The 288,358-nt window shown below is 43.3% G+C and overlaps 3 protein-coding genes and 1 long non-coding RNA gene across 13 annotated transcripts; 1 reads left to right on the top strand and 3 right to left on the bottom strand.

Annotated features, from left to right (window-relative positions):
- Positions 1 to 42,665: 42,665 nt before the first annotated feature.
- LOC120914438 lies at positions 42,666 to 48,704 on the bottom strand. The gene is made up of 4 exons (XM_040325132.1): positions 48,530 to 48,704; positions 45,093 to 45,626; positions 43,947 to 44,028; positions 42,666 to 42,787 (listed from the first exon to the last, which is right to left on the bottom strand). Exons 1-3 carry the CDS (start codon positions 48,576 to 48,578, stop codon positions 43,970 to 43,972), a joined length of 642 nt encoding a protein of 213 aa, XP_040181066.1. The 5' UTR covers positions 48,579 to 48,704; the 3' UTR covers positions 42,666 to 42,787; positions 43,947 to 43,969.
- Positions 48,705 to 81,140: 32,436 nt separating this feature from the next.
- On the bottom strand, positions 81,141 to 81,493 carry LOC120913516. The gene is made up of 2 exons (XR_005743533.1): positions 81,311 to 81,493; positions 81,141 to 81,195 (listed from the first exon to the last, which is right to left on the bottom strand). It is a non-coding gene; the product is annotated as an uncharacterized LOC120913516 (long non-coding RNA).
- A 9,240-nt stretch (positions 81,494 to 90,733) lies between these two features.
- Positions 90,734 to 180,539, top strand: ANG (angiogenin). 10 transcript variants are annotated; one of them, XR_005743526.1, is made up of 5 exons: positions 90,742 to 91,059; positions 91,175 to 91,230; positions 98,442 to 98,489; positions 109,055 to 109,123; positions 113,089 to 113,102. XR_005743526.1 is itself a non-coding variant. In XM_040323490.1 (3 exons), coding segments are annotated over exons 1-3 (474 nt in total). In that variant the 5' UTR covers positions 91,053 to 91,088; the 3' UTR covers positions 113,505 to 113,771. The 10 variants fall into 10 exon arrangements, 2 of the variants coding, with proteins under 2 accessions (XP_040179424.1, XP_040179425.1); XR_005743525.1 differs by lacking the exons at positions 109,055 to 109,123; positions 113,089 to 113,102 and adding exons at positions 172,428 to 172,481; positions 180,338 to 180,539 and having other exon boundaries at positions 90,745 to 91,059; XR_005743527.1 differs by lacking the exons at positions 90,742 to 91,059; positions 109,055 to 109,123; positions 113,089 to 113,102 and adding exons at positions 91,060 to 91,090; positions 172,428 to 172,481; positions 180,338 to 180,539.
- Positions 180,540 to 194,741: 14,202 nt separating this feature from the next.
- On the bottom strand, positions 194,742 to 267,297 carry VWA7 (von Willebrand factor A domain containing 7). The gene is made up of 17 exons (XM_040323489.1): positions 267,160 to 267,297; positions 244,663 to 244,910; positions 236,002 to 236,283; positions 232,447 to 232,543; positions 228,070 to 228,189; positions 225,973 to 226,168; positions 221,837 to 222,006; positions 219,243 to 219,355; positions 211,969 to 212,085; positions 208,661 to 208,852; positions 206,274 to 206,406; positions 204,674 to 204,802; positions 204,372 to 204,464; positions 202,406 to 202,662; positions 199,250 to 199,389; positions 196,764 to 196,932; positions 194,742 to 195,591 (listed from the first exon to the last, which is right to left on the bottom strand). Exons 2-17 carry the CDS (start codon positions 244,888 to 244,890, stop codon positions 195,127 to 195,129), a joined length of 2,901 nt encoding a protein of 966 aa, XP_040179423.1. The 5' UTR covers positions 244,891 to 244,910; positions 267,160 to 267,297; the 3' UTR covers positions 194,742 to 195,126.
- Positions 267,298 to 288,358: the final 21,061 nt, after the last annotated feature.

Genomic DNA, 288,358 nt, shown 5'->3' with positions numbered 1-288,358 from the left:
TCCTCCTTTGTCAGTAAAGACTCATTCTACCAGGGCCATGGGCGCCTCCTGGGCAGCACACCATCAGATCTCTATGGCTCAAGTTTGCAAGGCGGCAACCTGGTCTTCAGTCCACACGTTTAAAGAATTTTACCAGGTGGACGTTAGAAGGAATGCTGATACAGCCTTTGAGCAGGCGGTGCTGCAGGCTGCGATTTAAGACCCTCAGAATCGGGGGCACCCTTAAGTTAAAATTTAAATTTAAATTTAATTTTTCTCGACTAAGTTGGATTTATTATTATTATTTGAGTATATCTCTAAATTAAATCCTGTTGTCTTGGGAAGATGTCTCCCTCCCCTCATTAAAGCATTGCTTTGGGACATCCCACATAGTAATGAATATGCCGCTCTGTGTCCCGTGATGTACGATAAAGAAAAAGGGATTTTTAAATACAGCTTACCTGTAAAATCCTTTTCTTGGAGTACATCACGGGACACAGAGCTCCCACCCCTCTTATGGGGACCATTTTGGGAGGCATACTGCTTGCTACAAAACTGAGGTACTCCTCCTATGGGAGGGGGTTATATAGGGAGGGGACTTCCTGTTTAAGATTGCCAGTGTCCACCACCTGAAGGTACTCCATATAACCCACATAGTAATGAATATGCCGCTCTGTGTCCCGTGATGTACTCCAAGAAAAGGATTTTACAGGTAAGCTGTATTTAAAAATCCCTTTTTTTCTTTGATGAACAGGAAATCTTACCTGCAGACAAGTTGTCATTCTGTTGTAATTGTGGATACCGAGAATTGTGAAGCTATAATCATTTTTTGGATCCCTAATTGCTTGTTTAGGGCATTGTATCTATTTTTCTAGATATTCTCTCATTTAAGGTTTTTCACTCATTAACACATTTTCACCTAATTTATGTGGTAGCGCACTATTTTTGTTTTACATGTGTAATGAAACACACATACACATGCCCACAGATTCAGAAGATTCACACAGGTGGTCAATAATCATACAAAATACTAGACATGTGCATTCGTTTTCATCCGAATGCATTTTCATCCAAATTTCTGAGATTTTCGCATTCGCTTTAACAAACGATAATGAACGTGCAGAATCCGAAATCTAAAAGATCCGACATAAAAAATGCTTTATTTTCGTTGCGACAACAGTTCAATATAGATAGGAGATTCGACATGACAGTGACAATAGCAATCGAATCTGCGGTCAAATGTGCCTAACCTAACTCTATTAGTCCAAGATTATTCGACATAGAGAGAAAAGATTCGACATAGAGAGAAAAGATTCGACATTATAGAGACACAAAGATTCGACAAAGCAGCTAAAAACATACGATCGCCACAAGCGGGCATTTATGGTCAAATGCTCCGCCCAAAGGCTATAGAAGAATTCTAATGTTGGTTGACTAGTAATAATAATTAATAAATATAATTATTACTAGTCATACAACATTAGAACTCTACTATAGCTTGTGGGCGGAGCTTTCAACCGGAAATGTACGATTGCGGCGTCGTAAAGTTTAGCTGCTTCGTCAAATCTTCTTAGAACATTCGACAGACACCATAAGCCTTCAATTGACAGATTCGACCTTAATTCGGATTTTCAGATAGCATTTTTTTTACGAAACAAAATAGATAAAAACGAATTTCGGGAGTAACTAAATTAATGTATTTTTCGGACAAAACCGAAATTCCGAAACAAAATATTTCAGTGTTCACATGTCTACAAAATACATTGCACTGTGCATGGAGCAATGTATTCTGTATGATTATTGACCACCTGTGTGTATCTTCTGTGGACCCCAATCGAAAACCCCAGGCATTGCTTGGCCTCTCACTGAACTAGAGTCTATATCATAAAGGGGAACTGTTAGGCCCTGTACACACGATCAGTCCAAACTGATGAAAACGGACTGAAGTTCAGTTTCATCGGTCCAAACCGACCGTGTGTAGGCCCCATCGGTCAGTTGTCCTTCGGTCCAAAAACAGAGAACTTGCTTTAAAATTGAACCGATGGACGCCTGAGCGATAGGTCAAAACCGATGGTTAGTACGCAAAAGCATTGGTTCCAAACCCGCGCATGCTCAGAATCAAGTCGACGCATGCTTGGAAGCATTGAACTTCATTTTTCTTTGCACGTCGTTGTGTTATACGTTACCGCATTGGACTCGATCGGTTTTTGAACTGATGGTGTGTAGGCACATCAGACCATCAGTCAGCTTCATCGGTTAACCGATAAAACGGACCTTCAGTCCATTTTAATCAGTTTGGACTGGTGTTTTTTCCATATACTGTATACTAAAACATTTTTTTCTAAATTCTCCACTGAGTTATGTGTATGGGCTGAGCGCCCTTTTGGACCCAGTTTGATAGGCCTCTCAAAAGGCCTATATAAACTTAGGCATAACCCCCCCTGCATGTGTCAGAGGGTGGGTATAGGTTGCGACTTACCAAATTGGTGGTGGAGAGGTTCAGCTGATCATTAGTCCATTGTGCCGTGTATATGACTTTTCCTGAGTTTTCTCCCAAGGTATCATTTGTCAACCAGACTTGTGGGGGCCAAATGGCTCGCCTAGGTTGGGGTTCTTGTGATTCAGGAGGTTTGGTCTATGGCCCCATACACACGAAAGAATTTATCCGCGAATACGGTCCAGCGGACCGTTTCCGCGGATAAATCCTCTCGTGGATTTCAGCGGATTTTCATGCGATGGTGTGTACACACCATCGCATTGAAATCCGTGCCGAAATCCTCTTGCGATGACGTGTCGCGCCGTCGCCGCGATTATGACGCGGCGACGTGCGCGACGCTGTCATATAAGGAATTCCACGCATGCGTCAAATCATTACGACGCATGCGGGGGATCCCTTCGGACGGATGGATTCGGTGAGTCTATACAGACCAGCGGATCCATCCGTTGGGATGGACTCCAGCAGATGGATATTTTCTGCATGTCAGCAAATATCCGATCTGCTGGAATCCATCCCAGGGGAGATATATCCGCGGAAAAAGATCCGCTGGCATGTACACACCATAGGATCTATCCGCTGAAACCCATTTGCTGGGATTTATCTGCGGATGGATTCTATGGTGTGTACGGGGCCTAACATTATGAGGTTCTGTGGGGCCTCTGACTGCTGTCTAAAGGCCGGTACACACGGCTTTTGACAGCCGATTACGAATTTTCGTCAGAAAAAAACTGGATGTGCAGGCTCCAAAATTTTTGTCTGATGTGACCACAACATTCGATTTTCTTTTCATTAGTACAGTTTTCTGCCGTAAAAAAATCTGAAGAGCAAGACTAGGCATGCTCAGAAATGAAAGAACATATACAAAACAATTCAACAGAATACGTCACTTCTGACGTTGAATTCTGTCGTCAGAAATTTTTTTGATGTTGAGTACCCTCTTCACTTTCGATTTGAGACTAGCATCCAAAAAAAAACTGACGAAAATTCATCCAATAATCTAATCGTTTGTATTTAGAGGTATGAACTCTGGCATCTCAGGGTTGAGAGCTATCAGATCTGTTTCTTGGGTTAGAGCAGGAGTAGTGATTTCTTCAAAAGAAACTACTGTGCTCTTTATCTAAGTAAATTTGTTCTAAATGATTTTCAGCTTTTACATTTTTTTTTTTACATTTATTTTGGTGGGTAGTATTACACCAAATAATAATAAAAAAAGTATGCCATATAAAGACTTACCTTAAATTTTTTTTATAATCACTTTTTTCCTTTATTATAACAAATCTAATTTTCCAATCAAAGTAAAAAAATATCAATAAACAGAGACAGGCAAAAACAATGCATACAATTTCTCCCTATAAAATCCTTTTGACACATAACCCTTGTTCCCCTTTCCCCTTGGATTGCTCTGGATCTGTGCTCCTGTTTTACCCTTTTCATTCTATTTTTTTTTTTTTTTTAAAGGAGCTTAAAGCGGAGGTTCACCGCTAAATTGCTATTTTTACCCTTAGATGGATGCTCATTTAGTCTAGGGGAATGGGCTAGTTGTTTTAAAATCGAAGCTGTACTTACCTTTTTAGAGAGCAATCTTCTCCGCCACTTCCGGGTATGGGCTGCGGGACTGGGCGTTCCTTCTTGATTGACAGTCTTCCGACAGGCTTCCGACGGTCGCATCCATCGCGTCACGATTTAGCCGAACGTCGGTGCACAGGCGCAGTATAGAGCCGCACCGACGTTCGGCTTCTTTCGGCTACTCGTGACGCGATGGATGCGACCGTCGGAAGCCTTTCGGAAGCCTGTCAATCAAGAAGGAACGCCCAGTCCCGAAGACCCATACCCGGAAGTGGCGGAGAAGATCGCCCTCTACAACGGTAAGTACTGCTCGGATTTTAAAACAACTAGCCCATTCCCCTAGACTAAATGAGCATCCATCTAAGGGTATCTAAGGGTAAAAAAACATTTATGGGAGAACCCCCTCTTTAATAATGCCCTATATTAAACATATTCCGCGCCTATCCTCCGCAGATCCCTCTAAAAGAGAGAGGAAGAGAGAGAGAGAGAGAGAAAAAAAAAAGGAATTTCTCTTCTCTCTCCCTCTTCCTCCCCCCCCCCCAGGGCAAGTAACCCTCTTGCCCCTCACATATGCTTGCTCTTCCCTCCAGAGCACCCTTGGGTGGCGGGAAACACTCACATATGCACAGTATCCCCCAATGTCCAAAAAGAAGAAGAGGGAAACATCAACTAAACAGGACACCAAACCCCCCCCCCCCCCCCAAAAAAACCTGGCTTGGCTCTTCTCCCCTCGCCCCACCCCCAGGGTCAGTCCGTCACTATCTCGGAGGAATAGTATAACCATCCTGCCCATATATCCTTAAATTTGTCCTGTTGATCTCTCACTGTATGTACCCATCTCTCCGCCTTCATAATCCTCTCTACCTCCCCCTTCCAATCCTTTATCGTGGGGCATCTCAATTGTTTCCAGAATCTAGGAATTAGTGCCTTAGCTGCATTTAGCAAGTGTGGAGTGACACTTCTTTTATACAATTTAATAGATGATGGCATCCCATGAAAAAGGAAATGTAGTGTGGGAGGGCTCTATAGCTCTAAGTGTTAACTTTTTTATCCAGGGTGTTATCTCATCCCAAAATGTCTTAATCTTGGGGCATTGTCACCATAAATGTAAAAAAGACCCCTTCTGGTTGCATCCCCTCCAGCAGTTAGTATCTGCGGACGGGTACATCTGCCCCAGGCGGGTCGGAGTACGGTACCATCTAGTGAGACATTTATAGGACATCTCTTGTATATAAGAACTAATTGAGGAATGGTGTGTTGTCTCCATCAATCTATCCACTTGTTCTGTCGTAAAATTATGGCCCAATTCCTTTTCGCACTCACGAATGTAGTAGGGAGTTGTATGACCGTTAGCACTCAACACCAACTTATACATTCGAGATAACATATGGCCCGGCTCTGATAAATTAACACACTACTCCTCAAAGGTGTTCAATGGATTTGCGGGTCTCATCTGATGTTTCCATTTATTAAACCAATCCCTCAACTGACCGTATTTCCATTCCGCCATTACTACCTCCCCCATATTCTTTACTAAATCCCCCAATGGAAGAAGTTTCCCTTGTGGTGCCACTCCTGCACAGTTCCCTTTCCCCTCCCTACCCCAGCACCCTAAACTACCTCTTTCCTCCCCCGGAGGAAACCAGGGACTTACCTTAAATTTATTTTTTTTCTACACAATATAAAAGGCTAAATATATTTTTAAATCTATAACATTTTATTATATTTGGAGGAAAAAAGAACATATAAGAAAAAAACATATGACTTCAATTAGGCAATGAACAATTTTCCAACATAATTTCCTATTTTAGAAGAAAATAAAATGTGTATACTATACAAAAACTCTTCAGACCCACAAAGCTTTTGTACGATTATAAACAGTTATTTTGATATTTGATTGCATTGCTCTGTGTGGCAGCTGAAATCTTTGTTGCATTTGGTACTTGTTAATGATGGATATTCTAGTGAGCTGTAAAGAGACATAAGAGAAAATTAAATTGGCGGAATATATGATATATAAAAAACACATAAAATGAGAACTATTTAAATATATATGCTGTTGTACCCAAATGAAATTGTAATCATTTTTATCCCCACAAATAGAGTTTTCTTTTGGTGGTATTTGATCACCTCTGCGGTTTTTATTTTTTATTAAAAAAATTTAAAAAGACCAAATTAAAAAAAAATATATATAAACCTGTTTATATTTTTTTTATAAAATGTTGCAAACAGGTAATATTTGTCCTTCATTGATGTACGCTGATGAGGCTGCACTGATTGGCACTGATGGGCTGCAATGATGGGCACCGATGGGCTGCACTGATGGGCTGCATTGATGGGCACTGATAGGTGGGCACTGATAGGTGGCACTGAAGGGCATTGATAGATGGCACTGATAGGTGACAGTGATGGGCACTGATGGGTGGCAATGATGGGCACTGATCGGCACTGGTAGGTGACACTGTTGGGCAGCACTGCTAGGTGGCACTGATGAGGCACTGATTGGCACCACTGGTGGGCATTGATAGGTGGCACTCCTGGGCATTGATAGGTGGCACTTTTTTGCACTGGTGGATTTTTTGCACTGGGGATCGACCCCTTACTTGGATCTGTGATCACCCGAGTCTCAGTGACTCGTGATCACAGCATGCCTGGCTGTGATCACGCTGTCTATTGACAGCCTCCCAGCAAAGCAGGTCCGCGCTGTAGCCGTCATTCGGCTATAGCGCGGACGCCAAGTGGTTAATGTAGCATTAGGGTTTAGATCTACTTGACAGTTTCTTATTTCTCTCTCTCTTTGGGAAAATAACTGTGAGATAAATTCCGGGTCTGAAAACATGCTGTCGTCATTATGAGGGACTCCCACTCTCCCTGTTGGAATTTATTTATTGTATATTTTTTGGAAAATTTAACAAGAAGGGCTCAAAGAGAACACATAAAACTCCCAGGTGGATAACAAATACATTTTACAATTATGGCAGGGAGATTTTGTAGTTGACCCAGCCCACCAGGCAACAAAAACTTGATAACTGGAATAACTTGAGGCTGCTTGGGAAAAGTTTGGTGGTAAAAGTTGTTGCCAAGCCTTGCAGCACTACTACTAATCCCTATAGAGCTGTGGCAAGAATGAGAAGAATGAGCACTTGGTGATTCTACACACCAGCATTCATCAATGTTCACTTTTGTGTTGACCAACCTTTTAAATGAGTCAGTACATAATAAAATATAGTGTGCTGGTAAGAATGATTTGCATTCTTCTGCTGGAACTTACATTAACGGGCCACTGGGCAATCAGCCGGGGAGAAATGATGAAAGCAGCACCAGTGCAATTATTCCCAAGAGTACTCTGTGATCTGTGGAAAAAGGCAGAATTAACCAATACATAATCAAGTAATAAGGGTTGGAGAGCTGTTCAGAATGTGTACAGGGTAATCGAAACAGAAGATATAGGAAAGGATGGAGGACAGCAGGACTGTGATAGGAAAGGCTTTGAGACAAGATTGGATGCTAAATTATGCTGGAGAAGGAGAGGAGGCAATGAGATTGCATCATGGAATAAAAAATAGATGTTTGGAATACTGCAGTAAGAAGAACAGGCAATGTCAATGTAGATAAGCTGCTAATAGGTTACTGTTAAGCCCGGTAGAATTCCCCCCAAGACCTTTATCCGAGCATGCAACATGGCAGGCCGCAGGGAAAGCGGAGGGGGGGGACGAGAGAGCGCCCCCCTCCTGAACCGTACCAGACCACATGCCCTTAACATGGGGAGGATGTCCCTATGTTGATTTGGGACACGAGATTCATCCCCACAACCCTTGCCCAGTGGTTGTGGGGGTCTGCAGGCGGGGGGCTTATCGGAATCTGGAAGCCCCCTTTAACAAAGGGGACCCCCTTATTCTCCCCCTATGTGAATTGGTAACGGGGTACCCCTACCATTTCACAAAAAAAGTGTAAAAAATTTTAACCACACAGACACAGTTGGGACAAGTCCTTTATTAAAAAGAAAAAAAAAAATAGAGAAAAAATTCAAACGATGTAATCCAGTCTCAAGCGATAGGGGAAAAAAAAGCCGACTCGATCCTCTCTCCATGGGGGGTACCCATGGAGTGACTCTCTCCCTCTGTGACAGTTCTTTTATAGCTGAGGGCGGGGCCACCCGTCACTTGCGCGGGTGACCCCACCCCCTCTGGCACAACAGGGAAATGCCGGGGTTACCCAATGACATGTACGGGTGACCCTGCCCCCTCTGGCGCGTCACGGGAAACCCGCGTTGCGTCAGAGGGGGCGGGGTCACCCGTACACGTCACTGGGTAACCCAGCATTTCCCCTTGTGTCAGAGCTATAAAAGAACTGGGTACCTCCCATGGAGAGAGGATCGAGTCTGCTTTTTTTACGTATCACTCGAGACTGGATTACATCGTTGGAATTTTTTTTCTTTCTTTTTTTTCTTTTTAATAAAGGACTTGTCCCAACTGTGTCTGTGTGGTTTTTAACATTTTTGACACTTTTTTGTGAAATGGTAGGGGTACCCCATTACCAATTCACATGGGAAGGCCGGAATCTGGGGGTCCCCTTTGTTAAAGGGGGCTTCCAGATTCCGATAAGCCCCCCGCCCGCAGACCCCCACAACCACCGGGCAAGGGTTGTGGGGGTGAGGCCCTTGTCCCCATCAACATGGAGACATCCTCCCCATGTTGAGGGCATGTGGCCTGGTGCGGTTCAGGAGGGGGGGCTCTCTCGTCCCCCCCTCTTTTCCTGTGGCCTGCCAGGTTGCATGTTTAGATTAAAAATAGATTAAAAATAAAGGGGCCCTCATATACGGCCCTCCAACTATGTGAATGAGTAGGATGTACATAGTACACCTACTCATTCACAAAAATAATAGTAATAATAAAAAAGAAGACACCACACTTTTTGACAAGTCCTTTAAATAAAGAAAAATAAAGAAAAAACTAAGAAAAGTCCTACAATGTAAATCTAATTCCAATCATGTCGTCCAGCGATGCAGATACTTCTCAGTCATGATGAACTATGCCTGCCAACTCACTGAAAGAACAACCCACAACTGGCTTGACCCCAAATGACAGTTTCCTGACCTGTCATCTGTAATGTAAACACAGGGACAGGGTATACCAGGTGATGCCAAATATTGCCATGGCCATATCCACGCAATGTCATTGCCCAAATATAGCCATGTGGCCAAATGATTAAACGAGCAAAGTTCGATCCAAAGCCGTGTTTAAACTGAGTGGGTGTTCATTCTACCCTCCCTTCCCTCCTTTCTCCATTCACTTACCCCCCCCCCATCTCCCCCCCCCATTTTTTTTAATGTTTCTTTCCTTCTCCTCTTTTTCTTTCTCTCCTTCGGCAATTGGTTCGCTGATTCACCCTGCCTCTCTATGATATGTCCCCAGGCCTTTGGGCCCCCACGGTAAGGTCATCCAGTTGACATTTTGTAGATTTAAAATTGTTCCGTTGTACAAGATATTTTTATGTCTATATGATACGTTCTTTTGTTTCGATCCCCCTGCGTGGGTGACCAGTTGTAATGCAATTTTTACATGTATCAATAAACATTTATTGTACTAGAACTGAGTGAGTGTTGTCATCCCAGGACAAGAAGTGTGTTACTGGCAGGATCACCAGGTAAAAATAAAGGTAAAAAGCCTAAAAAAGAAAACAAATGCAGCCACCACATCTAAGAACTGGTGAACTGCAATACCCTGTATAGTGAAGATTTTCTCTGATATAAGAAACAACAAAAGAGTGTTAATTGTGCCTAAGCAGTACTGAAATACAGTCAGGCCCATAAATATTAAGACATCGACACAATTCTAATCTTTTTTGCTCTATACACCACCACAATGGATTTGAAATGAAACAAACAAGATGTGCTTTAACTGCAGACTGTCAGCTTTAATTTGAGGGTATTTACATCCAAATCAGATGAACGGTGTAGGAATTACAACACTTTGTACATGTGCCTCCCACTTTTTAAGTGTAACGCCTGGTTTCTTCCAAGTACCGGTCCTTTGTTAAATTTAGCGGGGGATCAGAAAGTTAATTGGCTCTAATCCAGTTAATCTGTTCAAATTGGGTCTCTGTCTCAGCTTGGCTGTGCTGTGGGCTTATTCTGTTGTTCCTGGGGTGCTGTTCCCACCCCAGGACGATAGATGGCAGCAGCGGAGTCGAGGTTTGGGTGCTTTTCCCCAGCAGCCTATCAGGAGGGTTTCTCCTCGCTGTGCATGCTGGGGGAGGGTATTTATGAGACAGACGCCATTGTCCTGGGTTCTTCTTCGAGTGCGGCACCCACCTTTAGGGTGACTGCATCACGGCGCCCCAGCGAAATGGCCTTCCAGGCCTGGGTGCACGTGCCACGCAGTGTTCCTGGTTCCGGGACCATGTTGGTCCGGAACATTTAAAGATGTAGCGGGGCCCCAGTAATCGACTGGGTCCCCAATCCTGAGAAGATCCCAAGCATGTTCCCAGTGAGAGTAAGCTGTTTCGGTGGGGAGTGCATCTGAGGAGAGCCAAAGAGGCTGGCAATCCAATAGGGTCTCGACAATCCACCGGGGATCAAGGGAACCGATTACTGAAAGGCTGGACGTTGGTCACCTGTCAGTCGGTAACCTGCAAACTACCTGAAGGAGATCCAGGCCAAAGTCTATTAAGGAGGATTACCTCCGCTACCTCAATCCTAAGGAGGGTCAGTGGCAGAGACTTTTCCTCTAAGTTCCGAGTGATACCCTGGCTGCCAGGTCAGTGAGAGAGGCCTGTCCAGGTACGCTATACCCACCCCGGCTGGAGTGGCGAAGAAGACTAAGTGTTGTTGGAAGCAGGACTGTTTCCCTATTGCTACGCCTGAATCTGCTATTTCTCCTTTTACTTCAACTCTTCTATCACTACAGGTTTATTTGTTTTTACCCGGCTGGGTAATAAAAAGCACAGAAAAAGACACCTGTCGTGGACATTCCGTTACTATTACATTCACCATACACCCTTAGACGGCGGAGGAGCCATGAGGTAACATGCCACCCAAAACAAACCAGCAGCTCCTTCGGGGGTAGTGCTACATAAGGGACCAAAAGTAATGGGACAGATTAACAATCATAAATCAAACTTTCACTTTTTAATACTTGGTTGCAAATCCTTTGCAGTCAATAACAGCCTGAACAGCCTGGAACGCATAGACATCACCAGACGCTGGGTTTCATCCCTGGTGATGCTCTGCCAGGCCTCTACTGCAATTCCTGCTTGTTCTTGGGGCATTTTCCCTTCAGTTTTGTCTTCAGCAAGTGAAATGGATGCTCAATCGGATTCAGGTCAGGTGATTGACTTGGATATTGTATAACATTCCACTTCTTTCCCTTAAACTTTTTGGTTGCTTTCGCAGTATGCTTCGGGGTCATTGTCCATCTGCACTGTGAAGCGCCGTCCAATGAGTTCTGAAGCATTTGGCTGAATATGAGCCGATAATAATATTGCCCCGAAACACTTCAGAATTCATCCTGCTGCTTTTGTTAGCAGTCACATCATCAATAAATACAAGAGAACCAGTTCCATTGACAGCCATACATGCCCACGCCATGACACTACCACCACCATGCTTCACTGATGAGGTGGTATGCTTTGGATCATGAGCAGTTCCTTTCCTTCTCCATACTCTTCTCTTCCTATCACTCTGTTCGTAGGATGTTGTTCCAGAACTGTGAAGGCTAAACTCTTATCTGGCCTTCCTGTTTTTGAGGCTCACCAATAGTTTACATCTTGTGGTGAACCCTCTGTATTCACTCTGGTGAAGTCTTCTCTTGATTGTTGACTTTGACACACATTGTCACGTACCTGATGGTAGAGGAGCCTGATGTGCAGGGAACAGCTACTTCTGCTCCTCTGACTTCGGAGGCCCTGATAGAGTGAACAGGGAACCCGAGAGTGCAGAGTCGCACAAGCGCCTGGCGGGAACGCTGGTGCTGGGGCTGAGCTGGGATCCTGTGCACTCCAGAAAGATGTCAGTGGTGCTGAAGAAGACTGGACAGCAGATGACTGGAGCTAGGTGCAGGAAGCCGGGATCAGCAACTGAGGGAGGTGTATCGTAGTACAGGCACTAGCAGGTTCAGACAGGCAGGCGGATCAGGTACAGGGTCAGAGCAGGAGTGGAGTCGTGGTCCAAGCCGGGTTGGCAATTGGCGGGCAGCAGACAGATCAGAGGGACAGGCAGAGATGTGGTCAGACAAGCTGAGGTCAGGGCAGGCAAAGATCAGGGATAATCAGGAGTAAGCCGGGTCTCAGGAACTGGCAGGTAAACGGATAACGGGTATCAGGTAGTCTCAGAACACGCTGTAGACCGAACAGCAAGAGGCCCCAGTGTCAGCTCCATTAAATATTCAAGTTTGGTGCCAAAATGGCATCAGCATTTGCCCGCGCACCGCTGCCGCTCGTACATGCGCCTGTGCGCGTCAAAGTGCTGCGATTGCACGCACTTGTGCGCACCGATGCGCCGCTACCGTGATTGCGCACGCCCGTGCACGCCGCTGTGCCACTACCGCCATCTAGTGGGCAGGCTTGCCCATGACACACATACACCTACCTCCTGGAGAGTGTTCTTGATCTGGCCAACTGTTGTGAAGGGTGTTTTCTTTACCATGGAAAGAATTCTTCAGTCATCCCCCACAGTTGTTTTCCGTGGTCTTTCGGGTCCTTTGGTGTTATTGAGCTCATCGGTGCGTTCTTTCTTTAACCACTTCCATACCAGGCACTTGCGCACCTTCCTGCCCAAGCCAATTTTCAGCTTTCAGCGCTGTCGCACTTTGAATGACAATTGCGCGGTCATGCTACACTGTACCCAAACTATTTTTTTATAATTTTGTTCCCACAAATAGAGCTTTCTTTTGGTGGTATTTGATCACCTCTGCGATTTTTTTTTTTGCACAACAACTAAAAAAAGACTGAGTTTTTTTTCTGTAATTTTTTTTGTAAATAAGTACGTTTTCTTTTTCAATTACGGGCACTGATATGGAGGCACTGATGGGCACCGATGAGGTGGCATTGATGGGCACCGATGAGGTAGCACTGGTGGGCACCGATGAGGTAGCACTGGTGGGCACCGATGAGGCGGCACTGATGGGCACTGATAGGCGGCGCTGGTATGCAGCACTGATGGGCACTCATAGGCGCCACTAATGGGCACTGATGGGCACTCATAGGCGGCACTGATGGGCACTCATGGGCGGCACTTATGGGTGGCACTGATGGGTACTTATGGGTGGCTGGGCACTGATAGGTGGGCACTGGGCATAGATGGGCACTGATAGGTGGCACTGATGGACACTGGAGGTGGCACTGATGGACACTGAGGGGTGGCACTGATGGCATTGCTGGGCATCACTTCAGTCAGTACCCATGTTGCAGTCAGTGCCCATTTGTGGGCACTGATTGGCATTTATTGTGCTCTTTTTTTTGCCTATTATTGCTTTTATGGGGCCATGGTGGCTTCCCTGGTGGTCCAGTTTGGGCATCCGAGGGGGGGCTGCGCTGATAAACAATCAGCGCAAACCCCCTCTGTCAGGAGACCTGCCGATCGGCTCTCCTCTACTCGCGTCTGTCAGACGCGAGTGAGAAAGAGCCGATCAACGGCTCTTCCTGTTTACATCGTGATCAGCCGTGATTGGACACGGCTGATCACGTGGTAAAGAGCCTCCCCTGACACCCCGCATCACCGGCTGTTATTCTGCAGGACGTCAATAGACGTCCAGTCAGGATTTCACAACCACTTCCCGGACGTCAATATACTATTGACCGGGCGGGAAGTGGTTAAGGGTGTTCCAAACAGTTGATTTGGCCACACCTAATGTTTTTGCTATCTCTCTGATGAGTTTGGATTGTTTTTCCAGCCTAGTGATGGCTTGCTTCACTCATAGTGACAGCTCTTTGGATCTCATATTGAGAGTTGACAGCAACAGATTGCAAATGCAAATAGCACACTTGAAATGAACTCTGGACCTTTTATCTGCTCCTTGTAAATGGGATAATGAGGAAATAACACCTGGCCATGGAACAGCTGAGCAGCCAATTGTCCCATTACTTTGGGTCCCTAAAAAAGTGTGAGGCACATATACAAACTGTTGTAATTCCTACACCGTTCACCTGATTTGGATGTAAATAGCCTCAAATTAAAGCTGAAAGTCTGCAGTTAAAACACATCTTGTTTGTTTAATTTCAAATACATTGTGGTGGTTTATAGAGCCAAAAAGATTAGAATTGTGTCGATGTCCCAATTTTTATGGACCTGACTGTATGTACTTTTTGTCTGGAATTCCTCCAGAAAAGCCCAGAGCAGGGGAACGCAGTGGACTCGGTGGAGGGCTGGCATGACTGACGTCACAGGGGACAGCAAAACAATGATTGGCTGTCAGTACCCGGGGGGGCGGAGAGAGGAGTTTACTTAAGGGTTGGCTCCCGCCCTCCCGGCAACACAGCGCGGAGGAAAGTTCCCAGGATGTCGGAGGTGGAGCTCATGCTGGCCCAACTACAGGCGGAGGCGTCGGCGCACGGCCCGGAGTGGCTTCGGGACCAGCTGCGGCCTATATTCGGTAGGTCGGCAGCTATTGAGGACGCGGGGGGAGGGACACAGGGCGCGCCCGGCGTTCTCGCCCGCCGGAACGCTTTTCCCCGGACACATCCCCCAGGGCTCAGAGAAAACAGGGGAGTCCCCATACGCGGGCCCCTCCGGGCCCCCCCGCCAAGCGCGCAGCATTGCCCACGAGGGGGGGGAACGGGAGGAATCCCAATCGAGGCCGGGGCGCGGCAGCCGGCCGTTCTGCCAGCCCCGGAGCAGCACCTGGGCCCGCGCGGCGTATGGAGCAGGATTCGGCGGGCCCCGCCCCCCGCTCCACCGTGGGGGGTGCGGCGCCTCAGCAGGGGAGACCCAGAGGCCCGGCTGCTGGGCCTGCTATTTCCTCGGCCTACAGCCTTGCCGCGGCGCGGACGGAGGGGGAGGGGACTACCGGCGACCTAGTTGCGGGCAGCAGGGCTGGGGAGACCCCCCCAGGCCCACGAAAAGCGGCGCAGAAATCGGCGAACGGGTCTGGCGCGCGGAGGAGTGACCAGGCGGACGCCAGGCCCACGGCAGCCAGGGATCCTTCTCCTGGTGTGCAATCGGTGGAGGAAGAGGACCCATCCACGCTACGGTCGGAAGGGGAGCTGACGAATTCTGAGGACGACCAACCATCCAGGACGGTGGCAGCGGCGGTGGAGACGGGACGATCGGCTGGTGGGTCATCACCTAGGCAGCCCGGTAAGTCCATTTTGTCATTACATTCTACTGTGGGGAGGGGTATGTTGTCTACTGGGGGCAGCGGGGGGGGGGGTCAGCTCGGTGGGGGCGGATGTACGGGCAGGGGGATCTCAGACTGTGACACCGGGCGGGGGGGGGTCCCTGAGGGGAGTGGTTTTGCAGGCTTTTTGGCAGGAATAAAAGAGTTGGTGGGCAGATTTGAGGGCTCAGATGGGGCGACTGCGGGCCCGGTTGCGGCTTGGGTCCCCCCTGCGGTTCCTGTGGGGGGAGGGGTGGTCGCTACGCCTAACACTCTGCCAGCGGTGGTGACGGCTGGGCCGGTGGTGGCATCCGCCCCCACGGTGAGCGGGGGTTCGGGAGCAGCTGCGACTCCGGCGGCAAGAACAGGGGAAAAAAAGGCGGTTGCAAGTGAGGCGGCGCGACAGGAAATAATTCGTCTCGCGGACGCGGCAAAGTGTGAGGTGTACCTCTGCTATGAGGCGTCGTTAGGGACACATTTGAAGGCAGAGGTCCGTGAGAAGATATGGAAGGGTGAGTACGTGGAGATTTTCGCTTTACTCCCGTTAGAGAAGTTCAACCTGGACAGGGGGAAGCCGGACGAATCCAAGAAGGAGGAGGAGGAACGGCGCAGGTATCGCTTGATTCCACGGACATTTACCAACTGGCTGCAGACGTTCAGCATCTTAGCGTGTGTGGTAGGGGAGAAAAAGCCAGAGTGCTGCTCAGGGCTCTTCATATATCAGAATGCGATAGGGGAGGCACACAGGATCTACGGAGGATCCGCTTGGCTGCGATACGATGAACAATTCCGACAGCGGATGGCGGTGCGGCAGGACCTGCGCTGGAATCAAAAGGACATGAATCTCTGGCTGTGTTTGATGACGGCGGCGAGGGTTCCGGGTCAGTCCTTTCAAGGGGGGGCCGGGGGTCCATCTTCCCTTGGACAACCGGCCGGTCGGGCAAAAGGGGTGTGTTGGCAGTTTAGCTCCGGCACTTGCAAATTCGGAGGCACCTGCCGATACAAACACGAGTGCTCTGGTTGCGGAGGCTCCCACCCGTTGTCCAAATGCTTCAAACAGGGTAAGGGACGTTCCGGAGATTTTGCGAACAAGAGGGACGACGCCGGTGATGGTGGAAAGGATGCGGCCGTTTCTCGGTAGGTATCCGGACAGGGGGGCGGCCCGGGCACTGGAAAGGGGGTTCTCGGAGGGTTTTCAAATACCGTGCACGCTGGGGGTGGTACCCCCGGTCCCGCGCAACTTGCGGTCTGCGCTCCTACATCCAGAAGTGGTTTCGGAGAAGCTGCGGAAGGAGGTAGCTCTGGGGCGCATGGGAGGTCCTTTTTCGGTGGCACCCTGGGGGGATCTGGTGGTTTCTCCACTGGGGGTGGTGCCCAAAAAGGAACACAACAAGTTTAGGCTGATACACCACCTCTCCTTCCCAAAGGGGGGGTCGGTTAATGACGCTATAGACCAGGAGGCGTGTACGGTGAGCTACACTTCATTCGATGCGGCTGTCCATTGGGTGCGGCATTATGGGCGGGGGTCCTTGATGGCAAAATCGGACATTGAAGCGGCGTTCCGCTTATTGCCAGTACACCCGGACAGCTTTCGGCTGTTGGGGTGTCATTGGGAGGGGCAGTTTTATGTGGACAGGTGCTTGCCCATGGGGTGTTCCATTTCTTGCGCACTGTTCGAGATGTTCAGCTCATTCTTGGAATGGGTGGTTAGGGACGTGTCCGGGGTGAGTTCCATCATCCACTATCTGGATGACTTCCTGTGCGTTGGACCGGCGGCGTCACGGATCGCGGCGATTCTGCTGGCAACGCTGGAACACATGGCGGAGCGCTTCGGGGTCCCCCTGTCACCCGAAAAGACGGAGGGCCCAAGCACGGAGATGACTTTCCTGGGTATAACGTTGGATTCCATGGCGATGGAATGCCGCCTGCCGGAGGACAAACTTGAGGCGATGAAAGCGGAAATCAGGGGCATGCTGGGGGTTAGAAAAGTGAAGCTGAGAGCGCTACAGTCGTTGCTCGGTAAGCTTAATTTCGCGTGCCGTATTTTGCCCATGGGGCGGGTGTTTAGCCGACGGCTGTCGGCGGCGACCGCGGGCGTGAGTTCCCCTAACCACTTTGTCACGCTAGGCGGGGTTCTTAGGGAGGATTTGAGGGTGTGGCACTCCTTTTTGGAGTCATTCAACGGCCGGGCGCTGTGGATGTCGGGCCCGGTCAGTAACTTTGATTTGGAGCTGTACACGGACGCTGCGGGCGCCACAGGCTTTGGGGCATTTTTCCAAGGCAGGTGGTGTGCGGGTCCTTGGCCGCAAGACTGGGTGGACGCGGGTTTCACTAAGAATTTGGTGCTATTGGAATTGTTCCCAGTGGTACTGGCGGTTGAGTTGTGGGGCTCGGAGTTCAGGGATCGGAAGGTCGGGTTCCATGGGGATAACCTGGGAGTGGTTCAGGTCATAAACAGGGTATCGGCTTTGTCACCGCCGGTGGTTCGGGTGTTGCAGCATCTGGTTCTACGGTGCCTACAGTTGAATATTTTTGTCCATGCAGTTCATCTGCCCGGGGTTGAGAATGTCATTGCTGACGCGCTGTCTCGATTTCAGTGGGACAGGTTCCGAGAGTTGGCCCCGGAGGCGGAACGACACGGAGAGCCTTGTCCGGATTGGCTGTGGAGGGTTGCGCTGGCGTGATATCAAAATGGCTCAGGAGGTCGGTGAGTGAGGCCACTTGGGGGGCGTACAGCAAGGTGTGGTTGGAATGGGAGGCTTTGGCGAGAATGGTGGCTGTGGACCCGTTCGGGTCGGAGACACGATGGCTGGTGTTGTACTTCGTGGCTAGGAACATGGAGGACGGCACGTCGGTGGCCACGCTGAACAAGAAGATGGCAGGTCTTACGTTCCTTTTTAAATTGCGGGGTTGTCAGGACTTTACGAAGGACTTCTGGGTGCGGCAGGCGCTGAGAGGTTATAGAAAGGCAGGAACGACCAGGGACTCCAGGCGCCCGGTGTCGTTTGCACTACTGGAAGGACTGCTGGGAAAATTGCCGGCCATTTGTTCTTCAGAATATGAGTTTTTGCTGTTCAGGGCGGCTTTCACGTTAGCTTTCTTCGGGGCCTTCAGGATCAGTGAGCTGGTCAGCCCGTCTACTAAATGTCACGGGGGCTTCGGCTCTCAGGATGTGGTTTGGGAGCAGGACAGGGTATCGATTTGGCTGCGGAAGTCGAAGACGGACCAGGGGGGACGGGGCAAGTCCATACATGTATTTCCGATTACGGGGTCTCCTTTATGTCCGGTTCAGGCGGTACGGGCCTTCGGGGCCGAACGTCCTGAGGCGACGGGGTCGTTTCTGGTACATGGGGATGGGTTGCCATTGTCAAAATATCAGTTCGGGGCTGTTTTTAGGAAGTGTTTGTTGGCCATGGGGTTGGATGGCAAGGGTTTTTCTTCCCACTCCTTTAGGATAGGGGCGGCCTCAGAGGCGGCCCATTGGGGATTGGGTACGGAAGCCATACAGCGTATAGGCAGATGGGAATCGAGGAGGTTTCAAAGTTATGTCCATCCCCACCTATTGGATGTATAGGATGGTCACGTCAAGTGGGGGTGGGGAGGGAGTCTGGGGTGTGTGTGTTATTGTTTTGAGTGTTGCTGGGTTATGCGGTGGCTTACCCGGTGCAATTGTCTCTTTTCTTTCAGGTGGGACCCCGGCTGAATGGGACATTCTTATGTCTTCTGGGGGGCAAAACGGGCTGAGCTTAGACATAGCGGTCGGCAGTTGGGTTTCCCGAGGGAGGAGGCAAGTGTGCACTGGTTAGGGATTCCGGGAATGCTCTGGGGCAGGGTGGTCCCGGAAGTGCATCGTTTTGCGCGGCTGGACAGGCCCCCCGACGTCTTACTCTTGCACGTGGGGGGCAACGACCTAGGGGTCAGGGCAATGATGGACATCACTCGGGATATCAAGTTTGATATCTTGAGACTTCGGATGGCCTTTCCGGATATGATCGTCGTGTGGTCCGACATTGTGGCTCGTACTGCATGGCGCATGGCTAGGTCTGTAGCGGGAATCAACAGGGCCCGGAGAAAAATCAATAGGGACGTGGCCAAGTTTGTAGTGAGGTGGTACGCCACATGGAATTAGAGGAAGAGACCTGGAGGTATCTGCGAGGAGACGGGGTCCACCTTAGCCCAGTTGGGATTGACATGTGGGTTTTGGGCTTACAGGATGGGATTCAGAGGGCCATCAGGGTGTGGAGGGGCACCCAAGGGTAAGGTTTTACCTTTGGGTGCTGGTGGCGTTGGTTGGTCCCTGCGGGTAAGGAATAGACTTTGAAAGTGGAATTAATGACCTGTCGTTGACAGGCGATGATGAGGGTGATGCCAGTTAACGGAGGTTAGCTGGAGGAATGGAGTATGGAGCACTATGGTCGTGAGACGCCTTTGAGCCTGTTCGGCTTGAGGCCTGCAGAGGAATCCAAAGACCGGAGTGCAACAAAAGGGCATATATATATATGTTTATATATATATATAGTTTACGGAAGGATAGAGGCTTTGCCTGCGGGGACCAACTTCAGGTAGTTCAAGTTAGCAGATGTTCTTGCTTAGTTTGTGTTAAAATCTATTATGTTTAATAAATCAGGCTGCTACAGCCTATTTTTTCCCCAACAATCAATGGTGTGGTCTCAATTTAATGGGCAGAGGTTGGGGGGATACTAAGGTTTTGGGAAGGTGGTAAGTTAAGTGGAGTATGGACATCTGTTGTACTAAAGTCAAGAAAAGCCCAGAGCAGGGGAACGCAGTGGACTCGGTGGAGGGCTGGCATGACTGACGTCACAGGGGACAGCAAAACAATGATTGGCTGTCAGTACCCGGGGGGGCGGAGAGAGGAGTTTACTTAAGGGTTGGCTCCCGCCCTCCCGGCAACACAGCGCGGAGGAAAGTTCCCGCCCACCCACCCCTTATGGTATTGGTAGAGCATCATGGTGTGTGTCGTAGTATGTGTGGTTTGTGTTGTTGTGTTTTCTGTTTTTTCATATACAGGGTCAGAAATGGGATTGTCGTGGCAGCGTTGGTTGGTCCCTGCGGGTAAGGAATAGACTTTGAAAGTGGAATTAATGACCTGTCGTTGACAGGCGATGATGAGGGTGATGCCAGTTAACGGAGGTTAGCTGGAGGAATGGAGTATGGAGCACTACGGTCGTGAGACGCCTTTGAGCCTGTTCGGCTTGAGGCCTGCAGAGGAATCCAAAGACCGGAGTGCAACAAAAGGGCATATATATATATATATTTATATATATATATATAGTTTACGGAAGGATAGAGGCTTTGCCTGCGGGGACCAACTTCAGGTAGTTCAAGTTAGCAGATGTTCTTGCTTAGTTTGTGTTAAAATCTATTATGTTTAATAAATCAGGCTGCTACGGCCTATTTTTTCCCCAACAATCAATGGTGTGGTCTCAATTTAATGGGCCGAGGTTGGGGGGATACTAAGGTTTTGGGAAGGTGGTAAGTTAAGTGGAGTAAGGACATCTGTTGTACTAAAGTCATGAAAATTACAGGGCGCTTCCTGGTATGTGAGTCTCATGCTACATATCTACTGTGTGAGATTAACACTTTTGCTGTGAGAGCTGTTTTTGTGCTTTTTGTTAAAAAAAATAGCCCTGAAGATTACTCAAACTCCTCGTTATATATTTTTTAAACACATGCTATAATTTTTACTTACATAATGCAGGTTGTCCATTCCCAGATCCACTAGTCACGGGAACAGTAACAGTGGTGTCAAACACAAAGTTTACCTTTTCACTGTCTGTATTTAATATTTGGGACGTCTGTGAGCCAGTAAAATAGTAATCTAGATATAGTAAAGCCTCGTCTCCTGCTGCATTCATGTTCTGTGTGGCAAAATGAACTCCATTGCTAGTAATATAAATTGACAGTTGAACTCCACCAGTGACAGCCTTAGAATAGCTGTTGTAGTTTGTGCTTGACAACACTGTGACCAGAAGCTTTGGTGGAGGACAAGGGCTGATGGAAAGTGCCGTGCACTTGGTTGCTTTGTTCTGGGCTTTGATGGTAACCCGTTGTGGCTGTGTAGGGGACAGCTTCTGTGACACAATCTGTGTGGTCTGAAGCTGGGTCGGGTCTACAGAGACCTGGGTTTTTACATTGATTTGGAGCATAAACGTGGTTGTTGCGGCATGAGCTGTGGAGAAAATTTAATGACGTTAACACGTTTCTTAAAGTATAACATCACTTTTGACAGTAAATATTCAGCAATGGTTACAATATATACACAATCATTTCTAGCAATAAGATTTGTGTCCCTCTTCGAGTCTTCTGCTACTCTTGACATATTTTCTTTCTACTTCCTGATAAAAATGTTGGGTTGTTTGTATATAATGGGCCAGATTCACAAAGAGATACGACGGCGGATCTCCTGATCCGCCGTCGTATCTCTGAGATCCGACGGTCGGATCTATGCGACTGATTCATAAGAATCAGTTCCGCATAGATCTCCCTAAGATCCGACTGGTGTAAGTGACTTACACCGTCGGATCTTAGGCTGCAATCTCCCGCCGGCCGCTAGGTGTCGCCTCGCTCTTTTACGCGTCGGATATTCAAATGAGGAGAACCGCCGATTCAGAAACGATGCCCGCCCGTCTCTTTTTTTTTACGTCGTTTGCGTTCGGCTTTTTCCGGCGGATAGTTACCCCTGCTATATGAGGGGTAGCTAATGTTAAGTATGGCCGTCGTTCCCGCGCCGAGTTTTAAATTTTTACGCCGTTTGCGTAAGTCGGTCTGGAATACGGATGGCCGCAATTGACATTGCCGCCGAAAACAATGACGTCCTAGCAACGTCATTTGGAGCATGCGCACTGGGTAATTTCGCCGGCGGCGCATGCGCAGTTAAATCGGCGCGGGAACGCGCCTGATTTAAATTGTACACTCCCCCTAGCCGCGGAATTTGAATTCCGCCGGGGGAGTTACGATCAGACGGTGCAATTTTCGAGGTAAGTGCTTTGTGAATACTGCACTGGCCTCGCTAAATTGCACCGGCGGATCGTAAAGATCCGCTAATCTATGTGAATCTAGCCCATTGTATCAAAGGAGGCATCCCAGAATTCCTATTAATCTGCATACTTCCTAGGCTTGCTTGTGATTGGCTGTCAGGGTATGGCCAGTGCCGAATCTACATCTCAGGAGCCTATAGGCAGAGAATTCTGAACTGCCCCCCCCCCCCAATCAACACACTCACCCCTAAGCATAGATTCCTTCTGCAAGTTAAATTCTCCCCAAACAAAAAAGCAAAAGTTCCTCATCCTCACAGTCCAAATACCCCTCCCTGCACATATCTTTACCCCCCCCCCCCCCCCCAGAACCACCTTCAAGCTCAAATCCCCTCCAATTCCCCACAAACCCCCCCCCCCTTCTAGCACACGTCAGCTTTCCTTTCAAATCCCCCCTCTTAGCATATATTCTCCCCCAGAAACCCCCCCTCTTAGCACAAATCCTCCCTCACAAATCCCCACTCCTAGCTTAAATCCTCCCCCCAAATCCCCACTCCTAGAGTAAACCCTCCCCCCAAATCCCCACTCCTAGTGCAAGTCCTCCCCACAAAATTTCCATCCTAATGTAAGTTCTCCCCCCCAAATCCCTGCTCCTAGTACAATTCCTCTTCCCCCAAATCCCCCCTCCTAGCACAAATGCCCTAAAATCCATCCTTTTAGCAGAACCCCCTCCAAACTATCCTTCCTAGCACAAATCCTCTCCCACAAACAACCACTTCTTGCACAATTCCTCTCCCACTAACCCCAACTACTAGCACAAATCCTTTCCCCCAGAAACCACCCCCAAGGAACGAGTGGAGCAATTTGTTTTTTTGTTTTGGTAGGACCACGCAGAGTTCCAACCCTTCGCCCTTTATATAAGCAGATGTTTTAATGTTTTGTAATTTAGCGGCTATATTTATTGAAGTGGGGGCTACATTGCTCTTGGGGCTAGCAAAATAGTCTTGGGTATGTTACCCTAACTATGTATGCACTGTGGTGGTCAGGGGAGGTCTGCTTTTTAATAGAGAGGGGCAGGAGGGTGGTGTTTTTTTTTCAAAAAAAAAAATATATAATAAAAAAAAAAATTATAATAATAATATTTTTTTTTTAGTGCCTAGTGTAAACAAACGTGTAAAAGCATTTAATTCATTAATAACCATGCACCAATAAATATATAATCGCCCCCCATAAATATAATAAAAAAAAAATTGTGACGGGAGAGGCTACAAGATACTGACGGAGGCGTTCACGGGAAGAGCCTGTTGCAACATCACTCTTACCTCTGCTCGATTGACCCAGACCGCAAGGTATATGGGTCCACGCCACACGGTAAGAGTATCCAACTTATCTATATAGGATTGTCTCCTTGTTTATCTCCCAGTCCACCGTCAAGCTCTACACCCCACCTCCCAATCAGCTGGAAGATTTCTTATTAGCAGCCTCATTGTCGCATTGACATTTCGTCTGTCGCTGTGTGCAGGTTTTCACTAGACTTTTCTTTCATAAGATCAGCCTATGTTCAGTTCTTTTCACATTTCATTGGTGTTTGGACCAACATTGGTCACTTATGCTGAGGTGTTCGTATATACAGTAATTCACCTTCTGTTAATGCTCACTTATTTTTTGTTTTTTGCCAATGTTCCTATTGTGACATTTTCCCTATTGTGTTTATATTGATGTATTTCACCTTTATACACCCTGTTCACCAGGGTTTTCTCACTCCTCTAGCGCAGCACATTTTTTACTTTTACCTTTTTCACATATTTTTCTGTATGTTTTGGTGCTATCAGCTGCCCCACTCTCACTTAGCAGCGCTGTATTTCTCCCTTTATTTACACTGTATGAATAGTACAGGGATCCTCAAACTACGGCCCTCCAGCTGTTGCGGAACTACACATCCCATGAGGCATTGTAACACTCTGACATTCACCGACATGACTAGGCATGATGGGAATTGTACTTCCTGAACAACTGGAGGGCCGTAGTTTGAAGACCCATGGAATACAGGTTTGCAGCTGAAGCTACACAAATCGAAACCAGGAAAAGAAAGTTCTTGTGCCCCAGGGTTAGGCTTTAGAACATGTCTGAACTGAGGACCTGAACTGTTAAACTGATGACATGGAGGAAGCTGAAAACAAATGTAGCCAGGTTTGTAGCCAGGAATACAGGTTTGCAGCTGAAGCTACTCATCGAAACCAGGAAAATAAAGTTCTTGTGCCCCAGGGTTAGGCTTTATTGTTAATAAATAGGACATGCCTGAACTGAGGACCTGAACTGTTAAACTGATGCCATGGAGGAAGCTGAAAACAAATGTAGCCAGTAGTTGTTTGCCAAGGTATGTTTGGAGTCTTCACTTACTATATCCTTGTGTCAACATCCCATAAGCTTTATTAAATATATATGTAGCGCCTGTGTACTTTCAGTCCAGGTGCTATTCTAAATTTAGAGTGGGATGAGAGAGTTAGTTAACTCTCATCCAAGTGATTTAATTCAAATTGGGCCTCTATTCTAGCTGGGCTGTGCTGTCGGTCCATTCTGTGTTCCTGAGGTGCGGAGGTCCGGAGGTCCCCATATATATATTTAATTGTATTATTAAAGGGCTCAGAGGTCCCAAGGGCCCCATGTGTGGCAAACCCCCTTTTTCTTTATAAATGTTTATTTTTTTATTTTTGTTTATATATATATATATATATATATATATATATATATATATATATATATATATATATATATATATATTTTTTTTATTTTTATTAATGGGCCCTGAGGTCCCCAGGGCCCTGGATGGCAACCCCCCTTTTTTCATAAATGTTTATTTTTTATATATTTATATATATATATATATATATATATATATATATATATATATATATATATATATATATTAAAGGGCCCAGAGGTTTCTTTTTTTATTTTTATTAAAGGGCCCAGAGGTCCCGGATGGCAACCCCCCTTTTTTGTAATTTCTTTTTATATATATATATATATATATATATATTATATATATATATATATATATATATATTATATATATATATTTATATTTTTTATATATATTCATTTATATATATATTTATATATATTATTAAAGGGCCCAGAGGTCCCCTGGGCCCCAGATGGCAACCCCCTTTTTTAAAAAAAATATATATATTTTGTATTTTTATTAAAAGGCCCAGAGGTCCCCAGGGCCCCGGATGGCTACCCCCCCCCCTTTTTTTATATATTTTTTTCTTTTTTTTTGTGTAAAGGGCCCCCCCCCGCGCTTCTCAATTCGCGGCAGCCCCCCCCCCCCCCTTCTCAATTTCAGGCGGCAGCTCCCCCCCCACCCGGTTTCTCTGCTCCAGGGGGCCCATGCCTGAAGCTGTGTAAGGGGCCCCATACTTCCTGATGGCGGCCCTGCATCTATCTACCCCTAGACGCTCATAGAGGTAACACGCCATCCCAATCTATAACCAGCGGCTCCTCCGGGGGTAGCGCTACATATACATTTCTGCAAGCTTATGTAATGCCATGAAATATATCAGTAGTACACTATTATTGTAGCCATATATGCATATATGCATATATATATATATATACACGCAGGGCTTTTTTTCAGCGGGAACGCGGTGGAACACAGTTCCGGGACCTCCAGCACTGACTGTATTAAATGTGAAGGGGTGCTGGGGTGTGTTGCAGGGTCTATTGATGCTGGCTGCTAGGCAGGGCCGGACTTACCATTGGGCTTGACTGGGCTCCAGCCCATGGGCCCTGCCCAATAGGGGGCCCCGGGCTCAATTGCAGCTACTCCCTGTTCGCGGCAATCGTGGCAACCCCCTCCCGCAATTTTGCGGCAATCCCCTCCCGCAATTTTGCGGCAACTCCCTCTCGCATTTTCGCAGCAACCCCCTCCTGCAATTTCGTGGCAATACCCCTTTCATGGCAATTTCGCCCCCCCCCCCCCCCCCCCTGATGCTCCAGGGGGCCCCTTCACTGCAGCAAAATTACTGAAGGCTGCCCTGGGAAGAGGTAAGAAGTCCGTCCAGCGGCTGCCCCCTCCCAACGGATCCCCCCGCTCTACAACTTTGATATCGGTCGGCGGATCCAGCACACCCAACCACCCCCCCTCAACAACAACTATTATTAAGCCCAGGGGCCCCCACCACCCTAAGTCCTGCCCTGCTGCTGGGAGATCTATTCTAGCTGGAGGAGGTCTATTTTTTCAGGGGGTCTGTTGTTGCTGGAGAGATCTACTGTTGAGAGAGGGGTCTATTGTTGCTGACTGACAGGGAGTCTATTGATGCTGGCTGTGGGGAGATCTGTTGTTACTGCCAGGAGTCTATTGTTGCTAGGGGGTAATTTTGCGGCAGGTGATCCATTGTTGTTAGGGGGGATCTGCTGTTGCTGGCGGGGGCCCTTTTTTTACTGGCTGCAGGGGATCTATTTTACAGCTTTCTTTTTTTTTGTTATCATTACCAAATTCCATACAAATTATTTAGCACCACAAAATGATACTTGGTTTTGTATTCTCTAAAAGGGCAGTACTGGAAGGTGGGTAGGGGGTGGAGCTATCGAATGGTGCACAGAGGTGGGTATCGGCGGATTAAAAAGGGTGACTCGGAAAATGGGAGTTCCTGCACCTATTCTCTGATAAAAAAAGCCCTATGCATATATATATATATATATATATATATATACATAGTATATGCAATGCTGTATCCTGGCCTAGGCCAAAAAGGCCCAGGCCTAGGGCAGCACTGTGCAGGGGGGCAGCACGGGAAGAGTCCCCACTGGCTTGCGCTATACTGTTAGCGTAATGCAAGCTGCTTCTAATTTTGACTGTCCTATCATTCTGGACCACAAACCTTCTTCGCTGTGCTATATGTTTTCTGCTGTAACATTGACATGGTTATATCATCTTAGTCCTCTCCATAAAATTATCAGCAATTTGTGCTTAAAGTAAAACTATAGGCAACACTTTTTTTGGGGGATAGAGTAAGAGAGGATTATAGCCCCTGTCAGTTTATTTTTTACCATCCCTGTCCCATTGCAGAGATTTCCCTTCACTTCCTTCCCCATAGCCAAACAGGAAGTGAGAGGAAATCTATGCAAATTAAGGGAAACCAATGCCCCCCCCCCCCCACAGGCCCTAAGAACTAGTGTCCCTAATTTCAGGGCAGGTCTTAAACAGAAAGGGGTGTGGCCTTGACAGGAAGGGGTGGGTCATATTTCAATTAGGGGGTGCACAAGTTTAGTCAGGCCTAGGGCAGCACAAAACCTAAATACACTACTGAGTATATGTACATATATACAAAAGTAAATAAACTTCATATTGATTAAAGGGTTGGCTGAGAGCGACAGGTAATATAAATCATAATATATATATATATATATATATATATATATATATATATATATATATATATATATATATATATATATATATAATTATAATAAAACTTTTGTGTATGTTTTATAAAATTTGTCATAGTAATTATAGTAAGTGAAGGGTTATGTGAGGGGCGTAGGTAATAGAGAATTAGGGGTGAACAGAACAAACAAAAAATAAATAAAAAATCCAGGAGGAAAAGCAGAACTTCCCTTTTTAGGTGAAGCTTCTCTAAGGAATCTATTGCTGACAGCATTATTATTCTTTAGGGGGAATATCTCTTGAAACAGGAAAGCACAAATTCTACTGTAATACAGTACAAAATAATAAGTACATAGTAATAAGAAATCACAGAGAAAATTACCACAAAGTGTAAAATATAAAAATTACAATAAAGTAAGAAGTAGACATTCTAAGGGAAGAATACAAATCTAAAAACATAAAGAAAGGTTTATTAATGCAGTGGCGTTGCTAGTGTATGGCACCCACGACTAGTGCTCTGCATCTCCAACAGGGTGTCCCGACTCCATGATCCTGCTGCAGCTGGCACAGAGCCAAGGGAAGAGTGCCGCCCCCCTCCTGCACCCGTCAGTCTCCAATAGATAGATTCATGCATTGTGGAGGACAGCGCTGACCCAAGACAGGTAAGTGCCGGCCGGGGGGGCACACTGGCAGTATTTGATTAGGGCAAACTGGAGGCAATTGATGGGGCACAATTGATGGTTACAGTAGCTGTGTTTGATGGCACAGTGGTGGCAATTCATGGGTACAGTGGCTGCGTTTGATGGCACAGTGGCTGCATTTGATGGCACAGTGGCTGCATTTGATGGGCACAGTGGCTGCATTTGATGGGCACAGTGGCTGCTTTTGATGGGCACAGTGGAGGCAATTGATGGGCATAGTAGATGTGTTTGATGGGCACAGTGAGGCTGCCATTGATTTTTTTTTTTCAGTTTGTTTGCGTCCCCCCAAAAAATTTAAGCACCAGCTCCCACTGGGGGACAGGATTTGTGCCAAGAGAGGGAGTTTGGAGGAAATGATTTGTGCTGGGGAGGTGGAATTTGGGGGCAGGAATGGATTTGAGCTAGGAGGGTGAAATTTGTGCTAAAAGGGGGAATTTAAGGGTAAGATTTGAGAGAGTGAGGATTAAGTCCTGGGTGAATTTTGGAGAGACAAAGATTTGTTCTGACAGGTGGAATCTGGGGAAGGAGGGAATTTGTGATAGGAGAGGGAGAATGTGTATTATTCGTGCTGCTGGGTGGTGAGATATGGATGGAAGAGTATTAAAATGCCTTCCAGGGGTAAGGCATTTGGTGGTGAAGGATTTGTGCTGGGGAGGGGGGACATTTGGGGGAGGAGAGGATTTGTGCTGGGAAAGGGGGATGAGAGAGGATTAACTGGGGGGATAGACTGAGGGGGGGGGGGGATTTGTGCTGAAAGATGGATTTTGGGGGTGGGGGGATTTGTGCTAGAAGAATACTCATGACCCCTGCACTCTGCAAATTACACTCACCTGACCCAAGCATTGTGTGCATTTTGTACTCCCGACCCCTACACTCTGTGTTGCGTACTGCTGACGGTGTGTTGCACTCTGTGTTGCGTACTGCTGACAACAGGATTGTAATGCAGCCAGCTCAGCAGGGATGGTCCAAATTGCAATCCGTACAAAGAAGTCAGTTGTTTGATCGACCTCTGTTGATATTTTGGGGGGCAGCAAACTAACGCCAGTCCCCCCCTCGGATGGACCATCGCCACAAGCAAACACCCCCCCCCCCCCCCCCGCTGGAGAGGAACGACGGGCAGCAAGCACCGGAACCCCCCCCCCCCCCCACTGGGTGGTGGGCAGATACTAACCTTATGAGGCAGAGGGAATGAAGAGCTGGCCCATTCTCCTCTCTGTTGTCCTCCGGGCTGAACAGGAAGTGTCCTGAGACACGATTGGGAGTCCTAAGACCCCAAGCCCATCATTTTATGAAGCCTATTGGAGCCTCTGACTCTAATCACATGCTTCTAAAAAAAAACAAAAAAAAACATTGGAATCCATGTGTCCGGGGGTCTGCATGAATACTTTCCGGATGCACTGCATCTCTTGTATTTAACCCCTGAAGGGGGTTAAATGGCACTAAAATACAACTAAAACTAAAATGACATTTTAGTCAAAAGACTAATGCCGCGTACACACGACCGTTTTTCATGATGAGAAAAATGCCATTTTTTTATTTGGTCATTAAAAATGATCGTGTGTGGGCTCCAGAGCATTTTTCTCGACGTCAAAAATGGGCATTAAAAATTTAAAACATGCTCTATTTTTTCTTGTCGTTTTTCACGTCATCTATTTTCATGTCGTGAAAAAAGGTCGTGTGTAGGCTTTAACGACGGGGGAAAAAACGTGCATGCTCAGAAGCAGGTTCATTATGAGAAGGGAAATTTGAATAATCAGCCCAAAGGGTGTCGCCAATCAAATGAAACTTCCCCTTTATAGTGCTGTCGTACGTGTTGTACGTCACCACGCTTTGCTCGAGCATTTTTTTTTTACGATCGTGTGTATGCAAGGCAGGCTTGACAAGAATCACGTCGAGAAAAACTTTGTTTTTTCCATGACATTAAAAACAGTCGTGTGTACGTGGCATAAGACTAAAACTGAATTGAAATTTGACTTCAAAATTAACACTAGTCTGAAGTTTATAGTGTTCATACCTCAATACCATAAATAATAACGTATGAGATTTTTCACTCCAGCAGCATATGAGTTTGGAAATTGTAGAGAAATGTTATTTAATACATTACAATTACACTCATTCGATTTTAGAAAACTTAATGAGTTTTAGTCAACTAAAATGTACTGGAGATTAAGTCGACTAAATACAATTAAAACTAAAACGATTGCAGAAGACTAAAATGGGACTAAAACTAAAATGCCATTTTAGTCCTAAAACTAAAACTAAATCGAAATTTGGTGCCATAATTAACAATGTTATCACCAGGTGAAGCAGTGGATTGAAGAACTTACATTTATGTTCAAAAGAACTTGCTTTGAACATGTTTTTCTTTGTGTGACAATATTAGAACATTTAATTTCCAGCATGGTGGAGTGGATTATAGTGAATGGATATTACAGGGATTATAGTGAAGGACCATTATATTTCCAGCAGGATAGAGTGTATCATGGTGATTGAACTTGTCACACATTTAAGGTACTCCTTTAAAAGTGTGTAATTGTTAGCATGGAGTTCTTTGCAGCTAGGAAAGATCACCAAATTGACGTTCGCTGGTCTCCCTACCCTCCACCCAGTGACAACAGCCATGTAGGTCCAGGACCGCAAGGGTGACAGCCGAGTCCAGGAAACTTGGAAGGGGGAGGGGTTATGCAGGGGGGAGGTGCACTATTCTGGGGGTCAGAGAAAGAAGCTGTACATCTGTTCTACCACTTTAATCAGAAAGCCAACAGTCGGCTTGTGAAATAAACACAAATTCCCAGCTAGTATAGCAGCCAGGAGTGTGTGTAAAACCCCCCGGCTGCCACCGACTTAAGCCTCGTACACACGTTTTGCTCATCCAGTTCCTTGTGAAGCCGCCGAGGAACTTGGCGAGCCAAATTTTCCCATTCCCGTCGAGGAAAAAGAAGACATGCTTTCTTTTTGGCCCGACGAGTTCCTCAACAGTTTCCTCGTCGAAAAGTGTACACATGACCGGTTTCCTCTGCAAAAAAAAAAAAACAGTGTGTATGGCAGTAAAAGGGTTAAAAGGGTTAATGCAACAGTTTTATGTGAGAGTGGAATATTCCTGTCCCTATAAGGAAAGGAGGCAATACACATGATGTGGAAAACTCAGGCTCAGATGTGGGCTCAGAGGTACTAAAGATTGCTAAAGCAAGATATAATTTCAATCAGAAAGATGTGTTAATATTGTAACAGTAAACAAGTGAATTACAGAAGTAACATTGCTGATGAATTGTATTCGGTGTCTGCAACTTTTTCACAATGTGTCATTTTTACAAGCATTAGACATCTGTGCCAGTAAACAATATTCTGCACTCATTATACTGCTAATGGTACCTTAAACCCATTAAATTATTACTCTATTAACTGATACACACACAAAACATAACCACCTCAGCTCCTGAAGATCTACCCCCCTTCAAGACCAGGTTTTTTTTTGCGATACGGCACTGCGTTACTTTAACCTGCCTAGCGGTATTCCCGAGTCTGGCTCGGGGTGATAATTTTGTGCTGCGATCGGTAACCCCCGAGCCAGACTCGGGCTCGCCTTGCAGTGTCCACAGGCACAAGTTACTTACCTCGTCCCTGGATCCTGCGATGCCTCCCCGCTGTGTGAGCGATCGGGTGCTCGCTCGATTCACACAGTGCCTCTGTGTGCCGCCGATCTCCGTTCCCTGCGACGTTACGACGCACGGGGGCGGAGAACGGCGCCAAATTCTAAGGCCTCGTACACACGGTCGGACATGTCCGTGGAAACTGGTCCGACTGACCAGTTTCAGCGGACATGTTCGGTCGTGTATGCGAGACCTAAAAAGTAAGCAAACACATTACATACAGTATACTGTAATCTTATAGATTACAGTACTGTATGTAAAAAATACACACCCCCTTTGTCCCTAGTGGTCTGCCCAGTGTCCTACATGCACTTTTATATAATAAAAACTGTTTTTTCTGCCTGCAAACTGTAGATTGTCCATAGCGACCAAAAGTGTCCCTTTATGTCAAAAGTGATTTTAGAGCAGCTAGAAAACAGCGATAATAAATTATAATCACTTGCAGAATTGAGCGATAGCAATTTGTGGGGAAATTCGTCATAAAAAAATAAAAGTAATGACAGTGACAATTCTGCAACTGAGCAAATTTCAGTGATTTTGAGTTGATTGCATTATTGAATAATTTTTATTATAATTGCATTATTATTTGTTATAATTATTTATAGAGAAGACAGTCACCGCTCCAATTAGGTATGTGGATGAATCCGTATCCTCTCAGAGAAACCCAGGTGCCGGCAATGCACGAAGCAATTGTAGAAAGAAATGTTTGGACAGCCGCACTCTGGAAAAACCTTCTCGGTTGCCTTTTATTGATAAAAATTATCAAACACCACACATCACAGCAAAGACAGGGGCATACAGCTGACGTTTCGCACTACAATCAGTGCTTACTCATAGCTATGTAGTGCGAAACGTCAGCTGTATGCCCCTGTCTTTGCTGTGATGTGTGGTGTTTGATAATTTTTATCAATAAAAGGCAACCGAGAAGGTTTTTCCAGAGTGCGGCTGTCCAAACATTTCTTTCTACAATATAATTATTTATAGTTATTTATTATATTATAATTTATGATTTTGTTTTTCAAACTTTATCATACCCGGGATGTCTACTAGACTCTTGTTTGGACAGATTTAAGTGAGTTATTCCTTAGAATTACAGGCCTACAATTTAAAACGCCAAATTTCCTTGCAAAATAATTGTACCGCTTTCAGCACCTAAAATCTGAAATAATCATACCGCCAGGGAGGTTAACTGACAAATGCGTAGTTGCGACAAAAAAATAATAAATACGGTATATAATTTTCTTTTCTTTTTTTAAAGGAGCTTTCTTTTGATATTATTTGGTCACCTCTGTGTTTTTTGATTTATTTTTTGTGCTATAAACAAAATAATAAAAAAAAAAAATACTTTCTGCTATAAAACATAGCAAATGAAAAAGTTAAAAAAATTGAATTTCTTAATCAATTTAGGCTAAATATGTATTTTGCTACATATTTTTGGTAAAAAACAAACAAAAAACAATAAGCTTATATTGTTTGCGCAAAAGTTATAGGAGTTGATTTACTAAAGTGAAAGAAGACTGTGCGCTTTGCAAAGTGCAGTTACACTCTGCAAATGCAGTTGCTCCAGAGATTAGTACCGTGTTTGCCGGCGTATAAGACGACCCCTTAATTTTCCAGCTAAAATGTTGGTTTTGGGATATACTCACTGTATAAGACGACCCCCTTCCTACTAATCATGCCTCGCCTCACCTCACTGTGTCATTACATGCCAGACTGTGCCCAATTACATGCATCACTGTGCCCAATTACATGCCTCACTGTGCCCAATTACATGCCTCACTGTGCACCACTACATGCCTCACTGTCAGGGCCGGATTAACAATGGGGCTGATGGAGCTGCAGCTCCAGGCCCCTTTCTCAAGATAGGCCCATTTGCCCAAAGAAAAAAAAAATTTTTTTTTTTTTTTTTTTTTTTAAGATTTTTTTTTTCTAAGATCGAATTTGGGGGGTTGTAGCTCGATGACCAGAGGTCACACAAACCCCACATTTGGGGGTAGGCATGGGAAGAGCTACCCCACAACTGGTTAAAATATGGGAAGGCTATCATTTATGGTTCCGGAGATACGGGCCTGCTTGCACAGCCTGTCAGAAGCTACATTCAGAGCGGCCAATATAAATACAAGCTGACACACTACAGCAGACTGATAGGATCACAGTGCTTATAATAATTATTTGTATATTACTCATGGTAATTAACCCCTTGCCACCCAGGCCAATTGTGACACTTCTCTACTATATGTAAAAATCATCATTTGTTTTTTGCTAGAAAATTACTCTATGGTGGTCTTTGCACTTTTTATGTTGCACGGTATAGAGCTGCACGATTCTGGCTAAAATGAGAATTGCAATTTTTTTGCTTAGAAGATAGATCACGATTCTCTCACGATTGTTGCGGTGTAACATCATCTTTCACATTAAAACAAAAAAACAAAAAAAAAAAAATGGGCTAACTTCACTGTTTTGTTTTTATGGTTTTTATTATTCATTGAAGTGGGAAAATGCAGTGTGACATAACATATTGCAGCAATAGCCATTGTATTCCCTAGAGTCTCTGCTAAAATATATATAATGTTTGGCAGTTCCAAGTAATTTTCTAGCAAATAATATTGCTTTTTAACTTAAGAAACAAGTGTTGGACTTTAAGTGGTTAAATTTAGTTACAATGTTAGTTAGTTACAATGTTTCATTTTGTTTACAAACTTCGCAGACTGCCCAGATTTGTTCTTTACACATAGAAGTGTATCCCTTTGATCTAAGAAGGAAGTGTCAGTTACAATGTTTCCTGTTAAAACTTGTCAGACTGCCCAGATATTTTCTTTTGACAGCTGAAAGTCTCTCCACTTGTTATATGAAAGAATCAGCAAACTCTGCATTGAAGATCGTCAGGGGGGTTGAATGGAGATCACGATTTTTTTAACGATTAATTGTGCAGCTCTAGCACGGTATTTGCGCAGCAATTTTTCAAACATGTTTTTTTGGAAAAAAATGTTTCATTCATTAAAAAAACAGTTAGTTAGTTAAGTTAGCACAATTTTTTTTGGTATCCTAAGCGATGCTTTACATTTTTTTAGGTTACATGTTTAGAGTTACAGAGGAGGTCTAGTACTAGAATTATTGTTCTCGCTCTAACGATCGTGGCGTATGTAACCTGTGTGTATCTGGCTCTGATACTACCAGTGCCTACCCAGCCACTGACTAGTATCTCTCCCCAGCCTGTCCCCACACACCCTCTCACCTGCTGACCTGTGGATGGGGGAATCACTCCTGCAGTGTTATTGTGTTCTGCCAGTGAGTACAATGATCAGTGTTGCTAACTTTAGCTGGCAGCACTGATTGTTTTAAGAAAAAAAAAACAGGCTGGTTGTACTCAAGTTGATTAATAGATTGACTTGTGTAAAACCAGCTAGCCCATACATAGATTGACTATGGCTGGTCTCTGCATAATTGGCGTAATTTCAATCCATGTATGACCCGCTTAACCACTACGCAGTCCCTAAATATCCTTACACTCCTGTACATAGTGCTCACTGTCATACTCTCCACACTCCTCTCCTGTACATAGTGCCCACTGTCATACTCTCCACACTTCTCTCCTATACATAGTACCCACTGTCATACCCTACACACTCCTCTCTTGTACATAGTGCCCACTGTCATACCCTCCACACTCCTCTCCTATACATAGCGCCCACTGTCATACCCTTCACACTCCTCTCCTGTACATAGTGCCTGCTGTCATACACTTCTCTCCTGTACTTAGTGCCCACTGTCGCACCCTCCACACTCCTCTCCTGTACATACTGCTCACTGTCATACCCTCCACACTCCTCTCCTATACATAGTGTTCACTGTCATACCCTCCACACTCCTCTCCTATACATAGAGCCCACTATCATACCGTCTACATTCCTCTCCTGTACATACTGCCCACTGTCATACCCTCCACACTCCTCTCCTGTACATACTGCCCCATCATACCCTCCACACTTCTCTCTGGTACGTACTACCCTCTGTCATACCCCCACACTCTTCCTGTACATACTGCCCATTGTCATACCCTTCACACTCCTCTCCTGTACATAGTGCTTTTTTCCGTACCCTTTGTACTCCTCTCCTGTACATAGTGCCCACTGTTAGACCCTCCACATTCCTCTCCCTCACCTGCACATACTTCCCACTTATATACCGTCCATACTCCTCCCCTATGTCGCTTACCCACAAAAACAGTTCTTTAAAATTATACTGAATATCCTCAATGTTACCAGCTCTAGAATGGACACACTTTTGTTAGTTCAACTAAAGGAAATATCAGTTCTCATATTTGTTCTGCCCCATTATTAGTACTCATTTAATTTTGTGATTACTACTATGATGTATAGAGGAACATCGGGATCTCAGCTACTCTAAATATAGCACTTATATAAAAAAGTGGCCCTGAAAATATTTTTTAAATGTTGGCAACTGTGCACTTAGGCACTGCCCAAGGGCCACCGTCCACCGGGTCAGTAGGGGGCCCCATGAGAGGCTCCTGGGATCCTGTGATAATAAAGCGGTAGTAAACTTTCCTGACATTACTACTTTTTAGAGGCCCTGGGGTAGGTTATGCCACAACGTACAAGTATGCACAGCATATTAGCACATTAGTGTACACTTAAATTTTCAGACTGAGCCTTCCAGTGCTGTGATGAATCAGGCGGGGCCTGGACACTTCCATCTTCACCCGGTCTTCCTTCTGGGTTCTGTGCCTTTGGTCACTTGCCTTGGCCGGGCTGCGTTCATGTCATTCCCACGCATTTATTTATTATTTATTACACCCCATTCACACCTCCGCGACAAAACGCCCGACGCCGGCCGCTCGTGCCGCTGGAGGGGAGAATTCCCATTGCTGTCTATGAGATGGTTCACATCTCATAGACGCCGTACACCTGCGGCATGAAAAAAAGTCCCGGACCCTTTTTTTCAGGCGGCATTGGCGTTCGGCCATACAAAGCAATAGGAAGGATTTGTAAAAAAAAAGTTACACTATTCGCGGCAAAATACGCCGCGTACGCGGCGTTACTTGTCGCGGAGGTGTGAATGCAGCCTAAAAGGCCCCACCAAAATCCTCAGCACCAGGCCCATGATGTTCTTAATCTGGCCCTGCTCACTGTGCCCAATTACATGCTTAACTGTGCCCCACTACATGCCCCACTGTGCGCCACAACATGCCTCACTGTGCCCAATAACATGCCTCAGCGTGTTACTGCTTACCTTATCCGTGACATGCTGTTCCGTGATAGGCCGAACACTCCGCTTCCCAGGAGACACTGTGTTTAGTGTTCCGCCTATCACGGATGCCCTCTCGTCCTCGGTCTCAGATGCATTAAGGTGAAAAAACAGGAGGGTTTACAACCCCTTTAAATATATGGAGGGAGAAGGAAAAATATACAGATGGTAGACTACTACTTTGGCAACCATCCTACTCTGCCTATCTAAAAGAGCCAGGTGCCATCTCTTTTCTCTCTGCACACAACATGCAGCAAATTCACATTAGACATTAGTGATTAGACTCTCAGGCCGCGTACACACGGTCGGTCAAAACCAATGAAAACGGACTGAAGGACCTTTTCATCGGACCAAACCGACCGTGTGTGGGCCCCATTGGTCAGTTATCCTTTGGTCAAAAAATGTAGAACTTGTTTTAAAATTGAACCGATGGACGCCTAACCGATAGGTCAAAACCGATCATTAGTATGCAAAAGCATCGGTTAAAAATCCACGCATGCTCAGAATCAAGTCGAGGCATGCTTGGAAGCATTGAACTTCATTTTTTTCAGCGCGTCGTTGTGTTTTACGTCACCGCGTTCTGACCCGATCCGTTATTTAACCTATGGTGTGTAGGCACATCAGACCATCAGTCAGCTTCATCGGTTAACCAATGAGAACGGTCCGAAGGACCGTTCTCATCGGATGGACTGATCGTGTGTACAGGGCTTCAGTGGTCTGGATGTTTCTCCGGACTGTACGGCCCTTTTTTTTTTTTTTTTTGCAATCATTGTGAAACCCAAAACCCACAATAACAATGTGATATCGTTTCACAAGCTGGTCTCATGATTTGTTGCAGTACTAATTCCAGACCCTGTTCATTGTGTCATTATTGTGTCATCATCCGAAGTATTAAAAGTTCAATCAGAAGTTCACCTCCCTTATTATTATTAATAATAGCATTTGACACAACCTGTATATCCCACTATATAAAGAGCACTTCCCAATGTCCGAGCTGTTCAGTTAGGGCTTGTTTAGACTTTTGCTTGAGTGGGGATGGTAAAAACGCAGTTGAGATGCATTGTTACTACCCCCCCTAAATGCATGCCTCAAGCTGCAAAGGCTGCACATAGGGGTGTTCTTATATTGCGGCTGCAGCTAAAATGATCTCCCTGTTGCGTTTGGCAGCCAGGAGCACCACTAAATGCGACCCGTTTTGAAATGGCGCAGTGGTGTGGTATTTTCCAGGTTAAAATGGACAATAAGGAGGCAACCACCTTTATCACGTTCTCACCTCCTGTTAAATGCCTTTGAAAAGCTATTTGAATATAGATTGCTTTTCAGAGGCAGAGTCATCTTGTGGAATTAGCTTAGTACACACTAAATACAGCAAGTACACCCTAAAGGGCCGGTTCACACCAAGGCTGTCTTAATGAGAGGGCACACCTGGGCACTGCCCAGGGGCCCCAGCTGCATGGGGGGCCCTGCACTTTCCCCAAAGCAGCTGGTCCTTGAGCCCACGCTGCCCCGATATTGGGGGCCCCATGATGACACTGAGAGTGATAGATACACAGGGGAGGCAGTCTGCCTCCTACCTGCTTGATGTCTGTTTACCTGCACTGTCATCAGTGTAGGGGCCCCAGAGCATTTATTTGCCCAGGGGCCCATGATGCTATTTAGACAGCCCTGGTTCACACCACAATTTCTGTGTTCCGGATGCATTTCTGCTTGGATGTTCTTTATGCATTCCGGTGCATTTCTGATACGTTGCGGTTTGTTTTTAATGCGTTTTGCCACGTTCCTGATGAGTCTCGTAAAGAAAAATGCAGCATGTTCTATAATTGGCTGCACTGGAACACACTGCACTGGTTTGAATTTCAGCCATTGGAATACATGGAAAACATTGTGCATATCTTTTTGATGCAGATTAAAGATGCACTGGACTGTATTTGCTGTGAACCTGCCCTAAGTGTAAGTCTGTGTACAGATGATACAGTAGGAGGCATTTTACATGCATGATCTATAACATTTCAAAATGTAAACCTGCATATCCTTTGAATAAGTGCTGTTTGAATATGAAACATGTAGACAGTAGAATATCACATCAACGAGATTAGGTTTTAAGATTATAAAAAAAAAAAAAATTATAAAAAAAAAAAAAAACTGGCTTTTTAATGTTTGGTTTTGTTGGAACCTTTAAAGCAGTATTAAACCCAAAAGCAAACATTTATTCTACTTCTAGCTTACCAATTCTTAGATGTGATACATTTGTTTCCTTTTTAAGGCTTTCTTGTTTCTATTTTTATCTGGTGATCCAGCCAGAAAGTCTGTTGTTTTTCAGCAGAAAAGCTCTTTTGCCGTTACCGGCATGAAACAGACCATTTAACACTGACAGGGGTGCTTACTATGATTAGCTTTTATTTGTTTATGTATAGACATGTGCACTGCTGAAAATTTGTTAGTTTTCGTTTTAATTTCATTTGTTTTTTTTTTTTGCTTTTTTCGGAAATTCTAAAATTTTTAATTTGGAAATTTGGAATTTCGGAAATTTGGAATTTCGAATTTCCGGATTCTTGAATTTCAAATTTTCTAACTTTAAATTTTCGAATTTTTGATTTTTCGAATTTCAGAATTTCCGATTTTTGAATTTTGAAAGTTTGAATTTTTGAATTTCCTAACTTCTAATTTCCTAATTTCAAATTACTTTGCATTTTCGAATTTCCGGATTTTTGAATTTCAAATTTTCTAACTTTCAAAGTTTGAATTTTCAAAGTTTGAATTTTCAAAGTTTGAATTTTCAAAGTTTGAATTTTCAAAGTTTGAATTTTCGAATTTCCTAACTTCGAATTTCCTAATTTCCAATTTCCTAATTTCCAATTTCCTAATTTCCAATTACTTTGCATTTTCGAATTTCCGGATTTCTGGATTTTGGAATTTCGGAATTTTCTAACTTCGAATTATCGAATTTCCGAATTTCTGCATTTTGGAATGTCCGAATTTCCAAATTTCAGAATTTGGAAGTTTGGAATTTCGGAAATTTGGAATTTCGAATTTCCGGATTTTTGAATTTAAAATTTTCTAACTTTTAATTTTCAAAGTTTGAATTTTCGAATTTCCTAACTTCGAATTTCCTAATTTCCAATTTCCTAATTTCAAATTACTTTGCATTTTCGAATTTCCGGATTTTTTAATTTAAAATTTTCTAACTTTGAATTTTCGATTTTCAAAGTTTGAATTTTCAATGTTTGAATTTTCAAAGTTTGAATTTTCAAAGTTTGAATTTTCAAAGTTTGAATTTTCAAATTTCCTAACTTCGAATTTCCTAACTTCGAATTTCCTAACTTCGAATTTCATAACTTCGAATTTCCTAATTTCCAATTTCCTAATTTCCAATTACTTTGCATTTTCGAATTTCCGGATTTCTGGATTTTGGAATTTCGGAATTTTCTAACTTCGAATTATCGAATTTCCGAATTTCTGCATTTTGGAATGTCCGAATTTCCAAATTTCAGAATTTGGAAGTTTGGAATTTCGGAAATTTGGAATTTCGAATTTCCGGATTTTTGAATTTCAAATTTTCTAACTTTAAATTTTCGAATTTTCGAATTTCCTAACTTCGAATTTCCAAATTTGCAATTTCCTAATTTCAAATTACTTTGCATTTTCGAATTTCCGGATTTTTGAATTTAACATTTTCTAACTTTGAATTTTCGAATTTCAAAGTTTGAATTTTCAAAGTTTGAATTTTCAAAGTTTGAATTTTCAAAGTTTGAATTTTCAAAGTTTGAATTTTCAAAGTTTGAATTTTCAAAGTTTGAATTTTCAAAGTTTGAATTTTCAAAGTTTGAATTTTCAAAGTTTGAATTTCCTAACTTCGAATTTCCTAATTTCCAATTTCCAATTTAATAATTTCCAAATTTCCAATTACTTTGCATTTTTGAATTTCCGGATTTCTGGATTTTGGAATTTTCTAACTTCGAATTATCGAATTTCTGAATTTCTGCATTTTGGAATGTCCGAATTTCCAAATTTCAGAATTTCTGCATTTTGAAATGTCCGAATTTCCGAAATTCGTAAATTCACAATTTCGGAAAATATGAAAATTCAGAAATTTCTGAATTAACAAATTGGTCAAAATTTGTCAAAAAACGAATGCAGAACTAAACGAATTGCACATTATGTAAAACCTTTATCCCAAAAGGAAAAACTGTTGCTGTAACTGATTATAAAGCATTAGCTGAAGTTCAGTTTCAATGTGTTAGTGTTTTTAAATCTGCTAGTACGTCTAACACTCCCCCCCAGACTGCTGCTATCTACTGTGCCTCCTGTGCTCATTTCTCCAGGGGCGTGTCTGTAGGAGGTGTTACTGGCCAGATCACCAGGTAAAAACAGGTAAAAGACTAAAAAATAAAACAAATGCAGCCATCACATCTAATGATTAGTAAGCTACGATATATTACAATTTTGGTTTTGGGTTTAATATCGCTTTAAAGTCCATTACGTATTTCTTACTATTACCTTGTTATTACAGAATGCTCATGTTTGGAGTCCAGCCTGTGTGACAACCATGGCTGCCTCCAATAGAAGAATGAGTGTAGACACGAAGGGATGGGAAGTGCATTGCTGGCAGGTTCACCATGTAAAAACAGAGGAAGAGGATAAGAAAGTAAAATCAGAACACGCCATTTCCTATGTTTATCCTTTTTGAACTGAATAATCGCATTTTGTATGCCTGTTTTTGTTTTCCATCGCCTAAACTACGGATGTAAAACCATTTCTTATACACTGGTATATGTTAATAGGCCATATTGTAGATGTGGATTCAAGCCAAAGCGGTGTGCAATACTGCGTTTGGCCTGATGTGGGGGGCGCCGAGCAGAGCTGAACGGCGACAATCGCGCCGTTCAGAAAATCTCGGAAATACTTAGATCCCGAGTCTTTCTAAGGTTTTCTGAGTTCAGCCGAGTTGTACTTTCCGGGTGTTTCCGAACCTCTCCGGCGCCCCTACTTCTGGCCACATGCGGTATTGCATGCCATTGAAGTCAATGCGGAATGGAATTTTGTTTCCATTGACTTCAATGGGGAAGCTTTGACATACTAGTACTTTGGATTACAAGCTTTCTCCTGGAATGGATTATGCTCGTAATCCTAGGTTCCACTGTATTTGTTGTTTGTGTATAATAAAATGACACTGTTAAAAAAAAAAAAAAAAAACAGAGGAAGAAAGACAGAATAATAAAAACGAATGCAGCCACCACATCTAAAAACTGACAAGCTGCAATATATTCCATTTTTGTTTTTGGATTTAGATACATCAGAATGTCAGTCATAATGCACAGAAGTGTTTAATTTTTCAATCATGCAAAAGAAATAAGGTATAAAAATAATGGTTGCAATATAGAGATATGTTAATCAGAATGTATCTTTTGATTGTAGTGAATGTGATGAAGTCTGCAAATAGAAATAACAGGAATCTGGTTAGTAGGAGTACAAACCAAAGAGTGAAGATTTATATATTTAAAATAAGAAAGGCAGCTGGAGTTGGGCTTTAAAGCACATGTAAAGGTAAATATAAATAAAAAAATATTAAACCAATTTAAAACCTAACTCCAGACACTTTTACATTTATTTTGGGAAAAGTAGGAATGCATTAGGCTCGGTTCTCACTGATGCGAAATAGGATCCGACTTGTGAGACCCCAAGTCGGATGACATGTGAAATTCAATGTTTCCCTAGGAGAGGTGTCTTAACCACATAACGACCAGCGCACGCAGATACACGTCTGCACAATGGCACGGGCAGACAAATGTTCATATTTGTACGTCCCTTTAAATTTGCCGCCCGCCGCGTGACTCGTGAGTGCGCTCGCAGGTACCGGGAACTCGATGTTCCCGGGCAGCCCGCTATTGCGGTCCGCAAAGGCAAAACAGGGGGATGCCTTTGTAAACAGTGATCAGTGACGTGTCACTGGTAGCTCCTACCCAGTGCCGATCCTGACCTCCTTGGGGCCCTAAGCAAAATGACATGTCACATTAAAGTTGAGAAGCGGGGTGGGGGCGCTGCCGACAGTGATGGCATGTCACATTAAAGATTAAAGTTGAGAAGCGGGGGGAGGGGGTGTTCTGCTGTCGGAAATTACATTTTACATTAAAGTGAGAAGCGGGGGGGTGCTGGCTACTTACCTCTTCTCCCATGCAGCCAGCAAATTAAGAAGCAGGGTGAGGGGCCAAAAATGACTTCTCACCAGGCGGGGGCCTCTCGTAATTTGTGGGGCCCTCCGCAGCTTTGTGGGGCCCTAAGCGACTTGCATAGTGAGCCTATAGGGCGGATCGGCCCTGCTCCAACCCCTAATTTAGAATCACTCCCTAGGACGCACTTAACCCCTTCAGCGCCACCTAGTGGTTAACCCCTTCGCTGCCAGTGTCATTTGGTCCCAAAAATGTGTCAAAATTGTCCGATGTGTCCGCCATAAAGTCGCAGTCATGGTAAAAATCGCAGATCGCCGCCATTACTAGTAAAAAAAATGTATAATAAAAATCCCATAAAACTATCCCCTATTTTGTAGACGCTATGTGTACATTCCTTAACACAGACAACTAACATAACTTACAATAAGAAAGACTATTGTCAGCTTCAGTTGAGCAGTGATGTGATCAGAAGCAGTGGAATGATTCCCCATATTGCTCCAGCACCTGGGAAGAAAAGGCTGAAACAAGTCTTAAGCGACAACTGTTATGTTAGTGACCTCTCCCTCTGACCTTCAGATCTGAACTTTCTATCAAGCAAAGATTCAAGTTTCAAGTATAAAATTAAGCTCTTTGAGTTCAGGGACTAAGCTGAATGTGCAATATATTTAAATATATTGTAATATCCAGAGTGTGGCTGTAAGTAAGGTTTGGGTCCTGTTTAATTTATTCTACTGTATATGTAAGTGATATAACTAAAGGTTTAGTGGGCAAGGTATGTCTTTTTGCCGATGACCAGTGGCGGTGCGTCCATAGTGGGCGCAGAAGCGCCGCCCCCTCTCTCCTGCACTGTCACTCAACAAAATATATATTCATGCATTGCATGAATCTATGTATTGTCACATTTCTAAAATTCCAAAAGTCAGAATTTCGAAATTTCGGAAGTTTGTAATTTCGGAATTTCGGACTTTAAAAAATTTGTAAATCAGAAAATCGGAAATTTTAAAAATTCAAATTTTCGGAATTAACAAATTTAAAAAACAAATTCGGAACTAAACTAATTGCATACAAAGCTATTCGCAACTCTGCCCCAAGCTACATCACCAATCTTGTCTTCAAATATCACCCAAGCCGTCCTTTCTGCTCCTCTCAAGACCTCCTACTCTCAAGCTCCCTCGTGTCCTCCACCCATGCTTGTCTTCAGGATTTCTCCAGAGCCTCTCCCATCCTCTGGAATTCGCTACCTCAACCTGTCCCCTGCTCTTGCTACCTTCAGGCGATCCCTAAAAACTCATCTCTTCGGGGAAGCCTATCACGTCTCCAACTAATCTTTTACCACTTCCATTAGCTCATTCCCCACAGTTACAACCTTTTGTACCACCTGCCCCACCCTATTAGATTGTAAGCTCTTCTGAGCAGGGCCCTCCTAATCCTCTTGTATTTTATTGTATTATAACTTTATTGTCTCCTTTTTATATTGTAAACTGTTGGCGCTATATAAATCCTGTATAATAATAATAATAATATATGGAAAATGAAAAAAAAAATGATACATTTTATCTTCTACTTACGCAGTGCGGGTTCTCCACTCAGCACCATGCGATTCTGTGCCTCAGAAGGTCTTTTCTGAACAGTGGCAGTCTGAAGAATAACAGAAGTGACTGTAGCATTGCCACTTTTTTTTAGACCTTTTATATTGGTTGATTTGCTCTCATAATTATAATCGAGATATAGTTTGGCGGTATCTTTTTCTGCCACAAATGCCACAGTACTGAAAGATAAACCTATTCCAACATTTATTGTCAACCAAAGTCCTCCAATGACGTGGATGTTGTACATGTGTGTTATCCCATAATTTGTGGTCCCCTTTATAAAAATGGTCAGATGTGGATCAGGGCAGGAGGTGGTTGCCCTTTCTGAGCCAGTCTCGGTAGGAGTATGGCATAGAGATGCGTTCTTCTTAGCTGTAATGGCAACTAGAAGTGGATATTTCTGGGTCATCTGCACTGGTGAGGATACAATCTCAGTGGTTCCAAGCTGATAGGTAGGTACCGTGACATTGGTGTACAGAGTATGGATGATCAGAGAGTCCTTTCTGGTCTGAGCTGCAAAGAGAAAATGCAAAAGGCTTCCTAAATTTCTAAAATTGACAGCTGTGAAGATAGTCCGCAAAATTATAATATTTGTCCTTATGTTGGTCACACTCAGATTTTGACTTAGTTCTGATCTGTCAAGACAACAACTGTATTGTTTGAAGGTGTTTCTGACTTAAAAGAGGAAGTAAACCCTTAACCTTTTTAAAAAAAAAAGCCCTGCAAGACAAAGTCATAATGAGCTAGTATGCATAGCATGATTGACTTAACTGAGATCGAAGTCCCGAAGTTCTCCTCGGTCCCCTCAGCCGCCGCTGCCATGTCTCCTACAGTCTTCTTCCTTGTATCGCCGCTTCGGCGCTGTGACTGGCGGGAGAGGCGATGATGTCACTGCTGCGCATGCGCACGGGACCGTCAGATCCCTGCGCATGCGCCAGATTACAGCATAAACCCCCATTGCCCCATTCACAAACACGACACGCTCAGTGCGCCTGTGCCGGTGTCTAAGGCACGCATGCTCCGTAGACATCGGTACAGTCCTTACAGCAAATATCTCCTTAACCGTTTAGGTTAAGGAGATATTTCTTGCACCTACAGGTAAGCCTTAATCTAGGCTTACCTGTAGGTGTAAGTTGTAAAGAGGGGTTTACAACCACTTTAAGTGTATCTAAAGCCAAGAACGTATTTATAAAATATTGCAACTTACCAGTCCTTAGATGTGGTGGCTGAATTTGTTTTCTTTTTCCATGCTTTTTTTTTCTTCACCTAATGATCCTGCCAGTAACACACTTTCTGTCCTAGGGTAGCAATGTTTAACAATGCCCTGTATCGCCCCAGGGCATGAACAACAGGACACACCACTCCCGTCATTTCCATAACCTAGGGGGAGCTGTAATGTAGTCCACAGAAATAGCTGGGAAAATGCTAACTGATAACTGGGCAAAGATCATTTAAAAATGATCAGATCCAGCAGCAGACTATTATTATTTATTTTTTGCACTTATTAACCACTTCCATACCAGGCACTTACGCACCTTCCTGCCCAAGCCAAGCCGGAGGCTCTTTACCGAGATCGGAAATGCAGAGTGTCAGACTGAGGGTGTCAGACTGATACCCCGCATCACCGATCGCCACGCTGCGCGCCCCCATGAGACGTCCAGTCAGGATTTCACAACCACTTCCCGGACGTCAATTGCCTATTGACCGGGTGGGAAGTGGTTAACCACCTCAATACCGCACGCCGTCATATGATGTCCTGGTATTGAGGTAGGGATATCTGAATGATGCTTGCATCTACAGGCATCATTCAAATAGCCTTCATTTCAGCCGGCGATTCTGCGCACCATAAGAACAATCATAGCGGCAGTTCCGCTGCTTGATAGTTCTTATAGGCGGCGGGAGGGGACGTCCCCCCCCCTCTCGTCGCCATCCCGCCACCTAGAGAACGAATTGGCCGGCGCCGACTCACGGCGATAGATATTTCCATCTCTTTGTTTACTTCCGGGGTACCCGGAAGTAAACAAAGCCGCAATTGCGGCTGAAAGCATGAGATCTGTGAATTTTTTTTTACAATCTCATGTTTTCAGGAGGAGAGATGTGGGGTCTTATTGACCCCGCATCTCGCCATAAAGAGGACCTGTCATAGTGATTCCTATTACAAGGGATGTTTATATTCCTTGTAATAGGAATAAAAGTGATAAAAAAATGTAAAAAAAGGTGTAAAAAAAAAAATATATATATGAAAAAAAAAATTTTAACGCCCCTGTCCCCGGTAGCTCACGCTCAGAAGCGAACACACACGTAAGTGCCACCCACATATGTACACGCTGTTCAAACCACACATGTGAGGTATCGCAGCGTGCATTAGAGCGTGTGCAACAATTCTAGAACTAGACCTCCTCTGTATCTCTAAACTGGTAACCTGTAAAAAAAAATTAAAGCGTCGCCTATGGAGATTTTTAAGTACCGAAGTTTGGCGCCATTTCATGAGTGTGTGCAATTTTCAAGCGTGACAAGTTAGGTATCTATTTACTTGGCGTAACATCATCTTTCACATTATGCAAAAAAATTGGGCTAACTTTACTGTTTTGTTATTTTTTAATTAATGAAACAATTTCCCCCCCCCAAAAAAAGGCGTTTGAAAAATGATTGCGCAAATACTGTGCAAGATAAAAAGTTGCAATGACCGCCACTTTATTCCATAGAGTGTCTGCTAAAATATATATATATATATATATATATATATATATATATATATATATATATATAAAATGTATGGGGGTTCTGAGTAATTTTCTAGCAAACAAAATTATGATTTTTACATGAAGGAGAGAAGTGCCAGGATGTAAAAATGCCCTAACTTTATTCCCCTAGGACAGGGGTAGGCAGCCTGGGGCCCTCCAGCTGTTGTGGAACTATATTTCCCATGAGGCATTGTAAGACTGGCAGTTACAATTACTCCCAGAGGCATGATGGGACTTGTAGTTCTGCAACAGCTGGTGGGCCCCAGGTTGCCTACCCCTGCCCTAGGCTGACTACCTAGACCAGCCTTTCTCAACCTTTTTACCCCATGGGAACCCTTAAAATAATTTTTAGGTCTCGGGGAACCCCTGATAAAAGCCATTCATTGGGAGTCAGTGGGAACAATGCCCCTTACTTCAGTGAGAATGACCTTTTTTACAGTGGTGGTAAGAATGGCCCTCTTACAGAGAGCTATAAAGATCCTTAGTGTCATACCACTGGCTCCTCCAAGTGGCATTGGCTCAGCAGTATGTAGGCACCATCAAACAGGAGGTAAATCAGCCACAGCTCAAGGAACCCCAACCACCTCTGGAGGAACCCTAGGGTTCCATGGAAACCCTGGTTGAGAATGGCTGACCTAGAGTATGTACCTATTTTAAATAGCAAAGTCATACCCATTATGCACAAGTTCAGCAGAGTGAAGATTTTCAGTCCTTGATCCATCTTTGTGCCTTTAGTGGAGGCTGCCCCCTTCAGAATTGCTTTATGGCCCAGAGAGTGCCATTTAAATAGTTGTATCAAGAGGAACTTCTGCCAGAAAAACAGATTTACTAAGCTAACCAATGTATATCGCCAACGTATATTGAATGATTTCATTGTGTCCTCTTCAAAGACCAGCTACGTCCAATAAAAACACAGGAAAAGTTGTGAGTAATCTACTTATCAATGACCTACTGTGTTATGTTTTTTTATCAAAAATGGATTAAGGTCTGCTGACACAAAGCAAACAGAACACAACACCTGAGAAACCTATAAATATACATTGCATTGTAGAAGGCTAGAAGCAAGGATTTCTGGCAATGGACTTGGTTGTATAATTGAAGGTTTCCTCTCTTATCAGATTCAGATTCAGATTCAGCTGATTGTAAGAATGTAGACGATTGATATTTTCATATGTGTATTTATTAACACAATAACTAAGGCTGTCACCTTTATGGGACAAAATACCAGATTTATGATCTCTTTCCAAATATTATCAGATCAGCAACAAGCGGTGCCATTGTTACTGTGCCATTTTGCTGGCATGTGTCTTATAGCATTTGCTACCATCACTCCTAATATCCCCCTGACCCAGGAGGCTGCTTTCCTAAAGTGGCCAGATTACTGTAATGAATTGCATGGATGCCCTCCTATATAAAAAACCTCAACATGCATGAGCATGCTGCAATTTACCTGTTGTGTAATTCAGAGAAGGGTGGAAGAGGATAGTGTTATAAGGTAGAGGCGGTCTGCAAATTGGTAACATTGAAAAGAAAAGTATGGGTTTGTTTGTCTTTGAAGATTCATACTTATCTAGTCACCCACTGGCTCTAAGACTGAGAACCGAGCGATCAAACACTGCCGATCGCTCGGTTCTCAGTGCTCCCTGAGCAGAGAGCTGTGACTGTCAGTCAGCAGCTCTCTGCTCTGCCCCCTGTGAAGGGGGGCTGTTGAGGGGACGGGAGCTGCCGGTGTCCTTTCGATAAATGCCCCCTGTCGAATAAAGCATTGCCCGGTACTGCGCATGCGCAGTGCTTGCGCAGTACGGATCCGCCGAAAGCCTCCGAACATCCAAATTGACGATCAGCTGTAGATGGCACCTGGGCACTATAGCCGACATACTGCCACATGCTCCCGATGCTCGTGCAAGTCTGCAAGGGGCATACAGCGCATGCTCCGTCGGGAAACTTTCCAGACGTGCATTGCGGCAAATGACGTCGCAAGGACGTCATTTGCTTCAAAGTGAACGTGAATGGCGTCCAGCGCCATTCACGAAGCACTTACGCAAACGACATAACATTTGAACGTCGCGACGCGGGAGCGGCGGTATACTTTAGCACAGGCTGCCCTTGCTATTAGAAAGGGCAGCCTTGCGCTAAAGTAGCCGTACGGAAACTCCGTACCTGGCTTGCGCGGGGCCCGCGCAAGATTGTGAATCAGTGGTAGTATGCAATTTGCATACTACACGCTGATACACAATGGGAGCGCCCCCTAGCGGCCCCCGCAAGAATGCAGCCTAAAATCTGCGAGGCATAAGAGCCTTATGCCGCGCAGATTTTAGGCTGCAGCCGGTGTAACGAGGTTCCTGAATCAGGAGCACTCGTTACACCGGAGCAAGTAAGCAATTGCGCCGTGTAACTCATGGTTACACGGGCGCAATTGCTTCTTAAATCTGGGCCTTTAAAGGCAACTTGTGGGCTTCATATGTGTTGCTACTTGTTTAGTTTTGTTTTTTCTAGTTCTCTTATTATGTGTGGCAGTTTGCCTCTATGTCATGCTGTGCTTGTAAAGAAAAAAATCTTTAAATAAAACTTGATAAAAAACTGAAAAACAAAACAAGATACAACTAAATATCCAGTTAAAGGGTACAATAACAAAACACATCTTTTGTTGCACGATGACAGGGGCTCAGAGAAAGTGAGTTGAATGATGCTGGTCATAAGACTCAGGACATCTAGCGGTATAAAGAAGTACTCTGGGGGTAATCCCTGGATTGAAGATTGAATTAATATATGAGGCCTCGTACACACGACAGAGGAACTCGACGTGCCAAACACATCGAGTTCCTCGTCGAGTTCAGGGATGAAGCCGCCGAGGAGCTCGGCGGGCCGCCTTCTCCCATAGAACAACGAGAAAATAGAGAACATGTTCTCTATTTTCTCGACGAGTTCCTCGGCGGCTCCATCGGGCCAAAAGTGTACAGACGACAGAGTTTCTCGGCAGAATCCGGCTCTGACCGAGTTTCTCGCTGAATTCTGCCGAGAAACTCTGTCGTGTGTACGAGGCCTGAGAGTAATTTCCTGGAAGGACAAACAAAGGTGCTTCTTTTCCCATTTACTTAAGATAAGGTAGCATGATGTGCAAACACACTACTGAAAGGAAGATACAGAATTTACATAATAAATTGGCATCTACATAAAACAAACATAGACAAATTATATTATTTGTAGCAGTATAATATGAGGCACAGCCTGGTGCTTGATATGTGTGTAGAGAACCAGAAATCTATACAAAGAGCTTAATTCAGCAGAACAAAGCACTGGCCCAGATTCAAGAAGCTATTGCGCCCGCGCAACCATAGGTTGCGCGGCGCAATAGCTGTTTTGCTCCCGCGTAGCGAATGCCCCTGATTCAGGAACATCGCTACGCGGACTGCAGCCTAGGATATGACAGGCATAAGCCTCCTTATGCCTTCATATCTTAGGCTGCATTCTTGCGTTGGCCGCTGGGGGGCGCGGCCATTGTGATCAGCGTATAGTATGCAAATAGCATACTATCACCAATTCACAAAAGTTGCGCGGGCCCTGCGCACGCAAGGTACGGAGTTTCCGTACGGCGACTTTAGCATAAGGCTGCTCCTACTCATAGTAGGCGCAGCCAATGCTAAAGTATAGCCACCCTTCCCGCTCGTGAAATTTGAATTTCACGTCGTTTACGTAAGTGATTCGTGAATGGCGCTGGACGCCATTCACGTTCACTTAGAAGCAAATGACGTCCTTGCGACGTCATTTGCCGCAATGCACGTCGGGAAAGTTTCCCGACGGAGCATGCGCTGTTCGCTCGGCTCGGGAGCGCGCCTAATTTAAATGATTCCCGCCCCCGGCGGGATCATTTACATTAGGCGCCCTTACGCAGGGCAAATTAGCATAGCGCCCGCGCAATTTACGGAGCTACTTTTCCGTGAATCGCGGGCAAATCGTAATATTTGCGTGGGCGCAGAGCAAAAATCGTTGCCCTTTGCCCACGCAAATATTGCGTGGCTCTACCTGAATCTGGGCCATTCACTTCATAATGATAACATTGATATCCTTGGCAGAGTGCAGCTGCTCAGGACAGCAGCATTTTTTCCCCTGCTGCTCAGTGTTGTGCAATCAAAACCTGAGAAAATAATTCCAAAAATAATATGGTTCTTTGCATAAAAAATGGCTTCCTGGCTTTGCATTATCCAACTTTGCATCTACTGAACCTGGCCCTGTACCTAGAATTTCCTTGCCTTTCAAGTTATGCTGCCACAACTGTCTGTACCACCCGATGCTTTTATGCTCAGAATGTGTGCCTCCTTCTACACATATAGCTGGATTCAGGTAGGGCGGCGTAATTTTGACCCGACGTAGCGTATCGTATTTACGCAACGCCGCCGTAAGTCAGAGAGGCAAGTGCTGTATTCACAAAGCACTTGCCTCCTAAGTTACGGCGGCGTAGCGTAAATGGGCTGGCGTAAGCGCGCCTAATGCAAATGAGGAACAGGGGGGCGTGTTTTATGTAAATGATTAGTGACCTAAAAATAGTCAATTTGTACAGAGAGCGTTAAAGCGGAGGCCCACCCTAATTTTTTTTTTTTTAAAAGCCAGCAGCTGCAAATACTGAAGCTGCTGACTTTTAAAAAATGGACACTTACCTGTCCTGTCGGCAGACGAGGCCGAGCAATCACTCGTCTCTCGGATGCTACCACCGCCATCCTCGGTGAGGGAATCAGGGCTTCACTGCCCGGTTCCCTACTGCACATGTGCGTGCCGTCACCGGTCCCTGTTCTCTCCTGGGACAAATGTGACTCACGCAGATAATACAGTGATCTATGCCCAAAAGTGGGTGCAAATTCCTGTTATCTGCACCCCCTCCCCCCTGAAAGGTGCCAAATGTGACACCGGAGGGGGGGAGGGTTCCGAAAAGCGGAAGTTCCCTCTTTGTGTGGAACTCCGCTTTAATTTCCGCTTTAAATAAAGTATATCTAAATGATGGACAGGCAGCAGGAGGGCTGTCAGCATAATCAGACTACAAAGGACCAGTGCATTGGATACAAGTTCTAATTGTAGTAGCAATAATAAAAATAACCATAATGATATTTTCTATTCTGACAAATTAATAATGCACACAATTACTCTCTAACACTCATACAAGCTTTTTTTTTTTTTTAATTGTAGAACTACAAACCTCTCTGATATTTATGAAAGCATTAGGCATACAGGTCCGTTTGTAACATAAGTTCTTACTGTGGGATCTGTGACTTATTAAAGCGGAGGTCTGCCCACTCCACAAAAAATTAGAAGTCAGCAGCTACAAATACTTGCAGCTGCTGATATATAATATATGGACACTTACCTGTCCAGGGAGCCTGCGTTGTTGGCACCGCAGCTGATATTTGCCATTGCTGCTGAGGGAACCTGGCAGTGAAGGCTTTCAGCTTCACAGCCAGTTCCTTACTGCGCATGCGCGAAGCGTGCTGCGCTATTTAATTGGCCCAGCGGTGGAGGAAGGAGGAGGGGGCCAAACTTCCGAGAGATGGCACCACGGCTCCTGTCTCCAAGAAGTGGGGAAGGGGAACTATCAAAAACAGGTCCCCGTTCCATACTCCCCCCTAAAAGGTGTGAAATGTGGCACCGGAGGGGGGAGGAGACCACTTTTGGGTGGAACTCCGCTTTAATCCTGGAGTCTGACTTCAGCCCTACTATATTGCAAATGTTGCTGCTTTTTTTTCTGGAGCTTCCTCCCTCAACAGGTCCCATAGCAGCCTTGTGGACAAAAGCAAAATATTCTGATCTTGATAATTGCCCAAACATATTTCAGTGCTTTCTATGTCAGAGAAAAGTCAAAAGACCTTATCTGAGTATTACCTTTGTATCAGGGACTCAAAGTATTAAGGTAAGGGGGTCAGTCCAGCAGATAAGAAACTAGAAATTTCATTTTCCAGGTTTATTTTATGGTCAGTTATACTATGCTCCAAATCTATCCTTAAAGGGGTTGTAAAGGTAAAAAAAAAATTCCCTAAATAGCTTTCTTTACCTTAGTGCAGTCCAGGGGCGGACTGACCATTGAGTCACTCGGGCACTGCCCGAGGGCCCCATGCCACTAGGGGGCCCCATCAGGGTTGCCAGGCTCAGTAAAACCAGGGACAGTATGTAAAAATCTGTGTTTTTTTTAGATCTGTCCCTGATATGTCCGAAACTGACATGCTTTTTAATGTGAAGATCCCAAGATTTTAGCTGCCCTGCCTCTGCACTGCCTCCTGGCGTGGTGGCCATCTGTAAGCCAGAGGGGCCCCATAATCTTCTATTGCCCGGGGGCCCCATGAGTTGTCAGTCCGCCCCTGGTGCAGTCCTCCTTCACTTACCTCATCCTTCCATTTTGCTTTTAAATGCCCTTATTTCTTCAGAGAAATCCTCACTTCCTGTTCTTCTGTCTGTAACTCCACACAGTAATGCAAGGCTTTCTCCCTGGTGTGGAGAAAGCCTCTTGAGGGGGCGAGCAGGAGTGTCAGGACGCTATCTACTTTGCAGATAGAGAAAGGAGCTGTGTGTTAGTGGGTGTACTGACACTCCTGCTCGCCCCCTCAAGAGGCTTTCTCCACACCAGAGAGAAAGTGTCGCATTACTGTGTGTAGTTCCAGACAGAAGAACAGGAAGTGAGGATTTCTCAGAAGAAATAAGGACATTTAAAAGCAAAATGGAAGGATGAGGTAAGTGAAGGAGGGCTGCACTAAGGTAAAGGAAGCTATTCAGGGATTTTTTTTTTTACCTTTACAACCCCTTTAAGTTTCCTTAAATTACTAACACTTTAATATTAACCAGGTTATGCAGTTGTAAAATCACTGTTTTATTATTCAGTCACAGAACCCATGCAGTTCATACAGTAGGTGAAATTTAAAGATTTAATTGGTAAATGTGTTTACTTGATGTGCAGTCTCAGAGAGGTATCCTTCCTCTGTAGTAGCGCGCCATCTGGTGGTTTAAATAAAAAAAATGCAGCATTATAAAGTGCCTTATTATACATGATTGGCATCACCAAACCATAAGTATACAGGCTTTCTGGGAGTCAAGTGCCTGTCCAGGCATGTGGGAGATCTTTCATGATCTTTCCCAAGCCTGGACTGGCTCTGTGATGTCAGCCGTCAGTGGGCTTCAGCCCGCTGTCTGCTGAAAACGGGTCACAGGAGTGCAAAACCTCCTCTAGATCCTGTTATTAGGCTTGGGGTCCAGTTTACACATTCTTGCTTATTAGGTGGTGAAAAAACGACTTTGCTACCTGGGAAATATACCCAGAATGCCACCCCCCCCCTCCTGCCTGATGTATCTGAATATAGGACAGCTATTCAGGTACCTAAGCTATTCAACATGTGCATTATTAAAATGTCAGCTCTAGTATTATACGGAAATTTGTGTAACAAAACTTGAATTATTGCTTCGATAAGGCTTTAAGAAGATGTTTAAAGTGGTTGTACACCCTGTACAACCACTTTTACCTACATATAAGCCAACATTATGGCTTACCTGTAGGTGCTGGAAATATCTCCTAAACCTCCACGGTTTAGAAGAAATTTACAATAGAGACGTGCGCCGATGTCTACAGTGCATGCGCCGTAAACAACAGCGCAGGCGCAATTTAGAAACGGCGATCGTGATGTTTCTAAAGGAGGTCATGCCGTGACTGACGGCTCCTGCGCACAAACGTGGGAGTGACTCTGGCCAGTCACGGAGCTGGAGTTTGCGGCCCCTGGCAGGAAGAGGGGTGAAGATGGACGCTCACTGCCAGTGGGGACAGCGGTGACATCGCAGGCTTCAGTTTCGGGTAAGTGACACATAATGGGCTACTATGCTATGCATAGTAGCCCTTTATGCTTTACCTTTGCAGGGAAATAAAGAGGAAGTAAAACCCATCAGGATTTCCTCTTTAAATACTTTACAATGAATGCATAGGCCCGGATTCACAAAGCACTTGCGCCAACGTATCTCGAGATACGCCGCGTAAGTGCAAATATGCGCCGTCCGTATCTATGCGCGGACTCAGAAACTAAGATACGCCTGAAAATAGGCTTCATCCCGACCGACGTAACTTGCCTACGCCGACGTAGAGTGGGCGCATATTTACGCTGGACGTATTTGGCGCTCCCATTAATTTTCTATTCACATATGCAAATGAGGGAGATACGCCGATTCACGAACGTACGTCCGTCCGACGCAGTGAGCGTAAAGTCATACGTCCGGCGTAAAGTTATGCCCCATAAAGGAGGTGTAACTCAGCAGCAGACATGCAAAGGGCTGCACCAGGGAACACAAGCCGACGTATTTTATGTAGGACGTGAATATGACTAGGTGTAGGTTACGTTCACGCCGTAGGCAGTGATCCGACATGATTGTGAGCATGCGCACTGAGATGCGCCCACGGTTTGGCGCATGCGCAGTTGGTGATTCGTATCTGTCTGGCGCTCGGCCCATCATTTGCATGGGGTCACGCCTCATTAGCATGGCTCACGCCGACTTACGCCTTGGGAACCCAGCGCAGTTTTGGGAGGAAGTGCTTTGTGAATTCCATGCTTGCCTCTCTGCGCTGCGTCGGTGTAGCGTAAAGGAGATACGCTACGGCGGCATAAATGTACGCCAGTGTCTGTGAATCCGGACCATTGTGTTTTTGCACTGCTGAACTATTTGTTTGTGCAGCTTAACATCACCTTAACATACAGGTAGGATCAGATACACTTGGCTTGCTAGCAAACACTTTAATTTCTAAGACATACAATATGCCTTGCCAGAATACTCTGCTATAAGGGCAGTGACATTGTGTTCTGCTCTGCATAAAATGATATTAAATTCAAACTCTTCTTAACTGTGACAGTCCCACTCACACTTTTCTGCTTCCGCAGACTTTAATTTACACGCATGGGATTCTTCAAGATCCAAACTTCTCGTTCATACAAGAGTTTTCCACTGCAATTAATGACCGTACACACGTAAATGCATGCTTATGCATGTAAATTTATTCTAGTGGCTAAAATAAATTCATATTCTAGCCATTAGAATGAGTTGAACATTTTTAAATGTTTTTTCATATGCATCTAAACACAATACGCTTGTATACAGTGCATCCGGAAAGTATTCACAGCGCTTCACTTTTTCCACATTTTGTTATGTTACAGCCTTATTTCAAAATGGATTCAATTCACTATTTTCCTCAAAATCCTACAAACAATACCCTAAAATGACAATTTGAAAGAAGTTTGTTTGAAATCTTTGCAGATTTATTAAAAATAAAAAACAAAAAAATCACATGCACATAAGTATTCACAGCCTTTGCTCAATACTTTGTTGAAGCACCTTTGCCACCAATTGCAGCCTCAAGTCTTTTTGAGTATGATACTACAAGCTTGGCACACCTATTTTTCGTCAGTTTCTCCCATTCTTCTTTGCAGGACTTCTCAAGCTTCATCAGTTTGGATGGGGAGTGTCGGTGCACATACATTTTTAGATCTCTCCAGAGATGTTCTATGGGGTTCAAGTCTGGGCTCTGGCTGGGCCACTCAAGGACATTCACAGAGTTGTCCCATAGCCACTCCCTTGTTACCTTGGCTGTGTGCTTAGGGTCATTGTCCAGAACGCCCTGGAACAGGTTTTCATCAAGGATTTCTCTGTACATTGCTGCATTCATCTTTCCTTCGATCCTGACTAGTCTCCCATTTCCTGCCACTAAAAAAATCCCCACAGCTTGATGCTGCCACCATCATGCTTCACAGTAGAGATGGTATTGGCCAGGCGATGAGTGGTGCCTGGTTTCCTCCAGACACCATGCTTGCTGTTCAGGACAAAGAGTTCAATCTTTGTTTCATCAGACCAGAGAATGTTTCTCATGGTCTGAGAGTCCTTCAGGTGCCTTTTGGCAAACTACAGGTGGGCTGTCATGTGCCTTTTACAGAGAAGTGGCTTCGGTTTGGCCACTCTACCATGCAGGCCTGATTGGTGGAGTGCTGCAGAGATGGTTCTTCTTCTGGAAGATTCTCCTCTCTCCACAGAGAAACGCTGGAGCTCTGTTAGAGTGACCATCGGGGTCTAGGTCATCTCCCTGACTAAGACCTTTCTTCCCTGAACATTCTGTTTGGCCAGGCTGCCCGCTCTAGGAAGAGTCCTGGTGGTTCCAAACTTCCCCCATTTACAGATGACGGAGGCCACTGTGGTCATTGGGACCTTCAATGCTGCTGAAATTTCCTCAGATTGGAGGTCTATAGACAATTCCTTGGACTTCATGGCTTGGTTTGTGCTCTGACAAGCACTGTTAACTGTGGGACCTTATATAGACAGATGTGTGCCTCAACCAATCAACTGAATTTACCACAGGTGGAGTCCAATCAAGTTGTAGAAACATCTCAAGGATGATAAGTGGAAACAGGATGCATCTGAACTCAATTTTGAGTGTCATAGCAAGGGCTGTGAATACTTATGTACATGGGATTTTTTTAATTTTTAATTTTTAATAAATTTGCAAAGATTTCAAACAAACTTCTTTCACAATATCATTATGGGGTATTGTTTGTAGAATTTTGAGGAAAATAAGAATTTAATCCATTTTGGAATAAGGCTATAACATAACAAAATGTGGAAAAAGTAAAGCGCTTTGAATACTTTCCGGATGCACTGTACATGCATAAAAACACAGCATTAGAGAATTTTTTTCTGCCAACTTTTGACATCAGGTTGAAGCATTTTTTTCATACGCCCATGTACATGAGTCCTTAATGGGAACACCTCACATATAATCACATCTAACAATCAGTATGTACAATAGCTTTAAGCTATAATTGCTTGTTTTGTTGATTTTACAATAAGGCCTTTTGTCCACAAGAAGTCATTATTTATACCTAAAATATGTTATATATTAGTTTTCTGTGAAGCAAATCAGTAAGACCCGGTTCACACTGGGGCGCCTGACGTGTCGCGTCCCATTCAATGCAATAGAACCGTTCTAATAGGAGCATCCCATTCAATGCAATGGAACCGTTCTAATAGGGGGCGGCTTGGGGCGACCTGCATTGACTTCTATACAGAAGTCGTTTTGCAAATCGCCTCTGAAGTCGTCCTCAGGACGACTTGCAGAGTCACCCCCGAAGTCGTGTCACTGCTGTGTGAACCGACTCTAAGGGTCTTATAGGTGAGGAGCCCTTATTCTATTAGTGTTCTATTTCGTCAAATGTTTTACAATAAAAATGATTCTGGATTTATACTCCCACACCTGGTGGTTTAGACTTGGACAGGGTTCAGTGGGTAAACATACAAAGCCTGTGGTGGAAAATACTTGAGGCACAGAGTGGCACTGCTGGGCTGTCCAGCAACACTATCAGAGTTTGCAAACACAGAAGAAAGGAGTAAATACAAAGATGCTTATAATTGTTTTAATAATGTGGCAAAATCATATGACCTTGTCTGCAGCATGGTGTATACATGGTTACCATTGTTGCCTTGTGGTCTGGGGCCCACTAGGGAAATATGCACATAGTGTACATGCTCTCCTCCTGTCTGTGAGGGTATTTCATGAAAAACCTACAGGGGAGTTTGATGATAATGAGATCTGGCAATCCCCAAACTAGTTTGAGCAGATTATTCTGTCATGGCAAAGTGCATGTCTTACAAATTAAAGTGTATGCTAGCAAGCCAAGTGTATTTGATCCTACCATAATGAACAACATGCCATTCTCATTTTCCACTGAATTGTTTGCATTAAACTAGAACTATAGGAACAACTTTTATTTTGGATAGAATTGGGGTGGAAGGGGTTATAACCCCTATCAGATTTTTTTTGCCATCTGTGTTCCATTGGAGAGATTTTACTTTACTTCCTGTCCCATAGCTAAGCAGGAAGTAGGAGGAAATCCCTGTAAATTAAGGGGAATCCTATGAGGAAGAGTACCCAGAGAAATACAGTGAATTCCTTTTAATGGGGGGCACAGACAGCAATAAAAATGGACAGGTGCTCTAAGGCCCCATACACACGAGAGGATTTATCCGCAGATTATCCGCGGACCGTTTCCACGGATAAATCCTCTCAAAGATTTCCGCAGATTTCGATGCGATGGAGGGTACACACCATCGCATTGAAATCCGCGCGGAATACTCACTGCCGATGACGTGTCGCGCCGTCGCCGCGATTATGACGCGGCGACGGGGCGCGACGCTGTCATATAAGGAATTCCACGCATGCGTCAAATCATTACGACGCGTGCGGGGAATCCTTTGGACGAATGGATCCGGTAAGGTCTGTACAGACGAGCGGATCCATCCGTTGGAATGGGATTCCAGTCAGATGGATTTGTTGTGCATCACAGCAAATATCCGATCTGCTGGGAATCCATCCCAGAGGGAATTCTCCGCGGAAACAGATCCGCTGGCTTGTACACACCATAGGATCTATCCGCAGAAACCCATTTGCTGGGATTTATCTGCGGATGGATTCTATCGTGTGTACGGGGCCTCATCCTATCTATCTATCTATCTATCTATCTATCTATCTATCTATCTATTCAAAACGGAAAAAAAAAAAAGGTTTTGCATTTAGTAATACTTTAAGGTATAAGAAGATACAAGTAGACACCAAACATGTCTAATTTACAAGGTCCAGAAGGCTAATATGACACATAAACCTCCCAAGAGCAATATGCATAAGATCTATGTTATATTTAGTGACTAACAATCATAATTTCATTCTGCTTAAAAATATGTTGTTGTTGGATTGTAGATGGAAATATAGAGATATCATAATAGTTGGCAATAAGGTATGTTTGCCAAGCTAATAAAATACTCCAACTCATCTACACCACACCCCTCTGACCCTTTGATTGGTGACATGATCAGGATGTATCAGCCTGCCTTTCCACCTCAGTCAATAGAAGAAGCTTGTATTCATTGATCGAAGATTTGTGGCCTTTGAATGGGACAGGAAGTCTCTGTACTGCTACCAGAACACAATGCTGCATACTATGTGTAGCTGAGGCTACATACAAATTATATAGTGCTTCCAGCTGCTGTGTCTATTAGTGAAGGTAATAGTTTGTTTGGACCTGCTTGGTCCAAACAAACTATTTAAACTTCACTGAATCCTATAGATCAGCTTTAAACTTCCCCAGTGATTACTTTCATTCTGCTGGTGCTTAGACTGTTTTGCCACAAGCTGAGAAATGTATGTGCAGTGCTAACTAACTAATGCAGAGGAAGGAAGGAAGACATGTTTGAAGTTTAGCCTTGGTGACAACCATTACTACCTTCGTAGATGTACCCAGATGCCAGCTACAGCAAAATGAATATAAGCGACATCTTTAGAATGAACCACAGATTATTTAGATCCCTCCCAATTCTATTCTGCACATTCACTCTGCGGCTCAGCCTGTGTTAGTGGCAAACACACATGCATCTGTGTAGCTTTAGGGCAGTATAACCACACTGCAATCTCAAAGCTGTTCTCGACGGACATAGATGTAACAGTTCTCTTCATCATCACTCATCCCAGCTATCAGTGTTCCTGCAGCCAACTGCACGATCACTGCTTTCTCCAGCTAAGTAGGTGTAAGACTCGCCCAGCTCACCCTGCAGTGCCCACCTGTTTACTCTGTTGAATAAAGACACTGCTAGCAGGACACAATATCCATGTATACTGTGCATCCAAGCCAGTTGAGGAAACCCCACCTGTCACTTCTTTGACCTGCTTGCAGATCTGACTCTGTCATCCTCAATCTTCAACCTTAAAGGGCCCCTTCTTGCTAGCAGAAGATCTTAACTACAACTTCAGGACTTGTTTTATTTTTATTAAGTGGGCACCCTGCTTCGATCAAATATATATATATATATATATATATATATATATATATATATATAATGTCACTCGCCTCGCTCCTTTAGCTTTGTGCCAGTGGCTCCAGGAAGTTGGCTGTTTTTATAGGCCCTATTCCCCCACAACCAGGTGCTTGCAACCTTTTAGTCACTATAGACATCAACAGGGTAATTGCAGTTTACTGGTGTTACTCAATTACTGCTGTTTGGTTTCCTTTACTCTTTCTCTTTTTAATGTGTATATTGATGTAAACCAATTGTAACCCCCTGAATACCAATTTGTGCCACGTTGCCTTACTTAGTATAATTGGGGTCATTGAAATCTGTGTCTATTGCCCTTTACTCTGAGCTGTGTATTATTGGTGATACATTTATTGAACTCTTTGATTGTCTAAACTATGTCTGAACCTAGAGTGCAAAAGAGACAGGAGTGTCAGGAATGGTTGATTTTACCTGTCCTTGAGATCTGTTCCCTGACCTGCTCCCTGCTCTCATTACGGTCTGTTTCCTCATACTTGGCTTTTGTTCCCCTTTGCTTTTGTCCCTGCCTGGGTTATTTATGTTTGGTTCCTGTGCTTATGAATAGAGGTGATCAAATACCACCAAAAGAAGGCTCTATTTGTGGAAAAAAAAGGACGTCAATTTTGTTTGGAAGCCACGTCGCATGGCCGCACAATTGTCAGTTAAAATTACGCAGTGCCGAATCGCAAAAAGTGGCCTGGTCTTTGGCAGCGAATTGCCCGGGGCTTAAGTGGTTAAGCATGAAACACGCGTTGAATCATTGCTCTAACATTCATCTTAAAGCTCAATTTAGGATTGAAATTTCAAAACTACATTTGCAATGGTTAAATGCTTGTTTTTGTCTGGGGTACTATTAAACATCAAACTCCTAAAAAATGTATATATTTATTCATGAACACAAAAAAACATAAAACAATCTATAAACAGCGTTCATAAGTCCTATGGCGGTTAATATAAAGAACTTATTTTCCAAAAAGCAAATTCCTGCCGTGTAAATCCCACAAAGAGTGACTTTTTCAATATGCTCCCAAACAAAAAACTTGTGAAGTTACAGTAAGTGAAGATCCCCACTAACTGAATGAAGTCGACCCTCAACGTCATACAATAAGTCAAATAGGCTTAAGCGATCTCCGTGACTAGGAATTCCACCAACCAGCTCCAATCGTTCCCTCCTTCCTGCATTCCGTACCTCAAAGGATGAATCTCGTGGCAGTCAGAAAAAACAGAAAATGGGCTCAACACAGCATAAAAAAGTTTTGACTCTTTATTAAAAGCCTTCATGCAGGTTCAGCTTACAACAAATAGACCTTACAACCACCTTTCCTAATTTCCATGACATAAGTGTAGCAGGCATGTTGTAATGCAGTTTCTCCTTTTGGCCACAAGATGGAGACAGAGAGATGCTGACTGGTCCTTCCAGAAAACTGAGAGAGAGAACACTGGGAAAAAGGGGAGTTTTAGGAAGTGCTTGAGGGGATGGAAGAGAAGAAAGTACTGAGGTAAAAGAAGAGAGAGCGCTGACCAGGAGACAGAGGAGAGGATATTAGATGTATTCCTTATATGAGGACTGTCCTCTGGTGTGAAAATAGTTAATTATTCATGATGTTGCATTATTTGGTTGCTTTGCAACCTACCTAAACACATCGTCATTTGTACGTCATCAATTACATAGCGATGACACATACACCCACTTTTTGAGGCAAGATAAAAAAGGTGTTACACAAAGCAGTAGGGGGCTCTCTCTCACTGCTAGACATCTGACTAACTCTCAGGGAGACTGAAGCTGAAAGAGAGATCTTCAAACGCAAAGATGTAGGGGTTTTGAAAGAAGTCCATTTTGGGACTTTGCTTCTCAGACAGAACCTGGTAAAGTATAAATCTTTTAGTTTTACCTGTTTGGTATTGAATTGTTTTTGCATACACATAACTAAAACCATTTTTATATCGCATGGCCGCACAATTGTCAGTTAAAATTACGCAGTGCCGAATCGCAAAAAGTGGCCTGGTCTTTGGCCAGTGAAATGGTCCGGGGCTTAAGTGGTTAAGCATGAACACGCGTAGAATCATTGCTGTAACATTCATCTTAAAGCTCAATTTAGGATTGAAATTTCAAAACTACATTTGCAATGGTTAAATGCTTGTTTTTGTCTGGGGTACTATTAAACATCAAACTCCTAAAAAAATTATATATTTATTCATAAACACAAAAAAACATAAAACAATCTATAAACATGTGAAAAACAGCGTCATAAGTCCTATGGCGGTTAATATAAATTCCGACAGCAAATGTCCGATGGAGCATACACACGGTCAGATTTTCCGACAACAAGCTTGCATCGAACATTTGTTGTCGGAAATTCCGACCGCGTGTACGCGGCATAAGACTACAACTAGATCGAAATCTGCTGCCTAAATTAACACTGGGGCCAAGAGGTGGCATTTTAGCAGAAAGCAGCAGCAGCAGAAAAATAATATCATATGGGCCTGTATAAGATGGATGGACCGTTTGACCCATCCATCTCCTGGGGTGTTTTTATGGACATTTTATGTATAGCTGATTTTTACAAACTGTCTGTAAATATACTGACGGTTGGCAACACTGCCTGGAGCCTGCAGATTTACAGCATCTGTGCCACTGCCCCACCTCTTTCCTGCTCTGTGAAAAGAAATTGATGACTGAGGGCATTGGAACCAGTGACAAGCTCAGGTACATTCTGTAGCTCTGCTTCCCTGCTCAAGATATTGATTTCCGAGGCAATATTTTCAAACATACTGCATATCAGTAAGCTCAATTCACAGTTTAGAGAATAGTTTACTTTTTTTGGCAAAAAAAATGAATTCCCCGCTCTTCTTCCGTTTCTTTCTGGAGGGCTTTCAGATGGATTAGAGTGATTCTGATTGGTCAAAGCAGTCACATGTTGGAACTGACCAATGAGAATCACTATGATTCGTTCAAGAAGTTCTACAAAAAAAAGGGAAGAACACCTGAGACTTTAGATCCCTGGAGCTCTTCACCGGCTGCATGGGCACTGACGGCTCATCACTCACAGAACTAAGTACAGCAGGGACCAAAGGGGTGGGGAGGGTGTACAGTGTTAGTTCACCTTTTTATTGGTGAACTTACACTTTAATTTCTAACATGCCGTGCAAAACAATAATTACATCTTGGTGGTCTACCCCCTTGCCATTTTTCGTGTTTTGTTGCCTCACAACCTGGAATTAACATAGATTGTTTGAAGATTTGCATAGTTTAATTTATAGAACATGCCCACAACATTGAAGATGTTTTTTTTTTTTTTTTTTTATTGTGAAGCAAACAACAAATAGAAAAAAATAACAGAAAAAGTCAATGTGCTTAACTATTCACCCCCTAGTCAATACTTTGTAGAGCCAACTTTTGCATCTATCACAGCTCCAAGTCGCTTTGGATAAGTCTCATCTTACGACTGGGATTTTTGCCCATTCATCCTTGCAAAACTGCTCCAGCTCCTTCAAGTTGGATGGTTTGCACTTGTGAACAGCAATCTTTAAGTCTGACCACAGATTTTCTATTAGATTGAGGTCTGGGCTTTGACTAGGCCATTCCCTACATGTTTCCCCTTAAACCACTCAAGTGTTGCTTTAGCAGTGTGTTTGGGGTCATTGTCCTGCTGGAAGGTGAACCTCCATCCTAGCCTCAAATCACACACAGAGTGGTACAGGTTTTGCTCAAGAATATACCTGTATTTAGTACCATCCATCTTTCCCTCAACTCTGACCAGTTTCCCAGTCCTGACTGCTGAAAAGTGGATGGTGTTCTTTGGGTGATGTGATGTGTTGGGTTTGCACCAGACATAGCGTTTTCTTTGGTGGCCAAAAAGTAAAATTTTAGTCTCATCAGACCAGAGCCCCTTCCTCCACACATTTTCGGAGTCTCCCACATGCCTTTTTGCAAAGTCAAAATGTGCCATTTTGGTTTTTTTTGCTAAAAGTAATGGCTTTCTTCTGGCCACTCTGCCATAAAGCCCAACTCTATGAAGCGTACGCCTAATTGTCGTCTTGTGTACAGATACTCAACTCTGCAGCTCCTCCAGGGTTACCTTAGGTCTCTGTGCTGCCTCTCTGAGTAATGCCCTCCTTGCCCGGTCCGTGAGTTTTGGTGTGCTGTCGTCTCTTGGCAGGTTTGCTGTTGTGCCATGTTCTTTCCATTTGGTTATGATAGATTTGATGGTGCTCCTAGGGATCATCAAATATTTGGATATTTTTTTATAACCTAACCCTGACTTGTACTTCTCAACAACATTGTCCTTTACTTGTTTGGAGAGTTCCTTGGTCTTCATGGCAGTGTTTGGTTAGTGCATCTTGCTTAGGTGTTGCAGCCTCTGAGGCCTTTCAAAAAGGTGTGCATATGTAATGACAGATCATGTGACACTTAGATTGCACACAGATGGACATCATTTTACTAATTACAGTCCCTGAGTTACGAACACCTGAGTTACGAATGACTCCTACTTGCGAACGGCCTCAAATGCTGGCCACTTGTGTTCAACGCTGGTCCTGGATACCTCCAAGCACCTCCGGACACATCCCACACTGCAGTACTACATGTACCGCATGGCCAGAAGAGCCCCAGATAACATAACAAGCACCCCAAACATCCCACATCCATGCACAGGCAGACGTTACACTTACGAATTCAGTGTTCCGACCGGAAGTTACACTTACAAATGTAGTGTTGTGACTTATGAACAACTTTGACTTACGAACAAACCTGGCTACAGTCCTTATTGTGTTCGTAATTCGGGGACTGCCTGTATGTGACTTCTGAAGATGATTGATTGCACCAGAGCTTTTTTGGGCTTCATAACAAAGGGGGTGAATACATACACCCAAAATTATCATTTTTTTACCTTAATAAAATAGTTGTATATATATATTTTTCTAATTTTACTTCACCAACTTAGACTATTGTGTTCTGATCCATCACATATAATTCAGATTAAAAAAACTTTGAACTGAAGGCTGTAATGTAACAAAATAGGCAAAAAGCCAAGGAAGATGAATACTTTTGCAAGGCACTGTATTTATATTCGCTCTTGTATGATTTTTTTTAACAAATTTAAACATTTGTAGCTATGCCAATAGCGTGAGTTCTCATTGACTCTGTGCTATCATGCTGTTTCTTGCTTAACAACTGTTGTGATAATATACTGCAGTGGTCCCCAAACGTTTTGGCAATTTTTACAGGGACCTGGGGAGGAACACAGAGTCAGTCCTCAGCCCCCCCCCCCCTTAACATCACAACCCCCTTTTACATCACAGCTCCCCCTTTAAAGCAGTTCCACAGTGATCTCAGTTCCTCTTCACATCAAGCCCCCCTTTGCATTACAGTGTATCTTTACAGTGCAGTCCCCTTTACATTACAGTGTAAAGGTATTGCAATAGCCTGGCAACCCACTTCAGATGGCCTGTGCAGTGAATGTGAGTGAAATGATAAAGGCAGCATTAAGATAGGGGGGGGGGTGCTGGTTGAGTTCCTGCACCTATTCTCTGAGAAAAGATGCCCTGAATAAAACTACAGTGTGTATATATAAATATATATATACACACACAGTGGAACCTCGGATTATGAGCATAATCCGTTCCAGGAGAATGCTCGTAATCCAAAGTAGTCGCATATCAAAGCAAGTTTCCCCATTGAAGTCAATGGAAACGAAAATAATTTGTTCCGCACTGACTTCAATGGCATGCAATACTGCATGTGGCCAGAGGTGGGGGGCGCCGGAGAGCCTCGGGAACACACGGAAAGGCCTGAGGACAGCTCGGCTCACCTCTGCAAACCTCGGAAATTCTCGGGAACAGCGTATTTCTGAGTCTTTCCGAGCATTTATCAACGGCGCCATTCGGCTCTGCTTGGCTCCCGCCGCCCCACCTCAGGCCAAATGCGGTACTGCACACCACGGTGGCTTAAATCCTGCTTGTTTTGCAAGACAACACTTGCAAACCGAGTCAGGATTTTTAAGAATACAGTGCTCGTATTGCGAAACGCTTGTTAACCATGTTGCTCGCAATCCAAGGTTCCACTGTGTATATATATATATATATATATATATATATATACACACACAGTATATATACAACTTGACAGCAACGGTTATCTTTCGCAATGTTAGGTAATCCCTTCAAGCGATATAAGAGAAGTGTGTGGTTTCTTATGAAATACATTGCCTCTTTGCATAAATGACACATAGAAAAATGGGGAAATGGTGGTGGGACAACTAGAGCTGTACAGTTACTGCTTAGAGGGTTCAGCCGGAGTTAGGCAGCTCCCAGCAGACTCTTATCTACAGATACCAGCCATATTCCTGCTTCATTAAAGGACAACTCCAGTCAAACAGGCGCTGTGTCACCTGCCAAAAGATTTGTAAAATAATGCACATTTGCAAACATTTACCATAACAGGCATGCAAGCTCAGTTCACAGTCTTTAGCTGAAAAGTTTATTTTACTTTTTTAGGAAAAAAATTCCCACTCTTCTTTCTGGAGGGCTTTTGGTTGGATCAGAGCAATTCTGATTGGTCAAAGCAGTCACATGTTGACACTGACCAATCAGAATCACTCTGATCTGTTCAAGAAGCCCTGAATATAACTACTGTGTGTGTAGATATATATACACACACACAGAAAAAAGGGGGAAGAACAGCTGGGAACAGCGTGGGCACTTTAACAACAAGGGCAGAAGATTTAATAGATGGAAAGATGAAAAATATGATTGAAGTTCTGCTTTAACTGAGTTGCTTGAGCCTAGGATCGGTAGAAACCTTATGAATGTGAGTATACACCAGGGGCAGCCTGTCCATTAAGGCCCCCCTGTCCATCGCCGCCCCCCCATGCATGCGTCCAACCCCTCTCAGGACACCAGCGCATTGATTCCAATGCTGTTTCTCTGAAGCACCAATTAGAGCTAGAGGCTCAAATAGGCTTCAATATAGGGTGGGCTCGGGTCGCAGTGAGTGCGCTCCAATCCCACCCAGGTCTGTTACAACAGAATATTCGCTGTTGTAGCACTGATCCTCCTCCCGGCCAATCAGGTTTTTACAACGGTCACCAGATTGACTGAAAGGACAGGCGATCCTATTGGATGCCTAGGAGGAGGGGAGCAGCTGGAAGCCCCCATGGAGGAGAGGACACAGAGCATGCTGCCTGCCACCTGCCTCCGCCACAAATGGGGTAAGTACCAGATCGGCCAGAAAACAGCAGGGGGTGTGTGCTGCTCGATGCGGGGGTTGATGGGTGGTTGTTTGCCGCCCCCCAAATAAAACACCAGCCACCACTGGTATACTAACTAAATTTTTTGGTATACATTCCATATACATACAACTAAACACTACTCTCTCTTGCTGCTTTTATACCTCTTTTTATTTTTTCCTCTACTCACCTGGAGCACCATTGGGGCAAGTTAGGCCTTGTACACACGATCGGTTAACCAGAGGACAATGGTCTGAAGGACCGTTTTCATCGGTCCGAACCGATTGTGTGTAGGCCCCATAGGTTATTTAACCTTAGGTTAAAAAAATGGCAAATTGCGTTAAAATGTAACCGATGGATTGCTAACCGATAGGTCAAAACCGATCGTTAGTACGCACAACCATCGGTTAAAAATCCACGCATGCTCAGAATCAAGTCGACGCATGCTTGGAAGCATTGAACTTCGTTTTTTTCAGCACGTCATTGTGTTTTACGTCACGCGTTCTGACACGATCGGTTTTTTTTAACTGATGGTGTGTACGCACGACGGACCATCAGCCAGCTTCATTGGTTAACCAATGAAAACGGTCCTTCAGACCGTTGTCCTCTGGTTAACCTATCGTGTGTACGAGGCCTTAGAGGCAGGGTAGATTAGCAGGGAGTGTATTGTTTTTAGTGAATAAGCTGACACTTAAACTCTCAGACAGACTGAATAATATAAACTTTTTATTGTCAAAGAAATGTAGCAGAATACATTTGGGCATACATTTATGAAGAAAGATTATTAATTTGATATGTTTTATAACAGCATGTTAGAGAAACAGTTTTTATTTTTCAGTCATTTTTATATACTAAAAAATGTAAAAACACAGTGGTGATTAAAGCGGGGGTTCACCCTAGCATGCCATCAAGCATACTAGCGCCAGCTACAGTATGCCTTTATTTTATTTTTTGGCGCCGTACTCACAGTTTAATCCCGTAGTGAAGTTTCAGATTCCCCGCAGGGAATGGGCGTTCCTATGCAGAGGGAAGATGATTGACGGCCGGCTATGGCGCGTCACGCTTCCCGAAAATAGCCGAAATAGGACTTGGCTCTTCACGGCGCCTGCGCAGTCAGCTCCTAGTCTGTGCGCAAGCGCCGTATAGCGCCGTGAAGAGCCGAGACCTACTCCGGCTATTTTCGGGAAGCGTGACGCGCCATAGCAGGCCGTCAATCATCTTCCCTCTGCATAGGAACGCCTACTCCCCGCGGGGAGTCTAAAACTTCACTACGGGATTAAACTGTGAGTACGGCGCCAAAAAAATAAATAAAGGCATACTGTAGCTCACGCTAGTATGCTGGATTTAATGGTAGAAACGTGTTATTTAGGGTGAACCACCGCTTTAAATAGCACTAAGAGAAAGCTAAATATATATATATATATATATATATATATATATATATATATATATATAAAATAAATTGTGTCTACAGTGTTGTGTGATCGAGTAATTGTCAGTTAACCTATCACAGAACTGAATACTGAAAAAAAGCAAGAGTGTAACATGCTGGTATTGAGGTGGTTAACATTTTCCCACTTTTACAAAATGTACAGGAACCCTTGCCTCACATGTTACACATATCACATTATTTAACTCTTCGGAGTTATACGGACAAGGGGGAGTTATATCGGATCTACGAATGCAATTGATGAGCTTGAATTTTGTGCTACTTGATACATTGCTATGGCCTGGCACCCCGCTACAGATGGCCTGCACGGTGGCTGCGGGTGAAACGATAAAAGTGTTCAGTTTCTTGCAGTGACCTCGTATGATGAATATACTGTTGTTCATGACGTGACCACAGTCGACGCTCGGTGTGTTTACAATGTGCTTCTCCTGAAATTTTTTCCAGGTCTGACATGAGGACAGATGGGAGAGACCCAGGACGATCCCAAATACCAAGAGAAGGGATTTTCCACACATTCTGGCCAATGTTCCTGAAAGGAGAAATACAATAAAAGTGTATCACTGTTTATAAGATATCAAAAACACAATGAAGATAGACGAGGACATATAGGGCCAGATTCTCGTAAACTGGCGTATCTTTCCGGCGACGTAACGTATCTGATTTACGTTACGCCGCCGCAACTTACACGGGCAAGTGCTGTATTCTCCGTATAGTTGCGGCGGCGCAGCGTAAATCGGCCGGCGTAAGCCCACCTAATTCAAATGTGGAAGCGGGGGGCGTGTTTTATGTTAAACTACTGTGACCCGACGTGATTGACGTTTTTCACGTCCGTCGAAATCTCCCAGTGTGCATTGCTCCTAATACGCCGCAAGGACGTATTGGTTTTGACGTGGTCGTAAATTACGTCCAGCCCCATTCACGGACGAGTTACGCAAACGACGTAACTTTTTCAAATTTCGACGCGGGAACGACGGCCATACTTAACATTGGCCGCGCCTCATATAGCAGGGGCAACTATACGCCGGGAAAAGCCTAACGTAAACTTCGTAACTTTACTGCGTCGGCCGTGCGTACATTCGGGAATTCGCGTATCTAGCTAATTTGCATACTCAACGCGGAATTTAGACGGAAGCGCCACCTAGCGGTCAAAAAAAAAATGCAGTTTAGATCCGACGGCGTAAGAGACTTACGCCTGTCGGATCTAATGGATATCTATGCGTAACTGATTCTAAGAGTCAGTCGCATAGATACGACGGCTCAACGCAGAGATACGACAGCGTATCTGGAGATACGCCGTCATATCTCGGTTGAGAATCTGGGCCATATTGTTTTTTTTAGGGGGTGGATGGGGGGTGTATTTATGGTAGGTCAGTTCATTTCATTAATGCCGCGTACACACGGTCGGAATTTCCCACAAGAAAAGTGAGCCTTTGGTCGGAAATTCTGACCGTGTGTAGGCCCCAGCTGACTTTTTCTGTCGGAACTTCCGACAACAAAAATTTGAGAGCTGGTTCTCATATTTTTAGACAGGAAAAGTTCTTGTCAGAAATTCCGATCGTCTGTATGCAATTCAGACGCACAAAAAAACACACATGCTCTGAATCAATTTGACGCATGTACGTCACCGCGTTATTGACAATCGGAATTTTGTGTGACCGTGTGTATGGAACACAAGTTTGAGCCAACATTCCATCAGAAAAAAAATCCACGGTTTTCTTGTCGGAATTTCTGATCTTGTGTACGCAGCATAAGACTGTTTGGGGCAGATCCACGTACATTGGCACATATATGCGTCGGGCGTAGCGTATCTCTGATACACTACGCTGCCGTAACTTTTTTTTATAATCCTCAAAGAATGCGCGCCGTAAGTTACAGCGGCGTAGTGTATCTTTGGGGGCGTACTAAGACGTACGCCAGTCGGATCTAGCACAGCTTCAGGCGTATCTTGTTTTGTGGATACAAAACAAAGATACGCCGGAGCAAACTAGAAGTTACGCGGCGTATCAATAGATATGCCAGCGTAACTTCTTTGTGGATCTGCCCCTTTGTATTTTCTTTAGTGGACCATTATTTGTTTACTGTGGATTTTCTTTGTGGTTTTTTTTTTTCTGTAAAAAAAATAAAATAGGGGCACCCTTTTAAACCCCATGGTACCCTTAAAAAAACACCACAAGCCACTTTAAAGGGTCACTAAAGGAAATTTTTTTTTTTGCTGAAATGACTGTTTACAGGGCATAGAGACATAATAGTTAACTGATTCCTTTTAAAAATGATTAAAAATAGATAAAAAAACAATCATATAATGTGCCTGCAGTGTAGTTTCGTTTTTGCTGTTGTTTGCTGGTTCTCTGATGTACAGAGAGCCACTAGAGGGCAGTCAGCCAATAGAGAGCAGTGATACTTTGTCTAAAACTCCTCAGCACCAATCCAGTTTCGTTTTACTCACACCTCCTTGATTAGTGACCACCGTGAGAAATCTCCCAGTACTGTGGTTATCAGGAAACAGGCAACCAGGAAGTGTCCAGAACAGAGAGGATTTACAGCAACATGAAAGCAAAAACGAACAATGAGGACATGAAACCAGGACTGCAGCAAGGTAAAGGAAGCTATTTAGCTAAAAAAAAAAATTCCTTTAGTGACCCTTTAACTTCTCCTTCAGCATTGACTCCAACACATTTGGCCAGAATAGTGATAATTTTTCAAGTCTCCAAATTTTCACCAAAATTCCAGTGTAATCTAAATTCATAATTCCGTGCATCCCTAAATTATATTACAAATAGATATTTATGGATTAACAGTTAGAGGCCACATAGACTAGTCATTAGAATGATTCTGCCCAACACATATACTGCAGCAGGGTGGCCTGGCTGTACGAAATCACGTACCTGTACGTAAATTTGTTCATGAGGTCTGGGGCGCACGCGAGTGCTGCCGGCGTCCCACTCCAGCTGTGATTGGATACAGAGGGAGCCAATCAGCGGGTCCGGCTGACGTGATGTTCGCAGAGAACCCACCGATTGTTCGTAGAGAGGCAGAATGGTAGTTTACCTATGTAAACAAGGCAGATCGCCGTTCTGTGAGAGGGAATGAGAGAGATCTTGTGTTTCTGCTAAGCAGAAACATGGATCTCTTTCTTTCCCCAGTCAAAGCACCTCCCCCCCACAGTTAGAAAACACCCGCTACGGACACACTGATGTTAACCCCTTCCCTGTCATTGTCATTAGTACAATGACAGTGTATATTTTTTAGCACTGATCACTGTATTGGTGTCACTGATCCCCAAAAAGTGTCAAAAGTGTCAGTTAGGTATCCAATCTGTCCGCCGCAATGTTGCAGTCCCGCTAAAAATCACTGATCGCCACCATTACTAGTAACAATAAATAAATAAATACAAATTTCATAAAAATATCCCATAATTTGTAGACGCTAGGGCCCAGATTCTTAAAGGACTTACGACGGCGCAGCGCCATGTACGCCGTCGTAAGTCCTAATCCGACCCGTCGTATCTATGCGTCTGATTCTTAGAATCAGTTACGCATAGATATCCATTAGATCCGACAGGCGTAAGTCTCTTACGCCGTCGGATCTAAACTGCATTTTTTTTTCACCGCTAGGTGGCGCTTCCGTCGAATTCCGCGTCGAGTATGCAAATTAGCTAGATACGCCAATTCCCGAACGTACGTGCGGCCGAAGCAGTAAAGTTACGACGTTTACGTTAGGCTTTTCCCAGTGTATAGTTGCCCCTGCTATATGAGGCGCAGCCAATGTTAAGTATGGCCGTCGTTCCCGCGTCGAAATTTGAAAAAGTTACGTCGTTTGCGTAAGTCGTCCGTGAATGGGGCTGGACGTCATTTACGTTCACGTCGAAACCAATGAATGTCCTTGCAGCGTACTTTGGAGCAATGCACACTGGGAAATTCCATGGACGGCGCATGCGCCGTTCCGCAAAAACGTCAATCACGTCGGGTCACAGTAGTTTAACATAAAACACGCCCCCCCTTCCATATTTGAATTAGGTGGGCTTACGCCGGCCGATTTACGCTACGCCGCCACAACTTACGGAGCAAGTACTTTGAGAATACAGCACTTGCCCGTGTAAGTTGCGGCGGCGTAACGTAAATCAGATACGTTACGCCCGCACAATTTTACGCGGCTGTACGTGAATCTGCCCCTATAACTTTTGCACAAATCAATATACGCTTATTGGGATTTTTTTTTACCAAAAACATGTAGCAGAATACATATTGACCTAAATTGATGAAGAAATTCGATTTGTTAAAAAAAATTTATTAGATATGTTTTATAGCAGAAAGTAAAAAATATTTTCAAAATTGTCGGTCTTTTTTTGTTTAGAGTGCAAAAAATAAAAACCACAGAGGTGATCAAATACCACTAAAAGAAAGGTCTATTTGTGGGGGGAAAAAGGACATTCATTTTATTTGGGTACAGCGGCGCACGACCACACAATTGTCAGTTAAAGTAACGCAGTGCTGTATCGCAAAAAATGGGTTGGTCAGGAAGGGGGTAAAGCCTTTCGGGGCCGAAGTGGTTAATGTAAATCTTGCATAATGTTTTCTCTAAATTCATGCTGAGGTTGTAGAAAAAATGAGCAGTGGAAAACAATTTTGTCACTTTTTTTTAAATATCCGACTCAGCAGAAAGCTGCAGAACTGAGAGCTATGGACACTGCAAAAAAAAATTGCTGCTAAAACAAGTATATTAGTACAACAACTTTACTGCCACTTGATATAATGTCCAACTCCAGCCCAAACTGTTTTTTTTTTTACTATGGTAGATCATATCTCTCCCATGAGATAAAATCAATTTTAATAGATTCCAGAAGGCACTAGAACAATGCTAGAAATGCAAAACATGAAGTGTAAAAGTTCCTTAAAAAGTCTGTGCAAAAGTCCCACACATAATATAACTGCAAATAGCTGTGTTCCAATCGTGCAGCAAAGATGATGTGATTATCCCACTCCACAAACACAATTTTTTACAGCGCGATGTTATTAAAGGTTAATTACTGTATATGGTAGAACATAAGCAGAACAAGCAATTAATCATTTAACCACTTAAGACCCGGACCATTATGCAGGTTAAGGACCTGGCCCCTTTTTGCGATTCGGCACTGCTTCGCTTTAACTGACAATTGCGCGGACGTGCGATGTGGCTCCCAACCAAAATTGGCGTAATTTTTTCCCCACAAATAGAGATTTCTTTTGGTGGTATTTGATCACCTCTGCGGTTTTTAGTTTTTGCACTATAAACTAAAAGAGAGCGACAATTTTGAAAAAAATGCAATATTTTTTACTTTTTGCTATAATAAATATCCCCCAAAAAATATATAAAAAAAGTTTTTTTTCCTCAGTTTAAGCCGATACGTATTCTTCTACCTATTTTTGGTAAAAAAAATCGCAATAAGCGTTTATCGATTGGTTTGCGCAAAATTTATAGTGTTTACAAAATAGGGGATAGTTTTATTGCATTTTTATTAATAATTTTTTTTTTACTACTAATGGTGACGATCAGCGATTTTTTTGGGACCATTGTCATTTTCACAGCAAAAAGTGCTATAAAAATGCATCGTTTACTGTGACAATTGCAGTTTAGGAGCGAAACACTAGGGGACGCTGTAGGGGTTAAGTGTGACCTCATATGTGTTTCTAACTGTAGGGGGTGGGGCTAGACGTGTGACGTCATTGATCGTCTTTCCCTACATCAGGGAACAGATGATCAGTGGCACTGGCACAACAAAGAACAGGGAAGGTGTGTTTACACACACCTTTCCCCCGTTCTTCAGCTCCGGTGACCGATCGCGGTACACCGGCAGCGATCGGGTCCGCGGGTCCCGTGGGCACAGTCATGGAGCTTCGGACCGGGTCGCGAGCGCGCCGGCAGCGGCGCGCTCGCGACCCCACGGCTGGGCTTAAAGAGACACGTACAGGAACGTGATTGTGCCCAGCCGTGCCATTCTGCCAACTTATATCGGCGTGAAGGGGTTCTTAAGTGGTTAAGGTCCATGTACATCAATACGGGCTGTTGTCTAGAACGTTTAGGGCTCCTGTGCAAGAAACCATGAAGGGATCCCCTGACCGTCTCTTCACTCCGAGCCCTTTGGCCCTCCTCACTAATCCGGGGGAGGGGGCCTTTATTCCCATTGCAGGGCCCTTTATTACGGTCCTGCAGCGGAACTCTTTCACATGTTCCACAGCGGGCCCCTTCCTCCTGCTGACTTGAGTAGGATTGCCACCCTTTTCGTCAAGCCAAACACAAACACTTTAGTAGTGCATGTCAAATATTTGTTTTGTTTTGTACTATACATATATTTTGTGATTGAATAACATTTATAATTATGGATTTAAACTCAAGAGTCCCCCCACATCAGAGTCCACAAAGTTCCCCCTTACAATTGAATCCACAGAGTCTCCCGCCACCTCTGATCGATCAGTTCCCCTCTCCGATCTCGGCAGAGAGCCGGGACTGTCAGCCTCTGGCTCTCTGCTCTGCCCATGTAGCACTCACTGGAGCGTTGAGCTGTGGATGGGGAGGGAGGGGCTGGCTCAGGTTCTCAGTGGATCGCTGAGAGGCTGAGCCAAGTGCCGGTCCAGGCTTCTGGGTGGATCCCGACCATATGGTCAGGTTCTTTTCAGAGCCTGGACCAGCTCTGTTTAGCCTACTGTTGGGTGAAAATGGGTCACAGGAGCACAGAACAAACTGCACTTCTGTGATCCATATGTGGACAGGTCAGGGTGATAGGGTGGTCATCATTTCCTCAATGTTTCCCTCCACATTGAGCGCAAAGCAAAGGGTCACATAAGAGGCCTACCATAAGGTGGGTTCTTCTGGGCTACTCTAGGCACCTTGTACAGGGTCACTTGACTACACATTGGGAACCTTTGCTTTGTGCCATTTCTATCAATGCCCTCGGACAAAGCTGAGCCTGCCGTGGGGGAATTCTAAGCCTTAAGGTGGGCCTCTACTCTTAGAGATGAACGTACATCTTAAACTGTTGCACCCCCCCCCCCCCCCCAACAGCTACAACAACTCTGTGTACCACTGTCTACTGTCCCTCTTATATAACCCAGGACCAGTGGGCCGGACCCAGATAAGAACCCCCCAGAAACCAAAGAACTGGAAAAGACGTTAACTCCTACCCTCCTGGCCGGGACAGTGCCTAACTGGGTATTCTGTCCTGCTTACACATAGGCAAAGTAAAGCCAAAAAAGATTTGGCTGTACTTCTCTCTTAAATCATATTAGAGGTCATGGTACTATCAGACCTATGGATTTACAATGTATCAATTAACACTTGTCAGATAATGCCCTTATTCGTTTGGCTGTACTTTTCTTGTGGATCACAGGAGTGCAGTTTGTTCTGTGCTCCTGTGACCCATTTTCAGCAGACAGTGGGCCTGCTGTCGGCTGACTTTACAGAGGCGGTCCAGAAAAGCACTCTGGAAAGATGCCCACATGCCTGGACCGGCACGCTGCTCAGACTCTCACCAGCTTCCACCCCCTCCAAAGCCTAGTGTTCCAGTGAGCGCTGGAGGAGCAGAGCAGACAGTGGAGACTGACAGTCACCAGCTCTCTGCTCACGGAGCTCTAAAAAAAACGAGCGATCAGCGGTGTTTGATTCTCGTTTTTTTTTTTTTTTTTCACTTCATTTTTTTATTAACGTTTTTCAAACATTACAAGTCAGCATATTGCAATTCTTTTTCTGCAGATTAAGCATGTTATTTCTTTACAATAACTTTCTCTATTTTCAAATAATCTCCAGATTACCATTATATCAAACAGACGAGGGAGATAATAAAAAAAAGGAAGAAAAAAAAAAAAAATACAACTCCCAAACCCCCACCCCTCCTCCCTCCAGACCATCACTATCAGTCATCCAATATAATATACGAGGGCCTATCTATACAGCTTGTGTTTGCCCACCTATTACAACATACCGTATTTTTCGGACTATAAGACGCACTTTTCCCCCCCAGAAATATGGGGGGAAATGTCTCTGCGTCTTATAGTCCGAATATACTGTATGACAGGCACTGCCCCACGCCGCCGCTGGCTCCACCCCCTGCCACCGCTCGCATCTCCTCCCGCCGGAACCTCTGGAAGAGAGGCAGGAGAGCGGGGGACAGACTTTCCAAACCCCCCTGTTCGCCGAGCGATCTTCCGGCTGGTTCCTTAGAAAGAAAACAGACCATTCGACCGCTCGGGCTGCTCTGTTTTCTGCTAGGTGGAAGAGCAACGTAAGGTAAGGCTGCATTTGTGGCATCTCTCACTCTGCGTTTACTATGGTCACTCTGCATTTATCTATGGTCACGCTGCATTTACTATGGTCACTCTGCGTTTACTATGGTCACTCTGCATTTATCTATGGTCACTCTGCATTTACTATGGTCACTCTGCATTTACTATGGTCACTCTGCATTTATCTATGGTCACTCTGCATTTATCTATGGTCACTCTGCATTTATCTATGGTCACTCTGCATTTATCTATGGTTACTCTGCATTTATCTATGGTTACTCTGCATTTACTATGGTCACTCTGCATTTACTATGGTCACTCTGCATTTATCTATGGTCACTCTGCATTTATCTATGGTTACTCTGCATTTACTATGGTCACGCTGCATTTACTATGGGCAATGGTCACTCTGCATTTCTTTGACAATGCTCAGACTGCATTCCATGGGCACTGGAAAATATTTTAGTACACCATTTGGTTCAGAATATTTTTTTTTGTGTTTTCCTCCTCTAAAACCTACAGTAGGTGCGTCTTATGGTCAGGTGCGTCTTATGCAGCGAAAAATATGGTAGGTTATTTCTATGATGTTCTAGGGGAGGCCAAGGAGAAAAAAGCCAGTCCTGGGGCTGTTACCCAGGATCCCCATAACTTAGCTAGTGTTTCTATTCTACCCCTGATCTTATACGCCTGTTGTTCCATTAATATTGTCGCATTTACCTAAGAAAGACATTCCTCAAATACTGGGAGACATCCATTTTCTGGCAATTAGCTTACGAGCAATAAATAATAATCTGTCAAATGATATTAACTTCTTCCATGGATATAGCTCCTAATTAACATAGCCCAATAGGCATGTCTTTGGTTCCACTTCTATATGAGTGTCATATGCTCCATTGATTGTGGACACCAACTCTCGCCAATATCTGACCAGCTTGGGGCATTTCCACAACATATGGAGCAGGTCAGCCGGAGACTGCTCGGTTCTTATGCCGTGTACACACGGCCGTTTTTCATGACGGGACAAATGCAATTTTTTTAATTGGCCATTAAAAACTATCGTGTGTAGGCTCCAGAGCATTTTTCTCAACGTGAAAAATGGCCATTAAAAATGTAGAACATGCTCTATTTTTTCTCGTCGTTTTTCAGGTCGTCGTTTTTCACGTCATGACACGTCGTGTGTACGCTTTAACGATGGGAAAAAAAACACGCATGCTTAGAAGCAAGTTATGAGATGGGAGCACTCGTTCGGGTAAAACTAGCGTTTGTAATGGAGATAGTACATTCGTCACGCTGTAACAGACTGAAAAGCACGAAGACTGAAAAGCGCGAATCGTCTCTCACCAAACTTTTACTAACACGCGGTAACACGAAATCAGCAAATGCAGCCCAAAGGGTGGCGCCATCCAAATGGAACTTCCCCTTTATAGTGCCGTCATAAGTGTTGTACGTCACCGCGCTTTGCTCGAGCATTTTTTTTTCACGATCGTGTGTATGCAAGGCAGGCTTGACAATAATCACGTAGAGAAAAACATTAAAAACAGTTGTGTGTACGTGGCATAAGCCTTAGAGCCGACGGGGGACAGATGCAGCTTTGGATCAATACTGCACCCACCTAGGTAAGTATGATTCTAAAATTTTAAAAAATCCCATTCTTCTCTTTTAATTGTATTTGTTGAATATGGAAAGTATCAATTCATGAAATTGACTTGGTATTAAAGTGGTTCCAAAGTCAGATGTTTTTTTATCTTAATGCATTGTATACACTAGGATAAAACACCTCCTGTGTGCAGTAACCCCCCAATACTTATCTAAGTCTCATCTCGATCCAATGATGTTGCACGAGAGTCTCGGTTGGCTGTTTGCTGTGGGGGCACACTCATAGGCGTGCGCACAGGGTGTGCCAGGTGTGCCCAGACACACCCTAATCACCTTGTGCAGCACAGATTTTCCCTACTGCCCTTTCCTCCCACAGCGCTTCCGGCTTCCCTCCTTTCACGCTGGATGTTGCTGCAGAGATGTTTTAGGATGACTGGAGGAAGGGGCCGGTAAATATGTAATTTACCGGCCCCTTCTCTTTCTGAATGAGCATTGTGAGTTATTGGCAATACGTGTTTGAGCTTTGGGGTGCACACCCTAATGAAATAGGCTATGCACATCTATGGGCACACTGCAGGAGGAAGGGGTCAGGAGCGCTGGCGAAGGACCCGAGAAGAGGAGGATCCAGGCTGCTCTGTGCAAAACCACTACAAAGGGGAGGTGGGAATAACATGTTTGTCATTTTTAATCTCCTTTACAACTGCACGCAGACTGGGAAAGAACTGGGAGCTAGTTAGGTGATATTCATGTTTATAAAGAACATCCAACAAGTGCCCTCAACCACCTGTCAATGCTCTTCTACTGTCCAGTGAGCAATAGCTCCGATATATGTAGATGTTTGCCTGGAGTTCAGATTTTAAATATGAGAAAGAATCATTAAAAATTACGAAGTTACTCACCACCCTGTATTTTGTCTTGTATCCTGTTAGGTAGTAGGAGAGGCACAATGAAGACCTATAAAATGATAGTAAGCAATGAGTGACCGACACCAACTGGAATTATAACATGAAACACAAAGACATGGCAATATCACAATACATTATAGTGTGTCCCTCTCCAGCCCCCATACCTGATATGTAGACGGACTTTACTATGCCGAGGAATCTTCACAGACTGGCTTTTGTTTCACTTTGCCTGAGTTTCAGGTCAACAAGGAAGTATAAAATGCCGACCATAAACCAACTGCTCTGTGTGCACACTGCCTGTATATCTGATCTTTTCTGTTAAAGGAGAAGTCCAGCCTGAGCTTTTTAGGCTGGGTGTCACGTACCTCAGAGGGTGAGCCCGACGTGCAGGAAGTGGCAGCCGTTACTCCTCTGATTCCGGGACCCCTGATAGAGTAGACAGGAGGAACGGAAATGCAGAGTCGCACAAGCGCCTGGAGAGACGCTGATGCAGGGGCTGTTGGTTGCTTCTGCAGGATCTGATGGAGTCTCTGGAAGGCAGGTGCAGCCTGGCAAGTAGCAGACCGGTGGGAAGAGGTCTGGAAGATCAAGCAGCAACAAGTCCCAGAAGACAGTGCAAGTCCCAGAAGCCGGAGAGAAGCTGGACCAGCCGATCAGGCGCAGGAAGGTCAGGATGGTAGAGGGGTCGTCAAGCCGGGTCAGTAACAGGCGGGCGGCAGAGTACCAGGGATGAGGCAGAGGGATGGTCGGAGCAAGCCAAAAGGTCAGGGCAGGCGGAAGACAGGATCAACAGGAACAAGCCGGGTATCAGGATCAGGATTCAAGCAGGGGTAACAGGTACTGGCAGGTTCAGGAGACACTTCAGACCGGACAGCAAGGGGCCAGACTCCCAGGACGCCTTAAGTACCTTGTTTTGGCGCCGAATTGCCGTTTGCACGTGCCCGTGCGCCGTTGCCGCCGGTGCGCGTGCCCGTGCGCGCCGTTGCCGCCGGTGCGCGTGCCCGTGCGCGCCGTTGCCGCGATTGCGCGTGCCCCGCGCGCGCCGATGCGCCGCTAGCGCCATCTGGTGGCTGAGGTATTTCATGACATTGCCCCCCTCCAATGGGCAGCCTCCGGATGCCCAATCGAGACATCTCCAGTGGATGCGAGTCCTTAAATGATTGGATTAGTCTCTCAGCATGTATGTTGTCCTCTGGTTCCCATGAATTCTCCTCGGGCCCATACCCCTTCCATTTAACGAGGAACTGAATTTGGTTGCGTCTCCTCCTGCAATCAAGGATGGATTCTACCTCAAATTCTTCTTCCCCATTGACTAATACCGGTTCTGGGGGACCAGTATCTCGTTCAGGAAAGGGATTGGGAACATCCGGCTTGAGCAAAGCAACATGGAAGACTGGATGAATTCGAAAGGTTTCTGGTAGATCAAGTTCGTAGGCTACCTCATTTATCTTTCTTTTAACAGGGAAGGGGCCCACAAATTTAGGGCCTAGCTTCTTCGTGGGACATGCAAGTCTTAGATTCAGAGTGGATAAATAAACTTTGGTTCCAGGTTCCAGATTGAGTTCTCCTCTTCTTCCCCTGTCAAAGATCTCTTTATTGCGTTCCTGTGTCTTAGTCATTGTCTCCTGCAGGATCCTGTTATTTGTGTTGAAAAAGTTTAGAGTATCCTGGACAGCGGGTACCGTACTCTCCGGAATAGAATTAGACAGGAACAAAGGATGAAACCCGTAGTTGGCATAAAAGGGTGACTGTTTGGTGGCGGAGTGAATAGAATTATTGTAAGCGAATTCCGCTAAGGGCAGCAGGGACACCCAATCTTCTTGAGAGAACGAGGAGAAGCAGCGGAGATACTGCTCAAGAGTTTGATTTGTTCTCTCCGTCTGCCCATTTGACTGTGGGTGGTATGCTGATGAAAAGGAGAGACCGATTTTGAGACTACTGCAGAGTGCCCTCCAGAACCTAGACGTGAACTGCACCCCCCGATCGGACACGATGTCCGCTGGGACGCCGTGGAGCCTAACAATTTCCCTGATGAAAACTTTGGCTGTTTCCGGGGCAGAGGGTGTGCCTTTCAAAGGGACAAAGTGTGCCATCTTTGAGAGCCTGTCCACGACCACAAAGATAGTGGTGAAGCCTTCTGATGGGGGAAGTTCCACAATGAAATCCATGGAGATCATTCTCCATGGTCTCTCTGGCACTGATAACGGTTTAAGGAGTCCCCAGGCTCTAAGCTTGCTTCCCTTGTTGCGAATGCACGTGGTGCAAGACTCCACATAGTCCTTGCAGTCCTTCAGAAGTTGAGGCCACCAAAAGGTGCGTTGCAAAAGTTCCGAGGTTTTTTGTATCCCAAAGTGACCGGCCAACTCATGATCGTGACAAGAGCTCAGAACATCCATTCGTAGACTCTCGGGCACGAAGATCTTGTCCTGATGCCATAGCAAACCGTCCCTGGACTGCAGCTCCGAACCAGATAAAGGGGAAATTCCAGCAGAGGCTTGCCTGATTTGCGGTAATAAGTCCCTTTGTAACAATAGAAAGTTCCCAGATGACAAGATGGTGTCAGGGGGACTGAGAGACCCTGAATCTCCGTACATGCGGGAAAGAGCATCCGGCTTGGTGTTTTTTGACCCTGGCCTGTATGTGATATGAAAAGAGAATCTCGTAAAAAAAAGTGCCCATCTGGCCTGGCGTGGTTTAAGTCTCTTGGCCACCTTCAGGTACTCGAGATTCTTGTGGTCAGTGTAAATTAAAATTGGGTGCGCTGCGCCCTCCAGGAGGTAACGCCACTCCTCCAGAGCGGCCTTTATTGCCAACAACTCTCGGTCCCCGACGTCATAATTTCTTTCTGCTTCAGACAACTTACGGGAGAAGTAAGCAACGGGGTGTAACAGAGCTTTGGGGCCCTGTCTCTGCGAAAGAACTGCCCCAACCGCGGTTTCAGACGCATCCACCTCAAGAATGTATGGCAAACTCGCGTCGGGGTGTCTGAGAATGGATGCCGAAGTGAACAAGTTCTTCAGGGTTTCAAAGGCTGTTTGGGCTTCTGTAGTCCAGCGGAAACGAGCAGTCTGTTTGGTCAAATCCGTTATAGGAGCAATGATGCTGGAGAAAGCTCTGATGAATTTCCTATAAAAATTCGAGAAGCCGACAAATCGCTGAACGCCCTTTCGGTCCGTAGGTGCTGGCCAGTCAAGAATCGCTGAGACCTTCTGGGGGTCCATCTCAACGCCTTTTATGGAAATTATAAGCCCCAGGAACTGTATACTTGAGCGTTCGAACTCGCATTTATCGGGTTTGGCATACAGTCCGTGGGTTCGGAGACGCTCAAGTACATTCCTGACGTGTAGCCGGTGTTTTTCCAGAGAAGGGGAGAAGATCAGGATATCGTCCAGATAAATGATGACAAAGAGGTCCAGGTAGTCTCTAAAAATGTCATTCACGAAGTGTTGGAACGTTGCTGGGGCGTTACAGAGCCCGAAGGGCATGACTAAATATTCGAAGTGCCCGAAACGGGTACGAAAAGCGGTTTTCCACTCATCCCCTTCACGTATGCGGACTAAGTTGTAGGCCCCACGGAGGTCTAGTTTGGTAAAGACAACCGCGGACCCAAGACGTTGAAACAGTTCAGGCACCAAGGGGAGAGGGTACCGGTTCTTAATTGTTATCTTATTAAGTTCCCGATAGTCCACACAAGGGCGAAGGGAATGGTCTTTTTTTTCCACAAAAAAGATGCCTGCTCCCGCGGGTGATGTGGATGGGCGGATGAACCCCTTCCTCAGACTTTCATCGATGTATGTTTTTAAAGTCTCTAGTTCAAGTCCTGTTAAGGGAAAGATCCTTCCGAAGGGAACTTCAGCACCTGGAAGGAGTTCAATGGGGCAATCGTAGGCCCTGTGTGGTGGAAGGGTCTCAGCCCCCTTCTTGCTGAAAACATCCAGGTAGTCGTGGTAAGCTTCTGGAACAGATTGACGGGTCTCGATGTCGAAGTCCATACAAAGTAAAGGCAGAGGAGGAGGTGACACTTGTAAGCAGTGCTGTCGGCAGAACAGAGAACCGAAACTGACCTTGCCCGTGGTCCAGTCAATCTGCGGGTTGTGAATTTGAAGCCATGGTACCCCCAGTATGACAGGAAACAGGGGAGAGTGAATCACATCTAGGCATAGCAATTCATGGTGATTTTCAGCAATGGTGGTGGGTAGAGGCTGGGTTTCTCGGGTGACTGGTCCGGATTTTAGCACCGAGCCATCCGCTAGGTAAACAGAGAGTCCGGTAGTCCTGGGACGAAGAGGGATCCGATGCTTGATGGCGAAAGACTGGTCCAAAAAGCAGCTGCAGGCCCCTGAGTCAATTATAGCGCTGACTTGGATGGACTCTCCTGGAAGCTGGAGGAGAATAGGAATAGCCAGATGAGCGGAGTTACTTGGCAGAACAGGTAGGTGAACGGAAGACATGGACAGACACTTACGAAGTTTGGCAGGACAGGTCCTCACGTAGTGCCCGGCCTCTCCGCAATACAGGCATAAGTTGTTGACCCTGCGGCGTTGTCGTTCTTCGGGCGTCAGGGAAGGACGGAGGAGACCCAACTGCATGGGCTCTGAGGTGTCAGGAACAGATGAGGCTGAAGGAACCGGAGGAACTATACTGGAAACGGGAGGCACCCGTGGCAGCATCCAGACCGGACGAGATGGGGTAGTGGTCCTTTCCGTTCGGCGCTCCCTCAGGCGCCGATCGATCTGGATGGTCAGGTTAATTAATGCCTCCAGGGTCCCTGGAACCCCTACCCGGGCCAGTTCGTCCTTCAGTGGCTCAGAAAGACCAAGGCGGAATTGGTAGCAGAGGGCCGAGTCATTCCAGGTTGTGTCTGAGCTCCATCTGCGAAACTCGGACACATAGTCCTCTGCTGGTCTGCGACCCTGTTGCAGGGCGTGCAAAGCGGCCTCCGCGGAGGCGGCCTGGTGAGGGTCCTCATACAGCAGAGACATGGCTTGGAAAAAGGTAGTAACATTGTCAAGTGATGGATCTTTGTTTTCCAGGAGGCGATGGGCCCAAGCTTGCGGTTCGCCAGACAGCAGTGAGATGGCGAAACCCACTTTAGTGGCTTCTAACGAAAAGGTCCGTGGCTGCAGAGCAAAGTACAGTTCGCAAGCATTGCGGAAGGCCCGGTATCTACTACGTTCACCCGCGAACCTCTCGGGCATAGGGACTTTGGGTTCGGGCGGCAGCATGATCACGGATGGGGAAGCAGATGCCCCAGAAGCCGCTGCAGAGGTGGTGGGAGTAGATAGAGCCTGGACACGATTCTCCAAACGCGTGTAGCCTTCTTGTAAGGTTCGGACGGCCTGGGTCAGTCCCTCAAGATGGCGGCAAAGTTCCTGCATAGGATCCACTCCCTGCGCGGGCTCGGACATGGCTGTCCGGTACTGTCACGTACCTCAGAGGGTGAGCCCGACGTGCAGGAAGTGGCAGCCGTTACTCCTCTGATTCCGGGACCCCTGATAGAGTAGACAGGAGGAACGGAAATGCAGAGTCGCACAAGCGCCTGGAGAGACGCTGATGCAGGGGCTGTTGGTTGCTTCTGCAGGATCTGATGGAGTCTCTGGAAGGCAGGTGCAGCCTGGCAAGTAGCAGACCGGTGGGAAGAGGTCTGGAAGATCAAGCAGCAACAAGTCCCAGAAGACAGTGCAAGTCCCAGAAGCCGGAGAGAAGCTGGACCAGCCGATCAGGCGCAGGAAGGTCAGGATGGTAGAGGGGTCGTCAAGCCGGGTCAGTAACAGGCGGGCGGCAGAGTACCAGGGATGAGGCAGAGGGATGGTCGGAGCAAGCCAAAAGGTCAGGGCAGGCGGAAGACAGGATCAACAGGAACAAGCCGGGTATCAGGATCAGGATTCAAGCAGGGGTAACAGGTACTGGCAGGTTCAGGAGACACTTCAGACCGGACAGCAAGGGGCCAGACTCCCAGGACGCCTTAAGTACCTTGTTTTGGCGCCGAATTGCCGTTTGCACGTGCCCGTGCGCCGTTGCCGCCGGTGCGCGTGCCCGTGCGCGCCGTTGCCGCCGGTGCGCGTGCCCGTGCGCGCCGTTGCCGCGATTGCGCGTGCCCCGCGCGCGCCGATGCGCCGCTAGCGCCATCTGGTGGCTGAGGTATTTCATGACACTGGGTTTCTCCTCTGGGTCACGGGAATGCAATTCGTTTTGCACTCCTGTGACCCGTTTTCAGTGGAGAGCGGTCTAAAGTCCGCTCTCTGCTGACGTCACTGCCATCAGTCGGGGCAGTGCGTCATCGCGACTTTCAAGTCGGGATCCACCTGCTGCCCTGATTGCAAGCTGCTGAGACAGCCTCTCACCGCCCCTCCACTGCTCAGCGCTCCAATGAGCACGGACAAGTAGAGCAGAAGTGATGCTGACTCACAGTCAGCATCGCTCTGCTTGGGGAGGAGTGAGAACCGAACCATCAGCCGTGTTCGGTTCTCAGTGCAGAGACAGATCAGCCTGATGCTACATCCACAGAGGTAAGTATGAATGTAAAAAAACTATAGGAGGAGCTGCTGGATCCAATAGTAGTGGTGTTGGCCGCATCCCTGGTGTATAGGAAAAAGAGAGATACCCCCCAGACATAGCTGTCTTTACCGCAGGGCAAACGGGGCCCAGGGCCCTGTCACTGTTAGGGGCCCAAAGCAGAGCCGCCCGTTATGCCCGCGTGCTGCCCGAAAATCGTTGCTGAAAATCATCAGCGGTGTGCAGCCAGTGCCAGTGCTGCTTTCTTTTTAGATCGAGTAGCGGCCCTGGCCATGGGTGGGTGGGGCCTTCAATTCCACTGACGCTGTGGCCCACCCCTTGCTATGCGTGCAGTGTTTAGTGACCAGTGTACCTCGGAGGAGCAGGGGAGGAGTGAGACCGCGGAATGGAGAGGAGTGCTGCCTGGTTCCTGCTTTGTCAAGTGAAACTAGGCAGCGGCTAGCAGTGTGTGTGGACTGTGGAGAATTGTTTTAGATCAGAAGCTGGAGCTGAGCTTGCCAGGACAAGGTAAGGTCTTCTTTCTCCTTCCCTTATCCCCATGCCATGCCATGTGTAAAACACTGACCAGACCTGCAGTCCAGGCTGAGTGAGGCCTCAGAGGACACAGCATAATTTACAGCACATGGCATTACTGTCTATATTTAACTGCTTGATGAGCTTATTTTGGGCCTAGCTGGTTCACATGTATGTGTTTTGGCGCAGGCACAGCAGCCCATTCATTTGAATGGTACCGCCATGCCTGCATTTCCTGCAAAAAAAAGCGCATTCATCATGTAATAGGCTGCGCACATGGCACACCTATGCCCATCAAGCAATGAAATACAACACTGTCTGTCCATTCTGCTGTGACTTATCTGCAGTTCCCGCACTGTCAAACTTGCTGCATTTTTATACGTTTAGGTCACGCTTTTAAAAACACAGTGCGTTTGTGTGTGCAAGAACTGCAGGTACTGTAAGTAGCATGGTGCAAAAGCAGAATGGATTTCAAGGCAACTATATTTGAATGCACCTTTTTTTCTGCAGGAAACAAAGGCATGGCAGCCCATTCAAATCAATGGGCTGCTGTGCCTGCACAAATGAGGGCTGCCAAAACCAGCCAGGCCCAAAATAAGCTGGAGGGGGGCCCAAAAAAAATGTTTGCCCAGGGCCCAAACCATATTAAAGACGGCCCTGCCCCCAGATGGGACTTTAAAGGCCAAACCACAGTATAAGTATAACAAATATATGTTTTATTCGGACAAAGTGAACCTGTTGACATTGGCTCAGAACGCACATAGAGCACCTAAGTACATAAAAAGCATATTCCATAGCCATATGGAATCACCAAAAAATAAAGCGTGTGCCGAGTGGCAAAAAGAAAAAACATAATACAATACACAACAAAGAACTGTAACATCAAATACACTCTCCAAATGGTAGATAATGCCCGACGCGTTTCTGGTTCTTATCAAACCATCATCAGGGGCTTCAGGAGTGGGTGTTATGCGAGATTTGGCATTCTGTGTGGAAATAAAAGACAATATAGAAAGAATGACAGGAAACACAATGAGACATTGTATACATGAAAAAGGCACTCAGAATACAAAATAGTACATGCTCACGAATGCTGTGACACCTGGTGAGTGGACAACATACGACTGATAAGGTAGGTGTAGGTCTCCCCAAAGTTGTTCATGTGCATAGATTAAATGCACGAGAAGGTAAATCGTGGTAGCTTCACATGGAACACTCCTGGTGATGAACAAGGGTAGAAGGAAATATGAGAAAACTAGACTTTAAAAAAAAAAAAAAACAGACTGTGGGTGGGAAAGAAAGTGAAGAGGGTGGGACCTATGCTCTAGATACAGGACAATGAGGAGGGCAGAGATGGCCCAGCGGGGTAGTAGTGGAAAGGTTCGTTTTTTATTAGATCAATTGATTGCTGTAAGCAAGAGTATTTAAATATCACTTACCTCGTTTTTCCTTTTGACCTTCAAAATACAGTAATCCAGGTTTGAAAATGCCATTTCCTGTCACTCCTCTTCTTGCTTTCCACCAGCATCTGAGCCGTTTTGCATGGTGGAAAGCAGAATGTGCTCACCCCCTCCCTATGACTACAGCCCTGCGTGAAAATGCTCTCTTATCCCTCACAGGCATGGAGGCTAAGCCTAATGGGAACTGTAGTTCCCATTAGGCCGTGATGTAGCAAGAATGAATGCGCACCGCAAACCAGGAAGTCAGTGAGAATAATGATTCAGGAGTGACGGAGGTGAATAAAACAGCTCGATTTCAACAGGTATCAAACTAGTTATAATGCAAAACATTACTTTTTACTTTATCAGCTACTGTCAGACTTTAATTTAAGAGGAAAATATTTTTGTCTTTACAACCCCTTTAAGCCTGGTACACACTATCATCTTCCATCTTCACCCGGTCTTCCTTCTGGGTTCTGTGCCTTCGGTCACTTGCCTTGGCTGGGCTGCGTTGATGTCATTCCCACGCATGTTAATGTTCTTCCTCTCTCTCACCCACATATTTGGCCTGAATCTTGCTTGTTTTGCGAGACAACACTCGCAAACTGAGTTAGGCCCCTTTCACATGTGCGGACCGTATATCCGCATTTTCATCCATCCGTTGCGGATGAAAACGGGACATACATTGGTCCCTATGTGATTGCGGGTGTCAGCGGATGAACATCCGCTGACACCCGTAATCACCCGCCTCCGCAAAGCTCCGCTTTTGCGAACGGAAGAAAATCCTATTTTTCTTCCGTCTGGCGGATCGGATCGGGTGAACATGGACATACGGTCCGTGTTCATCCGATCCCCCCATAGGGGAGAGCGGAGGAAAGACAGGGCGGTCCCTGCACAGTGTGCAGGGACCGCCCTGTCAGCCGACGACTCAGCAGGGATTTTACGGAGGATCCCCGCTGAGCTTTACGGACACACGGAGGCGGATCATTATTGATCCGCCCCGTGTGAAAGGGCCCTTAGGTTTTTTTAAAATGCAGTGCTCGTATTGCGAAATGCTCGTTAACCGCGTTACTCGCAATCCAAGGTTCCACTGTAGTTATAACAGGCTTCTTAAGCGAGAACGCTAAAGTTTTAAAGCACGGCAGGCGTCAGTGAAGGACACAATTATGAACCATCAAGGATACAGGTAGGAACACAGAACTTCCGAGTAGGAAAGTCTGTGGATGGAGGTATCGCCATGCTCTGCGGGAACAGCCCCACTGCATGGGGGAAAAAATGTCCGGAATTCAGCTTTAACAGAAAAGATCAGAGATAAGGGCTGTGTGCACACGGAGCAGTTGGTTTATTTTATACTTCCTTGTTGACTCGAAACTCAGGCAAAGTGAAACAAAAGCCAGTCTGTGAAGATTCCGCGGCATAGTAAAGTCTACATATCTACATATCAGGTACTGGGGCTGGAGAGGGACGCACTATAATGTATTGTGATATTGCCATGTCTTTGTGTTTCATGTTATAATTCCAGTTGGTGTCGGTCACTCATTGCTTACTATCATTTTATAGGTCTTCATTGTGCCTCTCCTACTACCTAACAGGATACAAGACACAATACAAGGGTGGTGAGTAACTTCATCATTTTTATGTTTTCTTTCTTATCATATGTTAAATGATCTACATTTTTTTTTTATTCCTTTTTTTATTAGTTTTACAATTGTACAATCAGATTGTGTAAGGTATGATTCAATTTATACACATACCAATTTTGTGATGATTATTATTTTTATTTTTTTTACGCACGCATAGTCTCATTTTTTGTTCAGTCATCTCATTAGTATTGACCGTTTGGTTTTGATTATGAACCTGATCAGGGGATATTATATCGATATCAGATTGATATGAAAATCTTCTTTCTAGCCCTATTAAATAGAAAGTACTAGGGCAACAGGATTTTTATTGGTAACATCAACTATTTAACATGAATAAAAACATATAAGCTTTATTACATATACCAATAATGACAGACAACTTATTGTTAAAACTCATTAACCACTTGCCTACCAGGCACATACACCCCCATCCTGCCCAAGCCACTTTTCAGCATTCAGCATTCACACTTTGAATGACGATTGCGCGGTCATGTAACACTGTACCCACATTTTTTTTTATCATTTTCTTCACACAAATAGAGCTTTCTTTTGGTGGTATTTAATCACTGCTGGGCTTTTTATTTAAAAAAGTTTTTTACTTCGTTTCTGTCAGTAAATTTTGTAACTAAGTAATTTTTCACCTTCACTGATGCTTGCTGATGAGGCGGCACTGATAGGCTGAGCTGGTGGGCATTGATGAGGTGGCACTTATGGGCACTGATGAGGCGGCACTTATAGGCAATGATTAGGTGGCACTGATGAAGAGGCACTAAAATGCCGCTTTTAAGGGCAGATAGGTGGCACTGATAGGCGGCACTGATGGACACTGTTAGGCGGCACTGGTGGGCACTAATAGGCGTCACTTATTGGTGGCACTGGTGGGCACCGATAGGCGGCATGGATAGGCGGTATTGATGGGCATTGATGGGTGGCACTGATGGGCATTGATTGACAGCAGTGCTGGGCATTGATGGGCAGCACTGATAGGCGTCACTAATAGCTAGCACTGACTGGCGTTGCTAATGGGCACTGATTGGTGGCACTGGTGGGCACTGATTGCTGGCACTGGTGGGCACTAATTGGTGACACTTAATTGATAAACTGTAATCAGTGCCCTGATTACATTCCTACATGTCCCCCTGATCGGCTCTCCTCGTCACACACTCTGTCAGTGTGAGGCGAGGAGAGCCGATTACCGGCATCTCTGTGTTTACATGTGACCGGCTGTGATTGGACACAGCCGATCACATGGTAAAAGAGCCACTGACGTGTCTCTTTACAGAGATCGGGGGCACGCCGTGTCCTAACAACACGGCGCGGCCGCGATCGCCACGCCCCCCCCCCGCTGGCACGCGAGATCAGCCGTTCTGGAACGCCATCATAAGACGTCGTCCCAGAATGAGAGCCACACCGCTCCGCGGTCATTTGATGGTGGGTGGGGGCGGCAAGCAGATAAAAAATTTCCCTCTGAAGTCTATACTATATGGCTATACTAAAGCTCCAACAAGATATATATATTCATCAGTGAGTGGTCAAAGCAAGATGGAATAAAGTGAATATATAGTATTAACCAAATCTCAACATATTTCGTGGATACCCGCTTCTTCAGGAGTTCAGTGAGGGAATGGAATGCTGTAACAAAGAACATAATAGTAATAATAACCAATAATTGTACAAAATTAATTGTGTAATTTATGTGTATTTGGTGAAGATGGTGACCAGTCAATACTGACCCAAGATGTCAAATGAATTAGGTTAGACACAGGACATATGGAGGCACTTAATCAGTACCCCGGGGCAAACATGGGAGTAGGTACATAAGCCACATATTATCTGTATAGATCAAATAGTATTGAAAAGGCAGAGTAAAAACACCAGCCGCACACTTGCCATGTTAGCAAAGATTTCAAAAAATGTCACCTCATAAGGATACTCCAGTGTTGTATCAATTAAAAAACAGACAATATATGTCCATAAAGTAGTAATATCTGAAGAGGAACACAAATAATATGTATAGACCACATACCAAATTAAGATATAGACATATAGCCAGATTCAGGCACATCGGTGCATCTTTGTGTCGGCGTAGCGCATCTCATATGCGCTACGCCAACGTAACATTGAGAGGCAAGCTGAGTATTCACAAAGCACTCACTCCCATATTTGCGCCGGCGTAACGTAAATTGGCCGGCGTAAGCCCGCCTAATTCAAAGTAGGGAGGTAGTGGGCGTGAAAAATGCTCTGCAGGCCACACACGATTGTTTTTAATGACATTAAAAAAAAAAAACGTCATTTTTTAGAACCCGAAAAACGGTCGTGTGTACGCGGCATTACTCCCAATAAAACTTTTTAAAATGTTGATAAAAACTAAGCTTTTCTTTCTGTTAATTTATTTTGTAAATAAGTACCTTTTCTTCTTCAATTACGGGCACTGATATGGCTGCACTGATGGGCACTGATAAGGCGGCACTGACGGGCACTGATAAGGCGGCACTGACGGGCACTGATAAGGCGGCACTGATAAGGCGGCACTGTTGGGCATCGATAAGGTGGCACTGATGGGCACTGATAGGCGGCACTAATGGGAACTGATGATGGGCATTCATAGGCGGCACTGATTAGCACTCATAGCTGGCACTGATGGGCACTCATAGCTGGCACTGATGGGTACTTATGGGTGGCACTGATAGGTGGCATGGACAGGCACTGATAGGTGGGCACTGATGGGCACAGATGGGCACAGATGAGCACTGATAGTTGGCACTGATGGACACTGGTGGGTGGCACTGATGACACTGGTGGGTGGCATTGCTGGGCATCACATAGTGTTTGTGCCATGATGGTGCCAGTCAGTGCCCATTTGTGGTCACTGATTGGCATATGTTATGTATACATGTGAATGGCCATGGGGACTCACCTGGCCATTCACATGTTGGGTGCTTCCCTGGTGGTCCTGGGCAGCATCCTGGTGGTCCAGTGTGGGCATCCAAGGGTGGGCTGCGCTGATAAACAATCAGCGCAAACCCCCCCCCTGTCAGGAGATCCGCAGATTAGCTCTCCTCTACTCACGTCTGTCAGACACAAGTGAGGAAGAGCCGATCAACGGCTCTTCCTGTTTACATTGTGATCAGCCGTGATTGGACACGGCTGATCGCATGGTAAATAGCCTCCGCTGGAGGTTCTTTACTAAGATCAGTGTTTTACGGTGTGTCAGACTGACACACCACACCACCGATCGCCGTGATGCGCGCCCCCAGGGGCTGTTATCCTGCAGGACATCAGAAGACATCCAGTCAGGATAACACAACCACTTCCCGGACGTCAATATGCTATTGACCGGGCAGGAAGTGGTTAAACTGTGTTTTGGTGTTACTTGGATCCAGGTGAGCTTGAGCAATAACTGGTGTGGGACAGAAGATTCGTATATTACAGCGGTCGTTGTGGGGGTAGTGCTACATGTATATGATTTATTGGTTAAACTGGCCCCCCATGCCCATCTTCCACTTCTGAAAATGGGGGATTTCAATGCTACCTTTGATGCATTGGACTCTTCCAATCTGGGGAGTATGGGATCGGTGGATCTTATATCCTGGGCATCGGTTGCGGGGCTAACTGAAATATGGCGATTTAAAAATCCTACTGACAGATGCTTTTTGCACCTGCCGCAGACACACCGCTTTTGGTAATTCAGCAATGTTGTCATATGTGGGGGACATTGGTTATTTGGCTGGGGGCTTATCTGATCATAACCCACTTTCCCTCTCCTTGACCCTCCCCCTCCCTCCGATTGTATGGGATGCCTTTAAGGCGGTAGTTAGAGGGGAATGTATTTCAGCTATCAAAAAAGTTGCGGGTGAAACAGAATGCTGTGGTTCAACTGTTGCAGGACAAAGAGAGAGAATGCCAGCAAACCATCAGACTCATCCTACACTACTTTGTTGGAGGCCCAGCGGTTTCTCTCCTTGCATTTCAACAACTTGGCGCATACGGAGGCAAAACATAGGGCTGATTCACTGTTTTCGGAGGGAGACAAAAATGGGAAACTCCTTGCTAGGCTGGTAGCTGACTCTCACCAAATTGCAAATATCCCTGTCATTAGACACAGTGATGGAGGACTGGCTAGTGACCCCACTGAGATTATGTCTGAGTTCTAAAAAAAAAAATTGTGGCTCTTTATGCACCCATTCCTCCATATGACAGGTCTGCCCTGGAGGACTTGTTGAGGGGTCTCCCCCTTCCGAGGCTATCCGACACTGATCGGGAGGTTTTGGAGGCTGGGATCACAACTAAGGTTGTTTTTAGCAATTTTTGCTTTTCTACCTCACAAAGCCACCGGTCCTGACAGGTTTCCAGCGGATTTTTATAAGGTCTACGTGGACCAGTTGGCACCCAGACTCACAGCACTGTTAGCTTATTGTGCACAGCAACAACAATTGCCTACGTCAATGCTTGACGCATATATGATATTACTCCCCAAACCAGGTAAGGACCCTCTAGAATGCTCTTCTTATTGGCCAATCGCCTTATTAAACATGGCGTTATTTCCTCTTTGGTGGATATTGACCAGACGGGGTTTATGCCCGGTAAGTCTACTGACACTAACTTAAGACAGTTATTTACTCATTTGCAACTCCCTAATTTTGACTCTCCTACTAGAATCGTGGTATCTATTGATATAGAAAAAGCTTTCGATTCCATTGACTGGCACTACATGTTGGTAGTGTCGGAGAAAATGGGATTTGGCCCGACTTTTAGACGGTGGATCTCACTTCTGTATAGTAACCCCAGGATGGCAATCCGCCTAGGCTTTCACACTTCCCCCTTTCTCCAAATTGGTAGGGGCACTAAGCAGGGATGTCCCCTGTCACCCTTCCGGTTTGCTCTCTCTGTTTATTGGAGCTTTCTAAGGCAGACATTTCTGAGGTTATTTCTTCCAACTGCTGCTGTCTCCTCCTCCTGTCTTGTGCCCCCAGTTGAATAAAAACACCTCTAATAAATGCCTTATGGGCATTCCACAATGTAAATGGGTTTTCAACAGACAACACATTATTTGAGAATTCCAATAGATTATCCTCCACAATTTTCCTCATCTGTGGGGACTGCACAATTTTAGAATTAGCCCTCCACACAAACAAGGAATTCAATGGATATTGGTCGCTAATGGTCAATGAAATAGAGGCATTATCTGACTAGGTGATCACATTTATAGAAGAGTTCAGGACATTTTGCAGGAGCCACTTGTCTGCTAGAAAATAATCAATGCACAACTAGGAGCAGTGGCTTGCTGAGAAGTAGGAATAGTCCCATTCATTGGCATGTCAACAGCGCCATTTGTCATATAGAGAACCTTGTTTGGTGATGGCATATGCCTGATATTTGTGGAGGTTGAGTGCAGTTGCGGATTTGCAGTGGCATTAAAGTCCCCACAGATCAGTAAAGAGCCCTTCTGAAATGATTTTATTTTCTTTAGGAGGGAAATTATAAAGCAAATCTGGAGGGTGTTGGGGACTTATACGTTCACCAGGGTCAATTTTATGGAATTGATGTTGCATATCAGAATTATGAAGCGGCCTGCTAGGTCTATAAATTTGTCATGGAGAGTAAAAGCAACCGTGTCTTTTATCGCTATCATGACCCCTCTTTTTTTTGCAGGAATACTGGATTTGTATATGTGCGGATAGTCCTTGTGTACACATAAGAGGGGGTGATAAAAATGGAAATTAGTTTCTTGTATACACAAACTGTCACTTGTGTGTAGCTTAGCTTCCTTCCATAGTGACGCCCTTTTGGCAGGATGATTTAAGCCCCTGGCGTTAATGGATAATACATTTATTCCCATATTGACTGTATTAAGTCTCAGGTGGTTGTAGCGGGTAAGACAGGATGTTACTCACAGTAGGATGGATGACTAGGAGTAAGGCTCCATTCACATTGTAACGCCGCGTACGCGGCGTATTTTGCCGCGATTAGGCAAAATCGCGGCAAATTCTTTTTCACAAAGAATTTACATTGATGTCTATGGCCGAACGCCAATGCCGCCTGAAAAAAAGGGTCCGGGACTTGTTTTCAGTCATTGAACCAAAGGCTGTAATGTAACAAAATAGGTAAAAAGCCAAGGGGTGAATAGTTTTGCAATGTAAAGAAGAAGAAGAGGCGCCAATCTAAGTGCAGTAAAAATAGAAAATTTTATAGGAATATGTATCACATACAGCCAAATGGTCCCAGCAGGTCCGGTGTCACTAAAGGTGCTCCGCGGTCCCTGGTCCTGAACAGAAATCCTCGGCAGGCAGGAGAGCTGGGTTTGATGGAGATCCAGTGTCACTGAGAGCCACGGGGAAGCAGGAAACAGGAAGCGCCGATCAAGACGGCGTGCGTGTCAGCGTGGAGCGCAGCGTGGAGCGCAGCGTGGAGCGCAGCGCTCCGTCGTAGCACCGGAAGTGACGTAGAACACGGAGCCAGCCAATGGGATGAGGCGTTTCACAGCCTCCGCTGTTTCTTCAGATCCATAATGTCCATAGAGAAAGGACGTACTATATGGGCGAATGAGTGCTTTCTCCGCTTGCCAAGGGGTGCAAACTTTAAACTTTAGAAAACTTCCATAAACAATCACGTTCCCAAGAGGTACTACTGGCTTGCCTGTAAATGCTGGAACAATGAGAGCCTCCTTTCCCCCAAAGCAAGCACTCATTCGCCCATATAGTATGTCTTTTCTCTATTGACATTATGGATCTGAAGAAACAGCGGAGGCTGTGAAACGCATCATCCCATTGGCTGTTTGCGTGTTCTACGTCACTTCCGGTGCGACGGCGGGGCAATGCGCTCCACGCTGACACGTACGCCATCTTGATCGGCGCATCCTGTTTCCTTTATTTCCTTATTAAGGTTACTTTTTATTATATTAATAGTCTGTTTTTCCTAGGCCTTTTCACCTCAGCAGTCAAGTGTAGAGAAAGGCTGTACTGCCAGGAAAGGGTTTTAAACTTCCTCTTTCACACACATGTAAATGGCAAAAAGAGAACAAAGCTCCATCTGTAGAGACATCTTAGAGTTTATATCGTAGGTATGAGGACCGGCGGGAACCAAACTACAGGGCATCAAAAGATGCAATGTTGTTGTGACTTTGTGTTTTATCTTATAATTCTAGTAGGTATCAGTAATTCAGCTATACTCGTATTATGTTGCAGATCTCCACAGTGTGCCTGTCACTACATAACAGCGAAGACATTTTAAGGGTAAGATTCTTATCTTATAATCAGTGTTTCATTTTACAGAACTAATTTCACCATTATTATTTTAAGACAGGTAAAGTGTATGTCAAGACAAAAAAGTTTTTTTTTTCTAGTTTTGGATAGAATGGGAATGGATTAGAACTCCTGTCAGTTTATCTGGGATGCTGTTCCTTAGAGAGATTAACCCTCACTTCCTGTCCTGCTGACAAGGGTTTCACCACACAGGAAGTGGGGGGGATACTGGTGCACGTTACAGTAGAAATATTTGCCAGCACACCATAGAACGACGTAACTAGCGTCCAAACGGATGATTTATTGCATAATCACAACACAATATTGTGTTGTGATCATGCAATAAATCATCCGTTCGGACGCTAGTTACGCCGTTCCATGGTGTGCTGGCAAATATTTCTACTGCAGCATTTCATTCTTGGTACCAGGCAGCACAATGTCTTGGGCCGGCACTGCCTGGGGGGGCACATTCATGCTGGGGGATTTGGGGGATTTGGGGGTTTGGGGGGGCTGAGATTTGTGCTGGGTGAGAGATCCCAGCAGGGGGGGCTGTATTGAGAATTTGTACTGGGAGAAGGGAAAATGTATGCTTAGGTGGTAATCATGCAGATTAGTGCCCAGTATCTTTTTTGGGGGGGATTTTTGCTGACACACACATGCTCATATGTCTTGGGGGAGGGGGAGTCACAGTTTGGCATGTTCGCCCTGGGCGCTAGGTGGCCTTGTCCCGGCACTGCCCTTACCATTACCCATTTGGTAAGGAGTGTTACTTTTTTTTTGCAATGTATGTTTTTTATTTTTATGTTTCACCTGCTAGCTAGTCACTGTATCCAATGTCAGATGCTACTGCCATCCAGTGCTCATCAATGGTACATCTTTTTAAAATTGTTGAACGTGGTTTTAAATTGTTTTTATTTTTACATGTTTTGTAAAGATTTTCCAAATACTTTTGTTACACATGACTCTTTTTCTATCATTTTACTTGCCATGTGTCCCCATTGCAGTTCTCTGCAACTTTTTAGTCCAAACCACCAAAGTTTACTTGGTGAAGTTTTTTTTTTCAAATAGGTATAAATAGAAGGACTAGCTGAACCAGCTAAACTTTGGCACTTGTGCCCTAACAGACATACACTTTTTTTGCTGATTGTCATCTCTGAAGTGCTATTATAACGGCTGGATTTTCTTTAACAAGAGAATTGTGAGACATTATTTTTATATTATGTTATAATAGACAGTGGCCATTTGAATCCTCAAATTTTCAATCAGTTATCTATTAACTTAGGTCAACATTACGCTATCTGACCGGTTAGTGCCCTGGCCAAGATTTTTTAAACATAAGTTTATGATTAATGTTTGTTAGCATTTATATAACTATATTTGATATTTGAAAAACACGGTTTTAAAGGCACCTGCAAACATCAGATGAATTTTTTTTAAATATTTCTATTGAAAATTTGCAACTTACAAGCCTCAAATAGAAACAGAAAGGGATAGATTTACAAAGCTTGTGTCTAACCCACTACCAATGTTTCCTTTTACTGCATTGATATGTCTTTATGCCTAATATAATGCAGTTTTAACTCCATTAACATATAGGTAACTACTGTATTACCAAATTATTCATTTATAATGGAAACATTGAAGCATGTATAAGCAATTTGGATTTAACTGTTACTATAATCAATTAATCTGTATAAAAGATCTACAATGAAGTATATAAAAAAGAACAAAGAAAAAAACAGAGATAAAATAAAATAAAATAAAGAAAATCCTTTATATTTGTAATAACATAAAGTAAAAGTAACTGTTGTTCGTCGATAGTATTGTGGTTCACTATGTTGAAGATCCTAATGCTGCGTACACATGACCGTTTTTCATGATGAGAAAAATGCAATTTTTTTAATGGGTCGTGAAAAAACGTCGTGTGTAGGCTCCAGAGCATTTTTCTTGACGCGAAAAATGGCCATTAAAAATTTAGAACCTGCTCTAGTTTTAATCGTCGTTTTTCACGTCGTCAAAAACGGTCGTGTGTACGCTTTAACGACGGGGAAAAAAACGTGCATGATCAGAAGCAAGTTATGAGACGGGAACTTAGTATAATCAGCCCAAAGGGTGGCGCCATTCGAATGGAACTTCCCCTTTATAGTGCCGTCGTACGCGTTGTACGTCACCGCGCTTTGCTAGAGCATTTTTTATTACGATCCTGTGTATGCAAGGCAGGCTTGAGAGGAATCACGTCGTTGTTTTTTTCCATGACATGAAAAACCGTCGTGTGTACGCGGCATTAGAATTTCCACGGACACTTGGTGGAAAAAAATAATTGATACTGTGTCAGGAAGGGCATGCCAGCATCCAAAATGGCGACCATAGAGGTCGAGCTGGGTCTTCAGCTTCCACAGGAGCGCCGTTAGCGCGTGTGCGCGCTCCCGTGCGCGTGCGCGTGCACGTGCGGGCGCCGCGGCGTGCACTCTGAGTGTTTTTGGCGCCAGACAGGCTATTTAGGCTGGCCTCTTCTTGGACTCAGGTGCTGTCCGTTCTATAGCGTTTGGCTAACCTACCTCAGTAACCTGTATCCTGTTTCCTGTACCGTTGACCCGACCCGGCTTGCCTTTGATACCCCTGCTCTCCGCCTGCACCGACCCGGCTTGTTTTGGACCCTGCTTTCGCCTACTGATTCTGCTACTCTGCTGCCAGCCCAATACCGACCCAGCCTGCCCTGTGACCTCGCTTCCACCTGTGTTCCAGACGTATCCGATAGTGCATGACCCGGCTTGACCACTTCCTCTACCCGCTGACAGCTGCCTGGGACTACCACCTGCACCTGTGCCTCTCCGCTACCTGCTCAGCAACTCCAGCTCAGCAACTCACCAGCGATCCTGCAAGGCACTCGTGCGACTTTGTACTTTGGAGTCTCCTGTCCACTTTACCAGGAGCTCGGAGTCAGAGCTGCAAGGGAGGCCGTCTACCGCACATCAGGCTCTCACCGTCAGGGGCGTGACAGTAACGGACAGCCATGACTGAGCCTGTGCGGGGACCCTCTCCTATGGACGAACTATGCCAGCATCTGGCCGAACTAACACGGGCAGTAAAGGACTTACAATCCGGCTATACCCAGCTGCAAGGACAAGTGCAAGCTTTATCTTCTGCTGCCCCAGGACCTGCATCTGCCTCTGCTGCCCACCAGGGGGCCTCCGCCACTCCGGCAGTTGTCATGCTTCCACCTGAACCCAGGGTCCCGACCCCAGAAAAATTCCTTGGAGATCGCAGCAAGTTTAGGTCCTTCAAGAATGCATGTGACCTATATTTTGCACTGCAGCCGCGCACCTTTTCCTTGGAGGCCACAAAGGTCGGCTTTGTAATCTCCTTGTTGCAAGGGGAACCGCAATCCTGGGCCCATCGTCACCTAGAACAGAAGTCTGAGTGTTTAACTGATGCAGCTTCATTTTTCACCGCCATGGCTCAGTTATACGAGGATCCCCAGCAGGCCGCCTCCGCTGAAGCGGCTCTTCGCTCTCTCCAGCAAGGTTGCAGACCGGTGGAAGACTACGTCGCTGAATTTAGACGATGGGGCTTCGACACTGATTGGAACGATGTCGCATTACGCTCCCAGTTCCGCATGGGCCTCTCTGAGCCCCTTAAGGATGAAATAGCCCGTGTGGGAATGCCTTCCACCTTGACGGCCCTGTTCGACTTATCTATTCAGATTGATCGCCGGTTGAGAGAACGGAGATCAGAGAGGGCTGCGGGCCAGTCACGCCCGGTATGGATGCTACCACGGATTCCCAGCCCATTCAACCCTGCTCCACCGGTCCCAACTCCGACCACGTCCGACGCACCAGAGCCAATGCAGATCGGCTTACTTCGCCCTTCCCTCTCCTTCGAAGAACGTCAACGCCGCCGCCAGCAGAACCTGTGTCTGTACTGCGGAGGGTCAGGCCACTACGTAAGATCTTGTCCAGTCAAACCCCGTAAGTGCCTCTCAGTTACTTCACCCTCTGCAAATATGAACTTACCCAGCATTTCTGCTCACCTTGCTCTCTCCATCTCATTACAGCTGCCAGAGGGGACCATCCAGACGCCCGCCATAATTGACTCCGGGGCCTGCAGTTGTTTTGTGGATCTATCCTTTGCTGTGAAACACCGTATCCCGCTCCAACCCAAACCACAGAGACTCTCCGTCTACCTGGCCGATGGCTCCGTTATCAAGTCCGGGGCAGTTACACATGAGACTGTCCCTCTATTAGCCACCATGGCTAACGGTCACAAAGAACTACTCCGATTGGATGCCATCGCCTCTCCTTTATTTCCGATTATTCTCGGCATGCCTTGGCTGAAAGTCCATAACCCCAGCATCGACTGGACCACAGATGAAATTAACTTCCGCTCACCCTACTGCCTTCAACACTGCCTTCCAACCCCTTGTGACCAGCCTTCCCTACTATGTCTTGATTCAGACTCTAAAGCTCGTCAATTGGTGCCTACAGTATACCACGACTTTTTGGACATATTTAGTAAGAAAGGGGCAGAGACGCTCCCTCCCCATCGTTCCTACGATTGTCCAGTCGACCTTCTCCCCGGAGTTGAAGTTCCTTTTGGCCGGATTTTCCCCTTATCTGAAAATGAACTGGTAGCCCTTAAGGACTATGTGGATGAGAATCTGAAAAAGGGGTTCATCCGCCCTTCCACGTCCCCGGCTGGTGCGGGTATCTTCTTCGTGGAAAAGAAGGACCACTCCTTACGTCCATGTATAGACTACCGCGAGCTAAACAAAATTACGGTCAAAAACCGTTACCCCCTGCCGTTAGTGCCTGAACTTTTTCAAAGACTTGGTGCTGCCATCATTTTTACTAAGCTGGATCTTCGGGGTGCTTATAATTTGATCCGTATACGGGAGGGTCATGAATGGAAGACTGCCTTCCGTACACATTTTGGGCATTTCGAGTACCTGGTGATGCCCTTCGGACTTTGCAATGCCCCCGCCACGTTCCAGCACTTTATCAATGATGTCTTCCGAGATTTCCTGGACCTGTTTGTTGTGGTGTACCTTGATGATATATTAATTTTTTCTTCCTCCTTAGTTGACCATCGCAGACACGTCAGAAATGTTCTGGCCCGCCTTCGACAACATGGACTTTACGCCAAGGCTGAAAAGTGCGAATTCGAACGCCAGAGCATCCAATTTTTGGGCCTGATTATATCCACTGAGGGTATCAAGATGGACCCTCAAAAAGTCGCAGCCATCCTGGATTGGCCAGCTCCCAGTGATAAGAAAGGCATCCAACGTTTCGTAGGTTTTGCGAACTTTTACAGAAAATTTATCAAGGGTTTTTCAGCAATCATCTCCCCCATCACCCAGTTCACCAAGCAAGGCGTCAGGTTCCAGTGGTCTTCTGAGGCCCAAACTGCTTTCGAGACCCTGAAAAAGTTATTTACCTCCGCATCTGTCTTGAAACACCCTGATTCGGCCCAACCATATGTTCTTGAGGTGGATGCGTCAGAGACGGCAGTCGGGGCCATACTTTCCCAGAGACAGGGACCTAAAGCTCTGTTGTACCCTGTCGCCTTCTTCTCTCGTAAATTGTCCAGTGCGGAGAAGAACTACGATGTCGGGGATCATCGAACTCCTAGCGATCAAAGCGGCCTTAGAAGAATGGAGGTATCTTCTGGAAGGGGCCGCACACCCAATATTAATCTACACGGACCATAAGAACCTTGAATATCTGAGAACGGCAAAAAGACTAAAACCACGGCAGGCCAGATGGGCACTTTTTTTTCCCGATTCACCTTTCATTTGACATACAGACCAGGATCAAAGAACATAAAACCAGATGCGTTGTCACGCATGTTTAGCAAACCTCAAGAAACTTCCCCGCCCGATACAATCTTGTCTCCTGGCAACTTTCTTCTGTTGCAAGGAAACTTAATCAATCAAATTAAGCAAGCTTCAGTAGGTAACCCTTCCCCACTCGGGACCGTTCTGTTGGCAAGGGACGGGCTACTCTGGCACGGAGACAAGGTCTTTGTGCCAGAAAGCCTGCGAGTCCCCACCTTGGGGTTGTGCCACGACCACAAGCTTGCGGGACATTTTGGTACGAATAAGACGTCCGAACTGTTGCAACGAACATTCTGGTGGCCTGAGATACAGAAAGACTGTAAAAAGTATGTGGAGTCATGTACCACATGTATCCGTAACAAGAACAGCAGGTCTAAGGCCTGGGGCCTACTCAAGCCACTGCCGGTTCCAAGCAGACCGTGGCAGATGATTTCCATCGATTTTATTGTGGAGTTGCCGCCATCCGGGGGCTATAATACCATCTTTGTGGTCGTTGACCGCTTATCCAAGATGGCCCACTTTTTACCTATGAAAGGCACTCCTTCTGCACAGGAGACCGCACAGGTCTTCATCAAAGAAATCATAAGACTTCACGGAGCACCGGCAAACATAGTCTCCGACAGAGGGGTCCAGTTCACCTCTAGGTTCTGGAGGTCATTATGTGAATCCCTGGGGATCGAACTTTCATTTTCATCACCTTACCATCCGCAGACGAATGGACAGACGGAGAGGACCAATCAGACTCTCGAACAAATTCTTCGCTGTTTTTCTTCTTTCTCCCAAGACGATTGGATGCACTTACTTCCTCTGGCCGAATTCGCCTATAACAACTCCTCCCACTCTGCCACCAAGCAATCACCCTTCTTTGCAAATTATGGGTTTCACCCATCCTTTTTGTTCAACTCGATTCCTGAATGCTCAGTACCTGCCGTCCTTGAAACAGTGGACTTCTTTAATACCAACAACAAAGTGTTACAGGAAACAATGGCCAAGACCCAGGCTTACAACAAAGAAGTTTTTGATAGAAGGAGAAGAGGGGAATTAATACTAGATCCAGGCGACCAAGTTTGGTTGGCAACCACTAATCTGAAACTCGCTTGTCCCTCGAAAAAGTTAGGACCTAAGTTTCTGGGACCATTCCCTGTGAAGAGGCGAATCAATAACGTCGCTTATGAACTCGAGTTACCAGACTCCTTAAGGGTCCATCCCGTATTCCATGTAACCCTGCTAAAACCTGCTGTGTCTAATCCATTCCCTGATCGAGACGTTGGCCAACCTGAACCTGTGCTTGTGAACGGCGAGGAAGAATTTGTAGTAGAAGCGGTACTAGATTGCAGAAGAAGGAGGAATCAGGTTCAATACCTAATCAAGTGGCAGGGATACGGACCGGAGAACAACTCGTGGGAACCGGAAGACAATATTCACGCCCAAAGGCTCATTCAAGCCTTCAAGAACTCTCATCCTGACAAGTTGGCTAGATTGGGCATCCGGAGGCTGCCCATTAGGAGGGGGCAATGTCAGGAAGGGCATGCCAGCATCCAAAATGCCGACCATAGAGGTCGAGCTGGGTCTTCAGCTTCCACAGGAGCGCCGTTAGCGCGTGTGCGCGCTTCCGCGCGCGTGCGCGTGCACGTGCGGGCGCGTGCACGTGCGGGCGCCGCGGCGTGCACTCTCTGAGTGTTTTTGGCGCCAGACAGGCTATTTAGGCTGGCCTCTTCTTGGACTCAGGTGCTGTCCGTTCTATAGCGTTTGGCTAACCTACCTCAGTAACCTGTATCCTGTTTCCTGTACCGTTGACCCGACCCGGCTTGTGTTTGATACCCCTGCTCTCCGCCTGCACCGACCCGGCTTGTTTTGGACCCTGCTTTCGCCTACTGATTCTGCTACTCTGCTGCCAGCCCAATACCGACCCAGCCTGCCTTGTGACCTCGCTTCCGGCTTCCGCCTGTGTTCCAGACGTATCCGATAGTGCATGACCCGGCTTGACCACTTCCTCTACCCGCTGACAGCTGCCTGGGACTACCACCTGCACCTGTGCCTCTCCGCTACCTGCTCAGCAACTCCAGCTCAGCGACTCACCAGCGATCCTGCAAGGCACTCGTGCGACTTTGTACTTTGGAGTCTCCTGTCCACTTTACCAGGAGCTCGGAGTCAGAGCTGCAAGGGAGGCCGTCTTCCGCACATCAGGCTCTCACCGTCAGGGGCGTGACATACTGTGAATCACTTGGTAGAATTATTAGCCTGCCTAGAGAATTATTAATATTTGCTTTAAAGCAGAGCCACTTTTCTGGCTCCTCCCCCTCCTGTGTCACATTTAACACCATTTAGGGGGGGAGGAGTAGATACCTGTCTAATAGATAGATCATCACAGATTACGCAGCGATCTACGCCATTTTCGGCACCTCCTTCGTCCCCCCCACTGTCTTCTGGGAGACATACAGGTCCCACAAGACAGCAGGGACCTGTGAGGACATGCAGCAGTAGGGAACCAGGCTGTGAAGTCACAAGGCTTTACTTCCTGATTACCTTACTGAAGATGCTGGCGCCTCCACCCCGGGAGCCTAGGGACAGATAGGCTTTAGGTGAGGACGTCGCAGGCGCCCAGGACAGGTAAGTGTCCTAATATTAAAAGTTAGCAGCTGCAGTATTTGTAGCTGCTGACTTTAAAGTGGAGTTCCACCCAAATTTGGAACTTCCTCTTATCCCACTCCTCTCCCCCTTACATGCCACATTTGGCATGTAATTTTTTGGGGGGGGGAGTGGGGGCTTCAGCACGAGTGGGACTTCCTGTCCCACTTCCTCCTTCCTGTAGGCGACTAAGCTTAGTCGCCTTCAGGAAGTGGCTGCTGTAGGCGATCGCCTAGGACCTGTGACGTGTCCTAGGCGATCTCCTGGCCAATTACACGGCGCGGCGCCGGGCCGCGCCGCTCGCGCATGCGCAGTGCCGCGCCGCTCGCGCTCGCGCATGCGCAGTGGGTGCCCGGCCGTGAAGCCGAAAGCTGTCACGGCCGGGTGCCCACACTGAAGATGAAGACGCCGGCCGGGGAGGGGGGGAGAGGAGCGGAGCCCCGGCCGGCGCGTCGCTGGAGCGCTGGAGCAGGTAAGTGCCTGTTTATTAAAAGCCAGCAGCTACACTTTTTGTTGCTGCTGACTTTTAATAAACATACAAATGGCTGGAACTCCCCTTTAAGAAGAAAAAAATTTGCCGGAACTCCGCTTTAATGTACCATTCAGTATAAATAAATGATCCTTCCATTTTAAGTAGAACTATGTGCCAGGGCGGTACAGGTGGGTTGATTTAATAAAGAAAAATAGACTGTTCACTTTAAAAGGGAAGTTGTACTTTGAGTGGGAGTACACTCGGGTACATTCGGCAAGGCTCGGCGTCGCTCGCGCTCACGCTCTGTGACGTTTATGCGTGAGCACGAGCGAAGCCGAGACTAGCCGAATGTACCCGAGTGTACTGCACTCGGTATATGTCGGTGCAGGATTTCAAACTGAGCGCGGGAAGCGGCTATCGGCATATATCGCGCACCCATGATTTTCCCCTTATTTTAAGGGGAAAATAGTGCGCGATATACGCCGATAAATACGGTAAGTGCGAATATTGTGTAATGCTAAAATCAAGTATAAATATCTCATCAAAAAACACAAAACACACCTCATTCTTAGGAGAGCTAAATCGGCAAATCAGGTAAATTTAAAGTTATATTTTTTGGTAAAGAAATATTGGAGTAAAACTTTTAAGTACTACACAAGGATCGGCCATGTTCACTGAGTGTTTTCCGCCAGCATTGGGTTAGTGTGTATGTATAGACAAAATGGGCCAGATCCTCAGAGCGAGTACGCCGGCGTATCTACTGATACGCCGGCGTACTTTCAAATTACCTGCGTCGTATCTTTAGTTTGAATCCTCAAACCAAGATACGACGGCATCTGGGTTCGATCCGACAGGCGTACGGCTTCGTACGCCTTCGAATCAAAGATGCAATACTTCGGCGTCCGCTGGGTGGAGTTCTCGTCATTTTCCGCGTCGGGTATGCAAATTAGCTATTTCGGTCGATCCACGAACGTACGCGCGGCCGTCGCATTCTCTTACGTCGTCTCTAGTCGGCTTTTTCCGGCGTATAGTTAAAGCTGGTATTTTGCGGCGTATAGTTAGAATTGCCATGTTAAGTATGGCCATCGTTCTCGCATCGAAATTAGATTTTTTTTTTTGCGTAAGTCGTCCGTGAATCGGGATGGACGTAACTCACGTCTAAGTTTAAAAAAATGACGTCCTAGCGACGTCATTTAGCGCAATGCACGGCGGGAAATTTTGGGGCGGCGCATGCCCAATTTGAAATCCGCCGCCAGAAATACACTACGCCGCCGTAACTTACGGCGCGAAATCGTTGAGGATTCGAAATTCCGCCAGGTAAGGTACGGCGGCGTAGTGTATCTCTGATACGCTGCGCGGATCTAATTCTATGTGGATCTGGCCCAATATTTTTTTTTTTTTTTAGTTTGAATAGGGAAGGATTAAAATTTCTATGAAATCTGTTTTGCTGACTGTGCAGATTTACCTTCACTGGTTGTCTTGATGGCCATTTTTATAGACACAATAAATGATGGAAAATCTAAAATTGTACAGTTGCCACCAAAACAAAAGCTGAAAAGTTCCAAATGGAGCCTCTGTGACGGGAATGACTGTTTAATAGAAGATTTCTCTTTTCTTTGTAAGGATTTCCTCTCACAATCTTTTGCATCAAGGGGACAGAAAGTAAAGGGAAATTTCCTCAAGTGGACAAAGGTAGCAAAAAAATGTAATGGACAGGGCTGACAACTCACTCACAGCCAATGAAAAGTACTCCCTTTTATGCAAAAGGTAGATTTTTGGGATTTTTAAGTTGGGTTCCATGTCCCCAAATGGTCTCAATAAGGACCTTGAGGTACCTAATATAGTGTGACATTGGCTTGTATTGTTTCTCCTTTCTATTTTTAATTGTTTTATCTTATTTTGGTATTATTTATAGTTGAAACATATTTCCTGTTCTGGTTTTCCAGACCACTTATCACATTTTTGATTTGTTATTTTTTAGTTACTCGTCAGTTGTTTTCCATCTGAAGCAATATTTATATATAATTTTTCATATATATATATATATATATATATATATATATATATATAATATATATATATATATATATATATATATATAGGCCTGGTGAGTGGTTTCTCACTTGTTTTAATATTGTAATGATTTATGCATTCACATTTATTGCATGTACTGTTGATGGTTCTTGCATATAATTATTTGTTATTATCTTGTGTGTACATATATTCTCTCCAGCCATAAGTTATTCTGCAAGTTTCAATGACGAATAGAAACACAGTAATCCTTATATTTTTATTATTTTTTCTTTTGGTCTTTTTTTTGTATTTAAAAACATTTCATGTAACGTTTCATTTATATTTTTTATATTTTATAGTTTGGGTTTAGGGAGGCAGTCAAGCCTCTCAGTAGCCCCAGTGACCCTTAGCACTAGTCAATGCCTGTAGGTAGTGGGTTGTGGTCAGAATATTTACCCTACCTATATCCATGCAGATAGATGGAATCCTCAACAGCAATTATGCATTTTATATGGTTGACAGAGAAAAAAGTACAAAACCAAAAAAGAAGAAGTAAAAGATATACAGTAGAATATAAAAAGGGAAAATACAAAAATCCTTCAGTATCCAAATTTCCTCTTCCTTAAATATGTATAAAGTCTAATCATATGTATTTCTATACATGCCTATATATCTTTTCTCCCCGTCTTATATAAATACTAATATCATCATTATTAAACTCTAATGGACGCCCTTAAAACAAAACAAGAAAAAAAAGCAAAAGGACAATAAGAGAGGTATATCCTTATTTCACTTTACCACCTTCATGCGTAAAACAAATATGCAGCCCCACTGGAGTGGATTTTTTTAGTGGGGCTGCATATTTGCACGTCTCTCTTTGTGCTGGGAGCTCCCAGCACAGAGACCGTTAGGCCCCATAATAACAATCGGAACCTGGGACTCGAGATTCCGGGTCATCTGATGGCTGTGATAGCCTCAGATTGTCAAAGTGATCACTCATTGTAAAGCCTGTGTCCGCCAATTGTTCGGCTTCTTCCCTCAGGCAAGACAGCACGGGGACCACTCCTGGACCAGTAGGCCCCCAGAAGCTCCTGGGCCTACTTGCAGTAGCGGAGCCTCAGCCAGCAGGCCCCGAGACCAAAAGGTTGCTAACACATCCCTGAAGCCAGGAGGGCCCTCAGGTCAGGATCAGAAGACCCTGCCAGAATGGTGGCTGTCCATTAAGTACCTCTCCCCAGAATGCACAGCGGCGGAGACCATGCTACCAAGCTGCATCTGGGCAATAGGCACCCAAAACACCCAGCCCATTGCAGTTCCATCCTTGACTCCTGGTGACAGCAACACCCACAGTCAGGTGGAAGATGTGCAACACAGCCAAGCTGGAACAGAGACCCATAATTTGGCATAAAATTCTGAGCCAAGCTACAGCTCAAATAACTAAATTTACAAATAGCGCCTACTCAACAGGAGCAAGGCGCTACATGCATATCTGTTCAAACAGACTGAGTTTACAATTGAACTGATTATGCTTAGCTATTTCATTAATAACATGTTTATGCTGTAGATATTGAACCCAAACTCCTCTTGGTGGATCTAAAGGGAGGAATAATTGCTGAAGCAATTGTATTTCTCTTCCTTGCAGGCACTGAATACTATGGGCCAGATCCACGTAGCGCATCGTAATTTTATGCAGGCGTAGCGTATCGTAGTTACGCTACGCCGCCGCTACTTTGAGAGGCAAGTGCTGTATTCACAAAGCACTGCCTCTAAAGTTACGGCAGCGTAGCGTAAATCTCCCGGCGTAAGGCGCAGAATTCAAATGATGAACAGGGGTGTGTTTTATGTAAAATAGGCTTGACCCCATGTAAATGACGTTTCGATCGAACGGCTCATGCACCGTCCGTGGACGTATCCCAGTGCGCATGCTCCAAATAACGTTGGCAAATCATCATGCTTTCGACGTGAACGTAAATTACGGCCAGCCCTATTCACGGACGAGTAACGCATACAGCGTAAAATTTGACGCGGTTCCGACGTCCATACTTAACATTGGCTGCGCCATGTTTTTGGTGGTTTATCTTTACGCCTGAAAACCCCTTACGTAAACGGCGTATCTTTACTGCGACGGCCGGGCGTACGTTCTTGAATAGGCGTATCTAGCTGATTTACATATTCTAGGCGTAAATCAGCGTACACACCCCTAGCGGCCAGCGTAAATATGCAGTTAAGATACGACGGCGTAGGAGACTTTCGCCGGCCGTATCTTAGCAACATTTAAGCGTATCTCAGTTTGAGAATACGCTTAAAGTTGCGACGGCGGGGATTCGGACTTACGACGGCGTATCTACTGATACGCCCGTCGTAAGTCTTCGTGGATCTGGCCCTATAGCTTGGTTCAGCAGTTTGCCAGCATGAAAATTGTGCATGTTTACATGTCGGTGGAAGATCAGGATTTGCCATTATAGGTGTTTAATGCATCATTAATTTTAACAAGCTGGAAATTAGCTAATATCTGTTTCCATTTTCCAGGAGTCCGATGGTGACCACCAGGGGGTAGGGATGGCTGACATACATTCTGCAGGTTTTTGGGCATTGTGGGTGATGAACAAGAAAGAAATTGGGCGTCAGTCACTTTTATGCCTAAACAAATGAGAAGTTTATTTCTCAGAACAGGAAAAATGTGGGAGAGCAGGGCACCCTTAATAACCATCAGCCTTCAGCTAACTCCAGCTTCCAGCGCTATTTTTTGCAAGTTCAGGTGTGACTTGCATAGACATCTGTGCATGAAGTCATACAGATGTCTTCCAAGTAGCATATGAATTAGCACTACTTAGAAATCGCACTACTTCATGTGAAGTAGCCCGATTTCAGTGTTGCAATCGGTGTGACCGGGGTGTAAGGGTAAAACAAATCTTAATGCCTAAGCACAATTTTGCAACTTTAACGTGTTAGTAAAACTGTACATATCAACACAATTGCTTTGTACATCCAGGTGAGTTATACCTTGTTTTTTTTTTTCAGGATAGATTGGGCATTCATTTGGTGGTAAATGGTTATAGATATCTTCTGATTTTCTTTTTTTATTATGGAAGGTAAACTGGCCCAAAATAGTAGAAAAAATATATATAAGTGTAGCTGTATATTTATTGTTACTACCATAATCTACCACCAAAGAACACCCAAAATAAATTCTCCTCCTCCTGGTACCAGGTACTTGATCTGGCGCAGAGCGTTCCCCCCCCCCCCTTGCCGCAGTGGGCGGTCGCTAATCCCTTAACAAACGGTTGGGAAGAATTTGATATTTCAATATTTTGGTGAATATTTGTAGGTTTGGAAAATTTTCTGGTAAAATGTATTGGAGTCAATGCTGAAGTCTACTTTAAAGTGGTTTGTGCTGTTTTTAAGGTCTTTAAATAGTTGCCCCTATTTTTTTCACAGAAAGAAAATACAAAGAAAAGCGATAGCATACAAATAATAATAAAAAAAATACAAAGAACATTAATGAAATAAAAAACCATAAATACACATCCCGCCAATCTCCCTAAAAGAAATATGTAATTATGTCCTCACTGAAGCAATTCTATTTTCATTAGCTTTTTGAAATCTTGTAAACTGATCCATTTTTATTATATCTCTCTTATCAGAAACAATGGCCAGAATGTGTGCAACATCTCTTCTTCTGGTATTTGGGATCCTCCTGGGTCTCTCCCATCTGTCCTTGTCTCAGAACTGGGCAACATTTCAGCAGAAGCACATTACAAGCACATCGAACATCAACTGTGTCACCATCATGAACAACAACATATATATCGTAGGAGGTCAATGCAAGGAACGCAACACTTTCATAATTTCTTCTGCAACCACCGTGAAGGCCATCTGTAGCGGGGCGTCAACCGATAAAAATGTATTAAGTACCACAAGATTCCAGCTCAACACTTGCATTCGTAGTGCCACTGCACCCCGCCCTTGTCCATATAGCTCCAGAGCGGAAACTAATGCCATATGTGTAAAATGTGAGAAGAGACTTCCCGTACATTTTGTTGGCATAGGAAGGTGTTAACCACCTCAGTACCAGCATGTCACACCCCTTTTCTTTTTTTCAGTTTTCAGTGCTGTCATAGTTGGACTGGCAATAACTTGGTCAGGCAACGCTTTACCCAAATTAATTTTATATCTTTTTAACAGATATTTTTTTCTTTTCATGGTATTTAATCACCTTTGTTTTTTTTATCTTTTACTATATAAAGAAAAATTACTATTAAAACGTTTGCCTTACTTTCTGGTATAAAAATATACCCAATAAAAAATCTTTCATCATTAAATCATGCCCAAATGTATTCTGCTACATTTATTTGGTAAAAAAATAAATAAATAAGTGTAGATTGTTTACACTGTAATGCCGCGTACACACGATCGGTTCGTCTGATGAAAACGGTCTCCGTTTTCATCAGACGAACCGATCGTGTGTGGGACCCATCGGTTTGTTATCCATCGGTGAAAAAAATAGGATCTTGTTTTAAAATTATCTGATGGTTAAAAAACCGATAGAAAAAAAACGATCGTCTGTGGGCACGTCCATCGGTTAAAAATCCACGCATGCTCAGAATCAAGTCGACGCATGCTCGGAAGCATTGAACTTCATTTTTCTCACCACGTCGTTGTGTTTTACGTCACCGCGTTCTGACACGATCGTTTTTTTAACTGATGGTGTGTAGGTACGACTGATGAAAGTCAGCTTCATCGGATATCTGATGAAAAACTGATCGTGTGTACAGGGCATAAGAGTTTAAAAACTGGTATATACATTTGAAATGTATGAATCCTGACTGCCATTTCTTTGCCCTAAAATGCCAGGACTGTACAAACACCCCCAAAATGACCCCTTTCCAGAAAGTAGTTAACCCAAGGTATGCAGTAAGGGGCGTGGTGAGCATTATAAAGATCTAATTTTAACTACTTTAAAAAAAAAGCAAGTAAATGAAATAGAAATATATTGCAGTTGTAATTAAAAAAAACATTTTTACACACAGCATGGGGCTTACTTACAGCTACACTCCAAACACATTTGCTACACTCCTCCAGGGTATGGTGATACCAACATGTTAAGCCTCGTACACACTATAGGACAGCCAGAGGACAACGGTCTGAAGGACTGTTTTCATCGGTCAAAACCGATTGTGTGTAGGCCCCATAGGTTAGTTAACCTTTGGTTAAAAAAATAGAAACTTGCTTTAAAATTTAACCGATGGACGCCTAACCGATAGGTCAAAACCGATCGTTAGTATGCAAAAGCATCGGTAAAAACCCGTGCATGCTCAGAATCAAGTCGACGCATGCTTGGAAGCATTGAACTTTTTTTTTTTCAGCACGTCGTTGTGTTTTACGTCACCGCGTTCTGATAACACGATCGGTTATTTAACCTATGGTGTGCAGGCGTGACGGACCATCAGTCAGCTTCATCGGTTAACATTAAGACAATGGTCCTTCAGACCATTGTCCTCTGGCTATCCTATCGTGTGTACGAGGCCTAAGGCCCCGTACACACGACCAAACATGTATGCTGAAACTGGTCCGCGGGACAGTTTCAGCATACATGTTTGGTCGTGTGTAGGCGCGAGCGGGCCGAATTCCAGCAAACATTTGCCCGCCGGGCCTTTTCCCAGCGGACAAATATTCGTGGACGTGTTTTAAAACCGTCCGCTGGAATCCTGCCCGCTCGGACATGTACGGTCGTCAGTACAGACCTACCGTACATGTCCAGGCGCCCGCCGTCCCTCGCATGCGTCGAATGACTATTGACAGCACATGGCTCAGAGCTGAAGAAAGTTGCTCCCACCCCCTCCCCAGATTGGCGCTCTAGTGAGAAACTGGAGGGGCAGAGCTCTGCTCAGTGCTGACTAAGAACTGAGCGATCAGAAGTCATGTGATTGCGCAGTTTTCTGGTTTAGGGCCAGCAGGGGATAGCTGCAGCATCACACCGATGTTGCAACATAGAGGTGGGTATGTATATTTTTATTTTTATAACCCCAAACTCCTTTAAATGTGCCTCCTTGGAAAAATATACCTCCCATTTGCTCCAGTGCTGCTTTTGTCTATCCACAGGAGCAGGGCTTTTCTTCAACTGGAACATGGGGGAATGCAGTTCCGGCACCTCCAGCAATGAATATATGTAATGAAAAGGAGTGCTGGGGTGTGCTGGAGGGTCTATTGATGTTGGCTGCTAGGGGAATTTATTGTCGATGGTGGGGATCTATTTTTGTGTGGGAGTCTGTTGTTGCTGGTGTTAAATCAGGTTAGGGAGTCTCCAAACAAGACATTTTTCCAATGAGACAGTGAGTCCAGATCTTAGTAAAAGATTATTAGGTGCCAAGGAAGCTTCCATCTTGGGCTCTGTTTAATCTTCAACTGCCATGATGCTGCACATGTGATCAGTTATGACTCCAGCCATTGGATGGTTTGAAATTTTGGTTGAGAACACAACCAATGTGGCAGTTAAATTTCCAGCATGTGTCGGGAATGTAACTTTTTAAAAAAATTTAAATCCATAGGTTTACTTACACTTTAAGTATGTGGTTAGTTTACATCATGTGACTGGCAAAAAAAGAGATTTCAAAACAGTTTCTGGCCAGTTCAGACCGGTTTTGGTACGAAAGCCTATTTTGAGCGGCATTTGAGTCCTTATCAGTAGTCTGTGGCGTCACATATCCAATAGTTTTGATTTCCCAGGAATTGAAACAAAAATAAAAGGAGAACATCTAGGGAAAGTAAACAAAGGTGTATTACCAATTCTTAAAGTGATGTTATATATATATATATATATATATATATATATATATATATATATATATATATATAGAGAGAGAGAGAGAGAGAGAGAGAGAGAGAGAGAGAGAGAGAGAGTAAGATTGGGGTGATCAGACTCACTTGGTAGGTGCATTTTCAGTGAGTAGGCCAGTCCAAAACTGAATTTTAAAAAGCCTGGTGGCTCACTTTTATTTAAAAGCACAGAAACGTTCACAAAGACATTAGTAGCCCACACAGGGGGGTTCCACCATTACTGTATCTTCATGCAATACTTTAGTCTCCTGGCTTACATTCTTGCCATATGGCTGCTCCAGGCCTTTAGCCTAGGCCTTAGGTCTGCTCCTCAGAACAAATGAGCTTCCTGGAGTTAAACTTACTGCTGATCAGCACCTTGCTGCTCTATCACCAAGGACATCTGCCTCCTGCAAACATGCATGCTCTGGCTGCACCCATGCAGCGTCTGACTCCTCTCAGAGAAATGGGAGTCCACCTGACTCCTGAGCACAGACTTCCTATCTGTTGGGTGAGGCCCTGAGGCATAGTCAGGTCACGACTAAATAGCCGAACATAAAGCTGTGCAATCAGCGTGCCTTTCTTGACAAAATCTGGCATAAACCAGCAATCTTTAAGGTAGCACAGGGTCCCACTGCCACAATATATATATATACACATATATAACTCAACATTATCAGACCCAGGGCCGGACTGGCCCACCGGGATAGCGGGAAAAATCCCGGTGGGCTGGCCGCCTGGCTGCTCCTGGAGGCCGCTGTAAGGGCAGCGGCTCCTGAAAAAAAAATGGCGCCGCTCGGCGATGTCGTGTCACTGCGCATGCGCCAGCACAGTCCCCGAAGCTAGCCGCGCTCGGGAAAGCCCGTACACGCTCGGCAAGTTTCGGAAAGGCGGGCGCATGCGCAGTGACACGACGTCGCCGAGCGGCGCCATTTTTAAAATTTAAAGCAGCAGCACACCGCCGGCACCGCTCAGTGAGGTGAGGTAGGTCTCGTCTGGCGTGTGCCTCTTCCTACCTCCCCTCCCTGCAGCGTCTGTGTGGCAGTGGCAGTAGATAGAGCTGCTGCTGCTGCTGCTGCAGCAATGATTTGGCTATTGGGAATCGATATGTCGGGAATGGCTAAGCTGCCTAGAGATATTGATTATACAGCCACTGAATGATCGGGGGGGGGGCAGGTCAGCGGCTGCAGAGGGGGTGGACTTTCCATCATTCAGTGGCTGTATAATCAATATCTCTAGGCAGCTTTAGCCATTCCCAACATATCGATTCCAATAGCCAAATCATTGCAGCAGCTCTATCTACTGCAACTGCCACACAGACGCTGCAGGGAGGGGACAGCTTTAGCCATTCCCAACATATCGATTCCAATAGCCTCTGACCTGTCCCCTTCCCACAGCCTCTGACTTCCTGCCCCCCTCCGCAGGCTTTGACCTCCACAGCCTCTGACCTCCTGCCCCCCCCCCCTCTGCAGCCTCTGACCTCCTGCCCCCCCTCTGCAGCCTCTGACCTCCCGTTCCCCCCTCCGCAGCCTCTGACCTCCCGTTCCCCCCCTCTGCAGCCTCTGACCTCCCGTTCCCCCCCTCCGCAGCCTCTGACCTCCCGTCCCCCCCCTCCGCAGCCTCTGACCTCCCGTTCCCCCCTCTGCAGCCTCTGACCTCCCGTTCCCCCCTCTGCAGCCTCTGACCTCCCGTTCCCCCCCTCCGCAGCCTCTGACCTTCCGTCCCCCCCTCCGCAGCCTCTGACCTCCCGTCCCCCCCTGCAGCCTCTGACTTGTCCCCTCCCCGCAGCCTCTGACTTGTCCCCTCCCTGCAGCCTCTGACCTCCTGGCCCCCTCCACAGCCTTTGACCTCTGCAGCCTCTGACCTCCTGCCCCCCCCCCCTCTGCAGCCTCTGACCAGTCCCCTCCCCGCAGCCTCTGACCTCCTGACCCCCTCCGCAGCCTTTGACCTCCACAGCCTCTGACCTCCTGTGCCCCCCCTCACAGCCTCTGACCTCCTGCCCCCCCCTCTGCAGCCTCTCTGACCTCCTGTCCCCTCCCCGCAGCATCTGATCTCCTGTCCCCCCTCTGCAGCCTCTGACCTCCTGTCCCCTCCTCTGCAGCCTCTGACCTGTCCCCTTCCCGCAGCCTCTTACCTCCCCTGTGCCATCCGCAGCCTCTGACCTCCCCTGTGCCATCCGCAGCCTCTGACCTCCCCTGTACCATCCGCAGCCTCTGACCTCCCCTGTACCATCCGCAGCCTCTGACCTCCCCTGTACCACCCGCAGCCTCTGACCTCCCCTGTACCACCCGCAGCCTCTGACCTCCCCTGTACCACCCGCAGCCTCTGACCTCCCCTGTACCACCCGCAGCCTCTGACCTCCCCTGTACCACCCGCAGCCTCTGACCTCCCCTGTACCACCTGCAGCCTGTGACCTCCCCTGTACCACCTGCAGCCTGTGACCTCCTGTCCCCCCCTCTGCAGCCTGTGACCTCCTGTCCCCCCCCTCTGCAGCCTGTGACCTCCTGTCCCCCCCTCTGCAGCCTGTGACCTCCTGTCCCCCCCTCTGCAGCCTGTGACCTCCTGTCCCCCCCTCTGCAGCCTCCCCTGTACCATCCGCAGCCTCTGACCATCTCTTGTCTTATATCAGGTCTGGAGAGCAGTTGAGAGTGGGAGTGCCGCCAGGATGAGGGTAAAGAGAGAAGTCAGACGTGTATGGACTGTGGAGAGGAAACTATGGGATAAAACCAGAGCCACCAAGCTGGAGCCGACTCACTGAGCCCCACACGGTGTACCTGAGAGGAGGTCAGTGACGGCACCGCCAGGTCAGTCTGGGGGGGGGGGGGGGTCAATACAATATTGTAAGAGGGCACTGATCTAAAGGTTTCCCCCTTATATCAGTAAACCCCCTTACCTTAGTGTTCACTTTCTGCGGAAGGTAGTCTCTGGTCACCAGAGTCCTCCCCGCATTCCCAGAGTTCCCCTTTACATCATACAGTGCAAGGGGGCACTCTGATGTAAAGGGGAATGCAGTGGACTCTGATATAAGTGGGGTCTCTGATCACCAGTGCCCCCCTTTATATCAGAGTTCAACCCCTTTCACACCAAGGCGCTTTGCAGGTGCTATAACGCTAAAGATATCACTTGCAAAGCGCTCTGAAAGAGCAGCTCCTCACACTCCTCCACCGCTCCTGACCATTGAAATGAATGGGCACCGCAGCTATACCGCCGGCAAAGCGCATGATGTTATGATGTTGGGCTGGTATAATAATGTTATGGGGCTGGTATGAAATTATTTCCAGGGCTGGTTTTTATTCCCAGTCCGGCCCTGATCAAACCCCTATAATTCTACTAATTTCCCTCCTCTTGGCCCCTATGGAGGGGTCACTACCATATCTTCTGTATACCTATTATGAAACCAGAGGGTCCACAGTACTACTTCACATCTATGTGGAGTAAAGTTCTTCTTATGGTGTATGTGGATACATATCTTTACTCATTCGCATCACCCATCTCTGCATCAAACAAATCTACTAATCTGACTATCTGATAAAACTCTATCTCTTCCTTGTGGTCATCTTCCTCAGTTCTAACTGCCATTGTAGTAATATTTGTATTTTACATCCAAAATTTCAAACTGGGGCGTTTTTCAGGCACTTTAGCGTTAAAAAAAGCACCGGAAAGAAGCCTCATCTGCAATCCCAATGTGAAAGCCTGAGTGCTCTAAATACCCTTTCACACTGCCAGCACCCGAAAAACGCTGGTAAAGCGCCGCTAGAACTAGCGGCGCTTTACCAGCGTTTTTTGAGTGCTAGAGGGGTGCTTTTAACCCCTGCTAGTGGCCAAATAAAGGGTTAAAAGTGCCCACAAAGCGCCGCTGCCAAGGCACTTTGCAGGTGCTTCCCATTGATTTCAATGGGAAGGGATGCTTTAGGAGCGGTGTGTTCATGCGTGTTCGCTTCTGAGCGCAAGCTACCGGGGACAGGGGCGTTTAAAAAAAATATATATTTAATTACATTTTTTTTTTACACTTTTTTTTTTTACCTTTTTCTTTTTTTGATCACTTTTATTCCTATTACAAGGAATGTAAACATCCCTTGTAATAGGAATCACTGTGACAGGTCCTGTGACAGGTCCTCTTTATGGAGAGATGTGGGGTCAATAAGACCCCACATCTCTCCTCCAGGCTTACAAGCATGAGATCGTGAAAAAAAAAATTCACTGGTCTCATGCCGACAGCCGTGATTGCGGCTTTGTTTACTTCCGGGTACCCGGGCGTGACGTCATAACATCGCTCCCAGGCCTCCGACGGTCATAGAGATGACTGGTGACCATCTGCCGCTTTGATCGTTCTTATCGCGCAGAGAATCACCGGCTGAAGACGGTGATATCTGAATGATGCCTGTAGCTGCAGGCATCATTCAGATATCACTGCACAAAGTCGAGGACTTCATATGACGTCCTCAGTTGTCAAGTGGTTAAAGGTCATTAGACAACAGAGATAAATCAACCATTATTCTGCCATGTTCAGGCTGTGAGCGCGAGGAGAGAAAAGCCGATGATTGACTTGTGTTTACATCCTGTGATCAGCTGTCATTGGCTGATCACGTGGTAAAGGCTTGCTATGATTGGCCCTTTACCTCGTTCTGTGGTGAAAGTGCACCACCACCATAGCGTTGACGCCCCAGCACAATTACTTTGTAAGTTCCAGAATTGTATATGTTTTATGGTTTGAAACATGCATGTTTATACAAAGAAATAATAAAAAATATTGTAAAACCTTGGGAAAAAATTAATGTTTAATTTACCCAAAAATTTTAGAACGCCCATGTGAATGTGCACAGAGTAAAAATTGTTTTCTAATCAACAATATGTGGCTTCTTCTTTAAATGCTCAATACCAGTTTTAAAGTAATTTGATGTTTACAGTGACAATGGGGGTTATTTACTAAAACCACTTGGCACTACAAGTGCACTAGGAGAACCTAGGAGATAGCTAAAATAAACACTTGCAATAATGACAATTCAAGATTTTATCAGATTTTTTTTTTTATATTAATAAAATAAAATTTAGACATTGTCTGGCATATGAATGGCCTGCCTACCTGTAAAATAATCACAATATTTCTGGGGCACTTCACAGGCACTTTTGGGGGGGGGGCAAGCCAGGATGGCTAGTATCCAGGCCCGTCAGGGGATTACCAGAAAGTCCGGCCTCAGACCCAACTGTGGCAACATAATTTGTGGAATGTTTCCATAAAAAGTTGTGCAGTATGCAGCAGCTGAAGATAATATGGTTGAGTTTGTATTCTGCCATGTTGATGGCTGTCAGAAACAGGCGGAACCGGCTGGCCATTATCCCGAAGGCATTCTCAACAACCCAGCCGGAATGGCCTGATCAGGTGTTGCCCCAGTCTAAAAGCTTCATCAGCAAAAAAAAAAAAGAACGGAAGGCCCTCAACGTTGTCTTCATTAGGTGGCAGTGCCAGGCCACCAGTCTGGAGACGTTGGGCAAACTCCGTCCCTGCGAAGACTCTCCCATCGGACATCCGCCCATTCTTCCCCACGTCCACATAGAGGAACTCATACAGTGCAGATTTCACCGCCATCAACACAATACTATTAAAAATGTTATAATTATAATAGTAAGACCCTGAATGGAGTGGTGTCATGATGCGAACCTGCTTTCTGTCTATTGCCCCTCCGCAGTTGGGGAAGTCCCACTTCTCTGCAAATTGGGAAGCCACAGTCTGCCATTTCTGTGGTGTTGAAGGAAACTGTGGAAGCAAAAAAGAAAAAAAATAGTACTTTTGCACATAACATTGCAAGCAGATTACACAAAAACATTCTTGGCCAACATCAGTATAACATTTATTTTAAGGAGTATTTAAAGCACTACAATGGAGCTGACAAAATACATTGGGAAGTGACTAGGCTAGGTGTGTATGGGCCAAGGATAGCATGAAGGAAAATATGCATCTAGGCCAAAAAAGGAGCATTAAAAGCTTACAGCATGCATGGGGACAAAGGGGACATTCACAGCATATTACAATGATGGTAATTAGGGAATGATGAAAGAAAGGTATCTCAACTAGCCTCTGCTCGGCAGTGATGGCCTGTCGCATGATGGTGTCCTGCCTTGTGATATAGAGGGACAACAAAGCCAACAGACGGTGAAAAACAGGGTCCAACATTTGGAGATAATTCCTGAAGCCATCAGGATTATTCTCCTGGATCTCCCGCAGCAGAGGCATATGACAGAATTGGTCCCACTAGAGCAGTGTTTCTCAATTCCAGTCCTCAGGCCCCCCCAACAGGTCAGGTTTTCAGGATTTCCATTATTTTGCACAGGTGATTTGATCAGTTTCACTGCCTTAGTAATCACCACAGCCTTTTCATCTGAGGGAAATCCTGAAAACCTGACCTGTTGGGGGGGCCCGAGGACTGGAATTGAGAAACACTGCACTAGAGCAACCAATTCTCACCAAACTTTAACTAACATGCGGTAACACGAGATTAGCAAAAGCAGCCCAAAGGGTGGCGCTGTTGGGTTTGACCTTCCCCTTTATAGTGCCGTCAGACGTGTTGTACGTCACCGCATTTTTGACAGTCGGAATTTGGTGTGACTGTGTGTATGCAAGCCAGCTTGAACGGAATTCCATCTAGTTTATCCCGACGGAAAATGTAATCCTGTATACAGGGCATTATGGGGATGTTTCTCTGCAGCAGGGACTGGAGCACTTGTCAGGATAAAATAAAAATGGATTGAGCAAAATACCATCAAATTCTTGAGGAAAATCTGCTGCCCTCTGCCATAAAGTTGTCAATGGGAAGAAGGTTTATCTTCCAACATGACACAAAGCACACAGCAAAAATTACCACACAGTAGTTGAATGAGAAAAAAGTGAGTGGCCTTGCATGGCTTAGTCAGAGCTCCGACTTAAACCCCATTAAAAATCTGTGGAATGACTTGAAGACTGCAGTCCACAAACGGTCACCATCAGATTTAACTGACCTTGAGCAGTTCTGCAAAGAAGAGTGGGCACATATTGCTAGATATTGCTAGAGTCTAGATATGGAAAGTTAGTAGAGACATATCCCAACAGACTAAAGGCTGTAATTAAAGCAAAAGGTGGTTCAACAAAATACTGACAAAAGGGGGTGATCCTTTTTCCAACTTAGTGCACTGATGTTGGACGATGAGGTCTGGCTCGCAGTCTCTATTTTAATTCATGCCAAAGGTATTCTATCGGGTTAAGGTCAGGACTCTGTGTAGGTTGGTCAGGTTCCTCCACTCCAAACTCGCTTATCCATGTCTTTATGGACCTTGCTTTGTGTACTGGTCCAAATCATTTGGTGGATTATGGTGTGTGGTTGTTTTTCAGTGGTTGGGCTTGGCCAGTGAAGGGAACTCTTAAGGCGTCAGCATACCAAGACATTTTGGTAAATTTATAGCTCCCAACTTTGTGGGAACAGTTTGGGGATGGTCCCTTCCTGTTCAAACATGGCTGCGCACCAGTGCACAAAGCAACGTCCAAAAAGACATGGATGAGCGAGTTTGAAGTGGTGGATCTTGACTGGTCTGCACAGAGTCCTGACCTTTGGAATGAGTTAGAGCAGAGACTGTTAGCCAGGCCATCCCAACATCAGTGCCTAACCTCACAAATGCGCTTCTGGAAGAATGGTCAAACATTCCCATAGACACACTCCTAAACTTTGTGGACAGCCTTTCCAGAAGAGTTGAAGCTGTTATAGCTGCAAAGGGTGGGCCAACTCAATATTGAACCCTACGGACTAAGACTGGGATGTCATTAAAGTTCATGTGCGTGTAAAGGCATGTGTCCCAATACTTTTGACAATATAGTGTATACTGTATATACACACACAACTTGGAAGCTACAGTTATCTAAAACTGTTAGGTAACCACTATACAGATATAAGAGAAGTGTATGGACTCTTAAGAAATACATTGACTAGTTGCACAAAGTGGCAGTTGGAGGAAAGAAGATATGGTGGTGGGACATGTAGAGTTGTATAGTTCCTGCTTTAAGAACTCCAAACCACATGTATCTCTCAAAACTCTTATCTGCAGATACCAGTCATATTCCTGCTTTATTAAAAGACAAGTTCAGTCAAACAGACAGATACACAGATAAAAGTCCTACATAGGTGCTGTGTCACCTGCCGAAAGATTTGTAAAATAATGTACATTCTCATCCTCCCCCTATTGTGCTGCACAGACAGTATACAAATATACAACTTTTCGGCGGATGGGCATTGATGCTGAGAGGCCACATATTTACGTACCAAGATGTAAACAAACCTGTGCCGAGAGCGAACACTGTGTGCGCTCCCGGTGCAGTTACCGGCGCCTAACAGAGAGCTCACAATCGCAACTACTTGCGATTGGGAACTTTCCAATTATGTGACTGCTGTGACAGCGAATCATGTCGGTCACATGATCATAAACCCTGTCCCGCCTCCTGCCATCAGAAACCCCTTAAGGGGCCAAGAGGTGTCGGCATTTATAGGTTAAATGATAAGTCCAGTCAAAAAGACAGATACACAGATAATAATCCTTCACAGGTGCTGTCATCTGCCAAAAGATTTGTAAAATAATGCACATTCTCTCCCTCCCCCTATTGTGCTGCATGGTGCTTAGCATTAGGTCTAAAGCAACACTTCCTAGAGCCATTGTTGCCGACCCCCCATGACTTTTTTTGGAACATTTACTGACAGAGCACATTTTTTTCCTGACATATTGAAATATGACAAAAATGCCTAATATAAACTCAGACAATCAATATTTGAACGGTATAAACAATATGTAAACATTAAAGTGGTTCTAAATACATTCCAAGCATGACGGTAAAAAACCTCCTGTGTGCTGCGGCGCTTCCAGCCCCCTAATCCTTACCTGAGCCCCCTGCGACCAAACGATGTTCACGATAGACTCGGCTGTCCTGGGACTCTCCCTCCTCATTGGCCGAGACAGCAATGGGAGCCGATTGGCTCCCACTGCTGTCATTCACAGCCAGTGAGCCAATGAGGAGAGAGAGGGCCTTATGGACGCATAGAACAGCGTCTTGGGATCAAGAATGCCGTGAACATAGATTTTTTTTGATCGAGCTTCAAGGGTCATAGCTCAGCAACCTGGGCTCACAGAGACCCCAACACTGGTCAAAATGTGGGTCTCCTGCCACCTATGGATCTGGAGATAAGGGGCTCTGTGCGCAGCCTGTCACAAGTTACATACAGAGTGGCCAGTTTTAATACAAGCTGGCATACTCTTTTTGCAGCAGACTGAGAGATGGAGCTCACAGTGCTTCTGACTTCTTTTGAGTTATTTTCTTTGAAGGAGAGGTTTCCAGCCAGAATACTTGCCAACAGTCCCGATTTCCCCGGGGCAATCCTGAATTTTGGACCCTCGTCCCGAATTATGCTTGTCCCGATTATTTTCCCCGGATTTTGCTTTTGTCCCAGGAAAATCGGAAATGTTTTTGGCTAAAAACGGCAGCGGACTACACAAAGATGGCCACCACCGTTGCCACGAGTATTGTTTCCTCTTGTGATCAGTGGAGAGGAGAGGCTTCTCTCTTCAGTAGCTGCAGGGATTGGAGACCCCTCCCCTCTCCACTGAACACAACAGGAAGAGATCCTCAGCCTCCCCCAAACCCTCCGCCCCGTGGAGCAATGTGACACAAATCCTCTGCCATGAAAACAGGGCACTCAGATATCTTCTGCCATGGCTCACTAAGTCCCTTGGCTCCAAAGCATGGTCCCTCTGACAACAGCGGCACTCACTAGCAGATGTAACAGATCGGTCCCAAGCTAGCAGGTGTAACAGATCGGTCCCAAGCTAGAAAGCATGAGGTACCACTGATATTTAACTGCATCATTAACCTTAGAACAGTCCAAAGGGTCAGCAACACATCTGCAACTCTGCACAGCACATCTGTCAATGTGAGGACTGTCTGTAATCCGGGCATCTGGGCACCCACTTGTGCTGAGCGGTCAGAGACAAAAGTAAGTGACAGGCTGGGTTGGTTTGCTATTTCTGCTTGTTTCATTTGAGGGGCTCCGCTGGGGACACCTGATGTAAGGAGGAGCTCCGCTGGGGATATCTGATGTAAGGAGTATCTTTATCTGCTGATTTGTTAAACATTCTGGAATACACATGTGTAGTGATCTAATTGTAGTGCATTTGGTGGATCTTCCCATATAGAATAAATGTAGTGATATAGAAAAGGTATAGTGTCCAGTCCTCTTAGATAATTGATATCTTAGATATTATATGATGACTATAAATTAGGTTGTTCCGCAGCAACACACAGGCTCTCCAGAGAACGCATTTTTAATTAACTTCCAATAACGAACAAAGTCCAAAATCCACAGATGATACAAATCCAACACAGTATATAATTCAAATCTCTTCCTAGACATGTGCCATATTTCTCAGTCAATACCGGGCTTGAATGCCAGCTTGACTGCCTCAAAAGCTGGTCTCACACTGGAGAGAATGGTTCTTCCAGGTCAACCAAATGTTTCCCTGAATGAATACTTCCCCAAGTCTAATTACCATCAATTAATACTTCCTTATGTATGTAAGAAATTTACCCTTTGAGGTTAACAGGCCATACCTCACACACTCAGGTAGTCTTGGACAAGATTAACACATCCAAGGGTCTTCAGCTGTTCCTTTGATCTGTGTTTGGCCACTAACCCTTTTGGTCAGCAAACACCTTTTGATGTGTAATCTTGAATGCCTGTATGTAACACAGATATACCATGCCATACATATAACACAATATTTTAAATACCTACACATATATATTAATATTACAACAACATGTAGCACTACCCCCGAAGGAGCTGCTGGTTTAGATTTTGGGTTTGCATGTTACCTCTAAGTTCGTTGTCTAGGGAGAGATGTCAGTAGCAATTGGAATGTCCACATAAGATGTAAAACCTTCAACTGTAGGTTTTATTTTTGCTGCATAAACTTGTGAAGGAAGTAGAGAGTACAGAGAGAGGGGGGAAGGTTCAGGTGCGCGGCACAGAATGCACAATAGTATTCTGAGTTCCAATATTCACCACTCACTCCTGAGTGGGCATTGCTCACCCAGATAGACCCCTCTCACATGGCCCAGCAGCCAGGATGATGCACGGATAGTATAGGAACAGTCTCTGCCACAGACCGTTTAAGAACACGGAATGAATATTCAGGAATCTCTGCCACAGGATTTAAAGTCCCAAACTTCTTGCCTTACCGCCAAAGAGCCTTTAAGCCAATCCGGCGGACTGTAAGGTATTGTAGGTTAACGGTGCATCCTTCAAGAAGTTACCAGGCCTCTCCCAAAGTACCGGCCTTCTGCTCGGTCCTTTCCGGGACAGGTCCTCCCCAGGCTTCCTTCATTGAATGGCTTCCTCCCGCAGGACAGACAGCATAGGATCACCTCCAACGCATAGGCCCCAGCCAGGATAACTGGGCCTACTTTACAGCCTCAGATCAGCGTGGTCCCTAGACTGAGATCACGCACACCCACCTCGCGCCAGGAGGGCCACAAGGCGAAGGACCCCGAAAAATGGCGTCTACACCTTAAGTATCCCCTCCCAGCATTCACAGCAGGGTCACCACTCCCACTGTACTGCTGCCAAGGAGGGACACCCAATACACCATGGTACACCTGTGTTTCAACATGGGCCTGAAGTGGCAATGCCACCCACAGGCAACAAGGGAAAAATACTACCAGGCAGTACCACAGGTGGTACAGAGGCAAATTTGTACACAATTCAACAGGTCTGGGCCCAACTATTGGCCCAGACATCCCCTAAATTTGAAACAGCGCCTCCATCTTTGGGAGCAAGGCGCTACACACATATTGCTATTGTGGTGTAGGAATTGGGCCTGCTGTCCCTCCATCCCTCTTTCTCCCTTTCTCTCTTTCTTTCTTTCTTTCTTTCTTTCTTTCTTTCTTTCTTTCTTTCTTTCTTTCTCTCCCTCTTTCTCTCCTTTCTTTCTTTCTTTCTTTCTCTCTTTCTCTCCATCTGTCTTCCTTTCTTTCTTTCTCCCTCCATCCCTCATTCATCTCAGACTCTAACCACACACCCTTCTGAGCCACACATATCCAAGCCACGCCCACTTTTCCATGTAAACCACGCCTATTTTTCTATGCACCACATTTTCCTATTATGATATGTCACGCCTACTAATGAATGCCCCACCCCTAATTATAGCAAGGCTCCACCTACATGCAAAAAAGTGTCACCTGTTCATTGAGGTCCCAGTGTGTGCTCAGTTGGGGTGCCTATCCAGCCACAAGTACTTAAAGGATCACTAAAGAACATTTTTTTTTTGCTGAAATGACTGTTTACAGGGTATAGAGACATAAAAGTTAACTGATTCCTTTTAAAAATGATTAAAAATAGATTAAATTCTATCATATAATGTGCCTGTAGTTTCACTTTCGTTTTTAAACTGGTTTCATGTTTATGTGAAGTAAAGAGACCCACAGAACAAAAACAAACAAATCCAGGGCAGTGTTTTGTTTTTAAAATTAATCTGATTGGTTCTGTTAAGTTTTAGACACACAGTAATGACAGCTTAGATCACCGTGAAAAACTCCCAGTACGATGGTTATAATGAGCCAGACAAGCAGGAAGTGTGGAGATCAGAGCAGTTTTACAGCAACTTCAAAGCAAAAACGAGCAATGAGGACATGAAACCAGTACTGCAGTAAGGTAAAGGAAACTATTTAGCTAAAGAAAAAATCCTTTAAGGATTTAAAGACCTGCCCTGGAAGTCTCACAGAGGAGTCTGCCTGCTGGAGTCTGAGGAACCTTGGGGACACTGTGAGTACAGACCCAAGAGGGAAGGATCTCAGCGACTGTTGCTGTGTTAACCACTTCTATGCTAAGTCTAATGCCGCGTACACACCATCACTTTATGTGATGAAAAAAAATTACGTTTTTAAAAACGTCACTTTAATTGACTGTGTGTGGGGGAAAACGTCGTTTTATGTCTTGTAAAAAACAACCAAAAAAATTGAAGCATGCTTCAATTTTATGTGTCGTTTTTCAAAAGTGCACTTTTTACTTCACAGAAATTGACCGTGTGTAGCAAAAAACGTAGTTTTCTAAGACGTTTTTTCATCCACGAATGCCCAGAAGCTACTTATGAAGCAAGCTTCGATGGTAAAACGTGGTGGAACGTAACCTCACTTTGCAAGATCATTGTGAGAAAACGATGGTGTGTAGGCAACTTCGTCTTTGAAAATTGAAGTTTCAAAAACGTAATTTTTTACTTCACAGAAAGTGTCGTTTTTTTTCATCACATAAAGTGATAAATGATCACATAAAGTGCATAAGGCTTGCCTGGCCTGGGACATTGCGAATGATATACCAGTGCTTCCCATTATACAGTCACCTATTTGTATTTATTTGCACTCTAATTTAGTTCACTGTTTTATTCATCCATCATTGTTGTATATCAGTTATGTTCAGTCATTCATTTTGATTGGAGCATAACACCATCCTGCGATTTCCTCGGCGACTGCATATATTATTATCTTTACGTTGTAATTTTATTTATGCACCTGAGTCACCTTATCTGCTATGTTTGCACATTCATTCAGTTCACCTTTGGATGCACCTTATCTTAGCATTTTATTTTTATCTTTCAGTCAGTCTATTTGCATATTTGCACATTCATTTATCAATTATACTATTTTGTTTATTTATACATTTTACCAATTACACCATTCTATGCTATTGGAGCACAATATCGTCTCTTGATTTTTTCCATGTCTCACTGTGGGTAGTGGTTGGCCCATACGGTAGTTGCCGCACCTTTGCCCTCTGCACACATATAGGTAGATTCACATACAGAGGACTAACTTTAGGTTGGCCTAGCCTAGTGTTTTTAGGCTACACCGCTGTAAATTAACTAGGCTAGTAGTGATTTTCAAACCACTTACCTGCTAATCTACGGCGGCGTAGCCTAAACCGAACGGGCGTAAGGGCGCCTAATTCAAATTACTAGGAGGGGGGCGTGTAGTATGGAAATGAGGCTTGACCTCACGTTTCTTGACGTTTTTGCGTACTGCGCATGCGCCGGGCGGCTAAGTACGCCGTACGGGCCTATTGATTTCGACGCGGACGTAAACGACGTAAATCCCGATTCGCGGACGACTTGCGCAAACAACGTAAAAAATTTGAACCTCGCGGCGGGAACGGCGGCCATACTTAACATTGTTATTCCACCTCATAGGTGGAATAACTTTAGGCGGCCTATCCCTTACGGAAACGACGTAATGCAAAAGGTGTAGGCCTAGCGTTCGTTCGTGAATCGGCGTATCCCCTCATTTACATAATCTACGCCGGCCGCAATGGAAGCGCCATCTAACGGCCAACAGAAACATTGCAAGCTAAGATAGAACGGCGCAAGCCGGCCTATCTTGGCTTTGTTTAAGTGTATCTCTGTTTGAGAATACACTTAAACAAACGCCGGCGTAGATTCAGAGTTAGGACGGCTTATCTACTGATAAGCCGGCCTAACTCTTTGTGAATCTACCTAATAGTTTCCACTGTAGCACAGGAATAACTACTTTACCCAGTTGTGCCCACTTGATGTCCTATTGCATGAGGAACTGTGTTCAGAAGCTGCTGCCAAGGGGAAAGTGTCCTCACAAATTTCTATTTAGAGTTCTGGAATAACCCAGACCTCCCTAAACCCCATCAAAGTTAATCTGCAATAAACTTTAAAAAAAAAGGCAACTCCTTTTCCTGAGCCTGAGGAGTGGAAGCTGCTGTTCTCCTGGCTGCTGTCCCACTAACAGGAATAGAACTTGGGACACAAACTAGCGGCCCTTGCTGGGTGAGCGCTATAATACAAATCAAATACAATAAGACTCCCTTCACACTGCGGCGCTTTGCAGGCGCTATAATGCTAAAAATAGCACCTGCAAAGCGCCCTGAAAGAGCCGATGCTATCTCTCCAATGTGAAAGCCCCGAGGGTTTTCATACTGGAGTGGTGCGCTAGCAGGACGGTAAAAAAGACCTGCTAGCAGCAGCTTTGGAGCTGTGAAGGAGCAGTGTGTATACCGCTCCTGCCCATTGAAATGAATGGGCACCGCGGCTATACTGCCGGCAAAGCACTGCTGCACAGGCTTTTTGCGAGTGGTTTTAAGCCTTTTTCGATCGCTAGCGGGGGTTAAAAGCTCCCCACTAGCGGCCGAATAGCGCAGCGAAATTGACGGTAAAGCGTGGCTAAAAATAGCAGCGCTTTACCGCCGACGCACCCACCGCCCCAGTGTGAAAGGGGCCTTACATTTTTGAGGTTGCAGATGTCGCTGTGCGTATTCCATATGTTTTTATGCGTTCTAAGTATTGGCCTACCCAAGTCTTAAGTAAAGATAAACTTATATGGACTGAGAAGTGTCAATGTCTCATATACAATTCAATTTTAGTCTCATCTGACCACCTTAAACGCACATTAAAGATTCTGAGGCCGCATGGAAAAATGTATTATGTTCAGATGAGAAATTAAAAATTTAATTATTTGGCCACAACACCAAACGATATGTCTGGCAGAAATCCAATACAGCTCACCATCCATATAACACCATTTCTACAGTAAAGCATGGAGGTGGTAATATCCTGTTATGGGAGTGTTTATATGCAGCTGGGACTGGAGCACTTGCCAGGATTGAAGAAAAATTAATGAAGCAAAATACCATCAACTTCTTGAGGAAAATTTACTGCCCTCTGCTAGAAAGTTGTCAATGGGAAGAAGGTTTACCTTCCAACATGACACAAAGCAAAAATGACCACACAGTGTTTAAAGGAGAACAAAGTGAGTGGCCTTGCATGGCTTAGTCAGAGCTCCGACTTAAACCCCATTGAAAATCTGTGGAATGACCTGAAGACTGCAGTCCACAGTCACCATCAAATTTACCTGAACTTGAGCAGTTCTGCAAAGAAGAGTGGGCAAATATTGCAAAGTCTAGATGTGCAAAGTTAGTTAAAGGTTAAACTTATTATCTATCACAGATGTACAAAAAACATGTAGTTAGGCAGGATGCACAGATAACAATGTGGTGATATGATTGCACACAATACAGTAACCAACTCTATCGTAATAAGTAGAACAATAGATTTTTATTGTTCAACTTATTACGATAGAGTTGGTTACTATATTGTGTACAATCATATCACCGCATTGTTATCTGTGCATCCTGCCTAACTACATGTTTTTTTGTACATCTGTGATAGATAATCATTTTAAGCTTTTCTAATAAAATACATTTATAATAATTTGATCTTTATTACTTACTTAGAGGTTAACAGCGACCCAATTTAAAGTCCGATTTAGAGGATACGCACTCATTGAGTGATTGGTTCTACCTTTCCTCTGTATAGACCCCCCCCCCACTAAGTACAGACCCCCCCCCTCAGTACAGACACCCTCACTAAGTACAGACCCCTATCCCTTAGTATAGACCTCCCCCTCAGTACAGACCCCCCTCACTTATTACAGACACCCTTTCCTCAGTATAGACCCACTAAGTACTGACTCCCCCCCTCAGTACAAAACCCCCATCAGTATAGACCCCCATCAGTGCAGACCCCCCTCAGTATAGACCCCCCACTTAGTGCAGACCCTTCTCAGTATAGACCCCCCCACTCAGTGCAGACCCCGATCAGTATAGACCCCCCATCAGTATAGACACTGCCCTCAGTGCTGACCCCCCCATCAGTAGAGACCCCCCTCAGTGCCGACCTCCCCATCTGTGCAGACCCCCCCATCAGTATAGACCCCCCTCAGTGCAGACCCCCCATCTGTATAGACACCCCTCCCCCCTCAGTGCGGACCCCCACCTGTATAGACCCCCATCAGTATAGACACCACCCCTCAGTGCAGATGCTTGAATCCTGCTTGTTTTGCAAGACAACACTCGCAAACCGAGTCAGGATTTTGAAAAAAAAAAAAGCTTGTATTGCAAAACGCTTGTTAAGCGCGTTACTCACAATCCGAGGTTCCACTGTATTAAAGTTGAAGATCCAGAGTATTTCTTTTTTACATAAGATTCTGAATTTGTCCCGCCTCTTTTTGGAACTGTAACTTTTTCTACTCCTTGTATGATCAAAATCAATCTCTTAACCTGCGAGTTGTGCGATCAACATACTGGCACGAGTATAATTCACATGTAATAATGTACACTAAATATCTGGTATTGCAGTTAATTAATGATTTTATCTTGGTTTCTTTGTGAGTAGTCATCGAATGAATCAAATAACTGCTCTTAATATGCAAACAGCATGGACAGCTATTTGCTCCACATCAGAATGAGCCCTTAAATTGCAACCAATGTGGAGGATGGTGGGCACTTGTGTATAAACTTGGGGACAGGGTTCGACCTATAGTAGGGGCCCTAAGTTTTGATGCCATTTGATAGAATTTGCGCATAAATAGGATGGTTGAAAAGTATGGGTAAATACTTCTTAATGGTAGATTCACCTTTCCTGAACTCGGCTATACAGTAAAAAAAAGAAGGGGAATGGGTACCTAGAAACCCTGGGACTATGAAGCGGTGCTAATGAAGTGTAACAAGACACCAATTTTTAGAAAAAATAAAATAATCTAATTATGCTTAGGCAGAAGAACTGGCGCAAAAAACTTACCACAACACGCACAATTGTAAAATCAATATCATCAAAGATGGAATACTTCAGATAGGGAAAGGCCAATCAAAATAGAGCCAGGTAATGTATTTCCCAGATGAATGTGACACTCTGTCCAAGAACCATAATCTAAAAAAAGCCAATAATAGTATGTTTATAATAAAATGTAAAGTTTAGAGGATTTACTCAAGGATGAATAACTGGCACTCAAAAAACTTGAATCAATAGCTATTGTACCTTATAGGGTTATAAGATTATGGTTCTTGGACAGAGTGTCACATTCATCTGGGAAATAAATTACCTGGCTCTATTTAGATTGGCCTTTCCCTATCTTTGAAGTATTCCATCTTTGATGATATTGATTTTACAATTGTGCGTGTTGTGGTAATTTTTTTGCGCCAGTTCTTCTGCCTAAGCATAATTAGATTTGAAATTGTTATTTTGCTCAAATTATCCATTGTTAACCTTGATATATCCATAAGTATTCAATATATTTTGTTATATCCAAATGTATTTGCTATATATATATTGTTTCATTGACCAACTGTTTGACATTTATTTCTTTTGATACTTTGTAGTTAGTTCTAAAACTCTTGAGGAAACTCGAATGCGAGCGAAACATGTCGAGTGAACTACAACTACAACGAGTCATTTCACATTGTTGAAGTTTGTTTATTTAAAGACTTCAGTTGGTTCTTTATCTATTTATATTTGTATGTATTAATGAATTAAAAATCTTTTTCTATTTTTCTAAAAATTGGTGTCTTGTTACACTTCATTAGCACCGCTTCATAGTCCCAGGGTTTCTAGGTACCCATTCCCCTTCTTTTTTTCTCGCATATATGGGATGAGGTGCTTGCAATTTGAGTTTTCTGTATAACCACAAAATATCACAATCGGCTATACAGTGTTGAAAACACCGGGACTCCACTTGCAGTTAATTTCTTATTGCTGTCTAAAGTGGTTGTTCCATCGCTTAAAGGCTATATTAAGGCTTACCTGTAGGTGCTGGAAATATCTACTAAACCTGCACGGTTTAGGAGATATTTACAATGTCCCCCCATGCGCCAATGTCTTCTGTGCATGCGCAGATGTATTCGGCTCATGTACACTTTAGAAAGGGCTGCTGTGCTGTTTCTAGAGGGGTCATGCCGTGACTGGTGGCTCCTGCGCGCACGCGACTCCGGCCAGTCACAGAGCCAGAGTCCGCGGCCCCAGAAGGAAGAGGGGTGAAGAATGGACACTTCAGGTAAGTGACACATAATGGGCTACTATGCGATGCAAAGTAGCCCATTATGCTTGAACTTTGCAGGGAAATAAAGAGGAAGTAAAACCCATCAGTATAGAAACAGTCTCTGCCACAGACCGTCTGAGAACACAGAATGGATAGTCAGGAATCCTCTGCCACAGGATTTCAGTCCCAAACTTTCTGCCTTACAGCAAAAGAGCCTTTAAGCCGATCCGGCGGCCTATAAGACAAATTGCATAGTGGACCCCTTTCCTTAACGAGGTCACCAGGCCTATCCCAAGACATCAGCTTGCCTTGCTTGGTCTTCTCCAGGGCAGGTCCTCCCCCCGGTTTCCTTCGCTAAGAAGCTTCCCCCACTTGGATGGACAGCTTGGGATCCCTTGTAGAACCATAGGCCCAGCCAGCATAGCTGGGCCTACTGGATAGGAACACAGCCTCGGACCAACGTGGTCCCGGGGCTGAAATCACGCACACTCACCTTGCATCAGGAGGGCCACGAGGCGAAGGACCCCGAAAAACGGCGTCTGCCCTTTAAGTATCCCCTCCAATCATGCACAGCGGGGCACCACTCCCACTGGGTTGCTGCCGAGAAGGGTCACTCAACACACCATGGTTCGCCGGAGTTCCAACATGGGCCTGAGGTGGTAAAGCCACCTACAGGCAACAGGGGAAAATTTCTACCGAGCATAACCACAGCCAGAACAGAGGCTAATTTACATAGAGTCAGCGAAGTCTGAGCCCAACTATTGGCTCAGACACCCCTAAATTTACAATAGCGCCCGACTCATTGGGAGACCAGCGCTACACTGACATGATCTGTCTTTGGGGGGACGAATACCATTTGTCCTGTCTAAAGCTTCTGTGAATGTAGGTATGACGATCTTTTGGTCTTTTTACTTTTGGTTTGTGTTTGTTTGCCATATGAAAATAATCTCTCACCAATAATTCAAGACAACATATCTGAACTAATTGGTGGATCAATCTCTATACCTATTTAGACACATCACAGTCAAATATACATACTATTGGCACTCTCTCTGGGTGTCCATTTTGAATTACGTGGATCACTGGTTGTCACTGATCTCCTGGCCTGATGCTCATGCGTGACTCTGATGGGCCATTTTTTTTCTCCATTTGTTGAGTTATGATTTTCTTCTGTTTGGGTGGAGCATTAAGACTTGGGGTCAGTATGTTCAGCTGTTATTATGGTGCTTTTGTCACAATATGTATGTATGATGATTTCCATGTATGAAATTTAAGATGGTCTATACAGTTATGCTTCCTTACATATTCCTAATGACATGTATTCTGTTATCGTAGATTTGGAAGCTTCAAGCCCTTTTGTCCCTGAAGAAGATCTGCACTGTTTTTTTTAAACGCATTGGCCGCTCTGTCTGTCTGACAGTTCTGGGCTTCTTTCATCTCTGCCCCTAATACACGTGTTTGTTTTTATTTCGATTTGAATGTTGTTCATTGTTATACATGTCAATAAATTTGTACTTTTTTTTTTCGATTACTGTCTGCAGTCCATTTAAAATCCCAACTTGAGGAACTCGTTTTTTTCGTTTATGTTATTTTCGTTTTTTTAATTTTTTTCGTAAATTCGTAAATTCGGGAAACTCGAAAAATTCGTTTTTTCCGTTTTTGTTTCATTCTTTTTTTTTATTTTTATTCGTAAATTCGTAAATTTCGAAAAAAAAATGTTTTTTTTTTGCTTTTTTCGTAAAATTCGTAAATTCGGGAAATTTTCGGATTTCCGAAAAAGCAAAAAACGAATTAAAACGAAAAAAACGAATGAAACGAAAAAAAAATATTTTTTCGGAAATTTACGAATTTTCGAAATATCGAATTTTTCAATTTTGAAATTTCGTATTTTCGTAATTTCGTATTTCGATTTTTTCAGTGTTTTTCAGTGTCCTCCATGTGAATTTTTTAATTTTCGAATTTTTCAGTTTTCGAATTTTTCAATTTCAAATTTTTCAATTTTTCAATTTTCGAAATTTCGATTTTCGAATATTTCAATTTTCGAAATTTCGATTTTTGACATTTCGAATTTTTCAATTTTCGAATTTTTGACATTTCGAATTTTTCAATTTTCGAAATTTCGAATTTCTAATTTTTCAAAATTTCTAATTTCTAATTTTTAAATTTTCGAATTTTCGAAATTTCGTATTTTCGAAGTTTCGTATTTTGAATTTTTCAGTTTTTGAATTTTCGCATTTTTCAGTTTTCGAATTTTCGAATTTTTCAATTTTCGAAATTTCGATTTTCGAATTTTCGAATTTTTTAATTTTCGAAATTTCGATTTTCAAATTTCGAAATACGAAAATTCGGAAATACGAAAATATTCGTAAATACGAAAATTCGGAAATACGAAATGTTTCAATTTCCGAATTTTTCGAATTTCGAATTGAAAAATTCGGAAATACGAAAATTCGAAAATTCGGAAATTGAAAAATTCGAAATTTGAAAATTTTTTTTCAATTTTCCATTTTTTCAATTTTCGAATTTCGAATTTTTCAATTTTCGGAATTTGGAAATACAAAAATTCGAAAATTAAAAAATTCGAAAATTAATAAATTCTAAAATTGGAAAGTTTCAAATTCCAAATTTCTGAAAAATTCTAAATTGGCGAAGTGAAAAATTCTAAAATTGAAAAATTCGAAATGTGAAAAATTCTAAATTTCGAATTGAAAAATGCGAAAATTGAAAAATTCGAAATTTGAAACATTTTTCAATTTTCGAACTTCGATTTTTTCCATTTTCAAATTTTTCCATTTTCGAATTTTGGAATTTTTCAAGTTTCGAATATTTTAATTTTCTAATTTTTCACTTTTCCAATTTCGAATTTTTCAGATTTAGAATTTTTCAAATTCGAAAATGGAAAAATTCGAAAATGGAAAAATTCGAAAATTCGTAAATACGAAAATTCGGAAATAAAAAAAAAGAAAATTCCTGAATTCATAAATTCAGTGTCCTCCATGTGAATTCTTTAATTTTCGAATTTTTCAGTTTTTCAATTTTCGAAATTTCGATTTTCGAATTTTTCAATTTTCGAAATTTCGATTTTTGACATTTCGAATTTTTCAATTTTCGAATTTTTGACATTTCGAATTTTTCAGTTTTCGAAATTTCGAATTTCTAATTTTTCAAAATTTCGAATTTCTAATTTTTTAATTTTCGAATTTTCGAATTTTCGAAATTTCGTATTTTCGAAGTTTCGTATTTCGAATTTTTCAGTTTTTGAATTTTCGCATTTTTCAGTTTTCGAATTTTCGAATTTTTCAATTTTCGAAATTTCGATTTTCAAATTTCGAAATACGAAAATTCGGAAATAAGAAAATATTCGGAAATACGAAAATTCGGAAATACGAAATGTTTCAATTTCCGAATTTTTCTATTTTCGAATTTCGAATTGAAAAATTCGTAAATACGAAAATTCGTAAATATGAAAATTCGAAAATTCGGAAATTGAAAAATTCGAAATTTGACACATTTTTTTCAATTTTCGATTTTATCAATTTTCGAATTTCGAATTTTTCAATTTTCGGAATTTGGAAATACAAAAATTCTAAAATTAAAACATTCTAAAATTAAAAAATTCTAAAATTAAAAAATTCGAAAATTGAAAAGTTTCAAATTCCAAATTTCTGAAAAATTCTAAATTGGCGAAGTGAAAAATTCTAAAATTTGAAAAATTCGATATGTGAAAAATTCTAAATTTCGAATTGAAAAATTCGAAAATTGAAAAATTCGAAATTTGAAACATTTTTCAATTTTCGAACTTCGATTTTTTCCATTTTCAAATTTTTCCATTTTCGAATTTTCGAATTTTTCAAGTTTCGAATTTTTAAATTTTATATTTTTTCACTTTCGTAAATACGAAAATTCGGAAATAAAAAAAAAAGAAAATTCCTGAATTCGTAAATTCGTAAATACGAATTTTCGAAAATACTAAAATTCGTAAATTTGAATTTTCGGAAATACGAAAAATCGGAAATTCTAAATTTTCGGAAGTCTGAAAATTCGTAAATAAAAAATTTGTGAATACGAAAATTCGTAATTAACGAATTTCCGAATTTTCGTAAAAAAAACAATTAGAAACAAAACGAATTGCACATGTCTAGTTTTTTACGACCCTCCCTCCCTTAGTATAGACCCCCCTCCCTCAGTATAGACCTCCCCCTCAGTACAGACACCCTCACTAAATACAGATCCCCCTCACTAAGTACAGACCCCCTTTCCTCAGTATAGATCCCCCCACTAAGTACAGACCCCCTTTCCTCAGTATAGATCCCCCCACTAAGTACAGACCCCCTTTCCTCAGTATAGATCCCCCCACTAAGTACAGACCCCCTTTCCTCAGTATAGACCCCCCCACTAAGTACAGACCCCCTTTCCTCAGTATAGACCCCCCCACTAAGTACAGACCCCCCTCAGTACAGACACCCTCACCCATCCCTCAGTATAGACCTCCCCCTCAGTACAGACCCCCCTCACTAAGTACAGACCCCCTTTCCTCAGTATAGACCCCCCCACTTAGTACAGACCACTAAGTACTGACCCCCCTCCCTCAGTTCAGACACGCCCATCAGCATAGACCCCCCATGAGTATAGACCCCCCTCAGTGCAGACCCCCCATCAGTATAGACCCCCTCAGTGCAGACCCCCCCATCAGTATAGATCCCCTCTCCCCTCCCATAGCACCCCCTGCACATGTCCATCTACATATAGTAGTGTACAGACCTCAGAACTGCACGGATGGATATAACAGCAAACAGCGATGTGTGCCTCTCAGGCTCTCCCTCCTTCTGTGTGGATGTAAGCAGAGAGGAGGAGGAGGCAGCTTCGGTCTGCTGAGGGACACAGCTGCAAGACCCAAGAGGCAGATCAGTGTAAGGCAGTGGGCGGTGTTAGCGGTGCCGCTACCCATGGGTGTCAGTTGTCACCCAGGTGCGGCCCGCCCCCCCTAGCAACGCCACTGCTTTGCTTGCTTGCTTGATTCTACTGCACTCTGTAAGCTTCCCTTGCTGGGTGAGCGCTATAATACAAATCAAATACAATAAGACTCCCTTCACACTGCGGCGCTTTGCAGGCGCTATAATGCTAAAAATAGCACCTGCAAAGCGCCCTGAAAGAGCCGATGCTATCTCTCCAATGTGAAAGCCCCGAGGGTTTTCATACTGGAGTGGTGCGCTAGCAGGACGGTAAAAAAGACCTGCTAGCAGCAGCTTTGGAGCTGTGAAGGAGCAGTGTGTATACCGCTCCTGCCCATTGAAATGAATGGGCACCGCGGCTATACTGCCGGCAAAGCACTGCTGCACAGGCTTTTTGCGAGTGGTTTTAAGCCTTTTTCGATCGCTAGCGGGGGTTAAAAGCTCCCCACTAGCGGCCGAATAGCGCAGCGAAATTGACGGTAAAGCGTGGCTAAAAATAGCAGCGCTTTACCGCCGACGCACCCACCGCCCCAGTGTGAAAGGGGCCTTACATTTTTGAGGTTGCAGATGTCGCTGTGCGTATTCCATATGTTTTTATGCGTTCTAAGTATTGGCCTACCCAAGTCTTAAGTAAAGATAAACTTATATGGACTGAGAAGTGTCAATGTCTCATATACAATTCAATTTTAGTCTCATCTGACCACCTTAAACGCACATTAAAGATTCTGAGGCCGCATGGAAAAATGTATTATGTTCAGATGAGAAATTAAAAATTTAATTATTTGGCCACAACACCAAACGATATGTCTGGCAGAAATCCAATACAGCTCACCATCCATATAACACCATTTCTACAGTAAAGCATGGAGGTGGTAATATCCTGTTATGGGAGTGTTTATATGCAGCTGGGACTGGAGCACTTGCCAGGATTGAAGAAAAATTAATGAAGCAAAATACCATCAACTTCTTGAGGAAAATTTACTGCCCTCTGCTAGAAAGTTGTCAATGGGAAGAAGGTTTACCTTCCAACATGACACAAAGCAAAAATGACCACACAGTGTTTAAAGGAGAACAAAGTGAGTGGCCTTGCATGGCTTAGTCAGAGCTCCGACTTAAACCCCATTGAAAATCTGTGGAATGACCTGAAGACTGCAGTCCACAGTAACCATCAAATTTACCTGAACTTGAGCAGTTCTGCAAAGAAGAGTGGGCAAATATTGCAAAGTCTAGATGTGCAAAGTTAGTTAAAGGTTAAACTTATTATCTATCACAGATGTACAAAAAACATGTAGTTAGGCAGGATGCACAGATAACAATGTGGTGATATGATTGCACACAATACAGTAACCAACTCTATCGTAATAAGTAAAACGATAGATTTCTATTGTTCAACTTATTACGATAGAGTTGGTTACTGTATTGTGTACAATCATATCACCACATTGTTATCTGTGCATCCTGCCTAACTACATGTTTTTCTGTACATCTGTGATAGATAATAAGTTTAACCTTTTCTAATAAAATACATTTATAATAATTTGATCTTTATTACTTACTTAGAGGTTAACAGCGACCCAATTTAAAGTCCCATTTAGAGGATACGCACTCATTGAGTGATTGGTTCTACCTTTTCTCTGTATAGACCCCCACACTAAGTACAGACTCCCCCCCCCCCCCTCAGTACAGACACCCTCACTAAGTACAGACCCCTATCCCTTCGTATAGACCTCCCCCTCAGTACATTCCCCCCTCACTAAGTACAGACACCCTTTTCTCAGTATAGACCCACTAAGTACCGACTCCCCCCCTCAGTACAAAACCCCCATCAGTATAGACCCCCCTCAGTGCAAAACCCCCATCAGTAGAGACCCCCATCAGTGCAGACCCCCCTCAGTATAGACCCCCCCACTTAGTGCAGACCCCCCTCAGTATAGACCCCCCACTTAGTGCAGACCCCCCTCAGTATAGACCCCCCATCAGTATAGACCCCCCATCAGTATAGACACCCCCCTCAGTGCTGACCCCCCCATCAGTAGAGACCCCCCTCAGTGCAGACCTCCCCATCTGTGCAGACTCCCTTCAGTGCAGACCCCCATCAGTATAGACACCCCCCTCAGTGCAGACCCCCCCATCAGTATAGACCCCCTCAGTGCAGACCCCCCATCAGTATAGACACCCCTCCCCCCTCAGTGCGGACCCCCATCTGTATAGAACCCCATCAGTATAGACACCACCCCTTAGTGCAGAGGCTTGAATCCTGCTAGTTTTGCAACACAACACTCGCAAACCGAGTCAGGATTTTGAAAAAAAAAAAGCTTGTATTGCAAAACGCTCGTTAAGCGCGTTACTCACAATCCGAGGTTCCACTGTATTAAAGTTGAAGATCCAGAGTATTTCTTTTTTACATAAGATTCTGAATTTGTCCCGCCTCTTTTTGGAACTGTAACTTTTTCTACTCCTTGTATGGACAAAATCAATCTCTTAACCTGCGAGTTGTGCGATCAACATACTGGCACGAGTATAATTCACATGTAATAATGTACACTAAATATCTGGTATTGCAGTTAATTAATGATTTTATCTTGGTTTCTTTGTGAGTAGTCATCGAATGAATCAAATAACTGCTCTTAATATGCAAACAGCATGGACAGCTATTTGCTCCACATCAGAATGAGCCCTTAAATTGCAACCAATGTGGAGGATGGTGGGCACTTGTGTATAAACTTGGGGACAGGGTTCGACCTATAGTAGGGGCCCTAAGTTTTGATGCCATTTGATAGAATTTGCGCATAAATAGGATGGTTGAAAAGTATGGGTAAATACTTCTTAATGGTAGATTCACCTTTCCTGAACTCGGCTATACAGTAAAAAAAAGAAGGGGAATGGGTACCTAGAAACCCTGGGACTATGAAGCGGTGCTAATGAAGTGTAACAAGACACCAATTTTTAGAAAAATTAAAATAATCTAATTATGCTTAGGCAGAAGAACTGGCGCAAAAAACTTACCACAACACGCACAATTGTAAAATCAATATCATCAAAGATGGAATACTTCAGATAGGGAAAGGCCAATCAAAATAGAGCCAGGTAATGTATTTCCCAGATGAATGTGACACTCTGTCCAAGAACCATAATCTAAAAAAAGCCAATAATAGTATGTTTATAATAAAATGTAAAGTTTAGAGGATTTACTCAAGGATGAATAACTGGCACTCAAAAAACTTGAATCAATAGCTATTGTACCTTATAGGGTTATAAGATTATGGTTCTTGGACAGAGTGTCACATTCATCTGGGAAATAAATTACCTGGCTCTATTTAGATTGGCCTTTCCCTATCTTTGAAGTATTCCATCTTTGATGATATTGATTTTACAATTGTGCGTGTTGTGGTAATTTTTTTGCGCCAGTTCTTCTGCCTAAGCATAATTAGATTTGAAATTGTTATTTTGCTCAAATTATCCATTGTTAACCTTGATATATCCATAAGTATTCAATATATTTTGTTATATCCAAATGTATTTGCTATATATATATTGTTTCATTGACCAACTGTTTGACATTTATTTCTTTTGATACTTTGTAGTTAGTTCTAAAACTCTTGAGGAAACTCGAATGCGAGCGAAACATGTCGAGTGAACTACAACTACAACGAGTCATTTCACATTGTTGAAGTTTGTTTATTTAAAGACTTCAGTTGGTTCTTTATCTATTTATATTTGTATGTATTAATGAATTAAAAATCTTTTTCTATTTTTCTAAAAATTGGTGTCTTGTTACACTTCATTAGCACCGCTTCATAGTCCCAGGGTTTCTAGGTACCCATTCCCCTTCTTTTTTTCTCGCATATATGGGATGAGGTGCTTGCAATTTGAGTTTTCTGTATAACCACAAAATATCACAATCGGCTATACAGTGTTGAAAACACCGGGACTCCACTTGCAGTTAATTTCTTATTGCTGTCTAAAGTGGTTGTTCCATCGCTTAAAGGCTATATTAAGGCTTACCTGTAGGTGCTGGAAATATCTACTAAACCTGCACGGTTTAGGAGATATTTACAATGTCCCCCCATGCGCCAATGTCTTCTGTGCATGCGCAGATGTATTCGGCTCATGTACACTTTAGAAAGGGCTGCTGTGCTGTTTCTAGAGGGGTCATGCCGTGACTGGTGGCTCCTGCGCGCACGCGACTCCGGCCAGTCACAGAGCCAGAGTCCGCGGCCCCAGAAGGAAGAGGGGTGAAGAATGGACACTTCAGGTAAGTGACACATAATGGGCTACTATGCGATGCAAAGTAGCCCATTATGCTTGAACTTTGCAGGGAAATAAAGAGGAAGTAAAACCCATCAGTATAGAAACAGTCTCTGCCACAGACCGTCTGAGAACACAGGATGGATAGTCAGGAATCCTCTGCCACAGGATTTCAGTCCCAAACTTTCTGCCTTACAGCAAAAGAGCCTTTAAGCCGATCCGGCGGCCTATAAGACAAATTGCATAGTGGACCCCTTTCCTTAACGAGGTCACCAGGCCTATCCCAAGACATCAGCTTGCCTTGCTTGGTCTTCTCCAGGGCAGGTCCTCCCCCCGGTTTCCTTCGCTAAGAAGCTTCCCCCACTTGGATGGACAGCTTGGGATCCCTTGTAGAACCATAGGCCCAGCCAGCATAGCTGGGCCTACTGGATAGGAACACAGCCTCGGACCAACGTGGTCCCGGGGCTGAAATCACGCACACTCACCTTGCATCAGGAGGGCCACGAGGCGAAGGACCCCGAAAAAACGGCGTCTGCCCTTTAAGTATCCCCTCCAATCATGCACAGCGGGGCACCACTCCCACTGGGTTGCTGCCGAGAAGGGTCACTCAACACACCATGGTTCGCCGGAGTTCCAACATGGGCCTGAGGTGGTAAAGCCACCTACAGGCAACAGGGGAAAATTTCTACCGAGCATAACCACAGCCAGAACAGAGGCTAATTTACATAGAGTCAGCGAAGTCTGAGCCCAACTATTGGCTCAGACACCCCTAAATTTACAATAGCGCCCGACTCATTGGGAGACCAGCGCTACACTGACATGATCTGTCTTTGGGGGGACGAATACCATTTGTCCTGTCTAAAGCTTCTGTGAATGTAGGTATGACGATCTTTTGGTCTTTTTACTTTTGGTTTGTGTTTGTTTGCCATATGAAAATAATCTCTCACCAATAATTCAAGACAACATATCTGAACTAATTGGTGGATCAATCTCTATACCTATTTAGACACATCACAGTCAAATATACATACTATTGGCACTCTCTCTGGGTGTCCATTTTGAATTACGTGGATCACTGGTTGTCACTGATCTCCTGGCCTGATGCTCATGCGTGACTCTGATGGGCCATTTTTTTTCTCCATTTGTTGAGTTATGATTTTCTTCTGTTTGGGTGGAGCATTAAGACTTGGGGTCAGTATGTTCAGCTGTTATTATGGTGCTTTTGTCACAATATGTATGTATGATGATTTCCATGTATGAAATGTAAGATGGTCTATACAATTATGCTTCCTTACATATTCCTAATGACATGTATTCTGTTATCGTAGATTTGGAAGCTTCAAGCCCTTTTGTCCCTGAAGAAGATCTGCACTGTTTTTTTTAAACGCATTGGCCGCTCTGTCTGTCTGACAGTTCTGGGCTTCTTTCATCTCTGCCCCTAATACACGTGTTTGTTTTTATTTCGATTTGAATGTTGTTCATTGTTATACATGTCAATAAATTTGTACTTTTTTTTTTTCGATTACTGTCTGCAGTCCATTTAAAATCCCAACTTGAGGAACTCGTTTTTTTCGTTTATGTTATTTTCGTTTTTTTAATTTTTTTCGTAAATTCGTAAATTCGGGAAACTCGAAAAATTCGTTTTTTCCGTTTTTGTTTCATTCTTTTTTTTTATTTTTATTCGGAAATTCGTAAATTTCGAAAAAAAAATGTTTTTTTTTTGCTTTTTTCGTAAAATTCGTAAATTCGGGAAATTTTCGGATTTCCGAAAAAGCAAAAAACGAATTAAAACGAAAAAAACGAATGAAACGAAAAAAAAATATTTTTTCGGAAATTTACGAATTTTCGAAATATCGAATTTTTCAATTTTGAAATTTCGTATTTTCGTAATTTCGTATTTCGATTTTTTCAGTGTTTTTCAGTGTCCTCCATGTGAATTTTTTAATTTTCGAATTTTTCAGTTTTCGAATTTTTCAATTTCAAATTTTTCAATTTTTCAATTTTCGAAATTTCGATTTTCGAATATTTCAATTTTCGAAATTTCGATTTTTGACATTTCGAATTTTTCAATTTTCGAATTTTTGACATTTCGAATTTTTCAATTTTCGAAATTTCGAATTTCTAATTTTTCAAAATTTCTAATTTCTAATTTTTTAATTTTCGAATTTTCGAAATTTCGTATTTTCGAAGTTTCGTATTTTGAATTTTTCAGTTTTTGAATTTTCGCATTTTTCAGTTTTCGAATTTTCGAATTTTTCAATTTTCGAAATTTCGATTTTCGAATTTTCGAATTTTTTAATTTTCGAAATTTCGATTTTCAAATTTCGAAATACGAAAATTCGGAAATACGAAAATATTCGTAAATACGAAAATTCGGAAATACGAAATGTTTCAATTTCCGAATTTTTCTATTTTCGAATTTCGAATTGAAAAATTCGGAAATACGAAAATTCGAAAATTCGGAAATTGAAAAATTCGAAATTTGAAATTTTTTTTTCAATTTTCCATTTTTTCAATTTTCGAATTTCGAATTTTTCAATTTTCGGAATTTGGAAATACAAAAATTCGAAAATTAAAAAATTCGAAAATTAATAAATTCTAAAATTGGAAAGTTTCAAATTCCAAATTTCTGAAAAATTCTAAATTGGCGAAGTGAAAAATTCTAAAATTGAAAAATTCGAAATGTGAAAAATTCTAAATTTCGAATTGAAAAATGCGAAAATTGAAAAATTCGAAATTTGAAACATTTTTCAATTTTCGAACTTCGATTTTTTCCATTTTCAAATTTTTCCATTTTCGAATTTTGGAATTTTTCAAGTTTCGAATATTTTAATTTTCTAATTTTTCACTTTTCCAATTTCGAATTTTTCAGATTTAGAATTTTTCAAATTCGAAAATGGAAAAATTCGAAAATGGAAAAATTCGAAAATGGAAAAATTCGAAAATTCAAAAATTCGGAATTTCGAAAATTCGTAAATACGAAAATTCGGTAATAAAAAAAAAAGAAAATTCCTGAATTCATAAATTCAGTGTCCTCCATGTGAATTCTTTAATTTTCGAATTTTTCAGTTTTTCAATTTTCGAAATTTCGATTTTCGATTTTTTCAATTTTCGAAATTTCGATTTTTGACATTTCGAATTTTTCAATTTTCGAATTTTTGACATTTCGAATTTTTCAGTTTTCGAAATTTCGAATTTCTAATTTTTCAAAATTTCGAATTTCTAATTTTTTAATTTTCGAATTTTCGAATTTTCGAAATTTCGTATTTTCGAAGTTTCGTATTTCGAATTTTTCAGTTTTTGAATTTTCGCATTTTTCAGTTTTCGAATTTTCGAATTTTTCAATTTTCGAAATTTCGATTTTCAAATTTCGAAATACGAAAATTCGGAAATAAGAAAATATTCGGAAATACGAAAATTCGGAAATACGAAATGTTTCAATTTCCGAATTTTTCTATTTTCGAATTTCGAATTGAAAAATTCGTAAATACGAAAATTCGTAAATATGAAAATTCGAAAATTCGGAAATTGAAAAATTCGAAATTTGACACATTTTTTTCAATTTTCGATTTTATCAATTTTCGAATTTCGAATTTTTCAATTTTCGGAATTTGGAAATACAAAAATTCTAAAATTAAAACATTCTAAAATTAAAAAATTCTAAAATTAAAAAATTCGAAAATTGAAAAGTTTCAAATTCCAAATTTCTGAAAAATTCTAAATTGGCGAAGTGAAAAATTCTAAAATTTGAAAAATTCGATATGTGAAAAATTCTAAATTTCGAATTGAAAAATTCGAAAATTGAAAAATTCGAAATTTGAAACATTTTTCAATTTTCGAACTTCGATTTTTTCCATTTTCAAATTTTTCCATTTTCGAATTTTCGAATTTTTCAAGTTTCGAATTTTTAAATTTTATATTTTTTCACTTTCGTAAATACGAAAATTCGGAAATAAAAAAAAAAGAAAATTCCTGAATTCGTAAATTCGTAAATACGAATTTTCGAAAATACTAAAATTCGTAAATTTGAATTTTCGGAAATACGAAAAATCGGAAATTCTAAATTTTCGGAAGTCTGAAAATTCGTAAATAAAAAATTTGTAAATACGAAAATTCGTAATTAACGAATTTCCGAATTTTCGTAAAAAAAACAATTAGAAACAAAACGAATTGCACATGTCTAGTTTTTTACGACCCTCCCTCCCTTAGTATAGACCCCCCTCCCTCAGTATAGACCTCCCCCTCAGTACAGACACCCTCACTAAATACAGATCCCCCTCACTAAGTACAGACCCCCTTTCCTCAGTATAGATCCCCCACTAAGTACAGACCCCCTTTCCTCAGTATAGATCCCCCTCACTAAGTACAGACCCCCTTTCCTCAGTATAGATCCCCCTCACTAAGTACAGACCCCCTTTCCTCAGTATAGATCCCCCCACTAAGTACAGACCCCCTTTCCTCAGTATAGATCCCCCCACTAAGTACAGACCCCCTTTCCTCAGTATAGACCCCCCCACTAAGTACAGACCCCCTTTCCTCAGTATAGACCCCCCCACTAAGTACAGACCCCCCTCAGTACAGACACCCTCACCCATCCCTCAGTATAGACCTCCCCCTCAGTACAGACCCCCCTCACTAAGTACAGACCCCCTTTCCTCAGTATAGACCCCCCCACTTAGTACAGACCACTAAGTACTGACCCCCCTCCCTCAGTTCAGACACGCCCATCAGCATAGACCCCCCCATGAGTATAGACCCCCCTCAGTGCAGACCCCCATCAGTATAGACCCCCTCAGTGCAGACCCCCCCATCAGTATAGATCCCCTCTCCCCTCCCATAGCACCCCCTGCACATGTCCATCTACATATAGTAGTGTACAGACCTCAGAACTGCACGGATGGATATAACAGCAAACAGCGATGTGTGCCTCTCAGGCTCTCCCTCCTTCTGTGTGGATGTAAGCAGAGAGGAGGAGGAGGCAGCTTCGGTCTGCTGAGGGACACAGCTGCAAGACCCAAGAGGCAGATCAGTGTAAGGCAGTGGGCGGTGTTAGCGGTGCCGCTACCCATGGGTGTCAGTTGTCACCCAGGTGCGGCCCGCCCCCCCTAGCAACGCCACTGCTTTGCTTGCTTGCTTGATTCTACTGCACTCTGTAAGCTTCCCTTGCTGGGTGAGCGCTATAATACAAATCAAATACAATAAGACTCCCTTCACACTGCGGCGCTTTGCAGGCGCTATAATGCTAAAAATAGCACCTGCAAAGCGCCCTGAAAGAGCCGATGCTATCTCTCCAATGTGAAAGCCCCGAGGGTTTTCATACTGGAGTGGTGCGCTAGCAGGACGGTAAAAAAGACCTGCTAGCAGCAGCTTTGGAGCTGTGAAGGAGCAGTGTGTATACCGCTCCTGCCCATTGAAATGAATGGGCACCGCGGCTATACTGCCGGCAAAGCACTGCTGCACAGGCTTTTTGCGAGTGGTTTTAAGCCTTTTTCGATCGCTAGCGGGGGTTAAAAGCTCCCCACTAGCGGCCGAATAGCGCAGCGAAATTGACGGTAAAGCGTGGCTAAAAATAGCAGCGCTTTACCGCCGACGCACCCACCGCCCCAGTGTGAAAGGGGCCTTACATTTTTGAGGTTGCAGATGTCGCTGTGCGTATTCCATATGTTTTTATGCGTTCTAAGTATTGGCCTACCCAAGTCTTAAGTAAAGATAAACTTATATGGACTGAGAAGTGTCAATGTCTCATATACAATTCAATTTTAGTCTCATCTGACCACCTTAAACGCACATTAAAGATTCTGAGGCCGCATGGAAAAATGTATTATGTTCAGATGAGAAATTAAAAATTTAATTATTTGGCCACAACACCAAACGATATGTCTGGCAGAAATCCAATACAGCTCACCATCCATATAACACCATTTCTACAGTAAAGCATGGAGGTGGTAATATCCTGTTATGGGAGTGTTTATATGCAGCTGGGACTGGAGCACTTGCCAGGATTGAAGAAAAATTAATGAAGCAAAATACCATCAACTTCTTGAGGAAAATTTACTGCCCTCTGCTAGAAAGTTGTCAATGGGAAGAAGGTTTACCTTCCAACATGACACAAAGCAAAAATGACCACACAGTGTTTAAAGGAGAACAAAGTGAGTGGCCTTGCATGGCTTAGTCAGAGCTCCGACTTAAACCCCATTGAAAATCTGTGGAATGACCTGAAGACTGCAGTCCACAGTAACCATCAAATTTAACTGAACTTGAGCAGTTCTGCAAAGAAGAGTGGGCAAATATTGCAAAGTCTAGATGTGCAAAGTTAGTTAAAGGTTAAACTTATTATCTATCACAGATGTACAAAAAACATGTAGTTAGGCAGGATGCACAGATAACAATGTGGTGATATGATTGCACACAATACAGTAACCAACTCTATCGTAATAAGTAAAACGATAGATTTCTATTGTTCAACTTATTACGATAGAGTTGGTTACTGTATTGTGTACAATCATATCACCACATTGTTATCTGTGCATCCTGCCTAACTACATGTTTTTCTGTACATCTGTGATAGATAATAAGTTTAACCTTTTCTAATAAAATACATTTATAATAATTTGATCTTTATTACTTACTTAGAGGTTAACAGCGACCCAATTTAAAGTCCCATTTAGAGGATACGCACTCATTGAGTGATTGGTTCTACCTTTTCTCTGTATAGACCCCCACACTAAGTACAGACTCCCCCCCCCCCCCCTCAGTACAGACACCCTCACTAAGTACAGACCCCTATCCCTTCGTATAGACCTCCCCCTCAGTACATTCCCCCCTCACTAAGTACAGACACCCTTTTCTCAGTATAGACCCACTAAGTACCGACCCCCCCCCTCAGTACAAAACCCCCATCAGTATAGACCCCCCTCAGTGCAAAACCCCCATCAGTAGAGACCCCCATCAGTGCAGACCCCCCTCAGTATAGACCCCCCCACTTAGTGCAGACCCCCCTCAGTATAGACCCCCCACTTAGTGCAGACCCCCCTCAGTATAGACCCCCCATCAGTATAGACCCCCCATCAGTATAGACACCCCCCTCAGTGCTGACCCCCCCATCAGTAGAGACCCCCCTCAGTGCAGACCTCCCCATCTGTGCAGACTCCCTTCAGTGCAGACCCCCATCAGTATAGACACCCCCCTCAGTGCAGACCCCCCCATCAGTATAGACCCCCTCAGTGCAGACCCCCCATCAGTATAGACACCCCTCCCCCCTCAGTGCGGACCCCCATCTGTATAGAACCCCATCAGTATAGACACCACCCCTTAGTGCAGAGGCTTGAATCCTGCTAGTTTTGCAACACAACACTCGCAAACCGAGTCAGGATTTTGAAAAAAAAAAAGCTTGTATTGCAAAACGCTCGTTAAGCGCGTTACTCACAATCCGAGGTTCCACTGTATTAAAGTTGAAGATCCAGAGTATTTCTTTTTTACATAAGATTCTGAATTTGTCCCGCCTCTTTTTGGAACTGTAACTTTTTCTACTCCTTGTATGGACAAAATCAATCTCTTAACCTGCGAGTTGTGCGATCAACATACTGGCACGAGTATAATTCACATGTAATAATGTACACTAAATATCTGGTATTGCAGTTAATTAATGATTTTATCCTGGTTTCTTTGTGAGTAGTCATCGAATGAATCAAATAACTGCTCTTAATATGCAAACAGCATGGACAGCTATTTGCTCCACATCAGAATGAGCCCTTAAATTGCAACCAATGTGGAGGATGGTGGGCACTTGTGTATAAACTTGGGGACAGGGTTCAACCTATAGTAGGGGCCCTAAGTTTGCCATTTGATAGAATTTGCGCATAAATGGGATGGTTGAAAAGTATGGGTAAATACTTCTTAATGGTAGATTCACCTTTCCTGAACTCGGCTATACAGTAAAAAAAGAAGGGGAATGGGTACCTAGAAACCCTGGGACTATGAAGCGGTGCTAATGAAGTGTAACAAGACACCAATTTTTAGAAAAATAGAAAAAGTTTTTTAATTCAAATAATCTAATTATGCTTAGGCAGAAGAACTGGCGCAAAAAACTTACCACAACACGCACAATTGTAAAATCAATATCATCAAAGATGGAATACTTCAAAGATAGGGAAAGGCCAATCTAAATAGAGCCAGGTAATTTATTTCCCAGATGAATGTGACACTCTGTCCAAGAACCATAATCTAAAAAAAGCCAATAATAGTATGTTTATAATAACATTTAGGCCCCGTACACACGACCAAACATGTATGCTGAAACTGGTCCGCGGGCCAGTTTCAGCATACATGTTCGGTCGTGTGTAGGCGCGAGCGGGCCGAATTCCAGCAAACATTTGCCCGCCGGGCCTTTTCCCAGCGGGCAAATATTCCTGGACGTGTTTTAAAACCGTCCGCTGGAATCCTGCCCGCTCTGACATGTACGGTCGTCAGTACAGACCTACCGTACATGTCCGAGCGCCCGCCGTCCCTCGCATGCGTCGAATGACTTCGACGCATGCGTGGAAGCCTTTAAATGGCAGGCCCGCCCACGTCTCCGCGTCATCGCCGCGTCATCGTCGCGGCGACGACGCGGACACGCCCCGCGTATTGTTTACGCGCGGACTTCTGTACGATGGTTAGTACAACCATCGTACAGAAGCCCTCTGGCAGGCATGTACGGTGAAAACGGTCCGACGGACCGGTTTCATCGTACATGTTTGCTCGTGTGTACCGGGCCTTAAAGTTTAGAGGATTTACTCAAGGATGAATAACTGGCACTCAAAAAACTTGAATCAATAGCTATTGTACCTTATAGGGTTATAAGATTATGGTTCTTGGACAGAGTGTCACATTCATCTGGGAAATAAATTACCTGGCTCTATTTAGATTGGCCTTTCCCTATCTTTGAAGTATTCCATCTTTGATGATATTGATTTTACAATTGTGCGTGTTGTGGTAAGTTTTTTGCGCCAGTTCTTCTGCCTAAGCATAATTAGATTTGAAATTGTTATTTTGCTCAAATTATCCATTGTTAACCTTGATATATCCATAAGTATTCAATATATTTTGTTATATCCACATGTATTTGACAAATGTATTTGCTATATGTATATTGTTTCATTGACCAACTGTTTGACATTTATTTCTTTTGATACTTTGTAGTTAGTTCTAAAACTCTTGAGGAAGCTCGAATGCGAGCGAAACATGTCGAGTGAACTACAACGAGTCATTTCACATTGTTGAAGTTTGTTTATTTAAAGACTTCAGTTGGTTCTTTATCTATTTATATTTGTATGTATTAATGAATTAAAAATCTTTTTCTATTTTTCTAAAAATTGGTGTCTTGTTACATTTCATTAGCACCGCTTCATAGTCCCAGGGTTTCTAGGTACCCATTCCCCTTCTTTTTTTCTCGCATATATGGGATGAGGTGCTTGCAATTTGAGTGTTCTGTATATCCACAAAATATCACAATCGGCTATACAGTGTTGAAAACACCGGGACTCCACTTGCAGTTAATTTCTTTTTGCTGTCTAAAGTGGTTGTTCCATCGCTTAAAGGCTATATTAAGGCTTACCTGTAGGTGCTGGAAATATCTACTAAACCTGCACGGTTTAGGAGATATTTACAATGTCCCCCCATGCGCCAATGTCTTCTGTGCATGCGCCGATGTATTCGGCTCATGTACACTTTAGAAAGGGCTGCTGTGCCGTTTCTAGAGGGGTCATGCCGTGACTGGTGGCTCCTGCGCGCACACGCGACTCCGGCCAGTCACAGAGCCAGAGTCCGCGGCCCCAGAAAGAAGAGGGGTGAAGAATGGACACTTCAGGTAAGTGACACATAATGGGTTACTATGCGATGCAAAGTAGCCCATTATGCTTTACCTTTGCAGGGAAATAAAGAGGAAGTAAAACCCATCAGGGTTTACTTCCTCTTTAACAAAGCATCTCTATTAGTATTATTAGCTTTGTTAATGGCTCTATTTAAAACAGATTCTGGGTATCCCCTTTTTCTGAAGCGTTCCTTCATGTTTAACCACTTCAATACTGGGCATTTTAACCCCCTTCCTGCCCAGGCCAATTTTCAGCTTTCAGCACTGTCACATTTTGAATGACAATTGCGCGGCCATGCAACATTGTACCCATATGACATTTTGAAAAAAAAATCCCACAAATAGAGCTTTTGGTGGTATTTGATCACCTCTGCCGTTTTTATTTTTTGCGCTATAAACAAAAAAACTTTTACTTTTTGCTATAATAAATATCCCAATTAAAAAAAATAAAAAATAAAAAATACAATTCTTCCTCAGTTTATGCCGATATGTATTTTACATATTTTTGGTAAAAAATTGCAATAAGCATATATTGATTGGTTTGCGCAAAAGTTATAGCATCTACAAAATAGGGGATAGATTTATGGCATTTTTATTATTATTATTTTTATACTAGTAATGACGGCGATCTGCAAATTTTTATCAGGACTGTGATATTGTGGTGGACATAAACATTTCTGACACCTTTTTGGGACCATTGACAATTATCCAGCAATCAGTGCTATAAAAATGCACTGTTTACTGTATAAAAGTTCCAACATGGGCCTGAGGTGGTAACGCCACCTACAAGCAACAGGGGAAAATTTCTACCGAGCACAACCACAGCTAGAACAGAGGCTAATTTACATAGAGTCAGCGAAGTCTGAGCCCAACTATTGGCTCAGACACCCCTAAATTTACAATAGCGCCCGACTCATTGGGAGACCAGCGCTACACTGACATGATCTGTCTTTGGGGGGACGAATACCATTTGTCCTGTCTAAAGCTTCTGTGAATGTAGGTATGACGATCGTTTGGTCTTTTTACTTTTGGTTTGTGTTCGTTTGCCATATGAAAATGATCTCTCACCAATAATTCAAGACAACATATCTGAACTAATTGGTGGATCAATCTCTATACCTTTTTAGACACATCACAGTCAAATATACATGCTATTGGCACTCTCTCTGGATGTCCATTTTGAATTACGTGGATCACTGGTTGTCACTGATCTCCTGGCCTGATGCTCATGCGTGACTCTGATGGGCCAATTTTTTTCTCCATTTGTTGAGTTATGATTTTCTTCTGTTTGGGTGGAGCATTAAGACTTGGGGTCAGTATGTTCAGCTGTTATTATGGTGTTTTTGTCACAATATGTATGTATGATGATTTCCATGTATGAAATGTAAGATGGTCTATACAATTATGCTTCCTTACATATTCCTAATGACATGTATTCTGTTATCGTAGATTTGGAAGCTTCAAGCCCTTTTGTCCCTAAAGAAGATCTGCACTGTTTTTTTTAAACGCATTGGCCGCTCTGTCTGTCTGACAGTTCTGGGCTTCTTTCATCTCTGCCCCTAATACACGTGTTTGTTTTTATTTCGATTTGAATGTTGTTCATTGTTATACATGTCAATAAATTTGTACTTTTTTTTTTCGATTACTGTCTGCAGTCCATTTAAAATCCCAACTTGAGGAACTCGTTTTTTTCATTTATGTTATTTTCGTTTTTTTAATTTTTTTCGTAAATTCGGGAAACTCGAAAAATTCGTTTTTTTCCGTTTTTGTTTCATTCTTTTTTTTTATTTTTTCGGAAATTCGTAAATTTCGAAAAAAAATTGTTTTTTTTTGCTTTATTCGTAAATTCGGGAAATTTTCGGATTTCCGAAAAAGCAAAAAACGAATTAAAACGTAAAAAACGAATGAAACGAAAAAAAAAGATTTTTTCGGAAATTTACGAATTTTCGAAATTTCGAATTTTTCAATTTTGAAATTTCGTATTTTCGAAATTTCGTATTTCGATTTTTTCAGTGTTTTTCAGTGTCCTCCATGTGAATTTTTTAATTTTCGAATTTTTCAGTTTTCGAATTTTTCGAATTTCTAATTTTTCAAAATTTCTAATTTCTAATTTTTTAATTTTCGAATTTTCGAAATTTCGTATTTTCGAAGTTTCGTATTTCGAATTGTTCAGTTTTTGAATTTTCGCATTTTTCAGTTTTCGAATTTTCGAATTTTTCAATTTTCGAATTTTCGAATTTTTCAATTTTCGAAATTTCGATTTTCAAATTTCGAAATACGAAAATTCGGAAATACGAAAATATTCGGAAATACGAAAATTCGGAAATACGAAAATTCGGAAATTGAAAAATTCGAAATTTGAAACATTTTTTTCAATTTTCGATTTTTTCAATTTTCGAATTTCGAATTTTTCAATTTTCGGAATTTGGAAATACAAAAATTCGAGAATTAAAAAATTCGAAAATTAATAAATTCGAAAATTGGAAAGTTTCAAATTCCAAATTTCTGAAAAATTCTAAAAGTGAAAAATTCGAAATGTGAAAAATTCTAAATTTCGAATTGAAAAATTCGAAAATTGAAAAATTCGAAATTTGAAACATTTTTTCCATTTTCAAATTTTTCCATTTTCGAATTTTCGAATGTTTCAATTTTCGAAATTTCGATTTTCAAATTTCGAAATACGAAAATTCGGAAATATGAAAATATTCGGAAATACGAAAATTCGGAAATACGAAATGTTTCAATTTCCGAATTTTTCTATTTTCGAATTTCGAATTGAAAAATACGAAAATTCGGAAATACGAAAATTCGAAAATTAAAAATTCGAAAATTGAAAAGTTTCAAATTCCAAATTTCTGAATTTCGAAATGTGAAAAATTCTAAATTTCGAATTAAAAAATTCGAAAATTGAAAAATGCGAAATTTGAAAAATTTTTCAATTTTCGAACTTCGATTTTTTCCATTTTCAAATTTTTCCATTTTCGAATTTTCTAATTTTCTAATTTTTCAAGTTTCGAATTTTTTTATTTTCTAATTTTTCACTTTTCCAATTTCAAATTTTTCAGATTTAGAATTTTTCAAATTCGAAAATGGAAAAATTCGAAAATGGAAAAATTCAAAAATTCAAAAATTCGGAATTTCGAAAATTCGTAAATACGAAAATTCGGAAATAAAAAAAAGAAAATTCCTGAATTCGTAAATTCAGTGTCCTCCATGTGAATTTTTTAATTTTCGAATTTTTCAGTTTTCGAATTTTTCAATTTCAAATTTTTCAATTTTTCAATTTTCGAAATTCCAAATTTCTGAAAAATTCTAAATTGGCGAAGTGAAAAATTCTAAAATTGAAAAATTCGAAATGTGAAAAATTCTAAATTTCGAATTGAAAAATTCGAAAATTGAAAAATTCGAAATTTGAAACATTTTTCAATTTTCGAACTTCGATTTTTTCCATTTTCAAATTTTTCCATTTTCGAATTTTCGAATTTTTCAAGTTTCGAATTTTTTAATTTTCTAATTTTTCACTTTTCCAATTTCGAATTTTTCAGATTTAGAATTTTTCAAATTCGAAAATGGAAAAATTCAAAAATTGAAAAAAAAAAAAAATCGTATTTTCGAAATTTCGTATTTCGATTTTTCAGTGTCCTCCATGTGAATTTTTTAATTTTCGAATTTTTCAGTTTTCGAATTTTTCAATTTCAAATTTTTCAATTTTTCAATTTTCGAAATTTCGATTTTTGACATTTCGAATTTTTCAATTTTCGAAATTTCGAATTTCGAATTTTTTAATTTTCGAATTTTCGAAATTTCGTATTTTCGAAGTTTCGTATTTCGAATTTTTCAGCTTTTGAATTTTCGCATTTTTCAGTTTTCGAATTTTCAGTTTTCGAAATTTCGATTTTCGAATTTTCGAATTTTTCAATTTTCGAAATTTCGATTTTCAAATTTCGAAATACGAAAATTCGGAAATACGAAAATATTCGGAAATACGAAAATTCGGAAATACGAAAATTCGGAAATTGAAAAATTCGAAATTTGAAACATTTTTTTCAATTCTCGATTTTTTCAATTTTCGAATTTCGAATTTTTCAATTTTCGGAATTTGGAAATACAAAAATTCGAAAATTAAAAAAATCGAAAATTAATAAATTCTAAAATTGGAAAGTTTCAAATTCCAAATTTCTGAAAAATTCTAAATTGGAAGTGAAAAATTCTAAAATTGAAAAATTCGAAATGTGAAAAATTCTAAATTTCGAATTGAAAAATTCGAAAATTGAAAAATTCGAAATTTGAAACATTTTTCAATTTTCGAACTTCAATTTTTTCCATTTTCAAATTTTTCACTTTTCCAATTTCGAATTTTTCAGATTTAGAATTTTTCAAATTCGAAAATGGAAAAATTCAAAAATTGAAAAAATAAAAAATTCGGAATTTCGAAAATTCTGAATTTTTCACTTTTCCAATTTCGAATTTTTCAGATTTAGAATTTTTCAAATTCGAAAATGGAAAAATTCAAAAATTGAAAAAATAAAAAATTCGGAATTTCGAAAATTCTGAATTTTTCACTTTTCCAATTTCGAATTTTTCAGATTTAGAATTTTTCAAATTCGAAAATGGAAAAATTCAAAAATTGAAAAAATAAAAAATTCGGAATTTCGAAAATTCTGAATTTTTCACTTTTCCAATTTCGAATTTTTCAGATTTAGAATTTTTCAAATTCGAAAATGGAAAAATTCAAAAATTGAAAAAATAAAAAATTCGGAATTTCGAAAATTCTGAATTTTTCACTTTTCCAATTTCGAATTTTTCAGATTTAGAATTTTTCAAAATTCGAAAATGGAAAAATTCAAAAATTGAAAAAATAAAAAATTCGGAATTTCGAAAATTCTGAATTTTTCACTTTTCGAATTTCGAATTTTTCAGATTTAGAATTTAAAAAATTTCTGAAAAATTCTAAATTGGCGAAGTGAAAAATTCTAAAATTCGAAATGTGAAAAATTCTAAATTTCGAATTGAAAAATTCGAAAATTGAAAAATTCGAAAATTGAAAAATTCGAAATTTGAAAAAAATTTCAATTTTCGAACTTCGATTTTTTCCATTTTCAAATTTTTCAGTTTTTCAAGTTTCGAATTTTTTAATTTTCTAATTTTTCACTTTTCCAATTTCAAATTTTTCAGATTTAGAATTTTTCAAATTCGAAAATGGAAAAATTCAAAAATTGAAAAATTCGGAATTTCGAAAATTTGGAAAATTCGGAAATAAAAAAAAAAGAAAATTCCTGAATTCGTAAATTCAGTGTCCTCCATGTGAATTTTTTAATTTTCGATTTTTGACATTTCGAATTTTTCAATTTTCGAATTTTTGACATTTCGAATTTTTCAATTTGCAATTTCTAATTTTTCAAAATTTCTAATTTCTAATTTTTTAATTTTCGAATTTTCGAAATTTCGTATTTTCGAAGTTTCGAATTTCTAATTTTTTAATTTTCGAATTTTCGCATTTTTCAGTTTTCGAATTTTCGAATGTTTCAATTTTCGAAATTTCGATTTTCAAATTTCGAAATACGAAAATTCGGAAATATGAAAATATTCGGAAATACGAAAATTCTGAAATACGAAATAATTTCTGAAAAATTCTAAATTGGCGAAGTGAAAAATTCTAAAATTCGAAATGTGAAAAATTCTAAATTTCGAATTGAAAAATTCGAAAATTGAAAAATTCGAAAATTGAAAAATTCGAAATTTGAAAAAGTTTCGAATTTTTAAATTTTCTAATTTTTCACTTTTCCAATTTCAAATTTTTCAGATTTAGAATTTTTCAAATTCGAAAATGGAAAAATTCGAAAATGGAAAAATTCAAAAATTCAAAAATTCAAAAATTCGGAATTTCGAAAATTCGGAAATACGAAAATTCGGAAATAAAAAAAAGAAAATTCCTGAATTCGTAAATTCAGTGTCCTCCATGTGAATTTTTTAATTTTCGAATTTTTCAGTTTTCGAATTTTTCCATTTCAAATTTTTCAATTTTTCAATTTTCGAAATTTCGAATTTTTCAATTTTCGAATTTTCGAAATTTCGTATTTTCGAAGTTTCGAATTTCTAACTTTTTTAATTTTCGAATTTTCGCATTTTTCAGTTTTCGAATTTTCGAATGTTTCAATTTTCGAAATTTCGATTTTCAAATTTCGAAATACGAAAATTCGGAAATATGAAAATATTCGGAAATACGAAAATTCGTAAATACGAAGGGCCAAATTCTCAAAAACTCTGCGTAACTTAAATTTCAGCAGTTAAGTTACACTGACTTAAAATTTCTACCTAAGTGCCTGATCGTCAAAGCACTTAGGTAGAAATTACACGCTGTGTAACTTAAGTGCCGCCGTCGTAAGGCGGTCCTCCTCTCCTGGGGGCGTTTAAAATTTAAATGAGGCGCGCTCCCGCGCCGGCCGTACTGCGCATGCGTGTGACGTAATTTTCCCGACGTGCAGCGCGCGAACGTAATTAACGCCGGTCGGCTTTGAGAATTTCGACGGGACACTAAAGTTGCGATGGGTGAAAAAAAAAGACGCGCCGGGAAAACAAATAATTATAAAAAAAATGACAGCGTCGCTCAGCATGCATTCCTGAGAGGGAGAACTCCATGCCAATTTTCAAAGAAAAAACCGGCATGGGTTCCCCCCCCAGGAGCATACCAGGCCCTTAGGTCCGGTATGGGTTGTAAGGAGACCCCCCCACGCCGAAAAATTGACGTAGGGGGTCCCCCTACAATCCATACCAGACCCGTATCCAAAGCACGCTACCCGGCCGGCCAGGAATGGGAGTGGGGACGAGCGAGCGTCCCCCCCCCCTCCTGAGCCATGCCAGGCCGCATGCCCTCAACATGGGGGGGTTGGGTGCTCTGGGGCAGGGGGGCGCACTGCGGGCCCCCCCACCCCAGAGCACCCTGTCCCCATGTTGATGAGGACAGGACCTCTTCCCGACAACCCTTGCCATTGGTTGTCGGGGTCTGCGGGCGGAGGCTTATCGGAATCTGGGAGTCCCCTCAAATAAGGGGGCCCCCAGATACCGGCCCCCCACCCTAAGTGAATGGATATGGGGTACATCGTACCCCTATCCATTCACCTGGAGGCAAAAAGTAAAATGTAGTAAACACACAACACAAGGCTTTTTAAAATATTTTATTATTCTGCTCCGGAGGCCCCCCTGTCTTCGTTATTAGCTCAATTAGCAGGGGGGGCTTCTTCTTCCACTCTCCGGGGGTCTTCCGCTCTCCGGGGGTCTTCTCCGCTCTCCGGGGGGGGCTTCTCCGGACTCCGGGGGGCTTCTTCCATCTTCTCCCCTCTTCCGCTCTTGACTCGGCGAACCCCGGGTTCTTCTGCAGCTCTCCGGTGCCTTCTTCTTCAGCGCTGGCTGCCTGCTATGTTTGTGTGTTAGCTCGATTTCAAACAGGCAGCCGGCGCGGTCTTCTGTGACGCCAGGGTCAATAACGAAGACAGGGGGGGCCTCCGGAGCAGAATAATAAAATATTTTAAAAAGCCTTGTGTTGTGTGTTTACTACATTTTACTTTTTGCCTCCAGGTGAATGGATAGGGGTACGATGTACCCCATATCCATTCACTTAGGGTGGGGGGCCGGTATCTGGGGGCCCCCTTATTTGAGGGGACTCCCAGATTCCGATAAGCCTCCGCCCGCAGACCCCGACAACCAATGGCAAGGGTTGTCGGGAAGAGGTCCTGTCCTCATCAACATGGGGACAGGGTGCTCTGGGGTGGGGGGGGCCCGCAGTGCGCCCCCCTGCCCCAGAGCACCCAACCCCCCCATGTTGAGGGCATGCGGCCTGGCACGGCTCAGGAGGGGGGGGGGGGCGCTCGCTCGTCCCCACTCCCTTCCTGACCGGCCGGGTAGCGTGCTTTGGATACGGGTCTGGTATGGATTGTAGGGGGACCCCCTACGTCAATTTTTCGGCGTGGGGGGGTCTCCTTACAACCCATACCAGACCTAAGGGCCTGGTATGCTCCTGGGGGGGAACCCATGCCGGTTTTGAATTTAAAAATTGCCGTGGAGTTCTCCCTCAGGAATGCATACCAAATGCCGTCGCTTGAATGGGCCTTTACAAGGTTTGGCTAACTTTCCACATTGTAAAACCAGCCCTAATTTTGCGACGGCAAATTCGGAACTTAGGCAGAAATCAAAGTGCTGAAATGCTTTGAAAATCTGCTTAAGTCCTCATTTGCATACGCAAAGCTGGATTTCAATGAGAAATGCCCCCAGTGGCGGATGCGGTACTGCATCCTAAAATCTGACCGTGTAAGTGTCTTACACATGTCAGATTTTCTGCCTAACTTTGGAAAAAGCCTTTTGAGAATCGTTTCCAAAGTTAGGCACAGGGATACGCAGGCTGAACAGCAGTTAAGTCTGCGTATCTCTTTTGAGAATTTGGCCCGAAATGTTTCAATTTCCGAATTTTTCTATTTTCGAATTTCGAATTGAAAAATTCGTAAATACGAAAATTCGGAAATACGAAAATTCGAAAATTAAAAAATTCGAAAATTGAAAAGTTTCAAATTCCAAATTTCTGAAAAATTCTAAATTGGCGAAGTGAAAAATTCTAAAATTCGAAATGTGAAAAATTCTAAATTTCGAATTGAAAAATTCGAAAATTGAAAAATTCGAAATTTGAAACATTTTTCAATTTTCGAACTTCGATTTTTTCCATTTTCAAATTTTTCCATTTTCGAATTTTTCAAGTTTCAAATTTTTTAATTTTCGAATTTTTCACTTTCGTAAATACGAAAATTCGTAAATAAAAAAAAAAAGAAAATTCCTGAATTCGTAAATACGAATTTTCGAAAATACGAAAATTCGGAAATTTGAATTTTCGGAAATACGAAAATTCGGAAATTCTAAATTTCCGAAGTCTGAAAATTCGTAAATAAAAAATTTGTAAATACGAAAATTCGTAATTAACGAATTAACGAATTTTCGTAAAAAAAACACTTAGAAACAAAATGAATTGCACATGTCTAGTTTTTTACGACCCTCCCTCCCTTAGTATAGACCCCCTCCCTCAGTATAGACCTCCCCCTCAGTACAGACACCCTCACTAAATACAGATCCCCCTCACTAAGTACAGACCCCCTTTCCTCAGTATAGATCCCCCACTAAGTACAGACCCCTTTCCTCAGTATAGATCCCCCCCCCACTAAGTACAGACCCCCTTTCCTCAGTATAGATCCCCCTCACTAAGTACAGAATGTTTCAATTTTCGAAATTTCGATTTTCAAATTTCGAAATACGAAAATTCGGAAATATGAAAATATTCGGAAATACGAAAATTCGGAAATACGAAAAAATTTCTGAAAAATTCTAAATTGGCGAAGTGAAAAATTCTAAAATTCGAAATGTGAAAAATTCTAAATTTCGAATTGAAAAATTCGAAAATTGAAAAATTCGAAATTTGAAACATTTTTCAATTTTCGAACTTCGATTTTTTCCATTTTCAAATTTTTCCATTTTCGAATTTTCGAATTTTTCAAGTTTCGAATTTTTTAATTTTCTAATTTTTCACTTTTCCAATTTCGAATTTTTCAGATTTAGAATTTTTCAAATTCGAAAATGGAAAAATTCAAAAATTGAAAAAATAAAAAATTCGGAATTTCGAAAATTCTGAATTTTTCACTTTTCCAATTTCGAATTTTTCAGATTTAGAATTTTTCAAATTCGAAAATGGAAAAATTCAAAAATTGAAAAATTCGGAATTTCGAAAATTTGGAAAATTCGGAAATAAAAAAAAAGAAAATTCCTGAATTCGTAAATTCAGTGTCCTCCATGTGAATTTTTTAATTTTCGAATTTTTCAGTTTTCGAATTTTTCAAATTTTTCAATTTTTCAATTTTCGAAATTTCGATTTTCGAATTTTTCAATTTTCGAAATTTCGATTTTTGACATTTCGAATTTTTCAATTTTCGAATTTTTGACATTTCGAATTTTTCAATTTTCGAAATTTCGAATTTCGAATTTTTCAAAATTTCTAATTTCTAATTTTTTAATTTTCGAATTTTCGAAATTTCGTATTTTCGAAGTTTCGAATTTCTAATTTTTTAATTTTCGAATTTTCGCATTTTTCAGTTTTCGAATTTTCGAATGTTTCAATTTTCGAAATTTCGATTTTCAAATTTCGAAATACGAAAATTCGGAAATATGAAAATATTCGGAAATACGAAAATTCGGAAATACGAAAAAATTTCTGAAAAATTCTAAATTGGCGAAGTGAAAAATTCTAAAATTCGAAATGTGAAAAATTCTAAATTTCGAATTGAAAAATTCGAAAATTGAAAAATTCGAAAATTGAAAAATTCGAAATTTGAAAAAATTTTCAATTTTCGAACTTCGATTTTTTCCATTTTCAAATTTTTCAGTTTTTCAAGTTTCGAATTTTTTAATTTTCTAATTTTTCACTTTTCCAATTTCAAATTTTTCAGATTTAGAATTTTTCAAATTCGAAAATGGAAAAATTCGAAAATGGAAAAATTCAAAAATTCAAAAATTCAAAAATTCGGAATTTCGAAAATTCGGAAATACGAAAATTCGGAAATAAAAAAAAGAAAATTCCTGAATTCGTAAATTCAGTGTCCTCCATGTGAATTTTTTAATTTTCGAATTTTTCAGTTTTCGAATTTTTCCATTTCAAATTTTTCAATTTTTCAATTTTCGAAATTTCGAATTTTTCAATTTTCGAATTTTCGAAATTTCGTATTTTCGAAGTTTCGAATTTCTAACTTTTAATTTTCGAATTTTCGCATTTTTCAGTTTTCGAATTTTCGAATGTTTAAATTTTCGAAATTTCGATTTTCAAATTTCGAAATACGAAAATTCGGAAATATGAAAATATTCGGAAATACGAAAATTCGTAAATACGAAGGGCCAAATTCTCAAAAACTCTGCGTAACTTAAATTTCAGCAGTTAAGTTACACTGACTTAAAATTTCTACCTAAGTGCCTGATCGTCAAAGCACTTAGGTAGAAATTACACACTGTGTAACTTAAGTGCCGCCGTCGTAAGGCGGTCCTCCTCTCCTGGGGGCGTTTAAAATTTAAATGAGGCGCGCTCCCGCGCCGGCCGTACTGCGCATGCGTGTGACGTAATTTTCCCGACGTGCAGCGCGCGAACGTAATTAACGCCGGTCGGCTTTGAGAATTTCGACGGGACACTAAAGTTGCGATGGGTGAAAAAAAAAGACGCGCCGGGAAAACAAATAATTATAAAAAAAATGACAGCGTCGCTCAGCATGCATTCCTGAGAGGGAGAACTCCATGCCAATTTTCAAAGAAAAAACCGGCATGGGTTCCCCCCCCAGGAGCATACCAGGCCCTTAGGTCCGGTATGGGTTGTAAGGAGACCCCCCCACGCCGAAAAATTGACGTAGGGGGTCCCCCTACAATCCATACCAGACCCGTATCCAAAGCACGCTACCCGGCCGGCCAGGAATGGGAGTGGGGACGAGCGAGCGTCCCCCCCCCTCCTGAGCCATGCCAGGCCGCATGCCCTCAACATGGGGGGGTTGGGTGCTCTGGGGCAGGGGGGCGCACTGCGGGCCCCCCCACCCCAGAGCACCCTGTCCCCATGTTGATGAGGACAGGACCTCTTCCCGACAACCCTTGCCATTGGTTGTCGGGGTCTGCGGGCGGAGGCTTATCGGAATCTGGGAGTCCCCTCAAATAAGGGGGCCCCCAGATACCGGCCCCCCACCCTAAGTGAATGGATATGGGGTACATCGTACCCCTATCCATTCACCTGGAGGCAAAAAGTAAAATGTAGTAAACACACAACACAAGGCCTTTTAAAATATTTTATTATTCTGCTCCGGAGGCCCCCCCTGTCTTCGTTATTAGCTCAATTAGCAGGGGGGGCTTCTTCTTCCACTCTCCGGGGGTCTTCCGCTCTCCGGGGGTCTTCTCCGCTCTCCGGGGGGGGCTTCTCCGGACTCCGGGGGGCTTCTTCCATCTTCTCCCCTCTTCCGCTCTTGACTCGGCAAACCCCGGTTCTTCTGCAGCTCTCCGGTGCCTTCTTCTTCAGCGCTGGCTGCCTGCTATGTTTGTGTGTTAGCTCGATTTCAAACAGGCAGCCGGCGCGGTCTTCTGTGACGCCAGGGTCAATAACGAAGACAGGGGGGGCCTCCGGAGCAGAATAATAAAATATTTTAAAAAGCCTTGTGTTGTGTGTTTACTACATTTTACTTTTTGCCTCCAGGTGAATGGATAGGGGTACGATGTACCCCATATCCATTCACTTAGGGTGGGGGGCCGGTATCTGGGGGCCCCCTTATTTGAGGGGACTCCCAGATTCCGATAAGCCTCCGCCCGCAGACCCCGACAACCAATGGCAAGGGTTGTCGGGAAGAGGTCCTGTCCTCATCAACATGGGGACAGGGTGCTCTGGGGTGGGGGGGCCCGCAGTGCGCCCCCCTGCCCCAGAGCACCCAACCCCCCCATGTTGAGGGCATGCGGCCTGGCACGGCTCAGGAGGGGGGGGGGGGGCGCTCGCTCGTCCCCACTCCCTTCCTGACCGGCCGGGTAGCGTGCTTTGGATACGGGTCTGGTATGGATTGTAGGGGGACCCCCTACGTCAATTTTTCGGCGTGGGGGGGTCTCCTTACAACCCATACCAGACCTAAGGGCCTGGTATGCTCCTGGGGGGGAACCCATGCCGGTTTTGAATTTAAAAATTGCCGTGGAGTTCTCCCTCAGGAATGCATACCAAATGCCGTCGCTTGAATGGGCCTTTACAAGGTTTGGCTAACTTTCCACATTGTAAAACCAGCCCTAATTTTGCGACGGCAAATTCGGAACTTAGGCAGAAATCAAAGTGCTGAAATGCTTTGAAAATCTGCTTAAGTCCTCATTTGCATACGCAAAGCTGGATTTCAATGAGAAATGCCCCCAGTGGCGGATGCGGTACTGCATCCTAAAATCTGACCGTGTAAGTGTCTTACACATGTCAGATTTTCTGCCTAACTTTGGAAAAAGCCTTTTGAGAATCATTTCCAAAGTTAGGCACAGGGATACGCAGGCTGAACAGCAGTTAAGTCTGCGTATCTCTTTTGAGAATTTGGCCCGAAATGTTTCAATTTCCGAATTTTTCTATTTTCGAATTTCGAATTGAAAAATTCGTAAATACGAAAATTCGGAAATACGAAAATTCGAAAATTAAAAAATTCGAAAATTGAAAAGTTTCAAATTCCAAATTTCTGAAAAATTCTAAATTGGCGAAGTGAAAAATTCTAAAATTCGAAATGTGAAAAATTCTAAATTTCGAATTGAAAAATTCGAAAATTGAAAAATTCGAAATTTGAAACATTTTTCAATTTTCGAACTTCGATTTTTTCCATTTTCAAATTTTTCCATTTTCGAATTTTTCAAGTTTCAAATTTTTTAATTTTCGAATTTTTCACTTTCGTAAATACGAAAATTCGGAAATAAAAAAAAAAAGAAAATTCCTGAATTCGTAAATACGAATTTTCGAAAATACGAAAATTAGGAAATTTGAATTTTCGGAAATACGAAAATTCGGAAATTCTAAATTTCCGAAGTCTGAAAATTCGTAAATAAAAAATTTGTAAATACGAAAATTCGTAATTAACGAATTAACGAATTTTCGTAAAAAAAACACTTAGAAACAAAATGAATTGCACATGTCTAGTTTTTTACGACCCTCCCTCCCTTAGTATAGACCCCCTCCCTCAGTATAGACCTCCCCCTCAGTACAGACACCCTCACTAAATACAGATCCCCCTCACTAAGTACAGACCCCCTTTCCTCAGTATAGATCCCCCACTAAGTACAGACCCCTTTCCTCAGTATAGATCCCCCCCCACTAAGTACAGACCCCCTTTCCTCAGTATAGATCCCCCTCACTAAGTACAGAATGTTTCAATTTTCGAAATTTCGATTTTCAAATTTCGAAATACGAAAATTCGGAAATATGAAAATATTCGGAAATACGAAAATTCGGAAATACGAAAAAATTTCTGAAAAATTCTAAATTGGCGAAGTGAAAAATTCTAAAATTCGAAATGTGAAAAATTCTAAATTTCGAATTGAAAAATTCGAAAATTGAAAAATTCGAAATTTGAAACATTTTTCAATTTTCGAACTTCGATTTTTTCCATTTTCAAATTTTTCCATTTTCGAATTTTCGAATTTTTCAAGTTTCGAATTTTTTAATTTTCTAATTTTTCACTTTTCCAATTTCGAATTTTTCAGATTTAGAATTTTTCAAATTCGAAAATGGAAAAATTCAAAAATTGAAAAATTCGGAATTTCGAAAATTTGGAAAATTCGGAAATAAAAAAAAAGAAAATTCCTGAATTCGTAAATTCAGTGTCCTCCATGTGAATTTTTTAATTTTCGAATTTTTCAGTTTTCGAATTTTTCAAATTTTTCAATTTTTCAATTTTCGAAATTTCGATTTTCGAATTTTTCAATTTTCGAAATTTCGATTTTTGACATTTCGAATTTTTCAATTTTCGAATTTTTGACATTTCGAATTTTTCAATTTTCGAAATTTCGAATTTCTAATTTTTCAAAATTTCTAATTTCTAATTTTTTAATTTTCGAATTTTCGAAATTTCGTATTTTCGAAGTTTCGAATTTCTAATTTTTTAATTTTCTAATTTTCGCATTTTTCAGTTTTCGAATTTTCGAATGTTTCAATTTTCGAAATTTCGATTTTCAAATTTCGAAATACGAAAATTTTTCAATTTTTAAATTTTCGAAATTTCGATTTTCGAATTTTTCAATTTTCGAAATTTCGATTTTTGACATTTCGAATTTTTCAATTTTCGAATTTTTGACATTTCGAATTTTTCAATTTTCGAAATTTCTAATTTCTAATTTTTCAAAATTTCTAATTTCTAATTTTTTAATTTTCGAATTTTCGAAATTTCGTATTTTCAGTTTCGAATTTCTATTTTTTTAATTTTCGAATTTTCGCATTTTTCAGTTTTCGAATTTTCGAATGTTTCAATTTTCGAAATTTCGATTTTCAAATTTCGAAATATGAAAATATTCGGAAATACGAAAATTCGGAAATACGAAAAAATTTCTGAAAAATTCTAAATTGGCGAAGTGAAAAATTCTAAAATTCGAAATGTGAAAAATTTTCGAATTGAAAAATTCGAAAATTGAAAAATTCGAAAATTGAAAAATTCGAAATTTGAAAAATTTTTCAATTTTCGAACTTCGATTTTTTCCATTTTCAAATTTTTCCATTTTCGAATTTTCTAATTTTTCGAATTGAAAAATTCGAAAATTGAAAAATTCGAAAATTGAAAAATTCGAAATTTGAAAAATTTTTCAATTTTCGAACTTCGATTTTTTCCATTTTCAAATTTTTCCATTTTCGAATTTTCTAATTTTTCAAGTTTCGAATTTTTTAATTTTCTAATTTTTCACTTTTCCAATTTCAAATTTTTCAGATTTAGAATTTTTCAAATTCGAAAATGGAAAAATTCGAAAATGGAAAAATTCAAAAATTCAAAGATTCAAAAATTCGGAATTTCGAAAATTCGGAAATACGAAAATTCGGAAATAAAAAAAAGAAAATTCCTGAATTCGTAAATTCAGTGTCCTCCATGTGAATTTTTTAATTTTCGAATTTTTCAGTTTTCGAATTTTTCAATTTCAAATTTTTCAATTTTTCAATTTTCGAAATTTCGATTTTCGAATTTTTCAATTTTCGAATTTTCGCATTTTTCAGTTTTCGAATTTTCGAATGTTTCAATTTTCGAAATTTCGATTTTCAAATTTCGAAATACGAAAATTCGGAAATATGAAAATATTCGGAAATACGAAAATTCGTAAATACGAAATGTTTCAATTTCCGAATTTTTCTATTTTCGAATTTCGAATTGAAAAATTCGTAAATACGAAAATTCGGAAATACGAAAATTCGAAAATTAAAAAATTCGAAAATTGAAAAGTTTCAAATTCCAAATTTCTGAAAAATTCTAAATTGGCGAAGTGAAAAATTCTAAAATTCGAAATGTGAAAAATTCTAAATTTCGAATTGAAAAATTCGAAAATTGAAAAATTCGAAATTTGAAACATTTTTCAATTTTCGAACTTCGATTTTTTCCATTTTCAAATTTTTCCATTTTCGAATTTTTCAAGTTTCAAATTTTTTAATTTTCGAATTTTTCACTTTCGTAAATACGAAAATTCGGAAATAAAAAAAAAGAAAATTCCTGAATTCGTAAATACGAATTTTCGAAAATACGAAAATTCGGAAATTTGAATTTTCGGAAATACGAAAATTCGGAAATTCTAAATTTTCGGAAGTCTGAAAATTCGTAAATAAAAAATTTGTAAATACGAAAATTCGTAATTAACGAATTAACGAATTTTCGTAAAAAAAACACTTAGAAACAAAATGAATTGCACATGTCTAGTTTTTTACGACCCTCCCTCCCTTAGTATAGACCCCCTCCCTCAGTATAGACCTCCCCCTCAGTACAGACACCCTCACTAAATACAGATCCCCCTCACTAAGTACAGACCCCCTTTCCTCAGTATAGATCCCCCACTAAGTACAGACCCCTTTCCTCAGTATAGATCCCCCCCACTAAGTACAGACCCCTTTCCTCAGTATAGATCCCCCCCACTAAGTACAGACCCCTTTCCTCAGTATAGATCCCCCCACTAAGTACAAACCCCCTTTCCTCAGTATAGACACCCCACTAAGTACAGACCCCCCTCAGTACAGACACCCTCACCCATCCCTAAGTATAGACCTCCCCCTCAGTACAGACCCCCCCTCACTAAGTACAGACCCCCTTTCCTCAGTATAGACCCCCCCCCACTTAATACAGACCCCCTTTCCTCAGTATAGACCACTAAGTACTGACCCCCCTCCCTCACTTCAGACACGCCCATCAGCATAGACCCCCCATGAGTATAGACCCCCCTCAGTGCAGACCCCCCATCAGTATAGACCCCCTCAGTGCAGACCCCCCCATCAGTATAGATCCCCTCTCCCCTCCCATAGCACCCCCTGCACATGTCCATCTACATATAGTAGTGTACAGACCTCAGAACTGCACGGATGGATATAACAGCAAACAGCGATGTGTGCCTCTCAGGCTCTCCCTCCTTCTGTGTAAGCAGAGAGGAGGAGGAGGCAGCTTCGGTCTGCTGAGGGACACAGCCGCAAGACCCAAGAGGCAGATCAGTGTAAGGCAGTGGGCGGTGTTAGCGGTGCCGCTACCCATGGGTGTCAGTTGTCACCCAGGTGCGGCCCGCCCCCCCTAGCAACGCCACTGCTTTGCTTGCTTGCTTGATTCTACTGCACTCTGTAAGCTTCCCACAGTGTGTATTAGGAGCTGCAGAAAGTCAGATACATTTAGAACACTCTTCCGGCTCCTCCTACCAATCATGATCTGCCTGCATTGCGTAAAGAGGCACAGAGTCCCGTTTATGATGTCCCACAAATGTAATATGTAATAAAAAGGGAAAGGCTTTATTTTAAAATGTCATTAGCCTATTGATGAGGGGAGAAATGAGGACATAAAGGAAGGCAAATTCAACTTCAGCTTAAATCTTAAAGCCCAACTCTGGGCACATTTTTATTTTCCCCATGTAGAGGGGCTGTGCCCGCACTGCATGGATTAACTACTTGTTTTGTCTGGGATTGAAAACATAGCCTAGACTCAACCGATCCTCCAATTCTCCAGAAAACAGCTCCCCCATGTCCAACAGTGGACTATGGGCATGGTGATGTTAGGAACACAAGACCTCTGGACCATGGGGGGGCAGGAGCCAAAGGGGACCGGTCTTGCTCTGGGAGGATTGGGTGAGTATATCTTGGCTCTCTGAACCCATAGGCAGTGGACCCATGCTTTGTGGGCACAGCCCCACTGTGTGGTGAAATAAAAAAATTGTCCAGAGTTCAGCTTTAACAGAACAGATAAGAGATAAGGGCTGTGTGCACACAGAGCAGTTGGTTTGTGGTCGATATTTCGCATTTCCTTTTTTTGATTAAATCTCAGGCAAAATTAAATAAAAGCCAGACTGTGAAGATTCTTTGGCATAGTAAAGTCCGTCTGCTTATCAGGTATGGGGGCTGGAGAGGGACACATTATAATGTATTGTAATATTGCCATGTCTTTGTGTTTTATGTTATAATTCCAGTTGGTGTCGGTCACTCATTGCTTACTATCATTTTTATAGGTCTTCATTGTCTCTCCTACTACCTAACAGGATACAAGACACAATACAAGCGCGGTGAGTAACTTCATAATTTTTACAGTATATTGTCAAAAGTATTAGGACACCTGCCTTTACACGTACATGAACTTGAATGGCATCCCAGTCTCAGTCCGTAGGGTTCAATATTGAGTTGGCCCACCCTTTGCAGCTATAAAAGCTTAAACTCTTCTGGGAAGGCTGTCCACAAGGTTTAGGAGTGTGTCTATGGGAATGTTTGACCATTCTTCCAGAAGTGCATTTGTGAGGTCAGGCACTGATATGCGCCCTTAATGGATGGGCCGCCCCTGCTATCGGGTTGATGTCAGGCCAGTCAAGTTCCTCTACCCCAAACTCGCTCATCCATGTCTTTATGGACCTTGCTTTGTGCACTGGTGCCCAGTCATGTTGGAACAGGAAGGGGCCATCCTCAAACTGTTAACACAATTTTGGGAGCATGAAATTGGCCAAACGGATGGAGGTGGATCTTTGAATCTTCTGGCCGTCCACCTTTCAAAGTTAGTTTTTCAGTCATAGTATTGCTTCTATCAATAGAGGAGGTGGGCAGAAAGAGAGGGTATAGTGGGGCACTCCTAATGAGTGCCCATCACAGCTCCCTCAGCTCTATTAATCCCTGTCACACTGGAAGATTACGTTGGTGAGGGGGGGTCGAAGGAAAAATATTTCTACTAAACCAAGAGACAGCAGCACACGAGACACATCACACTGATAGAGGGAAATGTCCTTTGTCCTGTTTTTTTCTTTTTTAGATTACTAAACTTAGGCCCCTTTCACACAAGCAGACCGTCCAGGTCAGTTTTTTCAGGCCGACCAGAACGGACGCTCCATGCACCTCTATGGAGCCATGGATGTCAGCGGTGACATGTCCACTGACATCCAATCCGCTCCGCTCTGCTAAATCCAGACAGATGGGAACCCTTTTTTCCATCCGTCTGGCGGATAGGATCGGATGAAAACGGACAGGTGGATACGCCAGACCTGAAGAGCGCATGAGCCGTTGACGTCAGCGGCAGCATGCAGGGTCAATATCGCCTAAACCCTGCAGGTTTAGGAGATATTCTTTTTACCTACAGGTAAGCCTTATTTATTACCTGTAGGTAAAAATGTCGAAGCAGGGGATACAACTGCTTTAAGTAGTTTGAGCAGCAAGAAAGTAGCAAAAAGAAAATTTGTCATACTCTAAAAACTAACCAATAAAGGGAATGTGTAGTGCCTTTGTATATAGTTTCTGTGCTCATTATGTTCAGAACCAAACAATCAAAGAGGAAGTAAATCCATCTTTAAAGGGGTTGTAAAGGTTTGTTTTTTATTTTCTAAATAGGTTCCTTTAAGCTAGTGCATTGTTGGTTCACTTACCTTTTCCTTCGCTTTCCCTTGTAAATGTTTTTTTTCTTTGTCTGAATTTCTCACTTCCTGTTCCTCCTCAGTAAGCTGTTCAGTAAGCTGTTCTGGCTGACTAACCACCGCTTGTATGATTGGGGCAAGTTTACCGAGGAGAAACAGGAAGTGAGAAATTCAGACAAAGAAAAAAAACATTTAGAAGGGAAATCGAAGGAAAAGGTAAGTGAACCAACAATGCACTAGCTTAACCTCCCTGGCGGTATGATTATTTCAGAAAAAAGGTGCTGAAAGGGCGGTACCATTATTTGCAAGGAAATTTGGCGTTTTATTCTGTAGGCCTGTAATTCTTAGGAATAACTCACTTAAATTTTTTTATGACGAATTTCCCCACATATCGCTATCGCACAATTCTGCAAGTGATTATAATTTATTATCGCTGTTTTTTAGCTGCTCTAAAACCATTTTTGACATAAAGGGACACTTTTGGACAATCTACAGTTTGCAGGCAGAAAGAACAGTTTTTATTATATAAAAGTACATGTAGGGCACGGGGCAGACCACTAGGGACAAGGGGGGGGTGTATTTTTTACATACAGTACTGTAATCTATAAGATTACAGTATAGTGTATGTAAGGTGTTTGTTTACCTTTTTGAATTTGGCGCCGTTCTCCGCCCCCGTGCGTCGTAACGTCGCAGGGAACGGAGATCGGCGGCACATCGAGGTCCCGCTCGCTCACACAGCGCGGTGGCATTGCTGGATCCAGGGACAAGGTAAGTAAACACTGCCTGTGGATTCAGCGAGGCGAGCCCGAGTCTGACTCGGGGTTACCGATTGTAGCCAAAAAATCTCACCCCGAGTCAGACTCGGGAATACCGCCAGGCTGGTTAAAGGAACCTATTTAGAAAATACAAAAACTAACCTTTACAACCCCTTTAAGTTTTACCTATAGGTAAGCCTCTATTAAGGCTTACCTATGGGTAGTGTAAATACCTCCTAAATATGCACCTTTTTAAGAGATATTTACTGGAAGACGGGGTATAGATGGATGCCGTCTCCAGCGATGATTGCATCGCTGGAAGTCTTAGTTTTGAGGTAAGTTTCACATAATGTGCTAGTATGCAATGCATACTAGCACATTATGCGTTTGCCTTGCAGGTAAGGAAAAAAAAGTGCAGCGGTATACAACCGCTTTAAATCTATATTTTTTTCAAGTCAGCTACACCTAAAATATTAAACAGTAATGCCCTGTATACATGATTGGATATCTGATGGAATCGAATCCGATGGATTTTTTCGTCGGATATCCAATGAAGCTGATTTTCATCAGTCTTGCCTACACACCATCGGTCAAAAATCCAACCGTGTCCAACGCGGTGACGTAAAACACTATGACGTGCTGAGAAAAATGAAGTTCAATGCTTCCGAGCATGCGTCGACTTGATTCTGAGCATGAATGGATTTTTCTCCGATGGACTTCCACACAGACGATCGTTTTTTCTATCGGTTTTTTATCCATAGGAAAATTTTAAAACATGTTCTATTTTTTTTCACCGATGGAAAACAAACCGATGGGGCCCACACACGATCGGTTTGTCTGATGAAAACGGTCCATCGGTCCGTTTTCATCAGACAAACCGATCGTGTGTACAGGGCTTTAGGCTTTTATCATATGATGCCAGCAGATGGAGCTCCGAGCTCCTTTTCACATTTTACCAGGTTGTTCTTATCTACATTGCTGTAAAAAGCCTGGTGTTTATAGAGCTCATTGGCTCTAATGAATGAGTTATTCTGATTAATGATATTTATTTTGTTGACCTCTAGCCCTGATGACGAGGATGCAAACCCTTTAAATGCAGCTACATCTTGGTTCTTACTCCCAATAAAACTTGTTCTATCCCATTTTCAGTCAATTGTTAGTCGCAGCAACACTTGGCTGTGTGTGCTGTTCAGTGTCATTCTTTGTCAATGGCACCCCAACACACTGTACAGTCAGGGTCAGCATACCGCAACACTTCTGCCTGACCGGCCGGGCTGCGTGTTCGGATAAGGGTCTGGTGTGGGTTATGGGGGGACCCCCAATGCCGTTTTTTCGGCGTAGGGGTTCCCCTTTAAATCCATACCAGACCCAAGGGCCTGGTATGCTCTTGGAGGGGGAACCCACGCTGTTTTATTTTAAATTTGGCGTGGAGTTCCCCCTCAAAATCATCAGAGCACAAGTCGCATGCCAAAGTCGGAGCATGCAAGACGGCGTTCCGACTTTGATCCCACTTCAATGATATTCAATGGGCTGAAGTAGGATCAAAGTTGGACCAAAGTAGCACAGGGAGCATTTTCAAAGTCGGTCAGACATGTGTCAGACCAGTTAAGACGGCTCTCATGGGGAAACATGAGCTCCCAATGTCGGAGCCAGAGCTTTTTTTCTCAGAAAATAGGTGCAGGAACTCAACCACGACCCCGTTCAGATTTCACAAACAGTAGAAGGGTCTTAAAGGGGCATTAAATACCGGGATTGCATTACATACAGAGTGCAGAGTTCAGGTGGTTACACACAGAGTGCAGAGCTGTCACTTGTAAACACAGAAACCAGAATTCTGTGTTTACAAGTGATTGTGGTGAGCAAGCACCAAAGGGTCTGAGCCAGAGGTGGTGGAACTGAGTTCCCCCAAGTTCCCCCTGAAAAAAAGCCCTGGTCGGAGCGTTTGTCGGACCAGTGTGAACCCGGCCTAAACCAAATGTTAAAGCCTAAACGTAATTTTTCACCTCTAACATGTGTTAGTAAAACTATACATATCATCACAATTACTTTGTACATCCAGGTGAATTATACCTTGTTTTTTATAGGATAAATTGGGCTTTTCTTTGGTGTTAAATAGTTAAAGATATCTCCTCTTTTTTTTTATTATCAAATGTAAACCCAATATGGTAAAAAAAATAATCATTTTTTTTTCTGTATATTTATTGTTACTACCATAGTCTACCACCAAAGAACAACCCAACATATATTCTCCTGCTCCTGGTTATCGCAGTGATACCACATATGTGTATGTTATTTGTTGTTTGTTCCTGTAGTACAGCCCAGAAACAATAGTGCAAAAAAAAAAATCCTGCCCAAAATATGCTTACCCTTACTTTCGACTTTGACCTTGACTTTTGACCATTACTTGACCCAAACACTAACCCCGGCACTGACCTAGATCAAAACTTGATCTAGGTATTTTTTCTATATATATTTTTTTTTTATTTTGTAATATTTATTTATTTATATTTCACACATGTTTTTTCCCCTCTGCAAATACAGACAACAATACAGTAAATCTTATCTCTCCATTCACAGAGAGAGAAACACAGGGGCAGGCTTCACAGCGACTGATTCCTGTGGTAGCCAATTGGAGGATACCACAGAGATCAGGTGACCCGAAATCAGGAGTTCCGGGTCCCGATCGTTAATACAAAGTTAGCACAAAGGGAAATATGCCACAGCAAAAATGTGGCCGCATATTAGTGTTATGTCGGCGTTAAGGGGTTAAAGCAATTTTTCACATCACATTGATATTTTTTATTTGAATTCTGTTTATTATTTTAATATTACACAGGCTTGTAAAAGCTCACTAAAGAATACAGACTCTGCTTCCTGCTTTGCAGTGCAACTAGATGGTTGGGCTTTACTTCTTACAATGAGGTTGATTTACTGAAGGCAAATAGACTGTCCACTTTGCAAGAACAGTTGTACTATGCAAGGCTATGGGCCAGATTCAGGTACATTTGCGGCGGTGTAACGTATCGCATTTACGGTACACCGCCGCAAGTTTTACGGGCAAGTGCTTGATTCACAAAGCACTTGCCTGTAATGTTGCGGCGGAGTAGCGTAAATCCCTCCGGCGCAAGCCCGCCTAATTCAAATGGGGTGTGGATCATTTAAATTAGGCGCGTTCCCGCGCCGAACGTACTGCGCATGCTCCCTTTTGAAATTTCCCGCCGTGCTTTGCGCGAAATTACGTCGCACCGACGTGATTTTTTGAACGTCGACGTGAGTTACGTCCTTTCCTATTCACGGACGACTTTCCTATTCACGGACGGACGATGGACGCAAAAAAAAAAACATTTTAAATGCGACGCGAGAACGACGGCCATACTTTAACATGGCAAGTCTAAATATAGGCCAAGAAATAGCAGCTTTAACTATACGCCGGGAAAAGCCGACTAGCGACGATGTAAGAGAATGCGACGGCCATGCGTACCTTCGTGAATCGTCGTAAAAAGCTAATTAGCATACCCGACGCGGAAAACGACGCAAACTCCACCCAGCGGGCGCCGAAGTATTACACCTACGATCCGAAGGCGTACAAAGCCGTACGCCTGTCGGATCGAAGCCAAAAGCCGTCGTATCTTGGTTTGAGGATTCAAACTAAAGATACGACGCGGCAAATTTGAAAGTACGCCGGAGTATCAGTAGATACTCCGGCGTACTTCTTCTGTGAATCTGGCCCTATGTTTTCTAGAGCTTAGGAAAAAGGGGAAAGCTCTGCTGACTTCCATCACCCAATCATGTGCACACAAACATGCTGTTTTTTTTATTTCTATGCATGTGATTGGGTAGTCTTTGCAAAGTGAAGCTCTACTTCATTTATTAAAGTGGAGGTTCACCCTAAAACAATTTTCTAACATTTTCTAACATTACATCCAGCATACTGATGACATGTACAGTATGCTGGTATTTTTTTTTTTCGCTGTACCTACCGTTTAATTGTTATTTTCATCCCGGCTTCCGGGTTCCAATTCCCGCGGGACTGGGCGTTCCTAATGAGAGCTTAGATGATTGACGTGTTGTGAAAAACTTCCCATGGCGCATAAAGCGCGTCACCAGTTTTCCGTAAATAGCTGACCTGCGAGTCGGCTCTATATGGCGCCTGCGCAGTCAGCTCTACACGGCGGGCGCAGGCGCCGTATAGCGCCGACTCGCAAGTCGGCTATTTACGGAAAACTGGTGACGTGCTTTATGCACCATGGGAAGTTTTTCACAACATGTCAATCATCTAAGCTCTCATTAGGAACGCCCAGTCCCGCGGGAATCAGAACCCGGAAGCCGGGATGAAAATAACAATTAAACGGTACGTACGGCGGAAAAAAAACAGCATACTGTACATGTCGGAAGTATGCTGGACGTAATGTTAGAATTTTTTTTAGGGTGAAGCCGCGCTTTAAGCTCTGGAGTAAGTGCACTTGCACAGTCTCAACCCCACTGTACGTCTATGAGCCACCCAATCCATTGCGAATGTAGAGAGAGAAAATAACCGCTCAGCAGTCTTCAGAGAACCTCCTCACTGGAACCAAACCATGGGTGCCAGCAATGCAATAGTGATGCAAAGATACGAAGGAAACTTGGACAGCCGCACTCCAAAAATGTTCTTTTAATTCAAATCGATGGTGTACTAGCTATGACTAAGCACTGAAGCTACAGTGCGAAACGTTAGCTTTAGTTCCAATCTTTTTGCTGTGGCATGTTCATTTTGTGATCGATTTTAATTAAAAGAACATTTTTGGAGTGCCGCTGTCCAAGTTTCCTTCGTATCTTTGCCCTTTCTGTGTTGCTGATATTTAACCACTTCAGACCCACAAGGTTTACCCCCCCCCCCCTCACGTCCAGGCCATTTTTTGCGATACGGCACTGCGTTACTTTAACTGACAATTGCGCAGGCGTGCGACACTGTACCTCCAAATAATGTTTTTTTTTCTGACAAATAGAGATTTATTTTAGTTGTATATGATTACCTCTGCAGTTTTAATTTTTTGTGCTATATAAAAAAAAGACACAATTTTTAAGAAAAAAAACATATTTTTTACTTTCTGCTATAAAACATTCCCAATAAAAAAAAATAGAAAATCGAATTTCTTCAGCGATTTAGGCCAATATGTATTCTGCAAAAAAATGTTGGTAAAAAAAAATCAGCACATTCCCTTCTCACAGAACGGCGATCTGCCTTGTTTAAATAGGCAGACTGTCATTCTGCCTTTCTCCTGAACGATCTGCGGGTCCCGGATGACATCACGTCCGCCGGACCCGCTGATTGGTTTTCGTTGTACCAGGAACTGTCAGATCACATACCAGGTACGTGATCTGGTTCAGAGCACCCACCCCAGCCGCAGTAAACCTATGGTGAGCGGTAGCTAATCGATTAACAAGCGGTTGGGAGGAATATGATATTTATGGGGAAAATTTGGAGATTTGGAAAATTTTCTGGTAAAATGTATTGGAGTCAATGCTGAAGTAGAAATTAAAGTGGCTTGTGCTGTTAAGGGCTTTAAATAGTTGACCCTATTTTTTTTCCCACAGAAAAATACAAAGGAAAGCGAAAGCACGCAAATAATAATAAAAAAAAAATACAAAGAATATTAATGAAATAAAGAACCATAAATACACATCCCACCAATCCCCCTAACAAAATGTAATATGTCCTCACTTAATAAATTCTATTTTCATTAGCTTTTTAAAATCTTGTAAACTGATCCATTTGTATTGTATCTCTCTTTTCAGAAACAATGGCCAGAATGTGTGCAACATCTCTTCTTCTGGTATTTGGGATCCTCCTGGGTCTCTCCCATCTGTCCTTGTCTCAGAACTGGACAAGATTTCAGCAGAAGCACATTGTAAGCCCATCGACCAGCATCAACTGTTACACCATCATGAACAACAGCATATATATCGTAGGAGGTCAATGCAAGGAACGCAACACTTTCATCTTTTCTTCTGCAGCCACAGTGCAGGCCATCTGTAGCGGGGTGTCAACCAATAGAAATGTATTAAGTACCACAAGATTCCGGCTCAACACTTGCATTCGTAGTGCCACTGCACCCCGCCCTTGTCCATATACCTCCACACCGGAAACTAATGTGATATGTGTAAAATGTGAGAATAGACTTCCCGTACATTTTGTTGGCATAAGAAGGTGTTAACAACCTCAGTACCAGCATGTTACACCCCTTTCTTTTTTTCATTTGTCATAGTTTGAGTGGCAATTACTTGGTCAAGCAACGCTATACCCAAATTAATTTTATATCTTTATTTTTAACGGATAGAGCTTTCTTTTGATGCTATTTAATCACCTTTGCTTTTTTTTATCTTTTACTATATAAAGAAAAATGACTACTAAAATGTTTCTCTTACTTTCTGGTATAAAAAAAATACCCAATAAAAAATCTTTCATCATGAAATCATGCCCAAATGTATTCTGTTACATTTATTTTGTCAAAATAAATAAATAAATGTAGATTGTTTACACTGTTAAGCCCTGTACACACAATCGGTTTGTCTGATGAAAACGGACCGATGGACTGTTTTCATCGGACAAACTGATCGTGTGTGGGCCCCATCGGTTTGTTTTCCATCGGTGAAAAAAAATAAAACATGTTTTAAAATTTTCCTATGGATAAAAAAACGATAGAAAAAAACGATCGTCTGTGTGGAAGTCCATCGGTCAAAAATCCACGCATGCTCAGAATCAAGTCGACGCATGCTCGGAAGCATTGAACTTAATTTTTCTCAGCACGTCGTAGTATTTTACGTCACCGCGTTTGGAAACGGTCGGATTTTTGACCGATGGTGTGTAGGCAAGACTGATGAAAGTCAGCTTCATTGGATATCCAACGAAAAAATCCATCGGATTAGATTCCATCAGATATCCGATCGTGTGTACAGGGCTTAAGAGTTTAAAAACTGGTACATACATTTGAAATGTATGAATCCTGATTGCAATTTCTTCACTCTAAAATGCCAGGACTGTACAAACACCACCAAGATGACCACTTTCCAGAAAGTAGTTACCCCCAAGGTATGCAGTAAGGGGCGTGGTGAGTATTATAAAGATCTCATTTTAACTTTAAATTGTTTGGAAAACAAAGCAAGTAAATTAAATAGAAATGTATTGCATTTGTCATTTTAAGCTTTTTTTACACACAGCATGGGCTTACTTACATCTACACTCCAAACACATTTTGCTACTCCTCCAGGGTATGGCGATACCACATGTAAGAGTTTTATGGTGCCTAGACACATAGAGGGGCCCAAAATCCAAGAAGCACCTTCACGCTTTCAAGGGGCATACATTACGCATCTCATTTTCTGACTACCTACCACAATTTTGGAGGCCTTGAAGTGCTAGGACAGTAGAAACACACACAAAATGACCACATTTTGGAAGACAGACATTCAAGGTACTTGCAATAAGGGCATGATTAGTCATTTTCAAACATATTAGTTTAAAAGGAGTTGTAAACCCTCATGTTTTTTTGCTTTAATGCATCCTATGCATTAAGGTGAAACACTTCTGACCCACCCCCAGCCCTCCGTTTTACTCACCTGAGCCCATTTATTCCCACAGTGGAGATGCGCTCTACATCTCTGCCCATTGTCTTGGCTCTTGATTGGATAGATTGATAGCAGCGCATTGTCACATAATTGTTGCATCAGTTTAAAGTTTTAGTAAATAAACCCCACTGTGTACTTAAAAGTGGGGTATGCCTGTACCAGTACATACATGTGCAATATTTCTTTAAATTCACATGTTTTGTTGCCTCACAACCTGGAATTACAATGGATTGTTTGAGGATTTTCATCATTTAATTTACAGAACATGCCCACGACTTTGAAGATGTTTTATTTTTATTTTTTTATTTATTTTATTGTGAAGCAAACAACAAAACAACAAATAGGACAACATAACAGAAAAGGTCAATGTGCATAACTATTCACCCCCCTAAAGTCAATATTTTGTAGAGCCACCTTTTGGTTATCACAGTTCCAAGTCCCTTTGGATAAGTCTCTATGAGCTTGCCACATCTTACCACTGGGATTTTTGCCCAATCCAAAACTGCTCCAGCTCCTTCAAGTTGGATGGTTTGCGCTTGTGAACAGCAATCTTTAAGTCTGACCACAGATTTTCTATTGGATTGAGGTCTGGACTTTGACTAGGCCAACACATTAACATGTTTCCCCTTAAACCACTCAAGTGTTGCTTTAGCAGTGTGTTTGGGGTCATTGTCCTGCTGGAAGGTGAACCTCCATCCTAGCCTCAAATCACACACAGAGTGGTACAGATTTTGCTCAAGAATAGTAATGGCTTTCTTCTGGCCACTCTGCCATAAAGCCCAACTCTATGGAGCATATGGCTTATTATCATCCTATGTACAGGTACTCCAGTCTCTGCTGTGGAACTCTGCAGCTCCTCCAGGGTTACCTTAAAGTGGAAGTTCACCCTAAAACAATTATATAACATTACATCCAGCATACTAACGACATGTACAGTATGCTGGTAATTTTTTTTTTTTCGCCGTACATACCGTTTTATTCTTATTTTTCCCCTGGCTTCCGGGTTCTGATTCCCGCGGGACTGGGCTTTCCTATTGAGAGGTTAGATGATTGACGTCTGGTGAAAAACTTCACCTGGCGCATAAGGCGCGTCACCAGTTTTCCGTAAATAGCCGACCTGCGAGTCGGCTCTATACGGCTCCTGTGCCCGCCGTGTAGAGCTGACTGCGCAGGCGCCATATAGAGCTGACTGCGCAGGCGCCATATAGAGCCGACTCACAAGTCGGCTATTTACGGAAAACTGGTGACGCACCTTATGCGACAGGGGAAGTTTTTCACCAGACGTCAATCATCTAACCTCTCAATAGGAACGCCCAGTTCCGCGGGAATCAGAACCCAGAAGCCGGGGGGAAAATAAGAATAAAACGGTATGTACGGAGAAAAAAAAATAATAATACCAGCATACTGTACATGTCGTTAGTATGCTGGATGTAATGTTATATAATTGTTTTAAGGTGAACCTCCACTTTTGTTCTGCCTCTCTGATTAATGCCCTCCTTGCCGGTCCGTGAGTTTTGATGTGCGGCCGTCTCTTGGCAGGTTTGTGGTTGTACCATGTTCTTTCCATTTGGTTATGATAGATTTGATGGTGCTCCTAGGAATCATCAAAGATTTGGATATTTGTTTTATAACCTAACCCTGACTTGTACTTCTCAACAACATTGTCCCTTACTTGTTTTGAGAGTTCCTTGATCTTCATGGCAGTGTTTGGTTAGTGGTGCCTTTTGCTTAGGTGTTGCAGCCTTTCAGAAAGGTGTTTAAATGTAATGACAGATCATGTGACACTTAGCTTGCACACAGGTGGACATGATTTCACTAATTATGTGACTTCTGGAGGTAATTGGTTGCACCAGAGCTTTTTATGGGCTTCATAACAAAGGGGGTGAATACATACGCACATGCCAATTATCATTTTTTTATTTCTGAAAAATAGTATTAAATACCGTATTTGACAGTGTATAAGGTGACCGGGCGTATAAGACGACCCTCTAATTTTACAGTTTTTTTATATTTTTTGCCTGTACTCACTGTATAAGACGACCCCCCTTCCGAGGCTTCCGACGCTTCATATTTCTTCCTTCTGGAGCCATATTCTTCTTCATTCTTGCTGGAGCTGGAGCCATATTCTTCTTGATGGAGTTGGAGCCAATCACGGCGAGCGATTTATTCTATTAATGAATACAAAGCCTGCTTGGATTGGCAGAGGCTGTAACATCATCAGCCCGCACCTCTCTGACTCTCAAAGCCAAGCCGAGCAGGCTACTGTATGTAACCTGCTCAGATTGGCAGAGGTTGTTACTCCAATCCGAGCAGGCTCTGTATTCATTTGAATACATCGCTCACCGGTATTGGCTAAGCGGTATATACTGTATGTAGCCAAAGCTACATACAGTATTAGCGCACCTCTAGCAGGCATGCGAGCAGCTGACCCGGCGTATAAGGCGACCCCTGCTTTTTGGCCATTTTTTTTAAGTGTAAAAGGTAGTCTTATACGCCAGCAAATACAGTATATGTTTTTCTAATTTTACTTCACCAACTTAGACTATTGTGTTCTGATCCATCACATATAATTCAGATTAAAAAACTTTTTTGGTTATTTGGATGTTCTTATATTACTGATCTCATCAGCACAGCAATTTCTATATTCACTGTAGTTTAACCCTCAAATCACACATCCTTTAAAGGGATAGCACACAGTATTAGAACACATTATATATATATCACTGATAGGCAGCGCCACCCGTAACTCTTTTTGTCATTATTTCTCATATTCCCCACCCTGGTGAGAAATTGGGGTAGGGCAGTAGCCAGTTTTAGGTCCTCAGCGCAGAATTTAAAATCTACTTATTTATCATTGTTGTATCACCACCCCACCTCTCCACCTTGCCCAATCAGAAAACGCATTGTATTCATTCAGAAAATTAACAGCCCGTGTACTGAGTGGACAACATCCTGTGTCCACAATACATTAGGCCGGCTGCTTATTACAGTACCCAAAAGCAAGTGGAGAGCACTGTAGTAGCGTTGTCTAATTCCGTTATGTTCTACCTTACAGGGGCATTGGCTGGGTATGGTACATACATAGTTATATTGATCCAAGCTGAACTAGTGTAACTATGTAAAAATATACCATACCTGGAGTTCTTACTTCACGTGAACCTGTGCATTTCCCATACAGGGTATAACAACTACACATACAAGAGAAGTATGGTTAAAGCTTTTATTTTTGGCCATACTTCTTTTGTGGGTCACAGGAGTGCACCTACTTTTGCTCTCCTGTTACCCAGAGTAAAATTTTAACAGGCTAAAGACCGCTGTCAGTGGACGTCACAGAGCCGCTCCAGACTCTGAAAGGATCCCTACTATATTGTCGGGGTCCACCCAGCTGCCTGATTGACAGTTGGCTTTGGCTGTCAGCACATGGCTCAGAGTTAAAGTAAGCTGTGCCCACAACCTGTCCAGATTGGCGCTCTAGTGAGCACACATCCTAAGACATCAAGAAAAAACATTAATTAGCCAAAAGAAAATAAAAAAGGTAAATATACGCTAATCTTCAACTTTTCACAGCTTACAACAATAACAGTGCATCCAAAACTGATATTCCTGGTTTGTGCAAGTGTTGGCAGGAGCTGAAAGGCCCATTAGCTTCCTATAATCCTCTGGTACTCCAACACTGGGAACTGTGCACCTCAGTTCCCAGCCCCGCCCACCTGCTTCAGACAATCCAATGATAAGTGCTCTTTTGGGAAGGACTGGAATATGACAATAATGATGTACCCGCATGTTACAATGTACTTCGGGGGTCAGCAACCTATAGATCGCGATCTACCAGTAAATCACAGACAGGTGACTGGTAGATCTCGGTCTGGGCTTGCTGACCTGCCATTCCAGAGTATCAAACAGAGTGCAATGTAGAGAGATTACTTGTAAAGTTGGAGCTGTAGAAGGGAGCAAGAGCCACATAAGCTGACAGCTCCTCTGTAGTGCTGGCTCCTGTCCCATGCAGCGTGATGCCAACTGCACTCCTCCTCTTATCCCGGCTAGCGGTCCACATAGTGGTGCCAGCAGCAGGAAAGAAGAGATCTTCAGGTCAGTGTGAAGCAATACACTGGGCATAATAGTACAGGGCTGCTTTCACGCTGATGCACTGCGGTTTAACCACAAAGCGGATGCAGAGCAGTGTACCTTCAGCTTTCCTGCAGGTTTGCTGTGCTTAGCCATAGACTTATTTTATATCCTGCTGTTTTACCACCTCCTAACTTTAGTGTGAACAAGCCCTAAGGGTGCCGCAGCTGAATGCAACTAAGGCCTCGTACACACGAGGGGACATGTCCGATGAAAACGGTCCTTGGACCGTTTTCATCGGACATGTCCGCTCGGAGATTTCGGTCTGATGGTTGTTCACACCATCAAACCGAAATCCGCGTGGACAGGATACGCGGTGACGTGGCCGTCGCCGCGACGATGACGCGGCGACGTGCGCGACCCTGGAAGGTCAATGCTTCCATGCATGCGTCGAATCACTTTGACGCATGCGAGGGCTTTCGGCCGAGCGGACATGTCCGGTGAGTCGTACAGACGACCGAACATGTCCGACGGACAGGCTTCCAGCGGACATGTTTCTTAGCATGCTAAGAAACATTTGTCTGCTGGAAACCTGTCCGATCCGCCGGAAAATTGTCCGGTCGGCCGTACACACGACCGAACATGTCCGCGGAAACTGGTCCGCGGACCAGTTTCAGCAGACATGTTCGGTCGTGTGTACGAGGCCTAAGGGCTCATTCACAAGTGCAGCAGGCACTGCTGCTCCTCTAAGAAGTGATCCAAGTGTGTGTGTTGACAGGTGGTGAGGAGGCGATATGTTGCTTCTTCACCACCTGATTTAAACCCATGAATGCACGCAATTGCGACACAGTAGTACAGCAATTTAAGGTTTAAATCATGTGTGAGGAGACGACACTGTGATCTGTGATCTTTGACTTCTCTAGTGTTGATCAGGTAGATCTCCACCTCTTTAAGGTTACATATCCCTGATGTACATTGTCTACTCATAAGGTATTTTTTCCCTCAATAAAACTGGCAAAGGAATTTATTAACTGAATTTAGGCAAAACCTTGAGAGTCTTTAGTAACATCACAGTGAGATGCTGCAGTGTATAGAAAGGTGTCACCAAGGGACTCTCTGATTGGCCGTCATATTCCACAGCGAGTCTGATCTCTGTAATAGGGATCCACCATATATGGTAAGAGGCCAACTTTACTTTATGAAGCATCATATTTCAAGTCATTGGAGATTACTTACAAATGGAATCCAGTAGACATCTTGCAAAATTTCAGCGCTTTTCAGCATAGAATAATGCAGAAATCTGTCTGAAAAGATTCCACATTCTGCATCTTTGCTCATGAATATGAACTTTGTGAGATATAATTGTTAATCACATAAGGCACAAATTAATTTTTTCATACATAGATTGTTTATTCATATGCACTGTTTTGAGCACCTTAGAGCAGGGGTGTCAAACTCAATTTCATTGTGGGCCGCATAAGCATTATGATTGCCCTCAAAAGGGTCAATTGTATCTGTAAGATTAGAAGTCCAGCGCATCCCCTCCCCTTACATTAGATGTCAAGAGCCACCCCACCATCAAAAGCTGAGTCCCCCACTCTCCCTTACATCACAGTGCACCCCCCTTTCCTTATGCTGCTGCTGGGAAGAAGCGGGATGCATTGCTTAAAAACAGAAAGTAAGGGTCTTTGAGTAGGACCAGAGAAGGGCTGGAGAGGTGTGAGGCCATATGAAATGACCTGGAGGGCCGGATTCGGCCTGCGGGCCTTGTGTTTGACACCTGTGCCTTAGAGTGTCACTTATGCACTCATCTATTTAGTATTAGTCTTAATTTATTAAGGCAATTTACCTCACAAACTATTGTGTACACATCCGTTACTTTTTGTTCATTCAAATACATTGTGTTACATACTTTAACACAGGGAATAGCGCACCATTTATATTAATGACATGAAAGGGTCTGACTGATTGGATACAAATTAAATGGAGTGTTTAGCTATACCAGGGTTGTCCAACTGGCAGCCCTGACTGCCGCTCTTCCTGTCAAATCCCAGCTGTCAAAGCGATACAAAGTTTATGAACAGTTCACATGCTTTATTCAGAAATACAATGTAACAATGTTATTACATGGTATTTATTCAGTTTTATTTATCTACAAAAAAAGGTTGACTTTTGATCTCCATATGTCAGTTGAAGTAGCCCTGGCAGTAAAAATAAAATGTCCTAGATAAACTTTTTTTAATCATTCGTTAACAGGAATAAGTCACAATTAAAGCGGAGGTTCACCCTAAAAAACAACTTTCTACCATGCCATCCAGCATACTAGCGTCAGCTACAGTATGACTTTATTTTTTTTATTGCGCTGTACTCACAGTTTAATCCATTAGTTTCGTTTCAGACTCCCGCGGGGAGTAAGCGTTCCTATGAAGAGGGGAACATCATTGACGGCCGGCTATGGCGCGTCTCGCTTCCAGAAAATAGCCAGGGTAGGACTCGGCTCTTCACGGCGCTATAAGGCGCCTGCGCACAGACTAGGAGCTGACTGCACAGGCGCCGTGAAGAGGCAAGTCCTATTTTGGCTATTTTCGGGAAGCGTGACGCGCCATAGCTGGCCGTCAATCATGTTCCCTTCTTCATAGGAACGCCTACTCCCCGCGGGAGTCTGAAACTTAACTAATGGATTAAACTGTGAGTACAGCGGAAAAAATAAAAATAAAGGCATACTGTAGCTGACGCTAGTATGCTGGATGAACTGGCGCTTTAAGCACTTACTGCAGCCTCCAAGAAGCAGAATGTTTTTTGGTTCCAGTCACCAGTTCACTGATAATACTTGTTGGCCACAATTAATCTTTAAAATGTATAAAGGGGAATGGATAAATTTAGAGGTAAAATGAGAAATGCCTTTTAGACTTAAACCTCTTAACCAACATTTGTTTCAGAGTCTATTTTATTATCACAAATTAATAATAAACGTACCACAGTATAGTACAGGAATTACCTCGTTAGAACAACACATCACACATCCTATGACGTCAAGAAAAAACATTCATTAGTCAAACACGTAAATATACGACAATCTTCAACTTTTCACAACTTCCAACAAAATCAGTGCATCCAAAACTGATATTCCTGGTTTGTGCAAGTGTTGGCAGGAGCTGAAGTGCCCATTGGCCTATTATAATCCTCTGGCACTCTGACACTGGGAACTGTGCACCTCAGTTCCCAGCCCCGCCCACCTGCTTCAGACAATCCAATAACAAGTGCTCTTCTGGGAGGGACTAGAATATGACAATAATGATGTACCCGCATGTGTCAATATCTGCACCTTCCCCTTTAGCTATCCATTATCCATCTAACTAGTAACTATTGTTACCCCCTCTATTTAAAACACAAACATCTTTCAATAAATAACACAATAATACAGATGCATATTTACATTTATCCTGTGGCTGCCCACGTTGTTCACATACATCCCACACAATGGGCCCTCTCTGGAGATCAGAGTGTCTTTGGCCTCCAGAGGTGGCCCTATAGAAGGCCAGCACAATGACATAGCTCCTAAAATAAAAAAGTCCCTGGGTCCTGCTGATCCAAGAACACCTGCTCCAGCACCCTACAGCACATTTATGCAGTTACTGTTGAATGGAGTGATCTCCAGCCTGATAACAGCTGCATAGTTCTGGAAGTGAATTCCAGAGGAGGTAGAGCCATTTAATGGTGTGGGAGTCCCAGGGCTCAAGTCCTGCGGGAACGCGTGGGAACAGAGTTCCTGCACTTTTTTAACAGCAGGAACGCAGTTCCCTTTGCAGGACTAGAGCAGCCGAGCCGCCCAAGCCAATCCTTCACTAAGCGGCGATGCCCAGCTCCAGTCACTGTCAGGGGCAGGCGAACCTTAGTAATCCTTTATGTTACTGGCCGCTTCCTGTATATGGATTCATCGGGTAGTGTGCGGGTATTCCGTCACTTCCTCGATGCCGCAATGTCTCCTGGGAGCTTTTGTCATTGTTCCCAGGAGACATTGCGGAGGTCTGCCGCGAGTTATCCCGGGATTTAGAAAGAACTTGCGGTTTAGTAATTATGCATATGAGTGTATCTTTTTTTTTTTTTGGTGGGGGAGTGGATCTTGGGTGGGAGTTCCCACACTTTTTCCCCAGGACTTGACCCCTGTGTGGGACACAGATATATGTAAGGAAGTATCCACCCATGTTAGAAGGGATTGTTCACTACTTCTGACCAGCAATGATTGGGGGGGGGAAGGGGTTTGTTCACTGCCACTAATGATTAGGGAAGTTGGGGGGAGGGTGATAATGACTTTGTCCACCAATGGGAAGGGCTATTGTTTACTGCCACTAACCAGCATGTATTGGAAAAGGGGAGTTGTTTACTACCACTGTGCACCAATGATCGGGAGGTTGTATAAAGTCACTGGCCCCCAAAAAAGGGGGAAATGGTTTACTGTCGCTGACAGTAATGGTTGGGGGAGTATTGCTTACTGGCACTGGTAGCTAATGATATGGGGGGAAATATTGTTTGCTTTCACTGAACTAGGGCAAGAGAATTGTTTACTGCAACTGAGCAAAAATTTTATGGGAAGGGATAGTTCGCTTGAGTTGAACACCAAAGATAGTGTGTGTGTGTGGGGGGGTTGTATATTTCCACTAGCAAAAAATAACTTAGGGAGAATAATTGTTTATTGCCACTGTCTACTAATGATTGTGGTGGTGGTGGTGGGAGCTGCTACTTACTAACAACCAGTGAGTGAGTGAGTGAGTAACTTGTATAGCGCTACAAATGCAAACTAAATCGCCTCAAGGCGACTAACAATGATTAGGGGGTTGCACCGCAGATCTTCTCCAGCAGGTCCTCCTCAGGTTCTAAAGTTGGGACATATTCAGTGGTTATTTCCCCCTAAAGGATGGTAACTAGATGGGGCTACAGCTGTTATGCCCTGTACACACGATCGGTTTGTCTGATGAAAACGGACTGATGGACCGTTTTCATCGGACGAAACGATCGTGTGTGGGCCCCATTGATTTTTTTTTCCCATCGGTGCAAAAAAATAGAACCTGTTTTAAATTTTTCTTATGGTTAAAAAAACGATAGAAAAAAACGATCGTCTGTGGGGAAATCCATCGGCCAAAATTCCACGCATGCTCAGAATCAAGTCGACGCATGCTCGGAAGCATTGAACTTAATTTTTCTCGGCACTTCGTTGTGTTTTACGGCACCGCGTTGGACACGGTCAGATTTTTAACCGATGGTGTGTAGGCAAGTCTGATGAAAGTCAGCTTCATCGAATATCTGATGAAAAAATTCATCGGTTCGTTTTCATCAGACGAACCGATCGTGTGTACAGGGCATGAGATTCAGATAAGTATGAATCTAGGGAGAGTGGATTACTTATTGACGGGGCAGCACAAAAGGATGAAAGGATCCGTTAAACAACTCTTAAAATGTGTGACACACGTGTCAATTACAACTGTAGCTGGACACATAGACATGTGCACTGTCAAAAAAATCGTTTTTTCCGTTTATGTTATTTTTATTTTATTTTTATTTTTTTCATAAATTCGGGAGATAAAAAAAAAATGTTTTTCATTTTTGTTTTATTCGTTTTTTTTATTTTTTCAGAAAATCGAAAAAAAAAACAGTTTTATTCGTTTTTTGCTTTTTTCGTAAATTCGGAAAATTCGGAATACGGAAAATCGAAAATTCGGAATTTTCGGATTTCCGAAAAAGCAAAAAACGATTTAGATTTTTGAACTTTCGATTTTTTAATTTTCGAATTTTCAAATTTTTTATTTTTCGAATTTTTGAATTTTTAATTTTTTTCATTTCGCAAAATCGAAAATTCGAAAATTGAACATTTCGAAATTCGAAAGTTAAAAATTTGAAAATGAAAAATTCGAAAATTCGAAATTCGAAAACGAAAAATTCGAAAATTGAATAAATCGAAATTCGAATTTTCGAAAATTGAAAAAATCGAAATTTGAAAATTAAAAATTCGAAAATTCGAAATTTTAAAAATCGAAAATGAATATTCGAAAATCGAAAATGAATATTCGTAAATTGAAAAGTTCGAAAAATAAAAGATTCGAAATTTCGAAAATGAAAATTCGAAAATTCGAATATTCGAAATTTTAAATTTGAAGATTTGAAAAAAAAAATGGAGATTCGAAAATAAAAAATGAATAATTCGGAATTCCCAAAATTCTAAATTCTAAAATTTGAAAATTAAAAAAAGAAAAATGTTTGTATTACCAAATTCCCGAAAATCCTAATTTCCGAAATTCGGGAATACGAAAATTCTGAAATAAAAACAATCGGAAATACGAAAATTCTGAAATAAAAAATTCGAAAAATAGAAAATTTGAAAGTCAAAAAATCGAAAATGAAATTCGAATATTCGAAATAAAAAAACTCGAAAATTCGAATATTCGGATTGAAAATTCGAAAAATAAAAAAATTCGAAAATACGATTTTTCGAAAATTGAATAATTCGAAATTTGAAAATTCGTAAATGAAAAATTCGAAAATGCGAAATTTTGAAATTCGAAAATTCAAAATTCGAAAATTCAAAATTTTGAAAGTCGCAAATGAAAAATTTAAAAAAAAAATCGCAAATTCGAATATTCGAAATTCTGAAATTTAAAAATTCGAAAATTCGAAATATTAAAAATCGAAAATGAATATTCGAAAATCGAAAATGAATATTCGAAAATTGAAAAATTCGAAAAAAAGATTCGAAATTTCGAAAATGAAAATTCGAAAAATAAAAAAAATCGAAAATTCGAATATTCGAAATTTTAAATTTGAAGATTCAAAAAAATAAAAAAATGGAAATTCGAAAATAAAAAATGAATAATTCGGAATTCCCAAAATTCTAAAATTTGAAAATTAAAAAATGAAAAATGTTTGTATTTCCGAATTTCCGAAAATCCGAATTTCCGAAAATCGGAAATACGAAAATTCTGAAATGAAAAAAATCGGAAATACGAAAATTCGGAAATTAAAAATTCGAAAATTCTGAAATGGAAAAAAATCGGAAATACGAAAATTCGGAAATTAAAAATTCGGAAATTAAAAAATTCAGAAATTGAAAAATTCAGAAATACGAAAATTTCAGAAATACGAAAATTTTCATTTTCAGAAATTCAAAATTTTCGGAAGTTCGAAAATTCGGAAATAAAAAATTTGTTGATACGAAAATTGCATGGACCAGCAATATATTGCTCATTCTTTGCCCCCTCACTTATTACTGAGCTTCAGCAACAGAGAAACTTCCACAGGAAGTTGAATTCTGCAAGCCCAGAAACAATCACCTTTTTTCGCAGGACCCATAGCCAAACAACAATAAAGCAGTATAATACAAATACTCCAGAAAAAAAACCATACATTTTTGCTCACCATAACATTTTACAAAAGTTAGGAAAGGGAGGCAGGGGGCAAATGCTTAGAGGATGTTTGCTTTTATAATTGAGGGTCCAGACTGATGGGCCCGGATTCAGAGAGCAGTTACGACAACGTATCTCCGGATACGCCGTCGTAACTCTGAGTTGCGGGGTCGTATCTATGCGACTGATTCATAGAATCAGTTACGCATAGATTTCCCTAAGATCCGACCGGCGTAAGTGTCTTACACCGTCGTATCTTAGGCTGCATATTTACGCTGGCCGCTAGGTGGCGTTTCCGTATATATTTCCGCGAGGAATATGCAAATTAGGTAGACACGCCGATTCAGAAACGTACGTCCGCCCGGCGCATTTTTTTTACGTTGTTTACATTATGCTTTTTCCGGCGTAAAGTTACCCCTGCTATATGAGGGGTATCCTATGTTATGTATAGACGTCGTTCCCGCATCGAATTTTGAAAATTTTACATTGTTTGCGCAAGTCGTTCGCAAATAGGGCTGTACGTAAGTTACGTTCACGTCTAAAGCATTGACGATTTGCGGCGTAATTTCGAACCTGCGCAATGGGATTCTTTCACAAACGGCGCATGTGCGTTCGTAAAAAACGTCAAATACGTGGGGTCACACTAAATTTAAATAAAACACGCCCACATCATCCACATTTGAATTAGGCGGGCTTACGCCGGACCACATACGTTACGCCGCCGTAACATAGGGCACAAGTTCTTTCTGAATACGGAACTTGCACCCTAATTTACGGCGGCGTAATGTATCTGAGATACGCTACGCCCGCCGAGAGATAGACAAATCTCTCTGAATTCGGGCCCATGGTCTTCCTTTAGTCAATACAACAATGCAATTTAAATTCTATGTCACTGGCCCCTCTAAACCACAATAACATACCGCCTGCATTTTCTCCTTTCTTCCCAGACACCAGTTGTAACTCCTACACCTAGACCAACTCTAACGTCAGTTTTTCTACAATAGAAAATATCTTGCCTTTACTAGTCATAGCATGCCATAATGACTATTATTTTTGTGCTACATGATAAATGCTATCAGGTCATCCTATAGGAGCCATTAATGAAGCTGTATTCCTTAGTGAATGTGCTTTTCTTTAGATTATTTGTGCTTTTCTTTTTTTTTTTTTAACATGTGCTTCATAATAAATAGAGGCCATGGGAAAAGACCAGATTGTAAACCCATCTGGGCCAGTTGTATGGGGCTGTCTGTTCACTCTTGGAACCTTATGGACACACTTCCATGCCTCAGATACTGAAAATGCATGCTGCACAAGTAAGAAAATGTAATTTCTTAGTATCTCTATCCTTGAGGGCGTAAATTAGAAAGACAGCAAAAAATGATGAAACATTTAAGATCATCCCGAAATTGACACTACCTCGGGCCCTGGTCTGTTTGCTTTTCTACACATATAGCCCTGCTAAGGTAGCCACTGAAGAAAACAGTTGGCATTCCAAAATAATCATGGTTCTTTTAGAGGGATAACCTCTGCCTGATTTTGGGTTCCTTCTACTTCATGTTTTTTTTTATTACATGTAAAATACACAGCTAGTAAAAGTACAACTACAAATATAATTGGTAGTAATGTTAATAAATAGTACAGTTGTCCTGAGTCTGTCTGAATGCCAGCAGTGGGCACTTGGAAGAAGCAATGCCAAACCACGTCTCTGTAGTTTGTTAGGAGAAGTTCAGCTTGAGGTGTGCAGCAACTGGATGTGAAATTAACATATTCATATTTTCCATCTGGTCCATGGGAGGTGACACCAGAGCCATTGAGGATCTCAGTAAACTTAATTCCATCAGCATCTAACACTAGCAGATGGGCACTCCAACGATGGTCCTGGCACAGGTTGGGTGATAGAGATTCAGGACAAGAGCCAAAGTAAGATGGTTGAGGGCACACAGGTGGGGTATGTACAGGAGACACCTAAGAGAAAAGAAAAACATAGTTAAAAGGATAAAAAGGTAACTAAGAAAAATATATTTTGAATTTAAAGGGTCAATCAAACCATTTTTGTTATTTTGGTTATGAAAATATGCTGCATATGATTTACAGACTGCATGGATACTCAGATCTCTTCATGGCTCCATTGATGAGATTTCTTATTTGGAAAATCCTAATTCTACCCTCAACTACATCATATTGCCCTTCCGATTTCTTTCAAAAGGGCCCAGATTTTCGGAGATTGGAGTTAAACTGTGCGGGCGTAACGTATCTCATTTACGCTACGCGGCCGCAAGTTTTACGGGCAAGTGCTTGATTCACAAAGCACTTGCCTGTAAAGTTGCGGCGGCGTAGCGTAAATCCTCCGTCGCAAGCCTGCCTAATTCAAATGATCCAGGTAGGGGGCGTGGATCATTTAAATTAGGCGCGTTCCCGCGCCGATTGTACTGCGCATGCGCCATCCCTAAAATTTCCAGACGTGCATTGCGATAAATGACGTCGCAAGGACGTCATTGGTTTTGAAGTTAACGTAAATGGCGTCCTGCGCCATTCACAGACGACTTACGCAAACTACGTACATTTTTAAATTTCGACGCGGGAACGACGGCCATACTTAACATTGGTTGCCCCTCATATAGCAGGGGCAACTTTACGCGTCGCAAAAGCTACGGTAACGTTGTAAATTCACTGCGTCGACCGCGCGTACGTTCGGGAATTCGCGTAAATAGCTAATTTGCATAGACGACAGGCAAAACGACGTCGGCGACACCTAGCGGCGGGAAAAAAATTGCATCTAAGATCTGACAGCGTAAGAGCCTTACGCCTGTCAGATCTCATGGATATCTATGCGTAACTGATTCTAAGAATCAGTCGCATAGATACGCCGGGCCAGATTAGGACTTACGACAGCGCAAATGGCGTTGCGCCGTCGTAAGCCCTTTGAGAATCTGGCCATTTGTACCTATCAGATACAATTTCCTTTATGTGTAAAAAAACTTTTAAAAAAAATGTTAATCTGCTACAGGGGCAAATTCCCCCATGTGGCATAAGATAATAGTAAAAACTGTCAGATTTTTAACCCTTCCCGACTCTATCCAAATGCTGTCAGTCTACCATATAATTATAAACCAAGAATAGTAGCAGACTGCACCTACCTTAACTTTTTCAGCCACCACCAGAGAGAGGTGAGCAAAGCAAGCTGGTATATTGCTATCACACTCTTCAGCCTCCGCCATCAATGTAATCACTGCACCAGGTTCCACACTAGTAGGCACACTAATATTTATATTAAGCACTTGTGAATCACTGGAGTTCATCTGTACCCTGCAAGTGGAAATCAAAGTGATAAAAATCAGGAATGATAAAAACTTGCATTGGCACGTACTGGATTCTTCCTTCTTACAAATGGCAAAGTTTTTTAAGTGCATACTTTACATATACACCAATCCATCGGTCATAACTTTATGACCACCCACTATAACCCATCAAGTCATGGACTTTACTAGACCTCTGAAGGTATGCCGTGTTATCTGAGGCCTCGTACACACGACCGAGAAACTCAACGGGCGAAACACATCGTTTTGCCAATTTTCTCCATTCCCGTCAAGGAAATAGAGAACATGCTTTCTTTTCGGCTCGTCGAGTTTCTCGACAGTTTCCTCGACGAAAATGTACACACGACCGGTTTCCTCGGCAAAAAAATATCTCCCAGCAAGTTTCTTGCTGGTTTTTGCCAAGAAACTTGGTCGTGTGTACGAGGCCTCACACCATGCCATCAGTAGCAGATCCCTTAAATCCTGTAAGTTGTGAGGTGGGGCCTCCATGGATTGGAATTGTTTTTGCAGCACATCCCACAGTCAACCTCTCATACTTGTTGTTGTGTTCCTCAAACCATTCTTAAATTCATCAGACCAGGCCATCTTCTTCCATTACGCTGTGATCCTGTTCTAATGCTCATGTGCCCATTGTAGGTGTTTTAGCTGTGGATATGGGTCAGCATGGGCACGCTGACCAGCTTGTGGCTTTGTAGCCTCATACACTATAAACTGCGATGCACTGTGTTTTCGACACCTTTCTATCAGAAACAGCATTAACTTTTTCAGCAATCTGAGCTACAGTAGCTCTTCTATTGGATCAGACTACTTGGGCCATTCTTCACCCCCAACTGCATCAATGAGCCTTGGGTGAACATGATATTGTCGCCGGTTCACTAGTTTTCCTTCCTTGGATCACTTCTGGTAGGTCTTGACCACAGCAGACAGAGAACGTCCCACAAGAGGTGATTTGACCCAGTCATCGAGCCCAGGGGTCCCCAACCCCCGGACCGAGGACCGGTGCCGGTCCGTGGCCTGCTGGACCACGCAGCCGTGGTTAGCAGCGAGCAGAGCGAGTCTTTGGTGGCTTCAGTGATCTTTATACTGGCTCCAGTGTGGGAATCCCACCTGCAGCAGTTCACCATCCTATCTATCCCCCACTCCAGCCCTTGGATCCTGCACATCTTCTCTACAGTGATATGTCTTTGTTCACAGAGTGCTTGTGAGTGTATTTTTAACTGTTTATTTCACAGTAAAATTACTACACTATACTGCTGCCTGGCACTCCTATCTTTCCCCTCTCTCTTTTGGAGGGACTGGGTTCCCAGCCTGGACAAGAAGCTAGCCTTTAGCAGTCAGTAATATTTCATATTTCTACTACTACTACATGCTGTGACCCCCCCACGCCGCGCCAAACCATCTCCCACCCCCGTGTCATGAGGAGGTTGACTATCGCATGACTGGTCTCTGGTGAGGTTGGGGGCCACTGATTTAGCCCATACCATTTGGCCTTGTTCAAAGTCGCTCAAATCCTTATGCTTGTCCATTTTTTTTGCTTGCAACATTTCAACTTCAGGAACAACATGCTGTCTAAAATATCCCACTTTCAGGTACCATTGTAACCAGATAATCACCACTTTCAGGTACCATTGTAACAAGATAATTACACTTTACCTGTCAGTGTTCATAGTGTTATGGCTAATTGGTTTGATGTACAGTATATATAAAACTATAAAATGGGAATCATTTAAGAGTCAGAACTGTATTTTGGGCAAGGGCTAGGAGCAAGGCCATCTCATCACCTGGTATTTTCATTTTTTATTCAAGGTTAGACAAGCAATAATTCACCGGTCTTTGGACACTGTTGCCCAGGTCGTGAAAGGCTCAGAATTTTAGATCTGTATTGAGAACAGGTCCTGGTGCCCAATCTGTGATCTTTTGGTGCCTGTTGACCCCAACATTCATTTTTGGAAGCATTGCTTTGTCAAGGAGCTGTGATGATCTCTAGCAGTCTCAAGGAATATGAACCCAGTATCTGAATATATCCTGTAGCATGTCTATAGCCTCTAACCAGACCTGCAACATGTCCAACAGTTTCTGATAGATTTATGCAGTGTTATATATTCTGAATATTATGTGTGGCCCATTATTATTGTCAGGGGCTGCGGTTGTTGTATACATCACAAGTTGACCATCAGACGGATCATCCAGTAAAATCAGCATTTAAAAACATACACGTCATGATTGTTATGAATAATTGTGCTTTACTTTCAGAAGCCATTGTGTTTATAACCTATTTCCTAAGGCTAAGCTTCTACCCTACTCACCTTGTTGTGGTGAATTCATCAAAGATGTTGTATGGAGATCCATTCACAGTCACACAGTAGTAATGAGAGGATCCATGGTTAGTGATCTTCACCGACATTATCTGTGAATTCTCCGGTGTCAGAGGAACAGGACAGGACATCTGCAAAACAGAGCTTCTTATTTGCCAAGTAATACATTTTGAGCTGGCAGATTTTATTCAAATGTTTAACACAACATGATCATTCTCTAGTGCTGCTACTTGAAAATTTAATGTTTTCTTAAAATAATTATTTAGGAGTCTATTTTCCAATGTGTTAACACATTTTTTCAGTGGAATCTTAGGTGGAAATTTTGTGAATCTTAAAGCGGAAGTAAATTCATTGATTTAACAGCTTCAAAAAACAGTTACTGTACATTCCCAGGACGTGCCGGGAATGTAACTGTCACATTGGTTGTGCTCTCAACCAAACTGTAAAATTATCCAATGGTTGGTGTCATAACTGATCACATGTGCAACGTCATATCTGTTGGAGATTAAAGATGGCAGCTTCCTTGGTTAAAAAGATAGGAGGGTTTACTAGTCATGTGAATCTTGGGAAAAAAGTATTGGGCAAAAACATTGATAAAATGTTTTCACCCAAGCACAAAAAAAAGTATTTTTTCTCCACTCCTGAAAGTATTAATATAATATCTACTGTGCCGGTTCACTTTGAAATGTTATGCCACATTGTTGTTTACTGGTAAATATACTTCCCCTGTCACCTACCCTCCCCCCAACCTCCCATTCCCTTTTTATTGTTCACATTTTGTTTTTTTCTTTTATGTTCATAATTGTAAACCAGAGCTACTGAGTTATATACTTGTTTCTATGCATTTAATGTGAAAATTTCAATAAACATAAAAATAAAAAATGGGAATTACTGTTTTTCCACCTTCTGGTTGAGTGAGGCACTGGTGATTTCACTCAATGCATGGGAAGGCTACTTCGCAATGGAGAGTAATTGCAAGCGCTTAGGATTAAGCTATGGGAAAAAAGGAAGCAGTTCATAAGAAGTCCATGATATGCAAGTTGGTAAAAGTCTGTGTGCTGGCCAGAAAAGCTGATGGACAAATGCTCAATCGGGGGGACAGAACACTTTAGGGCAAAAAGCACTTCAGAGGAGAGAAGTCAACTCTGTATATCGAAACAAAGAAGGAGAAAAGAGCAACGCTAAGTGCAGTATTTAATGAAACTGTACTCACACAGACAAGGTGTCACTCACATGGGGGTAGATGGCACAGGCTCATCTGATATATTCATCAGCATCTCGGTAAAACAGCTGCAATGCCACTGCCAAAGAAGGTCCGCACTGGAGGAGCGTCGGATGTGTCGGTAGAATGCCAGTGTTGTCCCATGTCGCTCTGGGCAGTCCTCTTGACGGAGCACTGTGTGGACCTCAGTGATGGCATTAGCGTGTGATGCAGCGGGAAGGGAGAAGGAACAACGCGTTTCAGAGCATGTGCAACGTGACTAACGGTCATATGTGCTCCTTTCTCAAGGCTTCTCCAGTGCAGACTTTCTTTGGCAGTGGCATTGCAGCTGTTTTACCGGGAAGCTGATGAATTTATCATAGGAGCCTGTACCATCTTCCCCCATGTTAGTGACCTCTTGTCTGTGTGATTACTGTTTCATTAAATACTGCACTTAGAGGCAATCTTTTCTCCTCCTTTTAGGAAGGATACATCACCAGTACCTTCCCTTTCAGATGATGTTCTCTGTCACATGCCCCAGGAGGGAGATCCAAAGTCCCAAGAAGTAAAGGTGATGGATTTATCTTCCCTTAGTGAAAATGGCCATTGTCAAAAAATAAGGTATGCCATGAATAAAAGTTTTAAATAGCTACAGTATTTAATAAAATGGTATTACATTTTAAATATTTTTATTTTATTCTTATATTACTAATAATTTTAATTACGGTATGTATTCATTTGTTTGTATTTAAAAAATGTATTTCATAAAGTTTTAAACAGTTATTTAAAAGTTATTACTTTTTTGCCATCTGTGTCCTATTGGGTAGACATCCTGTTACTTCCTGACGTGTAAACACAACAGAAAATCAATCTCTAAACTGCAGCAAATCTCTATGTAGACAGTTGTCACTGGAACAGGTGTCCCCATTGGAAAATTCTGCCTCTATTCCTGTTCTGGTGATACATCATCATTTCCCATATTTTTAATGCCAGTGACAGTAGTTGCCGAGACAGCTAGAAAGATATCAGAGGAAACGTGATAACACCAAGGACACCAACATAGAGTCACATAGAAGCATTTCACACATTCATCCTGTGCTTAATCATAAGCACAGGATGAACGTGTGAAACGTGTCTACATGACCCTATGTTGGTGTCCTTGGTATTATCACGGTGATCAATAAAATGGCAATCGGTGCAGCCGTTTTTTTTTGTTTCTTCAAGTTTACCACGGTGGCGGGCCGGGGCTGGCACTCTGAGAGAAGTTCCATCTAGGCTTTATACATGCACCTGAAGCAGCTGTTCTTTTTCTTTAGAAAGATACCAGATTGGCCTTCTTCCTGTTGCCCTCCCATAGTATAAACATGCATGCAACCAGGTAAGCTTGTGCCTCAGGACTTAAAGGGGTTGTAAAGGTTCATTTTTTTATTTTCTAAATAGGTTCCTTTAAGCTAGTGCATTGTTGGTTTACTTACCTTTTCCTTCGATTTCTCTTCTAAATGTTTTTTTTTCTTTGTCTGAATTTCTCACTTCCTGTTCCTCCTCAGTAAGCTTGCCCCCATCATCCGAGCTGTTCTGGCTGGGGGTTAGTCAGCCAGAACAGCTTACTGAGGAGGAACAGGAAGTGAGAACTTCAGACAAAGAAAACAAAGAAAAAAAACATTTAGAAGGTAAATCAAAGGAAGTCAAAGCTTAAAAAGGTAAGTGAACCAACAATGCACTAGCTTAAAGGAACCTTTTTAGAAAATAAAAAACAAACCTTTACAACCCCTTACATAGCAGCTGCTCTACTCTTTCTCTACTGGTTTCATACATTTCCACACTTGTCTGCCAGACTTCAAATGTTCCCTGAATCCATTCCATAGTGAAGGACATTGAAAGCTATGATACAATGAAGTTATACAAACAAGTTTACTGGCCTTTTCTAACAACAACAGGACACTTACCTCCAGCATACATTCTGCCGATCTTAGGTGCTGTGGAGCCTCACGTTTCACTTCATGTCCTTTGCCATCAGTACCACTGACCCCAAGGCTAAATTCCCCAAGGGGGATCTCCCCAACCTGTGCCACCAGGAGCCCCTCATTTGTCAATTCCAATTCCAGCATTCTTGTCGTGCCATGGACTGGGGTTAGGGTAACATGGCTCAAGTTGGCGGATTCTGGGAGGCCAATAACATCAACTACCAGGACTGCAGGGACACCTGTGGGTGGCGCAGAGAAGATGCAATATACTTTAATGGTGTTTGCCTATATAAGCAGTTGCAGCAACAATTTAAAAAAATTAAAAGCCCAAATACAACCAAATTTTCTTTTTCAGGTTAGGAAGTAACATAACCTCGGTCAGGTTCTTTATTAAGCTATGTGTTCCCATTTGGGAGATTTCTCCTCACTTCCTGTCTGGACAGAAGGTGATAGGCAGACTGCATCAAAACACTTTTCAGTAATATGTGAAGGTTTAGAAGCTTTATCAGGTTATCGCTGCTCTTTGTCTTCCTGTCCCAGTGACAAACATAACCGTTTCCTTTTTTTCACAGGGATAGGAAGTGAGGTGAAATATCCACAATGGGACCCCAGACAGCAATAAAAACCTGACATATGCTTCTGCCACGTGTATCCCTCAAAGAAAAAAAAAGGGCTGTTGTTGGGCATCAGCGGTGACGTCATCACTCCTCGTCTGCTCTCCACCTGCGCTCCACACCTCGGGCTGAGGATCTTCCATCTCAGTGGACATTCATCGCCCTATGATGAAGTGACATCCTCCCGCACAGCGCTCCCACAAACTGGAGGAGGAATTAAACTCCCAGATGACAGTTCACCTTCCAAAAAGGAAAAATTCTACATGCCTATTTTACCTAAATGTGAGTGAGATGATCATGTTTTATAATTAAATTGTTTTTAATCTACTACACCCAGAGGCGCCTCTCTCCTTGCCTTTTTTATACACTGACAATTGGTGACTGTTATGCCGCGTACACACGACCGTTTTTCAGGTTGTAAAAAAATTACGTTTTTTAAGGGTCTAGAAAAAGCAACGTTTTTTTCAACCGATCATTAAAACGGCCTTGCCTACACACGATCGTGAAAAAAAATGCTCTAGCAAAGCGCGGTGAAGTACAACACGTACGACGGCACTATAAAGGGGAAGTTCCATGCGGATGGCGCCACCCTTTGGGCTGCTTTAGCTGATTTCGTGTTTGTAAAAGACCATTTGCGCTTTTCAGTCTGTTACAGCGTGATGAATGTGCTTACTCCATTATGAATGGTAGTTTTAACAGAACGAGCGCTCCCGTCTCATAACTTGCTTCTGAGCATGCACGTTTTTTTCACGTCGTTAAAGCCCACGACCATTTTTTACGACGTAAAGAACGACAACATTAAAAACAACGAAAACAATTAGAGCATGTTCGAAATTTTTAATGGCCATTTTTTAGATCCTGAAAAATGCTCTGGAGCCCACACACGATCGTTTTTAATGACATTTAAAAAAACGTAATTTTTTACAACCCTAAAAACGGTCGTGTGTATGCGGCATTACTCAAACTAGAGGATATAAATACCCCCGGTCATTTTACACAGTTTGTCTCAGCCTTTGTCACTGTCACTCTTGCTGGACAGCTTGGTCTGCTTGTAAATGTGGAAAGAATTTAAAAATCCATGCAAATCAGAAAGAGGAATTATTTTACTGATTATTAAAATTACAATTATCAATTTCTTTATAGTTATCAAATTAAATTTTGTATGAGAGTTGCCCTTTAACTCTTTCTGAAGTGTATAGACATTATTGCTTTGAAATATTTTAAAGGACTGGACTCTGTTTTGTACAAAGAAACTTGATTTCCAGTTTAGAAAATTTGCAGCAACTTTAACTGGCAATGCCATAATTCATATAGGTCCATGTAACATTGCCTACCTGTCACCGGCTGATTGTTGAGTTGGTAGAGTCCAGGGTGAGACCCGTTTACAGGGGTGCCAAAATAATAAAGAAAATCTAAGGAGCTGCGACCTTATGGCAGGAGAGGAAAAATAAATGGTTAACTGTCAGCAAAGTACAACATTAACAGGTCTCTATACATTTTATAATATTTTTTTTTCAATACTGAATATTTTAAAGTTAAAGGGAAAACTACAATGCAGTGCACTGGCGACACCTCATCCCAACACAATATTTTCATCCACTCTTTTGATGGTTTGTAATAAATGATGGCTCTTCACCTTGTACACGTATGCTATGAGGTCCGGTAGTTTCCATATAAATGCTCCAGGTGCCCACTTTCAAAGGATCTTGCAGGAACACTCGAGTAAATTTGCCATGAGATGCTTGGCGGCCATTTTGTTTGTGGCCTAGTAGGAACAAAAGAAGCCTGGCTGTAAAATTGATGAAATTATAGCTACCAACTGCCCTACATTTTAGAGACTGTTCCTTATTTTAAATCTATCTGTCCCTATTTCTTCCTCAGTTTCCCCCCCCCCCCCCATTTGGTCTGATTTATAGATCTTCATAAAAAAATTTACAATTTTTTTTCTTCCAGTATTATTATTTAACTGTGAAATGTGTTATACTGCATATAAAAGTAGTGTATTAATGTTTCATGGTCCATTTAATTGGCAGTGTGGCATGGATGTGCTCTTTACCTACATACTATGTGCTAGAAAGTGCCCCCCTTTCTCATCTTGAAAAGTTGAGAAGTATGTAAAAAGACAACGGCCCAATCCCAATGTGATGGCTGAAGTGGTATTTATTTTTTTATTTTCCAGAATAACATTTTTAACTTGTGATCCTGGCAGTAATACCTTCCCTTTATCTATGGTGCGACAGTCTAAGAACAAAAGAATGAACAGCACTGACCCTTTTATGCATCTCAATCAGTGCTCACAAGTGTAATGTATGCAATGTCATATTAGCTGCTGTAAAACATTCAGAAATAATCTATATAACATGGGCTTGTGCGTGTTTGGGATCCCACCTGTCCAATCCCACCAGGAAGCCGACACTGCACATGGCTAATCACAGGCAGTGAGACATTTCCCGATCCGATGCTGCACAGATCAGGAAATGTCTCACTGCCTTTGATTAGCGACATGCAGTGTCAGCTTTCTGGCGGGAACAGGCAGGTGGGATTCCGAACACGCCCGAGCCACTTGGAACAATGCTGATAAGTCAACAGAGACAGAGAACACAGAAAGTCATCAGCTCACAAGTCTTCTGGCAGAATCAATGCACTTTTTGAATATATATAAATGCTTTCAGTAGTATATTTAACAAACTGAAAGGGAGGAAATAAGAAAAGTACATGATTAGTGTTTACATACACATTAAAGTGGTTGTATAGGTTTGTGTTTTTTTTTCTTTAAAATAACAAACATGTCATGCTTACCTCCAATGTGCTGTTGATTTTGCACAGTGTGGCCCTGAACCTCGTCTTCTGGGGTCCCTCGGCGGCTGTCTCAGCTTCTCCCTGCCGCAGATAACCCCCTCTGGGAACCTAAGGGGGTTACCTTGCGGGCGCGTCCATAGCCGCCAAATGCAGAACTTAACCCCGCCCCCCCGGCGCCCACGTCATTGGATTTGATTGACAGCAGCGCGAGCCAATGGCTGCGCTGCTATCAATCTATCCAATGAAGAGCTGAGAAGACCGAGCAAAGGAAGAGCGCGTTCGTGACGTGGGACTTTCCAGGGCTCAGGTAAGTAAAATGGGGGGCTTGGGGGGTCGGAATTGTCAGATGTTTTTTCACCTCAATGCATCCTAATGCAACATGAACCTTTACAACCCCTTTAAGGCTTTCCTAAAACAAATATGCAGCATTTTATTACCTTTAGGGTCAAAGATCTGAAATATTTTCACATCTCCATTTATAAATAGGGTGACATTGTACATGAATTCATCCACCAAAAATGTGTTTCTAGGTGCACCTTTTTCAGAGCTTTGCTTATATAGGAGTGTCACCTACAGGATTGGAAAGATACCAATATGATTAAACAGCAACTGCAGTCAAAAAAAGACAAAAATATAATATTTTTTGCAAAACATTGTCCCCAAATATCAATGTGTGCTATCTTTGGCTCCATGCACACTAGAGTTTTTTTAAGCTCCTAGAAGTTATTAGAATTTTTTCTGCTTCTAGAAGCTAAGTAGTTTTATCCAGTGTGTCCATGAACACTACTTTAGGCTATAAGCATTTTTTAAGCTTCAGTGTCTAGGAGCAGAAAAAAAATGTTTTTGTAGAGTTTCCTGGAGCGTTTTCCAGCAGAAAAAGGTGCTGAATGATCCTGACTGCTCCTAAAAGCTTCTAAAATCTACTAAAATGCTACTAGAGGCTGGGACAAAAATGCTATAATCAGGATTTTTCATCCAGCTATTTTTTTCTAGCTTTTTTTGAGCTTATGAAAACTGCTAGTGTGCATGGAGCCTATACCCAGTGAAGTGAATAGCCTCAGATGATACACAGGGATGAAACACATCTTGATACATAAATTTAGTGTATATTTGCTGTCTTCGGCTTTCTTTATTCTTTAGGAAGTGCACATCGTGTTAGAATTTTTTCTAAAAGTTCCAGCTGTGGGTGTGGTGTCTTGGCATACACTGTGTGTGACATCTGATTGGGGGAAAGGCACCCCCCCCCCCCCTTCACATAGGCAGAGGAACAAAGAAACTTGCAGAGCTGTGCTGTAAATAGACAAGCTCTCTGCTAATCTATGTGTAGCGCCTGGTTACTTTACAGTACCAGTGCTATTTAAATTTAGAGGGAGATCAGAGTGTAGTTAAACTATGATCCAAATTGTTATGTGCTAAACAGGGTCTCTGTCTCAGCTTGGCTGTGCTGTAGGCTTATTCTGTCGTGCTGGGGTGTTCTCCCAACCCCAGTGCAGTAGGTGGCAGCAGTGGAGTCAAGGTTTGGGTGCTCTTTCCCAGCAGCCAATCAGGAGGGTGTAGCCTCGCTGTGCATGCTGGGGGGAGGCTATTTATGGGGCAGACACCATTGGTTCTGGGTCTTCTTCTTCCAGTGTGGCACCCACCTTCAGGGTGGCCACGTCACGGTGTCCCGGCGTTATGGCCTACCGGGTCGGGGCGTGCGTGCCACGCGGTGTTCCTGGTTCTGGGACCACGTTGGCCCGGAGCATCTGAACAGCAACAGGGACCCAGTGAGCGATTGGGTTCCCACCTTTGAGGATCCCAAGCTGTATTGCTGTTCGGTGGGGAGTCCGTCTGAGGAGTGCCATTGAGAGGCTGGCGGTCCAAAAAGGCTTCGACAAACCACTGGGGATCAAGGTCGCCGGACACTGAAGGATTGATCACCTGTCAGTCGGTACCTGAGCGACAGTAAGAAGGAGATCCAGGCGTAATTCACCTAAGGAGGATTACCTCCATAACTACAAATCAGAGAGGGCCTGTGGCAGAGGTGTCTCCCTGAAGTTCATTCAGGAGGGTCTGTGGCAGAGACTTTGTCCTACAATTGTTCGAGCTATACTCCGGCTGCCAGGTCAGTGAGAGAGGCCTGTCCGGGTACACTAAACCCACTTAAACAGAAGTGGCGCAGAGAAGTGTTACATTTGGGAGCAGAACTGTTTCCCTATTACTACGCCTGAATTTGCTATTCTCATTTCTTCTTTGACTTTACTTTCCTCACCACCCGGCTGTTTTTAACCGGCTGGGTAATAAAGAGCGCTGCAAAGAGCACCTGTTGCGGACATTCCTTTACTTCTACCAAATGCAATATGCATCATTCACCCCTAGGAATTCGGGAGAGCCATGAGGTAAATGTGCCACCCAAAACAACCAGCAGCTCCTCGGGGGGTAGTGCTACATATTTATAGCACCCACCCCTACACAAATATCCAGCTGCTTTTATTTCCCGTCTCTGAGAACTTGTCAGAAGTTACAGTATCATAATGATAACAGAAGAATGGAGCAGCAGAAAGACACAGGACTTAGGGCTTTGGAGAGAGATAAGTAAACACTACAGATAAACAGCCTAGGTCAAATTTCATGAATCGGGTTTACATACACTTTAAGTAATGACAAAGTTATTGCAGAATCAACAGGCCCATAGTGGAAATGTAAAAACTGCCCTGGAGGAGTATAAAGTATGATAGATGAAGTTGTTAAGTAAGTTATACATGACTTCAAACAAAGCTGAAGAATACATGACTTCAAAATGCATAAGCCACACCCTTACTAACCCACAAAAACTTTCCCTCACCACATCAAAGTGGGCTGAATCTGTGATGATCTCAGAAGCCTTTCCAATGTCGCTGTTCGTTGTGAAGACAACCTGCCCCCCCGAAGTAGAAGCAAGGTCAGTATAGAGGTCAAATCTATCCGGGCTCAACACTTCCCTCTTGCTTCTCTTAACAGTAGTCCGAGATGGGTCTTCTGTGATCAGGAAAGATACCTACAAAGACATGAAGAATATTCCAGCTTTGTCTACAATGTTCACCTCTGAATTACAAGTTCACAAATTGCATCTTCGAAAGGTTGACAAAAAGCCATCTGCAAGAGGATGAAACCAACATCAATCAGAATTCTTCTGTTGTGGTTCTGACTGTTCCAAATGGGTAGAAGTTAAAAAATAAATGGATTGCTATAAACTACTGGATTTTGTACATAGTCGCTAAAGCTTTGCACTGCTAAATTATCATATAATCTATGTATATTGGACTGAGGCTACATCGGAGCTGTACAGATATTTGGCACCAAATACTTTTAATGAATTAAATTACAATTTTTGGTAAGCAATATTCATATTTCTGAGTCTGTCTATAGTATTAATATTCATGTTTAAAGTGTTACTAAACCCAGGAGCCTGCATTCACTATATCTGGTATCCCACAGTACACAGAACATGCAAATGCAATAGCTTTAGTAAATATAAACTGCTAAATACCTTTTCTCACCAGCAGTATATAGCAGTCTTGTGACTTCTATGAGTGTGTAGTTAAAGCTTGTAGGAGGAGTTTTCATTCTCCCCTGATTGTCCTATGAGGCTGCAGGACCCCTGACCCTCTGTCTGGACAGTACTGGTTGGCCCTGTGCTGATCAAATGCACTTTCCTAAGAAAATAAAAACTCTCTAGCAATACGCACCAAATTGAGCATGTGCAGCTTCAAAATAAACGCAGGAACGACGGCCATACTTAACATGACAAGTCTAACTATACGCCGCAAAACAGCAGCTTTAACTATACGCCGGAAAAAGCAGACTAGAGACGACGTAAGAGAATGGGACGGCCGCGCGTACGTTTGTGGATCGTCGGAAATAGCTAATTTGCATACTCGACGCGGAAAACGACGAGAACTCCACCCAGCGGACGCCGAAGCATTGCATCTAAGATCCGAAGGCGTACAAAGCCATACGCCTGTCGGATCTAACCCAGATGCCGTCGTATCTTGGTTTGAGGACGCGGGAAATATGAAAGTACGCCGGCGTATCAGTAGATACGCCGGCGTACTCTCTTTGTGGATCTGCCCCTTTAACTGATTTGTATACATGATGACAATTTTGTCACTTTTGTAGATGAAATAAAAACTGTAAGCATTAGACTGACCTGCTATTTGTTTTACACCTGAAGAAACAATGAATCCATAAAACGCATACAATCTATTGGGTACTCATTAATATTTGTAGTTGTATAAAGTCTATTGATCGTCTTACATGTGTTTTATGGTCATAAGCTCTCTTTTGTGAGATTTTTTTTATTACATTTTATTAATAAAATTATCTCTTTATTTATACTTTGGGTTCATATAATGCTTCTTATGTTTTCCTGGCAGCATATTTAAAGTCCTGTGTTTTTACATAGGTCTGGTTGTATACTTTGCATGGATTGTGCTCACAGGAAAAGACAATTCATAATTTTCAGACGCAATTTTTTTTTTTTCTAATGCCGCGTACACACGATCGGAAATTCCGACAGCAAAACAGTGTTTTTTTTTTTCAGACAGAAGGTTGGCTCAAACTCAAATAGAATATAAAGGGAAAAAAGTCGCGCTAAATGTGTCATTTAGTATAATACACTGAAACCTACGCCGAGGCGTGCAAAAAATGTTAAGTGACAAATAATGAAAAAACACTGTGGACAACAACAAAAAAAAAGTAGGAGGTTTGGTGCACAATTATGCATAAACCATAATCCACAAAGAGTCCAAAACTGAAGGAAATTGTTCTCAATCAATATTCTCCCAGGTGTAAATGATCACCAAAACGTCCCAAGAAAGAGTGATGATAGAGGCACCTCCACCAAGATCACACACTGCCTCTTACCGGAATTCTATGATCTCTTAATTACAGGAGATCATATACAGCGTATAATGATGTTAATCCATAAGGTGTATCTGCAGCCCAGGACAATCACAGTGATGGATGGCCTCAAACAATGTGCCAATAAGGAGGCTCAAACTTGCGTTGCATACACACGGTCACACAAATGTTGTCCGAAGTTCTGAATGTCAAGAACGCGGTCACGTACAACACTACGACGAGCCGAGAAAAATTAAGTTCAATGATTCTGAGCATGCGTCAAATTGATTCCGAGCATGCGTAAGATTTTTGTGCATCGGAACTGCATACAGACGATCGGAATTTCCAACAAAAACTGTCCGATGGAGCCTACACACAGTCGAAATTTTCGGCAAAAAGCTCACATCGAACATTTGTTGTCAGAATTTACGATCGTGTGTACGCGGCATAAGTAACTAAAAGCAATTTACCACATTGGATTCATGTTTAAAACACTTAGGCCCAGATTCTCAAAGGACTTGCGACGGCGCAGTGCCATGTACGCCGTCGTAAGTCCTAATCTGACCCGTCGTATCTATGCAACTGATTCTTAGAATCAGTTACGCATAGATATCCATTAGATCCGACAGGCGTAAGTCTCTTACGCCGTCGGATCTAAACTTCATTTTTTTTTTACCGCTAGGTGGCGCTTCCGTCGAAATCCACGTTGAGTATGCAAATTAGCTAGATACGCGAAATCCCGAACATACGCGCAGACGACGCAGTAAAGTTACGACATTTTAGTTAGGCTTTTCCCGGCGTAATGTTGCCCCTGCTATATGGTGGCATAAGTGCGGCCCAACAATGTTAAGTATGGCCGTCGTTCCCGCATCAAATTTTGAAAAAGTTACGTTGTTTGCGCAAGTCGTCCGTTAATGGGGCTGGACGTCATTTACGTTCACTTCGAAACCAATGACGTCCTTGCGGCGTACTTTGGAGCAATGCACACTGGGAAATTCCACGTACGGCGAATGAGCCGTTCCGAAAAAAAACGTCAATCACGTTATGTCACAGTAGTTTAGCATAAAACACGCCCCCCTGATCCAAATTTGAATTAGGCAGGCTTATGCCGGCCGAATTACGCTACGCCGCCGCAACTTACGGAGCAAGTGCTTTGAGAATACAGCACTTGCCCGTCTAAGTTGCGGAGGCGTAACGTAAATCGGATACGTTATGCCGCCGCAAGGATACGCCGTTCTACAAGAATCTGGCCCTATATCCCCTTCAACTCACCTTGATCTTCTTTTCTTGTATCAAAGCCTCCACTGAGCTTCTGAGATGAGGGTCCTTAGAGGAAGCGTCCGTGAAGACAAAGATCTCAGAGTGGGGAGGAGTGTTGATAAGGGCTAGCTGAAGAGAATAAAGGAAATATAGTATATATAAGCAGGTATATATTTTTCACTTTCTTTCAAAACCATTTTTAACGTCACAGTACATATCTCCTAGTGTCCAAATAAGTAAGATTCAATCCAGAATATACAAAACATTTAAACAATACAAATGTTGAGGAAAGGCCAAATGTTTGATCTGTGTGCCTGTACAGTAGGGAGTCGTTTGCCAGTGTATGGATCATGTGTTTGTATCTGGATAAAGCCTCATACACACGATCGGACTTCCATCAGATAAATCCGTGGATTTTTGTCCGAAGGAAGTTGGCCGTGAACTTGTTCTGCATACAGACGGCAGAACTTTTTCAGCCAACATTCACAAAACTACGTGGTTTTTCTGCTCTTTAGCGCCACCCTTTGGGCAACTTCTGCTAATGTTGTCTTATGGCTGGCATTGGTTCAAAACATGCGTGTTTGTACTTTGGATTTTAGTCCGACGGACTTGCGTACACACAATCGGATGATCCAACGGAGCACATTTGTTGTCGGAGAATTTGAGAGCATGACCAGCCAACATTTGCTGTCGGAAATTTCGACAACAATTTTCCGATGGAGCATGCAGACGGTCGGATTATCTGACAAAACACGTCCATCTTACAATTGTTGTCAGAATATCCGATCGTGTGTACAGGCCTTTAGGCAGGGACAGATCTCCTTACCAGACAGGGATCATCTGTCTGGTGTGAGTGGCCAGAGGGAAAGGTCGCTACCTGTGTACTGATTGGGGAACTGTGGGGTTCTTGTGATAATTAGCCACTATGCTGGTCAATTTCTCAGAGGGCCTTGGGACCTCGTCTGTGACATATACTGTGTATACAGTATATATATATATATATATATATATATATATATATGTTTATATAGGCCCAGATTCAAGAAGCACTTGCGCGGGAGCAAGTGTGATTTGCGCCGCACAAGTACTGATTTGCTCCCATGCAAATTTGCTGCTGATTCTGTAAACCAGTTAAGCCTGAAATGCGGCCATTTTCCCGCGCACGCAGCCTAGCTGCTCCTGCGCAATTTTCGCGCAATTTTGCGCGGGGTGTAAGTTGCGCCTTCATGGAATTCCCTCAGCGAATATGCAAATTAGGTACTGCCGATGATTCAGAAACATGCGCGTGTGATGCGCATCTTGCGCTGGAAGCGCGCAAGCTTTTTTCCCTGGGCAAACTTGCTCCTGTTAAAAGCAGGGGCAAGTTAGCAAAAGATGGCCAAATGTCATCTGAAGGAGCGCGCAACTTCAGCAGCACCTAGACAGACGAGCTGAACAAGCAGAGCACCCACATTTTCGGGACCTCACATCTGTGCACCAACATGCCAGGGGCAGCTATGGTTCTTGATATTATATTGACTGAGCCGACTCGTAGGAGGGCACGGGAGAGGATTTACAGAGGGCGCTACAACCTTTTTCAGATGACTGATACTGAGGTGTATCGCATGTTTCGCTTCAGCCCTGAAGTCATCCTTGAGTTGGTAACAATCCTGCAGGATGACATCAGCAGCCCGACCCATCGGGGACAGGCAGTGCAGCCACTGGTGAAGGTAGTGGCAACCCTTCATTTTTTGGCAAGTGGCTCATTTCAGCGCACAGGTGGAGTGGTGGCGGGGATGTCCCAATCCAGCATGAGCAGGTGTGTGCACCAAGTGATCCCTGCAATACTCAGACGAATGGGCACACAATTTATCAAACCAACCACGGCTGACCTGCGGCAGAAGGCAATCAGTGATTTTTATGCATTAGCCAGATTTCCACGCACTGTGGGTGCAATAGATTGTACCCATGTGGCACTACGCCCCCCCCCCGGCTCCTCGAGCATATCTACTGCAACAGGAAACATTGGCATTCGATAAATGTGCAGATGATTGTGGATGCACATGGCCTCATATGGCATGTCCGTGCCAAACACCCAGGGTCAAGCCATGACAGTTTTATTTACCGACACAGCCCCATCCCAACCGAGTTTGACCAGAACATGTATGGAGACAGCTGGCTGATTGGTGAGTGACATGGGTGTCAGGTATGACTGCCCCTCCCCCCATGATGCACACATCACAAGGGGCACATGCACGACTAACATTCTCCTGTCTTTTCCCTTCCAGGTGACTCTGCATATGCCCTGGGACCTCACATGATGACCCCATTTCGTAACCCTCAAACACCAGGAGAGGAAAGATATAACGAAGCCCATGCACGTACCCGTGCGGTGGTGGAGCGCACATTTGGCATTCCTAAATCTCGATTCAGATGTCTGGATAAATCAGGGGGGACCCTATTGTATTCACCCAACTTTGTATGCCAAATCGTAGGGGCATGTAGTATTCTCCACAATTTAGCTCTAAGAAGGGGCATGCACATTGAGCTACGCACTGACCTTACCCCCGAACCACGCAACCCCCCCCCCCAAGAAACACTACCGGATCTTCTGAGGGAAGAGCAATCCGGAATGGTCTTGTGGAACGTCTCTTTGCACATTAAACACACCCTGATCTTGTCACACATGCACCCCAAATTGGATTAGACCCAACAATACCCCATGGTATTAGGGAGCAGCAACGCCGCGTCAAGGCTCCAATTATGTTGCTGTCCATTCATACACCTTTCACATGTCAGAGGGTGACACCCCTTTTCCAGCAGGAGTGCCACCCCCCCCCCCATTCACACACCAGTCACACTGTAGTATACACTCCTCACCGTGTGTAGGGACTACAAATAAATATAAAAATTCATATCCTGAGCATATAAAAAAAATAGAAACTCATATCCTGAGCATATATAAAAATAATAAAAACATCATATTCTGTGTGGAAAAAAAATGTAGACATTAAATTATATTTTTGTTTTTTTCTTTGGGCCAAGGGTGCCTAGGCTCCGGCTCCTCAATCTCCGTGGTGCAGAGGAGGCATGGGGTGGGGATGGAGGGGGGGGAGGAGGGGGGGGAGGAGCATCAACCCCTACTTCCACACTCCTTGCAGGTGGTGGCTGCATGCCCTCCATGGCGTTGGCCAGGCGGGCAAGGATGGTGTTGGTCTGGGCCAACATCCGCATTTGGCGGGTGGTGGTATCCCGCTGATGCCGGCGGGTAACTCTCGCCTCCTCCTGCACTGCAGCGGTGTTGGCCTGCACAGCAGCGGTATTGGCCTCCACCGCAGCTGTCATCCTGCTTAACAAAGCTGGTGTGGTCTCCTGAGCCACCAAGCAGGTGACTATGGTCTTAGAGTTGCCACTAATTTCCCCCAGGCTCTGTGCGACATGTTTGTCCCGGTCCGCATGCAGGGTGAGGGCATGCTGCATAGAGGTGGAGGTGGATGCCATGCTGTCCGCCAGATGACGCACCTCTCCCACCATGGCCCCTATATGGCGGGTCTGTAGGGCCTGCTCCTCCAGCAGACCGTCACGGAGGGTGGAGGGTATATGCCTCGTTTTGGACAGAGCCTTCCTGGGAGGAGAGGCTCAGCCACGGACAGAGGGAGAAGGGGAGGGGTCCACAAGGGAGGGGCTTGCCCTGGAGGGGCTTGCCCTGGAGGGGGATGACGTGCTGGGCGGGGGGGTGGTGGGTTGGTCAGGGATGGTGGTCTCCTCCTGGAGGGAGCCAGAGTCCTCCTGGATGAGGAAAAAGGAATCCTCCTCCAATACCACTTCCTCCTCCATACTTGTCCCCGGTATGATCTCCTCCTGGACCAGCATAGCCAGAATGTCCATGGGGCCTGACTGGACCCCTGGCTCTGGTCTGGATGGGCTGGGTCGAGCCGCAGCCGAAGACGGCCCAGCTTCTTCTTCCTCATCACCACCTGTGGATGACACCAAAACGAAATATTTTGCTGGTGCAACACACTTCTCACATGTTCACTTGTACCCCCTCCCATGATGCACAGCAGATATGAAAGAAAAATAATACTTACATCTTCACTTCTACCCACAAATATGTTCACTTGTACCCCCTCCCATGATGCACAGCAGATATGAAAGAAAAATAATACTTACATCTTCACTTCTACCCACAAATATGTTCACTTGTACCCCCTCCCATGATGCACAGCAGATATGAAAGAAAAATAACTTACCAGTCCCCAAGTTCCCAACAGTGGAGTCGTACCCTTCAAGTCCCTCCACCTGCTCCTGCACGAACGTTTGTGCAATAAGCTGCTCCTCCTGATTGAGCCGGATCATACATCGCGGCCCACCTCCCGTGCCACCAGTATGTTTCCTGATAAGGGCCAGTTTATCCCGGACCCTGCGCCTCATATCATTTAATTTCTTCTGGATGTCATCCCAGGTACGCACTTCATTACCCAGGGCATTGATGTCCAGGGCAATGGCTTCATATATAGCCCTCCTTTGGGCAATGGTGGTGTTTGCCCGCTGGGCACCATATAGGACTTCCTTATGCTGCTGGAGTGCAGCAATCAGGATGTCCATCTCCGCAGCCACAAAGTTGGCCTTCCTTTTTTTGGTCCCTTTGGGAGGTGCCATGTCTTGCAAATGGGCTGAATTTCCTTGCTCAGGGGGGGTAGGAAAAAGCAGGATGAAATTCAGCAAAGAACCTGCGCAAGTCTGCTCCTATTTATTTGCTCAGTGCAAGCAGCTGAGCAGGATTTGCCCTGAAATTATGCTAGGCGCAGTTTGACGCATGCGCAGACGGCAGCGCTCTAACTGCGCATGCGCGCACCCGGCGCAAAACCTCTGCTGAGCCGAAAATTCCTCATTTACATAGGGGCACACCCACTTTGACTTGCACGGCCTTGCGCCCTCAGCTTTGCCTTAAACAGGAGCGAATTAACTGAACAAACGATTCCTGAATCAGGTGGCAATTTGGCAAAATTGCTCCAGCGCAGAGAAATTCAGCTGAGCGGCTCAGGTGTAAGTAATGGGCAAATCTACCTGAATCTGGGCCATAGTGTTTTATTACATCAAGACTAAAAAACATTTTTTTTAAAAATAAAGCAGGTAAGTTGAAGCCACCCGCTCACTCCTCCTGGATTCAAACAGTAGACTCAATCCTGCCCCTGTACAAGATTACATATGAGTAGACGATGCCCACACAAGTTTGATAGCGTATGGTCCGGTTGGATAGACGCGGACGGTCGGTAGGTGGGGTGGGGGGGCATATCAGTGTGTCCCCCCCCCCCCCCTCTCCTTAATTCACTGAGCTTGGAGATGGATCTGGGCGGCTGCTTCCCCCTCCCTTCCTTGATACATCTGCTTCCTTCCCCTCCTGTTGCATCTGCCCTCTGTTCCCCCCCACCCCATCATGCCTTATTAATTTTTAATGAAATGCTTGCTAGGAAAGTTAGTCAAGAAGGGTGAAATGCTGGATGCCGATGCCCTTGGGACCCTTATTTCATGCTTACAGTTCTCCTGCTGGGCACCGTAACTCTTCACATACCTTGCACAGGGATCTCTGGGTTTAACCTGGAGATATGTAAATAATTTCATTGTTGATCATTTGTCATGCAATGTTTCAGGTCTGTTGGCATGTGTTTTGTTATCCTGTTTTGTTCAATAAAATAAAAACTTTTCTTCTAAAAAAAGTTGGAAGTCCTGAATACTATATAATGTACTGTTAACATTGTGAATTTTTATATGCAGGAAACAGGTAAAGCTTTAGTCTTCTTTGTGACTCCTTTGTGGTAGAATGAATGAATGAGTGACTTGTATAGCGCTACACATGAATCGCCTCTGGGCGCTTTTTCCAGCCAGGGTCTACTTGGCTGGTGCGGTCATTTTACCCCGTAGGATATTGACATGATTGAAGGGCCATTGGTGTGTACAGAGCTCTTTAGCTCAAGCTGAAATGTACAAGTAACCAAGTCAAGGCTGTGACATCTTCTCCTCTGTTTCCATGCCTGAAAAAAGGCAACTTTTGCTGCTTTCTCTATGCCCATAGTACGCAGGTCATCATTTGTCGTGAATAAAATGCTTTTCAAAATATTAAATATTACACTCTTTTAAGTATTTGGATGTTAATCTATTGTCAAGTTTGAAATACGTCAAAGTCATATATATGCTTATCCCAGATGTAGTGTATTATCCTGGACCTACTTTATTGTTCTGTGTAGCAAGTTTTGTTATGTTTATTTAATTTCTGTATGTATATGTGTATATATATATATATATATATATATATATATATATATATAAATATATATATATATATATATATATATATATATATATATATGTATATAAATTTTCTGTTTCTTTATGATTTTCTATATACAAATAGTTAACTCAATTGGGGGCCTAGCCATGCCTACAGATTGAACCCAATAGGCTGGTACAGGCTACCAAGTACTGTACTGTTATTAGAACAATCTTATGAATCAAGGTAACTTGGTTGGTTACTAAGGATTAATGTGACAATTTCAATCTGTACTGTTAAGTAAATACTTTGAATAAAAATCTATTGTTAAAAAAAAAAAAAATCTTTTCAAAAGTATAAGTATAAAAAAATTACAGTCAACCATTATAGTTTAATTTTAGGCTGAATATATTTGAATTATTGTTTTCACAAAGACAATAAAACAATTGGATCTACAACACAGGAATGTGTAGGTATGTGAACACAAATAAGCAGAGCTTTTTTTTCTCAGAAAATAGGTGCAGGAACTCAACCACGACCCCGTTCAGATTTCACAAACAGTAGAAGGGTCTTAAAGGGGCATTAAATACCAGGATTGCATTACATACAGAGTACAGAGTTCAGGTGGTTACAGCAGAGCTGTCACTTGTAAACACAGAAACCAGACTTCTGTGTTTACAAGTGATTGTGGTAAGCAGGCACCATGGGGTCTAAAAAAGCCCTGCAAATAAGTAAGTATTTGGTAACAACAGTATGCCAATACATCCTGAGAGGTAGAGGAATATATATACCCTATATAAGGGTACACAATGTCAGGATATGATCATTTGGCAAAAAGGGGCCTCAGTGAGAAACTCAAACATTTAACACATCATAAAGAAGAACAGAGAACAGGGAGAGAGAGAAAGCAATGAGAAAGAGGAGAGAGGGTAGGGGGAATGGAGCAGAGTATAGTTTCCTTTTACACCGTGATGACCCCTGCTATGAAGCAAGAGCTGAACAAAGTGGAGATGGGTTAAAAAGTAGAAGAATTACATACCTGCAGAGCTGATAAACACATCTCTGGCTCATCTCCCCCTCCCAAAGCCTGTAGACTGTCCAGAATTTTTAGGAACTCATCCGGGTCACTTGTCTTGTACACTGGGCCAAAGCCTAAACATAGGAGAGCCTGATTTTACCTTTTAACAAGTCTTCAGGAATAGTTGCTGAATGATCAGGAATTATTTATGTCATTAATAACTATCTTATTTTATATGTATCCCCCCTGTTTTGCTGATACCAGCCCAGGAAAGGGTGCCATAAGAGAAAGTAGGGAAGTTATGTACCAACTACTTTTCACTAAGGGGCGGAAAGTAGGTGGTTGTCCTCCCTGGTGGGCTGGTTTAAGGCACCCCCTGTACCCCTAACTAGTTTTTCCATGTGTAACAAAAAAGACTGACACCAGTTTAAAAAAAAAAAACATTCAATCTATTTTTACTAATATTTACCGTCGAGGGTCTAGCTGCATCCAAAGATGTCCCATAGCGGGAGCTCAGAGGAAGGGGTACATGTCCACCTTTCCTCACTGCCCCAGTATTGCTTGAACACTGATGGAGTTCCTGCCACTAGCATAGCTTTAAATGCCCATAGAACTTTGGTGAAGGATTTACCTGTGAAATCACCTACCATATGCAGATAGCAAGCAATTTTGCTGCAAGTTTGAAAATGACTTGCCAAGCTTCACAAGATTATTGCAAAATTGCAGCAAGTCCGCATTGCATGACTTCAGATCAACTTTCTTTGCAAACATTCTGCAAGTCTGCTGCAAGTTCTGGTTCAGTTATATTGTGCAATAGTCATCCCACCACAGGGGGCACTGTGGCTGGATTTTCATGCTATAGACTTGCAGAGCTCTGTACTGTAGACTCAAAACGGCAACTTTGCTCTTGCTAGACACTTGCCATGCAAATTTGCTACAAATTGGAAAAGTATCAACTAGAACTTGTGCTTCAAGTGCTCTGTAGGGCCCAGATTCTCAAAGGGCTTACAACGGCGCAGCGCCATGTACGCCGTCGTAAGTCCTAATCTGGGCCGTCGTATCTATGCGACTGATTCTTAGAATCAGTTACGCATAGATATCCATTAGATCCGACAGGCGTAAGTCTCTTACGCCGTCGGATCTTAACTGCAATTTTTTTTGGCCCGCTAGGTGGCGCTTCGATTTCCCCGTCGAGTATGCAAATTAGCTAGATATGCGAATTCCCGAACGTACGCGCGGCCGACGCAGTAAAGTTACGACGTTTACGTTAGGCTTTTCCCGGCGTAAAGTTTCCCCAGGGTCTATGAGGCGCAGTCAATGTTAAGTTTGGCCGTCGTTCCCGCGTCGAAAATGTATAAATTTACGTAGTTTGTGTAAGTCGTCTGTGAATGGTGCTGAACGTAATTTACATCCACGTCAAAACCAATGACGTCTTTGCGACGTCATTTAGAGCAATGCACGCTGGGATTTTTTAGGGACGGCGCATGCGCAGTTCGTTCGGCGCGGGGACGCGCTTCATTTAAATGATACACGCCCCCTACCCGCCAAATTTGAATTCCGCCGGGTGATTTACATTACGCCGCCGCAACTTTACACGCAATTGCTTTGTGAATAAAACACTTGCCTGAAAAACTTGCGGCGGCGCAACGTAAATCAGATACGTTACGCCCGCCCATTTTTACGCCGATCTACGAGAATCTGCCCCTAAGTGTACAACTTGCCAGTGAAAACAGGCAGCAAGTCAAACTTGCAATTCAACATTGCCACAAAATTGTGGAAAGCAATCCTTGCTAATCTGAGTATTTGGTATTGGTTGAAATTGGGGGCAAGTAGGGTGTACATAATCTCCCTCCCTTGCTGGCACCACCTCTTAGCCACCAAGGGTGCCACTTAGCCTGCTGCAATTGAGATTCCATAGCTGTTCAACTGCTGCACATTGACCCTATTATAAATAGGATAAATGTGACTGTAAAATACAGGGCAAACTCTGACAAATCTCACATGAATGTCAGTAAAGAATTTGCAGAAGCAAATAATCATTTTGGAAACCTTTAAACAAATTACTGCTTTAACAGGGAGTTAAACAGGGATGAAAGCAAGGTTTTTATCGATGTAAAAAAGTCTGCCTTATGCCCTGTACACACGATCGGTTCGTCTGATGAAAACGAACCGATGGATTCTTTCATCAGATATCCGATGAAGCTGACTTTCATCAGTCTTGCCTACACACTATCGGTTAAAAATCTGATTGTGTCCAACGCGGTGACGTAAAACACAAACATGAAGAAACATGAAGTTCAATGCTTCGGGGCATGCGTCGACTTAATTCTGAGCATGCATGGATTTTTGACCGATGGATTTCCCCACAGACGATCGTTTTTTTCTATCGGTTTTTTAACCATACGAAAATTTTAAAACAGGTTCTATTTTTTTTCACCGATGGGAAAAAAACTGATGGGGCCCACACACGATCGGTTTGTCTGATGAAAACGGTCCATCGGTCTGTTTTCATCAGACGAACCGATCGTGTGTACAGGGCTTTATTGTCCAAAACTGTATAGAGGACTATGATATGGATGTATTGGATTGATGAATGGATGGAAGGATGGATGTACCTGGGTCATGAAAGGGTACAAGGATGTAGTAGTCGGGTTGTAGCAGTGTGTCACTTTGTCGCTGGATGATAAGACGGGATTGTAGACGAGCTGATGTGATCTCTTCCCCCATACTGCCAGTGGTGTCCAGGACAAAGCTCAGAGCAGGGAAAGCAGAAACACCCAGCAGTCTGTAGGAACAAAATAATTTCAATTATATTTAAAGGGTCCCACCACCCAAAGCTGTCATTTCAGAGATTTTTTGCTGGGGTAAACAAGCTAACAGCCTCTTATTTCTATTGGATACTCTACTGATGATATCTGCAAACTTTTAGGTCCCGGACCTTTACACTTACCAAAGCCATTGTGATGGATTCCCAGCCCTCCTATTTTTTCATTTTAGTTATATTTTGTAGAATGCAAGAGAAGAGGTGGAAACATTCTTATCTGGATGGGAACATCCAAAACTTGAAGTGGGCAAGAAAAGTTTTAAGGAAATATGAAAGAGAGATTTTGCAAATAGAGTCTTAAAGATATATAAGAAATATATAAGAAATTGACACATCTTAGCCCATATAAGTTCATCTTTAACTAAGACTTGGGTAGGCCAATCCTCAAAATGTATAAAAACATATGAAATACCCATAACAACAGCTGTAACCTCACAAATGTTTTTGTATTTGTTATAGCGCTCACTCGGGCAAGGGCCGCTAGTTTGTGTATAAAATGGGCATCTTAGAGAGTTAGGCTGGGTTCACATATTTACGGCTGCGGTTTCCAGCCTGTGGTCCGATGCATTCCTGTTCACCGGTTCATGTGCAATTCAGGTCCGAATTTTTGCCTGAATTCGTACCTGAACCAGACCCAAAAACACACAGGACCCTTTTGGAATTTGCACTGCGGCCGCCCTGGACATGTGTGAACCGCCACCATTGAGAGCTGGTCATACTCGGTAAAAACCACATCCATTTCACACATATGTGAACGCGACCTCAGAGCGTCTCAATAGAAAAGATGGTCAGAGGTTCAACAATCTGTGAAAAGCTCTAAATTGTTGAACATTTTCAGAATAATGTTCCTCAATGTAAAATTGCAAAGGCTTTAACCACTTCAGCCCTGGAAGAATTTACCCCCTTCTTGACCAGAGCACTTTTTGCGATTCGGCATTGCGTCATTTTAACTGACAATTGCACAGTCGTGCAACGTTGCACCCAAAAAAAATTAATGTCCTTTTTTTCCCACAAATAGAGTTTTCTTTTGGTGGTATTTGATCACCTCTGCGGTTTTCATTTTTTGCGCTATAAAGAAAACAAAAAGCGTACATTTTGAAAAAAAAAAAAAGATTTTTTACTTTTTGCTATAATAAATATCCCCAAAAATATATATAAAAAAAACGAATTTCTTTCTCAGTTTAGCCTGATATGTATTCTTCTACATATTTTTGGTAAAAGAAAAAAAAATATTGCAATAAATGTATATTGAGTGGTTTGCGCAAAAGTTATAGCGTTTACAAAACAGAGGATGGCATTCTTATTATTCATTTTTTTTATTAGTAATGGCGGCAATCTGCAATTTTTATCGTGACTGCAACATTATGGCGGACACATCGGACACTTTTGACACTATTTTGGGACCATTGTCATTTATACAGCGATCAGTGCTATAGAAATGCACTGATTACTGTGTAAATGACACTGGCAGGGAAGGCGTTAAACACTAGGGGGCAATCAAGGGGTTAATGGTGTCCTAGGGAGTGATTCTAACTGTGGGGGGGTGGTCTCACTAGAACATGACAGAGATCACTGCTCCCGATGGCAGGAAGCAGTAGATCTCTGTCATGTTGCTAGGCAGGGAAATGCCTAGTTTACATAGGTCTCTCCTTGTTCTGCCGCTCCGTGACACAATCACGGGCATCCGGCGGACATCACGCGGGACCCGTGGGCACACTCACGCACGCGCCCACCATGCAACGATTTAAAGGCAATGTACAGGTACGTTGCTTTGAGCAGCCGTGCCATTCTGCCAACGTATATCGGCATCAGCCGGTCAGTAAGTGGTTAAATATATCATCATCTGCAGTACATAATATCAAATGATTCCAAGAATCTGGAGAAATCTTGGCGTGTTAATAAAATATGGGTTTATGAGACCATAAAGATGTAAAGCTATACAGAAAGCTGTAAAGGCAGTCTGCACAATGTTATAGATAATGGCCCAGATTCTCAAAGGACTTACAACGGCGCAGCGCCATGTACGCCGTCGTAAGTCCTAATCTGGCCCGTCGTATCTATGCGACTGATTCTTAGAATCAGTTACGCATAGATATCCATTAGATCCGACAGGCGTAAGCCTCTTACGCCGTCGGATCGTAACTGCAATTATTTTTTTGCCCGCTAGGTGGCGCTTCCATTGATTTCCCCGTTGAGTATGCAAATTAGCTAGATACGTGAATTCCCGAACGTACGCGTGGCCGACGCAGTAAAGTTACGACGTTTACGTTAGGCTTTTCCCGGCATAAGGTTGCCCCTGGGTCTATGAGGCGCAGCCAATGTTAAGTATGGCCGTCGTTCCCGCGTCGAAAATTTAAAAATTTACGTCGTTTGCGTAAGTCGTCCGAGAATGGGGCTGGACGTCATTTACGTTCACGTCGAAATCAATGACGTCCTTGCGACGTCATTTGGAGCAATGCACACTGGAAAATTTTAGGGAAGGCGCATTGCGCAGTTCGTTTGGCGCGGGGACGCGCTTCATTTAAATGAAACACGCTCCCTACCCACCGAATTTGAATTCCGCCGGGTGATTTACGGTACGCCACCGCAACTTTACAGGCAAGTGCTTTGTGAATAAAGCACTTGCCTGAAAAGCTTGCGGCGGCGTAACGTAAATGAGATACGTTACGCCCGCACAATTTTGCGCCCATCTACGTGAATCTGGGCCAATATGTATTCATGTATTAAGACTTGGCTATTCAACTATAGATGAACTCAATTCAATCCTCTTGTCTTAATTGTTAAGACCTAAATTTGGGGCATTTTTTTGTTTTGCATAGAGTGGAAAAAGTTATTTTTTCTTGTGACCCTGTTGAGGAGATTTTGCCATATTTTCCATCCTTGTTGTGATGCCCATCCAAGAAGTGGGGTGCGGTTGTCACAGGACAGCAAAGCAAAAACATCTATAACAACATTGTCAGCAGATTTTACTCTTGTTAAGAGTGGGGTAGATTCAGATAGAATTTACACCGGCGTATCCATAGATACGCCGCGTAAATTCAAATCTGCGCCGGCGTATCTACTTTCTGTATTCAGAAAGCTAGATACGCCGACATTAGCCTAAGATACGACTGGCATAAGTCTCTTACGCCGTCGTATCTTAGGGTGCATTCTCACGCTGGTCGCTAGGTGGCGCTCCCGTAGTTTTCAGCGTAGAGTATGCAAATTGCCTACTTACGCCGATTCACAAACGTACGTGCGCCCGGTGGTAGTTTTTTACGTCGTTTGCGTAAGTCGTTTTCGTCGTAACGTTGCTCCTGCTATTAGGAGGCGCAGCCAATTTTAAGTATGGACGTCGTTCCCGCGTCGAAATTTAAAAATGTTACGTTGTTTGCGTAACTCGTCCGTGAATAGTGCTGGACGCCATTTACGTTCACATCGAAACCAATGACGTCCTTGCGACGTCATTTAGCGCAATGCACGTCGGGAAATTTTAGGGACGGCGCATGCGCAGTACGTTCGGCGCGGGAACACGCCTAATTTAAATGATCCACGCCCCCTACCCGGATCATTTGAATTAGGCGGGCTTGCGGCGGGGGATTTACGCTACGCCACCGCAACTTTACAGGCAAGTGCTTTGTGAATCAAGCACTTGCCCGTAAAACTTGCGGCGGCGTAACGTAAATGTCATACGTTACGCCGCCGCAGATTTCCCCGATTCTACGTGAATCTGGGCCAGTGTCTTCCTCATCATAACCTCCCCCTTTCCTTCTTTGCAATACAAGTGTATGGACGCGTGAGAGGTGTGGCTATCACTCAGCTCTGCCAACATAGAGCATTGGAGTCGGAGGGCAGGAAGTTACATTTTCAGTAAGAGAAATGATTGGGTTTTAACCTCTTTGGAAATAATGTTTGCTTAGAGGTGTCACAACTTTCTCCCCCACTCACCTGAGCATAATGTTGTCAGTCACCTCTCTTCTCAGCTCGCTCAGAAACTTAATAGAGGCTTTCAGGGCAAGCTGGGCAGCCTGTTTGTGCAGGAAGTGGTGGGGGGAAAACATAGGCATGGCTGTGTCCTTGTTGATCCCTCCTTTTGCACTGAGCTCTTTGCTGTAGTCAAAGGGACCACCGTGACTGCATTTTCCTGTTGCAGATGGAAGAAAGATTAAAGTGTGACCTCTCTCAGACACACAAAACCTAAAACTCATGCAAAACTCTATCGCACAAAAAAAAAACAATGTCCAGTTTAGGGTGGACACTTTTCCAAAGTAGAAAGCTCCTCCAAGCCGTGTAATGAAAGAGAACGGCGTTCCAGCTAGGGCTTCTGTTAAAATATATGAAAACCCTCACCTTGTAAAACAACCCATTCTGTTTAACCACTTCCATACAGGGCACTTATACACCTTCCTGCCCAGACCAATTTTTAGCTTTCAGTGCTGCTGCACTTTGAATGACAATTACGCGGTGATGCTACACTGTACCCAAACTAAATTTTTATCATTTTGTACCCACAAATAGAGCTTTCTTTTGGTGGTATTTGATCACCTGGGATATTTATTTTCTGCAAATTTTTTTAAAAAATGACCGAAAATTTTGAAAAAAAAAGTTTTTTTTGTTTTGTTATAAAACATTGTAAATAAGTACGTTTTCTCCTTCACTGATGGGCACTGATGGTACTGCACTGACGGGCACTGATAAGGCGGCACTGATGGGCACCGATGAGGTGGCACTGATGTGGTGGCATTGATGGGCACTAATATGCGGCACTGATGGGCGGCACGGATGGGCACTGATAGGCAGCACGGATAGGCGGCATGGATGGGCTAGGATAGGCGGCACGCATGGGCACGAATAGGTGGCACAGATGGGCACAGATAGGCGGCACGGCTGGGCACGGACAGGCGGCACGGACGGACACGGATAGGCGGGACGGACGGGCACGGATAGGCGGCATGGACGGGCACGAATAGGCGGCATGGATGGGCACTGATAGGCGGCATGGATGGGCACTGATAGGTGGCACGGATGGGCATAGATGGGCACTATTGTATGTGTTGTACTAATGGATGCCAATCAGTGCCAAACAATGCCTGCCAATCAGTGATGCCCATTGTGGGCACTGATTGGCATTCATTGCGGCACTGATTGGCATCCATTTTCTGTGTCCTCCTCATCCCTGGTGGTCTAGGATGGCATCCTTTATTTTTTATTTTTTTTATTTCTGGCTGTCTATATGGCCATCCCTGGTGGTCCAGTGGGCATCCCTGGTGGTCCAGTGGGCATCCTCGGGGGGGCTGTGCTGATGATCGATCAGCACAAACCCCCCCCTGTCACAGGAGCAGCCTTACCGGCTTTTCCTATTTACATTGTGATTGGACACGGCTGATCACGTGGTAAAGAGTCTCCGTGAGAGACTCTTTACCTTGATTGGTGTTGCGGGGTGTCAGACTGACACCCTGCAACAACGATCGCCGCGATGCGCGCCCCCGGGGCCGCGCAGCGGCTTTAGAATCCTGAGGACGTCATATGACGTCCAGTCAGGATTCTACAACCACTTTGCCGCCGTCAATCTGTCATTGGCGGGCGGCAAGTGGTTAAAATAGAAATGAAAGGCTATATATATATATATATATATATATATATATATATATATGATTTTGATTAAGGATTTTGGAGAGCTGGGGGAGGAGAAACAGCAAGACACTGATCTTCCCAGTAAATAGTTGGGGAGGGTTGTCTGGACAAGTCTGATCATTGGAGGAGAGCCAATGCAGAGACGGACCTGTCAAAGCCCTGCTCTCGGCTATGGAGATCGGATGAAAACGGACCGCCTGTCCATTTTCATCCGTTCCTGGGCACATGCAAAAATGACCTATGCAAATAGCAGAGAAATAAGACAGCAGACAGAAATCGCATTCGAAGCTTTGGATTATGGCAGATACACACTATAGAAGGATATGATTTTTTATTTTTATTTTCATTTCAGAGGTTTGTAACCACTTTAAGGCATAGCATGTTTTAAAAATGTAACCACATAACACCTACCTTGTGGCTTCTCTGGTGTCTCTCCATAGTATCCAGATGTCAGGAGATGTCTCTTTTGGATGGCTGCTACAATGTTATTCTGGCAAGAGACAGTGCAATCTGTACAGGTCTGATCAGAGACTGAGCACCAAAGAAGAGAGACAAAGAGGTCACAGGGGGAAACATGGAGGTTATTAAGAGTGGGGAGAGACAGGGGAGCATACAGTAAATGGCTTAAGGGACACTCAATAAAAGGAGTAGAAGAGAATAGTTTAACTTTAAGAAATGTCTTATTTATTTGGATGATTGTAATCAATCTATATGGGATTTTCTTCACAATTATACTTACTTACAGATGCTGCATCTGTCCCATGTTGGCTCTAACGCTGAGAACCAAGTAATCCAACACTGTTGATCACTCGGTTCCCAGGGCTCCATCAGCAGAGAGCAGGTGACTGTCGGTCACCTGCGCTCTGCCCCCCCCCCCTGCTCACTGGACCGCTGGGCTTTGGAGGGGGCAGGAACTGCTGGCTCAGGCTCTCAGCGGTTCGCTGAGAAGCTGAGCTGGATGCCAGTCCAGGAATGTGAGCGGATTTAGACTCCAATGTTGCGATCTTGCTCGAGCCTGGATGGGCTCTGTAAAGTCAACAGACAGCGGACTTCTGTTGAACATGGTTTACAGGAGTGCAGAATAAACTGCACTCCTGTGATATACAGTGGAACCTCGGATTGCGAGTAACGCGGTTAACAAGTGTTTTGCAATACGTGTAATTAAAATAACAAATCCTGACTCTGTTTTTGATTTGTTTTGCAAAACGAGTAGGATTCAAGCCTCTGCGGTGTGCAGTACCGCATTTGGCCAGAGGTGCGGAGGCGCCAGAGCCGATCAGAGCCATTTGGAAATACAGTTGAACCTTGGATTACGAGCATAGTCCGTTCCAGGAGTATGCTCGTAATCCAAAGTACTCGCATATCAAAGCGAGTTTTCCCATTGAAGGCAATGGAAACGAAAATAATTTGTTCCGCATTGACTTCAATGGGATGCAATACCGAATGCGGCCAGAGGTGGAGGAGGCGCAAGAGAGCACCAAAAACGTCTGAAAAGACCGAGGACACTTCGGCTTGTTTCATGCGTCCCCATACCTCAGGCCAAATGAGGTATTGCAGACCAATGTTCGACTTTTCTCAGCCCCTTTGCCCCCGTACCTCAGGCCAAATAACGTACTGCAGGCCTATTTTCGGCTCTACACGGCTTCTGCACCCCCGTACCTCAGGCCAAATGAGGTACTGCAGACCTATTTAGCTTGAATTTTGCTCGTCTTGCGAGTCAACACTCGCAAACCGAGTCAGAATAAAAAATTTTTTAAAAAAAGTTGCAAATCAAAATGCTCTCAAACCAAGTTACTCTTAAACCGAGGTTCCACTGTACTCGGAAATACTCCATTCCCGAGTGTTTCCAAGCATTTACGAATGCAGAGTATTTTCGAGTCTCTTCGGCGCCCCCCACCTGCAGCCCCCCCCCCCAGTATTGCATGCCATAGAAGTCAAAGTGGAACAAATTATTTTCGTTTCCATTGACTTCTATGGGGAAACTCGCTTTGATATGCAAGTGTTTTGGATTACAAGCATTCTCCTGGAACGAATTATGCTCATAATCCAAGGTTCCACCGTATAGGAGGAGTACATCCCAACAAGCTTTGGTTGCACTTTTCCTTTAATGATCTCCTTTAATGTTTTAAAAGTCCCTTTTCTCCTACATTAATAGCTAGATTCAGGTAGCTGGGCGCATCTTTGAGGCGGCGTAGCGTATCGTATTTACGCTACGCCGCCGTAAGTCAGAGAGGCAAGTGCTGTATTCACAAAGCACTTGCCTCCTAAGTTACGGCAGCGTAGCGTGAATGGGCCGGCGTAAGCGCGCCAAATTCAAATGAGGATGAGGGGGGCGTGTTTTATGTAAATTACTCGTGACCCGACGTGATTGACGTTTTTTACGAACGACGCATGCGCCGTCCGTGGACATATCCCAGTGTGCATTGCTCCAAAGTACGCCGCAAGGACGTATTGGTTTCGTCATGAACGTAAATTACGTCCAGCCCCATTCACGGACGACTTATGCAAACAACGTAAATTTTTCAAATTTCGACGCGGGAACGATGGCCATACTTAACATTGACTAGTCCAGCTATTTGTTCGACTAACTTTACGCCGGGAATCGCCTTACGTAAACGGCGTATCTTTACTGCGACAGACAAGCGTACGTTCGTGAATCGGCGTATTTCGCTGATTTACGCATTCTAGGTGTAAATCAGCATTCACGCCCCTAGCGGCCGGCGGAACTAGACAGCTAAGATACGACGGCGCAGGCTGTTGTATCTTAGCTAGGTTTAAGTGTATCTCAGTTTGAGAATACACTTAAACATACGACGGCTTAGATTCCGAGTTACGACGGCGTATCTACTGATACGCCGGCATAACTCTTTGTGAATCTAGCCAATAGTTTGTAATTATATATGTACATGGAAGAAGCCATATTAGCTCATTCTACACACAGGTTCTTTTCCTGCGATGCAGTACTACACAATGGCTATAATTTACTGCTTCTTCTAACAATGCAAGTCTATGTATAGGATGACTCAATAAAAAAAATGCCCTCTCTGCGTGGTTTATATCTTATTTAAACAATGGTAAACTGGGACAGAGAATAATCACAATAACACAATGGGGGCTCCCTCTGATGTCTAATCTACACATTTCTATATTTATTACAAAAGCAAAAATATGAAAGAGGCACTTTGTAAAAATCTGTAGTTCAGAGATTTAAAGCTGGACACCGGGCTGTGTGAAAAAATGTCCCATGCTCGTTTTGTATAGGGGTAGAGGAATAGGCAACAAAACATACCTTATTCCTTGCACCCCCAGGAACTCCCCCAGGAACTGGCATTGTCCACCATGTAAGATGGGTCCTCGCCCACACTACATACAATGCAGGACTGCTGGTCTGAATTCGGAAGCGGCCATACAGCATAGGAAAATCCAGCGTGGGAGAGGAATAAGCTGAGCACTTATCCCTCCACCCCTACACAAAACAGGCATTAAACCTTTGTAATATTGGGGAAGGGAGGTGTCCACTGCAACAGGCCCACGGTCTGCGTTCGTGGACCGGCAACCGCATGCACCCACATGGCTGTCAAATTGGCAACAGCAGCTGCGTCCCAATGCAGGAAATGACACAGGGACTATTGGTGTGTAGGCAAGACTGATGAAAGTCAGCTTCATCGGATATCCGATGAAAAAATCCATCAGATTAGATTCCATCAGATATCCGATCGTGTGTACAGGGCATTTGAGTTGAAGAATGGGCCAAAATCACACCTGAACAATGCATGCGACTAGTTTCTACATACAGGAGGAGTCTTGAAGCTCTCATTATCGACAGAATCTTATATGAAGTACTAAACACATTTCAGTTATTCCTCGTACACACGATCAAAATTTCCGGTAGAAAAAGTCAGACGGAATTTTTTCATTGGATATTTCAACCGTGTGTATGCCCCATCTGACTTTTTCCGTCGGAAATTTGACAAAATTAGAAAGAGAACATAATCTCTTTTTTTCAGACGGAAAAAAATTTCTATTGGAAATTCCGTTCGTCTGTATGGAACTCCGACGGAGAAAAAAACAAGCATTGAACGTAATTTTTCTACTTATTATGTATGGAAGAGTATGGAAGAGCCCTGGGGCCATCATAAAATTCAGAATTCTGAGTTTCAAAGTTAGAATGCTGAGTTTCAAAGTCAGAATTCTGAGATTGAAAGTCAGAATTATAAATTAAAAAAATTCTACAGAATTCTGAGATTAAAAGTCGGAAATTTAAGTTTCAAGGTCAGAATTCTGAGATTTAAAGTCAGAATTCTAAGATTTAAAGTCAGAATTCTAAGATTTAAAGTCAGAATTCTGACTTTAAAATCTCAGAATTCTGACTTTGAAACTCAAAATTCTGACTTTTAATCTCAGAATTCTGTAGAATTTTTTTAATTTATAATTCTGACTTTCAATCTCAGAATTCTGAGTTTGAAAATCAGAATTCTGACTTTTTATCTCAGAATTCTGACTTTGAAACTCAGAATTCTGTATTTTTTTTTTTTTTATGATGGCCCCAGGGCTCTTCTATAATTATTCCCGCTGTATATAAGATAGGGGAAACTGTCAGATGGTTTAACAATGCAGCACCTACCAAAAACTCAAATATTATTTGAGGGTAGACTGAAAATTTCAGAGAATGAGTTTTGGCATTATAGATGTCCAGACAATTGATACTTATTGACACTCTGATCAATTAGATATAGAGGATATAGAGTAAAGTCACAGGCTGATTCAATGTAAGATGATGTCTTATACCTCCAGCAAGAGAAGAGATGTCTCTCCCCGGGGTGGCCAGGTCAGGATGGATGTCTGTGTTTCCTAGTTCCACCCAGTTAGTATGACTGTAGAAATCCTGCAAGAACAGTACAGAGAAATCACATGAAAGATAACTTAAAGGATATCTTGAAAGTCAAGTGAAATATTCACTTAAATTACAACTAGAAGGAAAAACTATTTTTTTTTTCATTATGTATAGAGTAAGGGAAGGTTATAATGCCTTTTTGTTGAATTTTTGCCATCTGTGTGCCATTGGGAAGATTTCCCTTCACTTCCTGTCCCATAGCCAAAACAAGAGGAAATCTCTCCAAAGGGAGGGAATACCTTGTTGTCACCAGGTCACCATTACTAGTGGCTCCATTGGAAGATTTCCACTGTTCTGAGGACAACAGTGGTTTTATTTTACATGTAATAATGTTAAATAAGACAAATAGAGAGGATGAATCTTACTATCGGGGGTACAGACAGCAATAAAAGAACCTACATTGAGACCTTGGATTACAAGCATAATCCGTTCCAGGAGAATGCATGTAATCCAAAGCACTCGCATATCAAAGCGAGTTTCCCCATTGAAGTCAATGGAAACAAAGATAATTAGTAGGGCTGCACCGATATATCGGCGACCGATAAATATCGTCCGAAAATAGCATGTTTGGGGAAATGCCGAAACAACTAAAGAATTGCTGATAATGACCCACCTCCACAATCTGCACGTACCCGGCGGCGGCGTCAGCCAATAGCCATCACACTGCGGCTGCCAGTGCCACCAACACTTCCCTCCGGCTCCTCCTATGTTTAGAGCGGCCCTGCTCCCCTCCCAGCGGCGTGACGTATCTCAGGGGTCATGGCCGTAGGCGGGAGGGGATGGGAGGAGGAGCATGGGAGGAGCCGAGCCCGAGGAGAGCGGCTGTTCAAGTTCCAAGAGGAGGCGGAGCCAGCGCCGCCGAGGAGGAACAAGAACGACGATACAGACGATACAGTCAGTGCCACCACCATTGCCAGCAAGTTCAACAAGTAAGATTAAGACACAAACACTACTAAGGCATATTAGGCTGAGATGCATAGGGAATGTTATGCAGCCATCTGACTACAGTGCAGTTTGATGTATGCAGATTATGAACTGTGACTGTCATTTTGATTTTCTTAGTATGCAGCATGGCGGGGGGGGGGGGGGGGGGTAAATGTACTGGCCCAGATTCAAGAAGCAATTGCGCCCGTGTAACCATAGGTTACACGGCGCAATTGCTTACTTGCTCCGGTGTAACGAGTGCTCCTGATTCAGGAACCTCGTTACACCGACTGCAGCCTAAAATCTGCGCGGCATAAGGCTCTTATGCCACGCAGATTTTAGGCTGCATTCTTGCGTGGGCCGCTAGGGGGCGCTCCCATTGTGATCAGCGTGTAGTATGCAAACTGCATATTACCACTGATTCACAAACTTGCGCGGGCCCTGCGCAAGCCAGGTACGGAGTTTCCGTACGGCAACTTTAGCGCAAGGCTGCCCCTTCTAATAGCCAATGCTAAAGTATAGCCGCCGCTCCCGCGACGTGAAATTAGAATTTCACGTCGTTTGCGTAAGTGATTCGTGAATGGCGCAGGACGCCATTCACGTTCACTTTGAAGCAAATGACGTCCTTGCGACGTCATTTGCCGCAATGCACGTCGGGAAAGTTTCCAGACGGAGCATGCGCTGTACGCTCGATGCGGGAGCGCGCCTAATTTAAATGATTCCCGCCCCCGGCGGGATCATTTACATTGCGCGCGCTTACGCCGGGCAATTTTGCCGGCGCGCCCTCGCAATTTACGGAAGCTACTGCTCCGTGAATCGAGGGCAGCGCAAAATATTTGTGGGGGCGCAGGGCAAAATCGTTGCCCTGCTCCCCCGCAAATATCGCGCACATGTACCTGAATCTGGGCCACTGTCTGCCACCACTGGTCATAGTAACTGATGTAATAAATCAATGAAGCTAATTAAAATGTCTCATGTAAAACATACAATTATTTAAAAAATAATTGTAATAGGGGGAAAAAAGAAAAGTAATTTTCGGTTTCGGTTTCGGCCTGACATTTTTTTATATTTCGGTTTCGTTTCGGTTCTGAAATTTCCATTTCGGTGCACCTCTAATAATTAGTTCCACATTGACTTCTATGGCATGCAATACCGCATGTGGCCAGAGGTGGGGGAGGCCGGAGAGCCTCGGAAATACTCGGGGACAGCGCGGCTGAACTCAGAAACACTCGGAAACTGAGTATTTCCAAGTATTTCCGAGTGATTACGAGTATTTCCAAAGGACTCAGAGCGGCTCCCGCACCTCTGGCCAAATGCGGTACTGCACACTTCATTGGCTTGAATCCTGCTCATTTTGCGAGACAACACCTGCAAACTTTTTTTTTAGTTCGTCTTTCAAAACGCTCGTTACTCCTTAAAGCGGAGGTTCACCCATACCCTACACATTTTCCCCTTCGCTTTATGCTCGTTTTGTCTAGGGGAATCGGCTATTTGTATTAAAATATGATCCGTACTTACCCGTTTTCCGCCACTTTCCGCCACTTCCGGGTATGGGCTGCGGGACTGGGCGTTCCTTCTTGATTGACAGTCTTCCGAGAGGCTTCCGACGGTCGCATCCATCGCGTCACGATTTTCCGAAAGAAGCCGAACGTCGGTGCGCAGGCGCAGTATAGAGCCGCACCGACGTTCGGCTTCTTTCGGCTACTAGTGATGCGATGGATGCGACCGTCGGAAGCCTCTCGGAAGACTGTCAATCAAGAAGGAACGCCCGCTCCCGAAGACCCATACCCGGAAGCGGCGGAGAAGATGCATCTCGAAAACGGGTAAGTACGGATCATATTTTAATACAAATAGCCGATTCCCCTAGACCGAACGAGCAGGAAGCTAAGGGAAAAAAAAAAAAAAGAAATGGTTGAACTCCCGCTTTAACCAAAGTTCCACTGTATTTTGAAAACAAAAACTGCACTTAGTTCAAAATGTGAATATATAAAAATGTGTATAACTGTACAGCAGCATTCATTAGTATCGGAATACAAGATGACCACAAAAATATGTATACACAAAACTGCGGTGCTCCTTCCATAAAAACCTGACAGGTGTTCTAATCCCTCTCCACTCTATCCAAAACAAAAACAAAAAGTTATATCTGTTGCATTTTTTTTTTGTTTTGTTTGTGTTTTTTAGACATGTATTTTAGATATTTAACTTGAGCAATGCTAATTCTGCTCACTATGGGAGGATAGTTAAAAGAAGAGCTCCAGATGATTCACAGTTCCTGTGTGCTGTGTGAAGGGGGGGGGGTGTCCCTTCCCTCCAATCAGCTTTCAGAGCTCTCCTCACTGAACTATGCAAAGTGTAATTTCAGCTCTCCGCCTCCTTTTTCAGCAGATAAACAGGTACAATGTATGTAGGAGGATTTGTTTTATCTCTCTGTGTATCACCTGAGGATAGTCCCTTCACTGGGTATATGTAAGGGTTCGCAACCACTTTAATTATTTTTATTGTCCATAAGTAGGATAAATTACCTGCAGTGCATGCAGTGTCTGTCCCAGTATCTCCCTTGCACCTTCATATTCCTTGGCGCTCAAGTAGCTCAACAGCTGCTCCCTGGCCCGCAGCAAGAGGCTGTTGCCCTGTCTGACCCTCTCAGAGTCAAAGTGACGTACAGGATCATTGCGTGTCAAATTAAGGAAATCCATGTTGGCGTTGGCACTGACGATCTGACGCATAGAGGCACGGTATTGGCGCAAGGATACTTCATCTCCATAATATGCCGTAAGTATTTCATCTGGGGTCAGGGTCTTGTCCTACAACAGCCGGGAAAAAAAAGATTAACAGGAAATTATAAGAAGCATAGAGAAATAAAATCTAAAAACCAGACTGGACAATCTTACCTGATTTTTTAATTTATTAAAGGTGAAGTACAGCCAAAGATCCTTTGGTTGTACTTCTCCTGTGGATCACAGGAGGGCAGTGTGTGCCCGCTGTCAGCTGACATTACAGAGCCAGTCCAGGCTCAGGAAGGTTTGTGACCATATAGTCAGGATCCTCCCACAAGCCTGGACTGGGACCTGGCTCAGCCTCTCAGCGAGCTGCTGAGAACCTGAGCCGGCCACTCTCGCCCCTTCCACAGTCAGCTCTTCAGTGAGTATGGGAGGGGGGGCAGAGCAGACAGTGAACAGCTCTCCGCTCAGAGAGCTTTGAGAACCGAGTGGTCAAACACAGGTTGTTAGAGTTGTTAGATGCACAATCGGGTGTTTTTTTTTAAATCGTTGCCGTACATGCCGTTTTAGAGATATATGTTCTCTTTCGGCAACTCGTGACGCGCTGTATGCGACGGTCGGAAGCCTGTCAATCAATTAGGAACGCCCAGTCCCGCAGATTATACCCGGAAGCCGCGGAGAACATATATCTCTAAAACGGTATGTGCATCTAACAACTCGCCTGAATCTAATGTTAAAATTTTTTTTTGGGGTGAACCCCCGCTTTAAAGGGTTTGTAAAGGTAAAAAAAAAATCCCTAAATAGCTTCCTTTACCTTAGTGCAGTCCTCCTTCACTTACCACATCCTTCAATTTTGCTTTTAAATGTCCTTATTTCTTCTGAGAAATCGTCATTTCCTGTTCTTCTGTCTGTAACTCCACACAGTAATCAGAGGCTTTCTCCCTGGTGTGGAGAAAGCCTCTTGAGGGGGGAGGGGGCGATCAGGAGTGTCAGGACGCTCTCTACTTTGCAGATAGAGAAAGGAGCTGTGTGTTAGTGGGCATCCTGACACTCCTGCTCGCCCCCTCAAGAAGCTTTCTCCACGCCAGGGAAAAAGTGTTGCATTACTATGTGGAGTTACAGACAGAAGAACAGGAAGTGAGGATTTCTCAGAAGAAATAAGGACATTTAAAAGCAAAATCGAAGGATGAAGTAAGTGAAAGAGGCAGGGTCGGCCCTATGATGGGATCGGGTGGTACCATGGGTACCAGGCAGCACTTTTAGGGGGGCAGCATACTGATGCCCGCCAGCCTGTTCCGCCAGCTCCGCTACCCAAATAAAATTGATGTCCTTTTTTTCCCCACAAATAGAGCTTTCTTTTGGTGATATTTGATCACCTCTGCGTTTTTTTATTTTTTGTGCTATAAATATATATATTTTTTAACTTTTTGCTATAATAAATATCCCCAAAATTTAGAAAAATAAACAATTTTCTTCAGTTAAGGCCAATATGTATTCTTCTACATATTTTTGTTACAAAAAAAAAACACAATTAGCGTACATTGATTAGTTCGCGCAAAAGACATTGTGGCCGCCGGCAATTCACAGGTCCCTTTATACTCCTGGATACACGTATAGAGCCATGGCAGGTCCTTTTATACGCCTATATGCATGTATAGAGCCATGACAGGTCCTCTTTATACTCATACATGTAGAGAGCAATGACATGTCCTCTTTATACTCCTTTATACATGTATAGAGCCATGACGGGTCCCCTTTAGTTATCATGATATAAAATAATGAATGTGGGGGCCTTTTGGTTAGCATGATTTTTTTTCTGGGGGGGGGGGGCAGCGTTTCATTCTTGGTCCCAGGCAGCACAAGTCTTGGGCCGGCACTGGAAGGAGGACTGCACTAAGGTAAAGGAAGCTATTAAGGGATTTTTATTTTTACCTTTACAAGAGGCATTTATCTAAAATGACTAAATGAAAGCACACAGATAAAAAACAATAAAACAATTGTTCAGACTGTACCTATTCCTGATTCTATACTTGTACGATTTGCCAAGTAGATTAGAACATGATGACAGACAGTGTCTGTCTGACTATAGAAGGGAAACCCCTTTGTGTGATTGCAGTACCATGGATAGCAGCCTCCGGGCCGGTCATACAGCTGTGTCTCTTGGCCGTGGACCAGCTCTATTGATTCATATGGTGAGTCAGCACCAGCCAGACTCCTCCGATAATAGATGTCTCTTGAAGGATCCTACATCGCTGGCTAGCACAGCAGGGGGGAATTCACAATACTAGAATATAATTGCCCCCGCCATCTCCCCTCATTATTTTTTAATGCACCTGCTCCCTTCTCCACCTCCCATCCCCCATCTCTTATATCCTTTTCATGTCTATAGCTCATGGATCACAGGGGTGGGTAATAAGAGTCAGAGAAATATATCTACAATTAGAAACCTTGATAAGAAAACAGCCAGCAGTTTAATTCCATGCTTGATCCCATGACTGAGCAAGATAAAATACAGAAAAATTCTAAATAAAATAATGTACAATCAACCTAAAGGGAAAAACACACACAAAACATTGAAACCCAACTCCATTTTTTAAACTAAATAGGAAAAAAGAGGAAAACAAAAATTAAGAGAGAAAGGCATAAAAGGATATATTTATATCACACTGACCTCAATGCGATCAATACAACAATAATTTCAGGATCACTTCCTTTTTAAATGCAGTTCTTTCTCTTTTAATTTTTGATTGATAATATACGTGTGAATTAATCGTAATTAACTCATGGAACAGATACTCTGTTGCAGAGAGGGGACCTTTCATGTTCCGATTACTGTCTGTGACCCTGTTGGGGACAAGTCCCCTCATTTTCAGTTTAACAACTTCAGCCCCGGAAGATTTGGCTGCACAATGACCGGGCCACAATTGCGCAGTTGTGCGATGTTGTACCCAATTATTTGACAGCGGTTTTTATTTTTTGCGCTATTAACAAAAAAAGACTGCCAATTTTGAAAAAAAACACAATATCCTTTACTTTTTGATATAATAAATATCCCAATTTAAAAAAAAATAAAAATCCTCCGTTTAGGCCAATATATATTCTTCTACATATTTTTGGTAATAAAAATCACAATAAGCATATATAGATTGGTTTGCGCACAAGTTATAGCATCTACAAAGTATGGGAAAGATTTATGGCATTTATATGGCGTTTTTATTTTTTTACTAGTAATGGCGGTGATCTGCGTTTTTTTTTGCGGTATTGCGACATTGCGTCGGACACGTTTGACAAATTTTTGGGACTATTTTTGCTATAAATATGCACTGATTACTATGTAAATGTCACTGGCAGGGAAGGGGGTTAACACTAGGGGGCAATCAAGAGGTTAACTGTGTTCCCTATTGTGTGTTCTAACTGTGGAGATGGATGGGACTAACTAGGAGAAATGACAATTTGTGGTTTCTACTTTGTAGAAACACACGCTCTCTCATCTCTCCTCTGACAGCATGGGGATTTGTGTGTTAACACACACAAACCCCGCGCTGCTGCTCGTGCACGAGATCGCGCGTGGCCAGCGGCGATCGCGTCCGCCGGGCCACGCGCAGTGGACGCGCATGCCTCCACCGGTCCACGGGTTGCAGGAACGGAACAGTGTTGATACAGGAATCCCTCCTGCTGGGCCATTGTATTCTCCCATCAACTCATCAACCCAACAACCATCACCCAAAGTTAGAGGTCATTTATTCTTCCAAAGCAAATACACTTTTGCACACTGGTACTGACTAGTATTCCGATGTTTCTCTTCCCCCTCAACTTCTCTCCATCAGTCACCTAATGTCACCCCAGTGCTGAGAAATAAGGGCGGAGATGGTCAAACAAGAATGCTGTGGAGGCAACAGACATCCTCCTTATTAACTGATGACGTCATTGGTTGTTAGGATGCCTGTGTCTAGAAAGTCGTAATGGTGTATAATGAAAACTCGTAGCTTTGTGTAACTAAAAGTAAGGCTTCGTCCACCTACTTAGACTTTGCCTGGTTGAAAAAAGCTGCTCTATATAAACGAGATCATCCCTTTACCTTTTCATTTCAATAATTGTTATTACAATTTTAAGCACAATACAAAAAACTTATACTTGAATATTATCAGGTAATCACCAAACCGAGGATGCATTAAAGAAGGCCCTGACCGGCTGTACAGAAGAGCTACCTCCAAGAAGTTTCAGGCCTTGCAATCTGGGTCTACTTGTTAGCATGACCATGTTTCTAAGGCCATAGGTATCGACCACTAGGCACCCAAATATTCAACAAATTGGAAAAATTATTAAGTGACATTACAGCAAGCTGTCGGTCATGCTTCTTTCTAGAACAAGGTGAAATATAACATTAGCATCTACAATGGATCTTGATACCTCAACCCAAGGGGTCCCGATCGCGAGACAATAGAACAATTGGGGAAGATGTATGGTCCCCCCTCAACATCCCACCAAAACATTTATCAATATGGTACGACAGAACCAAAATCAAGGTAGCAAGAATTGAAAGAAAAAAAAGTAAAGGAGGAAAGAAAAGAGAAAAGTAGAAGACAATCAAAGTAGAGTAGGTCCCCTTAGCACAGGCTTCCCTTCGCAAGGCGGCCCAGTGTCTAGGGAGCATGAGGTTTGCAATCCAGGGGTTTCACACTCTCTCAAACCTAGCTTGTTTATCTCTGCGAATGCTGGTTAATTTTTTATTGATCATAATCCAGGATATTTTATGTTTCACCAATGTGACATCAATGACGGATGATTTCCACGCTCGCGCTCTGGTTCTTTTAGCTGCTAGAAATATGAAAAATATAAGTGTTCAAATATGTCTGGGGATCTCGTCCGACAGGTCAGCAAACAGCGTTGTTTTGGCGCCTCTAGGGATGTTCTGTCCCATCACTGAGTGGACCAAATTAAATATCCTGATCCAGAAGTGTCAGGCCTTCGGACAAGACCACAGGACATGAAACATATCACCTTCTTGTCCACATCCCCGAAAACATAGGGGACGAGGTACCAGGATATATTTTCGCCAGACTTGTTGGGACCAGATTCCAGTGCAACAGCACTTTATAATTGGCCTCCACCAGGGAAGTGTTTAGTAGGCCCTTGTGCACAATGGTCGACCATGTTGTCCACACCTCCTCCTCAATTGTCTCCCCTAGATCTGATTCCCATGCAGTTTACCCTTCACCTTTTCACCCTTCCCTTTCCCAATATACACTGTATTCTTTTAAATAAAATACAATTTTAAAAACTGCAGTTCCTTTTTCTGTTTCACACAATGTAAGACATATACGTGATATGCAGTCATAAGGTCTCAAAACCTCATGGACCACATGAAACCGTGTCGATGACAGGAAGTCTACACAACGACAGTGACAGCGTTATGTAACATGTGGGTTTACTCTATAGAGATCAGACGGGAAGACAACAAAGTAGAAATTCACATATTACTACATTCTACCACAGGGGAGAGCACAGATTCCAGATACCACATTCCTCACTTAAAACCCTATAGCTTTAATAGGGACAAAATGTGCTGTTCAATCATTATCTCAACCTTTCTAGGCATAGAATGAAGTGACATAACTCCAGGAGTTGAGTTAAAGAGGAATAATGAGCCCAACCTTTTTATTTTTTGTCGTAAAGGTAAGTGTTTGAGCCTCTGTCAGGTTTCTATTGCTGTGCCGTCACCAGGATGGGTAGTAGCAGAAAATATTCTCAACAAGGACACATGTGGCAAGAAAACAAAGGTAGTAGCTTTTTACTACACTATATTATAGTTAAAAAAAAAAAGTTTTGGCTAGAATGGCAAGGACGTAGAGCCTGGCTGATAGGGCCACAAAACGTAGCGTGGGACCAGGCATCCATCACATTTTGAAGTGTGTTAGAAGATACTTTGATAGCTGTAGCTCCTCAAAACAGCAAGCATGGTGGTGCAGGTGGTGCAACAGGTTAAGTATTAAAAGTCTTCTTAGGGACTCTATAAGACAGTATCTATCACCTTCTGAAAAGTCATCTGCAGTGTAAAAAATGTTTGCGGGTGGTAGAGCAGCAGCTGCCAGGCTTTCATGAGGCAACCCTGGCACCTCCTCAATATCTGTTTTTTTTTTTTTTTATCCCAAGGGGGATTTTGTGTTAAAATACTGCACCACAACCATGAGACAAGCATTTGGCTCTCAGTCGAGGTGCGCACCCTTTGACCTTAATGGGCACATTTGACAGGCGGTACCACCTGTCAAACTCTGCAAGCTGTCTGGCTCGGTGGTCAGCTGGACTCTTTATTAGTTGTTTTTGGGTGACAAAAGCATATTTTTTTGTAGATTTATCTACCCAGTTGAAGTGGTCTCTATCCAGCAAAAATGTTATTTATTTTATGGACTTTTTATTAAATTTCAACACATTTTTTGTTACATTTCTGCTGTGTGGAACAATAACTGTACCCCATAATTCTGTGTTGTGTGATGAACTACAGAGGGCAGAGCTGAGAACCAGGGAACACATTGGCCTTAGTAGATAGGCAGGAGGAGCTTCTAGTTCTCTACTGCTGGTCACATGCTCACATGCTTTCGAACAGCCTTCGAAATGCAAAGGAAAAATACGTAATTAATATTAAACAAATGTTTTAAATTGTTATACAAACATATAGGGGTAGATTCACGTACGGCGGCGCTTCTTTAGGTCGGCTTAGCACATCTCATATACGCTACGCCGTAAGTTAGAGAGGCAAGTACAGTATTCACAAAGAACTTGCGGCGTAGCGTAAATATGCCGACGTAAGCGCGCGTAATTCAAAGTAGGCTGTAGTGGGCGTGTTGTATGCTAATGAATTGTGACCTCACTCAAATGACGCGCCTAACGAACGGCGCATGCGCCGTCCTTGGACGTATCCCAGTGCGCATGCTCAAACTTACGTCGCAAATACTCAATGCTTTCGACGTGAACGTAACTTACGCCCAGACCCATTCACGGACGAATTACGCAAACGACGTAAAACGTGGAATATTCAACGCTGATCCGCGTCCATACTTAACATTGGCTGCGCCATCTTTTTGGTGGTTTATCTTTACGCCTGAAAACGCCTTACGTAAACGGCGTATCTTACATGCGACGGGCGAGCGTAGGTTCGTGAATAGGCGTATCTACGTCATTTACATATTCTCGGCGTAAATCGACGTACACGCCCCTAGCGGCCAGCGTAAATATGCAACTAAGATACAACGGTGTAGGAGACTTACGCCGGTCGTATCTTAGCAACATTTAAGCGTATCTCAATTTGAGCATACGCTTAAAGATACAACGGCGCGGATTCGGACTTACGACGGCGTATGTCTTTCTGAATCTAGCCCATACTGTATTTGAACTCAAATCTTTATTATTTGTGCATAAACTTGGTGTGGGCTTTCTAGGGGAAGGTTTTACCAATCACAGACTGTTTCAAGCCCCTTCAGCATGTGTCTATTGTTTGCATGTGCTTAGAATTACAGGGAGGTTAAGCCTCCATCAACCAACAAGTAATATCCCGCCACTATTGTGTTTAGCTTTATAATGGACATGGAGGAGGAGGGAGGGAGGGAGTGGGCTGTCTTTTATCCAGAATGTATGCACCCAGATGTGTGACTCAGTCATGTTAAAGGAGGAAATTAACAGCTTAGGAAGGAACTGAAACTGGAGCATGCTCAGTAGATTTGGCAACGACTGGTCTACGCAATCTCAGGCTGCAGCAGGGACATGGGCAATGAGGGCACAACTACAGTACAATATAAAACCATTCTGCTGGCTTGAGTTTACATTTATGGTTGGGCCCCAGGGAGGAAGCATTAGGAGGAGTCCTGATGTGGTATAAGTACCAGGTGTCCATGGCTTCTGTTATTAAAAACACCTCATAGAAACACAGGGAAACCTGTCTTATACAAAAGTTCCTGGGCTAACATTATGTCCTAAAAGTAGGAAACACACGAAGCCTGGAGTTCCTAGACAGTTTTTCTGTGAAGACCAGATGTCCTACAAACCAAACTCCTTACATCAGTCTTTACCATATTTTGAACTTCTTCCCCCATGCTGCAGCCCCACTGCTCAGTAAATATCCTTGTGCTGGTATCTAGGGTCTTCCTTTTTGGACAGTAGGATGGCAGAGAGGGGTTAGAGCCAGAGAAACTAAGGGCCAAGCAATATGATCGGGTTAGGGAACTTCCAAAGCATATACAAAATGACCGCAGGTACCTTGTAGTGCCATCTTTTGACGAATAATTTAAGTTTAGTAACCTTTCAGTTCAGCAAGCATTCCAGCAAAAGGTGTCTTCTAATAGAAAGTAATACACCCCAAAGGAGACATTTTTTAACATCATAGTCATTTACTGTATGATTGATATAAATTCAAACGAAAGGACAAATTATTCTAAATTGTTCTTTTCTTTATGCACTTTACACACATACCTCAAAATCCTCCCACCGCAGTGGAGGTCGGGTGGGATGCTTGTTGTCCAATAAGATTTGCAAGGTGACATTCAGTACGGCCTCTTCCGTTAGGTCCTGATGGGTGTAGGAGCCCCAGGTAAAGGATAGAAACTTAGACCAGAAGTTGGGGAAGAAGGTGTGGCCCCCTGGTAGTGCCAGGCACCATAGGAGCAGAAGGGGGAGGAGCATGGGGTGGGAGGAGCTCATGGACGCTACATTGAGATGGCCTGCAAGGCAAAAGAGTATATATTTATTTAGGTAGGCACAGATATATATTCAAGGAGCAAGGGCTCTACATAAAGGCCAAGAACATGGGCCCGGATTCAAAGAGAATTGTGCTTTTTTTGCGGAGGCGCAGGGCAACGATTTTGCCCTGCGCCCCCGCAAATTTGCTCCGCTGCCCTCGATTCACGGAGCAGTAGCTCCGTAAATTGCGAGGGCGCGCCGGCAAAATTGCCAGGCGCTAGAGCACGCAATTTAAATGATCCCGTAGGGGGTGGGAATCATTTAAATTAGGCGTGCTCCCGCGTAGAGCGCATGCTCCGTCGGGAAACTTTCCCGACGTGCATTGCGGCAAATGACGTCGCAAGGACGTCATTTGCTTCAGAGTGAACGTGAATGGCGTCCAGCGCCATTCACGAATCACTTACGCAAACGACGTAACATTCAAATATCGCGACGCGGGAACAACAGGTATCTTTTAGCATTGGCTGCCCCTACTATTAGAAGGGGCAGCCTTACGCTAAACACGCCGTATGGAAACGACGTAACTTGCGTACGCAGGGCTCGCGCAACATTGTGAATCGGTGTTAGTATGCAATTTGCATACTATACACTGAGCACAATGGGAGCGCCCCCTAGCGGGCATCGCAAGAATGCAGCCTAAAATATGCGTGGCATAAGAGCCTTATGCCACGCAGATTTTAGGCTGCAGTCGGCGTTACGATGTTCCTGAATCAGGAGCATTCGTAACGCCGGAGCAAGTAAGCAATTGCGCTGTGTAACCTATGGTTACACAGGCGCAATTGCTACTTGAATCTGGGCCATGGTTTGTAAAAACACATATGGTTACCCATTATGCCAAAAAATGTAAATGATCTCAAAGTTGATTCTAATGGCTTTGGTTTGAATGCTCTACATGAACAAAGCGCCAGTGCTCTTTAACTATGTGCACTGCCCTAGCTACATCAATGTTTTCCTTTCATTTATATCTAATCCAACATTTTAAATATGTTTAAGGGCTGGTTTAAACACCCAATTTCCATGTGTTCCCCATGTTTTTTGTTGCGTTTAGCGTTTTCATTTGGAGGAATAGCAGCAAAATGCAAACTGATTTCAACATGAACAAGCCTCTTACAATACATTTTTGGATAAGTTGGGCTGATTTCTCTTCAGTTCATGAACACTTCAAAAGGGTATGGGGGTAAATATTCCAAATGGGGGCACACAAATAAAGAGTCCAAAACTAAAAGAAAAAGTTTTGGCTGGTTTTGTACCTTAAAGTGTATGTAAATCAAATCTCTAAAACCTCATATAAGCTTTAACGTGTAAATGCAATTTCAAAAGTTTTTCCATTTTTAATTTTTATTAATCTGCAACCTCCATTAAATAATACCTGGTGAGCCCACAATTTTGGTGAGTATTCAGGCACTTCTTGTTATTGGGCGACAACGCTCTGTTCCTGTCTCCCAACCTTGTTCCTGCGTTGTCACCTTGTCAAAAAGTCATGGTCCACTGTTGTTACTACAATTAACCCCCCTCCCCTGAGAAATGCCAATGCGACCATCACTGCAATGAGATAGAAAGGACGTTTTGAAAAAAAAGGCTGCAAGAGATCTGCAACACTAAGGGGGTTATTTACGAAAGGCAAATCCACTTTGCACTGCAAGTGCAAAGTGCATTTGAAATTGCACTGAAAGTGCACTTGGAAGTGCAGTCGCTGTAGATCCTAGGGGGACATGCAAGGAAAATAAAAAACAGCATTTTTTTTAGTGCAATTTCAAGTGAAGTTTGCACTTGTAGTTGGCACTTGTAGTGCAAAGTGGATTTGCCTTTGTAAATAACCCCATAAGATATAACAAAGTATAAATAAAAGGTGAAAACTACTACTTTGCAGTTTAGGGCTTACATCTAATTTAATTGATGTCAAAACATTTACACAATGAAAAAGTATGGATGTAATTATCCAAATATGGTCAAAAGGGTACCAACATCCCTGATAATTGCAACAAAGAGGATTAAACACATAAGGTACTTTACAGGTACCAATAAGATCATTAGAGCATAGTCACTGTTAAAACCCAATTTCAATTTTATTACGATTCCATATAAAAAATAAAAATAAAACAGACATTCAGATAATGTGCTTTAAAAATTGCATTTATTGTGCCTTCATGTTTAAAATGATATGCTTAACATGTTACATTGTTGACATAATGTGCAGTGATAACAAATGATGGAAAAACAATATGCTGTCTATTGTACACATTTCTCAGACCAACAGTTTACTTCATTGGGAGAACAAAGGAGGTGAGTATCTACCATAAATATAGATTATTATTATTATTATTATTATTATTATTAGTCAGTATTTATATAGCGCCAACAGTTTGCACATAACTTTATACTCTAAAGCAGGGGTCTCCAAACTACGGCTCCAAAGTTGTTCAGGAACTACAATTCCCATCATGCCTAGTCATGTCTGTGAATGTCAGAGTTTTACAAGGCCTCATAGGACGTATGGAGGGCCATAGTTTGGAGATCTTAAGGAAGACTGCACAGTCACAATACAAAAAAACCTGAGGGCCCTGGTCGTAAGGGTTTACAATTTAATATGATGTTGTTATAATACACAAATAAGTACTATGCGTATGTAAATACATATCAGTCTTGCACACTTAAGCCCTGTACACACGATCGGTCCATCCGATGAGAACGGTCTGATGGACCGTTTTCATCGGTTAACCGATGAAGCTGACTGATGGCCGGTCGCGCCTACACACCATCGGTTAAAAAAACGATTGTGTCAGAACGCGGTCACGTAAAACACACGACGTGCTGAAAAAAAACGAAGTTCAATGCTTCCAAGCATGCGTTGACTTGATTCTGAGCATGCTTGGATTTTTAACCAATGGTTGTGCTTACTAATGATCGTTTTTTTTCTATCGGTTAGGAATCCATTAAATTTAAAACAAGTTTTTTTTTTTTAACCGATGGATAAATAACCGATGGCGCCCACACATGATCGGTTTGGACCGATGAAAACGGTCCATAAGACCGTTCTCATTGGTTTAACCGATCGTGTGTACGCGGCCTCACACGTGCAGCATCAAATCAAATAAGAATCATGAATTATCATCTTGTGTCAGTAGACATGCATGCATGCAATATCATCATTATCTGCAAGGGGGGTTGTAGGGGACAAGAAGAAGCTGGTACCCCAGGGGACGATATAAATCCCCAAAAATCCCTAGGTGTTTTCTGTAGGTTAGTGTGGCATAATAGAAGCCCCAAAGCATCAGAAAGATTGACAGTTCTATAAGGGAACTCTCATGCCTTGTACACAGGACCGATGATTTTTCACGATGAGAAAACTGCCATTTTTTATATTGGTCGAGAAAACCGGTCATGTGTATGCTCCCTAGCAGTTTTCTCAACGAAAAAACTGCCCGCAAAAAAATTGAAACCAGCTCTCTTTTTTCTCGTTGCAATTCACGTCAGTCTTTTTCTCGTCACGAAAAATGGTCGTGTGTATGCTTTTCTGAGGGGAAAAAAACGTGCATTTCTCAGAATCAAGTATGCAGCCCAAAAGCAGCCCAAAGGGTAGCGCCATTTGAAAGGAACTTCCCCTTTATAGTCCTGTCGTACGTGTTGTACGTCACCGCGTTCTGACCCGATCGGTTTTTGGAACGATGGTGTGTACGCACATCAGACCATCAGGCCACTTCAGCGGTGAACCGATGGAAATGGCCCGTCGGACCATTCTCATCGGTTTGGAACGACCGTGTGTACGCGGCCTTATTCTCTTCATCAGTAAATCAGATAAGTCATTGTTACTACTGATTAAAAGGCATTTGGACCAATAGTTCCATTGACTCATCACTATACAGATCTTTAGTTGTTACATGAGAAAGTCAATGTATCAGTAATCATGGCGGTTCTCCCACTTTTTATAAATTCTATACTGTTACTGTGTTGTACTTGGACTGTACTGTGGTGCTTATACCTTTAGATTGTGTTAGTTCCCAACAAGTAGTGGAATGGCTTCAACTAAATCCCGCTATGGGGCAATTCCATTCTCAGTACAAAGTACCCTTTATTCATAGTGTATACACATAATAAATACACATAACAAAAACACAGTACGTAAAGAATTCACAATTGTCACAATCGCGCAGACCAGTGCCAAATCAATATTGCAATTAATATTGCATAATCTAACCACTATGCTTCCTTTGTGAAGCCAACATCAGTCATTAAGCCATTAATAGATCCTCTGAGACTCACTATGTAAATTACATTTTCACCTCTTCCCTCACCACAACACCGCCAATAATATATGACTGCACATTTCATTAAGGCTATTGTATTCCCTTTTTTTAAATAGGGAATTTTAAAAATAGTATAAAAGCTATAAAAAGGAAATGCAAATCTAATCAACACAGAATTTATTTTATTTTATAATACAGTTGGTTGAAATTGTAAAAAAGGATGCAGAGAGAAATAAATAGGGCTGCACTTCTATATATAAAATTATATTATTTCAAAGGACCATAACTGCAAAGATTCACATACAATTACGTTGCTCCTGGGCAGCGTAACATATGTGATATACGTTACACCGCCGCAGGTTTACAGCGTTTGTGCCTGATTCTCAGAACACTTACCTGTAAACTTGCGGCGGTGTATCGTAAAAGCGCTCGGCGCAAGCCTGCCCAATTCAAATGCGCATGCTCCGTCGGGTAAATTACCCGACGTGCATTGCGCTAAATGACGTCGCACCGACGTCATTTGCTTAGACGTTAACGTAAATGGCGTCCAGCGCCATTCACGGACGTCTTACGCAAACGACTTAGATTTTTTAGATTTCAACGCGGGAACGACGGCCATACTTAACATTGGCTGCGCCTCCATAAACCCAGGGGCAACTTTACACGTCGCAAAGGCTACGGAAATGACGTAAATTCTCTGCGTCGAGCGCGCGTACGTTTGGGAATCGTCGTAATTTGCTAATTTACATAAGCGACGGAGAAAACAACGTCGGCGACACCTAGCGGCGGGAAAAAAAAATGCATTTAAGATCTGACAGCGTAAGAGCCTTACGCCTGTCAGATCTAATGGGTATCTATGCGTAACTGATTCTAAGAATCAGTCGCATAGATACCCGGGGCCAGATTAGGACTTACGACGGCGCAAATGGTGTTGCGCCGTCGTAATGCCTTTGAGAATCTGGCCCGTAGTTTCTGTAAAATGTTATATTTTCATAGTTGGCAAGGTTGAATAAAGACACTAGTCCATCAATCCAGTTTATATTTTATTCCATATTTACATGCAGTTGTCCAATGAATGTGACAGTTACAGGGTTTGGGGCAAACTATAACACTGCTTACAATGGGAAGGTGGGCTTTAATTTATACTTAAAATTAATATACTTAAAGGTTTTATGAATTAAGATAAAAAGCCTTCTGTGTGCAGCAGCCCCCCTATTACTTACCAGAGCCCATCTAGATCCAGCAATGTTGTAGGAGTGTCTTGGCTGCCCGGGACTCCCCTCCTCATTGGCTGAGACAGCAGCGCAGCGCCATTGGCTTCAGCTGCTGTCAGTCAGCCAAGGAGGAAGGGGCCATGAGCACCAAAGAGGGACCAGAGAAGAGGAGGATCCAGGTTGCTCTGTGCAAATCCACTGCACAGGACAGGTAAGTATAACATGTTAGTTATTAAAAAAAAAAAAAAAAAAAAGACTTTAGTATCACTTTAAAGGCCAAGTTAACCTTCTGAACATGTTACAAGTTACAGCTGTATTCAGGGTGTAACATATTCAGCAACCTTGTGCACCCCCAGACACCCCCCATGAGAGTGGGCAGGGGATTCTTTCCGCACATTGCTGTCACATTTTGAAAACAGCACAGCTGTGCAGAACTCTTCCCACACAGCCGCATCACTAATTCACAGGAATCTGTAAATGAGAAAGCTGCCACCACAACAAACAGACTTGTAGTTTAAATGGGCAGCAAGCATACTGATTAACACACTCATAGTCCATTCACAGTCCCTCCAGCTTGCAAGCCGACAGTCCCTATAGAGGTACAGACTGAAAGTTGAAGGGAGACTGGGCAGGAGTCTGAATTTGCACCCACGATCTGCTGACCATGGGTGCAATGCTTTGCAGGCTCCTGTAAAAAAAAAAAAAATATGTCCATTTATTATTTTTAGTAAAAGGCGAGCTTATCCTTTTAAGTCCATCTAAAATGATATGACTGTTGTGCAATTTCCCTGCAAAATTAAGCAAAAAAAAAGTTTGTACGTGATTATCTGTGCACAAGTGTGTGAATAATTATAGCTGCAAGCATGAGGTGAAAAAATGTATGTATATAAAAGCAATTTAATAATGTATCTGCGAATAATAACCAATGTATGTAATCTGGTGTTCTATGTGTTTTCAACAATCATTAATTAATCTGAAAAAATACAATCCGATCATAAACAGTAAAACCGCAAAAGTCCATATAAAAGTTCATATAAAGTGAATGTAGTAGTCCCATACAACCTATGATATATATCACTCTCAGGCCCCGTACTCACGACCAAACATGTCTGCTGAAACTGGTCCGCAGACCAGTTTCAGCAGACATGTTTGGCCGTGTGTTGGCCCGAGCGGACCATTTTCGGGCGGATCGGACAGGTTTCCAGCGGACAACTGTTTCCTGGCATTGCTTTAAAACAGTCCGCTGGAAACCTGTCCACCCGGACATGTACGGTCGTCTGTACAGACCTACCGTACATGTCCTGCCGCCCGCCATCCCTCGCATGCGTCGAATGACTTTGACGCATGCGTGGAAGCATTTTAAAGGCGGGCCGCCCACGTCACCGCGTCATTGTCGCGGCGACACCGCGTCATCGACGCGGCGACACCGCGGACACGCCCCGCGTATTGTTTACACGCGGACTTCTGTTCGATGGTGTGTATAGCCATCGAACAGAAGTCCCCGGGCAGTCCCCGGCCAGACATGTCCGATGGAAACGGTCTGCAGACCGTTTTCATCGGACATGTCCTGCCGTGAGTACAAGGCCTCAGTGCTAACAGAACATGCAAGTTGAAAACACCTTCATCGTGGTGAATCCTTTATGGGCAAACTCTTACCTCTCTGTATTGGCCCTCACAACAAGGGTCATTATGCGCTCCAACACCAGATGGACTCCTTTCCTTCTTAAAACGGAGCTTCACCCAAAAATGAAGCTTCTACTTTTCAGAACCCCCCCCCCCCCATGCAGGTATTTGCACCCACTTCCGGGAAGAACTTGTGCGGCAGACACGCCCCTACCTGCACACAACCCCCCCCCCCCCCCCTTGCTGTCTCCTGGGAAATACACGGGGCCTGATTCCCAAAAGAGATACGCAGACTTAACTGCTGTTCAGTCTGTGCCTAACTTTGGAAACGATTCTCAAAAGGCTTTTTCCAAAGTTAGGCAGAAAATCTGACATGTGTAAGACACTTACACGGTCAGATCTTAGGATGCAGTACCGCATCCGCCACTGGGGGCATTTCTCATTGAAATGCAGCTTTGAGTATGCAAATGAGGACTTAAGCAGATTCTCAAAGCATTTCATCATTGTGATTTCTGCGTAAGTTCCGAATTTGCTTGCGCAAAACTAGGGCTGGTTTTACAATGTGTAAAGTTAGTCACTCCTTGTAAAGGCCCATTCAAGCGACGGCATTTGGTATGCATTCCTGAGGGAGAACTCCACGGCAATTTTTAAATTCAAAACCGGCATAGGTTCCCCCCCCAGGAGCATACCAGGCCCTTAGGTCTGGTATGGGTTGTAAGGAGACCCCCCCTACGCCGAAAAATCGACGTAGGGGGTCCCCCTACAATCCATACCAGACCCGTATCCAAAGCACGCTACCCGGCCGGTCAGGAAGGGAGTGGGGATGAGCGAGCGCCCCCCCCCCTCCTGAGCCGTGCCAGGCCGCATGCCCTCAACATGGGGGGGTTGGGTGCTCTGGGGCAGGGGGGCGCACTGCGGGCCCCCCCACCCCCGGAGAGTGGAAGAAGAAGCCCCCCCTGGTAATAGAGCTAATAAAGAAGATGTACCCCATATCCATTCACTTAGGGTGGGGGGCCGGTATCTGGGGGCCCCCTTATTTGAGGGGACTCCCAGATTCCTATAAGCCCCCGCCCACAGACCCCGACAACCAACGGCAAGAGTTGTCGGGAAGAGGTCCTGTCCTCATCAACATGGGGACAGGGTGCTCTGGGGTGGGGGGGCCCGCAGTGCGCCCCCCTGCCCCAGAGCACCCAACCCCCCCATGTTGAGGGCATGCGGCCTGGCACGGCTCAGGAGGGGGGGGCGCTCGCTCATCCCCACTCCCTTCCTGACCGGCCGGGTAGCGTGCTTTGGATACGGGTCTGGTATGGATTGTAGGGGGACCCCCTACGTCGATTTTTCGACGTAGGGGGTCTCCCTCTCAGGAATGCATGCTGAGCGACGCTGTCATTTTTTTTTATAATTATTTGTTTTCCCGGCGCGTATATTTTTTTTCACCCGTCGCAACTTTAGTGTCCCGTCGCAATTCTCAAAGCCGCCCGGCGTCAATTACGTTTGCGCGCTGCACGTCGGGAAAATTACGTCACACGCATGCGCAGTACGGCCGGCGCGGGAGCGCGCCTCATTTAAATTTTAAACGCCCCCCGGAGAGGAGGACCGCCTTGCGACGGCGGCACTTAAGTTACACGGCCTGAAATTTCTAGGTAAGTGCTTTGAAGATCGGGCACTTAGGTAGAGATTTTAAGTCAGTGTAACTTAACTGCTGAAAGTTAAGTTAGGCAGGTTTTTTGAGAATTTGGCCCACTGTTCCCAGGACAGAGCGGGGACGAGCGACGGCGCGTCGTGCTACTCGCGCATGCGCAGTAGGGAACCGGGCAGTGAAGCCGCAACGCTTCACTTCTCGATTCCCTAACCGAGAATAGTGGCGGGTGCAGCTGCAGTACAGATGATCTTCAGGACCTACTAACAGGCCAGGTTCGTAATATAACTGAAATACATGACAGGTGATATCATTTGCTGCTGAGTGATTGCAGTATTCTAGTCTGCATCTCCCCAAGCCAGGTAATACATAAAATCTGGCCTGTTAGTGGGCCCTGAGGACAGGGTTGATGACCACTGACTTAAAACATTTAAAATAGACTCGGCCACATATGAAGACAAGCCGCAATATACCGATTCTGCACTTACTGTATATCAAAGAAACCAATGGGCCCAACTCTACATGGGCTCATTGTTTTTTTTTTATATAAGGTTAGAATTGATATGTTGTCTTCATATGGGGCCGAGTCTTTTTTAAATGTTTTTAATTGACTCCATGTTTATAATACACACCATAACCTTCTGAGCTTGTTTAGATGAGTGGCATAATTATAATTTTAATCATAAATATAATTTTGGTCATTTTTGGAATACATGATTGAACATCACTTTGATTTTTTATTTTTTGTTTTCTTTTTTCTTTATGGAAATTGTTGATACCATAAGCTTTCTCAAACTAATATAATTTTGGTCATTTTTGTAATAAATTTTTGCAATGCATTAAAATGTTTTCAATTGACTCCACGTTTATAATATAATATAATACCTCCCAACTTTCTGAACTTGTTTAGATGGTTTGCACTAATATATTTTGGAAACGCTTGTAATACAGGATAGAACATCGCTTTGATTTTTTTTTACTTTTTTCTTTATGGAAATTGTTGATGCAATAAGCTTTCCCCCCCCCCCCCCCCATTATATATTTATATATTACGTTTTGCAGGTATGGTTCCAGGGGTGTACTTAGGTTTTGTGCTGCCCTAGGCCTGGTGAAACTCGCGCACCCCCTACTTTATATATGACGCACCCCTTCCTTTTTAAGACTCGTCCTGTCATTTTCATGGGATAAGGACAGAGGGACAGGGTGGGATGAGGACAGGGGGACAGGGTGGGATGAGGACAGGGGGACAGGGTGGGATGAGCACAGGGGGACAGAGCACACACAGGAACATTGAGCCAAGAGGGGGGAGGAGCCGAAGAGTGACTGTGTATTGCAATCAGTGGAGAGAGAGGGACGGCTGCACTGTAGTCGAATGACGCTGCGGGACCCCGGGCAGCAGATGTCCCGGGTGACCGCGCCACTTTGCGGGGGGCGCCTTTTCGCCGCCCCCCCGCAAAGTGCCGCCCTAGGCCTGGGCCTTGTCGGCCTAGGCCATAATACATCTCTGTATGGTTCAGAAAAATGTGTTCTACTTAGTCTTTTTTCATTTGAATAATGCAATATTGTGGTCTGGTTTTACAGGGGAATTCAATTTGCTTCCCGTTCTAATTATGTATTATTCCTTTTCTATAGCACAGTATACATGTAAAAAGAATTATTTTGTGTGAAAAAAATTCCTACATTCCGTGCCTCCAAATGTTACATACGTAAGGATCTCCAGCTGACTCATAACGGTGTTATAACATGACCAGCATAGACCACAAAATATTCTGTCTGTCTGGTTTAAGAGATGAATTGGTTTGCATTTCTATGTAGACACAGCTTGGAATATACTCTAAGAAGTTATATCTTTGTTATTACTGGGAGCTGTTAGGGAACAAGCAGTAAAGTTGGTTGTAGAAATACACTTTTTGGCACTGCAGGGAATCTGCTTACATCGTCCTTTTCTGGATTGTTGTTAGAGGGAACAATTTATGAAAGAAAAGCAACTCATGGCGCACTGCTAAGAGACACAGGGGGTTATTTACGAAAGGCAAATCCACTTTGCACTACAACTGCAAACTACAAGTGCAAAGTGCACTTAAAAACTTGGAAGTGCACTCGCTGTAAATATGAGGGGTAGATGTGAAATGAGGGGAAGCTCTGCTGATTTTATCATCCAATCATGTGCAAGCTGTTTAATATTTTCCTTGACTGTCCCCCTCGTATCTACAGCGACTGCACTTTCAGTGCACTTTGCACTTGTAGTTTGCACTTGTTCTGCAAAGTGGATCTGCCTTTCGTAAATAACCTCCATGGTCACTTCCAGCATCCTTTGTGGTTCCGATTTCCGGGGCTGAAAGGTGACTTTACAGGATGTTAGTAGCTCCCCCACAAGACCACAACGCTAAGTTCTACAAAGACAGTTTTTAAAACCTAATTTAACTTTTTGTTTAAAACGGCCAAATGCACTTCAGATACATCAAAATTAAAGATGTGCAAAGCCTTGCAATTCATTTTCTTTAAAAAGCAGCTACATCCCGAGTAAAAAAAAGCCTGTCCTTTGCCAGGACGCTGTATCCTTGCCATCTGTGTGGAAGTAGTGGTCTCTCCTTAAAGCGGAGCTCCACCCTAAAGTCGAACTCCCGCTGATCGGAACCCTCCCGTGTCACATTTGACACCTTTCAGGGGGGAGGGGGGTGCAGATACTTGTCTAAAGACAGGTATTTGCACCCACTTCCGGCCACAGTCTGTGGGCAGACTGCGGGCAGGACGTCACCTCCTGTCCCCCTGTCCCCCGTTGTGTTCTGGGAACACTCAGCACCCAGAGCACAGCGGGAGCCAGTCAGCGCTTCACTTCCTGGTTCCCTCACCGAGGATGGCGGGGGGGGCAGCAGAGTGACGAGCGATCACTCGTCCTCTGCTGCAGACGGCGCTGGACTCCAGAACAGGTAAGTGTCCTAATATTAAAAGTCAGCAGCTGCAGTATTTGTAGCTGCTGGCTTTTAATATTTTTTTTTCAGCAGAGCTTCGCTTTAAAGTGTAGTCCATTTTTACACTTTTACCTGAAGGTAAGCCTATATTAAGGCTTACCTGTAGGTAAAAAAAATATTTCCTAAAGCTTTACGGTTTAGGAGATATTCCCCTTGCAACGAGCAGCTGACTGCAGCGGCGCATGCACACAGGGGATTCTCGGGTAAAGGCCCGGCAGACGCTGGACCTTGCCGGAAAGAAGTCTCCCACGCCCATGCGCGGGAGTGACGACATCGCAGATCCAGCCACTCACAGCGATGGAGCCGCGATACCCGGAAGACACGCCGGCGTGGACCAGGTGAGTGACTGACGCCTCGTTCTTAGGTAAGTATTTCATAATGAGCTTTATGCCTTTATGCCCTTTGCCTTACAGGTGACAAAAAAAATAAAACATTTCGGGACTTTACAACCACTTTAACTCTTGCTTGATCTCTTAAAGGCCCACAGCACCGCAACCGCCTGCATTACACAACATTGCAGAGCAGTTGTAGCACTGCCCCATTCATTTGAATGGGTCATGTTTGGCTGCGGTACTTCCCACTGATAGTAACCTGTGGTATAATATTTGCCATGCTACACCCCCAACCACGACAGTGAGTCCTAAAATGGGCAGTGGCCATGTTAACTGAGAATATTTTGGACAAGGAAGAAATGGACTTTATAGGCACCAATTATAAAATAAACAATTTTATTCACAATTTAATACATAGTTAAAAAAAATAAAACACAAAATAATGTATAAAAAACTGTAGATGGACTACAGTAGCGACTAGGGGCACTCCAAGATCTGGTCAACAGAGTCAACACACGTCACATAAGAACGTGCATAGTTTTTAGACTGTAAAAAATATTTGCTCTACATGTTTCGCGAGAATCGCTTCTTCAGGAGGTATTGTAATTTTCAAACTGGCGTCATTATTTAAAAGGATAAAAACAGGGAATAGTTCCAATGTGGTATTAAGCTGAACCTTCTAGTATACTCATATGCTGTATTTTTGGATGATGTGTTCATACCATGTGGTAATGAACCAAAAGAATAACATTATCAATGAATGCTGAACCAGGCTGTTTCCAAAAGTGTAGCTGATCACAGCAAACTTGCCTAGTAGGTAGACTGGTCTTTTTAAAACAGCATAAAAGAAGGAATGAGGTAATATTGCATCAATGATAGAAGTACAGCATGGATGATCCGGGTAGAGGAGTCCACAGATGGAGGTGATGCCAATGGACTGAGAGTCAAATCCTGTGACAAGGCCGGGGCCGAGCAGTGCTGTCTGGATCAAGACCACATGAGTGCCCCCCATAGAAGATGGCTTTCTATGGGGCACTCGCTGGAGAGCAGGAGCCATGGGATGTTGGCAGGGACCAGAAAAATTTTGCTCCGAAAAATTAGGTTCGGAGCAAAGAAGTATATTATGTTTATAAAAAAAATATATATATATATATATATATATATATATATATATATATATATATATATATATATTTACTTTGCAATCACTTTAATACAGTGAAGGATATGTGTTATGTTTACATGTACACAGATGTTCTATGTTTAAGGCTGGGTTCCCACTATTGCGAATTGGATGTGGGGACTTGTCCGCATCCAATTCACATTTGTCAGGAGACTGTGACCGGCTCTCTATGGAGTAGGTTCACACAGCTCTGGGACGACTCCGGAGCAAATTGCACGGGAGTCCTGTGGTCTTCTGGTCCATTTCAGGTTCGAATTCAGCCAAAAATTCGGACCTGAAACGGAGAACAGGGAGGCATCGGACCCCCTGCTGTGAGCCGCTGCGCACAGAAATGTGAACCCAGCCTAAATCTATGTTTAATTTCTATGCTCACATGCCTCAATAACCCCTCTAATGAGACCCCCTTTTATCCCCAGGTCCTATAGCAGCCACGTGGACTGCCATGGCTATTGTTATGCCACTGTTGGTGAGGTCAAGTGGGGGAAATCTGGCAAACAGCTAGTGAGTACCAGCAGATATAAAATCTATTTTAGACTTTGGATCTGAAAAGTATAACTGGAGCCATATTTTGTTACTTTTGTATTGAGAGGGGAGCGCTTTGAACAATGATATTATCTGGAGAGGAAATGATAAAAAAATATAAAAAGAAGACATGTATAGCATTAAAATGTGATGTGGGTTCCCCTACTTCAAAAGTTTTTTTTGTTGTTTTTTTGCTTGGAGATTTTTCCTTACTTCCAATGTGTCAGCAGGACAGGAAGTGGGGAGAATTCCCAATAGAGTCACCCAAAGTAATAAAAACAGATAGAAGTTCTCTCCTTTTTCAATTTCAAAAAAAAGTTTTGACAGGATTTACATTTTAATGAGATATTTAAATACTCAGAAGATTGGCTCTGCCTTATGGAACAAAAAGCATTGGTGTATGCCTAAATAGGGCTGGTAGCAACAATTCACTTCTATGGCTGTCTGTACGCTCCACTTATGGCTCCCAGGCTTGGATAAATGCCAGATTTTTACGCTAGAGAATGTTTAAATCCACAAGCCATCTGTGTGAGTTCACCAAAATGACATTTTCTGCAGGTGAATATTCCAGGTGCATTTGTTTTAAAAACGGTAAATGATTCATCACCAGTGAATGTTTGATGAAAGGCACATTCATTGCTTCAAAAAAAAATGTGCCTTAGAGATACACCTTTGGTACAATAATCCTATTTATTATAGTCAGATGTGTTTAAAGGAGAATGTAGCTTAATCTCACATGTGAGGTCACTACAAGGGATAATATTGACACAATCCATCTTATCTCACTTTATAGGCTGGTGTCATATTCATCGCTTTGCCGTGAATGTTTACAAAAGACTGGCCCAGGTCTGGCTGTCCAGAGTAAGTGCCGGTTCACACTACAGCGACATGAATGTCGGCACGACTTTGCTAGGCAACTTCGAGGCAACTTCAAGGCAACTTCGGGGCAACTTCAAGTCACCTCCAGGACAGGCAACTTTGCCAGTGGCCAATCAAACAATAATCAGCTCTGTGGGAGGGAGGGGTTTGCCTGAGAAAACTATTTTCTCTTCCTGTAAAGTTGCTTTAGTTAAGACAGTGATCTGACTTTGGAGGCGACTTCCATTGAAATCTATGGGTAAAAGTCGCCTAGAAGTTGCCTTGAAGTAGTACAGGAACCATTTCTGAAGTCGGAGCGACTTCTGTAGTGTGCATTATGACGGCTCTCATTCACTTTAATGTAATTTCTCATGTCACGCGACTTGGGGCGACACAAGTTGGATCCCAGGTCGCGGTAGTGTGAACGGGCACTTAGGGTTGAACATACCGGTACTCCAAGGGCTAGATAGTCACTGAACCCAAATAAATGACACAGAATGCCCAATGCTGGCACTAGACTATTTTAATGGCTGTCATCTACTTATAACCAGTTTTTGATAGCAAAAACAAGCAAAGGGATTATTAACCACTTCCAGACCTTAGGTGTTTTTCAGATTCGGTGTTTGCAAGACTAAAACAGTTTTTTCTGCTCGAAAATTACTTAAAACCCCCAAACATTATATATATTTTTTCTAACACCCTAGAGAATAAAATAGTGGTCATTCCAATACTTTTTGTCACACCGTATTTGCGCAGCGGTCTTACAAGCGCACTTTTTTTGGAAAAAATTAACTTTTTTAAATTAAAAAATAAGACAACAATAAATTTGGCCCAATTGTTTTATATATTGTGAAAGATAATGTTACGCCGAGTAAAATGATGCCCAACATGTCACGCTTAAAAATTGCGCCCGCTCGTGGCATGGCGTCAAACTTTTACCCTTAAAAATCTCGATAGGCGATGTTTAAAAAATTCTAGAGATTGCATTTTTTGAGCTACAGAGTGGCTCTAGGGCTATAATTATTGCTCTCGCTCTAACGATCGCGGCGATACCTCACTTGTGTGATTTGAACACCGTTTTCATATGCGGGCGCTACTCGCGTATGCGTTCGCTTCTGCGCGCGAGCTCGTCGGGACGGGGCGCTTTAAAAAAAAATGTTTTTTGTTTTCTTATTTATTTTTATTTATTTTATTATTTTTTACACTGAAAAAAAATAATAATAATTTGATCACTTTTATTCCTATTACAAGGAATGTAAACATCCCTTGTAATAGAAAAAAGCATGACAGGTCCTCTTAAATATGAGATCTGGGGTCAAAAAGACCTCAGATCTCATATTTGGGCTTAAATGCAAAAAATAAAAAAAAATAAAAAATGTCATTTTTTCAAATGACCAAAAAAAAAATTTGTCTCTTTAAAAGGCTGGGCGGGACTGACGTTTTGACGTCACTTCCGCCCAGCCGAGCTATGGGGACGGGCGAAGGAGATTTTTCCTTCAGTCTCGTCCCCGCTCACCAGCCGACAGCACCCGATCGCCTCCGCCGCTACCGACGGCTCCGGTAAGCGGCGGAGGGCGCGGGAGAGCGGCGGGAGGGGGGGGCCCCTCTCCCGCCACCAATAACGGCGATCTCACGGTGAATCCGCCGCGGAGACCGCCATTATCGGATTCCAGACCGCGCACACTAAAGATTGATACCTCGGTTGTGACAGCAGCTGCTGCCGTTACCGAGATATCAATCTTTAAAAATAGGACGTACATCGTCGTGCGCAGGTCTGGAAGTGGTTAATAATAATAATAGTAGCTTATATTGAAACTTGAGTCATTTAAACTGTTGTAGTTGGTTTCTTTAGTTTTATTCCGTTTGTATAAGCTGGTTAATGAAATCACACATTGGGGGTTATTTACAAAAGGAAAATCCACTTTGCACTACAAGTGCAAACTACAAGTGCAAAGTGCACTTGAAATTGCACTGAAAGTGCACTTGGAAGTGCAGTCGCTGTAGATCTGAGGGGGACATGCAAGGAAAACAAAAAACAGAATTTTTGCTTGCACATGATTGGATAATAAAATCAGCAGAGCTGCCCCTTATTTCAGATCTTTCCCCTCAGATTTACAGTGACTGCACTTCCAAGTGTACTTTCAGTGCAAGTTCAAGTGCACTTTGCACTTGTAGCGCAAACTGGAGTTGCCTTTAGTAAATAACCCCCATTGTCTGGCTTCTGTAATGAACTAAAAGCCTCCTTTTACCTATCTTAATCCTTTAAATTTGTAAATATTCAGAGATCCTGAAATTCGTTCAAGGCTTTCTCCTGGCTCTCGTGGTGCTGGTTACATGACCACTTGCCTTGGCAGTGGTCACATGAGGGCAATTAGTGGACTAATATTCAGGCAAAGGCAGGCAACCAGCAGCTCAGTATAAAATAACGCCACTACCCCATTCAGTTTGCAGTTGCCTTCACACAAAATATCCCCAAAATCTCAAGATTCACAGGTTGTTTCTATAAGCAATTACATTTTCTATGTATAACACAATCTGAAAGTCAAATTCTACTCAACGCGAATGAAAAATCGGTTCATACGGGATTCTAAGTCCAAATAAATTGCTGCATATACAATTATACTTCTGACAGTAGTCCCTCCACTGAACATGATGTATGAAAGAGTAAAGCTTTGTACACACGACCGGTTTTCCCGCTGTAATAAATTCAGACGGAATTCCGCTCAAGCTGTCTTGCCTACGGTCTTGCCCAGGGTCACACCAAATTCCGACCGTCAAGAACGTGGTGACGTACAACACTACGACGAGCCAAGAAAAATGAAGTTCAATGCTTCCGAGCATGCGTCAACTTGATTCTGAGCATGTGTGGTTTTTAGTCCGTCAGAATTGCATCCAGACGAATGGAAATTCCAATCAAAATTTTTTGCATCGGAAAAATTGAGAACATGTTTTCTATCTAATTTCGTCAGAATTTCCGACTGAAAAAGTCAGATTGGGCATACACACGGACGGAATTACCGATGAAAAGCTTCTGTCGTACTTTTTCCGTCGGAAATTCCGCTTGTGTGTACTGTACAAAGCATGAGATGTTATTATTCCACTTAGTTCTAATGTCAAAAGGTAACCCACTATCCTTGAATGATGCCTGTTCATATGGATGGATTATCTATTGGTCTCAGTTCTACTGGATGCATCATCCAATTGACCCACTCCTGAGTACCTGTAAACATCCTCCTAGCTCATTCATCAAACAGTGATAGCTCTCCTGGCTGGATCATCGGATGGTCTCAGCTTTCCTGGTGGGATCATCTGAGGCCTCGTACACACGTCCGAGGAACTCGACGGGCAAAACTCATCGTTTTGCTCGTCGAGTTCTGTGTGAAGCCGCCGAGGATCTCGGCGAGCCAACTTTCCTCATTGAACAGCGAGGAAATAGAGAACATGTTCTCTATTTGGCTCGACGAGTAACTCGTAGGCTTCCTCGGCCGAAAGTGTACACACGCCGGGTTTCTCGGCAGAATTCAGCTCCGATCGAGATTCTGGCTGAATTCTGCCGAGAAACTCGGTCGTGTGTATGAGGCCTGAAAGTTTGAGCTCTCCTCCTGTATCATCCAATAGTCTCAGCTCTCCTCCAGGATAATCTGATGGTCTCAGCTCTTCCAGATCATCGGACAGTCTCAGTTCTTCTCCTGGATCATGCAATGGTCTCAGCTCTCCTGGATGGATCATTTGATGGTCTTAGGTCCCACATGACCCAAATACAGAGCACCTGGGCACATCCTCCTGGTTGGATCGTTCAACAGATCTCCTGGCTGGATAAACCATCAGCTTCAGCTCTGCTGGCTGGTTCATACAACGTTCTTAGATCTCCTGGCCAGATCATCCAATGTTCTCGGCTCTCTTTGCCAGATCATCTAATGGCTCCGTTCTCCTGGCCAGATCCTCTGATAGTCTCAGCTCGCTTCTCTGGATCATCTGATGGTCTCAGCTGATGTAATCAGCAGCAAAGCCTACATTTTGACCACCCCCTGCAGTGTAGACCACCTGGCCAATGCCTGGGCATCCGGCTACCTGGCTAGATGTTTAAGGAGCCCAGAACAACTGTTTTGGGGTTTCTTTTAGCATCTACGAAATTAGGGAGTATGGTGGGCTGAGAATATGTTATTTTAATATAGGTCCATACTAAGATATCCAAAGATATTTAAAGGGGTTGTAAAGGGTCGTTTTTTGTTTTTGTTTTTCGAAATAGGTTCCTTTAAGCTAGTGCATTGTTGGTTCACTTACCTTTTCCTTCGATTTCCCTTCTAAATGTTTTTTTTCTTTGTCTGAATTTCTCACTTCCTGTTCGTTGTTGTAGTTGGTTTCTTTAGTTGTATTCAGTTTTTATAAGCTGGTTAATGAAATCACACATAGGGGGTTATTTACGAAAGGAAAATCCACTTTGCACTACAAGTGCAAACTACAAGTGCAAAGTGCACTTGAAATTGCACTGAAAGTGCACTTGGAAGTGCAGTCGCTGTAGATCTGAGGGGGACATGCAAGGAAAATAAAAAACAGCATTTTTGCTTGCACCTTCAGTGCAAGTTCAAGTGCACTTTGCACTTGTAGTTTGCACTTGTAGCGCAAACTGGAGTTGCCTTTAGTAAATAACCCCCATTGTCTGGCTTCTGTAATGAACTAAAAGCCTATCTTAATCCTTTAAATTTGTAAATATTCAAAGAGACCCTGAAATTCGTTCCAGGCTTTCTCCTGGCTCTCGTGGTGCTGGTTACATGACCACTTGCCTTGGCAGTGGTCACATGAGGGCAATTAGTGGACTAATGTTCAGGCAAAGGCAGGCAACCAGCAGCTCAGTATAAAATAACGCCACTACCCCATTCAGTTTGCAGTCGCCTTCACACAAAATATCCCCAAAATCTCACTTCCTGTTCTAAACATCACTTCCTGTTCCTCCTCAGTAAGCTTGCCCCCATCATCCGAGCTGTTCTGGCTGGTGGTTAGTCAGCGTGCTCGTCCCCTCCCATGGCACTACATCCCTGCGGGGAGACACTGAACGTTCACAGCGTTTTCCCGCAGGGATGTAGTCCCAGGGGCGAGCACACTGACTAACCCCCAGCCAGAACGGCTCAGATGATGGGAGCAAGCTTACTGAGGAGGAACAGGAAATGAGAAATTCAGACAAAGAAAAAAAAACATTTAGAAGGGAAATGGAAGGAAAAGGTAAGTGAGCCAACAATGCACTAGCTTTAAGAAACCTGTTTAGAAAATAAAAAACATACCTTTATAACCCCTTTAAGAAAGGTTAGCTTCTATAACAATCAATCATCTTATGGAATGCTTATGACGTGCAAGCTACTTTAACAGATCTTGGCAACCTATAGCTGAGAGCAGGAAAGTTAATATTTGTAGAGGTTTCATATTTTCATTTGGAAGTGTCACATGTGTCACCTGATTAGGGAATGATCTTCCTGGAAATGGTTTATGCACAGAGAGATAAAAGCAAAACCTTCAGAAAGTTGTAAGTGTTGGGGTAGAATTAGGGGGTAGATGCTGGAGGAATAACGATGATGCCCAGGAACATATGTATATATATAGCTATTTCTTGCAAAGTTGCAAATGGCAACAAAGAATATTGCCCTTTGGGGTAGAATGAGGGAGTAGATGCTGAAGAAAGAGTGATGGTGTCCAAGAACATATGTACAGTAAAACCTTGGTTTGAGAGTAACTTGGTTTAAAAGCGTTTTGCAAGACAAGCTAAATTTTTTAATACATTTTGACTTGATATACAAGTGATGTCTTGATATAAGCGTCATGTAGCGTCATGTCATAACTGAGTATAAAAAAGAAGAGAGGAGCCTCTAAGTGTAGCAATATGGTTACATTTAATGAAGGAACAACATTTAGCAACATATTGCTACACTTATGCCGCGTAGAACACGATCGGTTTGTCTGATGAAAACGGTCTGATGGACCGTTTTCATCAGACGAACCGATCGTGTGTGGGCCCCATCATTTTTTTATCCATCGTTGAAAAAACTAGGAACTTGTTTTAAAATTATCTGATGGTTAAAAAAACGATATAAAAAAACGATCGTCTGTGGGCACGTCCATCGGTTAAAAATCCACGCATGCTCAGAATCAAGTCGACGCATGCTTGGAAGCATTGAACTTCATTTTTCTCAGCACGTCGTTGTGTTTTACGTCACCACGTTCTGACACAATCGTTTTTTTAACTGATGGTGTGTAGGCGCGACTGATGAAAGTCAGCTTCATCGGATATCTGATGAAAAAATCCATCAGACCGTTTTCATCGGATGAACCAATCGTGTGTACAGGGCATTAGAGGCGCCTCTCTTCTCTTTGATACTCTGTAGCTCCTGCTGGGTTTTCCTTCTAATCCCCTTGTGGAGGCTTCTATTTGTGGATGGACATATTATGGTTATACAACCTATCACATTGCTATAATCTTATTATATGGACTATAAACCTATGAATAAATGGTTGTGGAACGAATCGCTTGAGTTTCCATTATTTCTTATGGGGAAATTTGCTTTGATATGCAAGTGCTTTGGATTACAAGCATGCTTCCGGAACAAATTATGCTGGTAATCCAAGATTTTACTGTATAATTGTTTCTTGCAAAACTGAAAATGGCAACAAAGAATATTGCCCCTTGGGTTAGAATAAAGGGGGTAGATTTTAAAGAAATAGTGATGGTGTCCAACAACATATGTATAGTTGTTTCTTGCCAAACTGCAAATGGCAACAAAGAATATTGCCCCTTGGGTTAGAATGAAGGGGGTAGATTTTAATGAAATAGTGATGATGTCCAAGAACATATATATAGCCGTTTCTTGCCAAACTGCAAATGGCAACAAAGAATATTGCCCCTTGGGTTAGAATAAAGGGGTAGATTTTAAATAAATAGTGATGGTGTCCAACAACATATGTATAGTTGTTTCTTGCCAAACTGCAAATGGCAACAAAGAATATTGCCCCTTGGGTTAGAATGAAGGGGGTAGATTTTAATGAAATAGTGATGGTGTCCAACAACATATGTATAGTTGTTTCTTGCCAAACTCCAAATGGCAACAACGAATATTGCCCCTTGGGTTAGAATGAAGGGGGTAGATTTTAATGAAATAGTGATGATGTCCAAGAACATATATATAGCAGTTTCTTGCAGGGCTGCAAATAGCACCTATAAAACAGAATGCTGCCCATGTGACTTTGACCTATAGATAATAACGATATTCTTAGAAAAATTCCTTTGTTATCAGCCCTTATGTCACAGGTATAGCTCCAGGTTGTGTTCTAGCTTCTTTGACCAAATCGACATTTGCTGATTGATAGGTACCCGCCGAGGGTATTTACCTATCAATTAATTGTTTAACAGCTAGTCCTAGAACTATATTGACTGGCTCCTGCATTCTGCATGGCATTGCCCACCCCTGCCCCATTGAAGTCACACATTTATGGCATGCAATTTTTAGACTGATCATTTAAAGTCACACTATGAGGGTATTACAAATGTTAAAAGCAGGTCTGCCAGAGCCCTCTAAGCAGATATCCCTATCAACTCTAAAATGCATATAGATAATAAATAAAGAATTATTACAGCACTGTAAGCTGAGTAGACTCACATGCCCTTCGCACCTGCACTTCTCTGTCTCTCCCTCTTTCCAGCGTCCTCACTTCTTACTCTAATCTCTCAGTATACACTTGCCACTTCTACTGTTTATCAGCCCAGTTCAATGACAGGTCCCGCCCTCTCCTTAAAGGAGACGAATGTCAACCTGCCACAAAAGGGTGTATGTGCAGAGGCACTGGCTGAATGTTTTTTTTTTTTTTTTTGCGTGTCTTCTAAGTAACAATGACACAACGTCAACAGACCCGAGGGAAAAAAGGAAGCAATCAGTCGAAAAAAATGCAACCACAAAAAGACTACGAACAGATCTCAAACACTGAGTCAGCCCGCCAAAGGGAAAATTGTGACCGTATTTGTAGACGGTGCTTCTGCAGATATGATTTGAGGATAGGAAAATAAGTAGAAACAGTCGGGTTAAACTAATTGGGAATAAAGGGAACGCAGAGTGTAAATGCAGTTTGTGTCCCCCTTTAATCCATGGCTTTGTATACGCCGGTCTTTTGTGTGTGTAAGACACAGTTCACCAGTCCTTTGTGCTCCCACAAAAACCATGGTGGGGGCGAGCGTGAGAAAGCAAAAGCTTAGCGGCTCACCCCCCCCCCCCCCCACGTGTTCAGCTTTTCATACAGAGCTGCACGCTTAGCTACCATGCCAAGAGATCAGAACGATACAATGATACAGCAAGACCAATGGAGTTATTCAGTGTTATTTATCATTATTATTTTATTCATATTATATATTAAGATGATGATTATTATTATTATTATTCAGCGTTATTCAGTTTTATTTTTTTATCAGTATTATTATTATATTTTTGTTTTCTTTCTTTATTTGTTTACTATTTTTATTATTATTTATATTACTAATAATAATATTCAGCTTTATTTATTATTTTTATTATTCAGTGTTATTTAGACTAGGCATTATTCTCAAAAAACACTCTAATCTCGAAAAATGTAATGCCGCGTAAACACGATCATTTTTCGTCATTCGTCGTTTTTCAGCATGTCAAAAAAACGAAGTTTTCCTGACTGACTCCATGGCAGCCTACGCTATGAAGAAGCACTAAGGCATAGTGCGAAACGTCAGCTTTTCTTTTGTTGTGCTGTTTTTTGCTGTGGCATGTATTTTGTGATTTTTAATTAAAGGAGGAGTTTTTTTGGAGTGCGGCTGTCCCAGCTTTTTTCCTTCATCCTAACCTGCATTTTGATTGCACTGCCTGCACCCTTGGCTCGGACCACAGGAATCAGATTACCTGGTTCTCTTTGAGCGGTTACCCACTCTCTCGCAGCCTACGTGTGGGTTAATCCCGCCTCCTCTCCAATGTGATAGGACCCCATACCCATAAAAGTTAACTCACCAATAGACTCAGTGTTCCTTTTTTTTCCTCCTCCATGGATCAAAATTGTTTTTCTTCAAGGAATGGAAAAGGGCACACTTTAAGCGGTGCAGCTCGGATCCCAGCCATGGGCGGGTGGTGAGCTTCCCAGCACACTTGGTTGTGGCTGTGGCGTGTGCTGAAGACTTCTAGGATCGGCTGGCAAGGTCCCTTTCTATATATTTCCTCCATGGCAGTCGCTTATTCGTGCCTCTGTGTTGTTTGTTTTGTGTGTGTATGGCGGCTGGAGCGCCTCTGCGTTCCAGCACGCCTGTGACTTCCTGATTCCCCATCGAGTGCCCCGCGCATGCGCCGTATCCATCCTCAGAGCGAGGCTTGGTCGCGCATGCGCAGTCCGTCGATTCCCGCGGCGGCCGCGCAGGCGCCGTGGGATCGCGTTCCACTGCGCAGGCGCGTTCGTGGAGGACGCGTGACGTCACCGGCGGGTGATTTAAAATCAGCTGCTCGCCTATGTTCATTGGGTTTCCCTTCAGGCGAGCAGCTGAGTGTCTGGGTGTTTCCCTTCTGGTTGCCAGGTCAGTGAATGTTGCTTCTGGCTTTTATTGATTTTACCATGCTCCTATTTTGGCTTATGTTTTATCTGCATGTATTTAATTATTTAATTATTTAAATCACTATGTTAACTTAATTGTTTTGTCTAAATGAATTTTCGTTTAATTAGTTGACTATATATTTATTTATTTATTTAAAAAAAAAAAAAAAAAAAAAAAAGCAGCAGCAATGAGCAGAGAATTTCTTCTTAAGGGGACAGCACACTTTTATTTAATATATTTTTTATTCGGCACCATAGGTTCCTTGTTGGTCCTGAATTGTCATCCACTGTACGCAGGTCCAGAGTAATTATGGACCAGTCACCGTCTACAGGCGGCCAGCCCTCACGCACAAGGTATGTGCGGGAAAGGGTTCGGGTTTGGGGCTGCTAGTCACATTTTCATGTGTGTTGACAGTTTCCTCCCTAAATGTTTTTTATTTAGCCCTTCCAATCCAGAACCGGAAGACCTTGCCAGTCCGCAACGCACTTCTTCTTCCTCAAAGTCGAGGTCCAAGCGTAGATCTCCATCTACTTCTTCCCACCGGAGGAGAAGATCACATTCCTCCTCAAGACACCGCTCCCACCGCCATGATAGTCGCTCTGATCGCAGAGCCTGCTGGGGATGTGACACTCGTGTCCCTGAGGGCAAATCATTGTGCGACCGATGCTACGCCCATGCGGTTAGGGAAAAAGAGACTGAAGGTCATCGCATCGAGTCTCTGGTGGAACGTGTGGTTCAACGAACTCTAAGAGAGAACATGCCCCACACGCAGATTCAGACCAACACTGACGGGTCTGCTTCTCCAAACTTGGAGATCCTAGAGGATCCAGGTCCTTCCCGGCCTCAAGCCTCCACTCCGGCTTTTCCTGAGGGTGACCTAGAGAGTGATGAAGAAGGCTTAGAATTTGACTTCGCGCAGGTGACGCCACTCGTCAAAGCGATTAAGGAGGCTCTCTTATGGGAGGAACAACCTGCTTCTCCAGCCAAGCAGAAAAAATATTTTAAGCGCTTGGGAAAAGAACGCCCTACGTTCCCGTTTCTGTCTGAACTGAAGGGTATCTTTGAAGAGGAATGGAGCAAGGTGGACAAGAAATCTTCCATGGCTAACAAAGCCTCAAGGCTCTATCCCTTCAAGCAGGAGGAGGTCAAACATTTGGAAAATGTTCCTCTGGTAGATGCGGCAGTAACGAGACTGGCTAAACATGTCACTTTACCTATTGCTGACTCCGTCTCTTTCAAAGATGGCCTGGACAGAAGAATGGACCAGGACCTCAGAAGAATTTATGGCCTTGCGGGCACAGCGTGCAAACCCGCTCTAGCTTTAGCGGCATTATCAAAGGCCATGGAAGCCTGGACGGAAAACGTTGATTCTTTCCTCAAAGGCGTTTCTGAAGAACTAGCCAAGAACTCAGCCACGGCAGAGCTAAAATTGGCGGTCGCATTCCTGGGCGAAGCCTCCGTTGACTTAATCCGCCTGTTAGCTAGGATTATGCTTTCTTCTGTAACCGCGAAACGGGCCCTCTGGCTACGCCCCTGGGTTGCTGACCCATCATCGAAGCAGAACTGGTGCAAGATTCCCTTTGAAGGATCAACCCTGTTTGGCAACAAGCTAGATGATGCCATCTCCAAAGTCACGGGCGGCAAATCTGGTTTCCTTCCTCAGGACAAGCGCCAAACGGGAAGAAAAATGCCTCAATTTCGGCGATACAGCCCGGACCGCGCTAGGGAAGCTCGCGCTTACAGGCCTGGTGGAAACTACAGAAGGAATTGGAGCAGAGGTAGAGGCTCCTACCGGAGACCTACTCCAACTACTCAGGCGTCAACTGGACGCGACAAGGGGAAATCTTTTTGAGACAACGCCCGCCCAAGCGGGTCGTGTGGGAGCTCGTCTACTCCTTTATCGGCACGTCTGGGCGGCCTCAATCAAGGACTTTTGGGTCATCAAGACCGTGACCTCAGGACACGCATGGTCCTTTTCCAGTCCTCCCTGTCCAAAGTTCATCTCCACCCTTCTTCCAGGGTCACTGGAGCAGAAACAGGTCCTTCTAGACTACATTCACCTCCTGAAGATTCAAGGAGCAGTGGTACACGTCCCAAAAGACGAACAGTTTCTTGGGGTGTACTCCCCTCTCTTCTTAGTACAAAAGAAGAACGGTACCTGGCGCCCAGTCATAGACTTGACATATTTGAACAAATTTATAACACACAAGAAGTTCAAAATGGAAACTCTATCAACCATCCAACAAGCAATACAGCCAGGCGACTGGATGATTTCCGTGGACCTAAAGGATGCCTATTTCCACGTCCCAATAGCAGCAGAGCTGCACAAGTACCTCAGGTTCTATGTCAACCAGGAACACCTCCAGTTCGTGTGCCTACCCTTCGGCCTAACAACATCCCCACGGGTCTTCACCAAAGTTCTTTTGGCACTGGTAGCTCTCATCAGGCTGAAGAAGATTCGTCTGTATCATTATCTGGACGACCTCCTGGTCCTGTCCCAAGACAAGACCCTTCTCTTGGCACAGAGGGATCAGGTCATCTCGACCTTGTCCGAATTCGGGTGGCTCCTGAACCTGGCAAAAAGCCATCTAGAGCCAACTCAGTGTCTAACCTATCTAGGTGCTCAATTCGACACAGTAAGGAAGACCATCTCTCTACCAGCAGAGAAGATTCCGGTAATTCAGGAGAGGATTTCCCGGGCCTTGAGTACTCGCCACCTAAGAGCTCATCAATGCTTGAAGATCATTGGGACAATGGTATCCACAACACCAATGGTGAAATGGGCGCTTTGGAGGCTACGTCCCTTCCAATCCGGCTTTCTCAGGCAGTGGAAATCAGGGAGCATGAGTCAGCGGATCCACATTTCAACGTCAATGAGAGGCAGCCTCTTCTGGTGGCTTCAACCGAAGAATCTGCTGAATTGTCACTCCATCGCTCCAGTTTCGTGGGTCACAGTGACGACAGATGCCAGTGGCTCTGGTTGGGGGGCCTTATGCGGCACAAGCATGGCGCAAGGCAGGTGGGACGCTCGCCTACACAATCCGGGCTCGAACACCCTGGAGCTTCGAGCGGCCTGGTGTGCCCTACAGTCCTTTTCACAACTGCTGAAGGGAAAGTCAGTAATTCTAAGGATGGACAACACCACAGCAGTATCATATGTCAAGAGACAAGGCGGGACTCGGAGCTCATCCCTTCTCCAGGAAGTAGAGCCCATTATGAAATGGGCCCAAGTGAACCTGGTCAACCTGACGGCTGTTTTCATTCCAGGCATTCAGAACTCCCAAGCGGATTTCCTGTCACGAACTCAGGTGGACGTCAACGAATGGTCTCTCCACGACCAGTCTTTCCGTTGGATATTATCCCTGGGAGTCAATCCCCAAGTGGATCTCTTTGCCTCCCCGAACAATGCCAAATTGAAGAATTTCTACACAAGGGGTTACTACAGCCAGGCAATCGGGACAGATGCCCTAACGGATCGGTGGTGGTTTCAGAGGGCGTACGCCTTTCCCCCGATCCCAATAATTCTAAAATTCCTGAAGAGACTTCTAGCGGAAGAAGTGGAAATCACAATGGTGGCTCCATACTGGCCGAACAGGCCTTGGTTCCCTCTTTTGGTTCAGCTGAGTCTTCAGGACCCAATTCCAATACCATGCAGACCAGACCTTCTCTCCCAGGGGACACTCCTCCATCCCTGTCCGGCTCAAATGAAACTAGCGGTCTGGTTCTTGAAAGGGAAAGGCTAGAATCCCTTGGCTGCGCCTCTCGGGTGATCTCTACCCTTATGAGCTCAAGGAAAGGAAGCACAAATAAAGTGTACGGTAGAATATGGTCTAAGTTTGTGGAATTTTCTGTAACCGCGGGCAGTTCCTTCAAGAACCCAGAAATCCAAAACATCCTGAGCTTTCTTCAATCAGGGCTAGACCTACCCCTGTCTGTAAGCTCACTAAGAGTTCAAATCTCAGCACTTTCAGCCTTTTCTGGAATCCCTTGGGCAACTCATCCACTAATCAAACAGTTTTTTCGTGGAGCCTCAAGATTGAGACCTCTGAGGAAGCCAAGATTCCCCAAATGGGATCTCCCGTTAGTACTTGACTTTTTGAATGGACTTAGTATGTCGGGACCTTCCCCGTCCTCGTTGAAGAACTTTTCAGCCAAAGTAGCCTTTTTGGTAGCTATCACCTCGGCCAAGAGAGTGTCCGAGATCGGTTTTTTGGGTCACAAGGAGCCATTTCTCACCTTTTTTCCAGACAGAGTGGTTCTGATACCTATGTTGGGCTCCAAACCGAAGGTCTCGTCGGTTTTCCATGAGAATCAGGAAGTAGTTCTCCCTACCTTTAAAAACCCAGATTCTGATGAGACTCACCCTCTGGATATGGGCAAGATACTCACTGAATATCTTCAAGTTACATCTACATTCAGACGTTCTGATCACCTGTTCATCCTGCATTCAGGCAAGAACAAAGGGAAGAAGGCATCTTCAAGAACAATCGCATCCTGGATCGTCCAAACGATACAACAGGCTTATTGTGCAAAGGGCTTGGCTCCTCCGCAGGCGGTAACAGCTCACTCCACGAGAGGGATGGCAGCTTCCTGGGCAGCAGCCCGTCATGTGGCGCCAGACGTTATTTGTAGAGCGGCCTCTTGGTCTTCTATAAACACCTTTATGTCCCATTACTGTGTTGAACCTGCAGCACTGTCTTCTGTAAATTTTGGTTTATCAGTCTTGTCGGCTGACGGGACAAATTAAATATATTTCTGTTCAGCATACCCACCCGTGTGTTGGCTAGTTATTTCCCACACGTAGGCTGCCATGGAGTCAGTCAGGAAAAAGGAAAATTTATTATCATACTTACCGTAATTTTCCTTTCCTGATGGACTCCATGGCAGACGGAGTTCCCACCCTGAAATTATGGAGTCGGGATAGTTACGGAACACTGAGTCTATTGGTGAGTTAACTTTTATGGGTATGGGGTCCTATCACATTGGAGAGGAGGCGGGATTAACCCACACGTAGGCTGCCATGGAGTCCATCAGGAAAGGAAAATTACGGTAAGTATGATAATAAATTTTCCTTTTTTCCAACTTCATCATTAAAAACGACGTTGCCCACACGCCATCGTTTTAAAAAAATGATGAACAAAGCGCGGTGACGTACAACACGTACAACGGCACTCTAAAGGGGAAGTTCTATTCGCCTTGGGGCTGCTTTAGCTGATTCCGTGTTAGTAAAAGACGATTCACACTTTTTTGTCTGTTACAGCATGATGAATGTGCTTACTCCCATTATGAACGGTAGTTTTACCAGAACGAGCGCTCCCATCTCATAACTTGCTTCTGAGCATGCGCGGGTTTAAAACGTCATTTTAGCCCACACACGATCATTTTTTACAACCCGAAAAACAACATTTTTTAAAACGACGTTAAAAAATGCAGCATGTTCGAATTTTTTTTTTTTACGTTTTTCAGAAATTGAAAAACGATGTGCAGCCCACACACGATCATTTTAAATGACGTTTTTAAAAACAAAGTTTTTTTTCATGCCGAAAAATGATCGTGTGTACGCGGCATTCGGACTATCAAAAAACTATAAATGATAAGCATACTGTATGTCTGAAAAAATATATTTTAAAGTATATTCTAAAAAATATATTCTAAAATATATTCTAATCCAGAGCAGCCGTTCAGCATCTATCAATTCTGATTGGTTACACCTAACGCTGAACTCCATTACATTTTTTTTTCTTTTTCTACAACCTTAAAGAGGAACTGCAGTCTGCTCACATAATTTGTAATAAAAACATCTTCGCCATTCTAAAACTTCCCTCCAACCACTTTGTATACTGTTTTATATATACTGTGATTCTGTACTTGCCTGCAGAAATCTCCCTCCACTGAGTCTGGCTGCAGCCATTTTAACTGTGGGCAGCTGAAGCTGCTGCCTGTTCACTTCCTGGATTTACACAGACACACACCTCCAGTTCTGCAGCACTTATTGGCCCTCTTATGACTCACACCCCCTCCTGGAAAACTCTCAAAAGAGTGAGAGAGAGCTGTGCATGATGTCATAATCCATTTGCTGGCAGAATTTTTTTTTTTACTATCCAAAGTTAAAAACAACAAGGGCAGTAGATTTAATAGATGGAAAGATGAAAAAATTACTGAAGTTCCGCTTTAACTTAGTCCATTTTGGCTCGATGTACAGTAAGTATTCATATTTTATATCCAATAGTCCACAATACATACAGTATAATGAGAGCCATGAACTTCTGGGTGCTGCTCCAGCAGCTTCCACTCTGCACACTGAACACAGGGGGGTTATTTACGAAAGGCAAATCCATGTTGCACTACAAGTGCAAAGTGCACTTGAAATTGCACTGAAATTGCACTTGGAAGTGCAGTCGCTGTAGATCTGAAGGGTAGATCTGAAATGAGGGGAAGCTCTGCTGATTTTATCATCTAATCATGTGCAAACTAAAATGCTGTTTTTTATTTTCCTTGCATGTCCCCCTCGGATCTACAGCGACTGCACTTCCAAGTGCACTTGTAGTGCAAAGTGAGTTTGCCTTTCGTAAATAACCTGCAGAGGCGCATTGCGGGCGGTATTAACCCCTTTTCGGCCGCTAGTGGGTTTTAAAACCGCACCGCTAGCGGCCGGATCCCGCCGCAATTCTGACGGTATAGCGCCGCTATACCACCACCGCACCTCCCGCCCCAGTGTGAAAGGGGCCTTAGATTGCACCCTCTGGTGTTTTCTTATACAAGCTCCTGATAGCCAGAGACCTTGTGACCTTGTGATTTCTGCTTGGGCTTTAGGTCACATGAAGATACTTCAGGGTCAAGATTTTTATCCATGACATATTTTATTTTTTATTTTTTGGTAACATTGACATTATGCCTTTTTGATTTTTGTGCAGGTAGACTTTTATTGATAGATCCACTTTAAGGAAAATGTTGCCATTGCCATTTCTTGCTGTGTTGTAGGATAAGCCGGCTTGTGTGTGGTTACCTTTACCCTGCACACCACCAACAATCTTCCTTTGTCCTTTGATTGCTCTCTCCTCCCTCTACCCATTCTCAGTGTAACGTGTTATTTGCAGATATTGCAGTGCTGTGAATAGGATTAGGCTCCCAGCCTGTCTGAAGACATTTTTCCCGTTGAGAATTCTTCCCGCTAATTAACTCCTATGTGCTTATTTTACAGGGACGTGAGGAATATCATTAACACACAGCTGTCACCTACACCCAGAAGAGACATCCAGAGTGTGAGCAAGGAAAGGCAGCCAATCACCTTTCTACAAACTAAATCCACGAGGCACTGAGTACTATAACTTCTGGGGAAATAGAGAAGATACAGGTGAAACTCGAAAAATTAGCATATCATGCAAAAGTTCATTTATTTCACTAATGCAACTTAAAAGGTGAAACTAATATATGAGATAGACTCATTACATGCAAAGCAAGATCGTTCAAGCCGTGATGATTATGGTTTACAGCTCATGAAAAGCCCAAATCCAAAATCTCAGAAAATTTGAATATTACATGCAATCAATAAAACAAGGACACATTCAGACAGGAATGTGGCTCAGAACAGGGCCTGACAGGAGGGTGATAGATGGGGGAATTTAGTAAATGCAAGGTCCATAAAGACATGGATAAGCAAGTTTGGGGTGGACAAGTTTTGTTGACTGGCCTGCACAGTCAACGATCTCAACCCGATCGAACGCCTTTGGGATGAATCAGGGCAGAGACCGCAAGACGGGCCTTCTCGTTCACATCAGTGCCTGACCTCACAAATGTGTTTCTGGAAGAATGGTCAAACATTCCCATAGACACTCCTAAGCAGTGGCGGTGCGTCCATAGGGACGCAGGAGCGCCGCCCCCTCTGGCTCGCTCACAGCCAGTAAAATATACAGATTCATACACTGTATGAATCTGTATATTTTCGCCGCTGCCGCCCACTATTCAACTGGCCGGATGTTGAGCGCCGGTCAGCTGAATAGCGGCAGCTGACTCGCTGTGTGGAAGTGCCTATCAGGGCCAGCGGCCCTGATAGGCTGTCCGAGTACAGCCCTGAGGCTGTAGTCGGCTTCCTTAAGCTCATCCTCGGGACGTACCGGCCGGACGTCCGAGGATAAGACTGACAGGCGTCTCAGCCAATCAGGTAACCTGATTGGCTGAAGCGTCATTGAGGGTGGGACGAGGGACGTAGAAGCCATAAAGGTAAGTGCCAGGGGGGGGGGTACTGGTGGCTACAAGTGGGGGCACAGTGGCTACAAGTGGGGGCATAGTGGCTACAAGTGGGGGCACAGTGGCAACAATTGGGGGCACAGTGGCAACAATTGGGGGCACAGTGGCTACAATTGGGGGCACAGTGGCGACAATTGGGGGCACAGTGGCAACAATTTGGGGCACAGTGGCAACAATTGGGGGCACAGTGGCGACAATTGGGGGCAGAGTGGCGACAATTGGGGGCACAGTGGCTGTGTTTGATGGCATAGTGGTGACAATTGATGGCACAGTAGCTGCGTTTGATGGTATGGCACAGTGGCTGTGTTTTGATGGCATGGCACGGTGGCTGCGTTTTGATGGCATGGCACAGTGGCTGCGTTTTGATGGCACAGTGGCTGCGTTTTGATGGCATGGCACAGTGGCTGCGTTTTGATGGCACAGTGGTTGCGTTTTGATGGCACAGTGACTGCATTTGATGGCATGGCACAGTGGTGACAATTGATAGGTACAGTGAGGCTGCAATTGTTTTTTTGTTTTTTTCGTTTGCGCCCCCCCAAAAATGTTGAGCACCAGCCGCCACTGCTCCTAAGCCTTGTGGACGGCCTTCCCAGAAGAGTTGAAGCTGTTATAGCTACAAAGGGTGGGCCAACTCAGTACTGAACCCCAAGACTGAGACGCCATTAAAGTTCATGTTTAGTTCAGTTTAGGGACAATAGAGACACATTTGGATTCTAACTTCTGCTTGTTCAAATAAGCATTGACAAAAAATCCTGGAAGCTGATTGGTTTCTATGCAGAGCTGCACCAGATTTTACACTCTCCAGTTTCAGTTAATCAACCCCATTATGTTGCTCATTATTTATTAAGACAGCCCATTCAAAATGACAACACACCTCTGCATGCCTAAAATCACATGACTATTTTTTTTGGTAAGGCAATGAATGCAATTACATTAACATTCATTGTTGGCTAGAACAAAAATGGTGCCAAAATGTACCGTGTATTTCTGTAGTGAGATATAAATAGAGCCTAAAAGTTTTCATCTTGGAATATCCCTCAATTATAGTACCTTGGTGTTAGCCAGTTATTTACTGTCCCGGTATTTAATTCCTCCCTCCTTAGGCCTTGTACACACGGTCGGACCAAACCGATCTGACTGGTCCGTCGGTCCGTTTTCATCGGTTCACCTCTGAAGTGGCCGTACGGCCTGATATGTGTACACACTGTCACTCCAAAATCCGATCGGGTCAGAACGCGGTGACGTCAAACACATGACGTGCTGAATAAAACGAAGTTCAATGCTTCCAAGCATGCATCGACTTGATTCTGAGCATGCGCAGGTTTTGAACCAATGCTTTTCTGTACTAACCATCGGTTTGGTCCGATCGGGCAGCGGTCCATCGGTTCGGTTTTGAAGCATGTTTTAAAATTTTGGACCGAAGGAAAACAGACGGATGGGCCATACACACGGTCGATTTGGTCCAATGAAACTGAACTTCGGTTCATTCTCATCGGTTCGGTCCGACCGTGTGTACAAGGCCTTACTCAGCTCCTACAACATTGCGGTGTAAGATTTTCACTTCCTCTGCCCCCCAGGCTGCCTCCACACCCATACCATAGTGTATCCATATGCTCATGAGGAAGTAGCTATTTTCAAAGTAAAGCGTCAGCTTTGTTGACGAAACCAAAAACTCGCTTTGGTCAGCTGTATACATTGTAGTGATTCTACAAAACACTGCAGGACAACTTCTGTAGCTAACCGTATAGGAAAATATGGGTCTGGTTAATTCGGTAAATGCTTGTTGGCTGACTGTCACACTCAACCAGTGGCTTCAATAATTCTTGATAGCATGGGGTGTGTTAGGGGGAAGAACCCAAATGTGTTTCCAAAGAGATTTCCAAACATACACATTCCTAAAAATGTCTGTAAAGTAGGTGATTGGTGCAGCAACCACCAGCTGGAAACCGGGAAACACACAAGGCAAAACTCCAGGGATCTCCAAAAAAGTGTCTAAAAGTGTTACCAAAAGAGAAGTATGGGAATTGGGGTGTTTTTCAGAATCATACTTACCTAGATGGATGCTACATCGGTCCTCTGGTGGCTCTAAAGGCCCATACACACGGTCTGACTTTTTGCCAACAAACTTCAAAATTAGCAAGTTTTCAAAATAGTCTGATCGTGTGTACGCTCCATCGGACAAACTTTTTCGGCTTTCATCGGACAAAAAGTTCGGTCTGCAAATGTACAAACTTTACGTCAACAAGAGTCCGATGGTGCCTAGTCCGACTGTGTGTACAGCAAGCAATCGGACTTTTGTACAAAGTACAAACACGCATGCTCAGAAGCAAAGACCAGCTGGAAGCGTTCTGTCTGGTAAAACTAGCGTTCGTATTTGAAAGAGCACATTCGTGCCGCGGCAAGTTCTGAAATCAAGAAAAGCAGCGCACATTCTCTTCTTCTTTATAATGTGATAATACTAAAAGCTGCTTTGCTGGTGATACTAACGGCGTAAAAACAAATGTCTTTACTTTGGATAAGTGTATTTTGGTTATATGAATCAAACATATTTCTATATTTTTTTTTTGTGGGTCAAGTTAGCACAACCCCATTGCGCAACATGTCTACTTGACGAACGGACGTTCAGAAACTAACAAAATTGCACGAAACTGAAAATCGCGAATGCACACAGACGAAACCTCTACTAACTCTTGATTAGCAGAAGGAGCCCAAAGGGTGACGCCGGAAATTGAACTTCCTCTTTTAAACTCTCGTCAGTACGCTGAAACGTCAATACGTTTGTGTTTGTTGACGAAAAAGTCTGAGCGTGTGTATGCTATGGGCGTGACCGGACAACTCCCTTCGGACAAAAATCCAAGGGAAAGTTTGTTTGATGTCCGATCGTGTGTACGAGGCTTTAGACTGAGAACCGAGCGATCAAACACCGCCGATCATTCAGTTCTCACAGTTTCCTGGGCAGAGAGCTGGTGATTGTTAGTCACCGGCTCTCTGCTCTTCCCCCAACCCCCTGGAGCAGCAGTCTCTCAGCAGCCCGCTGAGAGCTGGACCGGCTGTCTGTGACGTCAACCGACAGGCGGCTTTAGCCAGATGTCTGCTGAAAACAGGTGTAAACAACACTTCTGCAAACCACAGGAGAAGTACAGCCAAAGAGCTTTGGTTGTACTTCTCCTTTAAACGATCACATCACAGTGTAAAAACAGAATCGTCTCGGGGACCCCTTCTTCAGGTATGTGGCCTCTGAATCTGTTTCCAGATACAACTTCTCATCAGTTATCAGTTTTAACGTGTTTCACAGCGTGGAACCCATTCTGTTTCAAGACACTGACAACACATGATGTTGAGAAGATAAGGCAGAATCAATCGTGTCTAGCAGAAAGAAGCTAGATCCACCAACCAAGCACTGTATACATAGTATACACAAAGAGATACAAAGGGTCTCTATCATATCTTAACATCCATCTCCTTCCAGTCTACATATTACAGATGCGCCTTCCTATTTTCTACTTACAGACAAGATCTGTTTTCAAGGTTTTATTTTTTCCAAAACATTTTATGAATTTTTCAGAAAATTTTACACATAAAAAAAGGGGGGGAATCTGATATTTAATAATATGAATTACTTCAACTTTTCCCAGTTCCTTCTCTCTGTTGCCCATCACCAGACCAACTCTGACCACTAAGTTTATATATACTTCATTCACTATTAATTTCTCATCTCCATCACTCTCTCTTAGTATATAAAAAAAATGTCACCAATAGATCAAAATATGACATAAAAATTGTAACAGATAAAGAAAATAAAAAAAAAGAGCAGCTCTTTACACTACAACTCCTATCCAAGACTTCCCACAAGAAGTGATATACAGTAAAACTTCTTCCAGGCTGTTTTTATGTGCAGGCGGCCATCACCATTACTACTTTCTCTTCCCATCATTGGTGGGTTAATAGGATCATGAGGAAGCATTGGAACATCCTTAAGGGGGATGGGGTATTGGGACCACTTCTGCCAAACCTAATATTGTATATAGAAGAACATTAACATTAAAAGATAAATTGGCACCCAGTGCAATTGATATACCTCCTAAGATCAGTATGTTCGGGAGCCTAAGGCCACTTTCACATGTGCGGACCGTATGTCCGCATTTTCATCCATCCGTTGCGGATGAAAACGGGACATACATTGGTCCCTATGTGATTGCGGGTGTCATCCGCTGACACCCGTAATCACCCGCCTCCGCAAAGCTCCGTTTTTTCGGACGGAAGAAAATCCTATTTTTCTTCCGTCTGGTGGATCGGATCGGATGAATACGGACATACGCTGGCCACAATCCGGCCCTCCCAAAGTCTAAAGAACAGTAGACTGGCCCTTTGTTTGAAAAGTTTGGAGACCCCTGCGGTATATCAAACAACCAAAGTGACAACGTCCACCGTAGTCAGATGAGAACACCCTCCTTTGATCGAGGAACAAGTGGATATTATCGCTGCCGGCAGGTTGATGCACACGCTCTTCAGATCTCTATAATCTGAGGTCTCATCTATCTGGTAAGCAGGATTATTGTTACATCTTTTGACTGCAAATAGATCAAGGCTTCTTCTGAATATTTCACCTAACACTGGAATATTTCACCTAACACTGGAATATTTCAGCTAACACTGGAATATTTCAGCTAACACTGGATTGATTCCTAGAGGTTCCATACTGTGATCATTACATACAGGGAGTGCAGAATTATTAGGCAAATGAGTATTTTGACCACATCATCCTCTTTATGCATGTTGTCTTACTCCAAGCTGTATAGGCTTGAAAGCCTACTACCAATTAAGCATATTAGGTGATGTGCATCTCTGTAATGAGAAGGTGTGTGGTCTAATGACATCAACACCCTATATCAGGTGTGCATAATTATTAGTCAACTTCCTTTCCTTTGGCAAAATGGGTCAAAAGAAGGACTTGACAGGCTCAGAAAAGTCAAAAATAGTGACATATCTTGCAGAGGAATGCAGCACTCTTAAAATTGCAAAGCTTCTGAAGCGTGATCATCGAACAATCAAGCGTTTCATTCAAAATAGTCAACAGGGTCGCAAGAAGCGTGTGGAAAAACCAAGGCGCAAAATAACTGCCCATGAACTGAGAAAAGTCAAGCGTGCAGCTGCCAAGATGCCACTTGCCACCAGTTTGGCCATATTTCAGAGCTGCAACATCACTGGAGTGCCCAAAAGCACAAGGTGTGCAATACTCAGAGACATGGCCAAGGTAAGAAAGGCTGAAAGACGACCACCACTGAACAAGACACACAAGCTGAAACGTCAAGACTGGGCCAAGAAATATCTCAAGACTGATTTTTCTAAGGTTTTATGGACTGATGAAATGAGAGTGAGTCTTGATGGGCCAGATGGATGGGCCCGTGGCTGGATTGGTAAAGGGCAGAGAGCTCCAGTCCGACTCAGACACCAGCAAGGTGGAGGTGGACTACTGGTTTGGGCTGGTATCATCAAAGATGAGCTTGTGGGGCCTTTTCGTGTTGAGGATGGAGTCAAGCTCAACTCCCAGTCCTACTGCCAGTTTCTGGAAGACACCTTCTTCAAGCAGTGGTACAGGAAGAAGTCTGCATCCTTCAAGAAAAACATGATTTTCATGCAGGACAATGCTCCATCACACGCGTCCAAGTACTCCACAGCGTGGCTGGCAAGAAAGGGTATAAAAGAAGAAAAACTAATGACATGGCCTCCTTGTTCACCTGATCTGAACCCCATTGAGAACCTGTGGTCCATCATCAAATGTGAGATTTACAAGGAGGGAAAACAGTACACCTCTCTGAACAGTGTCTGGGAGGCTGTGGTTGCTGCTGCACGCAATGTTGATGGTGAACAGATCAAAACACTGACAGAATCCATGGATGGCAGGCTTTTGAGTGTCCTTGCAAAGAAAGGTGGCTATATTGGTCACTGATTTGTTTTTGTTTTGTTTTTGAATGTCAGAAATGTATATTTGTGAATGTTGAGATGTTATATTGGTTTCACTGGTAAAAATAAATAATTGAAATGGGTATATATTTTTTTTTTGTTAAGTTGCCTAATAATTCTGCACAGTAATAGTCACCTGCACACACAGATATCCCCCTAAAATAGCTAAAACTAAAAACAAACTAAAAACTAATTCCAAAAATATTCAGCTTTGATATTAATGAGTTTTTTGGGTTCATTGAGAACATGGTTGTTGTTCAATAATAAAATTAATCCTCAAAAATACAACTTGCCTAATAATTCTGCACTCCCTGTATATATATATTTTTTTTACTTTTTTGTTTCTACACAGCACAGTTCATTAAGATATATGGACTATATTGTGTAATGTCTTTCGCGCGTCCTCTGCGCCGTCTCACGTCACTCCGGGTGTACGTCTGCCCACGGCCAATCTGTGGGCAGACGTACACCCAGAGTGACATGAGACAGCGCAGAGGACGCCACTGTTCATTCATTTTTATATGCACTTGTTTTATTTATTTGATGTAAGCGTATTCACACCGCAATAAACATTCCCCAAGTTTTAAAATGACTACACCATTGGAGGCCCTCTCTTTTGTTCCTCTTGCTCCCTGATACGGAGATCATACAGGTAACAACAGAGGAGACGGGTTAAGGCTGTGCTATCCAGACAGAGAGACATCAAGAAGGTGTGTGTGTGTGTGTGTGGAGTGGTCTATGCGGGTGGAGATATCTAATACCGTACTGCTTACTTTATTCAGTTGTGAGGTGAGAGTTCTGGAAGACCAGATTGACGTTTCTTGGTGCAGTTTCTCACCCCTTTCTGGGATTGGTGGACACTCATTCTTCTCCTTTTAGCAGTAATTGACTGCAACTTCACTTATGGACTTTATTTTATGTCTTTATATTTTGATGTATTCATTTACCTTTTCCACTTTGCAGGATTTATAAGAATTTTTGTTTTATAGATTTTGCGCAATAACCTTATTTCACAAGATATATGGACTATCATGTATATGTGTAATTAACTTTACATGGACCTTTTTACACTATCCTTTTCACAATTTTTTTTTGTGGTTATATATTTTTTCACTAAGTTGGTAAATTTCACATAATGATTATTCAAACAATTTTTCCTTAAATAGTTTTTAGTTTTGAATTTATATTAATCATTTTAGTGGTTGCGGGCTTGTTTTTAATTTTCCACATGATTATTGGGCTTTAAGTATTTAGGCTTTTCACTAGCAGCAGCACCATTGTTCTATCAACATATTTATCATATTTTATTACACCGGTCCACTTGGTTAATCGCAGAGTTTTTTTTCCACTTTTATAGGCGGCCATCTTAGTAGAGGGCAGGGTTTTGCTTCCTCATGTCAGAACTGTCGACCTAATGACATGGGGTAATATTCAAAAAGGAGGAGCATAGGTGAAAGAAGCACAGACGTATAGAGATACTTGCATTTCAGGGCCTCAGATACAGCTACCACTTCAGCAAGTAGAACAGTGAACAGCACATGTGTGACATCACTAATTGACCTCACTCCAAATGTGGCGAGTCTAGTAGTCATAGACAGCGGTGCCTTAGAATCTCACACTGCACATATACAGCAATGAGACTGAAGGCACAGGATGAGCACAATATTTCAGGAAGAGTTCGAGACAAAAAGTAAATCTTTCGGGGAACTGCTTAGGCACAATTAACACTTCTAAATGTTTGCTATAAGGTTGCAGATCTTCACTTTTTAACCTCTTCCCGCCTGGCGTATAGTCATATGACGTCCGCAGGAACCCTTCGTCCCTCATATGACGTCCGGGGATTCCCTGCAGTGTGGAGAGTGGGCACACACCACCGGTGGCGCAAGCGTGCACACTTGCCACATCGCTGGGGAACCCGATGCACGTGCCCGGTGGCCGCGATGTCCGCCAGGCACCTGCGATCGCTCGTCACAGAGCAGGGACGTGGATCTCTGTGTGTAAACATATTTATAGCACTGTTCGCTGTATAAATGTGAAAAGTGTCCGATCTGTCCCCCGCAATATTGCAGTCCTGCCAAAAATCGCAGATCCCGCCATTACTAGTAAAAAAAATGCCATAATTCTATCCCCTATCTTGTAGACGCTATAACTTTTGGGCAATCCAATGAATATACGCTTATTGCGATTTTTTTTACCAAAGATATGTAGAAGAATACATATCGGCCTAAACCGAGGAAAACATTTTATTTATTTTTTTAATTGGGATATTTATTATAGCAAAAAGTAATAAATAGTGTTTTGTTTTTTTCAAAATTGACGCTCTTTTTTTGTTTATAGCGCAAAAAATAAAAAACAATCAAAAGAAAGCTCTATTTGCGGGGGAAAAAAATGATCAAAATTTATTTAGGTACAACGTCGAAAGACCGCACAACTCTCGTTCAAATTGCGACAGCGTTAAAAGCTAAAAATTGGCCTGGGCAGGAAGGGGGTGAAAATGCCCAGTATGGAAGGGGACACAAGCAGGTCCACTTTAATAAAAAAAAACACACAACAAAAAAACTTCTACATAAACCACGTGTTAATATGTAGCCCTTTTGATGTGCATTGTTTTCTAGTTAACTGATCACGATTATAAATGGCTTGGGAAAAAATGGGTTTCTTTTCTAAATACATTTTTGTTCTTCTTGGTCATCCTCTCTATTGCTGAATCATCACGTCCGCTGAAATAAGGCTTTTGTTGCAGCGAATGGTCATCTACTGGCATCTCATTAGGTTCACTGATTAGTATAAAGAGTGTCACAAGCTCGAAAGAATCAATAGAGACCAATACAAAGAAAAAAAAAACTCTTGGAACGCCAAGTATGCAAGGGATTTTTAATTTTTTTTTACGAGGACCATTTTTTCAAGGCTCAGACCATATTCTGTTAACAATGAAAACTTTATTTTTGGCAGACGTTGAAAAGTTAAAGCTAAACTGAATCCATATTGTGCTTGTGGAGAAATTGCTATAATGTGCAAACATGTACAGCAGATAGGCATATTTTGGACAACTTTCTGTTCTCTTTTAGGAATGTGAGCTTTGCACTCCCTCTTGTCACTGCCACCTTCCCCTGACCTTTCTTCTGCCACTGTCACGCCCACATGTATTTTCTAGCACCCAGCTTTTACATATGCAAGTGTGTACACTTCACTGTGTGCACTACGTACTACTTAAAACTAATTGTTAGCAGGAAGGGAAAGACTATACTATACCTACTGTACCTGCATTAAAGAGGAATTTTGACGTACCTGTAAATTCCATATCTTGGAGTACAGGACAGAGGAATCAATTCATAGAGAATGGGACATCCTCAAGTATAATAATCAAGAGGTGGGTACCGTATATACCGTATTTATCGGCGTATACCGCGCACTTTTTTGCCCTGAAAATCAGGGCAAAATCGTGGGTGCGCGGTATACGCCGATACCCGCTTTCCAGTACAGTACACTCGGGTATAGTCGGGCAGTCTCGGCAACTTCCGCGCTGACGTCCTGGACGTACAGGACGTGAACGAGAGTGTTGCCAAGCCTGCCCGACAATACACGAGTGTACTGCGCTCTGTATATGTCGGCGCAGTATTCAAACTCGGCGTGGGAAACGAGCGGGGAGGACGCCGCAGAAGGACACCGGACCCGACGAAGAGGACACCTGAAGCCGCAGAAGGACGCCGGACCTGATGAAGAGGACACCCGAAGCCGCAGGATGCCGGACCCGACGAGGCCGCCGATGGACGTCGCACAAGACACCAAAACTGTAAGTACAAAAAAAACTTTTTTTCCACAGGATTGGGGGCCACTTTAGGGGTGCGCGGCATACGCGGGAGCACGTTATTCCGCGATAAATACGGTACTCGAAGCCGAGGCACCTAATTTTACCACAAAAAAATGGGAAAACATATTGACTTGAGTATAAGCCTAGGGTGTCTATCTGCATGCCACACTGTGTCCCCCAGACAGCAAACTTTGCACACTTGTAGAGGAGAACTGGGGCTACATGTGTGCCGAGTTCCGGGTCTTCAAAGTTACCAGAGAAATTACCGTTTAACATGGAATCTATGGAAGGGGTGCCTGACTTTGAAAAATTGGTGCTCCCCGGGCCGTAGGTCCCCCAGACAACAAACTTTGCACACTTTTTGAATGAAGAGTGAGGCTATATGTGTGCCAGGTTTGGGGTCCAGGGGACCTATGGACGGCTGGTACCGGGTCCCCAAATTCCGGGAGATCAGGTGCAAAAAGGTGACTCGAGTATAAGCCGAGGGGGGCAATTTCAGCACAATAAAATGTGCTGAAAAACTCGGCTTATACGCGAGTATGTACGGTAACAAAGCAGCTAAACAGCTGCAACAGGTCCACAGTAAAAAGATTCAAACAAACTTGGAACAATAGAAGCACCTCGCTGCTGGAGAAGGGACAGTGGAGATTCAACAGTTGCCTTGTTACCAACAATTTTGGAGATACTTGAAACAGAATTCAGGTGGTGGCTCCACTCAACATTAGAGCTGCACGATTCTGGGAAAAATGAAAATCGCGATTCTTTTGCATAAAATGAAGATCACGATTCTCTCACGATTCTCAAAAAAAAATGTTTAAAGTTATTTTCAACACAAAACGGAGCTTATGTGCTTAAATACAGTATATGTAAATCTGGCGGACTGTTTACATGTTAAAGGGGTGTTCCAGCCTTTTTTTTAAGTTTATTAAAAGTCAGCAGCTACAAAAAGTGTAGCTGCTGGCTTTTAATAAAGTCACTTACCTGCTCCACAGCTCCAGCGATGGCATCTTCATTCCTAGTGTGGGCACCCGGCAGTGACAGCTTTCGGCTTCACGGCCGGGCACCCACTGTGCATGCGCGAGCGGCACTATGCATGCGCGAGCAGCGCAGCGCCGTCCCATTGGACAGGCGCTCGCCTACAGGGAGGGGCTGCAATAAGGCGATTAAGCTAATCGCCTTACCAACCCCTCGGCGGAAGGAGAAAGTGGGACAGGAAGTCCCCTTCTCCTGAAGCCCCCAC

Source organism: Rana temporaria, chromosome 9, assembly GCF_905171775.1.
Source record: "Rana temporaria chromosome 9, aRanTem1.1, whole genome shotgun sequence".
Classification (NCBI taxonomy): domain Eukaryota; kingdom Metazoa; phylum Chordata; class Amphibia; order Anura; family Ranidae; genus Rana; species Rana temporaria.
Note: the sequence above shows the minus strand (reverse complement) of the source record. Positions and strands in the feature narration are given on the sequence as shown.

Coding starts and splice junctions, on each gene's coding strand:
- VWA7 (XM_040323489.1), bottom strand. CDS start 244,890: ATGAGCTCCTCCCACCCCATGCTCCTCCCCCTTCTGCTCCTATGGTGC. Junction 228,190..232,446: donor CATCTCTTCTCTTGCTGGAG/GTATAAGACATC, acceptor TTTGGTGCTCAG/TCTCTGATCAGACCTGTACA. Junction 219,356..221,836: donor TGTACCCTTTCATGACCCAG/GTACATCCATCC, acceptor TCCTATGTTTAG/GCTTTGGCCCAGTGTACAAG.
- ANG (XM_040323490.1), top strand. Junction 91,231..113,088: donor CAAGACACAATACAAGGGTG/GTGAGTAACTTC, acceptor CTCTCTTATCAG/AAACAATGGCCAGAATGTGT.
- LOC120914438 (XM_040325132.1), bottom strand. CDS start 48,578: ATGGATCAAGGACTGAAAATCTTCACTCTGCTGAACTTGTGCATAATG. Junction 45,627..48,529: donor GCTGAACTTGTGCATAATGG/GTATGACTTTGC, acceptor TTCTCTTTGCAG/CTCAGACCAGAAAGGACTCT. Junction 44,029..45,092: donor GAGTGGAGAACCCGCACTGC/GTAAGTAGAAGA, acceptor TTTTCTTCCCAG/GTGCTGGAGCAATATGGGGA.